The sequence below is a fragment of the Melitaea cinxia genome, chromosome 1, assembly GCF_905220565.1.
Source record: "Melitaea cinxia chromosome 1, ilMelCinx1.1, whole genome shotgun sequence".
Lineage (NCBI taxonomy): Eukaryota > Metazoa > Arthropoda > Insecta > Lepidoptera > Nymphalidae > Melitaea > Melitaea cinxia.
This window is the reverse complement of record NC_059394.1, coordinates 9,027,796-9,276,450: the sequence shown is the minus strand read 5'-3', so window position 1 is coordinate 9,276,450 and position 248,655 is coordinate 9,027,796. Positions and strand designations below refer to the sequence as shown.

The 248,655-nt window shown below is 33.3% G+C and overlaps 6 protein-coding genes and 1 long non-coding RNA gene across 7 annotated transcripts; 2 read left to right on the top strand and 5 right to left on the bottom strand.

Annotated features, from left to right (window-relative positions):
• The first annotated feature begins 18,424 nt into the window (after window positions 1-18,424).
• Window positions 18,425-45,052, top strand: LOC123656309 (septin-7). Its single transcript, XM_045592016.1, has 12 exons — window positions 18,425-18,835; window positions 31,425-31,763; window positions 31,836-31,995; window positions 32,374-32,584; window positions 33,221-33,476; window positions 34,526-34,721; window positions 36,260-36,428; window positions 38,178-38,219; window positions 38,833-38,911; window positions 39,877-40,097; window positions 44,032-44,072; window positions 44,892-45,052. Exons 1-12 carry the CDS (start codon window positions 18,425-18,427, stop codon window positions 44,930-44,932), a joined length of 2,166 nt encoding a protein of 721 aa, XP_045447972.1. The 3' UTR covers window positions 44,933-45,052.
• A 5,895-nt stretch (window positions 45,053-50,947) lies between these two features.
• Window positions 50,948-152,641, bottom strand: LOC123663113 (alpha-catulin). The gene is made up of 15 exons (XM_045597859.1): window positions 152,594-152,641; window positions 142,480-142,660; window positions 67,277-67,419; window positions 66,175-66,384; window positions 64,136-64,273; window positions 60,076-60,105; window positions 59,113-59,370; window positions 58,825-58,993; window positions 57,900-57,982; window positions 57,562-57,834; window positions 57,018-57,181; window positions 56,738-56,891; window positions 56,463-56,669; window positions 56,242-56,327; window positions 50,948-50,981 (listed from the first exon to the last, which is right to left on the bottom strand). The coding sequence occupies exons 1-15, from the start codon at window positions 152,639-152,641 to the stop codon at window positions 50,948-50,950; spliced, it is 2,178 nt and encodes a 725-aa protein (XP_045453815.1).
• Window positions 152,642-153,705: 1,064 nt separating this feature from the next.
• On the bottom strand, window positions 153,706-166,023 carry LOC123656298 (myosin-IIIb-like). The gene is made up of 21 exons (XM_045592007.1): window positions 165,859-166,023; window positions 164,410-164,565; window positions 164,051-164,332; window positions 163,381-163,683; window positions 163,012-163,293; window positions 162,387-162,575; window positions 162,079-162,281; window positions 161,817-161,997; window positions 161,572-161,722; window positions 161,105-161,315; window positions 160,716-161,008; window positions 160,298-160,590; window positions 159,952-160,226; window positions 159,701-159,866; window positions 158,747-158,969; window positions 158,303-158,440; window positions 157,613-157,764; window positions 157,183-157,361; window positions 156,759-156,842; window positions 155,589-155,693; window positions 153,706-154,738 (listed from the first exon to the last, which is right to left on the bottom strand). The coding sequence occupies exons 1-21, from the start codon at window positions 166,021-166,023 to the stop codon at window positions 154,381-154,383; spliced, it is 4,389 nt and encodes a 1,462-aa protein (XP_045447963.1). The 3' UTR covers window positions 153,706-154,380.
• Window positions 166,024-230,537: 64,514 nt separating this feature from the next.
• Window positions 230,538-231,990, bottom strand: LOC123662927. The gene is made up of 3 exons (XM_045597726.1): window positions 231,781-231,990; window positions 230,873-230,974; window positions 230,538-230,678 (listed from the first exon to the last, which is right to left on the bottom strand). The coding sequence occupies exons 1-3, from the start codon at window positions 231,988-231,990 to the stop codon at window positions 230,538-230,540; spliced, it is 453 nt and encodes a 150-aa protein (XP_045453682.1).
• Window positions 231,991-234,795: 2,805 nt separating this feature from the next.
• On the bottom strand, window positions 234,796-236,895 carry LOC123662818. Its single transcript, XM_045597642.1, has 4 exons — window positions 236,789-236,895; window positions 236,160-236,214; window positions 235,347-235,767; window positions 234,796-234,937 (listed from the first exon to the last, which is right to left on the bottom strand). Exons 1-4 carry the CDS (start codon window positions 236,893-236,895, stop codon window positions 234,855-234,857), a joined length of 666 nt encoding a protein of 221 aa, XP_045453598.1. The 3' UTR covers window positions 234,796-234,854.
• A 2,137-nt stretch (window positions 236,896-239,032) lies between these two features.
• Window positions 239,033-239,725, top strand: LOC123669335. Its single transcript, XR_006745740.1, has 2 exons — window positions 239,033-239,182; window positions 239,555-239,725. It is a non-coding gene; the product is annotated as an uncharacterized LOC123669335 (long non-coding RNA).
• Window positions 239,726-241,163: 1,438 nt separating this feature from the next.
• On the bottom strand, window positions 241,164-243,567 carry LOC123662736 (trypsin, alkaline B-like). Its single transcript, XM_045597559.1, has 3 exons — window positions 243,386-243,567; window positions 242,193-242,445; window positions 241,164-241,580 (listed from the first exon to the last, which is right to left on the bottom strand). The coding sequence occupies exons 1-3, from the start codon at window positions 243,565-243,567 to the stop codon at window positions 241,284-241,286; spliced, it is 732 nt and encodes a 243-aa protein (XP_045453515.1). The 3' UTR covers window positions 241,164-241,283.
• Between the last annotated feature and the right edge of the window lie 5,088 nt (window positions 243,568-248,655).

Below are 248,655 nucleotides of genomic sequence, written 5' to 3'. Positions count from 1 at the left end.
TTAAAATCCTGGAGTTTTTTTTCAAGCGCAGTTACACAGGCTTCTGCAGGAAAACGTCCTTCAATTCTTACTAGCCCCAGGTTCCAAATGTTCGCAGTCGCAGCTCCACCGGTAAATAAGTGAAGATTTAAATTCAAATAGCGGCGATTTCTTAAAGATGTCCACTCATCAAAAGTTAGTGTGAAACGCTTTTGCAATTTTTTCAGTGTTTCAAGTTCGCCGATAGTTTTCTTTCGAATGGATGCTCCGTAGGCTATCACCATAGTTTGTATCGTGCTGGCAGAAGAAGGCAATTTGTGGCCTTCCGATTCAAATAATTCGCGCAAATCAATTGACGTGATGAATTTTGAGAATGGGATTCCATCTTTTGCTACCATTCTGCACACTCTTTCTTCCATAGAAACTTTTTTTTCGAGTGGGAAATAATCTGTTAATTTCTTTCTTTTCGGTGGGACTGACACTGCCGAAGTTGAAGGACATTCGTCTAAACGTGAAGTAGTTGAACTAAACGAGCCAATTTAGCTTGCGCTGCTCGTTTCCATTCCCGGTGCTGGATTTTCAACGCTACTGCTGACGCTGACGCTATCAACCAAGTTCAAATTCATGTTATGCTTTGTTCGCAAGTGGGTGTGAAGGCCTTTAGTAGAGCGAGCAGAGATTTTTATAATAGCAGGACATAACTTACATTTAGCGGTTGATCCATTTTCCGCTCTTAAAAAATGTTTCCATACTTCACTCGAGCTTTTATACTCTTTATAAACTAAATTGACACTCATTTTTAATAATAAATTGTATTTTTTCACTCGTAACGTGCTCTTGGCACTTTGATAACTTGATAATAAAAAATAATAGTCCTGTCGTACGTTACGTAACCTTTTCACATCACAAGTAAGACGCAAATTACGCAATAACATTCTTTGACACTTGACCGCGCGCAAAGGTAAATCCCCGTGCGCCGTAGGGGAATCCCCAGTCATAGAGTACTGGAACTGACATTGATTACGTTCCGTTCCATCCGATAATAGTTCCGATCATCGTCTGAGCCTATTTATCTTACTTTTTTTCAATCCCGCGAACGTGCGGGATCCCGCATGAGTAATCCCGCATTTTTGATCCCGCAAAAAAGGTGCGGGATCCCGCATTAGCGGGATCCCGCGTTTGCGGGATTGGATTCCCTACTCTTGACCTCAGTCTAGCCCTAGAGCACAGACGAGGTCGAAGATGGAGCGAGTTCGCCCAGAAGAAGCCTGTTCACTCGCGCTTTAAATGTGTTCGGGTTATATGAACTCGGAAATACAGACGCCGGCAGGGAATTCCATTCCTTGGCTGTGCGCATTAAAAAAGATGATTCGAAGCGCTTTGTACGTATGAAAGGTATATCAATCAGGTAGGAATGAAAGCCTGCGGTACGTCTGAAAGTCCGATGGAAGAAAGGAGATGGGGGTATGAGCTCGTGCAGCTCCAGGGCACACTCTCCAAAGTACAACCTGTAAAAGACCGTTAGACTGGCAACCTTTCTTCGGTGAGCCAGAGTGTGAAGAGATTTCACCAAACTGGCATTACCGATAAGCCGCTTGGCTCTGCGTTCCACTGAGTCCAGTGTGGCGAGTTGATATTTAGCTGAGCCATCCCACAAGTGACTACAATATTCCATGCACGATCGGATTTGAGCTTTGTATAGCGTAAGAAGCTGAATATTTTTTGTAGATTTATATCTAAATCTACGAATGAATAAAGAATCATTAGCTGTGAGTGCCAAAATTAACGAGTCTTACGACTAGTGTTAAGGCGAGGTTGATTCATTGAAAATATGTTAACAAATTATAGTCACTTGTTTTATTTCGCTCAGGATTGTTTACAACATAATCAACAATGAAAGAATCAGAATTTAAAAACAATGGTGGCATAGATATCTTATTGACTCACAGAACCGTGTGTGGACTTTTTGTGTCAAGCGTTTTGCTGGTTCTTTGCTGCCATTTCATAGTTTATTATGTCGGAGTATACTGCGTTTATAATCAATGTTAATGGAAGAGAGATTTAATAGTACAGAAAGTCTGGAAGACGTAGGTACTTGTTGTCTGCCATGCTTAGGTACGTTCTCACCCGAACCCAATATATCGAAGAGTAAAACAATATTTATTTTTTTCAAATTGTCTTAATATTTTTTTATTTTTGTTTCATGTGCTGTCGCGATACAACAAATAGCGGTGAGTATACATAAATAAATAAATAAAAAATGGTTGCAAGTAGTAAATTTAGTATTATGTATAATTTAATATGTAAGTTTTGTGATATATTTTTAACAAAAATAAGGTTACCGTAAAGAAGTAGGCAGTCTAATCGAAAGAAATATTATTGTCGTTTAAATATTCAATAAAATGATATCGGAAAGGAATTATTAGGTCGTCGAGACCGTTTGTCCGTTCCACACGTATCGGGTACGATGCATGCGTTGTTTGAATTACGAGTAGGAATTCGCGACCGCTATATGGCCTACGAATATGTTCGTCAGACGTCGGGCGCATCAGGAACCGTGACACAAATATCGGTCCCCATGGTCATCCGTTGGTTTACGTTCAAGCGATGCATGTATATAGGAAACCAATAGTGGAGACGTATGTGCTTGCTATCAACGACGCATTCAGACTATTGTTCCAGTATGCGAAATCGTAATCGCTGAGTGGTCGTTGTTTTGTAATATTCACTTATAAAACTTTAATTTACGCTTATCGTTAATAGTTATTGAAATATTTTTGATAATTTTCAATTGCAGCGTCAGTTAATATTATAGTTCCATATCGAGCATGGTGAAACGGCTACACTATTTTAGCTAGTAAAAGGGGCAGTAAACGGTAAAGCGGTTCCAAATGTGTTATGCGTATCAAACACCGATTTAAGGCACATATTAGGAATGTGCGATTCATAAGTCTATACATATGTGACTCGGTTCTATGCAATTAGTGACTCAAATAGCTGTTTGTGTTAGAAACACCATTAAATTTTTATCAGTGCTAGCTTTAAGCCGAGTGGTACTTGGCGTTGATTCACCCGACTTCATGCGACTCTCCTCCGGATGTGATTTGTCGACGGAAAAATGTGGTATCATATTAGTTAGTAGCGCAGTGCTGTTGTCGTAACAGCTTGTTTCCTTCGCGTATAGTTAGCGGATGGGTTATGTAAATTAATTTTCGCACTATTTTATCGGATCAACTGAAAAGTGTAAGGAGTTAAGTCCAGTGATAAGTGATTACCATGACGTCCGTGTCTGAATCACCGTTAAATAGACCGAGAACTAAGCCAGTGCTGTCACGATACAAACCAGTTAATGACAGTAAATATAATGATCAGGTAAGCAGTTGTAATTTAGGTATATAATTTGACTTCGAACACAATTATTTAGGTTTATGACCATTTTGTTGTTTGTTAAGTGACTTTATCTTATCGCTAAACTAAACCGGCGACTACAGTGTATTTACCATATTCTTTATTTATAAACTATTACTCATTAGGTGTGTCCGATTATCTCCTTGTTTAGTAAACTTCCCGTTAATATTAAATATTAATTTTAATGCAGGTTGAGCTTTAAAATTTGTAACTTTAAAATAAGTTTACTAGATCGGAATTAATAAATCCGTAGCCCTTTAACATGACTAATAGATAGCTAAACGAATATAGGTCAAGAACAATAGAAGAAAGAATAGTAGACTTCGTAAGAATGTGTTTGAAAGATATAAATGATGCTAGTTGTGTTGAAATTATATTAATACTTTTACGATTACGTGCCAGGCCCACATAGTCATTCATTAATTCTGCGAAACCTATATTTTCTTACTTGCGTTCTTTAAATATTTTCATATACCTAAATCATATAAAACCATATAACCAAAACAGCTTATAACAGCTTGTTCTGTTTTCAAGTTAAAATCGGATTGTACGTGCCCTTTAGCTAAACAACGTTTCTTACATATAAAAATGTAGTTTATACATTGATAAATCACGAAATTGAAATTGAGTATGCGTATAATTATGCTGTTTACATGCATGCGTATCAAGTACTAGCTGTGCCGGCGACTTCGTCTGCGTGGAATTAAAAGTTCAGTTCGTAGTTTTAAAAAAAATCTAAAATAAAAGTAGCCTAAATTACTCCTTATTACATCAGCTATCTGCCAGTGAAAGTCCCTTCAAAATCAGTCTAGCCCTTTCAAAGATTAGCCGGAACAAACACACAGACAGAACAAGAAGTGTCATGAATTAAATTAGGTAATTCAATTATAAATTTCTAGATTTATCTTATTTTTAAACGCAATTAGAGCAGTAAATTTTGTTATCACTTATTTGCTTTTTTAACCGACTTCCAAAAAAGGAGGAGGCTCTCAATTCGACTGTATTTTTTTAATGTATGTTACATCAGAACTTTTGACCGGGTGGACCGATTTCGACAATTTTTTTTTTTAATCGAAAGGTGGTGTGTGTCAATTGTTCCCATGTAAATTTATTTGAGATCTAACTACTACTTTTCAAGTTAGGTATGTCTAATAATGCGTTTTTACTTGACGCTTTTTCGTCGACCTACGTTGTATTATACCACATTACTTTTTACTGGATGTACCGATTTTGATAATTCTTTTTTTGTTTGAAAGGAGATATCCCTAGTTTTGTATCGTGATAAGGAAGGGATTTGATGATGGGATCCCAGAGAAATCGAGGGAAACTCTCAAAAATCCGCATAACTTTTTACTGGGTGTAGCGATTTTGATCATTTTTAATTTAATCAAAAGCTGATGTTTATCATGTGGTCACATTTAAATTTTATCGAGATCTGATTACTACTTTTTGAGTAATCTTTGATAACGCGTAGTTACTTGACTATTTTTTTGTTGCTCTACGTTGTATTACTTGTCGATGTAATTGAAGTCGGTTTTTTTTCGTTTGCCTGCAAACACAATTATTTATCAAATATATTATTATTTATTTGAAGTACTTCGTTATAAATTAATTATATTTTAATCGCATTGCTAACATACATGAAGTAGTATATGTATCATTTATAAATAAACATTTGGTTTTCATTTTCCGCCTTAGTTTGACGTCAGCAGTTAATACTAATTAAATAGTCTTGCACAGTATAAAGAACATAGTGAAAAAAGGTTTTACATTTCTTATATACTGTATCGTTAACGCGGTTTTTAAGTAAATATCGACATGTCTCCTCCATCTCCCGCTTTCGTTATCCAGTCACCAGGCCGGAGTCAGCGTGGACTCTATGAGAGTCGGTTACGATAAGGGTGGTACGTATCGGACAGATACGGCTGCCTATTAGCATAAATACACCATCATATCATAGCCTATGAGGACAGGGGGATGAGGATCTAGGATACTTAAAGCCCAGATCACAACCACTTTCACCCCTTGTATGGCCGACTCTCGAAGAGACTGCTCTCAGTGGCTCGGAGCGACTGCAACAAAAGGCCGAGGCAAAAAGGACCATGCAAGGCCGGCGCGACCCCGTTGACAATACTCAAAAGGCGAAACCCCACAGATGGCGATAGCAAAGTTCGTCCAGGCTACCATCTCCCCCAAAAGAGGTAAATGATTGTCCCATCTGTTCCTATAATTGGCGGAACCGAGTGAGCTGCAAATGAAAGCAATAAACAGGTTTACCAAGGACGGAAGTCCGGGGTGCTCTCGAGGTACACTCGGACGAAGGCCGACATGAGTCAAGTAACACCACCCAGATTTGGACCAGCGTCCACACAACTACAGCATGCAGAAAACGCGCTGCTCGAGTTCCTGGTTCCATATGTAAGAAAATCATGTAGACCTACCAGTACAACCATGAAAAGTTGCTGGAAGTGATCCGGACGCCGAAGGTGCTTTCGGTGCTTGGAGGCTACCAACACTGAGATAGACAAACGGGGTACCCGGATGCGACAATACAACTCATGAAGTCGTAGCCATGACCACGATCGCTGCAGCGAAAGACCTTAAGGAGAAGCTGGCGCACCGCTATGGCAATAAGGCCAAAATGTAGGTGCGCACTATGGCGTCCATACTGGCAAATGGTTTGGGCATAATGGCATAGAGCAATAGCATGAAAAAAAAAGTCGCAAATACTTATCTGTATCTATAGGTATACCTATATATCTCTGACGGTCAGTTTTGGAGTCACCATCGAATTAGAGACAATAAGCTTTAGTTCGTAATTTGAAGCATGCAGTGTTGAAAATAATACGCCTCAACTTTTTGACAATAAAAATATAAATAAAAATGGCATGTGCACTTAAGAGCCCATGGAAGAAAGAAAAAGTTCTACGACATATTAGTCTCATTTCGGATCTTGTTCTTTAGTCCCGAGCATAGACCTCTTCGTAGCTCTCTGAGTGACATACAATCGGTGGGCTAGCTTCACTGGTAGGACGCATTCGTCGGAATTGTGGAAAGGATGTCCTAAAGCTGTGACGCAGTTTCCCAAACGCTACCCAGCCTAGACGCACTCGTCTGCCGATTTCACCTTCGAAGTTGTCTCTAGCCATGTTCAATGTTTGCCCGAGGGCTTACGTCTTCGACATAGAGAATGATGTGTTCGTTGAACATGACCATCATCATGGACATGATCATGGTCTTATCCAAATTCATCCCGAGCTCAACCTGCAAATGTCTATTATTAATAGACATTTCCTTATAAGGAATTATCTATATTCGGTAATATGAAACCGCCGAAAGTTCAACGCTAAATGATTTATCAAATGTTGCACATTTGTTGCCAATAAAAATTAAAACCGGTGTCGATTTAACTCTGATCTTGTAATAAATAAATATTTTTTACTTTTTTTTTAAATAGACTAGCCCGTTGGCGCAGTTTGTAGTGGCCCTGCTTTCTGCTCCGCTGGTTGTGGATTCGATTCCAGCCTGAGTCTGTGTGTAATATTTGTATTAATAAATTTATATATGTAATATTTCTATTTATAATTATATTAAAAAAAAAAAAACTAGCTATATCAGCCGGCTGTTACCTATAACACAGGCATTAAAGTTTGCTTACCGGAGGAACAGACGGTCTTGTGTGTATGTTATATGATATTTATTATTTATATATATTTTTTATTTATGTTTGTGAAACAGATATACATAATAAAATACATTAACAAAAATGAATAGTACAAATTCCACTAAAGTTTCCACCGATTACATTTGCACGTTATCTACTATAATCAAGCAAATATGTAATTGTAAATGATTATCAAATAGGTATTAATCAAAATAACTTACTTTTTAAAGCTAATAATTTAGCTAGCTAGATTTTTGTTTATTAATTGAAACAAAGTCCTTCAAAAAATGTTGACGTATCCTGAGCGCCAGATATGAATTCGGCCGGAAAAGCGATCTGACGCGAAAGCTATTACTGGTTTAGACTGTGATATTATTTTTATTTGAATACATATACTTAATATGTAATTATATATAATTATTTAAGGCCCAAAAAATATGAACTTATTTAAACAATTGATTTATTACTAAAGATCAAAAATTAGGTTCCACAACTAAATTTTTGATCTTAAGTCATTTATGTTATTGTAATGAGGAATATTATGTAAAATAAATAATATCTAAAGGATTTTTTTAACTAAGTATTTAGTAGTTTTCATTTCTCTTAAAAAAGGCCTCTGTAAAAGCCAAACCATGCTGTGATTTGTGTACCCATATTTTGCAGAATATTGGCATTATAATAAGAGCGTGAATTATTATTTTCCTCTTAAGTTTTGTATTTCTTATTCTAAGTACATAATGCAGTTTGAGCGTTAACGTATTAGACTAGACAATTTATTAGGAATTAAATTTTTACTAATTGTGTGAACCGAAATAAACTGTTCCGTAGATATTTATAAATATGTGACTATGCGCACATTTCTTTTCTTTGCTATATTCTATGCATATTTATAGCTTGGTATTCGGCGATGGATCGTATTCTGTGTACATTTGTGATGAAAAGTAAACAAACAAGTAAGCATGTGTTCATAAAAATGTTGACATTTCCACTCGTGCTGTACCATAGTAGAGAGAACTTGGAACTTAAAACAAAAACGCTTATGTTCAAGGTATGCCATATTTTACCCCATAAAATACCTATTTAAATCTTAAACGAGGATATAACGTAGGTCTGTTTGCGTTAACTTGCCGTTACTAACCATTACTAGGCACGTGCAGGTTCACATCTTTATACAATCTTTCAACGTGTTTACAGTTCAACAAACTTTCAAAGCTAAATAAGTCTTACATCACGTAACTAATTTAACATTTTACTTTTTTAAAATATAAGATCAATAGTGGTTTACGTAATACTTCTTTACAGAGAAACAGAACGGGCAGATAACTTTCGCGGGGAGGCTCTGGAAACTGTGTCATGAAACTAGTATATTGAAACAGTGTATTCGTACTACTTTTTCTCGCTCCCCTACACTTACTCTTATATGTTGTTTACTAGACAGATTGAAGAATGGTATTCATGATTTATACAGAATAGTTGAAGTTGCTTTTCGTTTTAAGTTGAATTCTTTATAATCCCATTCATATTGTATAATTCAAAATTAATTAATACCTTGTGTTACTTTATTGGCCTTATTGGAACGAAGTTCCTTACGGCACGCTTGACATTTGGCTGGGCGAGCGAACTGAAAAAAATGTGATACTAAAACCGTAAGAAAAATATATAACGGAAGTTACGTAATATCAGTCACACGACTGACGACGACGATAAATTATTTATGTATTTTGTTGTAAATTACTGTCGACAAAAATAAATAAAGCCATGTTTTTTTTATTTCACTTAAGTTTGAATTATTATTATTATTATTATGTTTGATTATTACTATTTTGTTTGGTTTATTTTATTTTACGGTATTTGTTATTTTCTAAAATACTATATTTCCTAAATACTTTTATATACTTAATTAAAAACCAATCAAAAAAAAAAATCAAGAACTAGGAAATATATATAAAATTCAACATTTTTTTTTTCAAATTGTGATGCTTCTATACCAGTGGCGTAGCGTAGTGGGGGGGGGGGGGGGGGGGGGCGGCCCGCCCCGGGCGGCACTTTTTAGGGGGCGGCAAAATTGAACAACACTTAAATAATAAAAACAATTAGTAAATACTAGCGGCCCGGTACGTGCTTCGCTACGTATAAAGTGAAATAATAAAAAAAAATTACATCAAATTCATTTATTAATACAAAAAAAAATATATATTAATTGCTAGGCTATTTTAAAACTTAATCCAAAACATTTGGATAAACAGTATTTTTTGTTTTTCCATTTTGAGAAGCAATAGTCGAAGACTTTTTCGTAGTCCACAAATACCATACACAGCGGCTGATTATATTCTTCTGTCTTTTGTATAATCTACCGAACAGTATGGATGTGGTCTACAGTGCTGTAGTCATTTCGAAACCCCGCTTCTCCGGTAGTTGGAATTCGTCGAGTCTTCTGGCGAGAGGATTCGTAACAACACTCGAAAACAGCTTATAGATATGGCTCAGAAGTGAGATCGATGTGTAATTCTTTGACAGAGACTTGTCACCTCTCTTAAAGAACAGCACCAAACACACTACTGGACCACACCTCTGGCGTGGTACCTCGGTGGGTGACAGCGTGAAAGAGTCTCGCCAAGACTTTTAGGGCAGGTCGCCCTGTGGCTTTAAGTAGCTCAGTCGTAACTACGTCATCCCTATTCTGCTCAATCAGAGTAGCAATCTCTCTCGTATTTGAGCAGTGGAGGTCTTGGCGTACAAGTTTTCGTATCTTCTTGGAAAGAGCCCTCTGTTCTGGCGAAGCTGCTTGAGCAGTGAGTAACTCGCGCCTCCGCCACATTAGATCTAAGGCTTTGGAAGAGAGTTGGACTGCTTTGTTGACTTCGTCGGCGGAAAGTGCCTACGACCTAGTGTACACACCGTCTTCACCACGTTGTCGGTCATCTCTTCCACGTTGCCAGTAGTTTCCAGCGAATCGAATCGGTTTTGAAGTTCCCATTGAAACTGCTCGGAGCCACATAGTAATTGGGGCAGTGTACGTCGGAGAGTAGATTTCACTAAGCGGGCCCGCTCTTTTCGGAGGTATATATTTAAAGTGCTCCGCAATAGCCGGTGGTTACTGCCAGTGTTAAACCAATTAACCAAGGAGACATCTCTGAATATATGCCTTTTATCCGCTATGATGAATCTATCTCGTTCCTCATCATAGTGTTGGGGCTTTGCCATGTACACCGCCTTTGGGGCTTCTTCTCAAAAAATTGAATTAATCAAGAAGAGCTCCTCTGACTCGTAGTAGTTGACAAGCATCTGCCTCCTGCGATTCCTGCGCCCCTACCCGTGTGGTCCGATCCTCGATTCGTCGCGGTCTTGTATTCCCACTTTAGCGTTGAAGTCTCCCATAACAACGTTGTAGAAGGCCGAAGTAGTCCCATGCATGGCCCTAGTAATATCGTCATACAAGGCTTCGACTTCATTGTCAGATTGTGCTGAGGTCGGCGCATAGAGCTGCATCACTTCTAGGGAGTACCTGTCAGTGAGTTTAAGTACAAGGTACGCTACCCGGGTCGACACATTGCTGACTTCCACAACGTTGTTAGTGAGAGTCTTGTGGACCAGAAAATCGACGCCACCTTGGGAAAGCCCATCACCTTCACGGAAGCAGAACAAGTGCCCGGAGTCCAGGATCATCGTGTCTTCGCCCTCTCTTCAAACTTCAGACAACCCCAGTATGCTTCACTTAAGTTTAAGTTTAAGACTCGGTTTTACTTCCAGTTCGGTAAGGTTGTGGTCCAGCCGTAACATGCCTCCATTATACGTAACCGGTACGTAGTACCTGTAGTTTTGAGTGGCAGCCTCCCGTATCCCGGTGATCCTCAGCACCCTCCGCCCCACCGTTACCGCGGCCGCTGCTGTAGCTGGGAATAGTGGTGGAGCTACCGAGAACTGAGGGCCTAAAATTATATCGCGAACTCATGAGGGTTTTTGCCCATAGTCACTACGCTGGGCAGGTGGGTTAGTGACCGCAGGGCTAGCTTTGTCGCACCGAAGACGCTGCTGCTCGTCTTCGGTTGTGTATTTAAAAAGCTAGCTCTAGGATGGCTATACCGCCATCGGTCGGCTTCACTAGTTCCACAGTGGTATTGGAACTTTGCTATTTCATATTATTAACTAGCTGACCCGGCAAACGTTGTTTTGCCAATAAACTATCTACTATAATATAAGTGTGCGGGGATTTACTTATAAACGAAAGCGTTGTAGACAATGAAAGTATGCTTTATTTAGTGCACAGAAAAATTAAAATAATACGTATAACAGTCACTACTACGATCGGTACACAAATAAAACCAAAAAAAACAATGGCCGAAAACAGTATAGTGAGTAAGACAGGAGACCGGCTTTATTCTCATCCCCGTGATGTTTGCTGGATGAGAGGTGACAACGTAATGTAGACATCTAGCGGGGATAACTGATCGATTGATAGTTATCGACCGGCGAAGACAGGAGATCAAATTGAATTGAGAAAAAAATCACAAAGGAAATTATTAAAAATAATAAAAAATAAAAATTGTGATGGAAAAATAGGGCTTGATCGTAGAAAGGTTGAAAATTAAGAGTAATATAATTTTTTTTTATTCTAAGTCATGACAAATAAATATAAAAATCCTCCCAAAAAAATAAAGTTTATAATTAACAAATAAAATATAGAGGTTGATCGTAGAAGGTTGAAAATTTAGGGTTGTATGTATTTTTTAATGATGTATCATAAAAAAATAAAAATATAAATAATTCATCTAAAAATATAAAAAAATAAAAAATTAGGGGTGGACTACAGTTAACATTTAGGGGGATGAAAAATAGATGTTGTTCGATTCTCAGACCTACCCGATATGCACACAAAATTTCGTGAGAATCGGTCTAGCCTTTCGGAGGAGTTTAACTACAAACACCGCGACACGAGAATTTTATATATTAGATTAATTTATTTATTTTACATGAAATAGTATGTCTTAATAATGATCACTAATCTAATAAAATCTAATAAGTACTATTAATTATTTTGTGTTGTTATTTAATTGATTGAAATTTTGATTTGGGCAAATTGAGATAAGGATTGATGAATTTTGCATGGAATTAAATAAAGCTTTATCATTATTATTATTATTATTGGAACTTTTCTATCCCTTAGTCGCCTCTTACGACACCCACAGGATGAAAGGGGGTGGCTAAATTCTATATGTCGTAGCCACTCAGCTAAGTAAGTTTTAGTATACTTTAAATTGAAATACCTAAATAAGGGGGCGGCAAAATTTTCTTCCGCCCCGGGCGGCCAACAACCACGCTACGCCACTGTTCTATACTATCCGAAGGAACTTCGTTCCTACCTGGTGTCCCATCACACCACATAATTCTTTATTTTATTTTCTAATAGCTGTGGCCGCGACGATATTGTCCAGTTCGCAGTCACAAAATAAATAAAATTTTAAAATAAATGTAGTCTATGTTAATACTCTTTATTACATCAGCTATCCAGTCAGTGAAAGCCCCGTCGAAATCGGCCCAGTCGTTTTAGAGATTATCCGGAACAAACAGACAGACAGACGGACAGACAAAAATTGTAAAAAATGTTATTTTGGTATATCTACCGTATATACATCGGTTATTTTAATGTTAAACAGACGCTCTAATTTTATTTATTTGTATATAAGTAGATGAAATAAAATGGTTCAACGGTTATTGCACCTAGTCAATAGAACAAAGAGTTTTAATAGGCACAATGTTTTCTCATGATTGAATGGTACTTTTAGAAAGTCGAAGAAAAAACGAATATGTGATGTAAAATTTTATTTACATCGATTACAACTAGTAGAAGTATGTACAATACTAGATATTCTTCGCCCGCGTGGATCACACGATTTTGACTGTTCCGTTTCCTCCTTTTAAAGTTTAGTCTATGTTAACACATTGATAACGTTACATTCTCCTATTGAAGGAGTTCTCAAAATCAACTCAATTCTTGTTGTGTTTAACCGTTACTGACAAACAAAACTTAAAAGTGAAAATCTTTTTTTTTATGATAATAATATACTTATTAGTGTAAAAAAGATTTATTTTTATATTAATTTTTTTTGACTATAATACACAAATTATATAAACTGATGGAAGATTTGAATGATCACTTTGTATAGTCTTGGATAGTTTTAGAATAAGATTTGATTTAAAAAAATAATAACTGATTGTTCCAACTATAAAAGATTTATCTTAATACTAATGAAGTATGGTTTCGCTTTCATATAGTGTAAATTGATAGGTTCGTCAATAAGATATAGAATGACGTTCTCAGATCGCAAGCGTTTCTGGTGGACTCATTTGTATAAATACTCACTAGTTTCTCCGCTGGATGAAACCATATCTTTATAATAAACATTTTATTCCTTTAATTTCTTATACATATGCGTCGTTAAAGGTACCTTTGCAACGAGTATATAAATTTGTATGTAAATGTCAAGCAGGAAGACGCAAGTTTACTGTTATTGCAGCGTTGTGGATATAACTGAATAATATACATTTACTCGCACTGTCGTTGTTGATTAATTTAATAGTGTGGTCCCGCAGTGGTGGCCAAAAATATGTTCAGATAGTTTGTAAACCAATCTATTCTAATATTATACAGCTAAAGAGCTAGGTAGTTTTTTAAACGCGCTAATCTCATGAATTTTTATGTTAGATAGTCCATTTATCTAAGAAGGTTAGTTATGTAAAATTTTAATACGTTGTTTCCTCAAATTAATGTAGGTGAAACCGCGAGGGACAGCTAGTTATTAGATATTTGGAGAGAGCTAATTGTTATATTTCTATTCATATATTCTTGTATTTCTACTATTTGATTTTATTCTTAATTGATACGGAAATATGTTTAGTTTTTATTTTTTTTAACCCCGACGAAAAAAAGATTAAGGGTAAGGTCACTAACGTGATTACGGATATATCTCAAAATTTGTCTTAAAACGTTTCCGCTCGATAATAAAGTAGTCAATTACATAGTACGAGGTAATTTTAAAGACCAATACAGTACTTTGAAACAAAGGTTTTCTTGATCCAACCTAACAAAACAATTATAATATTTACTAGCATTTTCATGAAATGACAAGAAGTTAAGTATATATTGAAAAAATATTTGGTTTCATAGCGCCATCTATTAGGCTTTGCTTGAATCAAAACGAGTTTCTAACTGTTTCATGTTAATATTGTATGTACATTAATACTAGATGTCGCTGTGCTAACAGGTAGCAAATATAATTTTTGGACTTAATTATACTGCAGGTAATTAAAAATCCCTCAAGATTCTTTATTTTTAATTCACCTTAAATGCTGATGTAAATTTTTAATGTGTGGGCTTAATGTTTATTATAATGTAGTAGCAGGTTGACAAATATAAATAAAAGTATATATAATTTTTCAGGTATCGTTTTAAGTGGTTTCGATTTGAAGATTAGTCCTTTATACTATATTTTTATTTTCGTTTCCTTTGTTGTTTTTAAAATTTGGTACCTACTAAATTTCACTCATATTCATGGTTTCACTCATACATTAGAACCTTCTCGCTCCTTTATTTTCACTACATATCAATAAGACTGTGGCCAGTCGTGGGATACTTTCCACTAAACGCCCGCAACGATTGTAAATTTGTAACACCATCTGTATCGTTCGACTTAAGGCCCGTGGTCGTCGCGAGCAATGACTCACCGTCACATATGACGCTACTAATCGCGCCCACTTCGCCCACAAAATATTGGTGGGTCAAAAGGGGCTTTCGATTAAACGTGGCGGGAATACGAAAGAAAAAACAACCGCCAATGTCAAATTGTGATGTTATTAGAACTTGATGAACTTGTTGAGTAATTATCTCTCATTAGTTTCGTCAAAAATGCAACGTTAAATTCACGGGAATCTATGTAGAATCAAATTTTACTCGCAACCCCCAGAGCTGCATGTTTTCATCAGACTGCCATATTGCGAGCACACAGCGCTCAAATATGCATTCCACCAGTAAAGTTCTCCGTTAACGCCCGATGGCGTTGCGGGCGTTTATTGGAACGTAGCCGTGGTTGTCGACATCCAAACTGTTACAAACCCACTCGTACGAAACGATCACACCCATGTATATAATGAGGAATATTAAAGTGTGTGGAATATCATTCTTATTTTAAAATATATCATCATATGTTACAAAAGAAATTACTCTTATATTTCATAAAGATTTCGATTTTCGTGTATCCCAGGAATTTAGGGACCATAAGAAGTCTTGCAAATTGTCTGGTTTTTGCAGTAATGTAAGTATATAACATTACTGTAGTATGGAACTTCTCGTGGAAATACGAATCATATTTGACCAGTTAGTTTTTCATACGCATAACGCGTAGGCGCAACGGTCACAGCTCTGGTTTGTGGCTGTTGCGCTGGTGTTTGCGGGTTCGATCACCGCACACGTGGTGTGGGTGTTTGTGCAGCCGTCGGTCGCGGTTGTTACTCATAGTAGGGATTATATCCGTAAACCCGCATTGAAGCAACGTGGTGGATTAAGCTCTGATCCATCTCCTACATGAGGAAAGAGGCATATGCCCAGCAGTGGGATATTAAAAGCTGAAGCGTAGCGTTAGCGTATACAATGTATAATAAATTTATAAATATTGCCCACCATAATCTAAAGTTGTCTCTAACATAATTTGCCTTAATAAAATTTTCCTTGACTAAGCACATCTCGTCCTCTATAAATGGCCATTAATATAGCGCATACTTGATTTAATTCACAAAGTCCTTTAAACCTTTGAAATAACAAGGGTAAAGTAATTAAAAGAATTGAATGCACTCAGCTTTAAGTTTATACATAACGTAGGTACTTTATACCTTGCATCGTTTGATTCTTTCAACGCTTATCTATACGGATGTCTAAGCACATAAGAATCTGATTAATAAATTAAATAGAAAATAATGTGTTTGCTCGCAAACGAAAAAAAAAACCGACTTCAATTACATCGATAAGTAATAAAACGTAAGTAGACGAATAAATGGTCAAGTAAACACGCGTTATAAAAGTTTACTCAAAAAGTAGTGATCAGATCTCGATTAAATTTAAATGGGATTACAAGGTAAGTATCAGTTTTCGACCAAGACAAAAATCATCAAAATCGGTATTCCTAATGAAAAGTTAACAACTAGGTTGACGAATAGTTCAACTAAATACCCATTATTAGATATAACTTGAAAAGTACTTTAGATCTCAATCACTACATAGTATAAAACAAAGTCGCTTTCTCTGTCCCTGCACATGTATGTACGCTTAAATCTTTAAAACTACTCATCAGATTTTGATGCGGTTCTTTTTAATAGATAGATTGATTCAAGAGGAAGGTTTATATGTATAATAACATCCATTAAATAGTGGAGAAATACTGTTATTTTTGAGTTTTCCAATGTTATGTCGTAAATAATTATTTTTTTTTTCGCTTAAATTGCAAACGCATGCTGAACCCTACGAGATTTATCAAAATAATGTACTAAGTATTGTACACATTGAAAAGGTCTACAGAAAACTCCGCGATGGTATATACCTATCTCTTATGGATATCCCACAATAACATTTTTTTGTCATTTACTTTTTACGACAAATAATGGCTAATTTTCGAAGCGATTTTAACCAATACAGCATTAATCCTTATCCAATTAAATACCTTAAATGTATTTTTTATTTAATATAGATCTATATGGCCCTTTACAGCATATGATTTAAATAAATATTTTCGAAGATATTACAGATTTAAAAATCGCGGTACGTAGCGTTTGCGGCGGTTCCGGCCGGCTTTTACTCTAAGTTAACGCGTGCGGGCCACGGGCAGTAATGAATAAATCAAAACTACTGGATCGATTTTAATCATTTTTTCAGTAAATGACATAGGCTATAATTATATTTTATACCCGTGCGAAGCCGGAGCGGGTCGCTAGTTAAATTTAAATGAGACCACATGACATGCACCACATTTCGATTAAAAAAAAATTTCATAATCGAGGTCCACCCAGTCAAAAGTACTGAGGTAATTAACATACATTAAAAAATACAATCAAATTGAAAACCTCCTCCTTTTTTGGAAGTCGGTTAAATAGTTTGAATTATATAGGTTTTCTTTAGATTTTGACTTTCGGACTACGTTATATAAGGATTCAATAAAAAAATTTTACAGTACATGGTACATTTTTGTAATATTGAGTCACAAAAGAAACTTAGGCATCGTAAAAAGAAGTCAAATCGGTTCGGGAGAACTGTAGGGTTGTGCAGATGAAATATAGGCCTGAGGGGTCTTGGGGAGCGCATGCGCTGTAGGGTACTCGGTCGATCAGGGTGACCGTGACCATAACACGCGACGACCACGTGCTTCATGCATTGCATATTGAGTCTACAGTCTAGACTTCTAGATTTTATGTTCGCAGTGAAATCCTTGAACATTAAAATATACACAAGTCCAGACGCATAGTAATAACGATGCAAAATATAATAATATACATAGTTTGATTTATTACTTAAAATAGAATTTCTTGAGGGTTTTTTGGTTTAAATCACAATTTCTCAATTAATTAATGTAGAAATTAATTATTCTATTTGGCCTAATTGCGAGTTTCAGTACTAATAATGCCGTAGACGTCTTGCTTGACTCTTGACTCAATCGGGCCATTGAACTAAAGAACGTCATTTCCTTCTTTCACCGATTGAAAACCATTCATGAAACATTAACCATTATAAATTAATGCTAGAATTTTTTACTGAAACCGTTAAGTTTTTATTATTGGCTTTATATTTGAAATTTATGTGTAATACAGGGCGATCTTGTGTATTTATTGCAAGTTTTTGAATAAAATTATTTCTTTTATCGATTTCTTTAATCTCATTATTTAAACCAATATTATATATAACAATTCAGCAATTGTATCAATAATTCAAGAGTACCTATTGTCTAAATTTAATTTCATACTCCACAAAGTCCTCGAACTCAATCTAAATAAAGGCGAGCAATATGTTGAATTCGCGAAGAATTCATATGTTGACCTTGACGGAGATGCAGCAATGCATTTTCAACCCTCTAGTCGGGCAGTCGTGTGGCAATAATCCTGGGATTCAATGGGGTCGGTGGCAGCGGCGAATGGCGACGGCGTCAAGCGCGGGGCGCCGTAGTGAGCGTCCGCCCGCGCGCCTCGTCTGCATCGCGCTAGCTGTCAAACCGCCTCCGACAGGCACCCGACTCGAACGCTTCTACATATTGTACTTTATCGCGATCGTTCGATAGTTCACGGCTAGTGACAGTGTGTGATTTGTTATACTCGCATGACGGTCACTAGATTAAGGAGATGAACGGCAGCACGACGACGGTGAATGGTGGCGCCGTCAACGGTAGCAACGGAGCTATCAACGGAATCGGAGCTGCACCACGTACCGCAACTCTTGGAACGCCTAACAGTTATGCATACACGTCCAGTGGTTCGTTACTCGGGCGTGGTGGTTCAGCCAGACCCGTACCGCCTCCGACCCTCCCGAAATACAGCGGATCGTTTAGTGCAGGAAGCAGTCTTAGTGCAACAGGATTGAGAGATCGGGACAGAGAAGGAACAGGTGGATCTCATAGATTGGCTAGTCTCGAAAGATTGGCTCTTCGGCAGCGTATTATTGAACAAAATGCAAATAATCAGGTGGCGAGTGTGACGTCTAACAATACTACTGGTCCTACCTCAGCTACAGTCACCCTTACCGATACGGCAACGGTGAGTCCCTTTGGTGCATCGTGATCACCCTCCAACAGTTCCCCTTATCGAAATTAACGCACCCCAAAAAGGGAGGTGCTTTATTTTAGTTCAACTTACCCTTGTATAGGAGCACTAAGGATTTTATCGTTTTTATAGTACTATCAATAACAAGTTAGGAACACTTGTATCGCTTTATTTGTTTTGTTATTTACATATTTATATCACAAATATTATATCATAGACTTTTAGACGTAACCAAATTGACAAAATCAATTATTTTAAGCTAACTATTCTACAGATATTTTTTCTTTATTTACATACATTAGAAAGTAAACTAGACCATCGATTCACACTTGAAAGCATAAATCGATTACACTGAACTCTTGCATGTTTAACTATCGAGGTTTCAAAAGTTGACTTCAAATGTTTCCTTAGTCAAATGATATATTTTCTAAAGATTATTATTTTATAATTAAAAATAGTATGTGCTTTAAGTAATATGTAATGGGAAGTAATGACTTTCGTTACATTTTGTTTGGTTGTAGCCATTATAGCGGTATCATTAGTACAGCGGAGTAGTGATATTCATTAATAATGAAAATGTGAAGGCCTATATATATATATATATATATTGAGTGAGAAATCAATAGCATGATAAAAGAGACTACCCTTTTGAAGTATGAGTGTTGTAACGTTCAATGTTTATTGTACTGAGAAAATCCTGTTTAAATTTTTGTATGTATGTATTATTCAAAAGCAGCTAGGTATGTTGTTTCTACTTCGCGCGTCGTGTCAATATAATTTAATTGCAGAGTGAGTGATATACGTCATACTTATGGAGCATCTCATTATTTCCCCAAGGAGATGAATCGTATATTCCCACGCAAGTTCCTCATGTGATAGGACTGGTCCAAGCCGTTGGAGGACTAAGCGGGTGACTGACCCCATGTCTACAGGGTTAAAAATAACCATGAAACGTCGGCCATTCTGCTCGCATGTGTCGAATTCACTAAACAGACATTAACTGTTTCATGGCCGAACCCTGACCTGAAAGTTCGGGGTATCCTAATAAAAAGTACGCCTTTAGGCAGCTTTTATTCAACATACATAAAAAAGCGTATAACACATCCGATATGTAAAATTTAGTTGGTTTCTTAATCTTTAAAAAATAATGTTCTTTAGTTTGTATTATTGTTCCATTGTTGATTCTTACTGATACACGTTATCAGTAAGAACTAATTGTTTTACGTAAGTGAATAAACCGTCAGTAAATATAATCTTCGACTCAGCGATATGAAGGCTTCATATTGTATTCCGTTTTCTAGGAATTCATGTTATCTGTTGCATATTGTCAGTTGTCAGTTTGAGAATGTCTTGAAGATAACGCAGGGGAAGAGTTATTTTTTTTAAAGATAAGTGTAAATTTTACATTTATACGATTATTTCACGGATGAGTTGATCTTAGAAAATACGTGTAATACGCAATACGTTACGAATGAACTTTGCGCAACTTGCGTGAATTGGTTTAAGTTTTAATTTTTTCAATAACCAGCAAAAGCGGTTAGGGCACGTTCTCCTTTTCCATTGTAGGTACCTTAAAAGACTTAAAAATAAATTTATTGATGGTCAATTATCGACTTTGATGCTGTTATAATAAGATGCTTGTTACTTTAACTTGATTATGTATGATATCGTCTTTTCATTAATCTGTCCTTGCTTTTGTGTTGGCTGGTGGGTATAAGTGTGACGGGCTCGGGATCCTTTAACGTCAATAGGTACGTAGATATAGTCATAATTAACTTGTGGTAATATGTGGTACCTGAATTACCGTCAGTTTGAACACACGCGTTGATTTTTGACAACAAGTTAAGCCTAGGAAATATATTGCATTCGGAAATTTATACCTTATAATAAATAATAAGTAAAGTTTTCAAAACTATTTTTGTTCTCATTAAAACGGATTTTTTAATTCCAAAAGTGAATCAAAGTGAATGAGTTATATGAATTAATGCTGTTGTTTTTAAATCCAGAATTCTTAAATGGCTCTGTAAAGGGTTTAAAAGCAGACGTTTATAAACATCTGTTAAGCTTTTTTTCGCCCCGTGTACCGACCGGGACCTCGGTGGGGCGCTTGTGTGCCCAGCTAGCCAACAGCCGGTAGCGCCGGTAACTTAACCTCAAAGTGATACAGACGTGAGTGTGCTTCACGTTAAAACAGTCTTATTTGTTTTATACATCGTTTGTTTCATCAAGAAAAATTGTATTTGATTCGCGATTTTTAATCAAAGTAAGCGTATTTTTCAAGTGTGTATTATAAGTGATAACGGAGACCAATTAAAATATTGAACATTCTTTTTATATTGTTAAATAAAGCGAGAAAAGCATTACAAATCACGAGATAGGCCACTGTGATTATTGTAACAAAAGACAACTACTGTGAAATGTGATGTAATTGCATATCTACTGTCAAGATTTAGATTTTCCCATCGTTTGTGTTTCGTAATATTTTGTGCATAAAATGGCAAACGAAGCTGTTACAAACGGTGCAGCGCATCAAACAAAGCTAAATAGATGTGCAAGTAGTGTCGGTGACATTGGAATTGATAAAACGAAAGTTGGATGGACGAGTCCACGAGAAATATGGAGAAACTTATCGTTACGCAGAAAAGCAGAGGTAAAATGTAAACTAATATTGTTATAAGTTTATGTTTGTACTTGTATTTGCTTTAACTTGTTATTATACAAAGCGTATAAGTTTACCAACAGCAATCAAAAGGACGCGTCGTTAGCGTCAGTTAGACATCGTTGGCGCCTAGATTCTCTGTAACGTTCAATCAATCCTTTAAAGGCAATAAAGTTGATACTGAATGTCCACATACTGTTTTATTTTATCAGTGATTATAATATTATGTCTATATTAAACATTACATAAAAACATACCATATAACGAGTATGAGTAAGCAATATCTATCTATCTACTCGTATATATATATGAAAATGAATGCTTGTTTGTATGCCCTTATAGAATCGGAAACTATGCATTTGATCATGTCATGATCTTCAGCAAAGTGTTGTGCATGAGCCCACAAAGATTTCTGAGTTAGTACGACCAAAAAAAAAAGCGTATCAAAGCGCGCAGGTTACAGCTAGTGTGTATGTATGTTCAAGAGTATCGTTTGGTATTTCACTGTTAAGATAATTTTATATTACGGTGTTATTTCTGTGCATAGTTTACTTCTGTTACGCCCTTTAGAATAATAAATCAATGCGTATCCATTTTCTATCCTTGGTGACTGGGTCGTTGACTCGTTCTTGTAATAAGTCACAAACGCATTTGGTGTCTCATTTTGCGGCTTTATCAACAAGTAAATGTGTCTCACGAAGTCGTTTTATACAATCTTATTATAACTTAGTTTATAAGGTATGATAACCAATAAATAGTTTGATTATAATTAATGATTGACTTTATAACGTCATTGTTTATTCTTGATATTAATAAAGTTTTTAATTCGTAAAGTTGTAATAAAATTAGTTTTGTAAATATTTTAAAAACCCATAATGATTTCGGTAGATACTTTTAACGATAATTTTATGGAGCGATGAAAAATTTAAAATAGCTCCTACAAAATATCGTGGCGTCGGCTTGTCTGTAATATTTTTATCGTTGCCTAGTAATAGATTTCTTGTATTTCTTTTTAAGAAAACAAAACCGTTTGTTTTTATGTAACATATTAAAGACATCTTTGTTTACTGATTTGTAACAAATACAAACAGGACGAAGATCATTGTTAAACCAACAAGATAATTCTTAACATAATGTTGTAATTAATTAATCAGAGCTTAGCAGTTCAGGGTTGAATATGATACCTACTAAGCGAATGAGAGATGTGTTCTAAAAAATGCAGGTAGTGGATTAAATGTTGAAATCGGTCGTAAGTCAAACTTTTCATGATGATATGAAGATTTATGTTTACTTAAAATGACCGGGTTGGACTTTCATTTCAACACTAAATTATGCTATTTTTTAATTACCATACATATAACGCGCAGGTTGCAAGTTGGCACTTCTAATGTGTCATGATTAATTTAACCCCAATTAAACAGTTCACGGTCTTTACGCAACTATTAATTACTACATAATTTTATTTACGATGTAAATAAAAGAGGATATTTTATCAATCTTAGGTCTTCGATGGAGTATATAGTTTTATCTATATTTTTTTTTCCATAATATTAAGTATTCTGTTTATTTACTTACGGTATAAGTTATTACCATGCAAAGTTTTATTAAAATTCATTCAGTGGCGTCTTTGTGATAAGTGCGCTTAAAGCATATTACAAAAAATGTCTTTTAACTTTACTGATAGCTGTGTAATTCTTAAAAAAAATTCTAAGAAATCGAGATTCAGACGAGATGCGAATCTAGATTGAGATGTTTTAAAGAAATCGTGACGCAGTCCTTAAGGACTGTCTGATTGTTTAAACAATGATTTGTAAGACATATTGTTCAAGATTTAGGAACATATTGAGATAATTAAAGCTCACAACAATCAAATAATTAAATAATTGATAAATTCAATCTATAAATTGTTAGTGCACATTTAAACAAATAACCAGTTAAGAATCTCGCGTCTATTGTTACTTCGTCTTCATTTCACATATCACACGATCGGATGAATAATGCAATAGTGATTGTAGGTATCTACTTGTATTGTACTGCATTGGAGAGCTAGCTGATTGTGTGACATGAAATTTAAATAAAACGTTATGAAATATACAGAATAGATGTTTCTGAAGAAAAACTTCTTTACGCACGCTTGACTTAGGGAGTAAGCTGGTTTGCTCGACAAACGAAAAGATCAAGTTAAAATGGTACCACTTGACAAGCACCAGTTATCGATTAAAAAAAGAACCGTCGAAATCGGTGCACCCAGTAAAAACGAATGTGCTTTAGACCAAACGATTGAAGTAAAACTTACGAAACATAATTCTCCATCTTTCTACATACACTAACTTGTATCTACATCTCAACTTCCGTTCGCCTCACCCGATCACACTTTTCGTGACGCTCTCGTCACGTATTCACCAGCTTACTCCCCAAGCGTGCTTAAAGAAGTTTTTCTTCAAAAATACAGTCGAATTGAGAAACCTTCTACTTTTTTAAAGTCGGTTAAAAAGATATTTGTTTGTTAGTCTTAATAGAAAAAGCATTGGCAGAAAGGTTAAATGAAACACTTGAAATGTTATATAATAGTATCTATTTAATAATTTTACATGATTACTTAATATTTTTACCGTCTGATACTCTATAAAATAGTTGTGCTATTATGTCACGACTGATTGATGTCACTAGTTCGTCTTCTCCGGTCTATCGTAGACAACCAGTTTCATTCTCTAAAATACGATCTTCCTACGCTTTAGCGTCCCACTCGGCCGTTTTATGTACAGCTGTTGTTAAGGAACTTAATGTGCTGTCAATTTGTGAATATAGACGCGAAGGATTAGACAACGGATACAAGGGTCTATATTATTTTTGTTTTTGAAATATATTATTTTTTATTGATGAATATGGAAATGTAACTTTTTGTAATAGCTTACAATAAGTTAGTAAGAGAACTGTTACGAACAATCGTGCGGAGAAAGTAATGTTAAATGAACCGACGTCGAACCAAATAACAGTTATCTTTAAACAAGCAGTGAAACTAACGTATTCAACACATTCTTAATTTTTTCCTTTTCTTCTGTTATTAAAAAATGTAACAAATTGAAGTTATTTGTGTTTCATTACAATGGGCTCTAAAATCAACTCTGTTACGTTGTATGAATTTAGGTATACGTAATTCACGATTGGATTATAGGGTTTTTAAAATGTATAAGTATTTTTAAGTAAGAAAAGTACGTATAAACAAGTTATTATCTCTTCTTGCTTTATCTCTTGAACAACAGCTCTATTGAAAATTATTTGCTCAAATATTACTATCGCGACGATGATGTCTGCGTTTGTTATTACAAGATAATTTTCGTTTAAAACTATTTTTCGATATATTTTTCTTTATATTAAAGCGATCGAATCAAGTGAAACCTGTTTGATTGGATTGAATAAATAAAAAAGAAGCTTTCACTTCAAAAATACAGTTTTACAATAATATTTCAATTATAATGATTTCGTTTCGAGCAGTCTCGTTCCTCGCCTGTTTATTACCTATCGGCATCTCTTGGTTCTTCTGTTTTTGACACGTCATTAACCCGATTATCTTGATCTGATTTAATTTTATGATTGTTAAAAATATTAATTTTATTCAAAAAACTGCCCAATCTGGCTCTGTCACTTTGATAAAGATGTATATAGTGTCATAGACACAGACTAAAACTAAGTAGGTATATAAGTTTAAATTTTTAAACGGTTTTATTTAGCTCACCCCGTTTGTTTTATTTTTTTTTTATTATTTATTCTTGGGTCAAATTTAGTAATTCAAATTTCACCCTCTTCCTGTCAACCGATTAATCTGAAATTTTGTATACACTTTGGATTATTGGAATTTATAATGATAATGAATAAACATAATTGTGACAATACAATTATGTTTATTCATTATCATTATAAATTCAAGATGGCCGCCGCTACAAAATGGCGGATAATTTATGTTTTATTAATCCCACCAATATGGGTATCAAATGAAAGGGCTCAACAAGCAAAATACAATATACTATAAAAAATTGAAATCCAAGATGGCGGCCGCTACAAAATGGCGGATAACGTAGGTTTTATCAATCCCATCAATATGGGTATCAAATGAAAGGGCTCAACAAGCAGAATACAATATACTATAAAAAATTGAAATACAAGATGGCGGCCGCTACAAAATGGCGGATAACGTAGGTTTTATCGATCCCATCAATATGGGTATCAAATGAAAGTGCTCAACCAGTATAATCAATGTACTATATAAAATTAAAATCCAAGATGGCGGCCTCTACAAAATGGCGGATAACTTAGGTTTTATCAATCCCATCAACATGGGTATCAAATGAAAGATCTCAACAAGTAGAATACAATTTACTATGCAAAATTGAAATCTAAGCTGGCCGCCGCTACCAAATGTCTGATAACAATTTTTTATCAATCCCACCAATATGGGTATCAAATAAAAGGGCTTGACAAGAAGAATACAGTGCACTATACAACCTCAATATTTAAGATGGGCCTTGCAATAATGAAGCACTAAATGAATTAAACAGAATGCGAAATAAAAACTAAAAACTAGAAAATAAAAATAGGTAAAAAAACTTTTTAAGTTAAACGGTTTTATGTTAAACATACATTGCAATGTTTAAGATAAATGTACTAAAAACCAAAAAATAATAAAATAGATACAGTCGTGGGAATTATAAACATATGCATAGACTAGACTAAAATAAAACCGTGGGGCACGTCAATTGTCTACAAATTATCGACTTAATGTGCGATAGAAGAATCGTTTAATTCGTCGTTAAAATAGGCAGTTGGCCCGCAGACGGTGAGAAAATTACTTACTATTTTCTTGCTCATGGAAATTCCAATAGTTATACACTCCATGTAAATAAAAGAGATGTTTCAACTAGTTTATCGTTGGACATTCACACTGCTGGCTGGCGAGGAATCGTTTCACGCTCGTAGTTTGTCTTTAATCGACAAAACATATGATAAAAGTACTACTCGCTCACCACTATGAAACCCTAAAACTCGCTTATAATCGAGCTTGCTAGCTTGTTTCCACATTCTAGCCCTACTTATCACACGTCCATCGTTGTCGGTTGAACAACTGCCTAATTATAGTGTAACATTACAAAACAAACATTTTAATCAACGATTGTAGACAATTGACGTGCCCCACGGTTTTATTTTAGTCTAGTCTATGCATATGTTTATAATTCCCACGACTGTATCTATTTTATTATTTTTTGGTTTTTAGTACATTTATCTTAAACATTGCAATGTATGTTTAACATAAAACCGTTTAACTTAAAAAGTTTTTTTACCTATTTTTATATATTATTTCCCTGTGATTTATAGTTAAATTATGATGTTTTTGAGAATTTAGTGCATATTTTGTACATTTTTTAAGGTTTACCTATAATTATATAAATTTTAACTAATGTGCTTTTTTTAACCGTATATGTGTCAGAATATAAAACACTACCATCAGTTCAACCGTATTTAAAAGAACATTTTCAGATCCTAGGATCTTCTCATTTTCCGATACTCTTCGATCAGAAGACAGTCTAATTTTAAAAATATACAAACTCATTAAACGTCTAATCCATTCAGTTGTAGAATTATCTACCTTTTGAAGCGAGACGTGCAAAATCTCTTTCGTCATTTAAAAATATAATAAAAAAACTGTATTTTGCTCAATAGCTTTATTTCAATATATGATTTGGGTATGTGTAGGTATGTGTGTATATGGATATATGAGTATGTAGGTTATATTTATAACTGATAATTGTATATTCTGATGAATTACGTGTAAGTATTACATTTGTGTATTGTGAACACCGTTTTGTTAATTTCCTCTACCTGAAATTGCCTGGAAGAGATTGCTTCTTTAATAAGACCGCCTCATAAATTTCTCTTGTAAATATTGTTACTCTGTATCTGTAATATTTTTGGTCTGCAATAAAGATTACATTTGTATTGTATTATAGATTATATTATACTTATTGTATTTTACTACCAACTTGTTCATGGTTTATTTACTAAACATTACACGTAAAGACGACTACATTGTGAACATGTATCCATTATTGCACGTGCACGTATACCTTTTAGGTTCGACTTCCCGTAGACAATTGGCTATATTTTAGAAACAATTGCTATTAACAAAACTCGTAACGGATTATCCATAGTTTGGTGAGGATAGCTAAGTTTTCCGATGTAAAGAAGTAAATCTACAGGATGTAGAAATGGCGGTGAGTCAGAATGAGGTGCCTGGTCGCAACTTACTCGGTAAGTCAAGTTCCTGTACGCTGCGCAGCAATTAATTATGTTTTTTGTCAGTACAAGCAGAGTGCTAAGTATAAAACAACTGCCACTACAAGCATTTCTACTTATTAGGTGTCCCGTCATTTCCTTACTAGATTTAGTAAATCGTTGTGATCTAATTGATAAACGTTTAATGGCATTATGAAAAAGTTGCGCCTAGAGTGCTATATATTCATTTAATTAAAAACAGGATTCTATTAAAGAAATAGACGATGTTATTTATGCAAATTTGAACCCTGTACTAAGGCTCAATGTACAAACCGCAATAGTAGGTTAGTGCCTGCTACATATACCTATATACTGCAATCGAAACCAATAAGTCGTGTAACGATTGCGGGTACTATTTCTGTTATTACGTAGAATACTTTGATATTCACATCGTAGCTTCTCTAGTCATTGCTTTGAAAAGTGACAACCGGGTGGAAGTTTTCGAAATGAGAATTTATTCAATATAACTTTTATTGGATACACATGCTTACAATATGTTCGAATATAATGTTTTATGTGAAGTTAAGTAGGTATGCTATCAAACGTCTACGATTGTTTCATGGAGATATTACACAATGAGTGATTCATAGTTGTGTACGTCGTAGTGAGTCGCTAATCGACAGGTGTTCTAGTACATTGGTACACTGACCTCTGGTGTCATCAAAATAATTGACGTTTTTAATGAGCATCACTAATGTATTTAACACTTTTATCCCAAGTAGTTAGTATAAATACAAACAGTATAACGAAACATAATCTATAATATTTTTAAATACTCGAATACTATATTAAGGTGTTTTAACAGGGTTCTTGTTACAATAATTTTAAAATCTAGTTCACTTAAAAGAATTAAAAAAAAATGTAGGTACCTAATCTAGTAATAAGTGAAAAAAAAGTATTCATATTACTTTCGACTTACTAATTATTCATGAACAGAATTAACATACAATCATCGAAGTGTACAGATAGTATTTAATAACAAAGCGATTGTAATAATTCAACAACGAAGCCGTCGCCCCTGCAATACTGTTAATTCTTGCGTGAAGCGAACTAATGTTGCGCGTCGTTCACTTCCATGCTTCAACACATTTTGTCACTAGTGGTAGTATAGAAATATACAACTACCCACATGGTTATTTATACATTTTTTTCACGTTGTAAATAGTAGTTGTACATGAATATTTGACTACCTTACCGAGCGCCTTTTTTCTATACATTAAGTAATAAATGCCCATTGTATTTGTTTAGGTAAACATGATCCGTCGAGGTCAATATTACAATGTTTTACCTAGTTTCCTCTTTAGGTCTATTTTACGACACTTGTCATGTATTTTTCCTCAACAGTTGACGGCTTGGTAGTTCAGTAATGCTTTTTATCGGCATTATTTACTTTATGCCAGCATGTAAATTAATTTGAAATGTATAAGAGTATAAAGCGTTTCCTTGGGATTGAAAATAAAGAAGTTAAGCGAGAAAAATCTTATCCTCGAAATGTGAGTTATATTAATGATATTTAATTATAAAACAATCTTTAATTGTCTTCACACAAGTTACGCTTCTTTGTATGCACTCGACCATCTGCTTGAGTCGTAGTATAAGAAAGTAAATTGTTTATACATGCATACCATGAAAACAAACAAATGCCATTTCGATGTTGGATGCCTTTGAATTTATTTACGTTTTGCAGTACAATGTTCTTGCTCTGGTAAACACCGGATGACGATGAGATCGGCAATAACGCGATCAGTCATCGAATAGAGCTCGTCTTGTGATTTTAGAGACTATACAGCTACAGCAGCGGTAATATATTTCTATTAAAAATAGTGAAATCAATGAATAATACGCTTTTTGAGGGTAATAATAACATAAGATGTGTGATTTTCGTGATAAGACGTGTATTCATGTTGCACATGCCTCGAGATAATGGTCGCCAGCTGAGTGAGACTTCCTTTCGTTGTCCTACTTGGTCCGCTCTCGAAAAAGAGATGGTAATTTTGTAATATTGCTTTAATTAGTTACCAATAAAATTATAATTTCAGCAAAAAAGAAATCGAAACTTACTATAAATATAATGTACAAAAATATATGGTAGTAAATAAACTGAAGTTGTTTAATCTATATAGCGTTACAATAGTTTTTAAAATTGTTTTATTAAAATTATTATGATTTTTAGTATTTTCTTAAGTATCTGCCGCCCTTAAAACGTATAGTACCTAATTGTAAATCTTTTTTGCCGGCTATTGTTGAAATCTTGTATCAAGGACAAGTGTCTCTACTTTCGCTGTAGTACTTCTAAATTACAAAATTACTGGAAAAAAATATGAATGCGACGATAGAAAATACAAACAATAATAAAAATTATACGTTACACATGTATAGATAGGGAATACTAGGTACAGTAAGTACTCAATATTTTATTCTTTAATACATATCGGTTTTCGTATATGAATAGAACAGAATGATAAACTTGAATGATTTAATATTATTAAGTATAAGTTGTTACATTGTTGAAGATACGCTGATAATTTTTAGAATAACGACCGAACGACGGAAACGGACGCAATGCTTTTTGCAATTTCTACGACTATTTGTCGAGCCTTTGTTAAGATATCGATATACCTAGTTCTTTATTGTATAGACATCACACATACATATCAGGTAGCAATAACTTCGAACCGTACATATTTACATTTTCAACAAAAATCAGTTTTTGTATAATAAGTTATAATACATTACAAACCACCTAAAAATTAAAACATGGAAAAATATTTCGTTTCGAACGGTACTTTTTTGATGGTAGAGATACCTGTACCGATCGATTAATGAGTATTGCAATTGCACCAATAAGGTGCATCAAGGCGCCCAAATCACAAATACTGTTTAAATTTACATTTCTCTTGTAAAAACTTTAGAATGTGATTCACAATACAGTTATGAGTAAAGCCTTTGCTTTCGGAATATCGCGTGAATCATCACCGCTATATTTAAAACGTGTGTTGCAAAAATACATCAATGTAGGGCTCTTTTTCTTAACGAAAATTCGTAGTCTTATCTCATTATATGCCCAAATATGGACAGAAATCTTGATTATTACTACTATTATTGATAAAAATCTATATTTTGAAAACATCGTTTACTGATGCTCCTTAAGTAAAGATACAAGTTGGTTTTCAACGCTAAATAGCTTCGATAATTGTATGTAGGTATTGTTACTATACTTGCCTTGATATCGGTGAGTCATACGACGCCGAGCTTGGAGCCGGCTGTGTACTTAACACAGTATATGTATACTATATAGACTAACAAGCGCCGCTATATCACTACTCCCTCTTATTTTTACAATGAATACCGTTATTTATGGATAAACTAATTTATACGTGAAAAGGAAATAAGCCTATTCCTGTTTCTCGACGATTTCTTATATATAAAGAATTAAGGAATGAATGATTCGAAGATGTAAATGGAAGCAATACCACATATCTATTTATTTACTCGGTCCCCGAAAATTAGTTTTTGTAATATTGAAATACGACACACAACGTTGTACACAATTGTTTTTATTTTGCATTTTTTAAAAGAAGTTCTTTTATATTACAGTTGCAGAGTAAGCGGGAGCTGTTTTTTAAATCGGACACAGTGAGCGGCGGCGGGGTGAGTGCCACGGGTCTGCCAAATGCCGCGCCGCCGGTTCCGCCGATGGCACCATCAGCCCTTAAAGACGCTCTCGCTAAACGTTCTGCGACTTTGCCCGATCCGCCAGAAAGTGGGCACCATGAGCCAAATGGAACTGCTGCAGTGAAGCTCAGTAATAGCGTGTCTGTGGAAACAGTAGGAAAAACGTCTTCTATGCCTCCTCAAATGCCTGCACCGCCGGTACCCACAACGGCACCACCTCCCGTCACCGCTCCCTTAAGGAGTACGGAGAACATAATGAAGGTAGATGATAAACCAAATACGCGGTAAAATTAAAATATAAAACCATCATAATTGTGTTATGATTTTTTCTAGAAATCTGACCACCCACCAGTTGCACCGAAACCAGACCTACCTAAGATAGAAAAGCCAAAAACCAAAGAATTAGATGGGTATGTTGGGTTTGCAAATCTACCAAATCAAGTGTACAGGAAAGCGGTCAAGAAAGGATTCGAATTCACGTTAATGGTTGTAGGTAAGCATTTTTTTTTTGTTTCGAACAATTTCACGGTTTAAACTAGTTCTACTGGCTTACGAATGATAATAATGAATTCCCGCGAAACAATACCTTTCAAGTTATTGTTTTACTGAGCACTGTTATCAGACGTACCGTTTGCACACAATAACTTGACGAGGATTTACTTTTAAACCGAAATATATTTCCATTTGTATTAAAAATAAAATATGCACTGTAACATGATTCAATAGAGATTTTTAAGCCTTTTTGAAATGAGACAATTTTTTATATGATATTTGTATATTGAAAACATAAAGTTGAAGATTATGTGTAAATGATTAACTTTTCAACTTACAAATAAATCAAAACCTTAAAGAACATTTAATCAAATTCCAGGTGAAACGGGATTGGGCAAATCGACATTAATTAACTCTCTGTTTTTGACGGATGTGTATGATAAAGACAAGCATCCAGGACCTTCACTACGCGTTAAGAAGACCGTGGGCGTTGAAACTAGCGTGGTCCTTCTAAAGGAGAATGGTGTCAACCTCACTCTGACAATTGTCGACACGCCGGGATTCGGTGATGCTGTGGACAATAGCAATTGGTTCGTCCTTTACAACTATTTGCTTATTTTTTTTTAAATCATTTTGTTGGAAGCAAACCTTAGTCACAGTTAAATGTACAATTTTATCGCTCTTAATTTCATTTTTTTTATCGGTTGATATTCATAAGTATGTATTACACGTTTTTAATAAATATGCTTTGTTGCAAGGATTATACTATCAATTCGTAAAATCAGACTACTAGTTTCTAGATATTGAGATTAACACAACAAGATCTTCTGAATTTTATAATTCTGGTGTTTCGTTGATGGCGCTCTTTAGATATTATTTTTAATACGTAAACTAGCATTTTTCTATTTATAAAGAGTAATATGCAAACCTGTTAAACATTCACACACAGATAAATTGAATTTAACAGACCATAGTAACCCAATTTTTTGTGGCTATCGATATTAAACCAGTTAGCTAGATATATGTCCCAAATTGTTCAGAGAATTGCAAAACTAGTTTTTATCAGCCAATTTTTTATGCTCTACTTTAATTTATATCATTTATATTTAGAATTTTATAATATTGTACATGTTATGATTTATTTTTGGTTAACATTAAGTTTATTTTAATTGATTTATAAGGAAAAAAATAAATAAAAACTATTTGATAAGTGAAACTTTTTTTAGCTGGCAACCTATAATCGACTTCGTAGAATCGAAATATGAAGAATTCTTGAACGCAGAGTCACGGGTGACTCGTAAAGCTGCTCCGCCAGATACGCGAGTCCATTGCTGCCTGTACTTCATAGCGCCCAGCGGGCATGGGCTCAAACCGCTCGATGTAGAGTTTATGCAGAGACTCAGCGACAAAGTCAATATTATACCCGTGATCGCGAAGGCCGATACGATGACGCCCGAAGAATGCAAGGATTTCAAAGAACAAGTAATTATTTTGCTTCAAATTATGAACATAAGTATTAAAAAAGTGGACATGGTATGTAAATTATAATCATCAGTGTTAATGCTGGTAAAAGTAATATGTAAAGTTATTGTTGGTCGGCTGTAAAGATTATCATTAAAATTGATGTGTGTCAGTAAGCTGGTACAGTAAAATACACGAAAAGTAATTTGTGTTACATAGAAATATCCGTAACATTTTTGCTCCCATTTAGAAAGAGACATGCCTTTCAGATATATTATACACTAACGAACAAGTCCCTTATTATAAAATATTAATTTCAAGTTCTATTCGAGGTACAATGAAAATAATAATAAGCTCCTGGGATGATGGGGGATTGGGGATTGGGTCGGCAAGGCGCTTGCGATGCTTCTGGTGTTGCAGGCGTCTATAGGCTACGGTAATCTCTTACCATCGGGTGAGCCGTACGCTTGTTTGCCGACCTAGTGATATAAAAAAAAAATCGGCTATACATTTTTTATTATGATTTTTTTATCAATAAAAATCAGAAAAAACTACTTTAACAAAATTATAACATTTTTATTTTATTAACAATAATTTATAAAAATATATAAAAAATATCGAATGATATAATAATAATATCAAAATGCAATAATAATAACAGTCATCACTAGACTATATATTAGACACTGTATCCACTATTAGACATGTAAGAATCTTACACTTCAGCCTGTAATATCCCACTACTGGGCATAGGCCTCTTTCCCCATGTAGAAGGATCAGAGTTTAATCCACCACGCTGCTCCCATGCGGGTCGGCGGATATATAGAAGCTTTTATTTAACGTGACGGACGTTTTTTGCCGGCTAGTTTCCCCCCCCCCCCCCCGCAACGCCCCATAAGAAACTTCGTTCCAAAACGTACTAAAATATTACATAGCCTTCATCGGTAGATGTACTATCGTAGTAGTACCTAAATAGTTCCTTAGTTCCTTAGATTAGCGCGTCTAAACAAACAAATTGTTCATCTTTACAATATTAGAACCGTTCGTACATGTGAGTAACTCGACTCCAGATTCTGAAGGAGATCGCGCAGCACAAGATCAAGATCTACGACTTCCCGGAGAGCTCGGGCGAGGAGGGCGAGGGCGCGGACGCGGCGCGGGCGCTGCGCACGCGCGTGCCCTTCGCCGTCGTGGGCGCCAACTGCGTCGTGGAGCTGGACGGGCGGCGCGTGCGCGGCCGCAAGTACCCCTGGGGCGTCGCCGAGGGTGAGTCCGCCGGCTTCGCACGACTCAGCGATTCATCATCATCATTACAGCCTATACAGTCCACTGCTGGACATAGGCCTCCACAAGTTTACGCCAAAAATAACGTGAACTCATGTGTTTTGCCCATAGTCACCACGCTGGGCAGGCGGGTTGGTGACCGAGGTTGCTCAGCGATTACCGTAGCTTACAGACGCCTGCAACGCCACAAGCCCTCCCCACGGGCTCTGGCCACCTCACTCGCTACAGGAACACAACAATGCTCGAGAGTAGTATTATTTAGCGATGATCTTCTGTAAGGTTGAGATACTTTCCCAGTCGTGCTGCTCCTGATTTTGAGCATATATTTCCGGCTATTTCTTTTTATAAATTATCCTAACGTGACTTTTTGATAAATAATTTTTTTTCTCTTACGCTATATAAATATGTTTAAAGTGGGTTTTTATTCATGTTAGATAGTCTTACTTATAAGAAAACAAATAAAAAATTAATTGAGAGTGTATTAGACGTGCTTAAAGAGTGTGTGTAGAATGTGGAATTAAGAATTCAAAATTCTTAGTAATAAAGCAGTACCGGCATTACGATAGTTTGAAAAGAGAAGAAGGTGAAACAGGGATTTCGTTAAGAAAAAGCTTTTTGATCAGTTATTTAAAATATCCAATATATAAAATATCCAATATATAAAATATCTAATATATAACCCGCGACAGATTACCAGTGACACTATGTAGGCATGTCCGAACGGGTGACGTAATTACTACGATGAGCAATACCGGCTTTCTTGGCGACGAATAAGGTGATATGTTTGCCGTAGCCTGTTTGTTGAATAATAAATTAGTGACAAATGAAAAATATTGCAAGTCCAAACAAAAAGTTTGTATATATAATAAGTGTCGTACATTTAAACTAAATATTTGTGTTAGCTGATGGTATCGTATATTAGCATTATTTAAATAAAATTTAACATTTAACATACAATAGCATGACACGACTTTCAATTGATTTAGTATCGACGATATACCATTATATGCACATGAACACTAGTTAATATTCGGAAAATACTATAAAACGATATTAATTACAGTCGAAAAGGTTAACGTTAAGTAAATATGTCGATTTAAAACATGCAGTACAAATAGTGGTTCTATAGATGATATGACAAAACAGCCAATTTGAATTATTATATTTAAAACATGAAATTTCATACTCTTCTGTTTTGTATGCATTGAGTGGCTTTACGTATCAGTAGTCAATTACACATGCCGGTCGCATTTTAATCAACCAATTTGTCTTATTCATTTGAGTCTCGTACATGAAACATTAATAAATCTTTATTTATTTGTTTGTCCATACGTAATGTTTTTAATATACTTAATTATGTTTTTATATATTTTTTTAAGTTAACATATTCAAGTAAGTTTAAACATATATTACCTGATTGTGACATCATCAAATTCGTGACATAATTTTTAAATGTTTTCTCACGTACAGTTAACTATGTAGTATTGTACATATATAACATAAAAAGGTATGAATTTCAGTCGAAAATTTGGAGCACTGTGATTTCCTGGCGCTTCGCAACATGGTGATTAGGACTCACCTTCAGGATCTTAAGGACGTGACCAGCTCCGTGCACTATGAGAACTATCGCTGCCGCAAGCTGGCCGGCCTCTCTCACGATGGAAAACCGCACAGGATTAACTCTAACAAGTACGTCTTTGTCAGTTCGCCTTCGCTCGATATCTCTCGCTCACTTCTGAGGGTAGTTGATGCTATTTTTTATAATTCTTTTTCGTGTTACAAACATACAAATGCAATTGATTTTCCCGTCAACTCTTGACTTACACTAAATGGTAAATATATTTTCAAATCGTCAACTACCCTACGCTCGTGTATCGTACGATACATCAGTTCTCTGATTGTTCATGACTAAAAAGTTTTTAATTTTAATAATTACATTAATAATCTCTGTCAGTTCATTAACAGAATAGATAATTGATTTTAACATTCGAAAGCATGGACTAACAACCTGAGTAGACAGGGTTGGTATGATTCAGTAACAATTTTAATGTATTCATAAGACTGACGTCGCCGTTATAAGGTGACCAGACTTCTTATTTATATATTGAATTTTTGATCTTGCTAAAAAAACAAAATAAAACAAAAATAATAAGATTCGAGTCAAATTCTAAAGTTTTAAGTTCATTGCTGCATGTCTGGTCATCTTTCGGTGTATTTATTTTAACTGTCGCAGTTTTAAGCTAACGATATTTAATTTTTTCTTCACACTTATAGCGCAATAGTTGCATACTACATTCTCCATTTTTGAATGTTTTGTGCTTGGGCATGCAGAAATGAAGTATTTATTGTCTTCGACATGGATTATTTTAAATACAAATCACATTATTAATATTGTCCACGTTAATTTAAACGTAATTGGCGCTGTAAATTAATTTTTAAAATATCCATGAGTGAATATCATTAATCATATTAACGATGCGATTCACGCGCTTCTGCAGTGGCATTAATAAGAATTTATCGACCGTTATTTACATCGCGTATTGCAAAGATGATAATTCGCGTGTCACAACCATGCCTGATATTATTGTTCGGACAGAACAAATGATTGAGAAACTAACTCATATGCATTATTGGAGTCGGGACTCGGCGTCGCCCGTACGGTCAATTACTCCCGCATTTAATTCAAGTTTAAAGTATACTTTATTGACGTAGGCTTTTCTAATCATTTTGTACCGACATTTTAGAAATCATTCAGAGTTCTAAATACAATACTAAAGCGTCAGAATGTTTGATCTCAGAAGAAGTCTTACTTTATATCGAATGCAGTCAAGAGTCGTTAAGTATTCTATGAAATATTTTTATTTTATTTGATCTATTTTGAGGTATTCTTCTTATTAATGTAACGGTTACGTGCTATCGATAAATACAAATGTATGAAAATCGCGGTTTGTATTTTAGAAGCGAGGTTTGCATTAAAGAAAAAAAAAAAAAAAAAATGATGGAGTGGAAAATATAGATGGATATTTTTTATTTAAAAGGTTAAAAATGTGTCGTGCATTGTTTCTCTTTTCGAATTTCCAATTTTTTAAAGTCAAATTTTAATTCTATTTTTAACTTCGAAATTCTTAAGATTTTAGATATGTTAGTAATCTATCGTAATGGGGTAGTAATCGGGTCGTTTACTTACTTTCTTTACTAATGATTGAGTCGAGTCGGGTGGGTGACCATGACATTTACAACGTCGGCAAAATATCCGAAGTTTAAAAGAACAAAAATGTGAATGTGAAAGTTTAGAAACTTATACTTCCTTTACTATACTTAAAATCGTGCTTTAAAAAGTATAATAGATAAAAAAATATATTTCGCGTCCGTTGCTAATGCCACTGCGTCGCGCGAGCACGCGTGTTGCGAGCTAACGAGCGTTATGTTGGTGTTCAGTTTCTGCCCGCAAGGACTGATGAACAGTTTCATGACCGTGTGGTAAGTTCACACCGACACGCCGTGTATCACTCCATTCCAGCACGGTTTTCATTACTGTTTCGAACTGGCACGTTTTACAAGTATTGGATACACATGTTTTATTTCATGGTATATAGTAGAGAGTGGATGTGGTAGGTGTAGGTGTATTTACTGGCACCGCTTGAATGATTATCTTGCTGTATTGCTTTCAAAATATACTTAATTAATGTTAGTATAGTTCTTCCAGATATTTACTATTTATAATAATTAACTACTAAATTATTATTACTTACAAACATTTTTTTAATTTAATCCCAATATTTTAATTATTGTCAATCTAAATAAGATTTTACACAATTTTTGACAATTAATTATCCCCATTATTGCGAATGTTATTTTTTATTTTGGAAGTTATCAAATATTATTAAATATATTTAAATTTTAAAGAAAAGTTTTTGTCTTTTGATTGCATGTACTATCATTTTGATTTTGTATTACCTATATTGTATAAGAGAACCTTGTAAGTTTGGATGTTGTTCGTTATTGTGCAAAATACTTGATACAAAGTTAGAAGCAAAAATTTGAATGTAATTTAAAAGAAAACGTATTGTATTAAAACTAAAATTGTTCTCAGGAATCCTCTGGCTCAGATGGAAGAAGAGAAGAGAGAACACGACCTTAAAATGAAGAAAATGGAAAGTGATATGGAACAGGTTAGGCACTAAATTTTGACAAATCATTCTTTTGGTGTTATCAAAAATCTAACACATATTGCTTAAAATAAATTCGTTATTTTATAATTTTCTAAAAGCGCTGATCGTCAATATTTAGGTTACCGGACATTCGTCCGTACTGGGTTTATTATTTATTCAAGGAAGTGTTTCTGTTATACGATTGCTGACCATCTATGAAGCGTACCATTTACGTTTTAACAATGTAGAACAAAAAGAAAGATATGGCTTTAATGTGTTCTGATAACATCTTTTTATTGATTTTGTTTGATGTATTTCGACAAAGAAATGTTAACGCTGAAGCATTTTCGATCACAATAAAAATTGACACAAATTGAGCGTATAAAAGTATCGTGACTGGATCGTGAATGGATATAAATTTTATAGATATGACAATTTAGATGTTTGTTTGATTCGATTATAAAAATCCAACTTTAATGTAACATTAAATGATAATTATTATAGTGAATGATTACGTTTAGAAATCAACTTACATAGATTTTTTTTATCAAACTAACTTGTGCTGTTACTTGTAATAGTCAAAATATTTTAAATGTTCGCTATTGTGATCTTCGTGTCAACGATTGCTATGAAGATGATAGTTCGTTTATTCGCTAACCCGTAAATGTTAACTGAGGTAGGGCACAACAGGAATTTCCTGCTCAAAATATGGAGCAGCCCGACTGGGGTAGTACCTCGACCTCACAGAAGATCGCAGCAAAATAATACTGTTTTCAAGCAGTATTGTGTTCCTGTTGGTGAGTAAGGTGACCAGAGCTCCTGGGGGGGTTTGGGAATGGGGTCGGCAACGCGCTTGCGATGTTTCTGGTGTTGCAGGCGTCTATATGCTATGGTAATCGCTTACCATCAGGTGAGCCGTAGGCCTGTTTGCCGACCTAGTGACATAAAAAAAAAAAAACGTAGTAAAGCTCAAGTCGCCCTGGCAGGTGTTCGAGCTGAAGGTGCGCGAGAAGCGGGCGAAGCTGAAGGAGTCGGAGACGGAGCTGGCGCGGCGGCACGAGGCCACGCGGCGCGCGCTGGAGGCGCAGGCGCGCGAGCTGGACGAGCGCGCGCGCGCGCTGGCGGCCGAGCGCGCCGCCTGGGAGCGCGACTCCGGCCTGTCGCTGGACGAGCTGCGGCGCCGCTCGCTCGAGGCCAACAGCCGGGAGTGAGTCGCGCCACGCCCGCCACGGGCCCCTTACTATCTAGGAGCAGGGGCGGCGCTTATCTACCACGCGCGCTGGCGGCCGAGCGCGCCGCCTGGGAGCGCGACTCCGGCCTGTCGCTGGACGAGCTGCGGCGCCGCTCGCTCGAGGCCAACAGCCGGGAGTGAGTCGCGCCACGCCCGCCACGGGCCCCTTACTATCTAGGAGCAGGGGCGGCGCTTATCTACCACGCGCGCTGGCGGCCGAGCGCGCCGCCTGGGAGCGCGACTCCGGCCTGTCGCTGGACGAGCTGCGGCGCCGCTCGCTCGAGGCCAACAGCCGGGAGTGAGTCGCGCCACGCCCGCCACGGGCCCCTTACTATCTAGGAGCAGGGGCGGCGCTTATCTACCACGCGCGCTGGCGGCCGAGCGCGCCGCCTGGGAGCGCGACTCCGGCCTGTCGCTGGACGAGCTGCGGCGCCGCTCGCTCGAGGCCAACAGCCGGGAGTGAGTCGCGCCACGCCCGCCACGGGCCCCTTACTATCTAGGAGCAGGGGCGGCGCTTATCTACCACGCGCGCTGGCGGCCGAGCGCGCCGCCTGGGAGCGCGACTCCGGCCTGTCGCTGGACGAGCTGCGGCGCCGCTCGCTCGAGGCCAACAGCCGGGAGTGAGTCGCGCCACGCCCGCCACGGGCCCCTTACTATCTAGGAGCAGGGGCGGCGCTTATCTACCACGCGCGCTGGCGGCCGAGCGCGCCGCCTGGGAGCGCGACTCCGGCCTGTCGCTGGACGAGCTGCGGCGCCGCTCGCTCGAGGCCAACAGCCGGGAGTGAGTCGCGCCACGCCCGCCACGGGCCCCTTACTATCTAGGAGCAGGGGCGGCGCTTATCTACCACGCGCGCTGGCGGCCGAGCGCGCCGCCTGGGAGCGCGACTCCGGCCTGTCGCTGGACGAGCTGCGGCGCCGCTCGCTCGAGGCCAACAGCCGGGAGTGAGTCGCGCCACGCCCGCCATAGGCCCCTCCCCGTAGGAGCAGGGGCGGGGCTTAATCTACCACCCTCCTCCAATGCGGATCGCCGTATATTCCCTACTATGAGTAACGATCGCTATTAGGTGTACATGATAAAGCAGGGAGTGAGTCGCGCGCTGCTGGCCACAGGCCCCTTTCCATTTAAGCGCAGGGTCGGCGCTTAATCCACCGCGCTGCTCCAATGCGGATCGCCGTATATTCCCTACTATGAGTAACGATCGCTATCAGGTGTACATGATAACAACCGGGACAGACGGCCTAACGTGCTCTCCGAAGCACGGTGGGGAGACCCACGAGGACTGCACAAACATCTAAACCACGGCGAACATCTGCATGTCCAATACAAATGTTTGTCATGTGCGGGGATCGAACCCGCAGTCACAAACCAGTGCCGTGACCGTTGCGCCTTTAAATTACTCGTCTACGCTTCAGCCTGTAATATCCCACTACTGGGCATAAGCCTCTTTCCCCATATCGGAGAAGGTCAGGTCTACCCTTTTCATTTTTTAATTGTTTTGGAAATATATCGTATATCGTGTTGAACACTCCCCCTTGCCCCACTCGCGACAAACAGTGGCCATAATTATAGATGTTTGTCGTAGTCTTTGTGTATTGTGTGTGTTTCCAGACCTCCGACACAGAAGTAAATCCTACTGAGGGCCGATGAGTGTGAAGCGTTCATTTATTTAACGTATAGGTTACTTATATTTAAAAATGTTTTCTTTCTAAAGTATTTCTCATTTAAGTGAGTTGTGTAAATTTTTATGAAGATAAAATATTTTTGACTTTAAACGTACAATTCTATATCATATTACTAAATTATAACTAATTACAATAATTGAAGTCAGTAAAGTTTTCACTATTAGCTATAGATTACAGCACTATAGCATTGTATGAAAAATATTGCTTGTGAAAAAAAATACAAACAAGAATAATTAAAAAAAGAAATCGAGTAAAACATATTTATTGATTTATTAATACTTTATTACACAATAAATTAAAGAATTGTTCAAAAGGCGGGCTTAATGCTAAAAGCATTCTACCAGCAAAACCTTAGGACGTACAAGAGCGGACGTTTTTAGGTGTTGAAAATTGAGTATTAATAAAATTCACATTAAGAAAAAAGGGAGGAAAAATATCAAATGGCAATCGTAATATTATATACACGAGCAAATAATTCATATATACACTATACAAATACATCGATACATACACATATACATACATACATACATACATACATACATACATACACACATACATACATACATACAAACATACTTAATGTTTAAAGAGAATAAAAATCTATTCTACGCATGCATACCTTGAAACATGTGCTTAACGTTCCGCTTATACATTTATTTCTATTATGCAATTATAAAGAACTATTTCCTATAAATCTTCATTATAGAACTTTGTAAAACGACGGGTTTTTTTAATACAAAAATTTTGGACTCTTACTCACCTCTAGTTGCACAATGTCACACTTTGACCTCCTACCACCCTTAACGTGTATCCTTATTTATGGTTCACCCCCTTACTCTGTATGATCTCTCTTTTAAACCTTATGTCTTTTGCTGGATGTGTATGGTCTACAAGAGGCTCAGTTAAAATGATCAGCTAGTCATCAGTTTTCTCACAATTGTATTACAACCTCTGACTATGAAAATCTTGCTATTTCAAGGGAGTTTTCGTAATTAATAATTCAAAGAACATTAAATAATAAAATAATAAAAGAGTTCGGCATTCCGTCAAGGGTTCGAAAAGAGACAAATTAATCCCCTTGTAATTCGTATATCAAGCTCAAAATTCTTCATGAAAATTTCCTTTTTAAAACTTCAAATGTAATTCGTAAATGATGTTCGTATTTCGGTAAAACTATTACACACAATTTATATCACGTAATGTAGCCATAACCTTAATGTAGTTTGAAACTAGCGGTTGAGTTACAGTTGAAGCTCTTACCGTTTATTACAGTAATTACATTTAAACTGCAATCTTAATTATGATTACAAGCCATTAAAGGTTCTAATATGTCAACTACTTAGTAATTTCTGGAATATAGTACGTAACTAAATAAGGCTCGTTATATTATATTAGCCTAGAGTCTTAATTATACCTCGATTTTCAATGTTTTTGGATTTTTTGTTTATTGTATTGTTAAATTTATTTCTTTATTTTAATGAGATGAACTTCATACCAGTTTTCAAGTTTAATAGAAAACATTTTGAATATTAGATTTCATTATCAAAACGGTTCAACACTGTTGGTTGCGTGATCGTTATTCGTTACTTTAATAATAAATATTTTTATATATAAAGAAATATAATTTCAAAAAGTCACAGAGAAGTTTGAATATCAGAACCTTAAATCATGTAAGTAATCGTGTTTTTAATAGCGCAATCAAACGTACGTTAAGCACTACGTCCTACGGTGGTATTCACATCATAACGTGCTTATCGAAGTAGGTTATCTTACTTAAATGTGTAATGAAATATAAAAAATGCGTTAACAGACTCATATACATACATATTTTTATGATATTACGGTATACTTGAATGGAAAGTTCGAGTAATAAAAAAATATTTTTGTTTATAAAGGTTTATTAATAAATAACGCTTCACACTCAACGGCCCCCAGTAGGACTCCTGTGTCGGGGGTCCGGAAACACACACAAAACACTAACACAAACGCCCAGACCACAACAAACATCTGTATGGCTAATACAAATATCTGTCGTGAGCGTGGATCGAACTCGCGACCGCCAGTACATCTGCCAGTTCTGTGACCGTTGCGTCATTCATACGTTGTGTCATTTCATAAGTCAAGAATTTATCGAAAATAGACTCGAGAGTCCAATGTTCATATTATGTTCTGTTTATGCTGTAGCATTTACATTTTCATAACAAAATATAATTTAAATTTTCAGGACGGTCGACGGCAAGGATAAAAAGGATAAGAAAAAGAAAGGTTTGTTTTAAACTCGCGTTACTAAGCGTCGGCTTCGCACCCACCGTAAATGTTGCGTGACTAACATCGAGTTCGACTGTTACCTACATGCTTCTCTCAGCCACCGAGAGAGTTCTAACAAATAGCCATTACTTTATCATTCTGTTGTCTGTACAATTAACGACTGAAGCGGGGCATGTACTATGCTTCCACATTAAAATGGCTACAGCGACCTTTGGTTCTGTATCTCTTACAGAGTTTTTAATAAAATTGTATTTATACTTTCAAGGTATTTACTCTACATATCGTAATGTATTGAAGAAACGTACCTTGTAAACGTACTGATGGACAATGGCCATACGCTTGAGATTTCACGAGATTCGATGTTAAATTATTATTTTATCATGTAGTGCCATCTCTGTACAATTATTAATTTCACCTCTCTTGTAATCTTCTTAACGTCTTTAGTTTTAAACTTACTTCAAAATGAAATTAACATGGGCTACGGTTTGTGTACCTGTTGTAAATTTTTGAAATTACTATCGGTTTTATGTCTTCATGTTTTATGTAAATATGTCATAAATGTGAGTATAATATAATAAAATTTATTTATTATGTTCTGCTTGTGACGATCGTCACCGTTTGATGGGATTAAAAAGCGTAAGACAATTTATAATTTGATTTTTTTTGTTATTTTCAACGTAGTTTATCCCATCATACTTATTATTATATACATCCATTGCTTTGATATAATAATCTGGAACGTTACTATATGTATTATGTTGAATTAATGAAGCGTTCGAAACCTGTGGTGAATGTTTTAATTGTTGTAAATTTCAGATTGGTCATTTAAGAATGTCACATCCGGAATATCTATATAAAGTAAGAAGATCTATTTATTTACCCCGTAAGACTAATTAATAAAGACCAAGGTTTGTAATAAACGCTGAAACAACGATTATAAAAGACTAATAATATAATATAAAACATTCGATACCAAATTTATAAATTTATGTTATTTTACTTGTATTTACTTTTAAAAATTAAGAATTTTTCCATGACAAAGCATTTATTTTTATAAGTGGGGCCTAACTTTGTATGTTTTTTTTTTACTTCGAAAATTTTTTGACTTTTTTAATTAAATATAATTGACTTTAAATTTGTGAAAAATAAACGTTACAGCACAATTTGAATCCGCTTGAGACGTGTCTTGTTCGTCCACGAAGTTGCCAAAGTAGCTTGTAATAGCAATCTGCTTTTAAGAAAATCTTTTTAATATTTCGTCTCTGAACTCGCTAATGCTGACATCTACGTCACCGTAAGTTTTACGCGAAGTGATGAATTCCGCTCAAAATCAGTGTGAAGTAATTTTAGGCACTATTCTCATTATCGATAACCGTAGCATATTTAACTAATGCTAGCGAATGATATTCTGTTTAAAATTTTAATGATAGATGTTACGCATTGTAGTTATACGAGGTATTAGGAACACCACACTAAATTTACATTTGAACGAGGATTAGATATTTTTTACTTCTTTATAAAATTGTGGTGTTAAAAGTTCAGCTTATTCGGTGCATTCGAATACCTGACAGAGGTGTAAGGGCACGACGTTTTTATATATTTCGGTATATTGTGCTTAGTGATATTAATATGCTCATAGTTCGAGTGTGAGTTAGCGATAGCTCTAGCTAGGCGTTAGAGTCTTTGTAATACCTAAGGGAGTGATGACCGAATACCGCAGACCTGACTAGACGCTGGTCTTATCCATTCATTTATTGATTCCTAGTTTATAAATTTATTTAATTAAATACCCTGTTATACATACGTGACTTTGTTATTTTACAGCATATTACTCTTGTGAAGTCATTCTGCACCGCTATATTTCCTGTAAATATTTTTGTTTTAGTCATTATCCTATATAAATATATATTATCGAGTTACTGTACTAATTATTACTTGTCGTTACTAGCGACAAATGCATAATCTTTATTTAATGAATATGCCATGGTTAAATTTGTATAATTTCTTCACGCCACAGTATTGACTTCCGAGTTAAAGTTAAGTATTTAGTGATAAGTATATGCTTAATTTTGTATTTCGTGTCGGTTTGTATCACGCAACCGACATTACCATGCGATTATTTGTTTAGTCCCTGATGAAGGATGTTGTGCATGTCAGAGGGCAAAGTTGAAACGATGTAATATATTGTACCTTTGAATAAATATAAATAAATACGTAATATATAGGAAAAAACACGGTTTTTTATTTTGTTACTTATTTCCTTTAAAAATATAAAATAATCTCGAATATATGAATCTAAATTATAGTAAACTTTCTTGTTTTAAATGTTGTTATTTTTTATTGTACTAGAACGTTATCAAAGCTATTCAGTTAACATATAGTAGGTATGTATAAAGTAGTATTTATTTCTTGGAATTTTATGTTTAAATAATCCGTACTATAGCATTTTAAACTATTTTTGAATTATAAAACTGTGACACTATTCGTAACTAATTGTACAAAAAGGACATTTTAACTTATAGTTCGTATAAACCCTGATAAAAGAAAAGTTTTGTTTGTCTGTTAATGATGACATCTGAATCTATATTTAATAATTTACTCATTTGTAGAAAGCTGTATTCAGAACTAATCTATAATACAACTTACCACGCTATGACTTTTTTTCGTGGGGAAAATCCATCATGGATACCCTCCAGCGCGGGGACGCCAGAGGGTTATGTCAGACTCCTACTGACTAAAAACCACCACGTGTGAGCAGTCGTCCGCCTGGGTGGGGCGAGATGGGGTCGCGCTAGCATTCGCCACCTCACCACGCTATGACTTAGCATAGCATTAGCTAGACACTACGTTCAAATTATCTGTTAGTACTATATCCGGCCAGTATTTATTTGTGGTTTTATCTGCTTTTTTTTCTCGAGCTAGTTTGATAGAATCGTTCCGCATGATACCTTTCGTGAGCGCGAGAGCACGGCTATAATTTACAACAAAGAAAAAGAGAAAGAAAAATTGTTTCCACATGCGCATCCTCAGTTGTATACGGCAGTTAGTATTAATATTTCAGATCTTTATCGGTCATGCAGAAGTAAGTTGCAAGAGAAGCTCGTATATTAAAACTAAAGTAAATTTAAAAAAAGGCTACGATAATTTTTTTACGTGGAACGTGATCTACGAACACCTTATATATTTTACTGCTTTATCGCGTGTTGTTTCGTCCTGATTCAGCTTCTTACCTCAAGGAACGCTTTGAGTTTCTTTGCGACACCCATGATCGCTCCCTTCGATCTGACACCAATTTAATCCCTACTACTCCGTCTCAGTGCTTTGTGGCTACGGCACCAAAGAATATAGGCATCCCCTCTCTTCCCGTGGGAGTCGTAAGAGGCGCCTAAGGGATAACAAGATTCCACTACCACCTTGGAACTTAAGAAGCCGACCTATGGCGGGATAACCATCTAACCACTGGCTTTGAAAGACACAAGCCGAAGACGGGCAGCAGCGTCTTAGGTGCGACAAAGCCAGCCCTGCGGTCACCAACCCGCCTGCCCAGCGTGGTGAATATGGGCAACACACATGAGTTCACGCATTTTTGGCGCAAACTTGTGGAGGCCTATGTCCAGCAGTAGACTGCGATAGGCTGAAATGATGACGATGACTCCGTCTCATACTACTTCCTATTACTCTAATTCCTTCTCTGTTGAAGCTTACCAACTTTGGAACTCTCTCCCTCTTCCTATTAGACAAGCTCAATCTCTCTTCTCCTTCAAAAAATACCTTAAACTACACTATTTGTCACTAAACACGTCATGATCTCCTATATCGTCTTTGTATGATATAATATTATATATTTATTATGTATTTAGATATGTCTGTATTATATACAGGGTGGCCGATCACTTGACGTCATAAAAAAAAAATTAGGTCCGGTATGTTGTGGGGTATCCGAATCACCCCCATGTATGTTAGGCGATTTTTTATAGTTTAGGAGTTATGAATTTTTTTCGATTTTATGAGAAATTTCGACTTGACCATCTTAAAAAATTTCTAAAAAAAAAAGAAAAAATTTTTTTAGAGTTTTATTTTTTGCAACTGAATTCGCATAAGTTATACTTTTATGCATAAAATAATCAGCTGCGTAGCTTTGATGAAAGTTATGAAAATGTTGGTCTAAAGTCAAAAATATACGTTCCGTGAATTAGGACTTAAATTTTCAACTTTAAATTAAAAATCTAAACAGGTGACCTTATGATTTTTTAGTTAGTCTTAAAAATGCGCCAGACTCTCAGCTTTCATAATAATAATAAAAAAGCCGTACTTAATATGGAAAATTTGGCTAAAATCGGTCTTCAAAGACAGCAAGGTGGAGAATTCTTAAAATTAGCCTATTGATTAAAAAAAGTTTTTTATCATTCCTAAGGCTAATTAATGATTAGAAAATGCTAGAAACCTATTGTGTTGGTTGGATAAGAAAAGTTTTAGGCTTTTAAGTAAGAACAAGATCATAATGTTAAAATCATTTAATATTTTTAAATGTGCCTTCAGCAACACATGATCATTAACATTATGATCTATCTTGTGTTATATGTTATCTATTATCTTGTTCTTACTTAAAAGCCTAAAACTTTTCTTATCCAACCAACACAATAGGTTTCCAGCATTTTCTAATCATTAATTAGCCTTAGGAATGATAAAAAACTTTTTTTAATCAATAGGCTAATTTTAAGAATTCTCCACCTTGCTGTCTTTGAAGACCGATTTTAGCCAAATTTTCCATATTAAGTACGGCTTTTTTATTATTATTATGAAAGCTGAGAGTCTGGCGCATTTTTAAGACTAACTAAAAAATCATAAGGTCACCTGTTTAGATTTTTAATTTAAAGTTGAAAATTTAAGTCCTAATTCACGGAACGTATATTTTTGACTTTAGACCAACATTTTCATAACTTTCATCAAAGCTACGCAGCTGATTATTTTATGCATAAAAGTACAACTTATGCGAATTCAGTTGCAAAAAATAAAACTCTAAAAAAATTTTTTCTTTTTTTTTTAGAAATTTTTTAAGATGGTCAAGTCGAAATTTCTCATAAAATCGAAAAAAATTCATAACTCCTAAACTATAAAAAATCGCCTAACATACATGGGGGTGATTCGGATACCCCACAACATACCGGACCTAATTTTTTTTTTATGACGTCAAGTGATCGGCCACCCTGTATATGTAAGTATTATGTATGTTTATTATATATTATCTATTTGTACTTTATTCAAATAATGTAATTCGCACATCAATTATTTGTTTACTTCCTAACTGAAGTTTCTATTATCGTGTCCTATACCCAAAGGTTGTCATGTACATCTTTCATTTTGTTTTTTTTTTGTTGTTTCTTTTAATGATGTACAATAAAGAGTATTATTATTATTAACTGAATGTCACTCCGCCCGCCCAATACATAATAGATACATATATTATAATAACTACTTATATAGATAATATACTAAATTTACTTATACTTACATATATAAATATAAGCGGGTGGAGGAATACGCCCCGGCAGAGAGATCAAACGGCCGGGGGTTAGGGCTGTAGGCTGAGAAACCGGCGAACAATCCTAGCCGAGTCGAGTAACACCGCCTTCTGCATCCTGGTTGCGAGCGAACCGTCCCGGATCCCCAGTTGCCTCAGATGGTGAGCGAGGCTAACCGGGATCAAACCGTTGGCAGATATTACGATAGGGATTATTTCAGCGGACCCCACACCCCACATGTCGACAATCTCGTGCGCCAGATCCAGATATTTATTATTATTATTATTATATTCTTAGATGATTTTATTTCAATCAAGTTGGAATAAAAGTTAGTCAAAAGGAAGAAGTGTAAGTATTTTATTTATTAAAATAGGAAATATGTGAAATAAAACCAAAAACATTGTTTCATACGATATTTTTATTTCGAATTCGATCATGATCACGCCACACACTACAACATCATTCGTGTACATTTACCATAACTTCGATTTAATTCATTGAATTTTAGAGGTACTTCCACAAACCGCTCCGATGAGCACACAACTCGCCTACGTTCACTTCTCGCATCAATATACTCCACAAATCAATTTACAACCTCAAAGTATTTTACGTAAACAACATGACTACAACTATTTGTAATAAATCTTTGGCAGCTCTATGGAAAATATACCTCTAATTTATTTAATTTAATTTAATGAAAATGCAACTTCGAATATAATTATTATAACAATCACAACAGTTTCTTGACGATACTATCTTATATTCGCCCTTAAAATAGTAACATTAGATTGATTCGATTTTAATAATATGTACTCATAAATTAAGATCACTTATTTGATTTCATTATAAATACGAATATTTACATCTTTACTATTCGGGGGTTTACTCCTTCGTGCTTACAATATAATAAGAGAAGAATTAAAATCTTACCTTCAGCACAGCTAAGACTTTACCTAATTTAGAAGCGATCTTTTAAGGCTAGTTTTAATTTTTATTTTGATTCATTATTATTTCATCGCAATGATCCAAAGCCGTTGTTTTTGAAAAACTAACTAAATGTCAAGGATTAAATTAAAAAAAAAAAAAAACTTGTTAGATAATTAATTTTTTTATAAACATTGTAAAATAAAATAAAATATATATACCTATATACTAATCTACTATATAATCAAAATGATTGAGAGTTTGTAATTTCTGTAGGCATCTTTTGTCATCAAACATCCCGAACTACGTACGTTTTGTTTATAAATATAAAACTATTTATTAAATATTAATAACTATTATTGGTGTTCTTTTTTGTCCTAATAAAATCTCTACGTTAAAAATTTTGAAATTATTGAGGACGTTGTACTAATTCTCGAACATACTTTTTAATATCACAAATCTCTGTAAATCTAGTCTCTATACTAATCAATAAAATAATATCGTTAATGCGATGGATGGTTAATGCGTGTTATTATATTTTTAAATGTCTGATTAAGTTTTATTTTTAAATATTAGAATAGTAATAATATTAAAAGCCTTTAAGATTTATAGAAACATTCTTATTAGGAATGAAGTTTAACGTTATCAGACGTTCTACACGAAATTTAAAAATATTCTTAATCTTAAAACAGTGAACATGTGCGATTATTGCCTTTGCGATTACTATCGATTTATTATACCTACTAAAAGAGGCACGACGGCTGCTATTGCACATTTGACAAAGTTATCATAATAATATATTATATCATATATATAAGTATTAGTTATACAGGATTATATAACATTAATTCGTTAACACCAGCAATAAATAAACTACGATGATTTCCTACAGCTATTCGATGCTATTTGACTTTAATGAAATTTAACAATTTTCGTGAAGCTCGACGTTTGTTAATATACCTGTGATTACTCGTAAAAATAGTAATAATAATTAATCATTGTAAATGAGTGTCGATTTCTTATGCAGTTGAAATAAAGTAATTAATTATTACATTTTGATTACATGAAACTTGTTATTTTTTGCATTTTATGTATCTACACGTACATTTTTTCGTTATGTATGTATCGTATTAACATTAAATAATTTCTTTTTATAGATAGCAAACTTTAGTATGATTCATATAGTACGTAATTAAAAATGACGCATTTAATAAAAAAAAGTCACATAGTTTTCACAATACATCAGTTTAAATATTACGTTTACAGTAAAATACGTATATTGTAGAATAATGTATATTTTTATATTATTAAAATAAAAGAAAACTTTTCATAAGCTTTTCGTGATGATGTGTTATATACATATTTTTACAATGCTTATGAATGTTTGTAAGCTGTATGTTCTAATATTCCGAGTCTAATTACGTGGCCACTAGATCGATTCACAACTCTTTTATAAAGCTTAATCAAGCTCTTTAAAAAATCGAATATTGTTTAATCGTAACTATAATTAGTAAGCCTTATATAATTATTTATTATAACAAATCTAAACGGATAGTTGAATAATCTATAATGAAATAATGAAAATATGACACTCTTATTAATAATAATACAATGTTGTAATTAAACATCACGTAACAATATTGGTACGTTTAGACCAAAAAACTGAATACAAATTAGAAATGTTTAGCGTTTAAAGTAAGACAGTATAAGGTTTAGAAACAGAAAGTGTTATATAGACCATTTATAGAAGAATTCGAGCACAAACTACATACACGTTTATAATATACCTAATGTCTAATACAATATGAATTGATTCTAGCGTTTTTTACTCTAATTTGTTACCCGATTAAGAGGTATTTACACGTGGTTACACCAATACCGTGTCAATAAGTTGTATGTATAATAAAATAAACATACAAAACATAAAACAAAACGATGTAGGCGGTATTGAATCGAAAGATTTTATGGATTAAATAACTCTGTTTATTTATACATCTGTGAACAATTAACACCGTTCTTATTCTTTAAAAAAATGAATGTCTAAAAATATGGTCGTGTTTATACATAGCTAAATAACTTTCAAGTACCGATGCAATTTATGTAAATAGGCACGATCGTCGGTATTCGTACATTATTTATAAGTACATAGTGATAAACTCTTAAACACTAAATAACGATGCGTCATTTCTGACAAAACAAACGATAATATCTACAACGTTTGATATGTTTTTTATTGCCGTGACGATTTATTATATTATGTCATAAATTGTTGATACAATGGCAGTCATGCCTAGCGATGTTCGTAGCAGAGCGTATTGCAGCAGCCGCAGACACACAGCATGCATACTCGCATAAGTGCAATGTCGTGTCCACATACCTTCATTGATTTTTTTCAAATGTCTAATGTCAAATAAACATGTTCTATGAAATAAATTATTTTAAATTGTTTGATTACATACGATTCTATGAAAATAGATTATATTGTTAGTAGTTTTTCATTTGACATTTGACATAACGTACGTTTTCTCTGATAGCGTCACCGTTTGTGCCTCAATTCCGTCGGGTCTATATAACACTGAGCGTTTCGTGGGCGAAATGGGAGCTGTACAGCCAGCCACCAGAGTCAAATTCCCCCAGCTTAATACTAAACATCCTCCCGTCGGAAAGATGAAGTACGACATATAAGACATACACACATGCAACACACGTCTACACATTTTTTTCCATTTCACAATCATGCAATGACTGACTGTCGCGTCACTGGCAAATCTAGCATTTTCTTTTTTCTTTTCTTCTAAAATATGTACACAAATTGTTAAAAAAGACATATCATAATGCGATAACATTGAATGCACAAGTAGAATGTGTAGTATGAAAGTAGAATGTTTTTGACGTAGCATGTATAAATTCGCCAAACACAAAAATGCCAAAATAAAATAAGGAAGCCAACGTGCATCTTATATAGCCAAAATAAAGTGCAACAGGACACGGAAAGTGCAATGTGAAGATAGATCTGAAAGATAAATAATCATGTTCTGGGATAATTTACGCACATATACATACACAATATGTACATGTCAATACACACAAATTGGAAATATTTTATGAACTAGAAAAGGATTAACATAAAATTAGGCTTCACTGTGTTTTGTTTACGTATGTTATGTAACAATGTGTAACATTATTCAAATGTAACAAGTTTTCGTATTTATTATTGTTTCATTTCACTCTTTCATTACATTTTTATTACAATATGCTATAACAAGGAAAAATTCATCGTGAGTGTATAAACGGTTATAAGCGATTTCACTTATTTAAAAATATCTAAAATAGTGAAAAGTACGAGTTGCACAATAGAAATTATTTTATTAGTAACATATTACTTATTACGTTAGACCCACAGCCAAATGCGTCGCTTTCGCACGATTGCGTTCATAGCTAAAAATAATCTTAATTTATATATTTCGCTTTTTGTGTGTCGCAAGTGGTCTAATAAACCTATTTCTATATCGTACTGTCCATCTTAAAATTATATAGCTGCAATCCATCAAATAATCGCAAAAACTTTGCGCGTTATTTAACACATTAACAGCCTTAGAGGTCGGTTTTGGCGCCACTTGTTTAAAAAAAAAAAAACAAAACAATTCGTATTTAGCCCGCAATTTTATGAAATTCATATAATATTATTACTGATTTCTTTTCCCCGTTGATCTTCATATGGTCGATATTTTATATTGAATGTGGCGCCCGGGTCAAACACTGGAAGTCGATGTATGCCTTGTTTACACTGTATAAAAATGTAAATTTAGAACCCTTGTATTTGTACTTGCCCATCATAATCGACGACCTAGAGAGACAGTCGGTTAAATTGAGCCAGTCCTCGTGTTAAATATTTGACGGACCGATATAAGAAAGGGCAATGCAGCAAGGCAGCCATCAGACGTTCCAGCGCATGCCCGCCGACGTAGGCGACGCGTCCGAGGCTGTTAGAACAAGAGGAAGCTGACCCTGGTCCGGCGCGCGTCGCCCTTGCCGCGCCGGCCCATGCCGTACTGTCACATGGCCGTGTCCGCCGCGCTCGCCGGCTTGGCGTCGCCGCCGCCGCCGCCCGCCGCCTCCTCGTCGCGCGCGCCGCGCCCCGCGCCCGCCGCCGCCAGCCCCGTGAAGTCCAGCTTGTACTGCACGAGAACACGCGCGTTACTACGGCGCCGCATAGCTCCCGGGAGGCTTTGCGGCTCGATAATAAAACGCTCATGCGCCGATGTAGCATCGGTATTATTATATGAGATTTCCCTGCTATAATGGACAGTTACATCGGGAAAATAGAATCCGGTATCATTATTATACTTCATCTTATGATTGCATGGGATATCGCATGAAATTTTACTATTATAGTTTTCATTACGAGCATTATACGCGTTTTATTAAAGATACCCGGAGCCGAGACCGATGCCTACGGCATCGCTACGGCACCCATTCAAATGACAATGAACACCATGCACGCGTATACAGATTTCTTTCCATTAACAACTATTTTTATGACCAGTTAGGCTGAAACGCATTTTTCAATGGCAGCGCCAGTTATGGGCCGGTGTCACTAGCGGTTAACTTCATAAAGTATATAGCGTATGACTTAAAGTTATAAAATGTCTTAGTGGCACTTTATACACTTTAAGATTAATGATAGTCACACAGATTCTAAGCTAAAAGTAAATTATTATTTGCAACATCACATAAACAACATCCAGGTATCAACTATCATATACACCACCAAACACTGCTACACTAAACTTGTAAAATACCACGACTTCAATATATTCATGTTAAAGTAAGTTATTGCAGAGGTTACAAAACTTTGTCAAACGCCAAAGCCAACAACTTCAATCCACACAAATACATACATTATCCATTTAAAACACTATTTTCACTCTTAAATGTGGATGCTTTTCGCAAATTTGGCTTCCAATGCATAGGAACTCTCTCGGGCATACAGAGGGAGTACTGAAATTACCAAAATAAAAAGAAACTTAAAAGGGACCAGAAATAAAAAGCAAAGCGTAGTACAGTAAAAACATTTTGTGGAATACGTTTCGTTATTGGGGGTGAGAAAAATATCCTTTGATAGGAATGTTTACGTGAAATTTTGTTGTTTCGACGTTAGGATATGGAAATTGATTCAACGATTTGTCTAGCTTTCTAGCTTACTTCTGCTCATGAAATTAATCAGAAAAACCACAACGAAATGTTTACTAAGAACAATCGATTTACTATACAAAATTCTCAAGAATACACAATGCATGCTTAAGTGACTACATACACAGGTACACACAGAGTTACATGAATATTGGTGTTTTTGAAAGTGCAAGACTGAGACAGACCGAATCGCCCCTTGCATTTGTTGAGGTTTTGTTTATCGCTTTGTCCAACGGTATAAGACCCTGGCGTTGGAAGCCACCCAGAGTTAGGCGATAGGAAAACAGAAACAAAAAATCAATATAATATACAATTAAACAAAATGGGACTTGATAAGTTTCAAGAGTTCTATTACTATACCAATCTAAATAAACTAATTGCTAAGAAGATTTATTCTTGTGTAAAGTTTGATAAGCTTTTTAATTTTTATAATACGTAACAATTAAATGAGAAGCAAAAATTTTAAGACAAGAATAAATCTGTGGTCGGTAATTACACTTGTGACCCCCGTAAGTCTAACAGTCAACGAAATATAATCTTTAAAGTACTTAACGGGTGCAACACTCTGGTGTCTTTTAATCACTCCCACACTCTTCTCCCACGGCAAAGGTACCTAAGGAACATTACGTTCCGATGCACTAAAATCTTTATATTGACTAAAAAATTGTCTATATTTTAATATGTGCCATGTGTTGATCGAAAATGTTGTAATTTGATTCACATAAGAACAAAGGGTGTTATAGATCACCTTATTTGCACAGTCGAAGCACGTCGTGACGACTTTGCTTATGACATTCATGAGATGTTTGGTTTCTTGAATGACGTTGTCGACTTTGCTAAATGTAGCCGCGCGGCCTACCGTCGGCTCCTTCACCGTGAACTGGAGTTGTTGGACGTAGGTTGGTACTTTATCTAAATGTTCTAACAGCTCTTTTTTTATTGTCCCAGCAGGCACCTTTACGAGAAGAAAATTATTAGAATAAATAATGTTGATATTTTTGTTGCTTTGAATGAAAAAATTACCTGATAGGAAAACTGTCGAACGATTTTATACAATCTATTAGCTTCTTCCGCAAAGTATTCGGCTTGTGTGAAGAGGTCTTGTGTAGTGTTGAGGCGACCTTCACCTTTGGTGAACTGGTACATAGCGAAGGCCATGGAAGACATATTTTTTGCCCTAATATAAAAAAAACAACAACAATATTTCCTTAGAACAATACGTGCTACTGGTTATTTAATTAAAAAAAAAATATCTCAATTTTATTTTTGTAAGAGCAAATATTGTAGAAATAATTTTGTAAACCTCTTCACAATGTCGTTGTTTTCGTCGGCACCTTGCCATTTATCCGTCTCCGCGTCCATCTCGGAAGACATCATTTTCATTTCTAAGCCCGATTTGGCAATTTTCGCTTGTTCGTCGGAATCTAATCGTACCGCTTTTAAGGGTTTACTTGTCGTTCCATGTTTCTGTTTAAATATAAATAAGAAAAAACATTAATGAAGTTATGTTGAGCGAACTGAGGTAGGGCACAGCAGGAATTTCCTGCTCAAAATACGGAGCAGCCCGACTGGGGTAGTACCTCGACCTCGACCAGATCACAGCAAAATAATACTGTTTTCAAGCAGTATTGTGTTCCTGTTGGTGAATAAGGTGACCAGAGCTCCTGAGGGGATTGGGGATTGGGTCGGCAACGCGCCTGCGATGCTTCTGGTGTTGCAGGCGTCTATAAGCTACGGTAATCGCTTACCATCAGGTGAGCCGTACGCTTGTTTGCCGACCTAGTGACATAAAAAAAATATTTTGAGCGTTCGCGTACGAGCGCTATGCAGCAGCAGTCAGTACTCACGCCCGGGCGCGGCAGGCTGCAGTACTGCTGCTGGCGCGGCGCGGCGAGGCCCAGCAGGCCGCGCGCCAGGCGCGCCGCGTCCGCCAGCAGCCACGCCCACATGTCCACGAACACGTCGAGGTTCTCGCGCGCCGCCGCGCTGCCCGGGTGCGCCGCCAGCGTGCGCGCCGCCGTCACCACTTGCGGCCCGTATATCCGCAGGTTTATCTCGGCGAACTTCGCGCTCACTTGCAACGTTTCCGACATCGCTATGTGTCTTAACAGTTTGCAAACCTGCAGATGATCTCAATTTAAATTAAATACATTTTTGTCAGTATCACTTATTAAATATAACCTGCCTCAATTATGTGATCTAGTTGCTCGTGCAGCCGACTCGCTATACTGTGCAGTCTCTCTGATTCTCTCTCACCACAGGAACTAGCTGAAATTTATGAATAGGTGTGATACATTTCATATTTTTTTATTACATTATTACTATTTTTAATTAGGTTAGGAACACCAACTAAGGAAGTAGGTGATTTTTCAACCGACTTCCAAAAAAGGAGGAGGTTCTCAATTCGACTGTATTTTTTTTAATGTGTGTTACTTTAGAAGTTTTGACTGGATGGAGCGAAGTTTTGACTGGATGGAGCGATTTCGACAAATTTTCTTTTGATTGAAAGGTGGTATGTGTCATTTGGTCCCATTTAAATTTATTTGAGATCTAACAACTACTTTTCGAGTTATATCTAATAATGCGTTTTTACTTGACGCTTTTTTCGTCGACCTACGTTGTATTATACCGCATAACTTTCTACTAGATGTACCGATTTTGATATTTTTTTTTTGTTGGAAAGGGGATATCCCTAGTTTGGTACCATGATAAGGAAACTAGGATCTGATGATGGAATCCTAGAGAAATCGTGGGAAACTCTCGAAAATCCGCAATAACTTTTTGTTGGACGTACCGATTTTGATCATTTTTAATTTAATCAAAAGCTGATGTTTATCGTGTGGTTACATATAAATTTTATCGAGATCTGATAACTACTTTTTGAGTAATCTTTGATAACGCGTAGTTACTTGACTATTTTTTCGTCGATCTACGTTGTATTACTCGTCGATGTAATTGAAGTCGGTTTTTTTTTCGTTTGCGAGCAAACACAATTATTTTTATTTTTCGTTTGCGATCAAACACAATTATATGATTATATGGTTACCATTATTGTACCACTGGTGGTGTGGTACCTTGGTAAAAGCGTGTTGTTAGCATATAAGACCCACCTATGTGTGCAAGGTCGGAAGCAAGTTTCCTCGCCTCCTCAGCGAGTGACGACAAGTCTCGGGCTTGTTCTCTCGCTGCAGCCACCAGTGCGCGTTCTAGTTCGGATGCTGCACTAGTAGCTCCAGTACACGCACTTTCTAGAGCTGCTACACTACCACCTTGTTCTTCCTAATATATAGTATTTTTTTTTAATATTTACAAAACATATTTGTTTGCAGCAAAGTGATAAAGCAAGTACGAATGAAAAATATGAAATTATTTTAAAATATAAAATAAAATATCCTCACTAATGACACGGCGACTGCGACAAGTCTTTCCAGTTCATAAGCTATTCTTTCAGCGAGCGCAAGTATCCTTTGTCTGTGCTCGTGTGAGGTATAAGCAGAGTCCGTGAAATCGTGTGTTCGTTCGACGAGCGCTCTGAGTGTGGCGGCCAGCGCTCTCCTCCTCGCCGCGTCCGCGCCGCCGCGCGCCCTCGCCGCTCTCACTTGCGTGGACAGGCCGCGTAGCGCGCCCAACGCCGTACCCGCCTCCCACTGCGCAGCCTGGCGATCGGTTCAAACATTTCGGACACAAATTTGACACTGACGGTTTTTAAAAATTGTGACTCAGTTAAATGTTGTTAGTTAGTTATTTTATAAAACAGGTGCTTTGTATGATAATACAAAGTATTAAAAAAAATTATACCAGCCCACGAAAATTGATTTTTTTTTCTGTTTATCTGTGATTAATAAATATGAAAGTGAGATGTAAACTTAAATACATTAAAAATAAAATATTGCGTACTCTTATGCTGTAAATAAGTAACGTGGTTGTTAGCTGCACAAGAAGCTTGGTACATTGTCGTTACTCGACATGTGTTTCTTTCTTACGCAAAAACTAATTTTAAGCTATCTACTTTTTCCTAGGCGACTTTAGCGTGATCGTAGCGAAATTGTGATGTTATACATACAATATAAAACCTAGTTAATTTTTTTTGATGTATGTAATATAGAGGTTTAAAGCTTTACAGAGTAAGTGCTGTAATTAAAGTTATCCTTTCTCATGACAATTGTTTTACATTTATTTCGAAATTGGATTCGATTTTATTTTAGGTCATTTTGTGTAAGCATGAGAAAAAATATCTAAATTAAATTCTAATGCATAAGAAGTTGTTTTCAAAGGAAGCGCTATTGAATAACTAGTAAAATGCATATTATGTACGCTTTTAGAGGAAAAGGCACTCATCTACCTACATTTAATTTATGTACCTGCTCGTGACTATCCGAGAAAGGTTGCAACTACAAGAGAAATAAAAATCGTGTTTAAGTTCAGAAAGTTAGAACGGAGAAATGAGAAAAAAACAAAAGTTTAGGATTACAGGAGAGGTCGTTACAAAAGTTGAGAAATCTTTTATTAGTATACTTACGATTAAAAATCCCTTCTTTCCTTATACATTGTTTGTAGAGTCGATTACAAAACAAATTAAAATTTTACATAGAGCTATATAGAATAAGCAAAAAGAAACAAAGGTACACAAGATAGAATATTAATATTAATTAGAATATTGCATAATAGCTTAGTGGTTTGAACAAAAGATTTTTTATTGCTTACGTTATAATTTATGAAATAGTAAGTTATTAACATACTGAATAAATTAAACAATTATGAAACATTATAATTAGATTAGAACAGTTGGTTAGTCTGTGGTTTGCCCATTGTGATAGCTTAAAGATTTTAATCACTCCTCGTACTAAAATTCCCCGTCGGAAGCAGGAATAGATTTATCGTCATTGACAAAGTGTTTTCGTACTTTATGACATAATATAACGCTTTTAGGATAAAGGATGTTTATGGCCGGACGTAAAGTGCCGGCTAGTAAGTTAAACGGCGGACGAAGATGAATGTCAGCGATTGTATCAATTCAGTCGATCCCTTATTACTGATCTATTAAGTTCACTATGATTTTATTTCGTTTTAATATTACTATACCTTGTATTTTCAGTTTTCTGATTTATTTTAACAGTGTAATGTAGGCTAAAATACTTATCATAATAATTAAAATGTGACACTTAAAACTGGCTAGTTTGATTTAATTAGTTCAATATATTGTTGTTATTAACAAACAACCAAGAATTACTTCAGTCAAATAAAATAATTTATTATTATACTTCACTTATTGATAACTATTTTTATTTAGCAATAAGAATAATGTTTCTGTATTAATCCTATTAACTAATTTAAAACTAGTATTATTATAATTTAGCAACGTAACGTAAAACATGTATAAGAAAAAGAACAGTATAATTTATATATAAAATAAACTAATAATGTAAATGTAGTAAAAAAATTGAAGTAAATCAATTTTTATATTATTTGTGAATATTTTTATTACTATTATACTAACAGTAATAGTCGTACATGATGTGATAAGAGTTATGGTTTTTATAAATTTACTAAATCTTATAATGAGATGGAGAAATTGAAAAAAAAAATATAATAAAGATTTGCGTCATTAATGTGCTACGCTTATAGGTAAGTAGTTTATTTATATTTTAAGAAAATATTAAGAAACGTTTCTTTTTAATATGAAAATAACAATACTACAATTAATAATCTCATTGTTAATTGTAGTCTTTGAAAGATTTATGAAAATATTAGCAAAGCGTCTTCAGTTAACATATAATATTTAGTTTCACATGAACTAAGGTTAATAACATCCAACTCGGTTAAAGTTTATGAGTATGTATTTGGTTTGTATTTAATTTTTCGGAACATTTCGTAAAGTATAAATAGGTTCATGCTTTCCACGCTCGTATTACTACGTAATTAAGTTAGCGTGTACATAATCTTTGCATACTCATTAGAAGTAAGCCAATGAACTTTAATAGGGGGATCGAATTTTGTTAACAATTCTTATAGAATTGGACGTATTAATACTGAACGACTGCACGTTTTTAACAACGGTACAGTATATAAAGGATAGTGCCAGTACATTTAAATACATTTCATTCATACGTCTGATGTTTATTTGTCTAATGCATAGAAAAAAGTGTGATAATGTTACTTCGTCTTTTTGTTTGTTCCGATAAATGTTATTGATTTTAATAAAAATACAAAAAGTAAATAAGATATGATAAAAACAAATCACAGTGTCTTATACATCGTAATAATAATAAAAAATTCGTGAAACTTTCGACCAGGTCATATGTAATTTACATTTACATAAAGACGTTATTTAGGGGGGAAGGGGTCGTCCATTAATCACTTGATGCTTTAGCGATTTTTAACCTCCTTGGTCGGGTTTTAGACCAGTCCCACTCTATAACCAAAAATCACATGTATTTTTCTTTGTGAAAAGTATGTATATATTGAAATTTTAGAATAAAATCTTTAAATAAAAGTTTAATCCGATTAAATTTTTGAAAATTAAGCATCGTGATACAAATTTCTACTTTTTTTTGCAATCTAAAAATTAAAAAATTGTACAAATGATTTAATATTATATGCTGTTTACTTTGGTTTTCATTGAGTGTAGATATTATAATATATATTTATGACAAAAAATATGTATAAACGTACACTGTAGTACACTGATGTTTAGGTATTTTGAATTATTTACTTTCTTCAACTTAGCCTTGAAAATTATATTAAGGTATATTTCGATGTCTGTACCCTTGATAGTAAATTTTTGAATGGTCAATATTACAACCGAATGTAATGATCAATTCAATTTATTTGATCCGTAATAGAAAAGTTATAAATTTGTCTATAACTATTTACTATTTTACATTCAGTCATGTATTTGATAAAAAAGCTATATATAAATATAAAATAATTAATTACATTTTTAAACAAAATAAAACATTGCCTATTGTTCCTGACCTCATAAATTTGAGGTCAAAATGCGTAGTCCTTTGTTTCTGAGCTCCGTATACCATTTACATTTGCCATAAATATTATAATTATACTACCGGGCTCGGCGAACATTGTCCTGCCCCTAAAACAGCTACCAAATTTGATTGCTTACATACCGTTAGCAGCGTCACTTACTGGGTCCAATTGAGATAAAAACTACTCTATCTCCCAAGTTGGACCAAATTACTGATGCTTACAAAATTTGATAAAAATTGGTTCAGTAGTTTCGGAGTTACATAGCTATAGCAGCGCAACCTGCCGGGTCCAATTGAGATAAAAACTACCCTATCTCCCAAACCAACCAAACGAAGTTGGACCAAATTACAGGTGCTTACAAAGTTTGATAAAAATTGGTTCAGTAGTTACGGAGTTTATCTGGAACATACATCGCCACACGAAATATTTATATGTATATATAGATTATAGACCGAGAGCCCAAGAGGGCCAGACTCATCATTTCATAAAAGCTAAACATTTCTCAGTGCATGCTCCCAGTACCGATAAAAGCAATGGCCAAATATGAAGTTTAACTCATGGTTACTTTGCCAGATACCAGGTATCAAAGGCGTATAAAATTACTTCGAACTCGCACCCACGACTAACCTAAATGTCTGTCTAGGGCGGGATTTGAGTTATCGAAATTGACCGACTACTGAAAAAAAATCTTCTAATAGGTATCCAAGTGACACATGTGAAGATCAGTTTATGATGAATTAATAATAATATAATATATTTTAATATAAATATATATCAGTTTATATTAATTAATTAATTTTTTATCTATGACGTAAGTTTGGTTACAAAAGTTTGTGGCTCTCGTTATCGTGATATCTAATATTACTTCGAACAGAATATTAAAAAAATTACGATTTAGGAAATGACGTAAGTTAGTTGCCACTTTTTATGCCTTAGATACCTGGTATCTGCCAAAGTAACCACGAGTTAAACTTCGTGTTTGGTCTTGGCTACCTGTGTTCGGAGCATGCACTGAGAAACTATCAGCTTATAAAATAATGAAGGTCTAGCCCTCACGGGCTCTTAGGTTAGTGCTGCTGTATGTATTTATCTTAAGTCTACTTACGAGTAGTATACGTTTAATTAGTAATGTTCCGTAAATTGTGGATGTAAATATAAATTTATTACATTGGCAAGCAGCCAATACCAATATTATAATTTCAAACCAATATTTCAAATTAATGCATTTTCAGTGCACCATACACTTCGTTTACGACGAGTGATTATAGGTCATTACCTACGATTGGAAATCATGTACGTAACAACATTTATTGAAACAAATTTTATATCAGATTTAATTGAAACAAGGTTTTTGTGTTAATCAGTAAACAAAATTGTATTATGTTTGATAGTGGTAGTCTTTAGGTGTGTTAGTAACAATGTGACGTGAAGTCAGACCTCGTGGGAGTGCTCCTCGTGGCCCGGCAGCCCGTCCCGCACCACATAATGTATGAGGTCCATGGCGCGCCGCATCTGACAGAAGACCGTGTCCCGGTTTTCCCGCGCGGATGCACTGCCCGGATGCCGCAAACAGGTCTGCGTTGTACATATTATATTTTAGTGACTGTATTAAACTGATTGATTTTATTTACTGAATTTTTTCCTCATTGAAAATAAAATAATTACGAAAAATTATGTGGTGTCATGGGACACCAGGTAGGAACGAAGTTCCTTCGGATAGTATAAGAAGCAACACAATTTGAAAAAAAAATGTTGAATTTTATATGTACTTTCTAGTTCTTGATTTTTTTTTAATTTTGTTGATTGGTTTTTAATTAAGTACGTAAAAGTATTTAGGAAATTTAGTATTTTACAAAATAACAAATACCGTAAAATATAATAAATGAAACAAAATAATAATAATAATAATTCAAACTATTAAGTAAAATAAAAAAAACACGTCTTTATTTATTTTTGTCGACAGTATAAAATTACATAAATAATTTAAAAAAAGTTTAATAGTAATATTTTAGTTTTACAAACGTGATATTATACAATTGTGTGACTGATATTACGTCACTTCCGTTATATATTTTTCTTACGGTTTTAGTATCACATTTTTTTCAGTTCGGTCGCCCAGACAAATGTCAAGCCTTCCGTAAGGAACTTCGTTCCAAAACTCCGTTCCAATAATTACGAAAAACAAAGAAAATACGAATTACACAGAAATTATAATTACAAGCAGAGACAGGATTCAGTTCAAATATTATGATTACGTTATACTATGAAAATAACATTAACTTTCATAAAAAATAACTGTGATTTCATAGTATGTTAATAATTTACATATTCAAAACATTAAGAAAGCAAGTTGTGTATTGTTATTTGAAATAATAGTAAAATCGTATAAAATCTTAGCTACGGGCATCGGCTGTCGTTCTATGATAGAATAACATGAATTACGTAAACTGTGGCTGCGACAGAGGCAAGTTGTAGATATAGTACATTATTTTGGTTCCGCGATGAGAATTATTATTATTTTATGAGTTAACAAACGAGTACTGACTATGTTTATCGCACATTTCCGATAATGATAGATTGAGATGGGTCATTGTTAGGGGTGGGGCCAACGCCTTCCAAAGAAAACATGTATGTAACGCTATGCCTATTAAACTATTTACACTGAGTGCCATGTATTAAAAATGTACCTAAAATAATATAGGCAAGATAAATTTGGATCGTGTTTTGAATCAAAATAAGACAGATACAAGATTAGCGATGAGAGTAGATCCATTAATAACGGTGTGTTTGTACATACGATTTGTATAGTTAAATAAAGGAATACTGTATTACTGGTACTGGTATTTTACATATAAATTCGTCTTTCGTTTGCATTTTTAAATGACTCATAAAATTATTAAAACAAAAGGTGTGGACAGGAGGAAACAGGAGGGTGACTCTGCATAGATTATATGAAATTGGTTCAACCTTGTTACATTTATGTAGATTATACATAATAAGACTATCCAGAATATTTACTGGTATAAATTCCAGTTTCAATTATAAAACGAAAAGAGTAATAGCGGCCTATAAACCGCGTCACAAACACAGTGCGGGTGCGGAATTGGCGCAAAACCTGCATAATAGATGGGCAGGGCAACCCGAGACGGGCTTAATTTACTGTTACACTCCGATACAAAATTTATGCTCAGACATTGGTGAAAATTTCGTTTCCATAGTATTGTCAAATGACTGTGCGACATAATCTATCTTTCAGTAATATTTAAAGTAAATATAAATAAGATCGTTTTAATGATAATTACACTGGCGTTCGAGGCAAAAAATGTAATGGTATAAAATGTCAAATATTTTACATTTTAACGGTGCTATCGCGTGGAAATAAATTGTTTTAAAGTTAAATAAATTATGTTTTAAATTTTTAATACCTACTTTTCTTTTGTACGACACGAGATGTATTTTTTATTTACCGCCAATACCTTGGATGAGGTAAGTAGCATTAAAGTTGACCGTTCAAGGACATTTCTCGCAGCTGCCACTTGTGCTCTTCTCCTCTCGTCTCTAAGGTCGGCCCTTCTTTCTGCTGTCAATCTTGCAAGCTCCACCATCCCTCCTCCGAACTCCGTGAAGGCACGTACGAACTCGGCAAAGTTCGATACTGACTCTAAACGATCTAACGATCGTGCCACCTGCCCGCATACAGAACAACAGTAGTTAAGTTAAGAACAAAGTTTATTGGCACGTTGTATAAAAGTAAATGTACTTTATACCGAAGCGTGAATAACTATGAAACTTGTAATCGATTAGTACTCATATAAATACTTCCACTTCATCGACTTAGATTTTGAATTTTTCCATGATGACATTTTCATATTTCTAAAGTGATCTGTATAGTAGTTACCAATTAATAATATTTAAAACAAATATACGGTAAATATAAACTAGGTTAAACGTTGGAGATAAAAATTGAGATATTTAATAGAGATACGAATCATAATAAAAAACACTAAGTTTTAGATTTCAATATAGTTAAACCATCTGTGAATACAAAAATTTACGATTCAGCCTGTAACATCCTGCTGCTGGAAATAAGCCTCTTTCGCAATGTAGGAGAAGGATTGGACATCCACCACGCTGCTCCACCGCGATATGTTCCCTATTATTAGTAACGATCGCTACCTGGTATCCAAACTGGTAAAAAATATTAGTATGTATAAAAATATCCAGTCCGAGTAGGAATCGAACCCGCAAACGTCGGTGTTGTAGGTGACTTCTCGCACCACTATACTAGAGTGGTTGTTACAAAAATCATACATCATACATATAATAATTCATTTTAGGACCTGTTCCGCCTGTTGCTTAAGTTTGTATCGCGCACAAGTTACACTAAAGCTTTACCAGCAAAAGGTAAAACAAGGACAAGCGGGTTTCAACTCACTAATCAAATACATAATATTTGGTTTCACTGACTTGAATATACTTGAATATATTTGACAGACACATCAGAGTTTGATGCTGTAGAAGGAAAAGATATCATAAAATTGTGTCCGTGTTGGATAGTGATTAGTGTATTAGTTGTACCTTATCTTTAGCGAGGAGTAGTTGCCGTACGACAACCATGTCGGCCAGTAACAGTACTCTGGTGACTGAGGCCAACAGCGCGCGCGCCGCCGACACCATGCCGGTGCCATCACCACCTGCACACACACGCTCTATCGCACGACCTGCCGAAAAATATATTATTGTAAAGCCATGAAGACATCTTTGGAAGTTGAAATTATTTTTATCTTTTTTTTATTTTTTATGTTTTTTAGTCAAATAAAGATGCTACGAAAAGGCTTTTATCATTTTAGCATTTATAAGTTGTAAGAAATTTTTAGCAGTTATATATTATAACAATTAAGAGATATATAACAATTAAGAGATATTACAAATTTAAATTCAGCTCACAGATGTACTTTATTCTTTTCTGCACAAATAATTTTAAAATAGGCTTTATATAAGAAGTTTGCAAGGGCCAACTAATCTCTAAAAGAGATCTCTACCGATATTGATGTATAAGGATCACTTAAATAGAATCTGTCTCTTCTGCTGTGATAAATTATTTTGAAGCTTAATTAATATACATTTGCCCGGAGGATTGGTTCGCCGAATTAATTAATGAAATAATACCCTTGTAATTTATTGTAACGTCTTGGCAACAAGGGTGGCGAAATACATTTTCGTTATTAAATTCCTCGAGCGAGTATCACGTGTGTTTGTAAATTAGGTTGCCCTTTGTAATTCTTGGGTTGACAATGGTTCAACGATGTCAGTGACAATAAATTTTGCGAATAAAGAGACAAAAGTTTTCAAAGTTCCCTCGATTCTATACCGTTTTCTTCAGTGATATAAAGGTGCTATTTAAAGTTTAGTAATTTATGCTTTATGCTTTCAGAAAATCTACCGAGCCAACTAAAGTTATGCTATAATTTAGTGGTAATGGGCATTTTTTATTTAGATTGTGAGAGATAATCTTGTATTACTAACTAAGTAGCATTTACAAAATTAAGTAGGAGATAAAGTAACGTAATATCTACACGAGTGTTAAAATTTAAATGTCTAACGCCCGGTTTCCGAAAGGCTGATCAATGCAGAAATTAACAAATCATCTGTCAAATCTCTTGTTAAGCATGAAATGAGTTGCTAAAAGCATGGTTAACTACTTAATTTAATCATACTGTCAGTTGACATAACTGTCAAATTTGACTCTGGAATCGTATGTTAACCGCCATTTTGGGTTTCTGAAACGCGAATTAAGCTATAAACATTGATCAAACGTCTGTCAAATACTCGGTCAACTAATCGGTGTATATCGGCGAATTAACTTAAGGAAAACAATTATTTTCTACATGAAACTACATTTTGGTTCTTTAAAGGTATGTAAAACATATTTATAACCAAGTTTTATATATGTAATGTATGTTTTATCTTATAATAGTCTACATTTTGGTCTTGATAAACTAAAATTTTTTGTTCTTTGTTGTAGCTTACACAGATGTCTATTATTATTACGAAGAAGATACTGGTCAAAGTTCAATAATAAATAAAAACACTTCAGTGTCAGTCATCTCTATTATTGACACATTTTAATTGTTAAGTTTTAAATTTGATTACTAACAATATATAAATAATAGGGAATTTAAAAGAAAAGGTCATAAAAATATATATCTAAATATACATTTATAGGAACTATTAAAAAAATAAATATCTTATAACATACATTTTTTATAAATATACAAAGAAATAATAGATATATAAATATATAAATACAAATATTACACCCAGACTCAGACGGGAATCGAACCTGCAACCCGCGGAACAGAAAACAGGGCCACTACAAACTGTGCCAACGGGCTAGTCAGTTATTGTTTTTAGGAACTATTTCCTTTTATTGTATCTTCCTTAGATGTTTATATGATGCTTTATTAGATGTTTGAGTATTATCATATGTATTAAATAACATCACAACTAACAGTTTCTGTAGATTTTGATACATCACAAATATATAAAATAATATTTAATTATGTTACATGACCACATGTTACAAACCGAATGTCAAATCAAACTAATCGAGGACTAGCTAATTTTGCTGTGAATGACGTTTCAGCAACTCCAATTGATTTGACATCCGTTTTAAATCTAACAGCCGATTAGTAGACCTATACTTTGACAAACGTTTCAGAAACCGGGCGTTAATCGATAGCTGGTGCGATGCGGATATTGCGCCCGTGTGGGTGTGAAGGACTGAAACGTTTGTTTGTGGTAAGATATTACACAATCAAAGCTATATGTGCGTTCAGTCAATTGTTTTCAGTGATTGCTTACGCATGATTTGTTTTAAGTCATTAATTATGAAGCAGAGCGCTAAAAAATATTTACTTTACGATAAATCCGATGATGTGTGTCAAATTCAACAGATTCAGTAATCGAATTAGTTAAATATGTATATTTAATAACAATATACTTAGAAGCTGAAATAATGAAATAATAACTAAATAGGTGTGGGTAAGTAAATATAAAATTCGACAGGATTTTTATCTCATTCATTGATACACTTTTAGTGCCTTTAAAATCTTTCAAGTAAAATTCGTTCGCTTATCGCGGCACGGGTAAAATCATTTCTAGTTGATTGGAGCAGCACTCGCGCTTAAACGAAATTAATAAAGGAGCCCAAAATGTGGCTTCATGAGATTCACATCGGAGTTCGTGTTCTAAAATAAAATGAGATTGTTGACATTTACGTTATTGATTCGTGCTCTAAGCCCAATTTAGATTCGACTATTAACTATACGAGTTCTCACGCGTAAGTAGGCGAATTCCACAAAACGCAATTCAAAGCAGTTTTACTTCGTCTTATTTTTTTAAATACTTTTTCGTAAAAAAATAATATTTAGGTATTTAAGATCTAAAGCATATTTTAAAGTGAAATAGTATTTGTCGGACTTGACATAGACTATAATTAAACAGCTATACTGGATTACTTTCAGGATTGTCGACTTTCAAAGCGACGCGTCATGATTAAACGTCGCTTGACACTTTTACTACGATTGAGTCTCACTCCCCGAGGAGATGTTTTGTTTAATCTCTGCTTAGCAATACTGAATACGCTTACAGTTAACATTTTAATCTAATCTGATTTGAACTTTGTAAAATCATTAATTAAATCAATGTAAGATAAGTACATGCTACTTTATAAATGATAATATTATGTTTTATTCTGTGTTAAATTGGTTTGAATTTCGTAACCCAATCTTTGTTATGTCTGTCAATTTTATGTGAAAGTTATATAGTTTTTTATTTTTAATTTTTATCAATATTGTCGGTATACTTAAGAGGATTTTTTTTTGTAACAATTAAACCGCTCACGTAAATTCTTTGAGGTGCTGTCACCTGATTGGAAAAATAGCTTAAACTGTCACTCGAAATTTTTACTCTGATTGAGCATTGTTGTAATATTTTGTTCTTTCTTACATTTAAGAATAAAAAAATAAAAAAATCTTTACTCCAATAATAGAAATACTATAATTATAATGTTCATATGTGAGGTCACATAAAGCATGTACCGACATCAGTGTGACACTTGATTTTTTTTGCGTGCGTCAGTTTTTCTTTGTTATTATTTCTAAGTTAATTTTTTGATCTATTATATTATGATGAATAGGATTAACATAACATATAAGAGTTAATACTGGACCGGCGTCTAAATAGTTTTCTAATTATCGCATTGTACTTGATCATTTATTTGGATGATAGAATGGGTATATTTATATATAGTAAGCTATTCTTAAACGATAGGAACCGGCATTACAAGAATAAAATATTTTATCATTAAAAAGAATCAAGTAAAGAACTTTTTTTTCAAGATCGAAATTGAGCTTCGCCGTTCGATATTTAAAATTGATGACTATTATACTCACACGAAGACAAGGCTGAATAGCAAAGCGACCTCTTTGGTCATTGGGCTGAAGGCATCATGTCTATTGCTAGTATGATGGTTAGATGTACGCGAACTTTTTGAAAGAAAGAAGTGTTTTTTTTGAATTACTTACCGCCCTAGGGCTTTTCTAGCTACATTATTACCCTAAAGCGCTAATGAGTCACCTACAAGCCCCATTTGGAGGTAATAAGAACCTACTTACCGAACATGACAGATGTAAAAGTATATAATAAGTTAAAAAAAAACAATGTTCGTGATTATCATAAGTTAATTTTTGTAATAATACGTTTTTAGTCAGAAAAAAAATGGCAAAGCTTTAGATTAAGAATCATCGAATTTCGAGATTTTGGGGGGAAGGGGGAGAGGGAGGATGGGGGGGGCGCTTCCCCTGGTACCACTGCCACCCTTCGGAACCCGATGGTTTAGGAGTACGTAAAACCGATCTCGACTGCAAGATCAACAAACGATACACCTTACGTTACTCATGCTCCGTTACGTAGCTTTTACACGTTATTTTCACATTTCACACGTTATTTTAACGTTTTTACAAGGTTTTTTAACAAATGATACAACCGATGTTTAACAACCGAGAGATAGATGCTTAAAAAAATGGCGCGCCACTTATCGTTTCGCTCAAAAGCAATGTAAGCATAAATACATTATTTTATACTAAATAAATGTAAAAGGTAAAGATCTAAGACCATACAGCCTTATTTTATGTTATGTTTTTTACTTAAGTATATTTAATTTTTACTTCATCATTACAGCCTATACAGTCCACTGCTGGACATAGGCCTCCACAAGCTTACGCCAAAAATAGCTAATAAAATAAAATAATAATTTTTACTTATTTACATGACATTACTTACTTACATTACATACTTATTTATATTACATTTTTTAATATGAAAAATATTAAATTTTTATAAAAATATTAAATTTTTATAAAAATATTTAATATTATATTATTAATATTAAGAATTTATGACAGTAAATAAGTAAAAATAAAAATATATTGAAGTGAAAAACATGCCATGAATTAAATAAAAAAAAAAATGCCTAACCATCTTAGCTCAAAACTAGCTTAGAGATTTTTTGATTTTATTAGATTTTAATTAAATTTATTAGATTTAAAGCTCAAAATTAGATTAGATCCTTATGAAGAGTTATTAAATCAATCAAATATGTATACCACTCATAAGAATAAGCTATTAGAAAAACTTCCATTAAAAACAATATTGAACAATTATCAAAGCCAAAGATAAATGTATAAAACCTTTTTACTCCGATAGTTACGTATACAGAAATCCAAATCAAATTATTACTTCTATTTTTCATGTTAAACGACTGATGCACGCTGCACTTTTGTCTGGCGATTCGAACGCTAAAATAATGTATGTTTTCACATCTATTGAAAGTAATAATGTATTTTTTGTATTTTAATAATGTCTATTTATCTTTTCTATTTTTGTTCATAATGATTGAAAAACTTTAACAATAAATCACTTAAAGAGCATATGATTCTTAAATGTTACATCTATTTTTCGTATAAGACTATAAATTGACTTATTGAACGTGTAAACGTGTTAGTGATATATTATTATTTGATCATCGCAAAGGACACGTTTGATCGTCTGCGTTTAACGGAGGTGTTTTATCGTACCGCAGTATACGTCACTTACTGCTGCAGTGCGCTGCAGATAGCCATTATTGAATGGAAATTTGATGACATTACGTATCCTATACTCCCTATATTCTCTTTTGATATTTCTCTAAATATTTTGTTTCAAAGTTATTTTGGCCACATCTATTTATTACTGAACTGAAACAGCCATTAAATGCCGAGTCAAAATATCTTCTCACATACGAGAAGTGTTGGAGTTTCATGTTGTTTATCAATTAAGTTTAATTGTAATTAAAATATAAAACAATAACAAAATTAGTTTAGTTGCTCTCTAGCTTTTGAATTGTTCGAATATTAAAAATCCTTTCATTATTATAATAAAGAAATGGACTTTTCAGATTAATAAAATGAAACATAACAATAACTATTTTAGTCGTAATAAATAAATAAAGAAGCCATTTTCGATTTTAAATAATTGAGAAACGGAGATTAAATGAGATATCGAGATTGTTTCTGAAACTCGTAAATTACGCCATTTGAATGTTCGGCTTGCAAACTTTATCCATTGTAACGTATTAAGGGTTCGTGACTAGAAACCTAATCACCGCCTTCTATTAAATTAAACCGTTCGTTTATAACATACATAGACACAGCACGTTTAGTCTACCTTACCTTTGGTTAAGCACGTACAAGTATATAATCTCTGTACGGGGTTGAAAATGCCTTGAAACATCCCTCAGATGGGCTTTTTCGTATATAAAAAAGTTAAAGATTAACGCACCACACTACGCTATTGCTTTAACGATTGTACCTACATGTATCTGAATCACTGTCAAACACGGAGTTTTGGAACGAAGCTCCTTATGGGGCACCCTAGTCAGCAAGAAACGTCCGTAACGAAACAACTTTTTTCGGATTTTATCGCGGTTTATTATTAACTTTTGATTCCCGACGTTTCGGATACTTTACAGCAACCATGGTCACGGGAGGACTGACACATGGGACGGGAGGAGGAGGGAGGACATGGTTGCTGTAAAGTATCCGAAACGTCGGGAATCAAAAGTTAATAATAAACCGCGATAAAATCCGAAAAAAGTTGTTTCATTAAATGAGTAAAATTCGCGTAAACATTAGAAAACAATAAACGTCCGTAACGTTGAATTAAAGCGTAAGATTGTTATGTATAGTCATGTATATAATGGCTATACAGTGTCTAATATAGAGTCTAGTCATGTTTTTATTACTGTAGTTTGCTATTATTATTATACCATTCGATAATTATCGATTATATTATATTAATAAGTTGGTGTAATTGTAAGTAACAAAAATATAGAAGAAATAGTTTTATGAATTTCGGTGAAAGCAGTTGGGCAGTTACTCGAACTTTGAGCGAAGTTCAGAGACGTGATCATATTTGCGTAACCGTAATGGGCTTAAGTTTATTCATTTGATCCCCTATTTAGATTGAAATATTGTATCAGTGTAGTCAAAAACAAAAATAAGTAGGAATTATAATGCATGGTTTAAGTAAGAAAAAAAAAAAGAAAAATGCCTGTGTCGTAAATAATAATTATTTAGTAATTAATTTTATTAAAGCGATAGGGCAAGTAAGTTGCATATTAGGTTATAATATCGATTCTGATATAGCAGTTAAATGGAAGGATGAAATAAATATATATATTTACTTATTCAAATATGCCATTATAGGAAGCAAAAACATAAACGCTGATAAAACCAAATGCGTCATCTAGTACAATTTTGGTTGGGTGTGATATCGTTTTTATTAAAAAAAAGTGTTAATATTAGAACACATTTTATGTATTTTCATATCGTTATGAAACACTGTGCATATATTGGATTCATCATAAAATTAATTGTTAATATGTAAACTTTTCTTACCCGCGTCGAGTTGATTTCGATGTAATATTTCTTGAATATTTTTTAATTTAATGTTACTTCATTATTTTAACTTTTAAAGAAGATTGTAACAAAAATATTAGAACAACTACACACACTTTATTATCCATAAACGGTTTATGAATTGAGAATTGCTTCAGATTGGATTACTTATACAGTTTAAGTTCGAAGCATTAAAACACTATGAACCATTTATGACCATAATATTTACAATTAACAAAATAGTCTCATTAGATATACTTACTACACATGATCAAATCGCTATTTTTTATTGTGAGATAATCGACATAGTCTAATTAACTTATTTTTTTTAAGATTCAATTATTGTTGTGTAATTGTAAATAATTGCATGCGAATCTAGTGGAACAAGTGTTACGATTGTAAGATCAACTAGTTAGCTGTTTATAGTCGACAGAAAAAATCATAATCGTAATTTCACTCGTACAACATCAATATCTCGTGACTTTAATATATCGTCAGCGGATTTTTTACGTCTACTCAAATAGTAATGCGACCAGTAACTATCTGTGTCTAGATTAAAGTTTTCCTTGGTAACGAATTGACTATTTTCTAACATAAAGAGTATAATAAAGATAGGATTAGTTTACGTAATAAACAAATTATTATGTATCAAAAATTTAGATTTTCTTGAAATAATTATATTGTAATGAAAAATTAGCAACTTATGCTTATAATATTTCCGGTAATTGTAAATTTCTGCGAAAGAAAGATATCTTTATAACCGGTTGAAACTTTTCATTCTCATTAAACATTTACTTAATGTACCATGAAGCGACTTCTCTTCACACCTGTGTCCCTAAGTAAATTCCTAAGGCTGTATACAGACGTCAGTCAAAAAGGACGAGGTTCTCAATTCGACTGCAACTTGAAATAATTTTAATCAGTTTTCATTAAAGTTAGAGGAAGAAAAGCTAGCTGAGGTAAGGTTGCTGCAATTTTTATATGAAAACTAGCTGACCTGGCAAACTTCGTATCGCCTTATTTTTTTTCTTAAATATAATAATTATATTATAATCAAAACAAAATATACCCTATCTTTCAAGTTGGATCAAACTGCACACGGTGTGCAAATTTGATTAAAATCGGTTAAGTTGTTTAAGAGTCCATCGCGGACAAACATTGTGACACGAGATTTATATATATTAAGATAATCGTGTTTGCTAGCAAACGAAAAAAAAAAAACTACTTCAATTACATCGACAAATAATATAACGTAAGTAGACAAGATATAGTCGAGTAAATCTGCGTTATCAAAGATCACTCAAATAGTATTCATTTATCTTGATTAAATTTAAACGGCACTACAAGACATGCATCAGCTTTCTATTAAAACAAGAATTACCAAAATCAGTATGCACTGTGAAAAGTTATATGGTATAATGCAACATAGGTCGACGAAAAAATTGTCAAGCAGATACGCATGTAATTCAAAAAGTACTCGTTAGATCTCAATTAAATTTAAATGGGACCACATGCTGCTACGTACCACCTTTCGATTAAGACTGAAATCATTGAAATCGGTCCACTCAGTCAAAAGATCTGAGGTAACATAATGAAATAAAAAATACAATCGAATTGAGAACCTCTTCCTTTTTTGGAAGTCGGTGAAAAATAGTAAAACAGCGCTAGGATTTAACTGTTAAAACATTAAAATGACAGCTCTGAATTATGAATTCGATGTTGGCGGGGAATTTGTATCCTGTCACAGCACATTTGCCTTAGTTTTCATTGGATATATTTAAATAGATTTCGAAGCAGAATAATATTAAGGCTGTTTGTGCTTTTGTTTATTATACCTTATTTAAGTTTCTTTTTATTTGTAAACTAGATATTAAAAAAATATTAATCAAATTATTAAATTTCATTTTCCGTACCGAAATTAGTAAACAAAAATATATTTAAGGATGGTTTGCTTTTAAGGATTATAATTTCAATCATATGTATATGTATACATCTGTAAGATGTATTAGGAACCGGTGAAACATTAAGTTTTTTAAATATTATATTTTTTATATTATATTATTCTAATGTTAATGTCTATAATAATATTGCTTGTAAGTATTAATGTGTAGATATTTGCATGTAAGTTTATTATAATATAACTGCACCACCTACCCGATCTCTCAAATAAATAATACTCAATCCTATTTCGGGTTGTCTGGAAGAAATGGCTAACTAGCCATAAGACCGCCTCTTGTACTACACATTCTTGAGTTGTCTGTATTATTATTTTGTAATTGCATATTGTTGTGTACAATAGAGAGTAAATAAATAAATAAAAATAAATAAATAAATAAAGATTCAATTATAATCCGAAGGTTAAATTGATACTATATTTTTGTAGAGGGAATTTAAACACGAAGAATGTAGCTTCTCAATGGACGTGATTGAGTGAACTTTATTTTTATTAGAATCGCGTGTAGATTTACGTCGAATACATACATAGCTCATTACTCACTTTAGCGGAGCAATTTTTCTCTGGGAAATATAGAACTTTATTATCTCGAGTAGTAATTATTTATAAGGTTAATTTATATCAAAATACCATCAAAATACCGTGTTATATGTAAAACGATATGTCATATGATTATTTATATTTATTTTTATCGCAACAGGGTATCTATCAGTGGTATCAGTATTTATTACATTTTCCGGTGACGCGTATCTTTAACAACCTATTTCGCGCTACCCTCTTAATTTGGAGTGACATCGTAGAAATGGTTTAGGACAGTATATCATATGTTGATTACTATATTTAATTGTCAACACTTTTTAAGTAAATTGTCCTTTATTTAACTTATTTTAACAAAGAGTTTTGAAGTTTATGTCGTTACGAATATTAATTTTCAAGTTTAAAGTCTTCGAACGATTAATTAAAATGTACATAATTTTATTGGAAGTATTCGAGTTTAGGGTATACGGGCAACGAAAGCTTTTAGCAATTTTACAAAAGCAATTTTCAGCTTTTATTAAAGTAATCCCCTCTTTTAAAAATAGACCATACTTTGGCTTCATATATATGTGAAATTAGTCAGTGTCGAAAAGATTTCTTTAATTCGTATTTGAAAACAATTGGATATCTACGAATCGTACTTGGACGTCTGATAAAATATTTAGTTTAGATATGACGGATATAAAATAAACCTTTACATTGTATTATATAATATCATACTGTATTAGTTCACTAATAATAGTCCATCCATCCATCCATCCATCCTTTGGAAGTCCGCAGATGAACGTAGGCTTCCCCTAATTTATTACTACATCCACATCTCGTAAAAATAAAACATCTGTAATAGAAATTTTACTTTTGTTGTAATAAATCCTTAATCTCGCAGATAATCCTTGAAATCGGATACGCTTAGGCTGAATTTTTTAGACATTCGGGCGCCAGAACTTTGGCTGATGAAGTGAAAAAGGAGAATAATTTATTTGAAGTAAAAGACAGATCGACGCTCCTGGTTTATTTTTATTTTATTCTACGCAACATCATATTTTCGTGTTATTTTCTTCAGTAAATTACACCCATACTTAACAAACATTCTTAAAACTTTGTATATTTAACAAATTATATTGCTATTCACAAAGAAATTATTAAGAAACATATCACAAACAGAAAGTATTAAATTTTCTCATTAATAAGATTTGAGGATCAATTGGTAAAAAATAAAACTCGTAACGTGAATATTTTGCCAGATTGAAGCTACTGTGATAGTATCACATTAGTAACGTTAATATAATTTTTGACACCTTAAAAATACAAAGTGAAAATAACAGTTTTGAATTTTGTGAATGTGTTTTCAAGTTGGACAAGTTTGAAGGGCCATGCCCATTACATTCTTTTTAAGTGACATTAAACTGGAACCATTTAAAAATAGGTAATTCAAAAGAAAAATCCAATTTAGTCCTTTTAAAGGTTTGAGACCTTTGGGACGTAGAGTCAGCGAGTTTCCTTTAATTTCGTACCGTCCTTTGTTCCTTTCACTAAGTTTCAATGGTTCTTTTGATAAACAATATTCCGAAATATTCGTTTCTATTGTGAAGGAACAGAGTAAAAAGGGACAGTTTTACCATATAAATATACTGTTAACATTAAAATTTTTAAAATGAATTATTATGTTACAATTTATAATATGCAATAAAAACAAAAACAACACCGAAACATTATTACCGTTTAAGTAAACCTAAAAAAAACCAATATAAAAAGTAGGTGTTCTAACGATACGACGGACACCTAACACTAGAAAGTAGCCTATATCTATTATATATATCGTTTAAAATAGCACCATTGAGTACGAAGCGGGGCAGGCTAAAAATAGATGACCGTCAATAGCACAAGGCCGTCTGTAACCCTATTGTTAAAGCTTACTCTTATCCTGCTAAATAATTGTCACGATTTCGCAACACCGGTGTCGTGTTGGCTTATGAACCCTCGTGAATTCCATTTACGGAAACGGCATACCTGTTCGAAATTTCTTGATTCTGAATATATCGGTAAATTGAGGTTCTGTTGTCAAAGACTGTTCTATAATTAATAAACAAAAGAGGCGCGTGTGTGTCAAATACATGGTAGAGTGTTTAATGTTTTTTTATTGATTAAATGATTTTTTTATGCATAATTAAAAAATATATTTTTATTAATTCTGCACACCTTCTCTATTTAAATTATAAGTGTGCGAAATTTCACACTCCTCCGTCAACAAAGGGGAACAAAATTTTTGCTTTACGTATTAATATATAGATCACTCATATTATACACTTTTGTAATACACTCGTTGACGAGATCTACATTTTTGTTTTCCTTCATAAATACTATTGCTGTTTCTTTGGTTCTGGATATTTGATTGTTGATCTATTTATTGATGTAACGATAGAACAAAGCTATTTATGTAAGCGCTGTGTACTACTTTCTGACGAAGAAGTGACGAGTTCAGCATAAACTGTTTTCCGAGTATTTGAACCCAACGTGTAAGCATAATTTATAATTGAAATTTGATTTAATTGTTTTAATAAATAATTTAAAGCTATGTTTATATTTGATCAGGATATGCATAAGGAAAGTTCTATGAAATTTGAATGTATCATCATCATCATCATTATCATCATTAGGTAGGTACTTACATTAGTCTGTGGGCTTAGTAATTTTATTTAAAAAAAATGTTTTTTTTTGGCCGTCAATTTTTCGTTTGCTAAGTTTTAACGACTATAATTTAGTATTAACATGAAAAATATAATAATTTAAGCTAATGAAAGTTTTTAAAACGTTTAAAAGGTTAAATTATTTTGCTTTTCATACTCTACACATCGCTAAAACTGTGACAGTCCAATACATAATGCATATACATTGATTATATTTTTTATAAGCATCAGAGTAAATGTAAAAAAAAATACGCGTGGAACTCAGAAACTCCTCCTGTTTTTCATCGCTTAGAAATTCTCCGTGCAGAGAGCAGGAGAACGGAACAAAAGCCAAATAGATGACAGCATATCACTTGCAATGAATGCAACCGTTTGCCGCCGCACCAGTTCGATTGAAATTCACAGCCTGTAACTTTTTATGTAAAATATTTAAATCATGGTTTGTAAATTTATCAATTTCAAACTAATTTTTTAATTTTTAATAAAGCACTGCTTTGATTAAGAAAGGTTTTTGTTTGATTTCATTTTGATGACAAAATATTACTTACTACTACAGACTTATAAGTTGACGACTTTTTTAATAAGTAGTTAACGTAGAAATACTTTTGATATTTATAGTCATTGAAGAAGTAGTGAATGATAAAACAAACTTATTTATACTCAACACATCACGAACTGAAACATAACCAAATTGAGCCCGAAAATTTGTACCTTACGTGAAACTTATAGTATGAACACTGCTCTCGTAAATTTCAACAAGCTTAAATTTACCGAATGAGTTCGGGCGTTTGTGCTTTTTCATTTTATACGTGAAAGGAATGATAAGGAAAGTGAAAGTATTAAACTAAACTTAATGTATGATTCAGCTTCAGGTGGGATAAAATATACGAGGTATTTTTACATTTTTCATCTAAGATATTAAAAAAAAGAAAGCAACGTTTATAACCAATACAAACCTGAAACGTAGAAATTACACAGAAAAGGATTCCTTTAAGAGAAAACGAGAGCTTATTTTATATGTAAAATCATAGAATATATTCTATTTATATTGTTGAGACCAAAACGTTTTGAATTAAATCTTTAATTAAAAAAAGCTTCTTTAACAAATTATGTTTAAAAAATGGAAGACTAAAAATAAAGAAATTCGTTACGTAGGTAGTTGAACAACATATACATTTTTGAACTTATCTTTATATTCTTTACCAAAATATCTTCTTAATTTATGTAAGATTGTTTTTATGATAATAATATCTAGTAGCAGGGATAGTAGCTTACGACGAGTCTAATTCATAATTTTTGATTTTACAAAAAGCACAATCTTTCCATATCAAATCTTTCATACATGTATGTATAAGAATGAATCATTATGGCTTTTATACAGTATGTTTTGTAATATACATATAATCCGTTACGGTGGAATGTTGATGTAATATGCAGCTATTGTTTCACAGCACAATAGCAGAATATTATAAGAAATATTACACTCACGAATTGCTGCTTCACCACAAATATAATATGATTTAATATTCTCTTCGCGTACATACACCCCGTTTGTGAGAGACCGTGATATATATATTACATATTTGTATATATTTGTATTTTATACTCTTAACGTCATTTATCATACGACTAATACTAATCTCAAAAAGAATTTATTATTGCAATATTAAAAGTTATTTGCATTACGTGAAAAGTATTTTAGATTACATGTATATGAATTCATGTGGGAATATAATTTTACATAAGATAGCGAAAATATTGATAAATGAAAGGTCTGAACTGGCTCTGTACAATAAAAGGTAGAAACTGTAAAAAAAATCGTTTTATATAAGTACTTGGTTGATTATTAAAAGTGATGGATGGCTAAGCGACCACGTTCAGCTAATGATGCCCTCGTTTTGTTCTTCGTCAAGATTAATGTCAGTCTCAGCCCTTTTAAATTATTCTGCCTTTATTCCATGGTGCGACAGTTTCAATTTTACACTTTAATTTATAATATCTTATTCACAGTACATACAATTTAAAAGTAGTTGAGCTAATGGCTTGGAATATTAGCCTCAAATGTTTATAAAATAATAGAGTATGTACAAGTTAATATTTAAATAACTTAAACTTAAATAATTAAAGATAACAATAATTTTGATAAGAGAGCAGTAACAATACAGGCAAAGTGAAGAAAGAAAAACTTTAGGTTAAATGTCGCAAATTGTGTTTGTGTCTCCGTAAAATTTCGATCCATTTAATCACAGCGTTCAGCTGGGACAGATTTCACGAGAGCATCTCAAACTTTGTCGAAAAACTTATACGTCGCAGTGCGACATCGAAGAAGCAAGAATAAATAGTAGATCATATGTAGAAAAATCAAAGAAACGGCGAAGGAAACACCTGCACTCAAATTCAGAGCCAAATTTATTTTTAGGTGCCGCTTCAGGAACCGTAAAAAATGCCGCGCCATTACCCAAATATGTGTGTGTATTATTTGTATATATATATATACCTGTAAAAAAGTTGATTTATCACTTACAAAACTACTGACAACTGTAATTTTTGTATTATTTGCTTCGATACATTAGAGTGGCGACGAGTATTTAGTTTACCTACTCCTGTTAAAAATATCTGTTGGAAAAGTAACGGAATTTGCTGTGAAGAAGGTATTTTAATTAACTTACGTATATGTATTTTAAGGTAAATAATGTCAAAAATGGACTGAAATAACCTAATATAATAGCGGTTATGAAAGACGAGGCGTATGAATTATCAAAAAATTTAGCAAGCGCGGAGCAGCGGTCTGTGGAGATCGGTTGAACTCGTAGCTCGGCAGTTTCACGTATATATGTAGTGTTACATACCAAAATAAGATTACCCATTTAAAATTTAAATATTTCGATCATATTTTGATTTTTTATAATGGTGCGAAAATTAAACCTAATTAAAATATTTGTGTAATAAAATCTATTCTTAAATTTGAAAACGTTAGTAAGAATTTGGAATTTGTTATAACAAAGGTGCCACAACATCGCCACAGAGAGTAGACAGTGGTTGACCGAGTTAAATTTAGATATTTCGAGCTTCAGTAATTGTAATAGTTTGAATTTAATCAGAATGTATCAATTAATAAGGAAATATCTAATTTGATAAACAGACATAGGCAAATATTTGGCGGCCGGCTTGGTCGGTTCAGTAAGCGGGCGCGCGGCACGCGGCCTTCCACCGCGCGCGATCGTTGCTACGCGATGCGCGAGGGCGTGGACCCCAAGCTGGACGCAATGCCGCAGAACGGCATCATCGAGCCCGTCGACTGCTCCGACTGAGCGATGGTGCCGGTAAACTAGTTCGATGCTTCCTTGAGAATTTGCATAAGGCAACGGTTAACTCGAATTTCCTGATTGATCGCCATCCTTTATCTAGTATAGAAGATGTCTGTAGTTAGACGAAGCGGGTCGGCTTATTGTTCAAAAATTGATTTTTCTCAGGCGTATAATTAAATAGAGCTCAATGAAATGAAGTAAAAAACGTCAATGATTACTATTAGGTGATTTTTATTATTTACATCGATTTTTTTTCGATGAAATTTGGACAATATTGTATTTTTTGCCTACCTACGACGTAAAAAATAAACAGGGAGGATAATCTAACAGCTTTAAACAAGCAATAATTGTATTTATAATCTAAATCTCGGAAAAGGCTCCAATGATTTTCATGAAATTTAGTATGCAGGGCAGGCATTTCGGGGGTGATAAATCATCTAGGATTCATTTTTAGAAAATGTCGTTTTATCCATATATTTCAGGTAATGAAAAGCTGCTACAATATCTTTAGAATATGAAGGTAAATTTTGCCATTAACTACAAGGTTATAGTAGCTCAAGTGGGAAAATGAGAAAACCCCGGTTCGAGTCCAGGTAGCTCCAGTCCCATTTTTTCCCTTTTTTTTCAAATCCATTCTTTTGTGAGAAAAACTATTATTGGGACCCCTACTAGATCGTTCAATAAGTCCCGAGACTAACCTGGAAATGGCGCATATATTAAAAACTCTTTTGATTTTTAAAAAGTACTGGCTATCAATACAAGAATATGTGTCAAATTTTTAAAAATGGAACAATAAAATTATTGATTTTGAAACATTTAAGTGACGCTACGGTTGTAATTTCGATACAATGGAAAAAAAACGAGTTTCGCGTGTTGATAAAACATTGTTTTTTAATGGGAAAAAATACCGTTGAAGCACAGCAATGGCTTATAAAATGTTATGCAGGATTAGCTCCCTCTAAAGCAACCATTTGTCGGTGGTATGCCGACTTCAAACGCGGTCGCATGGACACCAATGATGGGGAACGCTCAGGTCGTCCAAATGAAGCAGTGACTCAACAAAATATTAACCAAGTCCTCAAAATCGTATTGGAAGATCGGAAGGTAAAAGTGCGAGAGATAGCCGAGATAGTGAAGATTTCAGCTGGTAGTGTTTTCACTATTTTACATAAAAATTTGGCCATGAAAAAGCTTTTTTCTAAGTGGGTGCCGCGTTTGCTTATAACTAATCAAAAGGAACAACGTATCAATGATTCAGAGCGATGTTTGGCGCTGATGAATCATAATAAAAAAGACTTTTTACGTCGGTATGTAACAATGGATGAAACCTGGATATACCATTTCACTCCGGAATCCAATCGGCAGGCAGCGGAGTGGAGAGCGGCTGGTGAAAGCCGCCCGAAGCGTCCAAAGACTCAGAAATCGGCCGGTAAGGTTATGGCGTCTATATTTTGGGATGCGCATGGAATACTTTTCATCGACTACCTTGAAAAGGGGCAAAATATAAATAGTGACTATTACATGTGCTTATTGGAGCGATTGAAGTACGAAATTGCGGATAAACGGCCTCACATGAACAAAAAGAAAGTGGTGTTTCACCAGGACAACGCGCCTTGTCACAAGTCCGTGAGAACGATGGCCAAAATTAACGAATTGGGCTTCGAATTGCTTCCTCATCCCCCTTATTCGCCAGACTTGGCCCCCAGCGATTACTGGCTGTTTGCAGACCTCAAAAAAATGCTTCAGGGTAAGAAATTTGACTCAAATAGTGAAGTTATCGCAGCAACGGAGGCTTATTTTGAAGCCAAAGACAAATCGTTCTACACACATGGGATAGAAAAGTTAGAAAAGCGTTGGAGGGACTGTATCGCTCTTGGAGGAGACTATGTTGATGAATAAAAATTAATTTTATAAAAAAGACCTTTTTTTAGTACTTAGTCTCGGGACTTATTGAACCACGTGTTATATCAACAGATTTAATTGTATATTAAAAAAAAAAACAGCTTATATTTTTTTATTATTATGCTGGTAAGATCGAAAAATATTATTCATAATTCATCAGTATGTAATTCGCATTTTAACGTACAAAAAACATAATTTACAAAAAAAAAAATACCGAGCTAAGCTTTAGGTATTAGAGAATTATACAAACTGTTGTTTATGGGATTATACAGGACAATTAGGCAATATAAATAACTATATCATGAAATTTATAATATACAACACAATTTGCTCAGAAATGATATCCATAATATTAAATTATGGTACGAAAATTTCATGGTTCGTACAGGTAATCAATTATTTATTCGTTTTATCGGTCGCGGCTCAAATACGTAAGAAATTTTTTTTTGATGAAACCTGAATGTTTTAGAGGAAATGATGATATGTCTAATGCAGCCGATTAAAGTGTAACACTTGATAAGAGGAAAGAGCTTTGGTCAGAGTGAGATATTTATAGGTCGTAACTCAAAATTAAATACTCTATTTTATTTGTGCCTGTTTTTAAGTTCTTTGTTAAGATAGTATTTATATTAATTTTTAAATGTAAATATTAATGTCTTAATATAGTCGTTGTACGAGAATTTAAATATTGGATTTATTACGCAATGACTTTGGTAACAAAAAAAAAATAACAAAACAAGGACGCAATTGTTACGACAATATCGATAATGCGCGACTAGAGACGCGATAGATGAAATGATTAAAAATTCGAAATTAATTTGGTCTTTGATATAAAGACGTTTTCCGTGAACGTGGTTTCTCTAGGAAGAGGATGAAGGGAAAATGGGTTATTGCGAACAAAGTCGCTGTTATACTTTGTCTGTAAATTAAAAATAGTATTGTTAATACAATCACCCTCTTAAGGCGTCTTATGGAGCTACGATGAATTTTTAAGTACATTTACTATTGGATATTTGTATACCCTTTGAGCCCCTCTAACGCTGCACGTATTATTTATTTCCTTTTGAATTTACGTAGAAGCTAGTGGCTGTCATTCTAAATAATGTAGCAGTAGTATTCTTCAACTGTGTGAAAAAAGTCTAAATAAGTGAAATAGAAAATTACTTTAAACTTCATTTAAATATATTCTTGGAAATAATTTCGTATGGTTATTTATTATATAGTTTTTCTTCGGTCGTTGAAGTGTATACAAAAAATTTCATTAAAAAAAATGATTTTTCGAAACCATTTTTACTTCTACTTCTATAATAGAATTGATAATAATATTTTAAAGAAATTTTTAAATCAAAATTAATTAAATATATTTATAGTTTACAGTAAAAAATTCTCGATGATATACAATTTTTCTTTTAATACTAAATACATAAAATATTACGATTTTCTTGCTAAAGACAAGAATTTTGTGTGCTTTTTAAAATCGAAATGATACATTTTTCAAATAGGAACTGGTTTCATTTGTACCGGCATATTCGGCGAGAACTTGATGAGGCCCATGTCCAGCAGTGGACTGTAATAGGCTGAAGTGGTGTTGGCGGTGGATATGTATATGTATCATAGTAATTTAAGTGTGGGTATCTAATATGTTTGCGGCACCATATAGGTACTATTTAATTTATTGTAATTCATTTTAAATATATTTGCTTTAAAAAACTCAAGGCATGTTTCTATGTCTCGAGACACAAATGAACAAAGTTTTGTTAAAAATTTATTTTGAATTTATTAAGTATGTAAGTAAGCGGGGCATAAGTATAATCTTTAAATTATTTGATACCTAGAATATTCTACTTATGAGTCGAATATTCATTAGGCTTAACAGTCTTAAATTATGCTAATATTCTGCGGCATTTCTTGCTTCAGCACATAAAGCCACCTGTGAAAATCACAGACCACATTAACATATACATTGAAACCGTAACCCTCAATTTGTGACCTATTTACTTGAATGGATACGTTATAAAGTAATATTCAATATTTATGTATGTGTCTGCGTCGTAAATTTAAGTTCGTTGTGGTTATTGGTTGTAACACGATTTTCGAAGTGTCGAAAATTACACGAATATTTTATTGTTAATTCAATAATACCTTTGCGAATTGCGGTCGTTTCTAGCTCTTGCGTGTAGGTAAATGCATAGAAACTGGAATACTTAATTCATACCCTTGAGAGTAGCATTTAAAAAAAATTAAGTTCAATCAACAAAGTTTTAATAGTTTGTATGTTATATGTAGTATGATCGATGGCAAATTTATGCATTTAGAATACGTATATTTAGTACAATCGTGATAAGTTTTATTTGTAAGACGATAAGCAAATGTTACACAATTGTTTTAATAACTTTACTATAATGTACAATACAAAATTAAAAATAGTTATTTATAGATAATGTAGAATGTTGGTAAGAATGCTTGTCTAATTTTCCAATTGATTCGTAATGAACTAGACATGTATCCAGTTGAGGCTCAGAATTAAATTTTAATTACAACATTACACTCGCCGTATAATCGTACGTATTTAGTTTAGTTAGACCGTTTGAAAGACATCTTACGTAAATACTATCTGGAGAAAATATATAAAATTTTTGGGATTAATCTTTTTAAGTATTGTTTTATATTCGATTACTCATATAAATTTGTCGAGGTATTACGGGACGTCGTTACTATAACGAGTAACATTCACAAGTAATGAGGCCTCTCGGCGATACACCGAAGTTCCTAGTAACACTCGAGTAACCTACACGTATTTAATTCTCTGGTTTCATTACCTGTATGAAAAATTTGATCTTCTCTTATCAATAATATTGTAATGCTTTTTTGACGTATATTATGACATATATTTATTTTTATGACATATATTTTAATTTTTGATACATCTGACCACCTGTAACTGTTTGTAACAAACCGGTATTGCGTCTCGATCGCCTTCCCTGCGTACGCATTTACACAGAATTAAAAGATACTTTCGTTTGTAGAACTATCCACCTTATTTTTAATTACCTAAATGAACTGTATTCAAACTTAACACTCCGGACAAATCTCTGCGATTTTTGGAGTGAATACTATAATATATCCTATGGAATATTACTGCATTTATATAAATTAATTAATAAAATATTATAATTAATTAAAATCCTTTGAATAGTATGAATTTTCAAGGCTGATGGTACGTGTAAAGCTACAAAGATATGATTTTATACAAGTAATCAGAAAACGTCATGCTAAGCCGGCTCCTTGATCCTTACAACAGTCCCAGGCTTACCTTTCACAGATCAACGACAGGCAAGTTATAAGATCACGTTTAAAGGTATCCTAGTAAGGATATTTTAGAAAAGATTTATGTTTCTCTACATTTGTTAACAATTAACCCGATAAAAATAAACGCGATAATTTAGCTTCAAATATCCTATTTTATATACCAATCATTTTCTCATTATTATATATAGTTAAGGCAATATTATTTATTATAAATCAAAATATAAAATTTAAAATAGAGGCAGTATTTATTAGCTTAAAAAATGTAATTAAAATAAGAATATGTATTATCCTAAGGGGTGTCGCACAGATCAAACTGTAGGTGGTACAAAAACGTCAAGCTTTTCAGTTATTTATTATTAATGGAAGGACGTATATACTTTGTCACAAAAAAGACCAGAAATCGATCATATTTCTTATTTTAAATAAGCTTATTATAATTTCAAAATTTGTGAATATTAAAACTTATATTAAGCATTTTAAAAGCGTTCTAAGTTGCTCCCTGCTTAATATTCCATTAAAACGTTATTTAAATGAAGTAAATTTAATTGATATTTTTGAATAATTCACTTCAGTATTATTAGAATAAACTTTGAAGTGGAATAACGTGAAAAGTGAATTCGTAAATCGCACTCGTGTGTACGTTAGACTAGAAATATTTTTTTCTTTGTAGAATATATAACGTTTAAAATTGCCTTTACGTGGATCTTCTGCAGAACCCATTAGCAGCTCTAATTGCACCTTTTATTTTGTATTCAACGTAATTAGTTTCTCTTTAGAGTTATCATTTCAAATTAAAAAAGAAAAAGCCAATTTGAATAAAATAACAGCGCCTCGCATAATATTCGGCTTTTCTTTTCTTTCTGACGGTGAATTACTTCCTGACTTACGCCAAAGAGTTTTTGATATTTAAATACTGTATTAGAGTAATATACGAAAAGGTTTTTTTTTTTATAACAAAAAGTTCGTTATTTTTTAGAATAACAAACTGATAATTTCTTAATTTTTCTTTTAATGATTCCTATTTGTCGAGGGTAGACTAACGAAAAGACTAAATATCTATTAAAAACCTTTAATTTTGCGAAAGAGCAGATATAAATCATGCCGGATAAGAAAATCTTAAAAACAGTTATTTTTTATTTACCATCCTTCATTACACTTGTAGTAAGAATAATTTGGACAGCTTTTCTCAGGTCATCATTATCATTTGGTCATGTAATAATAAAGTGGAATTACATTGCTTACATGCTGTGTGGCTACGGCACTAAAGAATTTAGCCACCCTCTCTCTTCCCGTGGGTGTCGTAAGAGGCGACTAAGGGATAACAAGGTTCCACAACCACCTTGGAACTTAAGAAGCCGACCGATGGCGGGATAACCATCTAACTACTGGCTTTGAAATACACAGGCCGAAGACGGGCAGCAGCGTCTTCGGTGCGACAAAGCCAGTACTGCGGTCACCAACCCGCCTGCCCAGCGTGGTGACTATGGGCAAAACACATGAGTTCACGTTATTTTTGACGTAAACTTGTGGAGGCCTATGTCCAGCAGTGGATTGTATAGGCTGTAATGATGACATTAATATATTTTGGTCTTATCTAACCTCTCCGCAACCGTACTACTTCTGTTAATATCATACTGCTTGTTAACTATACGCCAATTTATCAACTGTTTGTACACTTCCCTCCCGCTTCTCTTTTTCTTCGCTATGTCCTATGCCCAAAGGTTGTCTGGAAGAAATCGCTCTTAGCGATAAGACCGCCTTTGTACATCTTTCTTTTCATGTATCACTTTTTTGTAATGTTTCTTTGTGGTGTACAATAAAGAGTATTTATTATTATTATTATTATTATAACCGTAACGTCAAGTGCTCTAACCGACGCCTCGTCAGTAATATTCGACCAACTTAGCAAATACAGGTAAAGAACTTCGAAAAGTAAAAATATTTTTTTTTATAGAAAAAAATTGAACGTAGCTTTATTAGTTGCGCGGTATTGAGTTCAAAAATTTGTTGCATTATATAAAAAAGTCCGCATACTGTAATGCGTAATTATAACCTTTCGCTGTGCGTGGCCCGACACGCCCTTGCGAGTTTTTATAAGTTTGGGACAAATTATTTATTGCTATAATTACCGATCTGTAAAAATATGCCTTATTTATTGTTATTAAAAATTTTAATTAGCAAATATTCAATTAATTTTACTTTTAATATTTATACTAGTATATTCTATGTGCCTATGCCTGTTACAAGCATTTCGTGGGGAGAACTAAAAACGTGAGTTATTTCGTCTTTGACTAGTAAAACGGCAGAGGTAAAACAAACACTTAAAGCACTTTATACAATTATTACTTTATTAAAAATCACTTATACAATCTGGCAGCGTTTCTACTTATTTGAATGCTAACACAAGAATAATCACATAAATCAACAATCGGCTCATTTATACCCTCTTTATTTGGCGGTGGAACGTAATGTCACTCACAACCGGAAGATCGTTATCGAACCGTATGGCTTTGGCTTTGGCTTGGCTTCGCTTGGCTATGGCGTGGCGTCATAAGGCTCGGCTAGGCAATATGGTGTGGCGTTACAGTCGGCCATCCTGAAACAATTGCTCCCGCAATGGGAAGACGTTGTCAATTAGCTTTCTAGAAGGTCAATAAGATCTTCAGTTTCTAGTTGGTCGTCAGAGCTGCTCGCGCTATCTGACACTAGGGCTACACTACGATAGGGTCGCAAAGAGTCAGCGGAAACTAACCCAGTAAAGTTTTTGTAGCCTCTTAACCCCTTTATGCTCCTAATTCTATACCTATCGTTACCTATAACTTTAGTTACAATATAAGGGCCTGAATATAAGTCATCTAGTTTAGTGTTAACCTTAGCAGCACTACTTGTAGGCGCCTGCCTCCATAGAACCAAGTCTCCCTTTTTGTAAATATGACTCCTTTTGCGGCGTTTGTCAAAGTTTCGCTTCATCTTAGCGGTGGCCTTATCAATACGTGCACTGGCCTTTTCGCGCTTAGACTGAATTGACTCTGATACCTGATCTGGAATCGTTACATCACACACTGGCCTACCATCACGTGCAAACATCAAATCGTAGGGCTTAAAACCAGTAGTATCATTTACGGTATTATTTATACCCCAAATAACGTCGGGGAGGCAGTTAGACCAGTTATTAGCTGCTTCACTAGGGTCAGTGGCGCGTAGAGCATTTAGTATAGTTCGATTAGTGCGTTCAACTTGTCCATTAGCACGCGGACACGCAATTGAATTTAATGTATGTTTGAACTGTTTGTCTATCGCGAACTTTTTAAAATACCTACTGGTAAAAGCTTTACCATGATCCGTCACTACTCTATCTGGATAACCAAATAATGAAAATGTTCTTTTGAGTACTCTTAATGTTTCTACCGAATTGACTGTCCTAGTAGGTTCTGCGATTACAAATTTCGAAAATGCGTCCGTTATAACCAACATGTATTCGTGACCTTTATTAGTTCTACAGAAAGGGCCTAAATGGTCGATATGGACCATTCTAAAGGGTTCATTTGGCTTGGGAATCGGGTGTAACATACCTTCCTTTTTACCGTATTCCCCCTTACCATAAGCACAGTGCAAACAAGATGTTACATACTTTCGAATAAACCGTGTCATTTTAGGAAACCAAAATTCATTTTTAATTAGATCTGTACAACGTTTTAATCCTACGTGGCCTATTTCATCGTGGTGCATTTGAACGATCTTCCACCTTGCCGCCCCAGGAACTACGAGGCGATTGCCGTTGAGCGTTTTTCTATACAATCTGTTATCTAATATTACATAATTATTCACTATATCGGGCCCAGCAGACTTAGAGTTTAGTTGATCGATTATGCTTTTCAATTTATCATCCTGATACTGAATCGTATAGAACCAATCCGAGATTTCGAGGCGATTAATATTTACTGCATCAATAGGATTTCTACTTAACGCATCCACATGCTTCATTCGTTCCCCGGGTCTATATTCTACACTAATATCGTACTCTTGTATTAGCAACCACCACCTAGCGATACGGGGAATAATATCTCGTTTAGTAAGAGTGGCACGGACGGCAGTACAGTCAGTGATTATTTTTACGTGTTTACCTATAACGTACACTCTGAATTTACGCAAAGATTCCACGACCGCTAACGTCTCTAACTCATAGCTATGGTACATAGTTTCCTCTCTAGAAGTTACTCGGCTAAAATACATGACCGGACGTAGGGTTCCGTCAAGCTGCAGCTGGAATAATATACCCGCTATGCCTAACTTACACGCATCGGTATGTATTTCTGTATTTAAAGTAGAATCATATAAAGCTAAAACTGGTTTAGAGCACAAACATTTCTTTAATTCATTAAAACTATCAATTTGTTTATCACCCCATACCCACGGTACATTTTTCTTTGTTAGTTCTGTCAAAGGGCGGGCGATAATCGCGAACTTATTAATAAATTTTCGAAAATAGCTACAAAGTCCTATGAATTGACGTATTTCATGTACATTCTTAGGTATAGGAAAATGTGAAACCGCAATCAACTTTGGCTCTGCAGGTTTAATCCCATCTTGAGAAATTTCATGTCCTAAATAAGTTACTTTATCTTGTAAAAAAGAGCACTTTTTCATATTTAATTTTAAATTTTCCGATTGAAATTTTTGTAATACCGCTTCTAACATTCTTAAACCCGAAATAAAATCTATTGAGGGTAGAAGTAAATCATCTAAAAAGGCGAGAATCTCATGACGTGAACTGTCACTCTGTGTACAACGAATCGAATTAACAATTTTGCTAACCACGCGCATAAAAACAGATGGTGCATTTGCTAAGCCAAATGGAACACGTAAATATTCGTACTGACCCTGAGGTGTAATAAAAGCAGTTTTGTGAGTGTCCTCTGGTGCGATTAATAACTGATGATAACTTTGGGCCATATCAAGACTAGTAAAATATTTCTTACCGGCTAATTTAGAAATATGATCGTCAATGTTAGGCAATGGATATCTGTCTTTAATAGTGATAGCGTTAAGAGCACGATAATCAATACATAATCTACTATCACCATTCTTTTTCTTGACTAAGATAACCGGAGAGGCATAATTTGACTCGGACTCTTTTATAATACCAGCATCTAATAATTCATGGACTTTGGAATTAACTATTTGTTGCTCAGTATGCGATAACCTATAAGGTTGACGATATATTGGTTGCTGCGTAGTAAGTTTTATTTTCATTTGTATTATGTTTGTACAACCAAGATCTTTCGTATTATTTGCAAAGGTATGTTTATACTGTAGCAATAAATTTATTAAACTATTACGCTCGTTTTCATTTAAACTTCCCATACTAATTTCGCAAATAGGTACACCGCCTATGTGAATACTAGATATTTGGTTCACCGTAAAGATGGAGGCAGACGAATTTACATTATTTATATTGTAAGTAGAAGTCATTAAGCATTTTCTATTATTTGGTGAAGTAGCAGGCAAGTTGGATAAAAATGGCTTGGCTTGACTCACCTGGCTAGGCTGACTGGCTAATTCGTCATAGCTCTCGGCTCGAGCTAAAATCTCGCCGGCTTCCCAGTCAACATTGACGGTCCCAGTGTTGACAACCTTAATGTAGCCCTCGCTACCTCGGAGCAAGGTCGCTGGTAACATGTAGGACACGCCCTGCAGTTCATAGTGCCGTGGCGTTGTACAAACATCGTTCCCGGACGTATTACCCAGCACTCTAACTTTGATGATTGAGGCACCGGGTGGTAGAGATTCCTTGCTTGAAGTCACCACTTTAAACTTGTTAACTTTTTCCACTACATCAAATCCAGTTAAAGGACCAGAATCCACTCTTAGCGTAGCCGTCCCATTTGTCACCACAAGTGATATGTGATCAGCGTTTATAATTGGTTGTCCAATTAATAAATGAATGTCTTGCATATCCATTTCTGTAACATGTGCAGTACATTGTACTACAGTGTTATCGATTTCTAAATCAAATTGTACTTCCCCGCGGCTTGTAAGTAAACCACCAGAAAAACCTTTTAGAATAGTGTTGGTAGGTGAAACTTTCAGTGACAAAAGAGAAACAATTTGAGAATTTATAACATTCACTTGACTACCCGTATCTATATATGACTTTAGAAAAATTCCGTTGACCTTCACAACTTTCTTATAAATTTCGTTATAATTTTGCACTATTCTGATTTCCTTGGTATTGCTATCCGATTCAAGGTTCGGTTTGGCTTGTGAAGTTAATATACTTGAACAGCGGGAGGCAATATGACCTTGCCGACCGCACTTAAAACAAACTCGTTGATCAGGTAGCGTACAATTTCGTAAAATGTGACCTGTCTTCTTGCAACGCGGACAAGGATCGATTTCAGGATTAACTTTTTTATCAGCGGTGAACATTTGCTTAGTATCCTTGATTGGTGCGCGTACTTCGAATACTGGTGAACGATAATCATCGAGGGAACAGAGAAATGCCTCATAAAGTTCATCCGGACGCTGGCATTGGAAAGCACGTGCATTCGGTTGTAGTGAAGTCGGTAATCCTCTGATTATACACGAGACACTGGCAGCATCAGATAGATTGCAGCGAAAACACATGGCGATTTTATCTTGATAGTATTTCGTCATTGTCTCGTTCGGTAATTTTTTTCTATGCATCATTTCGTCTAATAAAGCACTATAATCGCGATGTTTGGGAAAAGCTCGTACCAACAAATGTTTCCACTCATTCCAAGTATAGTTATATTCATCGAGTCTGTTGTACCACTTTCGAGCTTGCCCGCGAAGTTTGTCTTGTAAGTGAAAGGCTTTTACTTTATCATCCCAGCCATGTATGTCACCCAACTGATCAATCTTCTTTAACCATGCTGATACTGTGCAATCTTCTCCATCGGGGTCAAATTCTGGTATGAGGGACGCGGCGCGATGATCTTTAAAATTACCAAGTGGTACGCTTTCTTCATTAAGTTCGCGTATAGCCCTTTCAACTTTGTTCTCTAGCAAGGACTTTAATAATTTTCTTGCGGGTGGTGACGGACATTCTTCATCTTCGCTGGTATATTGTTCTTGCTCACTCCATCCAGGCGGACGGACTCTGTTGCCGGCTTCATTAGGCCGATTACGTTTCATTATCCCGCTTCTGAGTAAAACGGCAGAGGTAAAACAAACACTTAAAGCACTTTATACAATTATTACTTTATTAAAAATCACTTACACAATCTGGCAGCGTTTCTACTTATTTGAATGCTAACACAAGAATAATCACATAAATCAACAATCGGCTCATTTATACCCTCTTTATTTGGCGGTGGAACGTAATGTCACTCACAACCGGAAGATCGTTATCGAACCGTATGGCTTTGGCTTTGGCTTGGCTTCGCTTGGCTATGGCGTGGCGTCATAAGGCTCGGCTAGGCAATATGGTGTGGCGTTACACTAGTCTAATTGCTTCTAAAACGTATTCTTAAAATTTAAGAGGATAATTTTTATAGCATTCTTATTTACACCCCCTAAAGACGGGACGTGTCAAAACAGTTGCTAATGCACTGTTGCAGTTAAAGTTGTTGTTGTTAAAGGGATAACGACGTGTATTTTGTAAATTAGGGTATAACAACTTAAAATTGTCATTTCACAAATAAATTAAGTTAACCAAGTAAATTTTAACTAGTGTTCTAAGTTCAGTAACAAACAATACCACATAACATGTATTTTGAAACATAAAATGAATATCTCGGTTAGGAATTTAAAGTCTAAGTTGAGCTATTTCAAGGCATTGTTTGTAACGGTGCCGCCGTAATGTCGTGGCACAATGCCAACGAGTCATCTTACCCACATTTCGTAGACTCCACGATACAAAGATATCCAAGGACCTGCTCACAGTATTTGCGCCAGACGGTATGTTAGATAATTCTAGATCACTTAATATCTCTAATCTTATCATCCAATGGTATTGATTTTACATCAAGTATGTTGTTGAAATATACAAGAACAGTTTTAGCGTACAATAGGCGTACCTTGTAGGTTAAAAATTGTCGACATATTTTATTATGATGCTATTTACGATGAGTCGTAGGTCGTAGCGTACGCCACAAAGCTCATGTAGCCACAAAAGTATAAATATCTAATACACTTTAATAGATATAGTAAAGCCAAATTTCCTCAATTACAAATGAACACGTGTTTTCTCTGACAATATTAGAATAGGGATAAAAGTATTTTATTTACATTTAAGATAAGTATTTCGTGTGGCTTCGTTCATGATTGCCATTCTTTTTATTAAGCTGTATTGTATAAAATTGTAACTGTAACAGCTCTATTATAAATTTAAATTTATGGTAATACAGTTTTATAAAAAATGTAATCACATGTAAATGCTGCACACTTAACAGCCCCCAGTACGATTTTCTCCTATGTCGGGGAAACACGATAATTAGTAATATTATTTCTATAATAATCAAAGCTTCAGACATGTGTCCGTATTATATCAACGATAAATAACTTTTATATTGCTATGAAGACGTTTTTAATATTAGATACTAAATACAAAACTCACTAGGTTGCTTACATTTAAACAACAAAATAAGTGTTTGTTGCCCATAAGTTTCTAGCGTAAGTCAGTTCTAGATCACAGTATAATCTTGCTATTAGATTAACTACGGCTTCAGCTGTAATATAAAGGGACGACGAGCTTAATCTGTCCATAGAGTGATTTTATCGGTGGTTAATGATAATGAATTTCTCGCGCGAAGCGAACAAAAGTTTCGAGATTTAATTTCACTTCTCTTATTAATTATTATTTCTTTCAATATTACATCTCTAAACACGAGAGATACGGATATAACGTTCTTTAAAAACTATTAGCAGTCTATTTTAAGGGTTGGTATTGTTACTGTACATAATGTGGTAAATTTTTAGTAATTATAAGCACGACTGAATGCGATAGTAACGAAATAACCACAGAGCTATTTTAAGCACATTTGAAGCATGTATGGCATACCACGCTATGTTGCGACATATATCAAATGTTTCTATGACCCAAATATATGTACAGTTAGCACTTGTGATATTAGCCTACAAATTCACATCCGTTCTTCCTCTTTCTCTATTAAGAAGAAAGATTTGAGCTTTGGCTTTGGATTTTTCCCCGAGAAGGCAGTTTTTATCATTATGTTATAAAAAACTTAGTAAACTAGTTATTTTTGTTTGAAATTAAATTTGTAGTAGAAAATATTAACAGGCGCAACCTGCATGCTATATTTAATAAAGGAGCTCAAAGCGCTTATCGCGGTGGTAACAAAAAAAAGCTCAAAATCTAAAATCCGACCACGAAAACAATATGAAAAGTTTTGCACAAATTCGTATTTTTTTTAAGTTGACCCAGTATTTTGTTAAACCCTCTGGGTTTGTTTTAAAACATTTAAAAAAATGTATCGTAGCAAAATCGGAATAAACGTCGAAAAATATTTTTTTCCTATGCTTTAGTACATTGTATTATAATAACTGAATGACTTAACTTTGAGATTATAACTTTAATCTTGTCTCTAGTGTGTGGCCAGTATCGTGTCGTGAAATAAAAACCTTTCTGATAAAAGTGTAACAACAGTCGAACAACTTCCACACGCAACTGAAGTATACTTTCTTAAGAACGGTTACTCTAATAAATATGCATTATTAGACATAGCTCAAAAAGTGCTTGTCAAATCTCGATTGATTTTAAAAAACAGTCATCAAAAGCGGTATACCCAGTAAAAAGTTATGGATGGAGGTAAATGGAGGTATGTTGTAGAACATAATAATGAAAAAATAGTCGAGTAAATAGGTATTAATAGAGGTAACTCGCAAAATACTCGTCAGATTTCTATTAAATTTAAATGAGAACACGGGATAAGATTTCCCGACGTTCGATACAAAAAAAGAATCATCGTAATCGGTTTACCCAGTAAAATGTTCTGAGGTAACACACATAAAAAATATAGTCGAATTAATAACATTTTTTTGAAATCGGTTAAAATACTTTCATAGTACTCGTAAGAGACGTTACGCGGTAAAACGCCATTTTCTAATCTCGGGGCAAGTCACCGTGTCACTGTTTAGCGTTACTGTTTCAGACGATTTCACTCTATATACACACTACACTTGTGTACGTACCATTTGTGTTTGCCTTTTATTTTGTCTTAAGGAATAAACTTAAATGAAATGACGTTGTTCAAGCAAATCAGGGACGAGATGCTGTGGTCGTTATCGTTCAATAAAAACACTCTCATTTTATTAAAAAGTTTTTCAACATCTGTCGTTTTCACTCAAAATTGTGATATCGGAGTTTTGTATATAAAGTATTTTTTTATTATAGCTATTAGGTTTAATGTAAATGGAAAAAGAAAAGTCGGGAAAGCTTTTAAAGGAAAGTTATAATATCAATAAAGTTTATAAAATGTCTGTATTAGACATTTGCGATTCGAAATCTTATACTATTAAACGAGCAATTCTTCTATAAATATATGTATATATAAAGAATCTGAATCTCGGAAACGTCTCTAACGATTTTCATGAAATTTAGTATGCAGGGAATTTCGGGGGAGATAAATAAATCTAGCTTGGATTCATTTTTAGAAAATGTCGTTTTATCTCTGTTTTTAGGCAATAAAAAATGACTACAATATCGTTAGAATACGAAGGTAAATTTCGCACTTGTCGATAAAGTTGTAATCGGTCGGTCGCGATCGACCGGAAAGACCACGGTTCAAGCCCTCAAATTTGCAGATCGATTATTATTTTTTCTTTTTTTTTCCTAATTGCATTCGTTATTTTTTATTTAAATAACCAGTTCATATTTTTTATTATTATGTTGGTAAAATCGAAAAATATTATTCATATTTTCTATCTTTATTATTTTTTTAATTATTTTTTCTTTTTGATTTTTTATATTTGTTTATATTTTTCATTATTGTCAGTAAAAAAATATTATTCATATTTTATAAATACGTAATTCGTATTTAAATATGATTTTCAAAAAAACACGATTTACTAAAAAGACCGAGCTAAGCTCGGTCACCCAGGTACTTTAACACCCATCCATACAGATTGAAAAGTTACGCAACTTAAATCAACGTTACGTAAAATTCTGGACGTGAGTCAGTTATTTAAATATTTTTTTAGAAGCTAACATATTAATTTTTTTTTTATGATTGTTGAAGAGAACCTGTTGGTGAAGATGGTAGACTACTTTCCATTCTAGGATTGCGGTTGTGAAGCCCTATAAATAATATAATATCAATATTTAAATATTAATTTATATAAATTACATACAAAGTATTTATATCTATCGTCAGTCACTAAAAAATAGGATACTAAGTTACTTTAGGAATAGAGGATTCTGTTTGCGGCTAAAACATATTTATAAACAAATATTTATTTTTTAATGGGCTTATGTATTAGACTAACCCGTTGGGGCAATTTGTAGTGACCCCGCTTTCTGCTTCGGGGGTTGTGGGCTCGATTCCCATCTCGAGTCTGGGTGTAATATATATATATATATTTATTTATATATATGTATTATTTATATGTATCTTTATCGTAAAAAAATGCTACACCAGTCGGCTGTTACTTATAACACAAGCATTAAGTTGCTTACCTTAGGAACAGAAGACCTTGTGTGTATGTTGTAGATATTTATTTATTTATTATTATTTATGTGAGTTACAAAACCACGATCCCACAAATGTGCTGACGTACCAAACTAATGGAATGTTCCCAGGCGATCACCTCACGAGTTTCCCATATTGGCCGACTTCTCCGTGTTAGCCTTTCAATGCCCCATTGTTAACTTTATTAGTTGTTGAATTATTTTGATCGCTCTTTATTCCCACTTCGAGTAAATTAGTCGTTAGTTTTAAGAATAATTATTTTATTAATATAGTGTTAATAAATAATTATAAATTATTCGATTTTTTTCGACTTCCGATTTTTCCTGACTGCTGCAAACGTAATTTTTGCCAACATATGAAAATAAACAATCAAAATATGATATTTTTAGAAAAAAAAAAACAACTTATTGAAAAATGTAAGGTAATCTTCACTTCTTTTATGTTATTATTGTGTAACGCGAGAATCATACAAATTAATTAAAAAATGCTATGAAATGCATGAATGCATGATATGTATTTAATTTGCGTTCAGTAGTAATTTAGTAACAAAGTTGAAGCCTGAAGTACTGTCACTATTCCACTGACCTAGTCGCCTTGTATCTTAATGTAAAGTAGGCTGAAAGGTTGAAGACGTCAGGCATTTTCAAGTTTAAGAAACCGAATGGTATAATTGTAAAAATGTAGAATTATTCACAGTTTAATTAATATTAGATTGTAAAACATTCATACTAATTAATTGGTTATTTTAAGATGATTTATTTCCTTATATTAAAAAAATATTCGCGCTTCCTGCTGACCTAGAATTTTTTGTTACTACTTGGAGATTATTATGCACAAAAATTTATATCTATAATTTTACGGTATCATTTCTAAAAAGATAAAATTAAATAAATTGTGTACAGTAGGCACAGTTGGTAATTTTTTTGATTCCTTGAATTTTTAAATTTCACAGCTGTAGAAACGTAACGTATAAACGTAAACTCGATTGTTTAAAGTTTTCATAACTTTTATCTGTAATCCCTTCTCCACATTTCGACTGACCCAAGAAAACTAGACATATAAACAAAGTAGAGCAACTGCTAAGTAGGAAACTTATCCAGTTAAAGTTTACTCCATATTCCGATCTTCCACTTCACTGAAATAAAGAAAAGAAGATCTTGGCTTAGGATACTCGTACGTGTTGACATTTAAAGTTACGACGTCGTCTAACGTTTACTGTTTGTAATATACCAAATGGGAGCAACGTTCAAAATTACTATTTCGCTTACGTTGAGAAGTAATAACATAGTGCAAAACAATTTTAGTGGCTAAAACTTGGTAGACACAATGCCGCTTATGCTCCTTATCGTCAGCTTCTTGTTCGTGGCCCAAATACTGGCCTTAATATCGTGTAATGTTCTGACATTTAGCAAAGTAATAGGTCTCTTAGTTTCTACTGCGGTCTGCGCGGTCATAATTCTTTCACTCTAATCTACTCAAATTTTTGCAGGAAACTTCGTGAATAATGGAAAGATTTTCACAACATTTTTTTATTCCATTCCATTCTCATTTTCAATTCAATAATCATAATCTTAACACTTCTTACTTTAACAATAATTGGATGTACTTTAAATATACCATCAACATAATTAAAACCAAAGTGAATGTTCAGAAAATAGTTCAGAATCTCTGATTGTTTTAAGGTTGTTTGTTAGTTGTAAGGTTGTTACAATTAAATTAAAATATTAACTCTCAATTCAAAAAATAGCATTATCATTATCTGGTGCCTAAATAAAGATTTAACTATGTTACCTAGAGTACACAATATAAATAAATTAATAAACTCACAATCAACTCAATATGGCAGTAGTCTTTGATATTATGAGTAATGTATGACGTTATTATCAACTCTTCGCACTGGCTATTAATCAACTCTGTTCGGGTGTCGATTCAAGATGACTGCGAGGATTAATTGCTCAATCGATGACTTCAATTATACAAACATTTTTATCATAACACTATATTTAAACTAAAATTACTTAATGTGAGGCTTTATTTCGTAATTTGTAAATAATTAGTTCTTAAGGTGTGTTTTTTAAATCTGTAACTTCAAAATTTGTTTCGCATTATAAAATGCATATAAAGATCTACTAATAATAATTACAATAAAATATCGAGTTTTGTAAGAGAGACGCGGCGCTGGGTTCGACGTCTCGCGGGAAATTATTGACTTTTCTATTCTAGTAAAATACAATACTGCTTGAAAGCGACTCGATCTCTTTGTTACCATTTAAAATAATTTTACTCTTGTGTAACTTGATGATATATTATTGGGACGGTTTAAAGTGGTAGCATATCTGAAATTTTATTATGTTGACTTTTAGTTTGTGTGACTCATTTGTTTGTAGTAACATTTTTTAAAGCCCTATATTGTCACAGAAATATAAGATATCAGCCGAACTCTTTTTCATTGTACTGCGAACAATATAATATAATCTGTTTAAGTAAATTAATTAATTTATCCGCCAAACCGCAGTGAAGCAGCGTGTTGGATTAAACTCCAATTCTTCTACTAGAATCTAGTAAAATCTAGAAATCTAGTAACTAGATAAAGAAAGAGGACTATGCCCAGCAGTGGAATGTTACAGACTGAATCGTTATCGTAAGAATCTAATTTTAAATAATTGTGTTTGCTCGCAAACGAAAAAAAAACCGACTCCAATTACATCGACAAGTAATACAACGTAGATCGACGAAAAAATAGTCAAGCAACTACGCGTTATCAAAGATTACTCAAAAAGTAGTTATCAGATCTCGATAAAATTTGTATGTAACCACATGATTAACATCAGCTTTCGATTAAATTAAAAATTATCAAAATCGGTACATCCAGTAAAAAGTTATTGCGGATTTTCGAGAGTTTCCCTCGATTTGTCTAGGATCCCATCATCAGATCCTGGTTTTCTTATCATGGTACCAAACTAAGGATATCCCCTTTCCAACAAAAAAAGAATTATTAAAATCGGTACATCCAGTAGAAAGTTATGTGGTATAATACAACATAGGTCGACGAAAAAAGCGTCAAGTAAAAACGCATTATTAGATATAACTCGAAAAGTATTTGTTAGATCTCAAATAAATTTAAATGGGACCAATTGGCACACAATACCTTTCGATTAAAATAAAATTTGTCGAAATCGGTCTACCCAGTCAAAAGTTCTGATGTAACATACATAAAAAAAAAATACAGTCGAATTGAGAACCTCCTCCTTTTTTGGAAGTCGGTTAAGAAAGAGGACTATGCCCAGCAGTGGAATGTTACAGACTGAATCGTTATCGTAAGAATATTATTTTAAAAAATTACATAATTTTTATTTTAAAATTTGAATTTTTTCAAGAAAATCCTTTTAAATTAAGCAAAAACTCAATTTGTTTACTTCGATGTATATTCGTAATTTTATTTTAATCAACGGTAAATAACCTAAAAACGTAAAACGTTTCTAAAGTAAATACACTGACGGCGTGTTGCGAAATATTCTCACGGGAATTTAGCTAGATGGATGTGGAATATATCTACTATACAGATTAATTAAAATTTATATTAATTTGTATATATTACGTTTAGGGGCGTTTACATCGATTTTTGTATAATACATACTAAAAGCTCAGGCATCTACAATGATGGACACCACCGCTGTTATTTAAATCGTAATATCTGTTATTTCTACGGAGATTTCTAGCCTCAAAGCAGAATTTAAATCTTTTATATTGCGAAGCTCAGATTAAGCTGTTTTATAGCATGTCGGTTAAATTGGAATAATTGAGGTCAAAATTTGAATCCATGGAAGTCGTAAACAATAATAGGGAACAGTGGGCAAGCACATCTAATATTGAATTTTATGGAATGCCTAAAAGAAAAAATGAAAATCAGTATTCTATTCTACCGAATCACTTCAGGCTATCGCAGTCTACTGTTGGACATAGGCCCCCACAAGTTTGCGCCAAACATTATGGTGCGAACTCATGTGTTTTCCCCATAGTCACCACGCTGGGAGGCGGGTTGGTGACCGCAGGGCTGGCTTTGTCGCACCGAAGACGCTGCTGTCCATCTCCGGCCTGTGTATTTCAAAGCCAGTAGTTGGATAGTTATCCCGCCATCGGTCGGCTTTTTAAGTTCCAAGGTTCCATTGTGTTATTTTAGTTGTTTTTAGTTAAGCAAAAACCACTTATAAGCTATAAACACCCTTCGTATGTTTAATTATTAACTTAGTTGATTACTTTATCGAATCTTACTAGAAGAATCTAGTAAAATATAAAAACGTTAAATTGGTAGAAGTAACAGTCGGTAATAGATGAGAGTAATTAGAAAATCTTTTCGTTTAGAACGCCCAGAGTGCCCGAATAATGGCATCGAGTCACGACACCGCATCAATTTGAACAAATAGCACAGTAGGATTCTATTGTATCGTTCGCTTTGTTACATAAAACAATAATTGTTATAGTCCATGCTCAATCATTTTTTTTGAAGTAAAACTTTTTTACGCTTGATTTGCGCAGTAAGCTGGTGAATGCGTGACAAGAGCGTTACGAAAAGTGTGATCAGGGAAGAAAAAGAACAGAGAGATGCGAGCACACATTTTCTTTCTCTCTTTCTCTCATAGCCAGTTACGTTTAGTATATCTAAGACACAGTGCAGGCCTACTGCTAAAGAAGTTTGACTTCAGTCGTGTGGTCTAAAGCACACACGTTCGATGATTAATTTATAATTCAAAGCTGGTGCTTGCGATGTGATCATTTAAATTTAATTGAGATGTACTTTTTGAGTTATCTCTAAATAATGCGTTTGTGTTTGACTATTTTTTCGTCTTTTCGTTTTTACGTAAGTACTGCCTGCCGGTCGATGTAATTAAAGTAGTTTTTAGGGTTCCGATCACTTTGTTGTCCGTCTATCTGTCAAGGTCCTTTTTCTCAGGAACGCATGGAGGTATTAAGCTGAAATTCATATCAAATACTCAAGATTACTCCCTTAGAACTTTCAAAAAGTCATACTTCTAAACCAACGCAATCAAAAGATAGAGTTGTTTATGCTGCTATTTCGATACTCGCAAGGTAATCAAAACCTACAGGGTACTTCCTGTGAACTCAGTATCTTGAAATTTGGTACAAAGCAACGTTTTATAGCTCAAATAATGGAAAAATTGCAAAACGCATAAATTTTTAGTTACATCATAAAATAAAAATATTTTTAATAATTTTTGTACGGAACTTTCAGTGCGCGAGTCTGACTCGCACTTGGCCGGTTTTTTTTATCATTTGCAAGCAAACACAATCAACACAAGTTATTTACATTTGCTTTATGCATTTTATAAAATTATTATCAACGCTAGCTGATGCTAATAATGAATTCGTTATTTGAATACATTTGAACGTTGGAGACTATTTCCATAATATAAAATGTAAATTAAGTTTTATCTAACAAGTAAATTTTAATAATATCTATTTTACTATGCAAACAGGAGTCTATTTATACATATAGTACTTTAATAAAGATTACTTTGTAAATGATTTTTTAAAGTTCAATAATTATAATTTTTCGAAATATTTTTAATCTTGGAAAGTAGAAGCTCAGGGGATACGGAGTTAAAAATTTCCGCCTCAATATACTCCGTCCGCGTGAACGAAATCGAGGTCACATGTATTTTAAATTTTCGATTCTTGTTAAAATATTTATTGCTTTGTATGGAATAAATATTTAAAACAATTTCTTTAACTCTGTTTCATTACCTCAATTAGACTATCTAATATATAAAATTCTCGTGTCGCGGTGTTTGTAGTTAAAATCCTCCGAAACGGCTTGATCGATTCTCATGAAATTTTGTGTGCATATTGGGTAGGTCTGAGAATCGAACAACATCTATTTTTCATCCCCCCAAATGTTAAGGGTAGTCCACCCCTAATGTTTTTTAATTTTTAGATAAATTATTTATTTTTTATTTTATTATGATTTGGCATTCTAAAATACATGTAGCCCTAAATTTTCACCTTTCTACCACCAACTCCTATTTTTAAATAGCGTTTAGCGGCAAGACAACGTTTGCCGAGTCAGCTAGTACTTTTATAATAGTAATACTCGGTAGTATTAGTAATATTTTAACTTTGTAACTTGTAGGGGTGATACAAAGGTTAATGACAATATACAATGCCGACCTTAAGTTTAGTTTCCTGAAAATTTTCAAATGGGCCAGCAAATCGCGGGCACTTCCGATGAATTTCCCGTTACCAGCTCTCTATTTCCGGTAAATGATGAAGCGTAGCTATCCGTGAGAAATCATTTTAATTTACCGGTATAGATGTAGTAGTAACACGTGATTTCACAATATCCAAAATAAATGGAAAAAAGTCAAAACGGTTGAAATTGTGTTTTTCTTTGATATTTCATGTCCATTAATACAGATAATATAAAAATGTAAACTTTGTTTGAATTCGCTCATATCTCAATCTATAGGCCCGATTTTAAAATTACTTGCTTTGCCATTTATTCCACCTATAGCTCCTAAGTCATGCTAGAGCTCATAAAGGCGTAAGCCATGAACGCGAATAAAAATGATGCGTTTGGTCTATTTTCTGGAAAGTGGTTAAAGAAAAATGTTATACCTCATTTGTACCCGTAAATATAAGGCGGGCACAATTATTAGACACGTTTAAGAGTTACTTAAAGAAACACTATTTAAACTCATGAGTCACGTTATAAGTTTCATCACTACAGCCTATACAGTCCACTGCTGGACATAGGCCTCCACAAGTTCACGCCAAAAAATAGCGCGAACTCATGTGTTTTGCCCATAGTCACCACGCTGGGCAGGCGGGTTGGTGACGGCAGGGCTGGCTTTGTCGCACCGAAGACGCTGCTGACGGTCTTCGGCCTGTGTATAAGTTTATATATATATACTATAAGTTTATAAATTAATTTACTGCAAATGTATATTATTGACAATGACTTTAGTCGGTCTTTCCTCTCGTCTGTCGTATGTATATTTGTATTTTTATATTTTTTATATATTTGTTTATATAGATTTGAGTATATATATATGTAATATGTATATGTATATTTACGTGTATGATTATATGTATATGTTATGTATGTACACCTCCATGCCGTCTAATTCTTTTGTCATGTCCTTTTCATGCTAGAGTCTGGAAGAGATCGCTCTTTTAGCGATAAGACCGCCTTTTGTACATGTCTATATTCTCTTTTTCGGTGTAACTTTTTTTCTCTGATAGTGTACAATAAAGACTATTTGTATTGTATTGTATTTGTTACCAGAACATGATTAGATAATTTCCTTCGTGTTTTGTCGTATTCGCTCACATCAAAATATTTTAAAACATGTTCAAACATAATAATATGATAAAACTTTCATATTAACTTTCAGCCGAAACGTGACGTGACATAAATGTGATAACACACAACCTGTAATCATTCTCTTCTTTTGACAGTTTACTTAGCATATTATTAAGTAAAATATTGATGATTTATCTGATATATAAAATTCTCGTGTCGCGGTGTTTGTAGTTAAACTCCTCCGAAACGGCTTGATCGATTCTCATGAAATTTTGTGTGCATATTAGGTAGGTCTGAGTATCGAACAACATCTATTTTTCATTCCCCTAAATGTTAATGGTAGTCCACCCCTAAATCTTTTTAAATATATTTTGATCATTGATTTTATTTTTATTTAATTATGATTTAGCATCAAAAAATAGATAGAACCCTAAATTTTCATAATATATATGGTACAACAACGTTTGCTGGGTCAGCTAGTATGTATATATATATATATATATATATATATATATATATATATATATATATATATTTCGTGTCACGACGAGATAGGGTAGTTTTTTTCTCAATTGCACCCGGTAGGTGACGCTGCTATCGATATGTAACTCAAGCTAAATAGTCAAGTAAATACGCGTTATCAAAGATTACTCAAAAAGTTGTTATTAGAACTTGATGAAATTTAAATATGACCATATGATAAACATCAGCTTTCGATTAAATTAAAAATCATCAAAATCGGTACACCCAGTAAAAAGTTATGGGGTATAATACAACTTAGGTCAACTAGGTATATATATATATATTTCGTGTCACGACGAGATAGGGTAGTTTTTATCTCAATTGCACCCGGTAGGTGACGCCGCTATCGATATGTAACTCGAAACTATTAAACCAATTTTCATCAAATTTTGCAAACATCTGTAATTTAGTCTAATTTGGGAGATAGAATAGTTTTTATCTCAATTGGACCCGGTAGGTGGCGCTGTTATCAGTATGTAACTTCGAAACTACTGAACCAATTTTTATCAAATTTTGTAAGCATATGTAATTTGGTTTAATTTGCGAGATAGGGTTGTTTTATCTCAATTGAACCCGGTAGGTAGCGCTGCTATCGGTATGTAAGCAATCAAGTTTGGTAGCTGTTATATATAATTATACATTCTCGTTTGCTTATGAAGTGGCATTGTTTACCCATTTGCGGCAATCAATTCAAAGGTCAAGCGAAAGATGAAGTTGTTGATCAAATGCAATTGAAACAGAATTATTACGACAGTACTGTATTAAATGGGAATCGGGTATCTTATAAATAAGGTTTAATTCCTTTTTATTCCTATTGTTAAATATACATCGTTCCTTTACTATTATCTGATATAACAGCTAGTTTATCGCTGGTATAGAATAAAAATGAATAAGCAAAAAATTTGAGTCATAACCTACTAACATAACATGATAACGATACTCGATAATAGTAGATGAAAACTATTTCAGTCTAAATAGACTGATATTTGTTTTGATCCACTATGAATCATTTCATCTGCTATTGTTTTGTTGTGGGAATTCCTATAGCATTCAATATCTCACTTTATATTATAATATAAGAACTATAGTACTAGTTAGACTAAATTTGATCAAGACAAAATCGTTGAACGAAATCTTTTAATTATCTAGAGATATACTAATCCAAACTGATTTCTCATATCGATAAAATATACATAAAGAAAAATAATAGTTCGGGGAAAAAGTCTTTCCATATTTTCTAGTAAAAAGTTGAAATAACATGTTTTTGGTTGTATTGTTCGTACCCGACTGGTTTTGATATCATGAAAAGGTAATATTTTAAAAATGAAATTAAAAAGTGAAAAACAGTTCCCGCCATTTTTCGTTTCTTTTTCTGGTCGAATCCAAGGAAGAAATTCAGTACATATTAAACATTTGCCTTCTTTCAGACTGACGATGACGATTTGAAGCCAATCAAGTCTTTTATTTTTTTACTCTTCTGTTCTTTAGTTATTATATTATTTTCGAATCCATTTTCATATCAATCGTTTCTTGCTACTGGCTCTGTCTTAACACAGATTAATAGTCATGTCACTTAAATTTCTCACTGATAGAAATTTTAATAAAAATATATACAGAAAAAAAAATCCGAATAATACGATTTTTCAAGGAAGTTCTACTTTGTAAGTCTTGAATAAAAATCCACCTCATAAAAATAAAAATAAACTTTCAACCTTCGGAACAGGATAGGTTTCGAAGAGATAACGGTATTATAGACCACATACATACCTTGAAATAGACTATGCGAGTTTTGTAGCTTTAAGACCCTTATGTTTTATTGCAATTTGACAGTCCTGTTGAACAAACAGAAATACTTCTAAAAGAAAGAACACGAACAGAAACACTTTTGTCGAAACAGAAATGGAAATAGCTAATAGAAAAAAAATGTATGTTACTTTTAATTTTCAAATACCAAAAAAAGGCAAGAGAGAAAATAGAACTAAGGTCTGTTTTGAAAAAAAAATTCAAGTAAAAGAAGTGTCCTCAGTGAGATATTGAAGCGGCTATGTTGGGAGTTTTTCTCAAGACTTGTCTCCTTAATTACAATAGATGTAGAACAATCATAATTATAGATGTAGGTTAAACTCATTAGGTACTTGGGATGTCTTTTAGCACAACATTACAAGTTTATTTGGTTGTATTTCCTTTGTTTTGTGATGAGTAGTAGTTTGATCGATATTTTAGTATACATTTTAACTAAGTTACTTACGTTTAAGGTTACATATTTTCAGATGTAATCTCAAACTCGACATAAAAGGCTTAAATAAAATTAAAGCTGATAATGATGTCTGTCATAATAATTTCTGTCGATATAACGATGATGTCTGTCATAACAGTACTGGTACTTGAACGTTAATTAGGGCTACGAGTATAATGAGACAGACGCTTTGTTTAATAGTGGCACGTTGAGTATTTTTATTAGAAAATTCTTTACGGATTTATTTTACACAATGTAGTAATTAAAGTTTGAAGTTTTAAGCTACAGTCTTAATAGGTATGTTTCTGTAATAAAAACACTCTAAATGAATGACATACGAATAATGTACCATATAATCTTAAGATAGTAAATTAATATAAAATAAACAAACCTAATTTTATTTTGTATGTTTGTAAATTTCACCTTCCTGAAGCCAAAGTAAATAACGACCTTGGCCTATGGTTTTTATATACATTTATAAAGAGTACATTTTCGAATATCACCTATTTTGAAACGTTATACTTACTAGAAGAAGCCTTTGTAAGGCATAATCCATGGCTTTAGGTTTACTGTGTCCTGCTTTTCTCAATTGTTTCCTAGATATATTTTCCGGTTGACTACAATAAGTTTATTATTTATATAAATATAAACATCATTACAAGTAACTGAGATTAGTTTACTTCAAAAAGTGTCTCATTAACATATTAAAACAGCCATTCAATTTTTATATATGTTAAACAGAATCAGAGAATAATTGTATTTGGTTCTAAAAAAAAGATTTCAATGACATCGACAAGTAATACAACGTAGGTAGACGAAAAAATAGTCAAGTAAATACGCGTTATCAAAGATTACTCAAAAAGTTGTTATTAGATCTCGATGAAATTTAAATATGACCACATGATAAACATCAGCTTTCGATTAAATTAAAAATCATCAAAATCGGTACACCCAGTAAAAAGTTATGGTATAAAACAACGTAGGTCGACGAAAAAATATTTAAGTAAAAACGCATTATTAGATATAACTCAAAAAGTAGTTGGTAGATCTCAAGTAAATTTGCATGAGACCAAATAACACATCACCTATTGTTAAAAAAAAATGTCGAAATCGGTCCAACCCAGTTAAAAGTTCTGAAGTAACATACATAAAAAAATACAGTCAAATTGAGAACCTCCGCCTTTTTTGGAAGTCGGTTAAAAACAGAGTATGAGTATAGGTAAATCTTTTTCTCAATTTTTCTTTCATTATAGGTCCAAGCAGATTTCATTTTGAAACAGTTATAATAAACGGTAGCTTAATAAGTTTTTCTTAATAAGTTTATCAATATCGAATGAACAGATATATATAAACAATTTTGAATGGATCAATATAATCCTGAACCGAATAATAAGCTTTAGTAATTATGTTCTTTGTTATATAAACTTTAAATTTATTCGTAGACAGTTTTAATATCGTTTGTGGGATTTTATTATACATGCGAATACCATAAACCAGAAAGGAGATGTTTACTTTGCCCAGTCGGACTTGGACTTACATTTTTATTATTCCATCTAGTGTTTATACGGCGATTATTACTATTTATGTCGAAACAATTGATATTCTTGTAAATGTACATAATATTATTACAAATATATTGTGCTGAAATTTTTAGCTTCATCCTGTAATATTTCACTGCTATAGGCCTCTTTCCCCGTGTAGGAGAAAGATCAGGAAGGAGGAGATCCATTACGCTGCTGCAATGCAGGTTGGCAGATATATTACCTATTATAAGTAACGATCGACTTTTTTACCGTGTGAAGTCAATAGTGTCTTTAAGAAAGATAAAATAAAACCTACAACATTGCTTTTAATAAATGTCCCTTAAATTTGCATGAAAATAGATACGTATTTTATGGCGACTAATGAAACAATGTAAAGATTGAACGTTGCAAAATTTGATTATCACGGATAAGGATACCTAATTCCGTCGTGAGAATATACTTGACGTTACAGCAGCAGCTTCATATCCGCTTTGATGTTACTTACGTTTATACTAATACTAGCAGTGCCCGCGGCTTCGCCCGTATTGAAATTAGTGTATCACAAAGTTTTCGCGGCAAACTTCCAGTGAAACTCTCATCAAAATCGGCTTAGCCGTTCCGTAAACCTTCCTCTTGCCAATGGTGGAGCCCTTTCTCGAATGGTGAAACCGCGTGAAAATCCGTTAGTAGATTTTGAGCGAATCGATCACATACACATTTGGGGACTTTGTTTTATAATACACTAACTGTTGCCCGCGACTACGTCCGCGTGGTTATGAAGATATGCATTACTATTAAAATGTTTAACGCAAATTATTTTTTTTTATTTCAGTCACTTGAAACGCTTATCAAACTGAGTAACTTTTTAAAAGGCACAATTTAGTATAATTTAATAGTTATTTTTATAAAACCTCTATACACCACATTTTTAGTTTTATTTTCAGGCTGTTTAAGTTTCATACAAACTATCAACCCCAATTAAACCTCCTTAGCGGTTGAATATCGTAAAATCCGTTCTTAGCGGACGTCTGCTGACTATACCTCCCTGCCAAATTTTATCTTTGTCCAACCTGGATGGACAGACCATCCAGCGGCTTTTCAGTTCTCGTGATGAGTGAGATGATGACCTTTCTCTTTTATATATATATAGATTACGATGCATTTTTTGGACACCTCCTCACCATCTATAGAGCATATATTGTACATTTCAAGTCTCTTACTTCAAAAACATAAGACTTTCATACAAACTTCCGACCCCCGTTTTTTGGATCGAGGGTCGATTTTCGTAAAATTAGTTCGTAGCTGTTTACACCCTATAAGAAACCTACCTGCCAAATTTTAAGTTTGTAGGTGTTATAGTTCCCGAGATTTCGTGATGAGTGAGTCAATCTACCATCCCCCGTTTTAACCCCAAAAGGGAGTTGCTTTCTAAAGATACATTATTTGGTCACCTTTTTACCATCTATAGAGCATAAATTTTAAATTTCAAGTCTCTTACTTCAAAAACATAGGACTTTCATACAAACTTCCAACCCCCGTTTTACCCCCTTAGGGGTCGAGTTTCGTAAAATCCGTTCTTAACAGATGTCTACACTTTATAAGGAAATTATCTATCAAATTTCAAGTTTGTAGCTGTTATAGTTCCGGAGATTTCGTGATGAGCGAGTCAACCTATCATCCCCCGTTTTAACCCCATAAGGGAGTTGATTTCTAAAGATACATTATTTAGACTCCTTCTCATCATCTATAGAGCACACGTTTTAAATTTTAAGTCTCTTCAAAAACATGGGACTTTCATACAAACTTCCAACCCGCGTTTTATCCCCTTAGGGGTCGAATTTCATAAAATCCGTTCTTAGCGGATGTCTACGACTTATAATGAGCCTAGTTGCCAAATTTCAAGTTTTTAGGTGTCATAGTTTCGGAGGTTTCGCGATGGGTGAGTCAACCTACTATCTCCCGTTTTAGCCCCAAAAAGGAGTTGATTTCTAAAGATACATTATTTGGACACCTTTTCATCATCTATAGAGCATACATTTTAAATTTCAAGTCTCTTACTTCAAAAACATAGGACTTTCATACAAACTTGCAACCCCCGTTTTACCCCCTTAGGGGTCGAGTTTCGTAAAATCCGTTCTTAGCGGATGCCTACGTCTTATAAGGAGCCTACCTGCCAAATTTCAAGTTTGTAGGTGTTATAGTTTCGGAGATTTCGTGATGAGTGAGTGACCTTTCGCTTTTATATATATTATAGATTATAGATTATAGATTACAAAGAAAATAAATATAAATATATAAAATGACTTTTACGTTAAACGCTAACACCGTGTATATTTTGAAATATTTTTTAGAGATTTCGAAACTAATTTTTAATTACTTTTTTCCGTTCTCAACGTTTCTGTGCTTTTTTTGATTATATGATTCTATGAGCCTCAAGAAGAGCCAAATTTATTATCAAATATTTTATACTTTTTAGTTAAATTCAAAAATTTTGTAGCTTAATCTTTATTTTTATTCAAATGTTCCTTTCACGTTTCTGTTTCATCGTCAAATTTTCTTGAGTACGACGTAAGGAACTAGTCAAAACAAATCGAATAAGCTTAAACTTGAAGATTACTAGAGTTGTACATGTATTGTGTACACAATTTCCAGACATAATCACATTTTATACTATGTTTACGTGAAAAACTGAAGGAAAATCAAGCGAAGTACATTTTTGTCACATACCTATTTGTAGGTATACATGCTTATAGTACGTTTGTTTTGATACTATTTTAAATAACCTATGAGTATTAAAAGTAACTTAATTTACAATTACAACACTATATATTTTTTTGGGGATAGGCCACAAAGTCAAATCACATGACGACTCATAGGAGTGAAACGTAACATCAACAAAACAATCAATCTCAATTATTGGAACGAAGTTCCTTGTCGCGCAGTATATGCACTGAGTGGGATGGGAGCGATATCGAAAAAAGCGTAACAAGATTGTTTCTCGTCACTTCTTGCTATAGTATGTTTTTTTTTTGTTTTTTATTTATCCCATGTACAGCTATGTGCTTTTTATATATACCTTTTACACTTCACATTAAAAAAAATACATTAATTAATATTTTATATTTTATTAAAAATTCTTCAATTTAACGCTGTTACCTGGATATTTTACAATATATAAATATTATGAATGTACAGCAAACGTCTACCAAAAAGCGAACGCAACTGCGTTCCGAACCCTCACGCTTTTTAAATTATTTAAAAGTTTAAATCCACAGTTTTAATTTATTTAATATATTATTTAGGTTGCGTAAAATAGAAAGGAGATTGGATTATTAGGTATGGTCGTGAAACCAATCCTAATTAAATTTTTGTTAAATTTAAAAAAGAAGCAAATTAATTTAACAAGATTTGGTTCGACCATTGCAAGGTAAGTTTAGTATGGTTAGAAGAATATAATAACGACGAAAATTTAACTCTGTGTAACCTGTCAAGGTTAGTTTACGGCTTTAGGTTTAGTTGAAATTCGTGCCACCGACAATTTAGCGGCTTTTACTAAGTAGGGTGAACTTGATAAATAACTGTTCGTGTTGAAGTTGGCTTGTGATTAATTTCATGTTGCTAATATTCGTTACAAACATGCATGTCGTTGGCAACCTCACTAAAGTTATCCGGTGGCATTGAAATAAAAATGTTATGGGAATAGTTAAGACATCCAGAGCCAAATGTGATAATAAATTTCCATGCAATATTGTCTGTGGATATTTTTGGTTTTAACGAGGCACCAATGAAAATGTCTGTATTTTTCAAACTGTTGCAGATTTAGCATTTCTGTTATATTCTATACATATTTGTTCTTTTAGCTACATATACTTTACGAATATCAAAATAAAAAATGTATGTATGTATTTTATGTCAACAATATTATATCCGGCTATCATGTAATTAGCTAATAAAACTCATACTTGGTTGCAAATGTAGTTTAAAATATTATAATGATTATTAATAGTTAAATAACATAGATACAAGTTAATTTTCGTTTTTATTATTAAACACGCGGGCATGGCGCCATCCCCACCCTTTGTAAATAAAATGGAGATGTCGCCATTGCCTCGCCAGTTCGTTTCGGACGTTCGAGCAGTGAAGACTTAAAAAGTGTAAGTGATTACTATTTACTGTTAATATATTATTATTTTATTGCTATGCATAATGTTTTTCTATGTAATGGAATATAATTGTGTTTTTCTTGATAGAATTGTATACGATCTGACTAGTTATTTATTTATAAACAAAGGCAATTCATAAACTAACAGATTTAACTTAAATATTATTGCATTCTATTTACAAATAATACATAAATAAATAGATTATAATCACTATAAAGTCTTTTATTTTCACAATTCAGAAGTGGGATAGGTAACTCATTTAATTTTTTTGGCTGTATACTTATTTTTTTTTTTTCTTTTCTCTTTTTTTCATCTCTTAATGAGGGATTATGGAGAAAATACTTGAGAAGTCCCCGCTGTGTGGGAAGAGTTCCGAAAAAAATAGAAGTGACCGTCGCAGCCCGACCCCAGAGTCTCAGAGGTCAAGATGTAGTAGGGTATGCAGCCCAGCCAGAAGCTTGCAATCTCGTAGCCGTTCGCGCAGCTCCCTGAGGCACCGCGTGAATCGGCGGGTGCGAAGTCCGTCCCAGCATCAACGTGCCAGACAGCAGCTGCGCTTCCGATCACGGCGCGAATCTCGCAGTCATCGGTTGCGTAATCCTGTACGTCATGGCGGGAGCAGTCGCCGCACGTCACACAGCAGCGAGCGCTGCAGTGGTGGCCGGCACTATGGTCACCACAGCCGGCTTCGCAGCGTGCAAGGTGCCCGCAGCCGGCTTCGCAGCGTGCAAGGTGGCCGCAGCCGGCTTCGCAGCGTGCAAGGTGGCCGCAGCCGGCTTCGCAGCGTGCAAGTTGGCCGCAGCCGGCTTCGCAGCGTGCAAGGTGGCCGCAGCCGGCTTCGCAGCGTGCAAGGTGGCCGCAGCCGCCTTCGCAGCGTGCAAGGTGGCCGCAGCCGGCTTCGCAGCGTGCAAGGTGGCCGCAGCCGGCTTCGCACCGTGCAAGGTGGCCGCAGCCGGCTTCGCACCGTGCAAGGTGGCCGCAGCCGGCTTCGCACCGTGCAAGGTGGCCGCAGCCGGCTTCGCACCATGCAAGGTCGCCGCAGCCGGCTTCGCAGCTTGCAACGTAGTCCGGAGATGCGGCGACCCACAATAGCAACGCCTGAGCCCCGAGCATCGACTACGCAAGGACCACCAAGTAACACCACTAATCCAAACATTGGCAGTGGCGATTCATTACTAAACAATAATTTACCTGATATTCTAGATGCGCTATTGCAAACATTGAAATCTTTGATCCCGGATAGTGACAAAATAGGCTCGTTTAAAGATAGTGTCCCCGAATTTGACCCTGCAAGGAAAGAACAAACGATGTCTATGTGGATACGTAAACTAAATGAGAAACTAATTTAATCACTTTGCAATTACAATACTACGAGGTGTCGCGAAGCGTTGATATGAAGGATTGCCATCGGTGTTCTTTTCTTGGAGTGAGTCACAGACAAAATTGCTATCAGATCGACAGCATTTCCTCCTGAGGATTTTATTTTTGTGTTATCCACACATTAGGAAATTCTAAAAAAAATTTTTAATATCATATCGGTTCGCTTAATCTGAATATAAAATCATCATATCAAAAATTTCGATTTAACGGTACATCGTTCCATAGCTTAATTGGCTAGAGCACCGACACGGTCAGTCGGAGATGCAGGTTCGATCCCCGCTGGAAAGGTCGATTTTTGATATGATATTTAAAAAAAAAAAAATGTTTAGAACTACGGACAGATGTTAGCAGATATGTTGGCTAGGCGCGCCCGTTTCAACGATTCTCTTGAAGAATATTACTATGAGAAGGTTACCTTTATTACCACTGTAATATAACGGGCAAACGAGCAGTAGAATGCGTTCTGCATGGCATAGATGACATGCAGAGACTAGACTAGGAGCCGAGACTCAGTATGAGGACCTTCATAAATTACTTAGTTATCTGAATAATGCTAGAAAAGTTAAGCCAATACCAGACCGTAGAGTAACGCCATTTTTAACCGACTTCAAAAAACCGACCGGTCTGTTTGCCGACCTAGTTGTATAAGAATAATTGTATTTGCTCGCAAACTTTAACCGACTTCAAAAAAAAGAGGAGGTTACTCAATTCGACCGTATATATACTTTTTTTATGTATGTTCAGGGATAACTCCGTCGTTTATGAACCGATTTTGATAATTCTTATTTCGTTGGAAAAGAGATATTCCTAGTTTGGTACTATGATAAGGAAACCAGGATCTGATGATGGGATCCCAGAGAAATCGAGGGAAACTCTCTAAAAGTCGCATAACTTTTTACTGTGTGTATCGATTTTGATGATTTTTAATTTAATCGAAAGCCGATGTTTATCATGTGGCCACATTTAAATGTCATCGTCCTTATAATATAATAATAACTTTTGGAGTAATCTTTGATAATGCGTATTTATTCGACAATTTTTTTGGTTTTTCTTCGTTTGCCTGCAAACACAATTATAATTTATATACGCCAATGTCCCGATCCCTTAAAGAAATGTAATAGGTGTCACAGGATAGGTCATGAAATGGCGCAATGTTATACGAAAATCCGGTCCCTTCTACTGCACTAAAGACTGAAAATGAAAAGGTTATTAATAGGGCTACGAATAACAGTATATGTTGAGATAAATATTTCAAGAAAAGCGCGTGTTAATGGTATAGAGATGGATTCCTTCGTTGACCTTGGTAGTTAATGCTCGATGATCAAAAAAAAATCGTAGTTACCCATACTAGGAACTATTCACATAACTATAGATGATTTGCCTGTAATAAAAGGATTTGGAGATCCCGTAGTTCATTCTGTGGGTAAAATTAATGGCGAAGTAGAAATTGATGGGGTGAAAGCTTATTGTACCTGATTATGTTATGGAAGTGTCTTCCATGATAGGACAGGCTTTTACATAACAGCATCATGTAATAATTCAGAAAACTGGTGAACATTTTGATATTTTATATAATAGTTTTGATGACATAATGAAAACTGCAAAAAAAAAAAAACAAGAAGTCTTAATCGTAAACGTTCCAAATTAACTAGCTTAGGCATTTTGGGGGTATATACAGAGCACAAATACAAAGGGGCACTTTACGTTGTTGAGGGCTTGCGTTGCAAGTGGACGCTTAATATATTTTAGCTATTTCCATAGTGCTATGTCTTACGGCCTGTTACTGTGGGGTAATGCTGCAGATATTGAGACTATATTTATCTTGCAAAAAAGGGCTATTCGCGGCATTTACGATCTTGGAGCTCGAGTCTCCCTACGGGATGTTTTCCAAAAGGTGGACATATTAACGATCGCGTCGCAGTATATTTATAACAATATTATGTATATCCACCAAAATATTCATTGTTTTGAAATAAATAGTAATAATCGCATTGTAAACACGAGACGGAATAACAAAATTGTAACTCCAAGTTTTCGACTGAGCAAAGTAAACGTTTCCTTTCTGGGTCATGGTATTCGCATGTATAATAAAATACCACAAACGATTTTGGAATTGTCTCAATATAAATTTAAAGTTTTTATTAAAAAAATAATAATAGATAAAGCTTATTACTCGGTGCAGGATTACATAGTTGATAAAGATGTGTAGACTTAGTGACGCTGTATTTCATGCAAAATGTTTCTAATTTTGTTCTAAAACACAGTTTATATATTATTTTCAAAAGAGTAACTGCGGATTTTCTTGCCGATTCTTCTCTGCAGAATCTACATTCCAAATCGGTGGTAGCTTCACTTTTACAGAAATAATAATTAATTTCTAAAGTTTTAATTTGTAAAATGACGATTCGAAAGTGCTCTTGGAGCCTATTTGAATAAAGCTAATTTTGATTTTGATTTTGATCCAACGGGGATCCGATAAATTGAAATCCGTAACACTACGTAACACCGAACATCAGTAGATAAACATACTGTTAGACAATTTTTTAGAGGCTAAAGAGTTTTTTTTTTTTTCGTAGCTTTGTAAAAGGGATCTCGATTATTTATTTGACTTTGAAATAGAGTAAAGAGTAGGTTCATCAATGGCGCATGTGGACGCTTTGAGCCGCAACCCATCTACCAATAATAATAATAATCGATCTGAACGAACTATTAATGCAGTAACTGAAAATGATTGGCTTTCAACAGTACAAAATTCTGATTTGGAGATACAACGAATTATTGAGACGATGTGGTAGAGATAAAAAGTAACTACAAACTCAAAAATAGTAAGCTTTTCAAAATCACAGCTGAAGCTGATAGATGGGCTGTGCCTAAAGGTGTCCGTTGGCAAATCATTAAACAAAACCACGATGATCTAGGCCATTTCGTGGTAAACAAGACGTTAGAACGCATAAAGTTTTGTCACTAAATATGAAGGCTCTTGTCTAGAATGTGCTTATAATAAGACATCCGGTGGTAAGAGACCCGTTTTTTTTTACACCCTACCCACAAAGTAGATACTCTGTTTGATACCATCTATATGAATCATGTTGGGCCATTTGTGTGTAGTAGCAAAAAAAAAAAAAAACAACATTCTAGTATTGATTGACCCGTTTACGAAATATTTTTCATTAAAACCTGTAAAGAGTACCAAATCCAAAATAACAGTAAATATTTAAATGAATTCATTAGTATCTTTGGCGTACCTAAATGTATAATTTCTGACCGTGATTTATCATGTACAAGTAATCTTTTCGAGAGTCTCAACAACCTCACAATGATACATTAATAAGTGATAGAGAATTTAATAATGACTCGGATAGTGAATGACATGTACTGATTGTTTATGTTTCAGAGCCAATTGGGTTTCTAATAATTAACGACCAATGGGGTCTTTATGTGATTTAGGACCAATTGGGTTTTCAATTCTTTTGACATTTAGGGCCAATTGGGTCCATGTGTAATAATAATACGACCAATTGGGTCTTTATAAAGTTTACGACCAATTGGGTCTTTATAAACTTAACGACCAATTGGGTCCATATGTAATACGACCAATTGGGTCTTTATAAGGTTTACGACCAATTGGGTCGTTTTGAAAGAGTTTCATTTTATATAACAATATCGTTTTAATCGTTGTAAACAAAATTGTCTTCGTTTTAGATACAGAATGATTGCTGTCAAGTACGAGGACGTACACTAATAGGATGACCGACTGTCAACAATATTATATCCGGCTATCATGTAATTAGCTAATAAAACTCATACTTGGTTGCAAATGTAGTTTAAAATATTATAATGATTATTAATAGTTAAATAACATAGATACAAGTTAATTTTCGTTTGTATTATTAAACACGCGGGCATGGCGCCATCCCCACCCTTTGTAAATAAAATGGAGATGTCGCCATTGCCTCGCCAGTTCGTTTCGGACGTTCGAGCAGTGAAGACTTAAAAAGTGTAAGTGATTACTATTTACTGTTAATATATTATTATTTTATTGCTATGCATAATGTTTTTCTATGTAATGGAATATAATTGTGTTTTTCTTGATAGAATTGTATACGATCTGACTAGTTATTTATTTATAAACAAAGGCAATTCATAAACTAACAGATTTAACTTAAATATTATTGCATTCTATTTACAAATAATACATAAATAAATAGATTATAATCACTATAAAGTCTTTTATTTTCACATTTATGTGTATGTATTTAAGCTTCCAATTCAAACATAGATTAATGTTTCAATTATAAAAATAAAATAATCGATAAGAATAAATGAGAAGCCTTTGATTATTTTCATTATCTTAATATACATCCCTGACTCTATCCGAGGGCAGTATAAGTATCTCGTCCATAGAACCTATATCCATATTGTCCCATGTTATAGAGTCTTTGTCATTTCTCGTCTCTCAAACGATCATCATATTAAATTTTATTACTATCGGCATGGCTGTGAAAGACAAATAGGTTGAGGTACCATTAGCATCGACAATTCAGGCTGCATGATCCCACTGTTGGACGAACAGGGTAAAGCGAAAACTTCGCATTATTTGATTATAGTACACGAAGAGTTATCCGTTTACTATATGTTATAAATATAATTCATAAAAATTTGCAGAATTTATTAATCTTTAAGTTAAAATAACATCGTATATGTGTCAAAAAGGTTATGCGGTAATATGAAAAGGATCCTAATATATTTTTAGCGGAGGGTCGGGATTAAGGCCTTATTTGCGAGTAGAGCTTTCGATCATAATCCACAGGACTCGGTTCAAGCTCGCACTCGAGGAGCACATTATCATGGCATTATGTTTATGCATGTCGGAGATCACTGTTTCATTATAAAGAACATACACACACACACATACTTACGCATTCAATAGTTGCGTGCGGCTTCGCTCGCGTAGAAATGGATAATATATAAAAGAGGGGCTAAAATAGTGCGTTATTACTATGCGTATTACAACAATTTTGGACTTCTTTGTATACCACATTTATCTTTTTGTGTGCTAAACCTACCAGATTGTTCGCAAAGCTTCTTCTCGATCACGCTTCACAGAACAGTCTTTTTAGGTTTTATCAAGTCATTTTTAGGTAATATCAGTAATACCAACGAATTTTTACCATACAGAATTTTTGCAAACGCTTGAATACTGATTTTTATAATATGCAATAAAAAGCCTAAACATAAAGTTTCATGCTTCTAAAATTTATTTCCTTTCGATATGATAGGAAAACATTTATAAATAAGATATTTTGTGGCTTAAAAATTAAATTAGGACTGGATTCATTATTTATTTATAAATTTTAACCAATACTTACTTCAGGGGATCTAAAAACAAAAGTTGTATAATTACAAAAGCAGTCGAGACAATAGTTTATTCAAATATAAGACGCACAGTCATACGAAATGTCAACGATTTTGGTGTAAGTTATTTTCCTCAATTTCAAAATAAATATTTATGTTTTTATGTAAGAAAAACTTTCAAGCTTCTAATTCCATCTATGGCGGACTTTAACAAAATTTCATCTTCTATTTCACATATTTAAGTTTAGAATTTCAACAAAAGCTAAAACTAGTATTTATTATTTTTTAAGTAGTAGTCCAAAAATTAAATTTCATGTTTCTGTTAAAAAAAATAGTACTTGTCATCCACACTTATAATCCTTACTACCCCTTTGAGGTATAATATATCAAAAAGGAAGTTTATTAACTATAAACTTGGAGTACTTGTAGGACAAAAGCTAAAGTACTATCCTACAAACTTGCGAGACATCTTAGAGTTCTTAGACTATCTTAATCCGATCCTGTCGCAAAATTCGTTTTTATCCGACATTGATGTATAAAAAATAAAACACATTTATGTCAAATTTCAATTTTTGGAGAACAAAAAATTAAGGACATTTATAAAATCCCTCGGGAGCCCTTAGACGTCCTTAATGTCCTCCTTCTGTCCCAATTTTTTTTCTTAGTAGACATCTACGAACTACTATTAATTATCTTTTGTTAACCCTTAAATTTTTAATTTTTTGCGCTACAAAATTTAAATTTGACAAAAAGGTGCGCTAAGAATAGATTTTAAACCATTATACCTCAAAATATAATTCAAAAAGTTTTCATCAGATCTCAATTAAATTTAAAAGCACCAGATTTCTATTAAAAAAAGAATCATTGAAATTGGTGTACCCAGTCAACCTCCTAACCTCATTATACTCCATTTTGGAAGTCGGTTGATAAATTAATAGAAATTCACCTGCAAAATATCATCAACAACATAAGCACAGAATTCTAAAATATTTTTCTTTTGGAAAATAATACAGATAAAATTACGGTTTAGGTGAAAATAATGGCGGAAAAACTTGAAACTGGTGGCTTGATATTTTTTCCTGTCCATTGTTATAAATATAAATAACGTAAAATAAAATCCGTGTGGTTTCCGCAGAACTCAATGGCATGCGGAATACCTCGGGAATGCACAATCACAATGTGACGTCGCCAACCATAATTAAAATTCAACGAACTCGCAGAAATGCAACAGTGTTTATATACATAAAAGTTAATTACTCTAGATATATAACTAAAGCTATTATGATTTATATAAATGCTTAAATTAGATCACAACTTAGTGGCAAATATGGTGCTCGTTCGATGCTAATATTTTTAACAGAATAGTTTATTCGTTTATATAAGTTATGAATTGACATGCGTGTAACTCTAGTGATGATTATAATTGTATAATGTTTATATGCTGAATGTGTATTTATAAAAACCTTTTTATATAAGGCGATATCAATTTACTTTAATTGAAATTTGGAGGTAAAACAATATAAAGAAATATAAAGAACTACGCAAAACCCCTATTAAAATCCTATATTATAATATATAAATAAGATATAAGATATAAATAAGATATATATAAATAAGAAATAAATAATTATATAATAGCGGTGTTTAAAAAAAAAATCACAGCGGTTTATAATTGGAAATAATTTACAAGAAAAAAACTAAAAATACTTATTCTAGGAAGACGAAGTGCGAGAACTAGGTAGTTTATAATATTTCAAAAATGATCATAAATTTACGCATCGACAAAATTCGCAAAATTCGTAAAAACAAAGAATAGCATCAATGTAACTTTTACCGATCACAATTTCCCCAGCACAATGGAAGCATTTTGAATTGTCCCCGACATTTAAGCTTCTCTACTTCTGAATTACATCTACAGCCAGGCGGTCCTAAAATATTCCCATAAAACTTAATGGACGCAAAAGTAATAAAACGTTGGTGAACATTTAAAATTTACGTCATTAGTAAGAGAGTTTATGTAATCGTAAATTTTGTTCGAGAATCCCGTTTTATAAATCTCTTAAATATGTTTATATTTTAAAGTTAGTAATAATAACTTAAATAAAAGGCTTATTGATATCGCTGTTCGTTACGCTGTGTGTACAATAAGTACTGCAGCTCGCGTACAACGAACAGATGAGCACCCACTTGACCGTCGCGTCTGGCAAAGTAAACGCTGAAATAGCACGATATGTTATAGACGTTATACGATAGGGTTTTTTATTACATAAAATAAAAATTTCCTCCAACAAAAAAATGTAACCAGTATTAAAATTTTTGCTTGCACGGGAAAGTAAATTATTAGAATGCCTACTGTTATTAATCACTATCTTAATATAGGTCTAGTAGGGTAGTTATGGCTCCACCCGCTCTTGAGAACTGACGGTCAAGGATAATGTATTACGGTTTCAAGTAGTTTTTCACAGGCTAGTTATATAATCTTTTATTTCCATCGCCATATATATATATATTCTTTATTGCATTTTAAAATCATAATTATATATATTTTTACAAAGGCTGTTGGCAAGGGCGAACTTACCTCTATAAGAGATCTTTCTCTAAATATAGTAAGTAGTAAGCGCATACTAAAAGCAATAAATTGCGAATGTATAATAAAAGTTCTATATGAAGAAAACCGGTGCATGCACATCACAGGTCAAGCAAGCGATGAATGAAAAAGGCCTGGTAAACGTAATATCATAAGCATTAAGCGGAATCCGTCGCTTACGTACTTATACCAAAAATGGGAAAAAATGCACTTACTCGCTAAATGTTTCTTAGAAATTATTAAACACACACTGACTGTTAAAACTATTAAAATATTTTTATGTGCATGATGCACAATAAAAATAGGAATAGTAAAATCTTTTGCAGTTAAAATGCTATTGCAGTTAAACTGTTAGAGAATATGATTTACGTAATTGAAATGAAATTTTTGATTAATACATATATAGTTTTATAGAACTATCACATGCAAGATGAACACAGTTAATTTACGTACAAACTAGCGACCCGCCCCGGCTTCTTGCAGTCGCTAAAACTATCAGTGTTCCTCAACTATATTATGCATGTATTATTCATACAAACCTTCCTCTGGAATCATTCTATTTACCAAAGAAAACCGCATCAAAATCCGTTGCGTAGTTTTAAATATCTATAGCATACAGTCAGCGGGACGCGACTTTGTTTTATACTATGTAAAGATAATGTTTAGAAATTCAAGATATGATTAAATGAATAGTCGAACTTGCTGTGGTGTACAACTTATGTCATAAAATAAATTAATATGAATACATAAAGCATAATTATATCTTTAAAACGAAATTTTCGAATAGAGGGCTAATCAAAAGTTTTAGAATAATTTTTGACAGAATGTGTAAACCAAACCGGTCGATAAGAAGAAACGTCAAAAATAAATAGTCTGGCCATAAACACTGTTACAATTAAAAATAAACAAAATACTAATTTGAATTTCGAATCTGTCATTTTTATGTGATTGTTCATTGTGCTTTCTAATTTTCGCGCCTTGTTTAAGTAAAATATTTTGTGATATCAAAATGGAGTTGGGTGATAAAGAGAACCTAACCGCTGTGATTGCATTACACAAAGTAGGTATGGGCCAATACAATTTTTAAAACTCTCCATACGCTTGGTATTAGTCAAATGTTTGTGTACCGGGCTATTGATAGGTACAATAAAACCTCCTCTGTTTGTGACAGAAAAATATCTAGCCGTTCACGTAGTGTTCGTACGAAAAAGGCAATCAAAGCAGTAAGGGAAAGAATTCGAAGAAAACCTGCCCGAAAGCAAAATATTTTATCTTGAGAGATGAAAATAGCACCTAGAATCATGTCGCGTATTTTAAAAGATGACTTAAAACTTGCAGTCTATAAGAGATGCACTGGTCATTACTTAACTGATAATTTATAAAAGAATAGAGTGGTAAAATCAAAACAACTACTTAAGCGGTACGCAAAAGGAGGTCATAGAAAAATTTTGTTTACGGATGAGAAATTTTTTACATTTGAGCTATATTTTAACAAAAAAAAAAGGATCGTATTAATGCTCAAAGCTCCAGGGAAGTTTCCCAATTAGTCAACAGAGTATAACCAAACCAGAGTAATAACCAAGTAATAGTACTTGCAATAGAAAAAAAAAAATGTTTTCTTTGTAACAATATTTAGGCAAGTATTAGAAGATGAATAACGATGAGAACCAAATTATCATAAAGTTAAATCACATTTATGAGCGAAAGCGAAAGCACTCATATAAAAAGTATAATTGTTGCAAAATAATGTATTCAATAATGTACACCAAAATTCATGCGATAGTATTTGCACAGCAAGTAGACTTTTAGGTTAAGCTGATGCTTATCCACACAATATTGAGGCAACCAAAAATGCTCTAAAATGGGCTTTTGTGTTGCCATGGTGAATGTAACTTCGGATTTGAATTCGACAGAAAAAACACGTGAGATCTATTGAAATGAAACACCTGAGATACAAATCAATCAGTTGAAATTGAATGACTGTTTGTATAGTGTTTATTTCTATAATTGAATGTTTATTTAAATACAGATTACGTTTATTAAAAATTATTACTGCATTATTTTTTTCAGAATACTGAAAAGGGTTTATTTTATGTTCATTACTTGTTACTTAGAGATTATTAAAGTTTTAAGTTGGTTTTCCATATAGGATTATGAACAGTGGTTGTTGTCATTGGATGGCTAAGGTTCTGAGATATTGTCTCTTATTATGAATCTAGTAATAATGCGTAGGGTGCGTAGGTGAGCGGTGGGTGAAATGGAATGGACGGATCATTGAGAAGAATGTATTAAAAGTACCTCTCTTTATGACCAAATAAGAAATGAAGAGGATAAGGAGAACCAGAGTTTCCGACACAGCTCACAAAACTGAAGATGAATGGTCGGTGCAGATAATTCGAAGTACTGATTATCGAATATAATGGCGGTCCTAACCATTAATAATGGCGCAAGATGGAAAGCTTTTTGATATATTATAATACTTAGATACAAAGGGCCATGTGCACCAATAAATAACAATTACAAGTATTGAGTTTCAGTAGTTTTGAAAATGGGTAATTCTTTTTTTCATATTTCTACATATTCATAATTCTTATGAAAATATTCTATTGGTACAGTAATTAAATTTTTTATACGTTGTATGAAATTTTTTCTGCACGTTTTGTTTATAATTTTGTTATTGTATGTATCATCAAAATTTATTTATCTATTATCATTTAAAGTCAAAAGTTTCACCGCAGTCAAAACGTCGTAGCTTACCTCAAATATAAATTATTATTGGATAAGACAAAAATTAGTTCGCTTTGATGCTTGATTTGTAAATAAGTAAAATATGTAGTGTTATAGCCTTAAGCACGTTTATTTCAGAGAACCACGACATGTTGGTTGTATTGTTGGAAACAGGCACGTCCTGGTTTGAAACTGAACGCAGAGCTAAAACATTTCTCACGAGAACAAGTAAACAGAATGCCTGTTATAATACTTATATGTGACCTTGTTTTAACTACATGCACTTAGTGATTCACTAGCTAGCCAGCTTAGCAGCTAGCGCTTTTAATTAAACAAATACTTCAAGTGTAATAACACTACATTATGATTATATCTTCGGAGGGGACTTGTCACTGCCGAGCGTCATCATCGCAATGCTCGGCGACGACGAGTCCTGGAAAGCGATGGTCTCCTTCTGCGAGACAGTAATGTCCTAGAAGGAGAATGACAAGCAGATGAGAGAGGGGGCCGCCGACGAGGCCTCCGTCCGCAGGCGACGAACGGGGGTGCGTAGGAGACGCTACTTAATGTGCTTCCAGTAACATCCCTGTACCCGTGTCGGGCCGGGATGGGAACCCGGTCCTGCTAGACACGGCGTCGTCGGGATTGTTTAGAGGTGAGCCGGACAGTCCCCATGCAGGAGAAGTCTGGTCTTTTCGCCGAGGCCAGCCTGTCGCTGGAGAGATCCTGTTGCCTGCAGATCCGGGACCCTCCGGGGCTCCCGCAGGGGTTTTGATCGGTATTGCACCCCCAAGTGCTGAATCCGACATACGGTCTAGGAATGCCCAGGCATCCTGGATATCACCCGTAAATGGGTTCCCCTGCGATAACAAAAAAAAAAGCTTTTCCTTGCAAGATATCGTTCATCGTGTTATGTAATGCTACAGTACAAAAACTCAGTAAACTTTAATAGTAATGTATATATTGTATGAGCCAGGATAGTTAATATTTGAGTTTTAAATAATGTGGTATTTTTTAAAAATCTCAATGCTGCTACAAATGATAGTCATAACCATCTATATCTACATTTATCTATATTTGCAAAGATTTAAGAGTAGTTACTAAACTATCGAGATAAATTAGTTTAAAGCGTACAAGAACTACCAACTAAAACTAACTGATTACATTAGAGTCCACACTACACAGACAGAACTCGCTTCGGATAAACGAATTTATCAATGTCTAGACTGATTTATAATGTTTTTTTAAAAGAGTTATGTTGTTTGAAAAGTATTAATTACTTTAAAAATACTCGGTACATAAAAACAAAGAAAATATTTTAGAGAAGTAATAATTAAACTATACGTTTTTTAAATGCGATTTATACTCAAAGCTGCGTTTATACTAAAGTATTATTTATTTATTTATATATGATTTGTTAAGTTATATAAAATGGGTACTTGAAAGTCGTAGAAACGTGATAGACTTTTGTTTTGTACATAAACTATTTTCATTTATTTATCAGGATATTTATCTTTTTTCATTTCTAGTAAGATTAAATATTAATGTTTTTCGACGGCCGAGCAATAAATTACGTACTTGGCATGGTAACGGGGCATACTTGACTTTTATCCATAAGATTGATTTCGTGAAGAGCACTTTTATGCTATCTTTTTTCTAAGATTTCTCACAATAAATGATTGTTTTATTATTCTGAAACGTCTAAGCCAAAATAAAAGAACTTTCATAATGAAAGATTTTTCGTGAGAAATCTGATTCATAGTTTTGAAAATTTGTTGATACTTGTTGTTTAATAGCTTAACTCTAGTTAAGTATGTGTTTTAAAATTGTTTTTAATGAAAAATTGACTAAGCAGGTTCGACTAGACGCGGCGACAAGTCGCCCAGTTCGCGAACTTTTAAGAGGAAAGACTACCTGAGAGACTTTTGAAAAATAGGTATTTGAATAAAATTCCTCCGCGCCCTAAGCCAAGAAAGAGATAACTGCTGCTCAGACCGTTTGAGGTTGATAGCTATTGACCAAAATACCATTTAGTAGTCGACTATTTACTCCCCAAGACATGCCAATTTTTAATTTTTTACATAAACAAAAAAAAACCTGCAGCTGAATAAAGCTTCGACTACGAAGCTGAAATATCAGGACAACGATTTTAAAGGCGTACAATTCAATTGAACGGCAGTGTTCCTTAAATAAACGAACCAGTGAGATGTGAGATGCTTTTACGTGACTCGTGTGGTTACGAAAACAGTAAAAGTCAAACTGCTGTAAGTTACTGCTTTGGAGGTGTTTTGACGGAAGTTTGAATTTACACCTCGACCGGGTTTAGAGCTACGTTGAATATTACACAAGATTTAGATTACACGTACCGTCCTGTTGACTATATCTTGTAATAAAAAGTATTTTATCATATTTATATATTTTCCTATAATTAATAATACGTATAATTTGTTTACTTGGTAATTATATATAACTTTGGAATACTGTTAAAACCTTGTATTGGTGTGCGAAAGTGTAAATAAATAAATAAATACCTTAAAATTTATTACATTATATAAATTCGTAAACTATTACGAGTAATGATGCAATGAAGTAGTTGTGGTAATCTTGAGCGAAAAACTGTCAACACTGTTGCAAACAAATTACACGGAAACTTTTTACACAGTTGTAAATAATTGTTAAAATTTATTTTTAAGTTTCTTATATAAAAGTTTATAATTATTATACCTATATTTTATTACATTTTACGTTGAACTATTTATATTCAAAAGGATAAAAAAAGTTGATAGAAAATTCATCATAACTGACAATAAGTAAATGCTAATTATATTGTAGTGGTAAAATATTGTATTACTAGGTAGAAAAATGGTTGATTAATATTTTCACAATAACGTGCTGTTGACAAGTGCATTATTCTAATAATATTGGACGTATATTGTTTTCTAATGTTTACGCGAATTTTAGTCATTAAATTGAACACATGGTCAATGGCAACCATGGTTACGGGAGGACTGAGGTGTTAGACGTCCTAACGTTACAAAGTTATTCGAAACTATCTACATCAAAATTTTAATTAGTCCTTTTTAAAATAAATATAAAAAACATGGTAAATATCCCGTTTTAAATAATTTAAGTAATGCTTTTGTAAAGGTACGACCCTGCGCTTCATTTCTTTTCGTAGCGGAATGAAGTCCACGCAGTGTTTTTTGATTTTAAATAAGGTAGCAGCCTCCTGGACTCAAAGATCAAGGGGTAATAGGCCCGAGAGGGCCAGGGTAGATGTCAGAGTTACAGTTCTGTACGCTTTGTATAGCTTTATAGCGAAACCTCTCTGAAGCGAGCCCAACTATTTTGATAATATCGTGGTTTGGAATATTGTTTTAATTTAATTAAGTTTAAAAACACTGTCTCTGGGTGAGTCACAATATTCATAAATTAAAATTAATTTATAACTTCTTTTACCATGGATTAATTATGCTATATTATTTTGTTCGCTCATAAAGATAACGCTTTTTATAAAATCACCTATACCATGAATTTCCTCTAATTAAATTTAAGTAACGAGTTCATAGAAGTACAGACACATATATTTAATAATCCACTAGCAGTTGTCCGCGGCTTCGCTAGTGTAGAAATTGATAATATTTACAAAGAGGGGTTAAAGTAGTGTATAATCATTATATTACAACAATGTAGGATCTGTTTGTATTCAACATTTATGATTCAATTTTCGTGTGCTAGATCTAGCAGACTGCTAGCAGTGCATCATTTGATCGATATTCACGGAAGTTGTTTTACTGGATATCTGATAGGTGGCGTTGCGACAAAGTATACAATGTCTCATAAATAAGCGTCATCAAAAATCACTCAAAAAGTAATTCTTATATTTGATAGATGGCGTCGTGACAAAGTATTGAATATGACCACAGGCACGTACCGGCAACGTCATGTGAATACGCGTAATGACGCCTTAATGAAAAGATTACTCAAAAAGTACTCATTATATCTTTATCATATTTAAATGGGAGCACATGATAAGTATTAGCTTTTAATATATATAGTAAATATCAAAATCGGTGCACCAAGTAAAAAGTTATAAGTTTTAATAAAACGTAGAGAACGAACAGTCCAACGTGACGAATAAACAGTCAAGTAAATACGTATTATTAGATATAACCCAAAAAATACTTGTCGAATCTCGATCATATTTAAATGATACCATACAACAAGCACCAGATTTTGGTTAAAATAAAATCATTGAAACCGGTACACTCTGTAAAAAGTTATGCGGTATAATACAACGTAAGTCGACGAAAAAATAGTCAAGTAAATATACGCACTTTTAGATATCACTCAAAAATTGCTCGTTAGATTACAATTAAATTTAAATAAGACCACAATTAGATACACACCACCTTCCGATTAAAACAAAAATCATCGAAATGGGTCCACCCAGTAAAAGTTTTGAGGTAATGTACATTAAAAAAATACATTCCAATTGAGAACCTCCTACTTATTTGGAAGTCGGTAAATAATAATTATAATATGAAAAAGCAGTCAAAAAACAATAGTTCACGCAAAAATAAAATGAAAATTTATACAAAATGTCTGTGATTTTGATGAAAGTTATTTCCCCCCAATTTTAAAAGTACTACAATAGAATATTTATTTATGTTTTTGTGATCAAAAGAGGAAAGGAAAAGGGAAAGTTTTAAGTTTCTAACTCCAAAACGCCACTGACGACCTTCCATACAAATTTCATCCTCTATTTCACCATTTAAGGCTAGAATTTCTACAAAACCTGACACATTTGTTTACTTAATTTTTATCAGTAGCCCAAACTAAGAAAATTATGCTTCCAGCTACAAAAATGATGAACATGGAACTGGAAAACCATTTAAATATTTAACCTCTATTTCACCCCTCTATAGGTATAGTAGTATGATATTTATCCAATTTAAATCAGCAGTTAAAAATTAAATTTCATGCCTCTAATTTAAAAAATGACGAACTTGTCATACAAATTATCAACCCTTATTTCATCCCTAGGTATAATTTTTCAAAATCTGTTCTTAGTGGACATCTATTGACCATAAACTTGTGATCTTTGTAGGACAAAAAATTAAGGCTTTTGCGTACAAACTTGCTTGAGCCCTTTGAGCACCTTAATACGATCCTGTCAGAAAATCCGTTACTTTTACTAACTATAAACTACCTCTGAGTAAAATTAAAAGCTTAGTAAAGTTTGTAGCATAAAAAATAAGAACTTCTATCAAATAAAAATTAATGTTTTTTTAGAACAATGAATAAATAACGTTATTAAAGAAAAACAACTTATATTTATTTCTAATATCATAATAAGTATCCATTTGCATATTTTTTAGCGTGAGAAAGGAAATCTTTTTGGAAAATTGCGATACCTATTCGTATTACACAATTTGAGAAGCGATGGAAATATTTCCGAGATGGAATTCCATTCGATTCATTCGATCATCGATGCTTTTAATACTATATTCGCAGTATTATACCGCTATGTACATATATACACATGTATCTACATATTATACCTCTACGTGTGTATGTTATTACAAGTGTTTTTCGCAATCTACATATTTACGTACACATATATTTTTAGAGTACAATATGAAGGTAGTTTTTATATTTAATTTAAAGAAGGATGAAAAGAACTTACAGATTGATTTCAAAAACAATTGTGTATGCTTGCGAACGAAAAAACCGACTTCAATTACATAGACAAATAATACAACGTAGGTAGACAAAAAATAGTTAAGTTAATATGCATTAGAGATAATTCAAAAAGTACTCGCTAGATCAAATTTAAATAGGACCACAAAACAAGCACCAGCTTTTGATAAAAAAAAAGAATAATCAAAATCGGTATACCTGATAAAAAGTTATGAGATATCACTCATAAAAAATAAAGTTGAATTTTGAACCTACTCCTTTTTGAAGTTGTTAAATAAAATTTCAACCTGAGACACGTACAAATGTTAAGGTTCGGATGTTTTACTATATTTATAAAAGAAAGCTCAATTAAATGATTTAATACGATTGTTTTTCAAAACAAAGTAGCTAGCAAATAGGGGTGTGGAATCAAACTGAGCCATTAGCCTACATCCTATGTTAGCGGCAGGCAAGAAGGTCGACATTGACACCTGTAATTTATTAGATTTGCTTGAAAGACGGATAATCTCTTTACTTATGCCTGACTAAACACACCTAGCCTACTTTGTTTGACGTAACGAAAGGTAACTTTAGAGATTTCTTTATTTTTATTGAAACATTTTTTTAAACATCGAAAGCTTTTCAAAAGGGTATTTTAAATATGTAATTACAATATATATGTAAAGTCTAAGTTTATAAACGTTTTGCCTGTTTTAAGTAAACTCAAGTTAATACATTTTTGTAATTCCACGTGTATTTTGACAAAAGTAGTCAAAATGTATAAAAATGATAAACTTTTTTTTGTGTACAACAGTTTTGGCAATTGGTCCATCTTATGATAAGCGATTACCCTTATAGACGCCTGCAATACCAGAAGCATCGCAAGCGCGCTGTCGAACCTAATCTCAATCCCCCCAGTTGTTCTGGTAACTTTACTCACCACAGGTACAACACAGTTTGAAAGCAGCATTATTTAGCTGTGATCTTCTGTAAGGTCGAGGTAGCTCCCCTGTCAGCAGGATTTTACTTGCTGTACCTTACCTCAGTTATGCAACCTCGTTTATAAGTCTTATTATACATATATTTCTTAACACTTAATTTTTCTGCCTATTCCATAATTTTGACTCAAGAAAACGAATTCATCATTTACTAAATGTTCTTTCAATAACCATTCCTCAAAAAACGATAAACCGTGTTTAATAAAAATATTTTATTAAATAATGAGAATTATATGAACTTTACTCGCTTGCAAAAGATATAATTGAATATAAATATAAATAACGACTGCATGCATGCATTCAGCCTGTAACATTCAACGGGTGGGCATAGACCTCTTTCTCCATGTAGGAGAAGTATTTGAGCTTAACCCACCACGCTGCTCCACGGTGGGTTGGCGGATATGTTTCCTACTCTGAGTATCGATCGCTATCAGGTATTTATGATAACAACTGGGACCGACGGCTTTACGCGATCTCCGTGGCACGGTGAGGAGACCCAACAGAATAGACATCTAAACCGGAAAGAAATATTTCTACAAATATCCACCCCGAGCGGGAATTAAATCCGCAAACCGTCGGTGTTTTAATTAATTATTAATATTATTCATTGGGGGTAACATTTTTAGTATACAATATGAACGTGAACAGTTACAGAGATTTACAAAAAAGATGACGTTGCTCCCTGAGCGTACCATGTTACGTCATTACTTTTATAGAGAAATAACGGAAAATTAAACTTTTGCTAACGACGTTTTTTCAGACGATTTAAAAATATATTTTCTGGCGTAGTCTTTTAAGAGGCGATTTTAGAAGTTTACATTGTACAGAGCAATAGGTAACATTAAGCCAGGGTAAAACCTCTAAAATATTGATATGGTCTAGTACAAAATAAAATCGGTAATACTTTTTTTGTATTATTTCTGTATATCTTTCAAAATTTTGACTAGGATCGATAATTATTTTTAACTAATTGTCTCGAGATCATCTCGACTCATAATTTTATGAGTTACAGCTGTTTTATATTGCCTGTTAATGACTACAAGATTACGATCCAATTTCTAACTTATCGCAGAAACACTTATAGGAAATGTCTTAGATTGAATAAATATTTGATTGATCAATTGGTTTTGCCTGTAACACCCCACTGCTGGGCATAGGTATATTTTTCTATATTTAAATATAATTAACGTAAAATGTATTTACGTTTCAGCCTGTAATATCCCACTACTGGGCATAGGCCTCTTTCCCCATGTAGGAGAAGGATCAGAGCTTTATCCACCACGCTGCTCAAATGCGGGTTGGCGGATATATTCCCTACTATGAGTAACGATTGCTATCAAGTGTGCATGATAACAATCAGGACCGATGGCTTAACGTGCTCTCCGAGGCACGGTGGGGAGACCCACAAGGACTGTATAACACCCAGGCCACGGCAAACACTTGTATCGCCAATACAAATGTTTGTCATGTGCGGGGATCGAACCCGCAACCGCCAGCGCAACAGGTACGATCCATAGCTGTAACAGTTGCCCCAACGCGGCGTCCTATACTATACTAATACTATGTATTTATATACATAGTATTCTTATTAGCCATTTGTATATATATATATATATATATATATATACATAGTGTTACAATTCCATAGTTTTATTAAAAAAAGATTCTAATCTTAATATTGGACGAGTTTAATTTAAATCTAGATCTAGGTTACTAATTAACTTATAAATTAAAATAACTAGGTCTTTTCGTGGTTTCAGTATGTTTCATTAGTTGACGTTTTATAGGTCTAAAAATGCCATTATTTTTCGTTTTTAATACACATTCTCAAAAAGGAATATATTTTTTCGAATAGAACAGTTTTGTTGTAGCGCTACATATATCTGTAGGCTCTGTATTATGAGTCTAACGGATTCAGACAAGCAATCTGGCCTTCACATTATTAATAGATTTCATTTTGTTATCAATATAAAAATCAAGTTAGTAAAACTTTGAAAATCCGTTTGTGATTTATAATTTAAAGTAAATTTATAATTTATAATTTAAAGTTTAGTATTTATTTTTTACTTTTCGTATACTTCTGTTCAAGGATAAACTTAGTGTATTCATGCCGGTCTGTGTGCCTCCAATTAAAGTGTACGGTGACGAATTACAGTGGGTAACCAGTATTAGGAATCTCGGGTACATTTTAACGGATAATCTGTCCGATGACGCGAATCTGGAACGGGAGCGTAGGGTACTGGCGGTCCGAGGGAATATGATAGCCTGTTGATTTGGTCGACGCTCTATTCCAGTAAAAAATACTTAAGGCATATTGTCAATCTTTTTATGCGAGCAGCCTATGGGTGGGTCATACCCCACGGGCCGCCAGAGTCCTGAGAGTTCATTGTAACAACATATTTGGATGCTGCTGCGGTTGCCTCCATTTAGCTTGGCATCGCTTATGTTTGCTAAAGCTCATAGGGATTGCTATCAAGCTATATTTCGAGAAAAAAAGTAGCCTGTTTATTAAGAAGATTGAGAGACAGCAGCAATGGCGGCCTCAAGATTATTGCTTCACGCACAGACTGACCGATCCAACACTATGATTGCTTATTGCTAATTGTTGTGCTTAGACATTATCACATAACATGTGTAGCTTTATACTCCATAATTATTTACGTCCTACGAGTAGGATTTTACAAACACAACAGGATTCGCGTTCAGTTTATGTTAATAAGAGAACGTGTCCATACTACATAATTCAAAATCCTCTCACATTGTCGAAATCCTCTAAAAATATCTTACGCTTTATCGAGCTATAGTCAAATATGGCGCGTAGGATTTGGAGCTTAGCTCATAGATGGCAACACTGACGCACATATGCCGGAACGTCAGCTGATTAAAAACTGACAGGTTACAGTGTAGTGAAGTTGCCAAGCAAGTCAACGAAATTTCGTACCTGTAGCATAAATAAAATTAAATCACGTCTGAGGAAAATCGTGTTGCTACCGCGCCCGTGATAATGTGCCCGAGTGGATTGATGCTGGAAACATGTTCGTTGACGATGATTGAGATGAAAAACGAATGTGAATAAAAGAAAGGAAAACTTCTGTTTTTGTATATTTAAGTTCCTGCTACAATATATTTTTACAGACGATTTTTCTTCTTCATAGTATTTTTTTCATTTGTAATAGATGTGTGCACGCATTCTGGGCCTCACGCTGTCAGTGAAGTATTAATAAACATAAACGAAGGTAGACGAAAAAATATTCGAGTAAATTATACGTATGTATAAACGCTTTATTAGTGATAATTCAAAAAGTACTCGTCAGATCGAGCTCTATGGGACCACATGACGAGTACCTGCTTTCGATTTAAAAAAAAATCAAAATCGGTTTATCAGTATAAAAAGTCGTTATTATTATAATACAACGTACGTAGATGTCTGAATATATACGTGTATAAATATGTCTTATATATCATTTATCTTTCTTTTTATTTCAAAAAAATAAAACAAAGATGTATTGTTATATATTTAATATATTTATAACAGTAAAAAGTTGTCAGTCTCGGTCCATCCTAGTAATTCTAGACAGTTTTAGAACTGCTGGTCTGAAGTTAAATTATTGTAAAAAAAACGCACGCCGATGGTAAAACAAATATTTTATGTACTACAAATGCCATGGGCAACTAAGAGTTTTAAATGAAGTTTATGTTTGTTAAAAATCTGAGTAGACTGCTCGGGCAGTTAGAGGCTCACGAGAGGGAGCAGCCGCGGTATACAAATATAGCAGTTTTCTTCAAGTGCCTCAAGGGCGTCTTTTTAAATCTCTCCATTTCCCTTTTTCACCTTACTAAACCGGGTCAGGTGGATTTATTATAATCGCGAGGAAGGTTTTAGAGTTTAATTTGTATCTTTCTAAATATTGAGTTAAAAATAATGATAATTTTAGTACTAGGTATATATTTATAAGAATTATAGTTAAAATGATTTAACGTATAAATCAGATGATATATGAAGCATCTAAGAGTCTTTTCGCAGGAAAACTTGCTTTTTGTAGTGTGGTTGTGTATTATAAATGTAAGTTGGTTTGATAAAATTATCCATTTTCGGAAATAATCTAAAAAATAAAATATCTTTATAAATAAATAAAAATGGAGTGTCTGTTGGTAATATTAAAATAACCGCTTTTTACTAAATGCATATGGATATGTACATATACCGAAATAATATTTTTTACAATTTTTATCTGTCTGTCGGTCTGTCTGTTTGTTCCGACTAATCTCTGAAACGGCTGGACCGATTTTGATGGGACTTTCCCTGGCAGATAGCTTGTGTAAAGGAGTAACTAAGGCTACTTTTATTTTAGAAATTTATTTATTTTATAACTTTGCAAACTGAACAATAACTTTCTGTTAAATTCTACACGGACGAAGTCGCGGGCAGATCTAGTCAAAAATAATTTGATAGAGGTTTAATATGAGGATAGTAAATGAAAGTTCTAAAATTGTTTTTCCTACTGTGATGAAAATTCATGAAAACTATTTCATGGCTTTAAGCCATTAGGGCAGTATAAAGCGAATGGACAATTTTTATAGGTACGCAATTTATATTTATAATAAAATTGAGTCATGTCAGATTCTGTGCACAAAATATATTTGAAAAAATGTTTGGCGGATATTATTATATAATTGACACTGATGCCAAAAATGTTATTTCGTCATGTTCCTCCACCCATTTGCTTGTCAGTCTGTAATTTTGCCGCGTCTCATGTCGCTAAACTACTGAATGAAACTTTGAATAACTTGCGTTAATACTCTGACAGTAGACACTTCTTATCTCAAAATTTATTACAGGTTTTAGGCAACAGTATTAAAATCAAAATCTTGCACAGCACAGCTTGTACTTTCGTATTTGCCGTCGTCGATATGTGGTTTCAGTTGATATTATTATTATATATTTGCAGATTTGTTATGTTTATTTTGAGATATGTTGTTAAATACTCTATTATTTGACAATCATTTTAAATATTTACTCAACTTTACTCAAAAGGGTTTTCATTTGTCAGAGAGAAGCTTTTGTAATGTGTTATCATCATTGATACCAATAATTTCAAACTACGATATACATTGACGCCGCGTTGGCGCAACGGTCACAGCCATGGATTTTCCCTGTTGCGTTGGAGGTTGCGGGTTCGATCCCCGCACATGACAAACATTTGTATTGGCCATACAGATGTTTGCCGTAGTCTGGGTGTTTGTGCAGTCCTTGTGGGTCTCCCCACCGTGCCTCGGAGAGCACGTTTAGCCGTCGGTCCCGGTTGTTATCATGTACACCTGATAGCGATCGTTACTCGTAGTAGGGAATATATCCGCCAACCCGCATTGGAGCAGCGTGGTCGATTAAGCTCTGATCCTTCTCCTACATGGGGAAAGAGGCATATGCCCACTAGTGGGATATTACAGGCTGAAGCGTACGATATAATATTTAACTCAAATTAGACCTGAATTCAATGACTATTTCACATTAAGAGGTGATATTTAGTTATGTTTGTATATCTTGCAACTACTGCGCCAGGGTTAGAGTGTCAGCATTTTAAAGTCTCATACGGACTATAAGCTCCGCTTAGTAATTAAAAATGTAACCTACCTTTACCTAATTGCATGGTTCCGCTCGTATCAACTTAGCCTACTTACGGAACGATTGAATAAAATTGCTTACTTTTAGATTCTGATGTTAATTACAGAATATTATAAGGACAAGTTTTAGTTAAAGAAAGTTTTTTATAGAAGACGCCAAGAGGATGGCTGAATGTTGACAATAGACTCTACTCTACAGTAATCTATTATATATTTCAACGCAAATGCGATAGTCACATAAAGGGCATGAAGTAGTTAAAAATATTTAGATAACAATGAAATTCAGAATTTGTTCATATGTAAGTTCTGATTTAATTTCGTCATCACTTCGCACCTTGTGGTTCTTTAGAACTGTACTAAAAGAGATGGGGACTTTTGCACCAAAATGTAACAAGTAGAGATATGGTTTAAAAAAAATTGGTCATACTTTTTTATTTTAAAATAAAAAATATCTGCACAATTCTAAATCTGGAAGCGGAGAAAAATTAAAAAGATAGTTTTCGTCAATTGTTTGGGTATCGATTCAACTATAATCGATTACAGAATTCAAAAAGAAAATGTTTGATAATTAACTAACTAGTTAATTAACTCTAAGTATTTAGATGTAGAATTGAAATTGTAAACAATAAACTGCCTTTAAATAAAGTTACATTAATATCTAATAAACCAAAATGATTATCGATTTCGTATTGATTTAAAATAAGTCATATTTTTAATGTCAGCTTTGACAGTTGACTGACATTGATATTAGCCGTTTATTTTCCTCACCGGCCACCGCGCTATCCCTCCCGTGTCCCGTCACTCGTTTCGTGTTTACTGTCTTCCGATGCGTTCTGAGTCCATTTTGATATTTATTTATGGTTTCAAGTGATTGATATTTGTAATCAGTTTTCGAATATTCTTCACTAAATATAATAAACATTAGTGGCTAGTCTCTAGATTACCAGGGGGTAGCCTGCTAATCCCTCCCCCACCCCCCAAAACCCCATAAATCGACGGCCCGTAATCTAGAGATTTACCCGGGTTTTTTTTATAGACATTGTGACATAACCTCACTCTTCTACTTCGCTCACTTTTCCACTCTTTCACTTTTATAACTCCGCTCTCAAATAGCCAAAATATATAGAATAATCACCGAGAGATAAATAAGCCTAAATACATTCATTGATACCATTTTCATTTCCTTACATTTTAGCTCAAGAATGTATAGAATCGTTTCCATCTCCTTTGTACACTATATATATATATATATATATATATATATATATATATATATATATACATATATATATAGTGTACTATATATATATAGTGTACACTATATATATATATATATATGTATATATATACATATATATATATATATAGTGTGTATAGTGTGTAGTGTGTAGTGTGTAAAGGAGATGGAAACGATTAACTATATTATAAAATACGAACGATAACGATTTAACTATATATATATATATCATAATATATTAATGTGATAAATGTTACCGCAAATTTTCGGAAAAATATAAGGTCGATTCATAACTGTGTCGTCGGTTGGGTATCAGTTCCATTGGTAAAAATCAATAACACCTACGTATGCACTTCAATTTCTTTTTATATGTTAAATTATTTAAGGCTGTAGTAACAATAAATATTCATGATTTTTTCAACAATCACTTTGATAACCTTTGGCCTATAGATCAAGTACATTTATAGTTTAGTAATACAACATAGTTATTTCTTTTATACTAGTGGTCCCCAAGTGTACAAAATTCGACCAGTAAATATTCAGTAAAGACTAACAATATTAATATACAATCTATTCTCAATTTGATCGCTGATTTTAACAATAAACAAAAGAGTGCGTTCAAGTTATGCGTGCGTGTGTGTGTGTGCGTGCGTGCGTGCGTGCGTGCGTGCGTGCGTGCGTGCGTGTGTGTGTGTGTGTGTGTGTCTAATAGATGGTAGTATGTGTAATTTTTTTTTATTGATTTAATGTGTTTTTATGCATCACTTTAAAAATATAATAGCATTCTACACTTCTTCTCTCTATAAAATATAAGTGTGCGAAATTTCATACTCCTCCGTCCTCGCAATTTTCGTAAAAAGGGGTACAAAGTTTTTGCTTCACGTATTAATAGCTAGATAGAATAGATAGATTAAATGTGTTCTTTTGCAAACTTTTATATAAGGACTATATAAGCTAAATATATGCAATTTGTAAAATCGATGCTTGCATATTTGACTGTTAATAACGTAAATCGATTAAATAATTATGTTTTGTTATATTATGTAGTCTAGTTTATTACCTGCTGCTCGAGCTTCTTTGCACGCGAGCACCATGCTGTGACGTACGTCCGGGTTATCGTCCGCGATGGTCTCTCCAACGGCCACGAACCGCTCAACGGCGCAGCACACAGCGGCGCCTACGCGCTGCACCGCTGCGCCGCCCGCCGCGGCCTCTCCCCGAGTCGCCACCAGGCTGCTAATCTAACAAAAAAAGGGAATTATTATATTATTATTTCATTATATGAACATCAGACATACTTTAGAATTTAGAATTTCAGTTTGACGCGTACAATATTTTACTCTATAGATAGACATAGACACGAACAATTTTTTAAAGGAAGAATAATATCACAATTGCATTAATAAATTATATAACCCTCCCCCCTTAACTTAGTAGAATGAAAAATATTCCAGATTCTCAGACCTACCCGATATGCACACAAAATTTCATAATATTTTATTAACCCTCATAACCCTGCCCCCCCCCCCCTCCTCATATAACTTAAGGATATGAAAAATAGAAGTTGTTCAATTCTCAGACCTACCCGATATGCACGCAAAATTTCATGAGAATCGGTCAAGCCGTTTCGGAGGAGTTTAACCACAAACACCGCGACACGAGGATTTTATATATTTATATATTAGATAGTAGGGGTCTTCGGAGCCCCGCAGACCAAAACCAGACGATGCGCTCCGGGTATCGCTCTGGTCATCAGAGTGTACCTGTAAGCGTAGGTGTGTTGGCACGGAGGTGCGGAGGTGTGTGTGGCGCTGAGACGGTGCGGTGACGTGGGGGTCGGTTCTTCCTTCCCTCACGCGGAGGACGGGGTGGGTGGGTTCGCTCATCCGCCGCCTAAGGCGTGCGAAAGCGCGCACTCGCGCCGAGGCCGCGGCCAGCCGATGCGGGGGCCGTGGCCACCCTGGCCTTTGTCGACTCCGGTAGGCACTGTCCGCCCCAGGCTAGGTCTGGGGCGACGGGGCGGCACGACGAGGTGGCATCTTTGGGGCGCGGTGCCATAGGGCCCGGGGGGGGGGGGGGGTTACCGACCGCCAGCGGGCGATGAGTCGGGGGATTCGTCGTCCGCATTGCACAGTTCCGAGTCGGGGAAGGCGCGCTTCGTGTTCCGCCTTCGCGCGCCTTAGCGCGCCTTCCGAGGTGCTTTGCACCGCGGTGGGCCCGCAAGGGCAAGCGCCGGTGGGGTTTGCGGAAGCATGCTACAGCGTCTCCGCGAACCCACCACATAGGCACCTAGGCGGACACACGTGGCGGTTTTTATTCAGTAGGAGTCTGAATCCCCTCCTAGTAGTGATAGTTTTTTTTTAAGATTATGGTCCTATAATATATTTCTGAAACAGTCCTAATAATAAATTCCATATTTAAAGCTTTTAAATACGACAATTGACGACGATTGAATTTTTGACAATTTCACGTTTTAACCACCTAAAGTTATTTATTATTTAAATTATTATAATTGAAAAAAAAAATTAAATTTAAAATGTTATATTTATTATGTTAAATTTTAAAAGTTTTAAATAATTTATGATTTTAGTATTATATTAATATGAATGTACTAGCTAATATACACATTTTCGTAAATAAAAAAATAACAAAATTCTAAACAAGGTTTTACCCGTTATTGTATCGCTTAACATAACCTGCTTTTGTGCATATTTTTAGTAGAATTGATTAAATAGTTTTCATGATTTGTTAGTGAATAAGTCAGTGACCTTTCGCTTTCATGTGTAAAGTAATACTATTGCATGAAGAACTTTTTGTAGTGTATTATTAAGATTTAGTAAGGTATTTCATTTTTATTTTACGATGTCGAACGAAAGGTTTAATTGTAGGATTAATTGTGGTGTTTATACCGTATGCAAATCGAAATCCATAAAAATATCTCGAGAATTTTATTTGTCACGCAACAATTCCCATATTTTTATTCAAATTATTTTTGATTATTTCTGTTTATTTTTGTTTCACATTAGAAACTCATTTTTACATTTTTATTGCAATTGTAATGAACAGGGAAATACATCCTGATAGAAATCATTCCGTAAACCTCCTTAAATAGGGAATCCAATCCCGCAAACGCGGGATCCCGCTAATGCGGGATCCCGCACCTTTTTTGCGGGATCAAAAATGCGGGATTACTCATGCGGGATCCCGCACGTTCGCGGGATTGAAAAAAAGTAAGATAAATAGGCTCAGACGATGATCGGAACTATTATCGGATGGAACGGAACGTAATCAATGTCAGTTCCAGTACTCTATGACTGGGGATTCCCCTACGGCGCACGGGGATTTACCTTTGCGCGCGGTCAAGTGTCAAAGAATGTTATTGCGTAATTTGCGTCTTACTTGTGATGTGAAAAGGTTACGTAACGTACGACAGGACTATTATTTTTTATTATCAAGTTATCAAAGTGCCAAGAGCACGTTACGAGTGAAAAAATACAATTTATTATTAAAAATGAGTGTCAATTTAGTTTATAAAGAGTATAAAAGCTCGAGTGAAGTATGGAAACATTTTTTAAGAGCGGAAAATGGATCAACCGCTAAATGTAAGTTATGTCCTGCTATTATAAAAATCTCTGCTCGCTCTACTAAAGGCCTTCACACCCACTTGCGAACAAAGCATAACATGAATTTGAACTTGGTTGATAGCGTCAGCGTCAGCAGTAGCGTTGAAAATCCAGCACCGGGAATGGAAACGAGCAGCGCAAGCTAAATTGGCTCGTTTAGTTCAACTACTTCACGTTTAGACGAATGTCCTTCAACTTCGGCAGTGTCAGTCCCACCGAAAAGAAAGAAATTAACAGATTATTTCCCACTCGAAAAAAAAGTTTCTATGGAAGAAAGAGTGTGCAGAATGGTAGCAAAAGATGGAATCCCATTCTCAAAATTCATCACGTCAATTGATTTGCGCGAATTATTTGAATCGGAAGGCCACAAATTGCCTTCTTCTGCCAGCACGATACAAACTATGGTGATAGCCTACGGAGCATCCATTCGAAAGAAAACTATCGGCGAACTTGAAACACTGAAAAAATTGCAAAAGCGTTTCACACTAACTTTTGATGAGTGGACATCTTTAAGAAATCGCCGCTATTTGAATTTAAATCTTCACTTATTTACCGGTGGAGCTGCGACTGCGAACATTTGGAACCTGGGGCTAGTAAGAATTGAAGGACGTTTTCCTGCAGAAGCCTGTGTAACTGCGCTTGAAAAAAAACTCCAGGATTTTAAAATTGACCTAAATCTAGATGTGATCGCAGCGACAACCGATGGTGCAGCCGTCATGAAGAAAGTTGGCAGATTATTATCAGCGCACCACCAATTATGCTTCGCACATGGATTGCAACTCGCTGTACTTGAAGTTCTGTACAATAAGAGACAAGAACAACAAGAAGAAGAAATGCAAGCTGAAGTACTCGGAAACAGACCAGATAATGAGAGTGATAATGAAAGTGAAGATGATAACGACGAGCAAGGTAATTTTTCGGTAGAGGAAGAAATCCAAGCAGAAGAGTTGCTACCACAATACAGAGAACTTATTCAAAAAGTGAGAAAAATTGTCAAGGTTTTTAGTTCAAAATCTCCTGTAAAAAATGATCTGCTGCAACAATACATCAAAGCAGAATTTGGCAAAGAATTGCAGCTTATTTTAGATTGCCGAACGCGCTGGAGCAGTCTCGCATCAATGTTGTCGAGGTTCAACGAAGTCAAACATTGCATATCTAAAGCACTTATTGACCTTAAACTGACATCATCTTCATTTTCATTCACAGACGAAGAATATATGACTTTGACTCATATTGAACAAGCTTTAGAGCCAGTGAAGCTCGCTGTAAACGTCTTATGCCGCGAGGATGCAACATTAATTACCGCAGAAACCACATTGCGTTTCATGATTAATAAACTGAATCTACAAAACAGCAGGTTAAGCCAGGAACTTGTTGTGTCACTGTCTCGCCGGATAAAAGAACGCCGCACATCAATAACTGCTGTGTTGCTTTACTTGGAAAATCCAAAAAAATATCTAGAAAAAGATTCAAGGTCTGCAAGTGTAGAGGACAATCCATTCTTTTATCCAAGTAAAGCTACGCTAAGAACTGAAATGAAGTGTTTAATTGAGAGACTGATGTCAGACGTGCAACCTGAAACTGAAAACCAGCAAGATGATGACAGTGAAGAAGACATGCCTTTATCGAATCTGCCTTCACATACACTAGAAGAAGAATTAGAGCGCAGTCTCCGTACTGAATGGGTGGCAGAGTCTAGAGCTGCTGTGCGTGTACCCACTCGAGATAATTCAACTGATTTGATATTGAAACGTGAGATGACACTTTTTGAATGTGGAGGGAATAAGGGGAAGTATTTGGAAGCTGTTTATACTTATGTAAAGTCAATTCCGCCTACAAGTGTGGAAGCCGAGCGTGCTTTTTCCGCCGCTGGCTATTTATGCAACAAGATAAGATCAAATCTAAAAGATGAAACGTTAGATACTTTATCATTTCTTCGAAAGTATTTTCAAAAAAAATAAGCTGATTTTAAATGCCTCTAAAACCAATGAATATGTTCTATTTCAAATAAAAATCTAAATATGAAACGTGAAATATTGTGAATATTGTATTGTCTTAAACATCATTATATTTAATTTATAATATAAGTGATAACTTTGCTTCATGTTGATAAGAATAATTAAAAATATTTGTGTGTATTTTCTTTCTTTAAATTACATGAAACAAAAATAATAATCCCACCAAAAACATTTTCATGTAAAATGTTGCCAAGACGAGATCATATGGCTCGCACTGTCAAAAAGTTATCAGATCTCATGTAGAGCCAAGCTTCTAACTCTACACGCCCTAACTCTGCAAACCCTAACTTTACAAACTCTACACCTTAGTCAAAATATGTGGCTTGGCCGTTTCGCTACCGTCGCGTGGGCGTAAGGTGAAAAATTTATTCACTGTTTATTACTTTTCTGTTATACAATAGTTCTATTAAAGAAAAAATAAAAAGAAGAAGAATAATTGATATACATATAATAAAAAATAAAAAGAAAATATACATATATATAAATGAGACAGGAAAGTCGTCATCTACAACATCGGCAGCCGGTAGTAACGAAACGGCCAAGCCACATATTTTGACTAAGGTGTAGAGTTTGTAAAGTTAGGGTTTGCAGAGTTAGGGCGTGTAGAGTTAGAAGCTTGGCTCTACATGAGATCTGATAACTTTTTGACAGTGCGAGCCATATGATCTCGTCTTGGCAACATTTTACATGAAAATGTTTTTGGTGGGATTTCACTTCTTTTTGTAAGTTGCTTATGACAATATTATAGCTGCATTTTAGCTCCGACACATTTTATACCATAAATATCACCCAATCTTCACAATATTCGGTTTAAGCACGCTGTTTTTGATTTTATGTTGAACTGATATGCAAACAGTGACCTCCGCCAAAACTTAAATAGCAAAATTACAAAATGTAAATTTTCGACATAAACTAATAACCGATTTTTATTTTTTATATATTTTATTATTATTATTAATAACAAGGAGTCCCTATATCAATTTTCAGACCTCTAACATCAAAATTTGCGGAAGTCTCATACAAACTTCCATCTCCTAGTTTAAGGGGTTGGGGGGTAAAAGTTCCAAGTTTTAGAATTTTATTGTTGTTTGTGTACTAACACTAGCTTACATACCAAATTTCAGCTTTCTGAGTCTTCAGGAAGTACTCTATGAATTTTGATGATCATCAGTGAGTGACGAAATCGGGGTTTTTTAGGTATCAATAAAATCTAAAGTATAAGAGCTATGCAATTGAAACTTTATATGTTTAATAAGTCCGCTATTCACATCATATCCCCAGAATTTTGTTTATCTGGTATAATCCAAACCCAAGTTATGAGGGTTCAAAAAAACGACGAAGCGCTTCGAGAAAAGATAGGTAGTGCTTTTCGTTTTTTTTTTTTTTTTTTTTTTTTTGTCTCGTCTTGGCGGGGGCACTACCGTGCCCCCAGATAATTAAAATCAATCCCGCAAATCCCGCGGGATCCGCGGGATTGATGATCTTAATCCCGCAGGCTTGCGGGATCGCGATTTTGATGCGGGATTGGATTCTCTAAATGTGTGTGTACCGCCACACTGTCTTGGTTAAAGATAAATAAAAATTTGACCACGTCACAACAAACAAACATTTTCGATTATATTGACCTGATTGTGAACGATTATAAATTCATTTGCTGATGATCAAGCTGATGCTATATTATCATCCCGGCCAGTTGTTTTGTTTGACCGAAAAACTGATATTAGAAATTGCTTTCTTTGTGTTTGATATAGATTTTTTTTTATTTCAGCTATCAGTTTATACTATAAAAATTTTATATCTTCAATCGTTACTAAAATATTTTTATTCAGTCTTAAACTCGTAGTAGCTGACACTTGATGTTATTGTACTTTTTTTAAATATTAGTTCATTAATTGAATTTACATCTCTCATGTTCGGTAACTAGGTTCTTATTACCTCGAAATGGGGCTTGTAGGTGACTCATTAGCGCTCTAGGGTAATAATGTAGCTAGAAAAGCCCTAGGGCGGTAAGTAATTAAAAAAAACACTTCTTTCTTTTAAAAAAGTTCGCGTACATCTAACCATCATACTGGCAATAAACATCATGCATTCAGCCCAATGACCAAAGAGGTCGCTTTGCTATTCAGCTGTCTTCGTGTGAGTATAATAGTCATCAATTTTAAATATCGAACGGCGAAGCTAAATTTCGATCTTGAAAGAAAAATTAAAAAGTTCTTTACTTGATTCTTTTTATTGAAAAAAGGCGGGAATAGAAAACTTTTACTTTAAATATTGTTTGTTTTTGGGATTTTTTTATAATTACCCCAAAAACACCTGTCCTTAAAATTTGAAAATTGTTCTCATTTCACTATAAATTTCAACAAATAAAATGTTTTATTCTTGTAATGCCCGTTTTTTTTCTACTTACCTCACAATCGAGATGTAAAGCAGAATAGTTAGCTCGGGTGTAATCATCAATTGCACCCTCCAACTATAGGCGCCCTCGCTGCGCTTGTGCGCCTAAATATCTCGGGCTGCAATTGATGCCTTACAGCCCTTGGCTTACTAATCTACGATTAATTGATTTGCTTTAGTTTTATTTAGGAAAAATTGATTTAAAACCTTGAAGTTGGATATGACTTTAAAAAATACTACTTACCTACTACTTGTTACTTTCGGAAAAGGTCATTTTTACTTAATTCTTTTCTTTTGATTGATTACTTCGCTTTTAAATTAAATAAATTATGTTGTTCGTATAATTTCCTAGACAAATTAATTTTTTAACTTTGACATATAAAAATGAATCCTTCCCAATCCGAACGGGGTCACTAAATTGAATAATTCTTTTATTTTTATTGTGGCTATTATTGTTAAGGTAAGGTAAAAGCAATTAAAAAAATCGTTAAAAATTTGAGAGTACCGGGAGTATCGAAAGTTTGCCGGGCAGCTGAGCTGACCTGCTTACTTCATAATTTTAATACATTTATCGTAATTGTAAAGGATATCGCAATCGTACATATTGTCACTTAATGTCTAATCTAATGTTTCTCACTTTTATTATTTTATTAAACATTTCATCTACTAGTCTCTAAAAACAGAAAACTACATATTACATACATACTATATGTAAAAAAAAAAAACTAAACTAAAAACGTTATTATATTTTTCTAAATAATTAGTTCTTAAGTTATAGTTATTGTAAATATGTATAATATTGGAATGTTTCGATATAATTTATAATGAATTTTATAACGGGATTTTTATATTCAAATTAAAGGCACTATTATAATAAAAAAATTTTAACATCCAATCTTGTATTCCGATCCTATTCATTATTAAAATAAAATCTTATAATAAAAACACATTTGTAACCTCAAGTAGAATTAACGTTAATTAAAACTAGTGAAGAGATAATTCAACAGTACTTAAAAAATCTACTTCATTAAATTTTTTAATTACGGTTATGTATATATAATATGATTAAAAAGTGACACTGCGAGAGACAATATTAAAACAAATTCTTAGTTTATATTTCAAAGTTTGTACAAAAATATATATGTTTTTTAAATACACTATATTTTCTATAAATAAAATTATGTTTATTCTACATATTACGATTATATTTTTGTGGGCTAGTTAACAAAGTCATATGTTCGTGAGATACCTTTATCTTACGAAGATCTAATAATTTAGAGATAGCAATAGATATAGTAGCCGGTTCGTGTTTATGTGTAGTAGAAATCAATAAATTAATATCGAAAACGATAACTTATAGTGAAGTACAACCAATACATTGAAAAAATCTTTATATATATATTTCTTGTGTGCGTGTGTATGTCACTGAACTCCTCCTAGACGGCTGGACGGATTTTGATGAAATTTTTTGTGTGAGTTCAAGGAGATTCGAGGATGGTTTAGATTCACAATTTGGTCCAATGGAAAATGTTTATTTAACTAATTTTTCATTTATAAGCAGTTGTTAATTTTGGAATGTTTTACATTGGATCCGGTAGACTGCGCTACCATCGCAGCATCAAATATTAAATATTATTCTATTTTAATTTCAGTTTGTCCCGACAGTTGGTACTGCGATCAAATGGAGAAAAAGATTTGAAATTTTGTGTTATGGCAAAACAACGTTTGCGGGATCAGCTAGTTTATAAATAAAATGCATTTTTGGAACATTTATTATACAGACAAAAATACCCTATAAAGACTTAAAATTGTACAGTTATTTAGAAGTAAATTATTTGAACACTTTATTTATTTATTTATTTATAAAGTGTCGTTATCGAGTAATAGTGAGACTAAAGCAATCATGTCTGTGAAATATTCTATACCTTTTCGGATGGCGGCATTTTTATTGGTAAATCTATTTAATCTTTATAAACATCTTTTTACATTATTAATACAAATAATAAAACTGTAACGGGTCGCTGTCTGTATATTTAAGATATATGAGAAAAAATATTATTGGGACCTTAATAAACACAAATAGCACCCAAAACAATGATTGTCAGAATTTTTGTCTGTTTGTCTCTTTGTCTGTGCGTTTGTGCATGCTAATCTCAGAAACGGCTTATCTGATTTAGAAGTGGGTTTTACTATTATATTTTGGCAAGCTTAGCTTATTATTTGGTGTTTGTTTCATTTCAATCGGCTCATAAATTAAAAAAAAATATGCCAATTTAAGGAATCACGTTGAACATGTAAAGTCACTATTCTACGGGACGATGTCGCGAGCACAGCTAGTATAACATAAACTTAACATATTATTTTATTGTTTAAAAATATTTACTACTTTCAATTGATTATTTAAATTTCACCTGCTTTGTTTCAATAGTATAAAGTGAATTTAAAATTATTAATTTTAAATATAAATTCGGAATCTATCGATTTTAAATTCACTTTATAGGTACTTGTGCGTAACACGTACTAATACGTTATATTTGTGCGTAATACGTAAACATTATAATTTAATTATTGTTTACAAAAGATGCGACAGCCATGTGCTTCTTGTTTCTGTATATTTTTTAAGAAACTACTAATCGTGAACAAGTTAAATAAGTCAAACAAAGCAACCCTTTTCCGATCCTCGATAGTATTCGAAAGATGGTTTTAGTTTAGAGAAATATTACTGTAGCTTCTTTAGGGTCTTTGTTGATTTGCACTATCTATTATTTCTTTACTTATTTTAAAAGTTTGACAGTGCATGTTTTTGTAAAGATAGCCTTTTTATATTTGCCACACCCGTTATTTTATTTATATAGTACCATAATAATGAAAAAGTATTTTGTTCAACATAAAATCGAATGTAGAAAATTATTGTAATTAGTCTGGACGATGGACGTAAGTAACTTAAGTTGACTTCTTTTCATCACAATACAAAGAAGATTTTCTTTTAGGAGCTTCATTCAAGGTCGTTTTTACACGCGAGCTGGTTTCTTGGCTCTACTTGTTGCTTTGTAATTCAGTGTTTTTATTAAATGATCGAACCCATAACCTGTTTAAAAAATAATATTACGCGCGATATGCCCCGTCACAACTCACGTACCTGGGGCTCTCGGCACACATACTCTTCGTCATCGGAGAGAGCGTCCATGTCGTCGATGTGTGTGTAGAGGTAGAGCGCGCCCTCGGCGGCGCGCTAACGCGGGCGCGCGCACGTGCTCCGTGGCGCTGGCTTGTTCTTGCGGCACGGCGCCGCTCTGCCCGAGTCTGCCGCGGCACTGACGGACCGGGAGCATCGATCCGCTGCCTCGGCCACCCCGCACGCACCCGCCCTCTACGAATCCACGTGGCCGCCCGCCCTTATATTTTATTATAAATTGCCGAATGGATATAACGTAATGCTTTCTTTGTCTAGCCTACACTTCTAACTTTTTTCGAATAAGGAAGAGGTTACGTTCGTAATCAGTCGAGTGATACACAATGTTGCCTTTATGTCATAGATAACATTATGCGTTTATTCAAAATCACCGCTTTTATACGTAGCTGTACTGCGACGGCGCAAAATTATATGCAACAGATGTCGTTTAGGCGGGAAAATCTGACGTAAAGCTCCGCCGGCAACGTCGCGAGCTGACGATTGTACACTCCGAAAATAGAGTTACGATTTTAGATAGTACGTAAAAACTGAGAATATCGTCAGAATATTGATACTACGTCAGAGGGTTACTCCAGTACATCGTTATTATCATAGAACGTCACGGACGCAGTGCATTACGGTGACTTCGCACGAGTGAGGTTCAGTGGATGTAGAAATGCATGCGTAGCGTACCTGCTTGATGAGTGGGAGTAGCGTTTTCTCTATGGAGCGCGTTTTTATTTGAGAAAAATGGACGTCGCCATCGGGCAGGCCGGCGGCCGCCATGGCTGGCGCGGGCGCGACTGCGCCGGCGCGCGCGCTCCATTGGCCGCCCTCGTCACGTGGCGCTCACGACGCGCCTCTGCCCGCTCGCCGTAAACGTAGTGCTAAATGTTTACGCGGACTCTTGTATGATTATAAAACTACTGTTTTACGTGTTTCATTTTGTTTTGATTCGAGGGCAAATTATAAACGAATACAAATGTAGAACATATGTAATATTTTGTAAAATTCTTGCATTAGTCGTAGGCCAATATAATTATGTTTTATCCATTAAATAAATAAAACAAAAAAATAAATAAATATATAAACTTTATTTACTTCAGTATAATAAATCGTTAAATGTTAAACTTACAATAATCATTGGCACATTATCACACCATTTGTCAATGATTTATACTAACACGGAACATTACAAGTAAATGTTTTTCTTAAAATTATTTAATAAAAATACAGTAGGAAAATAATTTAAGGTTTTATCATTCGAACGTTTACTTAAGTATAAGTTACAAATATTGTAAGATAAATAATACAATTTAGAACTAAATATTTAAGTAAAATTTAACAAAAACTCTTTCAAATATAGCAAACAATATAAAGACACTTAAATAGCTGTAAATCATATAAACATAAACTAAAATAAAGTATATTTAGAATTAAGACTTTGGTAATTGTTTCTATGAATAAATTTATAATATTGCATGTAACATTTTAAACATATACTTTAGGTGGTAGATAGTATTACGTACATAAAGTTAAATTAAACATAACCGGATGTTATACTCGTAGTAAGTATAATGTGTTGTAATAAAATGATAAGTGCAAAAAAGTGAGAATACAAATTATATAAGAATTAAAAACATATTTATGAATTTTATAAAATATCGTAAATTTTAAAATTTCTGTTTGATAACTTTTATCGAAGAAAATTGTTGTATGCGATAGTTACATAACTAGTAATACTAATAATATAATTAATTATAATAGACCCCCATACTAATTTGTGGACGGCGTTTGTTATAGAGTGCTTCTCTAGAATTGGTACTATCTTGAGAGCTATCAGACAACCACGGGCTTTGTCCGGAAGAATTTCGGACTTTTCGCTTTCGTAGGCTTTCAGTTGGACCCAAGGTTGGTCTTAGTAATTTTTTGAACCTGAAAGGTCCATCGTTATAATCGTCATCCGAGCTGAACGCAGGAGTCGCGAGCATTTGTGGTGAGTTTCGCAAAATCTTTCGAAGGTCTGATTCAGGATCATACGCTGGGCTATAGACCGGTCGCGGTGGAGGATCAGCCTTTTGAGTTTGTTTCACCAATTCTATTATTTTATTACTGAAATAAAAAAGTTAAAAGTTTTATTAAAATATTTTTAAGTAAGGCATAGGTATCCAGCACGGATATTGAGCGCTCAGACACAGTGACACGGTGAGGGATGACAAATCTCGCAGGGATCGTAAACAAAAAATAGTTTTGTTCAGTGCAAAAACAAATAAAATGTGAAAATATTTAATATTCATTAAATATTTTAATCGATGTATATCCATAGTTGAAGCTAATTGAAAGCCAGCGTTCAATATCCGTGCCTATAGGTATGTTAAATAAATAAAATGCGTGCGTACAAAGTACACATGTTAGAAGTGAAACATCTTTGGCAAATTAATTTTTAAGTCTCTTTTATATTTATATAAATCTAAAGCTTTAGATTTCCGTTCCAACTTCCAGCGCCATCGACAAAAACGTTGCCGTTTCATCAAAACGTTGCCGTTTCATCAAAACGTTGCCGTTTCATCAAAACGTTGCCGTTTCATCCGTAAACAATTTACCCTCAAGCGCCAAGAAGTTTCACTTCAAAATGATAAATTAAATATGTTAAAATGTGACAAATATTTAGCACGACGCACAACAAGTACGATATACTTTCGATCAGATATAGCGATTCGAAACTACGGTGCAAATGTGACCATGTGAATAATGTTAATAATACAAAAGTTTCTTATGGATATGTTTTGTTACATTTTTAGGAAAAAATTAATAAGTTTTAATGGTTCATGAGAGTGATATGACGAAAAATTATCACTTTACCCTTGCACTTGTTGTAGTCCATTTCGTTAAGCATGCGATGTTTTAAAATACATATTATTCTTATGGCCAATACGTCATTAAATTATTTTCTATATCATACCTGACTAGACCACTACATTGCCTACTACACGGTAGGTTCTGACGGTTCTGACTGTTGTGTAAAGGTTTTTCATCATTGTAGTCTCTAATATTACCCGTTTGCTGTCTGGAATAATATAAAACAAGGTTGTTAATAAAAAAAATAGTTCAAAAGAATAATCCAGCTTCAAAAATCTCGAAACAGAAAACCGTGATTTTATAACTCTTTAACTCAAGGCGCAAAAAACTTTTTACCATACAACGCTCTACATTACCTATCGATATTTTTTTATACACATGTATTTTAAATAAAATAGATAATTCTTTTGGATTACGTATTTAGTTCAGCTTTTCATATAATGAAAATCATATTAGGAGCTATGATTTACCAAAGTAACAAGCTTTTTCTTGTGTTTGCAGGCAAACGAAGAAAAACCGACTTCAATTATATGGACAAGTAATACAACGTAGGTATACGAAAAAATAGTCGAGTAAATACGCATTATCAAAGATTACTCCAAAAGTTGTAATCAGATCTCGATGAAATTTAAATGTAACCATATGATAAACATCGGCTTTCGATTAAATTAAAAATCATTAAAATCGGTACACCCAGTAAAAAGTTTTGCGGATTTTCGACAGTTTCCTTCGATTTCTCTGGGATCCCATCATTAGATCCTGGTTTCCTTATGGTACTAAAATAGGGATATCTCCTTTCCAACAAAAAAAAAATCAAAATCGGTTCATAAACGACGGAGTTATCCCCGAACATACATAAAAAAATATATATATACGATCGAATTGAGTAGCCTCCTCCTTTTTTTGAAGTCGGTTAAAAATCTTACTTCAGTGTGTATTTTACGTGTGATCCTTCTAACATGGCTGAAGTGACTTTTTTACTTTTTGTGTGTATAAATATTGTGTATATAAATTGAAATAAATAAATTGATCGTGAAGGACAACAGCTATCGGGTTTGTTAGCACGTGCACTGCTATTCGACAAATATTTACTACATTTATTGTGACCTAAATAATGCACTTATAATTTGTAATTTAACTAAAACTTTGATGAATTGATTGAAATAAGACACGCAAAGATCTAACATTCCTAACTAGAATCACAAAATCTTCAGATTAGCGCAATCAACAACAAACTTCTTCAGAGTTGTAACATTAATGTAGGTGTACAAACCTGTCATTTCTTTTACATATATCCTTTATTTGAAATATTTGATCCCATGGCATTGTATCGCTTTCATAAAACTCCGGAGACGGACTTGAAAGTTCCAACGGTAAGCAGACATAAAATAAAATTAGTATTTCAGCTCAATAGTGAGCGAACTTTTTTTTCTTGTTATTAAGACTCTTTAAGTGACTGACTGTTGTAAAACCTTAGTAACTTAATATATGTATATAGCTTATATATTACCAAAGTGACAAATTTATGGCTCAACTAATTATAAACCTGTATTTTTACTTGCTGTGTCCGGGTACTGTAAAAATTGTAGATAAAAAATAGCCTATTTTTTATAATACCAGTCTTCGAATTCCTGTATGGTAAGTTTCGTTGCATACAGTCTAAAAGATTTAGCATCAAAGTAACAAACAAATTTTACCTAGAAAGTCTACTGGCGTCTTGTTCTACTTGTGATGGATGGCTTCTCATTATTGCAGGCACAACTCGAAAACCGGGAGGTGGTTGATACTCTTCTGGTGGTTTTTTTACATCTTTTAATCGAATTCCTGGTTTATTTCGACGGAGATTCTTATGAACTTCTTGATTCTTTTGATGTACCTGATGATTTAATATTCGGAAGATGTATATTTAGTAGTAATCGATTTTTGTAGATTTAACAACAAATTAACAGTTTTAGCGTTACACAGTCTTTCTAATGGTAAGTTTAAAATGTTTCATTACTACAATAAATATTTTGATGCTCTTTAAAAACTGGTATCTGTATTTTATGTACATACGTACAATTACATTTATGCTATATCATAGCGCTAACTCTATATGCATTTAAAACCTTATTACTTTTATCTTACCTGTTCAGCAAACAACTGCAGTTGTGCTGCACGTTCCTGCACCGAGAACTGCTGCATAATTTGGTGATGAGTTGGTGGAGAAGGTGGAGAATGCTGTGGTGGCGGTGGTGCTCGACCCTTTAGCTTACGCCTTGCTGTGTAACCACGGAAATCTGTAATATTCGCCATACTTATGCTGTTCTTTAGTAATTACGCGGTACCATTGGAGATACGAATTATGGGTTGCTAAATGTATGAGTTAAAGAAAAAAGCAGGCTATTGGTTCCCATAATGGCCGCATATAGTGCACTGCTTTCTACCAAGAAAACTGAGCTCGAAAGCTCAGTTATAATATAAATTAATTATAATATAAATAGTTCGGAAAGAACTATTTATATTATAATTCATCCTAGATATTTCCCCAATACAATTAAAACGAATTTTGTGATGGTTTATTTTCATAGAACAATTTTAAAAACATTTTTTTTGAAGGGTCGATTTTTGCATTAAAAAAATGTTTAGAATTCCCTAATGTGTGGGGTAACACAAAATAAATAGTACCAATTATAAAATGTCCATGTCCAGCAGTGGACTGTATAGGCTGTAATGATGAATTATAAAAAGTTTGCTAGAATTTTATATATTATTGCGAAGATATAAACAACATTTAAAAAAATGACAAATAATATTAAGGCTATCAAAAGAACTTACGACTCTGTAGAATTATTGCAGCTTTTGTAGAATTAACGTTTTCTTTATTGCTTGAACTGGTATCATTGCTATCACTGTCATCTGTACTCATTCTTCTTAATACTTTTGGTATCATAATATTATTCTTTACTGGAACACCTACAATTTTTTTTTATTTGAGATAATAATAAGAGTGAAGCCCAAATTAAAGTTTTTTTTTTATACAAACATTTATGACATTCGTGCTACCAAAAAAATTTATAAGTAAATTTGTATTTGTATGTTGTATTTGTATTGTATAAGTAAATTGTTTATTAATCAATTCCTCAAAGTTACTGCCAAAAAAGAGCATACTTTCAGAAAAAAACATACTGCTTTCAATAGTTATTCCCACAGAAGAATTACACTAGATATTATATGATTTCTCTTAATTAATACATATTATACAGACAAACAACTTAATACCTGCTCGTTGTTGTTTCCTCTGGTTTTCTTGTTCAATCTGTCCTTTCTTAAATTCTCTAGCTAACTGTTTTTGTCTTTCTTGAAGCCGTTTCCTTGTTAACCAGCCTCGCACATGTCTTTGCAGTGTGAGAACTGAGATCGCCATTTGTGTCTTCAATCGGAGGTAGTTACGTCTAGCCAGCCAGCCGCGTACGCATGCTTGTACCAAGATAACTTTTCTTATCTACAAAAAAAAGGAACACTATTTAATAAATATTATGTATGTATATTATACGGCTTATGAGTTTAGATGAAAATCATTTGCGTTTTATAATACATTTACAATTTATAGAAGAAAAAACATTGTGACACTTCGTTTTATAGGAGCAAATCAGTAATCAAAAATATCAATCAATCTATTAAGTACCGGATGTTATGGTGAACCACAAAAAATCATATAATAACAAACTTATGTGGCATTAGAAGTTCATTACCTTTAAACATATAATTATAGTTTCTTTTTACACTTATTTATCTTCACGAATGGAGAGATTTACTAGAAAGAGTAGTGATTACTTATATACAGTAATTTAATTATATATCTCTACTGTATGGTTACGGCAGTAAAGAATATAGCCACCGCCTCTCTCGCCGTGGGTGTCGTAAAAGGCGACTAAGGGATAACACAGATCCTCTACCACATTGGAATTTAAAAAGCCGAGCGATTGCGGGATAATTATCCAACTGCTAGCTTTGAAATACACAGGCCGAAGACGGGCAGCAGCGTCTACGGTGGGACAAAGCCAGCCCCTCGGTCACCAACCTGCCTGCTCAGCGTGGTGACTATGGCCAACACACATGAGTTTACGCTATTTTTGACGCGTACTTGTGGAGACTTATGTTCAGCAGTAGACTGCGATAGGCTGAAGTGATGATGATGATGTATATATTTAAAAATATATTTAAAAGTCTTACCTGTTCTTCATATATTCGTGAAAGAACTTCAACGTGATAGTATTTCAAAAATACTTTAGATTTACCGAGAGCCCAGCCATCCATTTTCAACCGCAATAAGAGAAGCCGACAGGAGTCACGGTTTGGCTTAATTTCTTCATCGTAACCGAATGCTAAGAAACCATACCTAACAATATTATAGAGTAATTAATAAGAGATAACAAAGCAGTTTTTTCATTATCAATTATTTATTTCAATATCAATTTTGTTACCTTTTCAAAAATTCACCAAACGCCAGACGATGCGAAAATCCATTTTGCCTGATCCTTATAGTTTCTAGAACTCCAGTGTATCGCAGCTGTTTTAAGATTTTTGCGGAATCAAAGTGCTTTGGTGACCGAGAGTCGTTTGGTTTTAGACATCTCACGAATTGTGGAGTCCCGCTAACCATCTTTTGTAGAAGTTCCATTAGAGAATATCTGAAGTATGTTGACACAGTTTGTTGTGCTCGTGATTGAGAAGCGAGCCCTCGACTGTTGTATCTGTCCTGTTAAATAAAATAATATTAGAAATAGTCTAATAATACTAAATAAAGTGTACAATAATCGCAAGTGTTACCCGAACGTCACCCGACGTTGCGCTTTCTAAGCTACTGACATCCATTTCTCCATTTATAGCAGAAAATAAATTGCCCGTTTTCGTTATTGGGCATTGGAAAAGAAATCTTATTACATCATATTGACTCTGCCTCATTAGTTGAACAACTTCTGGAGGTAAAAAGTTTCGATTTTTCTCTAAGAAACCATCAGCTTGGTAAACAACGCGACCAGCAAAGTGGTGAATTGCAAAGCAGACCGCGTCAGATTTAGGTCTCACATAATATTTGCTTTTAATATTTCGATGAAATTTTTCTGAAACGAATTAAAACATTTTAATTAAATTTCCTTTTATAACTTTTTATCTAATTATTTAGCTAGAATTATGTTAAAATTATTATTATTATTATGTAATATTTATGTTAAAATCATTTTCTTACCAATGAGTGTTCTATCCGTTGAACGTGGAAATCTGCTTTCTTCATCAAGTAATGCTAATAACCCCATTGGTCTTGATAATAGCATATCTAAAACTGGTCGATTATCCGAAAATTCTACAAGGTCAACCGGCACACCTTCAGCCATATACTCTTGTTGTTCCCAAGTAAATATGTGTTGATTGAAATAGTACTGAATCTGTTCATTGGCGATATTTATGCACAATTGTTCAAAAGAGTTTCTCGTGAAGTTTTCGAATCCAAAGATGTCTAGAATTCCTATGGATAATTGTTCGCTGAAACAATAACAAAAAAAAACCTTTTATGACTAATGTATTTAAATTAAAATAACAAATTTAAAATAAAAAAATTTCAAGAAATCATAATCTTACCTATGAGGTCTATTTTGGCAAAGAAGCGCGTTTATCCTTTCTACGATTCTGTCGAAAACTCTTGCATAAATTCCTCTGGCAGTTGCATCTCTTGCCACAGCTGCTTCTGCTGGCGAACTATATCTTGCTATCGTTTCACCTTTTGTAACCACACTACTGCTAGTTAAGCATTCTCGGAGGTCACTTGTCTCCACACCCAAAAGACAAGAAGCTGAGGGTAAACGATAAAAATTACTTACCGTATTATCATATTTTCCGTTATACTTTTTTATGAGTCATAAGATATAAAAGCTTAATTTAAAAAAAATATAACGTCGAGAACTCGGCATCACTAACAATTCACACAATCATTAAGTTTACTAAAGTTTCCTAGTTTAACGCTATTTTATAGTAGTCTCAATATAGTATACCAAATTGGACTGTATTTTATTTATTATCTAGGCTATTTTTAATCGACCAAAAATTACCTCGATGTAACGGTGCCGTGTCAATGATTGTAGCTCTGTTGTCTGTATTGTGTTCACCCGCAGTTTCTACAAATTCTATGTCTCCTAGATGTAATATAGCTGCCAACATTTTATAAATAATTTGTACCTCTTCTTCATGGAAACCAACGACCTAAGGTAATAATTTTCTTATGTATAATAGAATTTAAAAAATTTCTCTAGAGGCAATATACTCGTAGACACATAACTGCTACCTACGATATTACCTTAAACGCTTGATTAAGTTGTCGCCATCTATGTACGTTGTGTTCTCGATGAGTAATCGAAAGCGGTTGTAAATAACGGTGTCTAGATTTCAACTGTTCGTCGAGATAATATTTTCGCCACCGCCCTTCGCTTTCTAGTCCATCGTAAAGGTAGTAAAAAACGTGAAAATTACTTTCACCCCTATGAAAGAAAAATATTACGTAATAAATGTATGTATCTATTAAATTTTGTAATATACTTTGTAAAAGGCTTACTGCTTACAATGCTTGATGAACTACCCTAGATTGTTCTAACAGATAAACAGATATTCGAGCCCCTGATATTCTGCCGACTCTCATTATCGATAGGTCCAGATATTTTCCAAATCGAGAACTGTTGGCGTTGATTCCCGTACGTGCATTTCCAAAAGCTTCCATGATTGGATTAACTTGTAAAATTTTGTCTTCCAGGTTACTATACTGTGTCTACCAAAAATATATTCACATTAAAAAAAATCCTGATTTGATTCATTCATCAGACAGTGAAACATTACTCAGACAATGCTCATTATTATAATGGGGTATACATACTTTTGATAAATATACAAGTTGTTTCAAAAGAAGATTAGCAGATTCAGTTTTCCCAGCTCCACTTTCACCCGATATAACGATAGCTTGATTTTGTTTTTGGTGCATTAACGCTTGGTGAGCAGCATCTGCTACTGCATAGATATGAGGAGGATTGTCGGAGCGACAACGACCTTGGTATAACTGTTGAGTCTGTGTCATAAAACAATTTTATTTTATAAATAAATATAATGCTATAAATTAGTACAATAATTGTTTAATGTAATTAGTTAAAAAACTATATGAAATTTTTTTCTTGTATAAATCCTCGACAATTCACTGGGGCTCTGTTGTATAAATTATATTATTTACTCAATAATGAAGTTTAAAACCATGTATTGAAATTGAAATATAAAATAGCAAATTTAGTCTGCGTAAAGTGCCAAAGTATTCTATATATTTTTCGATCCAGGTCAATTACTAATTTCTTTGTGCAGTTTTGTTTTAACAAGTCTTAAAAAGTTATGTTGCTAACATAGAAGAAGTAAACTACACGTAATTACAGTACAGTACAGTAAAGTAAAATACACGTGATTTGATTTTTTAATATTTAAAAGCACAAAAGACTTTCTTTAATATTGTAGTCTACCTTTGTTGTGTAAATTCCAATGTCAGCGAAAGGGTTGACTGCGACTAGAATGTCTCCAATATAAGTGTAAATTTGATTTTGATTATATCTTTTTTGAAGTTGTTCAACAATGGCGTCTTCTGTTAAAGTTTCCAACGTAGCTAAATCATCTGTATACATTTTCTCTGGTTTTGCTTTTCTATGTGATTTTAATTTTCCTCGCTTTGTAGTAGCTTCTGGCGCGCGACTGCCTCGCCCTTCAGCTCTTTGACGTTTTATTTCAGCGCGAAGTTCTTTCCTTATCTGATATAAAAGCAGGAATCATAAGACACATATGAAATTCATTATATATAGGAAAATATAAGCGTTTATTTACTTTAAATAACTTACTTTTTCCTCAAAGTTATTAACAGCTAATAGTAATGGATGTTCCAAAAGTTCTCTCGCAAAAGGTCTTTGGTTCATGTCTTTGACTAAGCATTCCGATATAAAATCTGTAAGTTGTGTAGAAAAGAGTTCAGGATGTGACAAAGTTGGTGGTGGGTTACGAGGTATTTGAAATAGAGCTCGCATTGGATGTAAACCAGACAGTGGTGGTTCTCCTTCTGCTAACTCTATTGCTGTGATACCAACAGACCAAACGTCACATCTGCTATCATATGACTGGTCTAACTGCTGTTCACATGCTATCACCTAAAATGAAATAAAAAATTATTTTTAGTTCTAATTGGTTTTATAAAGTTTTTTTTTAATAATGGAAATCGTTTGGATGTTTGTGTATCAAACGAATACGAAAAAGAATATACATAAGAACAAGGTTTATGTAAAGAAAATAAAAAAATATATTTGTAAGCAATTCACATTCAAGCAATGTATTATCTCCTATACATTTAGGTGTTTATTTCTTTATCGTGACGCATAATTTTCTTTTCATGGAGTCTCAAAAAGTTTCATTTCAAAAACATTAACAATTAACATATTAAATAAAAAAAATAGCAGCACGAAGTTGCCGGGTCAGCTAGTATAAATATTAAAAAAAGTATTTTCAATTTCAGTCTACCTCTGGTGCCATCCAATAAGGAGTGCCTACAGATGTGTTTCGCCTTGCAACTGTTGCGGCAAGATGCGAAGATACTCCGAAGTCAACAAGTTTTACTTCAGCATCTTCTGTTAATAGAATATTATGGCCTTTCACATCTCGATGCATACATCGATGCGCATGTAGGTGGGTCAGAGCTCGGACTGTTCCACGAATAACGTAAGCTAATTGTGGTTCGGTCAAATTGTTACCTCGAGCTCGCATACCTGCGCCTAAATCTGTGACTGAACCTCCTGTGCATAGCTGTAATAATACAAAAAAATACATATATACTGTTTTTAATGTTTTTCTATAATGATCTATATTAGGTGATATCATACCTCCATAACAAACCAAATTTGGTCATCTTCAGATGATATTCCACGTTTTAGAAAAAGTCCGAAGAATTCGGGAATATTTGGATGACTTGATAAATCTCGGAATACGAGAAATTCTTCTTCTATTTCTTCTATATTCTCGGTGATATTTTCTAAAATCTGTAATTAAAAAATATTTATTTTTTATTTATCAAATTACAAATATCTAATAATAAGTAATTTGTATATTTTACATGGATTTAAAAAAATAGCTTAATCTTATTTTAATGTCATTATTATCGGCGTATAATGCTTATAATAATAAAATTTTTAAAGACGTGAAGGTAGTTATGGTAGTGTAAAATATAGTATTTTTAATGCAAAGTAGGCATTAAACTACTCAATCTCTCTGTTCGGTCCAAATAATATTTTTAAAAGTATGTAAAATATATGTAATAATTGTCTCACACATAAGTTAAACAAAAATGCATTAAAATAGTGTATTAAAAATACTAAAATATAAAAGTGTATGTCGCAATACATTTATACCTCGTACACTTCGCTGATTAAATCATATTGACGGTTAATTAACAGTCCGTCACTATAGTTCAGTACAGACACCTCTCTTTATGGGAGGCATTGTTAGCGTGTTGTATGTAATGGCTCGCGTAGATATTATCTCAAAAGCCTGTATTCATGTCAAGGTCGCCGTACCATTTGGATCATGATTAATGCAGCCTTTTATGTCAATAGTCACAGTTGTTGTAATTTTAAAAGTATATCTACCGTAAGTATAAATAAAATAGTTACAATATTTCAGGCTGGAGTGTTATAATAATAAAAAAATTGGTCGTGTGTAAAGTCGGTTTACGCACGATAGTTTTACGTGATAACGTCATAAAGAAACATTAATGAAAAATTGCATACTTTTATGAATTGAATTGAATTATTTATTATCACTGAATTATTTCGAACTGCTAGCTCTGACGTCACGCGATAAGACAGATAAATGTGTCACAAGCCAACGCTTGGGCTGATCGTGCCTCCCTATCGCTTGTTCCGCGCTCTCGCTTGCACACTTAGGCTCAGGCGGAACGTGACAGTTTTTCGTGCTAGCACTCTGCACTCTAGAAGTCGGTGTTCATCGATTTATAAGACATTATCACGTCAAAATGATGTGGAAAAACATCAGATAAAACATGTTTTTATACTCTTTTATTATCACGTTATCTATATCTATCACACTATTTTAAAAGTATTTTTGTTCTTGGAATGCAGAAACTACTAAACCTAATTAAGTCATTATCTACTTTAGAATGTTGTATTATCCAGAAATAAAATTAACAGGTTTTGAAAGATCACGCTACGATTCATATTAGGATATATAACTTTCAACGCAAATAATAATGTATGAAATGTCCAGTACAACACATTTTTGGATGTAATTAACGTTATCATTATGTAATAAATTACCTTGACAGCAACTCGTCTTCCTGACTTCTTATCCTTTGCACAGTAAACCTCACCATATGTGCCTTCGCCTATAAGCTCCTGTAGCGTGAACCTATCTTGCGGGTCCGCAGCCCGGTCGAGCTCCACATGTTGGGAGAGCCCCCGATACGGCATGTCGCTGCGCATGGTTCACATTGATCGCATCTGTAACACAAATATATAACGATCACTACATAAACAAAATTTGTTACCAGGAGATCATTTGCAAAACTAATCAAGTGCTCATTTTCACAATTCAACCTACGACATTATTTGAAAATATAATCGTTTACAATATGTTTATTCGTTTTTTTTAAAGGGAGAAACATTAGCGTTATATTATGCTAAACCAAAAACTGCACAGTGTTGGAAATATTCTAACGTCACACAATTATAATGATGGAAGTGAAGGTCAAATCTATAGTCAAATTTTAATTAATATATTTTCAACTAGAATCAACGTTAATATGCTCTCACAAAGTAACACTTAAACGTACGAATTAGTATTTTTTGTTGCTCGGAAAATTCCATCTATTTATTCATCAGTTTTATTCTAATGCAAATTTATTCTCAGGCTTGAGTGTTTTAGCTTACAAGTCCAAATTTCAATCGTCAAACCCGTTCAAGAGTTCTGTTTGATTAAGACGAACGAGTTGTAGCTTAATTTTAATGCTGATATATCTACTCTATATTTGTAAATGTAAATGTATCGTAGATTTTCCAAAATAAAACAGGTAGCGTGTTCCGTCAATAAAGTTATAATAGTAACCAAAATATATGAAATTCTTTCCGTGTTGAAGTCTACAAGTTTAGTAGTTTTATCGGCTATTTCTTGAGTTTAAATATAATGTCGTGAAGCTTAGAACTATAAAATTATTTGTAAGTAAACACCCTTTTTTGTTTTCGAAAACTCTGTTTTTCGGTGATTTCGGGTAATAAAAATAACGAAACTGTAAAAATTAGCATAAACTAAAATGTAAAAATTAAAATAAAAACAAATTGATTTCCTAATTCAGAACTGCAAAGTTAATACTATCGTGATTAACGTTTGCGTTAAACGTGACTGAAAGTAATGAAGTATATCGTAATAATAAGTAAAATATAAAGTAATATGTATTTTAAAAAAAATGTATTCATACACGTCTATTATGTAGGATTTAAAATAATTATCATGATATCACCATATATATGTTACCACTTTGGAGGAAAGTTATTCAAATTCTAATTTTTATTAAGTGTTAACGATGGTATGAAATATAAATAACGCATAACGTGTTTCCATTAGACACATGCAGTTAATCTAATTAACATGTGATTCCGTTCAACGTCCGGTACTTTTACGATATATGAATTCGTTAACAGTAAGAAGTCTATTAGTTTATGCATATATTAGGTATATGAAGATTGTTGCGTATAATTCATTCTTTATGCTTATGTTCTAGAATGTTATTAAAGTTATTGTAAAGATTTATCTGAAAATTTCTTTTTTTTCCACGTCAAACTACTGATTATTATACCGCGTATTGTGAATAAGTTGGTTTTAAATGGAAATTTTGAATTTGGTCAGATTTATTTTTGTAATAAATAACCTATGTATAATATATCCATTTACGTGTAAACAAAGTAGTGAACTCATGTTCATTTAAAATATTAAGTAACGTTTATCATGTAAAGAATGATGTTTTTTGAAATGTGAGAAAAATTGTATACTTCTATATAATTATTGTATAGTTTATGAAATGCTAGTCTTTTTTACATAATTGTAGGTGCTTCGTTTTTAAAATAAAAATTAAAAGTTATTTATATTTACAATGAAGCATTGGCTAGGACATTTTGTTCAAAAATTGGCATTGAATGGGAAATCAAGCGGATGAAACTGCAAAACGCAGCAAATAATTCATGTATATAGTAATAAAATACTCAAATTCATTGAATATTAAATTAAACAATATCAATAATTGAAAATGGTTACATTTTAAATGGAAGGAAAAGTTTGAAAGTCCGACTAGTATCGATGTAGATAATTACTAATGTAATGTAAATATGTAATTATATTTAATGTCTAATGTCTATGTACTAATACATGTAGATATTTGAAATTGGTAAATGTTGATTACGATGATGCATTATTGTATTACGTATACGATATACTACTTCAATTAACGATATATGCCACCAGTAAATGTTATTGAACGACTTACATATGTATATATACGTACGAAATTATTTAATAAAATTTAAAGACTGTTAACATCAGTGGACTTGCCAAAAAAGTTAGTTACTAAGTAGTTAACTACTTAGTTACTAAGATTAATCTTAGTGATAAGATTTTTTGTCCATAATACTTTGGTGAAATACCACACATTGGCAGCCAGTCGTATTGACAAGCAAGAGCTGCTCTTCAACATCTCCGAACTTACAAACATAATTTTGGAACACGGTAGATGAGGAGCAAGAAAAATGGATTTTTCCACAGTTAGCATATTCATAGTCTCATATTAACGCTTCGCTTATTTAACAAACTCACAAAAAATTAAATGTATTATTTATTATTTTAAATATAAAATAATGAAATAGAAGTTAATTGAACATGATTATCAAAATTTCATATAAAAATGTATATCTTTAGGGTAAGATTTTTTTTTATCTTGTTGGCACAATCCGAAACTTGCGGGAGCGGAACTAAGCCTATAATATAATATAAGTTGATTTAGTAATATTTTTCATCAGTTCATGTTATTTCAAACTTACAATAGATATGAATACTAGACAAATGACCTGAAATTAGAAACTGAACACTTGAAATTAGAAAAATATCAATCTATATTTGGTCGAAATTGAATCGATTATATTTTTATTTGTTAACCTTTATATTATGTTATTTAAAAAATTTGAAGTTTCGTATCTGCTAAAAAGCATTATAAGGGTCTAACATTATAGAGTTGCTTGGTTTATGTAGTTTTATGTTTGTAGATCAAATCATTCGTATCATGGAGATATTGTACCATACATTATATACTACAATAATTTAAGATCGCAATATTTGTACTAGCGTACTGAAAAGATATTCACGACTAAGTTATAAAGCTGGCTTATCTGAATTTGAAAGACTTAAAAATAGCGGTCAAGTGGATTGCAAACAAGCGCTCTTTCGAGATTAAGCAGTTTAGATACTAAATTTTATTTAATTTTGGTATATATTGTTGCACTAAAAACAGAAATACTAAACGACAGAGGGCAATAAAGAGTTTTGTAATATTATGTATTGACTTACATTGAAATTTATAGTTACTAGCAGAAATTACACATTTTTTATAGTTGTTGATAAAAACCAAATGGACAAATAGGCATAGGACATACATAGATACAGGATTAGACTTTTGGGATAAGAATTTTGCCATGTCACTGATTAAAGATGGATCTGTTATACTAAATAATAAAATCTAGATTTTTAATATGTTATTAATATTTTTAACTAAACTAAAAACATAATTATAATATAGTTTTAGAGCGTATCTAATATAGCTTCCGCATATACATACATGCAGTTAATTCAGCGCACACGACACAGATAGTCATCAAGATTTTAATTTATGTATATGCTAATGGTATGGTGTAATTTTTATTAAATTGTTAATTTTTATGACTTTTGTTTTAAAGGAATTCCAGTTTCTTTCAATTCTTTTAGCGAAAATATGTAAATTGTATTATTCAAATCGTTATGACTCGTTTAATTATAAAAATTATAAATCTTTTGATACTTTCTTATTATTCATCTCATCTCGTAAATTTAGATAGTGTTTTTATCGAAATAAGCTTGTATTCATGTATAAATAACAACGTAAAATGTTTTTAAGTAATAGTACTTACGACTATTTATTTATATATGTTGCAGTCAAAACTCTTAACCAGTCAAAAGCACTATTGACTAGCAAAATCAGTCAGAAGTACTTTTGACCGTTTGCTTTAGTCAATAATACTTTTGACTAAAATAGCAGTTAAAAGTACTTTTGCCCAATGGAGCTGGTTAAAAGTACTTTTGACTAAATGATTCCGTCAAAAGTGGTTTTATATTACGCATTATTAGTGGAAAACGTGCTGATATTAGAAGAAAAATGAGTGACTACGAAAAGAAAGAAGGCGTTTTTCAAAGAATTTTAGCGATGGAAGATATGAAAGATAGTCATTTCAATGTGATGACAAAAGAAAAATTTAAAAAGTTTGTAATGGATGTGGAAGAAGCAAAATTTAATGAAAAGGAAACACCATTACAGTACAGTAGACTACAACGCTTTAACACATTGAAGTTTGTGGTATAAAAAAAATTAATTACAAACACAGAACCTGTCAAATATTTTTGCCGGCTGAGGAAATCTACGACATTATTGATGCTGCTCATATTTCTATAGGGCATGGTGGTCGCGACAGACTTAAGAATGAAACGGCAAAAAAGTACGCTAATATTACAAAAGAAATGATTAATATATATTTATCAATGTGCGAAGTATGCCAAAGGAAGAAAAGCAAGAAAAGGATGGGTCAGGTTTAGAAACCGATCCTGCACACTGAAATGAACAGCCGCTGCCAAGTCGATCTGATTGACATGCAGTCGCAAGAAGATCGTGGGCATAAATTTATTATGGTTTATCAGGATCATTTGACTAAATTTATTCACATCTAACGAGTTAATAGTGCTTTTGACTGACGCTTTTTTGCAGTTAAAAATACTTTTGACGGACAGCGTCAGTCAAAAGTATTTTTAACCGCGAATTTGCAGTCAAAAGTACTAATAACCAATAATTTTCAGTCAAAACCACTTTTGACCAACTTGTCCAGTCAAAAGTACTTGTGACTGATTTCGCTAGTCAATAGTACTTTTGACTGGTTAAGAGTTCTGACTGCAACATATATATTTTAAAGTTTTTAATTTTACACATTACCAGACTTTTGTACACATAGCTAAAAAAAAAGTTATGTAAATGAAAGAATTATGCAGACTTTTGATTCAGTAATTGTTGAACAACGAAAATGACCCAAAGCAATTACTACCTCCAATACCTCATATACCTACATTTTAAGCGCTACTAAAGCAATGGTGATCGATCAGTAATATCCGATCAACTTGCTTGACTTACCGGATTCGGTTAAAATAACTAATAATAGTCAGGCGGTCATGTTTCGCTAATATTATAACATGTACTGTGTTAATAATACTGACCTGTGAGTGAAGTAAGCCTTACACATGAAATCGAGAACAAGTGAACGTAAGTATAACTTATATGAGAATATTATACGTATTGGTAAATGCTATGGTTACTCAGGTGACGTAAGTGCAGTTGTCACTTTTTATACAAAGTGTCAAATTGGTGTCAACTTTGTGGAACTGTATTTGTATGGTGTAACATGAATCGCAATATTTGAAATTTTGAATTCTGCAATTAATATGTATTTTACGTACGTGATTATGATACTATTTGTCATGTGTGATTTGACTAGCCCAGAAAAAATGGTTTTGTAATGTTATTCTATGGAATATAAGGTTGTTAGAAAGTAGACCAAGTAAAGTGTTTATTTGTATATTACGTGAGATAATTAAAAGCAACCAAATGGTAAGAGACCAAATTAATATTCCAAATTTTATTTTGTACGTTAATGAATTAATTATATTATATTGTTACCATTCGTATAACCATAAATTTAGAAATTAGAGTGAGACAGGCGATTACGAGATGATTTTTTGTTTCAATTAATATCAATATAAGTTGTTATTTACTACAAAAGAAGTGCATAAAGGCATTTTTAGATAAAAAATGACGCTATAAATAATTAAAATACAATATAATATAATTATGGCATTAAAATATTGGTAAATCTTTAGTTAAGTGGGCTCCAATTTATGGGGTCCTGGGGGAAGAGGGGGTGAAGGGAGGGGGGAGGGTGGGTTTTTTACCCCCCTCGTAGTGTGCTTTTCGCGTAAACCCCGTGGTTTCGAAGATATCGTGTTTGAAGTTTTGAGGTTAACTTTACGTGATTCAGAGATATTACAATACCTTAGAGCTCCGCGTCTGACTCCACCTTAACTCCGGTGCTGCGGGAAGTGCACTCATATGCTCTGTTCACCAACTTTCACACTTTATTTTCGAACAAATTTACGTAAAAACGATCTCGATTGCAAGATCAACAAACGATACGAACTGACGTTTAACGACTAACAAATAGACACCGTTGACCAAAATAAGGCGTCACTTAGCATTTCCTTTAAAACACAAAGCTTTAGATTAGGAAAAACCGAATTTCGGGACCGTGAAGGGAAGGGGGGGGGGCGCTACCCTTGGTACCACTGTCACACCTCAGAACCCCATGGTTATGGAGATATCCATGGTTAAAGTTTTGAGGTTAGAAGAAGAATTTCGAAAGTTAGAGGAACGCTTGGCTCCGGCGCTGCGGGAAGTGCAGCCCTTCCGCCCTTGCGTGCGAAAGCACGCTCACTCATGCTCCGTTCCGCAGCGGAGGCTGGTCGCCTTCGGCGACCAGCCTCAGCCGCTCCTCTACGCATTCGTTCGCGCGCTTTCGCACGGCGGGCGAGGGCTGCCCTCCCTCCGCGCCTCCGCGGCACAAAAAAAACACTCTAGGGGTAGGACAGACCAAGACCACGTGGACAGTGGGGTGCTCCGATTCGGTTTTGGGTATTTTTCGAATTTCTAAACCTATATTCTAGCACGCAATGTTACTAATTTTATTAGAATATTATGTCTGACGCGTTATTTTGTTTAAAAGTGTCGATTTGTCAGTCGTTAAGCGTCAGTTCGTATCGTTTGTTGATCTTGCAATCGAGATCGTTTTTACGTAAATTTGTTCGAAAATAAAGTGTGAAAGTTGGTGAATGGAGCATATGAGTGCACTTCCCGCTGCACCGGAGTTAAGGTGGAGTCAGACACGGAGCTCTAAGGTATTGTAATATCTCTGAATCACGTAAAGTTAACCCCAAAACTTCAAACACGAAATCTTCGAAACCACGGGGTTTACGTGAAATGCACACTACGGGGGGCTAAAAAACCCACCCTCCCCACCTCCCTTTACCCCCCCACCCCCATTTCACCCCATAAATCGGAGCCCACTTAACTAACGAATGACCAAAATATTTTCATGCGAAAAACTCACGACGGACGGCTTATTAGACGAAGGCGACACTTTCACTGATGTTTTTAACACGAACTGTAACAGCATTGATAAATTAGTCGAAGTGCCTTATAGCATGGCATGTCTCAAGATCTAGTTGATTTTCTAGTCCAAGCGTTATCCGATAGATTTGTAAAATAGATAAAAAAGATAAAAATAATATTATATAAAGTGCTTACTGTGAAATATTTTAATGTTTAATTAATATATCAATATTGTGTTTTTATATTATAATATAACAATGTTGTGTTTTTATATTATAATTTCTTATTTGTTAAAATTGAAATATTATTATATATTTGGTAAAAATGTGTAGGTATTTTAATCGTTACTTGCCTATCTTTGGAACAGACGACCGTGTGAGTTGGTGTTAAAGACACTTACTTATCTTAATTTTTATACCAGAAGTTTTCTAAATTAGCTTTCATAAAACGAAGATTAGCTAGTATCAGAATGTTTAAATAACCAAAAAAAACTTGTCGAATTCCGGTTTTATTATTACTATAAATTAATTACTATAAGTGCAACGTTTATAATTAAAAATAATTATTAATTTTATTTAACTTATCACTTGCGAAATTTTTCGATGTAATATTTCAATATATGTGTTTAATGGAATCATGATGAATTATGACAGTATAACAGATTTATTGACACGTAAGCGCACACAAATACTGCGTTAACAATATAATTACATACACAGCAATCACGGCATTAAGTGTTTAATGTTTTTATTAGTTTGTAATAGTAAATAAACTTCGGTTACCAACTTAGTCATAGCAGCAATGTTATTGTGGATATGTGATTGTTTTTCATATGTTTTTTTCATTAATTGACTGTACATAAAAAATATACATTAAAAAAAAGCCTAAGCCGCTGGCTGAGATTTGTGCACTACTAAAACAAAACCCAATTTCATGTGAGTTTCACCTATTACTTCTATCATCACACATTATAATTTAATGCATGTGATTCATTACAATCAACCGGATACTAAATAAATGTAACATTCTAGCAAAATCTAGAGCATATCCCACTTATAGTGACTGAAAGTAACTGTAGTATAGAATTTTCTTATTTATATCCCGGCTTGGTTAACAAAACATCAAATATGTCATGTGAGGTCCGTCAAAACAAACTTTCCAAGAAGAGTTAATTGTCCAACTTCCTTTTTATAAGTACCTCAACCTTAAATATGTGAAACATTACAATGAGCCAAATTAGCCTACGCTTTCGCATCAAGTGACACAGGCCTATCAGTAGTTATACTATCGCAATCAAGAATATTAATTAGTTCATTCAGTTTATTTCAGTTCAGCTTATCCAAAAGTATGGTTTATTTTATTTTGCTTTAAAAGTTAAAATCTACGTACTCAAATTAGTGAATCAACTTAGTGTTCAACTAATAACTGATGGATGTATATCTAAATAAAAACGTTGAACCTTTAAAATACTATAGTTGTATATGGGTATTGTTCCATATTATATTCTATAATTTTTAATACCATCCATATATCCATAACCTTTGCCTATCAATTTAAAGTACTAAATGTCAAAATTACGAATTACTTTCATACAGTAATTTTGAACTTTTAAAATCCTAGCCAATAAATAGATTTTAGCGTTGTAAGTTGGCTATTTGAAAATAAAATAATAGTAAATTCATTTTATTTAAAATTTATAGTCCCATCTTAAAATTGTATGTTAAAAGGTTATACAAAACATAAATGGTGTTTTATATAAATTGTGATTATTTTAACTATCTTTTATTCAACTTATTGAAATAATCTCATTTTTGTGTTATAAATAATAACAATATTTTGCATATCTTAATTCGGGATATATCGCATCATTTGGGTATATATAGACAATTGAATCATCAATATTGCGATTATGATAATATTTTGATTTTGACCTTTAAAATTCGTGATTGTTGATTTTTAAATATGAAAAGTCATGGCCTTTGGAACAATTGTATATGCAAATTATAATATAAAAGAGAACACATTTCACTCGGTCATATTATAAAAATGTGACGAAATAAATATTATTAAATGTTAAAGTTCTAAAGTTATAATGTATAAATTATTACTATTCATTTAAAAATATAATTTTAAATATGTAAGTAGGTATTTCATATCTTTTCATCTTGTGTCTCATTTTTTTTTAAATCTTGATGTTACTATTGTCAAAGTAGCATTAGTTCACGATGGAATCTATTTACAAAAATAATAAGGTTTAATTGATCTACAAATTAAAACAAAACACGTGTGCATACTGCGTCCGTAATGAGAGTGTACAATATATAGTTTTTTTTTTACAATTGAAAGAAAATAAGTGTACCTACTCGAATATATAATTATGCACTAGAAAATCGAAACAAAAATATCTATTTTATGTAACTGAGCTTTACTTTTTTTGTGGAAACTATATCCGTTTTTTTTGAGGAAGGTCACGGTCGACAGTAAACAAAAACTTAAAGAAGCGGAGCAATTATCGCAAACTTGAACTAAACTTAGATGTGTATAAATAATTTAGAAATCGAATCGGATGATAAAATAAAAGAAATAAGCAGATGGTCTGATGTGAAGGTAAGTTGATACCGACGACCATTGGACACCTGTAAAATAGGGGAAATTGCGGGCATTTTATTGGCCTTGAGTGATATACACTCTTACTTAAGCAGTTTACATAATGTAGGAAATCTATGTTAAAAAGAAATGTTTATTGAAGAACTTAAGTCCATAATATTATGTATAAAGTCTGTCATGCACAAAAATAATAGTTTAGTAAAACAATAATTATTGACTTTTCATTATTTTTTATAAAGGAAACTAAGGGGAAAGACTTAAGCAAGTGCGTGTATTAGTTTAGGTTGGCTGTTCCGTACTGTTTGCATATTATTTGTTTTTCTCTTGTGTTGATAAAAAGTCTTACAGAAATAAACAATGGTAGAATAAAAAAAACATTAGCGTTTTTATTACCTTTTATTTTTTATAAATAATTATCTAGTTAATATTTTCATGGCACAGATTAAAAGTTTCGCTTAATATCTTTGCATATTACATAATAAATGACAATTTTTTTCAAAAAACAAAATGTATTGTTATAAATTTTAATTAAAATTAACTACACAAATAACTCGGTCACACTTTTAAAGTAATAGCTCAGCCTTCGGTGAATTCAGGAACTGGTTTTGTTGACTCGAGCGTGAATATTATTGCATTCATTTCCTCTATATTAATGACAAATATGTATACGACTTTGCGATTCAATAATACAAAATTAGCAATATGATACACTACTCGCGGTGTCTTATTACGTGTTGGAAACCACGTTTTAACCGACAGCTTGACTCTATTGTTCTCTCACATAATAACAACACGAGATTCTCGATCTCATCTAGATCATTTTAATTACGAGTACACGTAATTAATATCAAGGAATTCGGAATGCCTTTCATAGATATCTATCACGGCTTAAGGGGTCAATGTATTTCACATGTACGTAATTTCATGATAATAATATAATAAGACTCCCACATTCAGTCACTCGTATCTATTGTGCTCACGATTGATATCGTTACGACTGACAATTCGATGAAATCGATTAAGGTTCGTGAAGTATTTTATAAGTTTTAAATAATGTATATTTTATTAGCACACGTATATGTTCAAATTTGAACATATAAAAAAAATGGTTCGGAGTTGCCAATTATTCAACGTCTATAATACAACTTCTTATTAAGATTTACAAATGATAAAATGTAACGAGTTTGTTATACGACAGTGGCAGTAAACGTTGGCTATAACTGTGTCATACTGTTTTTAAAGGAAACAAACATTGCTGTGTGGTTACGGCATCAAAGAATATAGCCACCCCCTCTCTTCCCGTGGGTGTCGTAAGAGGCGACTTAGGGATAACACAGTTCCACTACTACCTTGGAACTTAAAAAGCCGACCAATGGCGGGATAACCATACAACTGCTGGCTTTGAAATACACAGGCCGAAGACGGGCAGCAGCGTTTTCAGTGCGACAAAGCCAGCCCTGCGGTCACCAATCCGCCTGCCCAGCGTGGTGACTATGGGCAAAACACATGAGTTCACGCCATTTTTGGCGTGAACTTGTGGAGGCCTATGTCTAGTAGTGGACTGCGAAAGGCTGCTGTGATGATGTGATGAAACATTAAATAAGCGATTTATCTGATTTTAAAGGATTGCTTTACTTCTAAAAAATTACAACAACAGAGCAGCAAATGGGTTGATAAAAAAACTACCCACCAAACGGACTAAGAGTTTGGGACAACAAACCATAGGCGAGACCCAGTCAATTAGTAGGTACCTATTACTCCAGTCTTAACTATGATCATGTTTGTTTCAGTCTGAAAGTTTTTCTCGTGGATTGCCACAACACGATAAGTCGTCGAACTTGCTTTATTTTAACATCGAATAACAATCGATGTAGGAAATTCTGACTGTGTTATTAGAGATACGGCTTGCGGAAGACAGATGGCAATCGCTCTAAAGACGACGGATAATCTTCACTCACTCATTCATCGCTATGTGAAAAAACTAGCTACAGTTATTATAAAGGTTTACAGTTAAACAAGATTTTAAATATGACAAAAGGAAGCAATGGAAAGATATTTTTTTAAGTTTTTTGGGCTGATCGGTATTTTGAGACTGCTACTTTACAACTATTATTTTACTTATTTTTCACAGTTGTGTCACTTTTTTACCGCACTAATTTCTTTGCATTAACCTTTTGTATACTAATCATTACATTTGATTAAAAACTCATATAACAGACATAACTCATATAACACTTTGAACTGTGAACTTATTTTTGCAATACCTATCTGTTTTGGTACAGTAGGAAAATATTTATAGCTTGATTCTGTTTAGTTCCGTTCATTAGCAACTGAGATCACTTAGAATGACGTAATGCATGCTAAAATGCAACGCAACACAAGACGAAATAGAAAGGGCATTGAATGTCGTCAGGAAGGTATTCATGATATTTCAGTAAATTAATGTTTGTTACTAATATATTAAAGAAAAATTGATTCGTTTGTATCTACCCTACACCTACTGAAGCATTACAATTTACATTATTCGGAAGTAACAGGGTAAAAAACGTAACGATGCGACCGATAACAGCGGAACAGTTGCCATAAATGTCAAAGCTGGTGAAATCGCACAGGACGTTTTTGTGAATCTGGATAGTAGTGTAAATATTGGTAGCTTAATGGCTCCCTAAGCACACAATGAAAATGTTTGATCATACGATTGACACCAGTTAGTAACCGACCGATAAAAGCCAACTAACTAGACCGAAATATATTTCCAAAATAAGGAAAAAACACTGCCAAGTACAAATTTACAAATAATAATAATAATAATAAAATATGTAGGTATACGTGCGACATTTTACATAAAGACAATTTAAATTCCAAGGGAAAATGCAGGTAATGATTTTGTACATCTGAATTTTTTTTGGATCATTGTATTATTGCTAAATATACGGTGCCTTACTATCTTTTCATATGACGAAAATGTTAGAGGCGGTCCATTAGTTCGAGTTCATTTCTCAACCGATTATCACGGGATGTTTACGCGTATACAGTTAAATGTGTTAATATAATACTACCTCGGACAGTAAGCCTTGCTTGAGATACAATTTCTCACGCTTTAAGTTACATTCCAAAAACTTGTAATATTGTAGGTATGGATTGCAATAAATTTTCATCTAATCAAGATTAGTTTATTTTGATTTTATATTTTTAGAATTTACTTCTTTATCATTTAGAGAGCTTAACATGTTCTTTATTTTGTTTTATAAAAAAGATAGAAATGATTCTCCATGTAATTTGGTCTCCGTAGGCGTCAAATATATAACATACCGACACACGGACAGATAGACAGGCAGACTCAGTTCCGCATTTAGACCATTCGAATGGACACGTATGAATTGCCGGTTTAACAGTATACGATAAATTATACTACAAAAACATAAAATTAAGTACTTCCAATATAACTAAGCGTTAACATATAATTTTATATGTCTATGTATAGGCGTTTACTCGAATATGAGTTTTCTAAGATCTTATGCGTGTAACTGTTATATTAACTGTGAATGACGTCCCTACTTTCAATGATGTAAGTTTAAGTTTATATTAAGAGATTAATAAAAAACCAAACGCAACTGCGCTCACGATCTTCTTATTAATATTAATTAAAATACAAAAACAAGAGTTCTTTAAATATTTAATTAGTGCCTCCTCACTGATAAAGTAATGTTTGACTGCTATTTATTTTTAAAATTATATTTTAGTAACAATCTTCCTCAATAAGCGGGTTATCACAAAAAAAAGTTTTAAATTAGAATTTTGAGTATATAAATCATATCTCAGCTATATAAAAATAAAATTTGGGGTAATGTATTTACTTTCTTTTGTAGATATATAGGAGAACTCCATTATAGATAAAATTTATTTTATTTTAGAGATCAGTTAAAATGACCTCATTTATATGAAAGTAATAAAAATGTTTTTTTTTTTTTAATAGAGTTGTTGTGAATGATTTTTTATGGCTACATAAACATAAGATAAGATTGTCATAGTGGAACCATAAATGTCAACTAATTCTACTAATGTCTATTTGGACGAAAGTGAAACCATGTCGGATGTCTAGTCATATTACATGAACCACTTATTTATATTTAATTTTTTATAATTAAATAAATCTTATAGTTATTAAAAAAACACTAATTCGCAATTCATAATATAATGTTCGCGTAATATTTTTAATAATCATTTAATGTTCTTGGAAAAAAAGTCCAAGAACTGTGGAATCCCTTCAACTAAGTACAGCCGGAACACTCGATTGGGGTCAATGTACCGTTTATGTCTGAACAGGCTTAGCTTCTTTGCTACATAAACGAAAACTTACAAGAACAAAGATTTCCTGTTGCGTTCTGGACAAATTAACTATACGAGTATGTTAGTATTCTAATATTTGTAATTAAAAGCTGAAGGCGCCGTTGGTGTTGCCTCCCTAATATTTGCCTTAACTAATACTAATTGAAAGTTTTATTATTATTATTCAGGCTATAGGAAACATTTTAAGCCGTGTGTGCGTAAGTGTGTGTCTTTGTGTGTGTTTGAAAATACGCATTTTTAATTTGTGTCATAGTGACACGGCCGCGACGGCGTACGTACCGCTGCGTATTTCCTATTGTGGTAAGAAAAATATAACACATACATGAATTTTTTAATGATATAAACATACTTTTGTTGTATAAGCTACTCACATATACCGAGCTCCAAAATAACTTGGAATATATATATACACAACCCAAAGTGGGGCAGCGTGGTGGATTAAGCTACGATCCTTCTCCTACATAGAGAAAGAGGTCTTTGCCCAGCAGTGGCATGTTACAGGCTCAATCGATTCATTTATATCTATATATCAGACTTTTAACTAATATAAATGAAACATTAACCGTTAATATATTTCAATCTAACAAGAATCATAATTATATACATGTTAAATACTACCCCGGTAAACTGCATGTTTATGGTAATTTTTCTGACGATACATTTAATGAAAAACGGTAGATATATGCTGAACTTTGAAATGAATCATCAAAATAAATTTCGTATTTAATTTTTGTAGTGTTAAATAAAAGAAAAAATTAATATAATTAACTTTAAAAATTAAGATATTGAAGTTATTGAATACAGTGTTATACATATACAGTAATTATTATTAAAAATTCAAAATTCATTTAGTTTAGTAATTCTTAGCTCTCAATCCTTAGCAGTTCAAATTTGTTTTAATCTTTTTCACTTTTTGCTACGGATAAAGGTTCCATCCTAAATAATTACTTATGAAATTTTTTATGCATATTGATAAAGTACGTTACCGTTTTGAGCGATCCGTATGCGAAGGGTTCAACGAGATTCTATTACTAAGATTGCTTTGTCCATACAAATGCTTGTTTTTGACACATATTATGCTCATAGGCTGCAATTAGCAGAGACTACAAGATTGCACGACTGCCACTAAAACAACAATAAAAAAAAAAAAACAAAAACAGGCTTCTACGTCGCTCTTCGACATTAATTTATTGCGAAATCTAAACTGTATGAACGTACCCCACGTTTGTTGGATCCAGGCCTTTTTAACCGACTTCCAAAAAAGGAGGAGGTTCTCAATTCGACTGTATTTTTTTTTTATGTATGTTACATCAGAACTTTTGACTGGGTAAACCGATTTCGACAAATTTTGTTTTAATCGAAAGGTGGTGCCAATTGGTCCCATTTAAATTTATTTAAGATCTAACAACTACTTTTCGAGTTATATCAAATAATGCGTTTTTACTTGACGCTTTTTTCGTCGACCTACGTTGTATTATAGCGCATAACTTTCTACTGGATGTACCGATTTTGATAATTCTTTTTTTGTTGGAAAGGGGATATCCCTAGTTTGGTACCATGATAAGGAAACCAGGATCTGATGATGGGATCCTAGAGGAATCGAGGGAATCTCTCGAAAATCCGCAATAACTTTTTACTGGGTGAACCGATTTTGATAATTTTTAATTTAATCGAAAGCTGGTGTTTATCATGTGGTCACATATAAATTTTATCGAGATCTGATAACTACTTTTTGATTAATCTTTGGTAACGCGTAGTTACTTGACTATTTTTTCGTCGTTCTGCGTTGTATTACTTGTTGATGTAATTGGAGTCGGTTTTTTTTTCGTTTGCGAGCAAACACAATTATTAAAGAGTATTCTTGATACTTGTTTGCTAGGATTTATCATCGTTAGGATTAATAATCTTTGTGCTATATTATTGTGCTCAATATCTACAAGATAAGTATTATAAAAAAAAACTTTACAAAAATATTCTATATTTAAAAATAATATTTTGAATAGATTTAAAGTTATTATATAAAATATTAACTTTGTATTAAATCAGTCTCCAAGCGTAAAAAATCGATTATAAATGGGCAATGGTTCGAATGAAATACGAAAAATCGTAGTATTTATAGAATTCAAGTTGATTTCAAAATAACATCGTCGGCAAATCGTTACCGTAAAGTTGAGAAAGCATCACTTTCTTTTTCGCTGCATAGGGTAAATAATAGCTTTCAATAAAATTATCGATAACTATGGTCTTAGAGCAGAAATAATTGATTCGTTTTATTTTTAACTAATATCTTTCACAGTCACGTAACCACTTTTATTATTAAAGAAAATGTAAGTTACTAGATGTCCCTCGCTGTTTCACCTACGATAACATTTATGACAACTAAGTAATATCTTAATGTATTATATGTAGCTTATACTCGTAGGTACCACTACTGGATAATGTAGCGTTGAATAGGTAGAACAAACATTATAATCAGTAGTATCATAGTTTACCCATAACAAAAAAAAATTTTTTAGCTCTTTATAATCATAAATAATATATATCGTTATTAATAATATATATTGATTATTGTACGTATATATTAAGGTTGACTGGTAGATAAGGCTGTACGGCCTTAAGTCCGCCTTTTGCGCAACGTGTTATCTTGATGTGTTGTTTTGTTGTTTTTTTTTTGGAGTTGTGTAATAAAGTTTAAATAAATAAATAAATAAATATTCTACATTCAACATTTTTCTTCCTAATACATAGGTTATTCAAAAATATTCACTGAAAGTTAATTTGAGTACTCTAATTACTTCTTACATACTAATTTCTTATTTCATAAAATAATTAGGGTTGTTGCGAAATCAGTGAGTAATACGTAAGCATGAAACATAAGTAAACTTTTCGTGTGATTGTATAATATTTTTATAAGTTAGAAAAAATGTACATTGTTTTAAGTGTAAGTGTAGCCTAGATTCCACGACATCGCTATCACATTAGAAAAAAAAGAAAACAAATATTATTCGCTCAGTAATAAAAAGAAGAGTCGAAGAAAGATTAACCGTACTTTACATGTCAGTCTGGGCCCGTTTCACCAGTTATGGATAAAGGTTATCTTACAAATAAGTTACGATTAAACATTAACAGCACAAGATAGAATAGGCCATTAGGACTAGTTTCATCACAATAGTTAAAGTACAAGTTTTTGAAATAAATTTGCAAATAGAAATATCTCATAAACACAGTGGGATTCAATATGAAATGGAGTCAAATAACATTATCCACACGTGGTGAAACAGGTAAGAGTGAGTAGTGTTACTATTTACGGGTTACACCTGCCAATGAGAATGATTATTGAAACGCAACTGTATACTCGTAGTATTTAGACAGAGTATCTTTTATTCAGAATAAAACAAACATAATCGATTCTACTATAAAAACTAATGTGAAGGATGATTTAAATCGCCCCGCAAGCATCTACACAACGCCACCATTTTTTCTGGGACTCTTACCCCCCCCCCCCCCCCCTATGCCTGCCCCTTTACAACTTACCCCTTTATGCCTGCAGAGCCCACAAGGGGGCGTTATCGCCCACTTTGGGAAAGGCTTATTTACATATTCAAAGTTAAATACGTTGTCATTTCTTTAAAGGAATATCTCTTTAGAATATTACGTTGGGTTTGGTTTTTAACAATATTTGTTAGTGTACAGGAAACGTTTGTTTAAAAGAAGGTTTATTGGAAATAATATGAATGTTTTTTATAAACTTTTAATGAAAACTATATTCAAAAATAATCTTCAGCTTCATTATTTTTTCAGTCACTTTTTCATTACAAGTTTTAGATGAGATTTAATTAGAGAGAAAAGTATATATTTAGTATACCTATTAAAGACTTTTTACTTGTTTCTATTGTCAATTTTATGTGCGAAATCGGGATCGCTAGATTGTGACGTTTATTTACTTTTAACCGACTTCAAAAAAAGGACGAGGTTACTCAATTCGACCGTATATTTTTTTATGTATGTTCGGGGATAACTCTGTCGTTTATGAACCGATTTTGATAAAACTTTTTTTGTTGGAAAGGAGATATCTCTAATTTGGTACCATGATAAGAGACCAAACACCACAAGATGACCAGGATCTGATGGTGGGATCTCAGAGAAATTAAGGGAAACTCTCGAAAATCCGCATAACTTTTTACTGGGGTACCGATTTTAAAGATTTTTAATTTAATCGAAAGCCGATGTTTATCATGTGGTCACATTTAAAATTCATCGAGATCTGATTACAACTTTTGGAGTAATCTTTGATAATGCATATTTACTCGACTATTTTTTCGTCTACCTACGTTGTATTACTTGTCGATATAATTGAAGTCGGTTTTTCTTCGTTTGCCTGCAAACACAATTATTGTTACATAGAACACACTGGAGAATGTTGTAAGATTATCTGTCTCTTGATGATCTTTGGAAGTTTTGAAGGGTTTGGAAGGTTTGAATAACAGAGGTGAAGAGTTTATTTTTCTGTTTATTAAGTAATTAAGATTATTTATGCCGAACAAAATTTATACACGATTTTTTGTATTAAGTAAAAAAAATGTATAAATATTTAAGATTTAGATCACGATATCATGTTATTTCACATTCAGTTCTCTCAAAACTTCTTCATAAATCCACACTAAATAAAAAAAAATTGCTTTGATTTTTTTCATTTGTATCAGAGTATTTAAGAATTTTTCGTAATATTATATATAATTTTAAAAAACGAACAATAATAATTATTAATATAGACAATTTCAATGAGATCAATCGTGAAGGATGTAATTGATTTCACTCGTCAGAAAACGACAATAAATTTCAATATAAGTTATGCATTCATGACTACTACTTTTGCAAGCCATGTGTTACAAAATCATACATGCATAAGTGAAATTACCACTGACAGACACACTAATTACGAAACCTCCAAGTATACTAAAGGAAAAATCCACTGTTCACAACTTCATATATAATAGTAGAATATTGGAATTATTGGAAATTTGACTTGTAAGAGGATAAATTTAAGAAGAAATATTGTAAAAAAAAAATTAACACCTGTTTCAGCCATAATCTAAATTTGTCTTCTCAGTCAGTCAGTCAAACAGTTCAGCTTATTGCATTCCACTGGTGGACATAGGCCTCCCCAAGTTCGCGTCGGCAATCTTACGTAGATCGTCGGTCCAACGGGCCGGAGGATGTCCCACACTGCGTTTGCCAAGACGCTTTATCAAATTATCTTCTATGTGTAAAAATACCAATGTGTAGTGTAGTAGTAGTAGTGGAGTAGTATTTAGGTAGTGTTTTTAACGCAACAAGCGACTATTATTTCGTAACGATTCAATTACTTTTTACAATCTGATTGATTGGTTTTAGACAAACAATGGCATTTGAGATGACTCCAAGGTTGGATATCGCGGGTATCGAATAGCCTTACTTTCGTTCCACTAAGACGAATGCAAACTTAGGCTGTTTGTTGAATAATATTTAATGTTTGTTTATTTCAACGTCGACAATGAACGATAAAAATATATTTGCATACAAAATAATCCAGTAAAAGGTTAAGAGGTATGTCAAATTAGATGCATACGAAAAATACTAGACAAATACAGGTTTAAAAGAACGGTATAAATTTGAAAGTTAAAAGATAATCTTGATTGGGGTATTATTGAAAAATATCCAACTAATAATTAATTTAAAATAATGTTATATTCATTTAGTTGCTACCAAGACTAAATTTGAAGTTTGTATAAGGTATGAAAAAAAAAGATCATTTCCACATAGAATCTACTGTTTGAGTATATAAAACTTGCCGTTTGAGTTACTTAATTATTCTTAGTTAATCGTTTCAAGTATTAAAACAACTAATTACAACGTTGATTTTATCTTTGCTAGTTCTAATTGTTGATAAATGTGTGTTGTGTATATAAAATTTTGTTGTGTTATTCTGTTAATGACTCGATATGTTAAATTATTCTTCACATATTAATAAACTCGTTTTTAATACCTTACAATACTTATTCGACTACATAGTGTTTAAAATGTAATTTATTAAAATATTCTTTATTACTTAAAGGTATGAAATAAATTGTATTTCTTACTATTATTATCATGTAATTTTATCGGAAATAATGTCAGACTAGAATTAAAGTTGAATTATAATTCTAATCTATTTAATAACACAAAAGTTAATTATTGCTGTTGGTCAATACGAGATCGTATGAGACGTAGCATGTCGTTAACTTCTTGTACACATTAAAGCCCCGTTTTAATATTTAAAAAATGTGATTAAATCGGATCGTTAATTTCATATATGAACTTACCGTAAGTCAATGTATATATAGTACAGGTAGTTACGTAGGTACGTTAGTACAGGACAATTCTCCATATCATATATAATATATATACGAATATTCATTATTAAAATATGTTTTAGTAATTTTTAATATTTGTTGCTAAGGTCGTATTTTATATAATTTGACTTGATAAACCGATGTTTGTAGTTTTTTTTTTTACCATTGTTGTTGTGTATGTTCTAAAACAAATAAGCAAATAAAGTTTATTCGTACATAAGCACATGTTATATTATGATATATCTTATGAGTGACTGACTGATCTGACTTATGAGTCCAAGGACTTACTAACTACAGGTTTAATTAGGTCATACACATGGTTCGAAACAATACAGATTTAGATATGTAATAGGTCGGGGAAACAGAATTTACGTATTTTTTAGAAAAAGGTGCGATAAAATCTTTTAAAACAATGCGGTAATGTTTTGTGGCTAGCTGGCTGGTTTCGATACCATGAAATCGTGACATTTTAAAATGAAAATAAAAAGTTAAAAACAGTTTCCCGCCAATTTTTTATCAATTGGTTTTTCTGTCCGCCAAAATGGGTGAATAGAACGAAGAAATATTTTAAAGTTTTTTTTTTTTTTAGGATTGTCAAAACTACTTGTTGCGGTTTTTTAACGAGAAGTCCCAAAATTTCTACAGCAACGGAATCCTGTCACTACCTTCGAGACGGCGACACGTTATCGAATAACAAGTTGCATATACATAATTATATCATAATTCATGTAAATAAATTTCCTAAAATCTTACCTTGAATTTCTATGTAAAATATGAAGAAACTTTTTCCCCTACCTAATTTATTGATAAGCATTGAATATAATTAATAAAATTTAAATTGAAAATACTTATTTCGTAATTAATTTATAATCAAGTAGTTATCTTTATGGGTTTTTGGTTAGTTAATTAAATATTAAATTAATGTGAAATATGTTGATATCGTAATTTTTAATATAATTAATTAATTAGAAGAACCTAATGTTTGTATAGCTATACCAGAGCTGTCTCTCTCAGCTATGGTGCCGCGGGATGAACTGCCTCTTTGTTATGGTAGATGATTGTTGTGTATGATACTGTTAAGGCTCGGAGTTATGCTATAATAAATTAACAACAAAGCTAAGCGCGTGGTTGAATAGTGTGGATCAATGAAAGGGTCAGCCGTCACGGAACAAATATGTCGACCAGCGAAATGCACAAAGCTATCAAAAGATAACAAGTACAATATGTGTAATGATCCGTTGTAAATATACACAATTTTATAAACAATTGGACAAAAACGGATACTTCCTTTACGAACAATGAATGTCAATTTATGGCTGATACCGTAATACGGGTATTAAGCCATTGGACTGTAATTTCGTTTCAATGTCATGTGACTACAACTACAAAATATTATAATGTACCTACATATTTTATTTGTATAAATTATACATATTTAACAATTGAAAATCTTTATTAAAATATTATGAACTATAATTGTGTTTGCTCGCGAACGAAAAAAAACGGACTTCGACGAAAAAATTGTCAAGTAACTACGCGTTATCAAAGATTACTCAAAAAGCAGTTATCAGATCTCAAATAAAATTTATATGTGACTACATGACAAACATCAGCTTTCGATTACATTAAAAATTATTAAAATCGGTACAATCAGTAAAAAGTTATTGCGGATTTTCAAGAGTTTCCCTCGATTTCTCTGGGATCCCATCATCAGATCCTGGTTTCCTTATCATGGTACTAAACTAGGGATATCTTCTTTCCAACAAAAAAAAAAATTATCACAATCGGTACATCCAGTAGAAAGTTATGCGGTATAATACAACGTAGGTCGACGAAAAAAGCGTCAAGTAAAAACGCATTATTAGATATAACTCGAAAAGTAGTTGTTAGATCTCAAATAAATTTAAATGGGACCAATTGACACACACCACCTTTCGATTAAAAAAAAATTGTCGAAATCGGTCCACACGGTCAAAAGTTCTGATGTAACATACATTAAAAAATAATACAGTTGAATTGAGAACCTCCTCCTTTTTTGGAAGTCGGTTAAAAATAGATTTATACTAGTAACTAAAAAGATTACAGAATAAGTTAAATTTAAATAAATTTAATAATGTCAAACTTCTGATTATTAAAATTACTTATATTCTTTTTCGCCTTGTAAGGTCTATTACTCAATGTAATACTAATTTAATTCTAAGAATATATAAATAAAAAATATATCTGATAACCAGACATCAAGATCACGTGTGACACATCAACGATCGATTCGCAATGAAAACCTAACAGCTTAATAAGGCTATATGTTTTATAGGTTTTAGGTGTTAAAGCACTAAAACGGTTTCTAACTGCGTATGTTAAAAGGATTCTCAAGCGCTGTATTTATAAAATGAATCACACATCTGGCTTAATCCCTGGCCGTCACCTTGGAAACGTGACTCGAGTGAAACCTTGAGTGTGCTGTTGTTTTATTTACTTAAATAGGATTAAATTTCGCACACAGCGTCTAGGGTCACGTTTCAATAAATTTGGTTTTGTGTCACGTTTTGCAACAGAATCGGATTACCAAGTAGTGTTGGTTTTGATGACCGTTCACTTTTTCTCCCAACTAGATGACCGTCATATTTTGCTTGCATCAAATTTTGATATATATGATTATAATTTAAATATCAAGGGTAAACTATAAATTTTTATATAAAGATCAATTATTCTAAATAAGAAAATTCTTTAGACTTCATTCAGTAAATTGATTGAGACGCATAAATGCAAACACTAAAATATCACATTCAAAAGTTATATTATTAAGGCTGGGTTGTTTGTGTTTTTTTTTTTTTTTTGACGTGTGTCATCTATCATCGGTATTATATTTAGAAGACAAATTTTTACAAATGCTTGTAATAATATGAATGTATGCCATACTTTCGAATTGCGATACAAACGAAATATTACGTTAATAAAATCTCAACAATTATGATAACTGATTTGAATAAAAAATCATTGCTTAAATCATAAATTTTAACTACCCGTTAACTGTTACTCAACAGTTTGACACCGATAACTTTGTTTCAGTGTATTTCACAGAAAGTGATTCAATTTTTATGATTAACGTCAATTTTATAACATAAGCTCTAGATGGATACTAATGACTTGCCGACATTAAATTTGACTGTATAAAAAGTATCCACATTTTGGTCAAGCAAGCATTTTACGAAAAAATATAGACAACTTAGTTTTTTCTTTCATTTTATATGGCCTCGGCCTATACACATAATTAAATTGATAGGTATTAAGACACTTAAATGGTTAAATATAGTAATTATATGTAATGATAATAAATACACGTATACATTTGTGCTCGTCTCTTTAACGCATGTACTAGTTGGAGTTTAACAAACTGCCTCTATTCTAAGAGGAATCCAGTAACTCTTTACGTTACGTCAGCCATTTCTAATTAGTGATAACGAAATCGAGAACTAACAATTATTAATGCTTATTACACGATAGATTATGGTTTACAATAACCGTCAAGGCTATTGACGAATACCGTTCATGAATCACGACTTTGAATTGAAAGATTTTATTGTATTTCGTTGTTTAACCAAATTTTCCATTCAAAACTATTGGTTTTTGATTTGATATTAAAAAATTGTTTAGGATTTCCTAATGTGTGGGTAACACAAAAATAAATCGTACGAACTCAAAACTATTGATTAATTGATATCTAAATTCTAACAGCTGATCTTCTATTACGAGTATATGAATGACAATATATACATACTTTCGTGATGACTTTTTTTCTTTTTAGGGGGTTTTATTTATATTTATAGCATTAGGTAATTCTTAGCATATTTAAGAAATAGAAAGAGGATCCTTTTTGATCTATGACTTTTTGACTATACTGATTAATAATTTTGTTGCATGACAAAGAGTACCAATATAGACAAAAATGTATCTACGTCGTATTCATCAAATACTTTATATTTTATTCTTTGACAAATGTTAAGTCAGATTGAGTTTTAAGTAGCTAAATCATTCAGACAGTATTATTTGATTACTACACACGTGAGGTAAAAAATTAAAAATTAAAAATTTGAAGACGGGTGTTAAATCCAACGTTAATTACGCGATGTTAGGAGGCAAGTTTTATAAAAATTAATGATATTGCGAATACCAAAATGCAGTTGCATCAAACAACTTTCACTACCTTATCCCGTACTTTAGGGCAAACTTCTACTTGCTCTGGCGACGATAGTATTTAATACAACTAGTTAAATATGCTGTAAAACTTATCTTGTTTGTAATGCAAGCTGTTGTTGCTTTCAATAAATAATTATTAAATAAGTTTTGAAAGGTAACTGATATTGAAAATATCGTCACGTAACGTAAGTTGATATATTATATGATTTTATCATATGGATTTATAAATATATTTGAGGTGATTACTGAAATTATTATGTATTTGAGTACAGTATTATTGTGATTAATAGTCTGAATTAATACGTTACCACAAATCATAATTGAAAAGCTATGTTGTCGACTACAAGGTTTCTTGAAGAAACATAAACCTGTTCACCGCAGGTTGGCGTAATATTATACATAAATAATCTTGATGACATTAAAAATGTAAATAAATGTTATTTTAGTCTATAATACTTCAAGGGTCCAAGAAAATATAAATTTAGAAAATAGAAATTTAGGCACTCCTTGCAAATAACAAAGGAAAATTAATGTAACTTAATAACCTTGAGCCTCTAATCAATCGATGCTTGTAAGAGAAAAACATAATAAATATGCAATTTGTAACTTATTTGGATTTACTACTTTCAGTTCAGCTTATCGCAGTCTACTGCTGGACATGGGCCTCCACAAGTTATTCATGTCGAAGTAAAAAATTTATACGAAACTCTATTGTTTCAATTAGTAATGATTAAATTTTTATTATAGTAATGATTAAATTTTAGTGATGTGAATAGGAGTTAGAAATAAACTTGTATTAAAAGCGATGCAAATCATTTACTTAAATCACTTAACAATGAATGACGTCTCTATTGTTAAGTCCCGCTTCACACAAACGCGGGGAAAAAGCCTCAATGACAATTCTCATTATTCAACTCTATGTAGTCGACGTATATATACTTAGATATTGTTTTGTACACAACATTCAGTGCATGTACACCACTCAACCATACACTGTTTCAAAACCCATATACATTCATATCAGTACTTCGCTTTATCGCGGATCTGTTTATGCAAATTTGCAAAACGTGAAAAAATTATACGTTAAGAGTTTTTGTACATTTTCATTTAATCTTATTTTCTACTTCAATTACTTATAAATGAAGAGGTGGTTCCACTTTCGTTGACTTTTAAGACTACTCTTTCACTACATTGTTTCGTAGGTTACTTAGCCTTACTTAAGCCTCTGTTACTTCTTATTAACACAGTGTCCTGACGAAATCATCACTTTAGTATGAAGCAAGTAAAATTATCTTTTTTTTATTGGTTGGTGTTGACGGATTGAAACAGATCTAATAAAGTTTTAAAATTAATTATCTGTTGTTATCATTACCAACTATAAAACTGTATGAATAAAAATGTTGGTTTTAATTATAGATGCGTTATCTAATTGACAATATAACACTTCTAAGACACGTTTTACAGCGTATCGGGCGATTATTAGATGCGCTAGATAAAATGGTTGAAAAAATGTAATGCTACTCGCAGTGTGTCCTGTTATTTTTCACCAAATTCCAAAAAAAGGAAAAGGTTCTCAATTAGTTTTTTTTTTAAATATATCTTACCTCAGAACTTTTGACAAAATTATATAAGATATTGTGAATACGAAGATATATTTTTTTAATATTTTTTTTTTATTTATTATTTTATTTTTGTTTGTTTTGAGCATAGAAATAAATGTAAATAACATATACAAACAGACTGTCAAGGCAATAGAATCAAAAATTAATTATCAGTTATAACATTAAGTTATCAATATGATCTACAACTTTTATATCAGATCAAAAAAAAAAAAAAAAAATTAAAGCCAGAAAACTATAATAAGTTTTATTTCATTTTTGTTTCAAATTTTCAAATAAATAGCCTTAAACCTATGTAAAATAAATTGAACGCCGCATCTAAAAAAATATATTCATATGTGAAAGAACAGACATTAGCCTTAATAATCATGAAATACTTTTATATATTCGTGAGCACGGTTTTGTTGGCCGTTATAAGTATTACAAAAAAAAGCAAGTGTAAGGTAGACAAGGTAAGTGTCAATGGGTTCCGTGGAATAAATCAATATTTAATTCTACACATTAATACGAAGCCGAGACGTGGACACTGACGAAGGGACTGGTCCACAAATTTAAAGTCGCTCAACGGGTAATGGAACGGACTATGCTTGGGGTTTCTCTCAAAGATAGGATTAGAAGTGAGACTATTCGCGAGAGAACGAAAGTAACCGACGTAGCCCACAGAATTAGCAAGTTGAAGTGGCAGTGGGCTGGTCATCTGTGTCGCAGGACCGATGGCCGTTGGAGTAGACGGGTCCTGGAGTGGAGACCGCGTCTTGGCAAACGCAGCGTGGGACGTCCTCTGGCCCGTTGGACCGATGATCTACGTAAGATTGCTGGTGTAGGCTGGATGGATTTGCGGAAAACTGGGATGTCTGGCGCGAACTTGGGGAGGCCTATGTCCAGCAGTGGACTGCGTAGGCTGAAGTGAAGTGACCATGTAGACATACCATATGCATTTAGTAAAAAGCGATTATTTCATTATTAAAAACAGACACTCCAATTTTATTTATTTGTATAGATTTTGATAACTTATATGTTGTGGAGTGGTATTATTGTTTGTTGTGTCGTCGTACATTAATTCCATAACATGTCATTTTTGTATTAAATTTATGACAGTTACGGTAATAAATTGAAATAAGTAATGGTAACGAATTACTAATTTTTATATTTTAGGTATTAATGTAGAAGCATCTGATCTCGTATTTTTTTTATTAAATTTATGTGTGAAAATTAAAAAAAAAATACAGAAGCGAATATATAATTTTGAAACATACGAATCGGTCAGCTTGAAATATGTAGAAATGTAATGCGACTGAGATTACACGTGTTATTTAGTCATTGTTATTAAAATTGATTCAACGTCTTACTCGGTAAAACGTAACAGTTACTTTCGTAACTACAATATTATCAAAATGTGATATTAAAACACTTGAAAAAATTATAATTATAGCTCATTATATAGCAAAGGCTCAAAAACTAAAACATATTTTTACATAATGAATACGGAAAATATTACGCAAATTTTAATTGTTACTTAAATTATCATCAACAGAAATACAAATGAACGCATAACTGTGATGATGAATACATTTAAAACAATTTGTGACACCCATCTTTGTTCGCTGATTTAGATATATGTAAAAATTGAGTTGAGAGCCTTAGAAGATTAGTATTTTGAAGTATTATCGAGCTTGAATAGAGCCTATAGTAACGTGGTTATACGCGGCGTAAAAGATCGGTCAAAGAAGATGTATCATCAAAAACATGTCTCTCTTCAAATCCCACAACGTCAAATTCTGTCAACTGTATTTTTTGTAGTGAGATCCCAATATCGTTGTACATAATAAATTAAAAACAAAAAATGCAATAATTAATTACGCAATAATTATTACGTTAAAATAAATACTTTAGTAATTCAAACGAATAAATATAATAGGCAGAGTAATTACTTTTGAAGATGCTTTGCTAAATACATATGAAATCATTTTTTCATGTACTTATTATGCTATTAAATAATATAAGTATTACTTAAGCAAGTTTTAGTTAGACTATGTACATAAATGATGTTAAGTAATGATATAATAGTAACGTTACTTGAAATATAGTTATTTGGTGTCACTTATGACAGTAAAATTTGTATGGACATAAAAAAAATTTCTAGCCATAAAATTATGTATTTTATTAGAAGTAATTTGAATTTAGGAATTTCTAGTTTTTGAAACACGGTACTCTGAATGTATTCATCATCATGATCATCATTTCAGCCTATTAAAGTCCACTGCTGGACATAGGCCTCCACAAGTTCATGCCAAAAACTCATGGCGTATACTCATGTGTTTTGCCCGTAATCACCACGCTGGGCAGGCGGGGTGGTGACCGCAGGGCTGGCTTATAATTATTAATAAAATTTATTACGGTGCTGCAAGTAATAATTAATATAGGGTAGTATAATACAGGTGCACAAGGTTGGGCTTTCTCGTTTTCAATTTCGGCTGGTATAACAGACAAAAGTTATGTGAATATAGGTTTGTTTTTTAGTTTACTGATGCTAATTTTTCACCGTTGCATCTTACAACATAGAAAAAAAAACATTCTAAATTTCATAAAAAAATATGTCCGTTTCTTTCTTCTAGTTCCGTTTTTTTTTTTATTATTATTGAATTGCAAAGATGTGACAAAACTATTTTAGTATTTAGTATTCATATTTTTTCTTAATATTTTAATGTGTTCGGTCTATCATGCAAGTAGCAAACCGCTACACATGAGAGAGCAATTTTTTCTATAAAAATTACTAACTACGAGTAACAGCCATGTAATTGACAGGCAGTACCTACTTGCATTTTGTAATCTGCCGTAGATGAACGTCTTTCTTCTACGGACTTTGTTAAGAGCTGTACATACAAAACGAAGTTAGAGCGTACGCGACTGCGATTTTTTTTGTTTCTATTCGTTTCAAAGCGTAAAAAACGCTGCGTCCGTTTGTAAAGTTAACACCGTTCGTTTAAAACGCACGGCAACGCATTAGTGTGTTTGTTACACTACAAAAGTATCAATATAAATTATGTAGTTTTAGTTTTCCGTGTTTATTAAACGGAATTCTTCTAGTTATATAATATGTCTTTTCATTGTATATCCTAGACGTTTTTCTGAAAAACATTTCCACCTTCAATGATTGTCCATAAATTGCGGCTTCCTAAATATAGATGATTCTTTTAACTTTAAATCGACTGTGAGACAATTTATGCTCTGGTCTAAAAATACATTTCAAAAAAAAATTTTTTTACGTTTAAATAAAACCTCTTTCAAAATTTCGTGTTCAAGTTTCATAATTAAAAAAAAAAATATACTACCAAAAGTGGATAATGCAAAGCTAACCGATTAGCTCGGCTTAGAGAAATCTCCACTTTGGAATATTGAGGTCGGTATCGTGCAATTCTATAGGCACATCAGTATCGGTCGCTCGCTCTGATTGACAACTGCCGTGACGTATCGAAGTATTAGTGGACCATTTAACGCGACCGCAACGAATGCGCGAATAAAAATCAACCCTAACTTTTTACTTGATTACAACAAAAATATCTTGTTACGCTATTAATGTAAATATACCATGATTTATATACTTATTAGGTTCCGACCACAGATCACCTTCACGAAACCAGTAAGAACATTGTTTGTTTGTATTTAAAATCTAGTGGCGGCCTAGATTCGAAAAAAAAATTTTTTTTTGACGCTCCGCCACTTTTAGCTGTAATTTGATGTTATGTAGCCTAAAGCTGCCAAAAAATTATGCTATCCAACAACAAAATTATTTTTATCTACAGTTTTAAATATTAAGTGATGATTAATGATTAATATGTGATTTATTTAGAGTCTGTGTAAATTGTATCCTTATTGTTTTAAAATTTTTGATATATATATTTAGGAAATTAATTTTATCTGTCTGAATTGAGACGCTTGAAATAGAACTGAGGTATACTTTTTTGGTACAAAATTTAGCATAGCTCAATTCTACGGCTTCAATTACTTTTTTTATTTCTTACCAACGACCAAAGATCAACGATCCGTTTTGATATAATTTTTTTTTATAGAAGAGGACAGTTAACTCACCTGGTGGTAAGTGAAAACAACAGCCACAGACACCCGCTGCATCAGAGGATTAGCAGGCGCGTTGTCGGCCTTTCAAATAGGAATATGCTCTTTTTTTGAAGGTCCCTAGGTCGATCTACAACTTTTGTTGGAATTCTGAAATTGAATACTTTATGGACGAGTAAAAATAGCTGTTTTTTTTAATGAACCGGTGAAAGAGATAGTACAGATCGTTTTAAGAGTTTATTAAATGGGTCATAAATCGTAAAAGGTAAGTTCTATAAAAATTTACACGAAACAAAAGATACGAAATTTTATTCTAATGGTTTCAATGACTTTTGTCCTAAAGTGCATAGTTTCCGAGATATCAGTCAAAAACGTTTTTTTCAAGCTGGCGTTTTTTTGACTCGCTTGACCTCATAAAGAAAATAGATTGAAAATTTAGTGCGAGGTTAAACTCTATTTTTATTGGCCTATTACGCAAAAGAAAATTTGATGAAAATTAGTCATCAGATTAATCTTAAGTTCGCGCTAACATCACATAAAAAAAACAAATTCCAATATCTAAATTGAATCCTTATTTAAATAAAACAATCATTACAATTAAATGCATATATACATTTGAATATAAAAAACATCACTTTTTTTATAAGAATTAAAATATGGTGACATACAGAAAAAGTGTAATAGGAACAAATTTGAAAAAAAAATATACTTGTTCTACTAATATCTAGTACCCGGGTACTAACTAGTTACTAATAGACAGTCACTTTGTCGAAAGATTATCATCATACTAATCCTGAGTAGACACGAAGCAATATGTGCATAACAATCGTTCGAGAAAATTAATCGAAGTTTTTTTCGCGTTTTGTCGAGGTGTTGTAGCTGTCATGGTTCCTGGCGTTCAATCGTGCAACATAATGACAGAATGCGGTTCTGAGTTTCTGACATCGCGTCGCACATTGACAATTAGATCCGGAACACTCTTCAACACAACACACCGAATCCAACTTTTCCGCATTGTTAACTGTCGTTTGTTTACTAAAATAAAAACTTTTTAAACAAATACATTTTTATTGAGGATATAAATAATAAAATCTTTTTGTACGTAATATGTGTATGTATGTGTACGTAATATGTGTATATATACATTTAATTTTTAAACAAAGGGTTAAACATGTTCATTATTTATATTACGTGTTAAAAATACACACACATTCACCAGCTTACTCAGCAAGTCAGGCGTGCGTAAAGAAGTTTTAGTTCAAAAAGTTGTTAGATTGTACAACGGGACTTAAATGTGGGATGGGGACTGAATAATGTACCTATATTACTATTATTTTTAGTTTTTAAACAAAACCATTTATAATAAATTATAGTACCTAATGACGTTGGACTGTAAGTTGAACTTAGTAAAAATATTATTAACATATTCTAATAATAACTGTTATGCTTAGTAACTAATGATTGATGATGGATAAATCTTGAAACAATTAAAAACGTATCAGTTATTTGATATGGCCATATATGGAACTGTTTTTAAAGTAAATCAACGAACAATGGTGTGAATGAGTTAGAAAATTATTATGTGAAAATTTCAATACAATACTCGGTTTTATTCAATTCCAACCTTAGGTTAATGTGAACTAGTTTAAGAACAAAAAATCAGAATGATCATTGAAATGTAACGGCTCGTACGAGACTATTGGCACACGAGTGCGCCGACTCCGCCGCGTGCATGCGCTATAGCTGTAACCGATGCTGCGAGTGTGCTTCCGATTGCATTCTACATTTTCAAAGCTACTTTTTGCAATTGGAATCTAGTTAACCGAAACGGGATAGCTATAGTTTAACTTTTTTCGGAGTTTTTATGTAACAATATCGAATCAATATTAATAAATATTTTTATGTACCTATAAATAAATAAATAAACGCTTCACACTCAACGGCCTCCACTAGAATTATCTCCTGTGTCAGGGATCCGGAATCACACACAATACACAAGTGCAAACGCCCAGACCACGGCAAATATCTCTATGGTCAATAGAAAAGTATGCTATTGTGCGGGGATCGAACCCTCAACCGCCAGCGCAACTTTCGTAGTTTGCACTTGAACTAATCAAAGACTGTTTAGGTTTTAGTGATTTTAAAGATGTATTAACAGACATATACGATTTCAGCCATTAATGAAATCTAATCTTGAATGCACATTTAGAAATTATTACGAAACGTACAACGCAACCTAAACAAACGGTTTATTAAAACTTGTATTTTATAGTACCTATTAAAATTTATAATAGCATTTTAACCGACTTCAAAAAAGGAGGAGGTAACTAATCGACTGTTTTTTTTTAATTATGTTACCTGATAAATTTTTAGTGAGGGGACCGTTTTCGATGATTTTCTATTTAATCGAAGGGTGGTGCTTTCATGTTGCGCCATTTAAATCCGATCAAGATCTGACTAGTACTTTTTAAATTATTTCTAATAATGCTCTCTTACTTGACTTTTTTTTCGTCTACCTACGTTGTTATTACTGGTCCATGTAAATGAAGCCGTTTTTTTTTTCGTTTGCAAACAAACACAATTATACAAAGCTCATTCCATGCTATTTTTCAAACTATAAAACACTGCGTCTAGGAAATATAAAAAGCAAATTCATGATTTGAATATTATTATTTTATTTAAAACAGAATTAAACGAGCAACGTTTTGTATATTTATTTATTTCGTGTTAAAAGTAAAACAAACGCTCATATCTTTATAATGTTTTTTTTAATTTTAACTGATTATCCATAACCTTCAGTTCATTTACCATTTTGACGCCACACAAAAAGGTCTTATAAATTAACATTATTCCTTTTATTAGAATTGTTATTTCAAATAAAGTTATATTGTATAATATTTCAAACAACACTGTATATTGAATAAAGTTGCGGTCCCATTTGCGATGTTAATGTTCATAACTATCTTTTTGCTCCCATAAAAACGTACCATAAGTAATATATCCCATAGCATTTAGCTATACACAGGTTAATTACATAGTCTGACAATAAATACACTGTAATAATTAAAAATAAACAAAATATGACATTTGAATGTGGAATCTGTCATTTTTGATATGATTGTTTATTGTTTTTTCTCATTTTGGGGCCAATACCTTGTAAAATATTTTGTGTTATTAAAATGGAGTGATTTTTTCGGATTTTATCGGACAGTTCAGTCTTCCCGTGACCATGGTTGGTGTAAAATATCCGAAACTTCGGTCATCTAACAAATTAATAAACGCGACAAAATCCGAAACTTTGTTTCATTATAACGAGTGAAATTCGTGTAAACATTAGAAAACAATAGTATTTAAGTGTTTGTTAGGTAGTTAGAAGATTATTAGTGTTCATCACGATAAGGTAAATTTAAATGTCAACAAATTAGAGTACGTGAAACTGTAACATCGTGAAACTGCTCGGGTTGTCTAGTATTAGTTGATAATGTCTATAGTTATATTATATATATTTTACAGTAAGTTAAGTTTCATCTTTATTATATCAGACAAAGTCTACAAAATTTAGTTGCTCATCATACTTTGTAGTTAACATTGCTTCTCTAAAACAGCATAAGAAAGCTATAGAACGTGATCAGACGCGTATTTAGAGTAGGGTTGCCAGATGGCCGAGAAATCCGGGATTGTCCCGGAATTACGTGTCTTGTCTCGTGTCCAGGAATTATTGTTCCGGTTTGATTGTCCCGGATTTCGAATACTACTAGTTTTCTAGCGATTCACAAAAAAAAATATTACCAATTTTCGTATATTTTTCAACCGACCGAATTCGTAATCCTCGAATTGTCCCGGAAATGATATGCTTGAATCTGGCAACCCTAATTTAGAGTACAATAAAATACGGTGTGTTGGCGTATGCGATTTTTCATGTATGTTTTTGTTCCAATGTTAAATTATTAAAAATTAAATTTTTTAAATCATTTTACACCCTTATTATTATACTGGTAAAAGCTAAATTCACAAAAATACTATCTTGACACATTGTCTCAGTATATTTCAATAAACCACGGTTACTCGATATTAGCGAATATTAAATATTTGGGTTAAATTTGCAATCATTTCATATATTTGCTACAGAATTTTAAATAGTCTTAAATATGTGTATCAATCTGATCGTGAACTTTAACATTTAATGGATTGATCGATTACAAAAAGATTTTATTTAATCCAATATCTCGAGTAAATTCAATTGTACGAGCCAAGATTTCGAATAAATAAACTTTTTGACATTATAACGGTAATACATATAATTAAGATTAAGGGCCTGTTTCAAAGGTTATTTTGCAAATAAGCTACTGATGGACTTTACTAGTAGGAAGGGAAACAGGTGTTTACGGCATATTTACTTCAACTAATACGCTACATCCTTCGAATTCGCAAAAGAAGAAAAAGAAAACGAAAACATTTTTAAATTTTTGTCTGATGAATACTGTCATACGTCAGATAGCTTTATCAGAAACCGGTGCATTAGGCATTAATTGATTAAAACGAATTATTTGATTATAACGATGTATTTTACTGTTTTGATACTTGTATTTATAATTGCGCTTTATTCGATAAATCGCCGTTTATGGTTTTTGCTTCGTTCTTAACCGAATTCCAAAAAAGGAGGAGGTTCTCAATTCGACTGTATTTTTTTTCTTTTTCTTTTTTTATGTATGTTACATCAGAACTTTTGACTGGGTGGAGCGATTTCGACAAATTTTCTTTTAATCGAAAGGTGGTGTGTGCCAATTGGTCTCATTGAAATTTATTTGAGATCTAACAACAACTTTTCGAGCTATATCTAATAATGCGTTTTTACTTGACGCCTTTTTCGTCGACCTACGTTGTATTATACCACATAACTTTTTACTGGATGTACCGATTTTGATAATTCTTTTTTTGTTAGAAAGGGGATATTCCAAGTTGACAGTTTTTCCATGATAAGGAAACCAGGATCTGATGATGGGATCCCAGAGAAATTGATGGAAATTCTTGAAAATCCGCAATAACTTTTTACTGGGTGTACCGATTTTGATAATTCTTTTTTTGTTGGAAAGAAAATATCCTTAGTTTAGTACCATGATAAGGAAACCAGGATCTGATGATGGGGTCCCAGAGAAATCGAGGGAACTTCTTGAAAATCCGCAATAACTTTTTACTGGGTGTACCGATTTTAATAATTTTTAATTTAATCGAAAGCTGATATTTGTCATGTGGTCCCATATAAATTTTATTGAGATCTGATAACTACCTTTTGAGTAATCTTTAATAACGCGCAGTTACTTGGCTATTTTTTCGTCGATCTACGTTGTATTACTTGTCGGTGTAATTGAAGTCGGTTTTTTTTCGTTTGCGAGCAAACACAATTATTTTGAGTTGTAGTCTAATAAATTGTATTATTTTGTTAACTTTATTTAATAAACAGGTTTCGATTATTGTTTTAATATATTTCTAAAGTGTATATAGCTCAAGCTTTGTGTAAGTTTTAGAATGTTTAAAATAGTAATAAAATCTTGGTAATACGGTGGACAAAAAAATGTATAAGTATTTTTACAACAATATACAAAAATAATAAAAGAGATGAAATACTACGTACTTCATTTAAAAGTTGGTACCTATTCCAATGATTTATTAAGAAGAAAAAAAAATCATTCACTTTACGAAAATGACTCAGAATCGCCTCCGGATTAAAAATATTTTGCTAAAGTAATGCAATTAATATTACCTTTAATGTTTACTTTCTCGTAATATTAATGCAAAGTTGGTAAAAATGGCGGTATTTTTATTTTTATTTACTGTAAGCTTCACATAGTTAGGTTTAATTTCATTTATATGACTGCAATATACTCTTATTGTATCATAACCCGATAGTGTCTCATTCTTAGGAAAACATTTCTTCTCTTATAAAGCAGAAGACTTGAAGCTGTTTAGATTTCCTCACGGGTTTTCTTTATGAATAAAAAACAGTAATAAAGGCTTCAGAAATTGACAAATCGGTCCAGATCTGAACCCGCGATTCTCGGTTTCGATACAAAAGTTCCATCCACTGAGTTTACTCGATTTTTTTATACAGCAAAAAAATTTAAATAAATATTTAAATCAGAACCGTTGTTTTAAAATATATTCTTCGTCATCTAAAAATTTTGAAAGTGGGGTAACATTTTAAACTTTTTCTTCAAATTTCTTCTCTTCTAGTAACAATTTACATTACAACGATCTCATTAAAAACCATCGAATAGAAAAATGTGAATATCATACCAAAACGTTCAAAAAATATATAGATATAAAAAAAACTACAAATTAAAACATAAATAACAATACTTACCGATATAAGAAATACAAAAAACTCTATGTCCAACAGAAAACTCGGTAGTTATTATCACGTTTAATAAATACACCATTCACTGTTTACAAATTATTGCATTTACGAACTCGGCATTTTCGCAGAGAGCACAGAGCGAGCGTGCGACAGAGTCATCGCAGACATGTGAAATCAGCTGTGGCTGTGGCTAACGGAACGTCACACCTCCCTCCCCCTTCCCCTCTACAGCGGTCTGCCGCATAGCAGATAAGATAATTATATTTATTTACGGATAAACCTATAAAATTAAGCGTTCTTATGATGACAGGGTTCTAACATTGTATGTTGCTTTATGTATTTATTGGATTTTGTTTTTGTTTTTGCTCTTTGTTGCTGCAGTTTCTATTTTGGAGGGTTGTGGTCCCACTCTTACGAACACTTAATAGAATAAGAGGAAGATATCCAAGGAATTAAATACGACAAGGAAAAAGGAGAGGAAGACCCTCTTCTCGTTGGGATGAAGATATCAAAAACGTCGCTGGCTCAAGCAGGTGGAGAAGGAACACCCAATAGATTGAAGTGGATATTTTTGGACAAGGCCCTTATCCAAACTGGAGACCTCGAACTAAGATATTTAGTAATAATAATAAGCGAAATATATTTCAAACAATTAGTTAATAATAAGTAACGATGATAAAATGAAGCATGGTCAAATAAAGGCTTTTTTATTTATTTATTTATTATTTTATCAAACATATAAAAGGCCAATTTGCAATTCATATGAAATTGCTAATAAAAAATAAGTGGAACATCTAAAAAATATTATTTTAAAATATAATTTGAAATTGTGACATTTACTGAACTATAAGATAAGATGCAATCGTAAAGAAAATGATCATTCGTATCGATTTTTTATCTCTTTTTCATAAGAGCTATAACCACGTCAGTGCTTTATCGATATTGATGAGATTAAATAGATTTAATTATCTTTATTTTACCAACAATAAATAATATTCATATTGAAATTGTTGAAGTAATAAGATATACAACACGATAAAGGTTACATTTTACTATAATTACGCCACATGCTACTATCTACAACATTTTTTTTTCTCTTTGCGCATATTTGTGTATATTTTACGTACTATATAATTTAGTACCTTATATATTTTGCGTATACTGCGATATTCTTATTTATTTCCGTCATTTGTATCAAATCTCTGTAGAAATTAAATTATCTCCGCGTACAAGTTTTTCGATGAAAAAAAAAATATCAATAGGTACAATTTTCTTTTCGTATCGTTATATTATTGTAATATTATAAAAATAGGTAAAAAAACTTTTTAAGTTAAACGGTTTTATGTTAAACATACATTGCAATGTTTAAGATAAATGTACTAAAAACCAAAAAATAATAAAATAGATACAGTCGTGGGAATTATAAACATATGCATAGACTAGACTAAAATAAAACCGTGGGGCACGTCAATTGTCTACAATCGTTGATTAAAATGTTTGTTTTGTAATGTTACACTATAATTAGGCAGTTGTTCAACCGACAACGATGGACGTGTGATAAGTAGGGCTAGAATGTGGAAACAAGCTAGCAAGCTCGATTATAAGCGAGTTTTAGGGTTTCATAGTGGTGAGCGAGTAGTACTTTTATCATATGTTTTGTCGATTAAAGACAAACTACGAGCAGTGAAACGATTCCTCGCCAGCCAGCAGTGTGAATGTCCAACGATAAACTAGTTGAAACATTTCTTTTATTTACATGGAGTGTATAACTATTGGAATTTCCATGAGCAAGAAAATAGTAAGTAATTTCCTCACCGTCTGCGGGCCAACTGCCTATTTTAACGACGAATTAAACGATTCTTCTATCGCACATTAAGTCGATAATTTGTAGACAATTGACGTGCCCCACGGTTTTATTTTAGTCTAGTCTATGCATATGTTTATAATTCCCACAACTGTATCTATTTTATTATTTTTTGGTTTTTAGTACATTTATCTTAAACATTGCAATGTATGTTTAACATAAAACCGTTTAACTTAAAAAGTTTTTTTACCTATTTTTATTTTCTAGTTTTTAGTTTTTATTTCGCATTCTGTTTAATTCATTTAGTGCTTCATTATTGCAAGGCCCATCTTAAATATTGAGGTTGTATAGTGCACTGTATTCTTCTTGTCAAGCCCTTTTATTTGATACCCATATTGGTGGGATTGATAAAAAATTGTTATCAGACATTTGGTAGCGGCGGCCAGCTTAGATTTCAATTTTGCATAGTAAATTGTATTCTACCTGTTGAGACCTTTCATTTGATACAAATGTTGATGGGATTGATAAAACCTAAGTTATCCGCCATTTTGTAGAGGCCGCCATCTTGGATTTTAATTTTATATAGTACATTGATTATACTGGTTGAGCACTTTCATTTGATACCCATATTGATGGGATCGATAAAACCTACCTTATCCGCCATTTTGTAGTGGCCGCCATCTTGTATTTCAATTTTTTATAGTATATTGTATTCTGCTTGTTGAGCCCTTTCATTTGATACCCATATTGATGGAATCGATAAAACCTACGTTATCCGCCATTTTGTAGCGGCCGCCATCTTGGATTTCAATTTTTTATAGTATATTGTATTCTGCTTGTTGAGCCCTTTCATTTGATACCCATATTGATGGGATTAATAAAACATAAATTATCCGCCATTTTGTAGCGGCGGCCATCTTGAATTTATAATGATAATGAATAAACATAATTGTATTGTCACCAAAATCCAAAGTGTATACAAAATTTCAGATTAATCGGTTGACAAGAAAAGGGGGAAATTTGAATTACTAAATTTGACCCAAGAATAAATAAAGAAAAAATAAAAAAACAAACGGGGTGAGCTAAATAAAACCGTTTAAAAACACAATTAAACAAAAAATTAAAACTATTTTAGTTTCTCGCATACATATTTATTTTCTTAAAACATATACGACAAATGTAAACTATTTTTATATAATAAATTGTAAGTTTTTTGTGTAATTTGAATATCCAAATAAAAATCGATTGGTATAAAACAATAAAAAAATGTGCTTTATTTAGTAAGATTACTCTTCATAAAAACCGCTAATATATACACTAAATATACTAAGGGTCTGTTTCACCGGTTGTGTATTTGATGATTTCTATTTGACGGATGACGGTATCCAATAGATAAAAGTTTTATATATTATTTTATTTGCCATCAATTTTCACAATTTTATGATATATTTCTATTTGAAAATATGAATCAAAAGTTGTTGCTTATTTATTGAGGAGAAAGAGGTCCTAATGGGCTATTTATTCTACCTCCTGCTGTTAACTTCTCACGACTTATTTGCAGTATAAACTTTATCCACTTAACACAGGCATTAACACTATTTGACCGACAACGGTATCCAATGGAAAAAAAATGATATATATTCTTTTTCCACCATAGAATTCCACTATATTTGGGTCATATTTCTGTTTACAATGGTGAATCTGAAATGTGTAGTTTCTTAATTGAAACGTAACAGACCATAATGGCCTATTCTACCTCCTATATAACAATTTCATAATCGGCAAAACAGGCCCTAATACATTTTTCATTCATTTAGGTTTGATGCACTCAAAATATATTCACAACAACAAAGTCAAGTTTAAATAATCGTATCTTCTCATTAAGTCGGTATTGTTGTGTCAGTCTCGGCGGTTTTAAGCTCTTAACATTCATGCGATCAAGAAGCCGTAGTTCATGGTCTTTGACATATTTCTTAATAACTTTTTGAACGGATTCGTTTAGAAGGTCCCACTCTAGGTCATTGTTTCTTGAGAACTATATTGTAGATCAATGTTAAGTTTATTTTAAGAACTTTGATTTAATAAATGTGTGCTACACTTTTTTCATGAGTCATTTTATACGATTACAAAACATTTAAAATTATTCAAATCAATATATTTATCAAGTGTCGACGGATTATCGCGCAATGGGTTTTTGGTTTGCTATATATAATACCTTGTAATTTCATTATTTCGCTCAAGTTTGTTCTGTGACTTTCTTTGTCTAGATGTATACTTTGAGAATGCTAATTTAAAGTCATACTGTTCGTGATTGCTACCTTTCATTTTAAGAACAAAACCGGATCTATGACATTCCCTTAGCGGTATTATTTTATTATCATACAGTACTGTTTACGTTACATTACTTCTTGTGTATTAATAGCATACCTAAATGTTTCACTTGCAAGGTAGTTTTGTGTGTATATTAAGTCAAGTAGAAGTTAATAAATTAAAAAGATAAACACGAAATCTGTCATGTCAATAAAGTGACTATCTTCGCTCCTAGTTTGAATTTAGGCGTTTTAAAAAGGTTTATTTTGTCGTTGAGAACTTAAGATTTTCTATTATCATATCTCTATGAGAGAGAAATACGTAAATACAGGTTTTGTCATGGAAATAGAGAGTAAAGTGTTGAAATGAAAACTACGATGCATTCACAATATGTGGTTTATTAGTAAAAACTTTTAACAAAAAAACAAAAGTCGTGTATCATTTTTGCAGGAAATCAAAGAGGACATAATCTCATAGAGCAACTGTCACATTTACAACTGACAGATGACAGATGGTGAGGTGCCTAACATCTCAACACTCCTCCTCGAATTTAACATTTCTCAAATTTAAATTAGGTATAAAGCACATCACTAAACATACTTCTTACAAAACAATTTCAACTTAAAAATATTCATTTAACTAACATACATACACAACTTGAACTTAAACATTTTTCATAATTAACTTTAGTTTTACAAAACATTTTAACTTTAACATAGCTTATTAATATCAACAGTTATAGAATAACAGTTTACAGTAGTACTCCTCCTATCTTAATACTTTCTAACACATAAATTGGTCTCTAAATTTCAAAAACTTGTCTTTACATAAACTTTTAGTCATTAGGTCAGCTAAGTTATCATTAGAATTGACATATTCAATAGCAATGATGCCCTTTTCAACAATGTCTTTAAGAAAATGGGCTCTAATATCTATATGTTTAGTTCTTTTCGAATTTTCATAGCTTTTAGACATAGAAATTGCCCCTATATTATCCACAAGTAAAATGGCATCATTCTTGTACTTTAAGTGTTGACTGAGACCTTTAAGATTCACCAACTCTTGAGCTGTGGCAGCAGCAGCAATGTACTCTAATTCTGCTGTTGAAAGAGCAACACATGACTGTTTCTTTGAAAACCAAGTTATGGGATTCACTCCATGTAATATTATGCCACCGCTTACACTTTTTCTGTCATTTCTATCTCCGGCCCAATCTGCATCAGAGAATCCATACAAATTATTATCTGTAGTTCTTTTAAAAACTAGTCCTTTATCTTTAGTTTCTTTAAGGTAGCGCATAACTCTCTTACTAGCTTTCCATAGTTGTTCAGTTGGTTTGTCCAGGTATCTGCTTAGATAAGATACTGCAAATGTCAAATCCGGTCTTGATGTTACAGTTAAGTAGATTAAACTACCAATCAATTCACGATAGGGTACATCCAGTATTTCTTCATCATCATATATGTGTATATTAAATGTTCCGGTGGTCCTGCGGTGTATATGCATGAATTCATGTGTATATTATAATTTATCTCCATGGGTGTTTTCATTCCTTTACAATCACTCATATTAAACTTCTGTAATATTTTCTCTATCATGTTAGTTTGTTTCACGATTATAGTGTCTTCACTTCTTTGTATTTCCATACCTAAAAATCTTTCCATTTCTCCTAGATTTTTCGCATTGAACTTCTGTTTCAATTCTTTTATAATGTCATCTCCATTTCCAATTATTAGAATATCATCTACGTATATTAACATCCAACAGTCATTCTTGTAGTACATACAATAATCATATTCTGAACGTAGAAATCCATTGTTCTTTGCAAAATCGTCTATTGTCTCATTCCAGCATTTTGGAGATTCTGTCAATCCATAAAGTGCTCTTTTTAGTTTTAGTACTGTTTTAGAATTAGAATTCTTCACCTTTAATCCTTGTGGCACTTTAATCTAGACTTCTGATTTCAATTTTCCGTTCAAAAATGCGGTAGGTATATCTAGTTGATTGATCTTTAAATCTTCTTGTAGAGCTTTAGATATGAACATTCTAACGGTAGAGTGTCTTGCAACTGGAGCATAATTGCTATCAAAAATATCTCCTTTCTTCTGTTGAAAGCCCCTTACAACTAACCTGGCCTTCTTAGTTCCTTCTTCTTTTTGTTTAAAAATCCATTTTGTATCTATATATAAATATATAAATATTTTGTATTTGTATCTTTCTTTCCTGTAGGCAGCTCCTTTTCTTCCCATGTATCTAATTTTTCCAGTGCTTGTAATTCCTTTTGAATAGCTTGTTTTCACTCTGTATTATTCACTGCTTGTTCAAATGAGTTTGGTGTAGTCGCACTCAAACATATGACTATGTTTGATGCATATTCTTCTAAATGCGCTGGTCGTTTTACTGTTCTGCCTGATCTTGACTTCTTTTCTTGTCCAGTATTACTTTCTCTATTTAAGCTCTCTTCTTTTTCTTCTTCTTCTTGAATATCTTGACATTCTATAGTCTCAGGTGTTGTGCTTTTAATTTCCTTATCTCTGGTTTCTGTAGTTTTCTGTACCTTATAGTCTATTTCTTCTTGAATAAGCTGTTCTTTTTCACTTTCTATGCCTTCATTATATTGAAAATCGCTTTCATCGAATATGACATCTCTTGATACTATTATTGTATTATCTGCTGGATTCCATAATCTATAACCCACAGTATTGTAACCAACCATTCTTGTAGGTCTTGCCCTTTTGCTAACTTGTCCTGTTTCGGTATTACAGTTGTCCAAGCTTTCGATCCGAAGACTCGCAGTCTTGATAAATCATTATGTCCATTTTTCATGAAGCACGGTGTATTAAAATTGATAGCCCAGGATGGAGATCTGTTAAACTGGTATGCAGCACACTGAATGGCTTCACACCATAAGGACTTAGGTAAATTTGTCTCTGCAAGCAAAGTTCTAGTTTTATCACATAAAGTCCTGTTCATGCGCTCTGCAACTCCATTTTGTTGCGGCGTATAAGGAAGAGTATATTCTATATTTATCCCTTTATTGTTACAATAATTCTTCAGTCTATTTGCTGTATACTCTGCACCATTATCACATTTTATTCTTTTCACTTTATTTCCAGTTTCATTTTCCAATTTAATCATGTAGTTAATAAGTTTCTCTGTCGCTTCTGATTTATGCACCAACGGATATACCACACAGAAATGGGAGTAGTCATCAATTACAGTCATAAAATATTTCTCACCGTTTAAACCGCAGTTCTTGGTGGGTCCTGCAATGTCTGAATGCAGCAACTCTGCTACTCTCCTCGATCTTGGTCTTGGTGTCTGCTTAAATGGTGCTCTTGTAGCTTTTCCTTCTATGCATGGACTGCAAACTTTTCCAGAAACAGGTAAATTCATAATACCTAAACCTTTTTTATTTAAGTGACCTAAGCGTCTATGCCAAATGTTAGAAAGAACATCATCACTCTTGTTGTTACCGATATTACATGTTTCATTACATAGTTGAGTATTTAATTTATATAACATTCCCTCAGCATAACAAACAACATATGTATTTTTATCTCTTATTACAGCTTTTATTTTATTAAACTTTATATGAAATCCTGCTTTAGTTATTTTATTTACTGACAATAAATTATATGAAATATTCTTTACAATCAATGCCTCTATAGTTATTTTTATATGTTTATACATAAACTTTAACTTTCCCTTTTTATTACTCTCTATGTATTGACCATTAGCAACATATATTTTAACACATTCTTGCAATTTTTTAATATCAGTTACATATTGTTCATATTGATCACTTATAATATGTTGGGTACAACCAGAATCGACAATAAATGTAATATTAGAATTATCAGTTAATTCGAGCATGTATTCGCTCGCAAAAAATCCAACATCTGCCTTACTAGCTAGGGATGTTTCTTGGGCTTGACTACGTTGTCCTCGACCTCGTGCGGGGTGTCCTCGTGCAGCTCTGCGACCTCGGCCAGCAGCTCTTCCACGGCCCCTGCCTCGATGTGGCTCCCTTTCATTGGTTTTCTCTTTACACTCATAGCTTTTGTGTCCCGGATTACCACAGGTGTAACATGTGATGAATGCACTCGCTTGCTCGGTCGTATCCTTGTTTGTGATGATTTTTGTCTCGGCGTCTAACAATCGGGCTTTTACAAAATCAAATGTCAGTTTTTTCTCTGTAGCCATGGTCTCGATAGACGTTATTACAGCATCATATTCTTTGGGCAGTGATGAAAGCAGGTAACAAATCTTATCTTCATCATCAATTTTGACTTCAATCGCCTGGAGATCGTTAACAATTGACGAGAATTTTATTAAGTAGGTTTCTAATGGCTCATTGCACTTTAGAGTTATTAATTTTCGTTTTAAGTAGAACCTGTTATAGACACTTTTTCTCTCAAATGTATTTTCTAATAACGTAATCATCTCTCTCGCTGTTTTACCATCCTTTACTATTTCAATATAGCGGTCGGAAACGCACTGTGCAATTAAAGACTTCGCTCTCGAGTCGTCTTTGATAAATTCGGAGGATTTTTCTTTTCCTTTGTCTCCTTCAGTTAATACATATGCAACTTGTTTTTCTTCTAACATTAGTTTAAGACGAAACTTCCACGTGCTGAAGTTTGACTTTTCACCCAAGCACGGCAGCAACGACATTGACGAGACCGCAGCTCCCGACATGTTTGCGTTGTCTTGATTTTTGTGCATCGTAATGCATCCACGTGGATCGCAACCCAGTAATGACGAATCCTTTTCTTTTTAGCACTAACCACGCTCTGCTACCATGTTGAAATGAAAACTACGATGCATTCACAATATGTGGTTTATTAGTAAAAACTTTTAACAAAAAAACAAAAGTCGTGTATCATTTTTGCAGGAAATCAAAGAGGACATAATCTCATAGAGCAACTGTCACATTTACAACTGACAGATGACAGATGGTGAGGTGCCTAACATCTCAACATAAAGAAAACAGAAAAGCAGGCAAGTCACAGGATGTTGGATGGTAAGGGATTTTCGTCGTATATGAATGGCTGAATCGTGCCAAAAGAAACTAACAGAAGTTGAAAAGTATACAAAAAAATTGGGAGTGAGTGAGGTGTCCACCCCAGTCTTATTAACCATATCCTGAACGTTCCTAAACCATATGTAGTATATACCCACATCTAAAAAAAGTGTGTGTGTTATTTCCGAGACGATTATCGTGATAATTAAAAATTAAAGTGTTCTAAATGAAACAAATTACAATTAATAAAAACAACGAAACTCTATAATGAAAACGAAAATTGACGCTTCGTATTTCTTTCCGTACAGTTAATGCGTATATCGGTAAATAGTAATATCGGTAAATAGTAATATCGGTTAATAGTAAAATCGGTAAATAGTAATATCGGTAAATAGTATCTTAACCTTATAGAACAGCTAAAAGGGCTTTACAACGTCACTCCATACGTCACTCTGCGCAGCGTTGTTTTACATGATTCCACTCCCCGTATATTTTCATACCTCGGGCCTTAAATTAAACTCCAACTCTGGGCATTATAGTAAACTCCAATAATAAAAAGAAAAAGTTACTAACAACTCTTTATTAGTGTATTAGCCTTGAAGATGTTGTGGGTACTCATCATGATTACTTTTGAAGTACAATTAAAATAATTTGTCATTTCAAATCGATGCCGCATTAAATTGAATAATTGAATCAATTATTTACAGTTATTATTTATTACATGGTTATAAAACAAGTTTGTTTAAACATGAGTACTTTTTCTGGTAAATTTATTAATGAAAGTTTATATCTTATTTCTTTTATTTTTTTAATTTATATTACTGGCTGCATTCTTATAGATAGATGATGTTAAAAAAAAAACTGTATCGCTTTAGCTTGTAATATAGGGCTACTACTGCAAACTGATAATTATCTATTGTAGTCACAGAGCCTCCTATGATTCTTTGCTATTTTAATTACGCTTCAGCTTGTAATATCCCACTGCTGCGAATAGACGTCTTTCCACATGTAGGAGAAGGATCAGAGCTTAATCCACCACGCTGCTTCAATGCAGGTTGGCGGAGATATTCCTACTATGAGTAACGATCGCTATCAGGCGTACGTGATAACAACCGGAGCCGACAGCTTAAGATGCTTCTTAAGGTGGCTTAACGTGCTCTCCGAAGCACGGTGGGAAGACCCATAAGAACTGCACAAACACCCAGACTACGCCAAACATCTGTATGGCCAATACAAATGTTTGTCATGTGCGGACATCGAACCGCCAGCGCAACAGCCACAAACCAGTGCTGGGACCATTCCGCCAACGCGGCGTCTAAAAAACTGTATAAATTTATCAAAATAAATGTAATAAATCTTATTAGTATGTAAGAAGATCCAAACTAAAGACGAATTTCAGCCATCTGCTGATTAATGGATGATTTTTTTTAATATTTATTTTAATATACTTATTGAAAAAAATACGCGGAAAGGTTGACGGAAAATTCCTGGCCCGGCTATATTTAATTAAAAATCGAAAAGTTTATTTCTATTTAAAAATGCGAGCTTAAAGAATAAATTTAACACCTACCAACAGCACGAAGCCTGTAGAAAATGCAAACGTTGGGTTGTCTATTATTTTCCTGACATAACTACTGGGATGACAGGAATATACATGTGTTACATGTATTTTAATATATATTGACTATACTTTCACCCACATGGTAGGTACATAAACAAATCTTACATCAAAAGATCGCTGTTTCATTGCGAATATTATGACACAAGGTTGTATGCTAAATATCTGGTTTGAATAGCGGTTGGCCATTATAATATACCTGGCCAGCAATTTTTGAGCCAACCCTTTCGCGATTTAGCTTCGTTATTCGCGATTTAGTATGTACTAAATAAGGTGATTATTTAATTTTTATTCATTACGCAGATGGGTTAAGATCACGTCTAGTTCGCATCTTACACTACTATAATACTAGAGACAAGTGATATAAATAGGGAGCATTATAAAACGTGAATTGTTAAACTAGACAACTTTGTTTGAATCTATTCATAATTTTCTTAGGCAGTAAAAAAATTGTACAAATCAAGAAATTATGAGTACCTACCCATGTATTTTTCAAGTAATGAATATTTAAAAAAAAGTTAACTTGATAATATTCTATAAAATACTAGAAAGTAAAATTTAGTACTACAATAAGATTTACAAAGAAAAAAAACAAAAAAAAAATTGTAAAAAATCTGCCTGTTTCTTTTACCTATAGTCAGTCACAAATAGTAAAACCGATGATTAGACGCATATTATTATATACTTTAATAATTATGTACATGACATAATTGCAAGGAGTATATGTAGGTAAACGTGTACAATACTGGAGCTGCGCTCTACGGAATCATTACCCGACTAGAAAAGTGGTCAGGCTCAACCAGATCATGTATCTGGACCGGATCAGGATAGAATGAAGCATGCCAGATCCAGCAAGCTCTATCAGGACCAGGTCTGGTCCAGACAAGGATAGCCTGATGTAAAATATAATCAAGTATGGTAAGGCATACTGGATCAGGACCCGGTCCGGTCCAGATCAGGATAGCCTGATGTAAAATATAATCAAGTATGGTAAGGCATACTGGATCAGGACCCGGTCCGGTCCAGATTAGGATAGCCTGATGTAAAATATAATCAAGTATGGTAAGGCATACTGGATCAGGACCCGGTCCGGTCCAGATTAGGATAGCCTGATGTAAAATATAATCAAGTATGGTAAGGCATACTAGATCAGGACCCGGTCCGGTCCAGATTAGGATAGCCTGAAAGAAATTCCGCGAACTGAGCCTGAATCGCGCTATTAATGTTTTTAAGCGCACTTAGTATGTATACAGTTATCAGGACAGTCTAGCAGGAAGTCCATTTCTACACAGTGGAGCAGTCGTAAGTAATAGGAAATAGTTAAAGATAACGTTCCTGAATTTTATTAAAACAACATTTTAGGTTTTTAAGCTCTATTTGTAATCTCGCTAGAATGTAGTTTTCCTTCAATCTACATTATTCTACACTTACCGTTTTTCTGACTTTTCAATCGGTTCATATGTAGAAAGAACTCTTTGTTTATTGAAGCAAGGCGTACTTATGTTTATTAATTTTTACCCATAATAAAACTAGCTGTGTACAAAAACAAACAAAATAGTTATTGTTCAGTTCGCAAAAATAAAAAATAAAAATAAAAACTAAAATAAAAGTGTCATAAGTTACTCCTTATTACATTATTTATCTGCCAGTGAAAGTCCCGTCAAAATCGGTCCAGCGATTTCAGAGATTAGCCGGAACAAACAGACAAACAGTCAGACAAAAATTATAAAAAGATTTACTTGTCTAGATATACAAGTAAATTAAATAGCTTAATAGTAGACTAGCTATGTCCGCAACTTCGTCCGCGTGGAATTTAAGAAAATAATTATTGTCCAGTTCGCAGTTATAAAAAAAACTAAAATAAAAGTAGCCGAAGTTATTCCTTATTCATCTATTTGCCAGTGAAAGTCCCGTCAAAGTCGGTTCAGCCGTTTCCGAGATTAACCGGATCAAACAGACAGACAGAGAGACAAAAAATATAAAAAAAATGTTAATATCGTATATGTACCATGTATACAAACATATGACGCCTTGAAGCCGCGTTGGCGCAACGGTTACAGTCATGGATTGTACCCGTTGCGCTGGCGGTTGCGGGTTCGATCCCCGCAAATGACAAACATTTGAATTGGCCATACAGGTGTTTGCCGTGGTCTGGGTGTTTGTGCAGTCCTTGTGGATCTCCCCACCGTGCCTCGGAGAGCACGTTAAGCCGTCGGTCCCGGTTGTTATCGTGTACACCTGATAGCGATCGTTACTCATAGTAGGGAATATATCCGCCAACCTGCATTGGAGCAGCGTGGTGGATTAAGCTCTGATCCTTCTCCTACATGGGGAAAGAGGCCTATGCCCAGTAGTGGGATATTACAGGCTGAAGCGATACAAACATATGAATTTAGTTTAAAGCGGTTATTTTAATATTACAAACAGACACTCCAATTTTATTTATTTGTATGGATAGTAAAAGTTTTAAAGTAAAATTTATATTTTTTCATTTTAGCGCATTCAAATAAAAGCTTGTTTTTTTAAAGGTTTTTTTACTTTTAATTTATTTTAATATTACAAACAGACACTTCAATTTTATTTATTTGTATAGATTAATTATAGTCGAATTTCAATCACTGGGCGACCACTAGTATAAAGAGTAGTACATGGCGTCGAGCAAGAAAGTCAAGAAATATGTGTTATGACACAACCAGATACCATCATGAGCCAATTCTATAATACTTTTGAATATATTTTTTATACATTTCTCTTATAATGAGGAGAAATATAGTATCTGTATTCTATTGTTTTGTATTATAATAAGTATAAATTGTGGAAATCTAAATTAAAGCAAGACTGTTAAGAAGGGGTCAACAAACTTTCTCTTTATCTGCACATGATTGCATCTATATGCCAGTGTCTCATATAGTAATACACGTACGCTGCACAGCGTGCGCTTTGTCTCATGACGCATCGATCACCTATTAAGGACAGGCAAAATACATACAAGATGATACGTAATATATGTATATGCAATGCAGAAATTCCTTGCTTTGCGAAAGAGAATTGATTTCATGACATCTGTAAGAAGGTACCATTCAGAAATCTTTTGATGTAGAAGTTTTTTAAGCACGCTTGACTTGGATAATAAACTGGCGAATGGGTGACGAGAGTGTTAAGTGGTAGACGAAAAGTGTGATCAAGCGAGGTGAACGAAAGTTGAGAGGGAGATATAAGTTAGTGAATATAGAAAGACAAAGAGTTACGTTTCGTATATTACTGTAGGGGCAACTAAAGAGGTTTTACTTCAGTCGTGTGGTCTAAATCACACTAATTTTTTTTTTCATGGAAAACTTTTTATGTTCATCGTAAAATTTTATTTATTTTATCACTACTTTCTTTCTAAAATCCAACTGGTTTTATCTTAGTAGCAGTTGACCTGGCGAACTTCGTACTGACATTTTTTTTTAATTTTGCAATAAAAATTTAAGTTGGACGAAGATATATAACTATGGAAAATGTCATTAAAATGGATCCAGTAGTTTTGAAGATTGGCCCGGACAAACATCGTGACACGAGCTTCGACTATTACTGGGTGACCACTTAGACTATTACCACTATTATTTATCTACTTATATTGTATCGTTATATAAAAATTGTTTGTTTTATTGCTATTTATTTAAAAATACATAATTTATAGACGTTAACATGTTCATATTTGGAATAAGGTAACATTAATCTTTAAAGCCGTTAATCAAGAGTAATCGTGGATAATTGAATGTATAATGACGGGTACGATGGCTTGCGTGTTCGATGTTTTCTTTCGGAGTCAGTAGAGCACGAAGGTGTTCATCATTTCAAGTTCTCATTTTTTCTCTAATTTTTTATTTTAATCAAAAGTTGTATTTCTTTTTAACCGACTTCCAAACTGAAGGAGGTTCTCAATTGTATTTATGTTTTCATTTTAAATTACATCAGAACTTTTAACTGGGTAGACCGATTTTGATTTTTTTTAATCGAAAGGGAGGAAAGGAGGAGAAAAATATCATGTCGTCTTATTCAAATTTAATTTAGAGCCAAAAAGTACTACTCTCGTCTTTTAATACCTCGTCGTTAAATATTAGAAGTGTACAAACACTTGCAAATGTTAAAAAGACTGTTAGGAAGCATTTTCTTGAAACTCCACAATAAACAAGTAATTTATAAGCATATAAGTATTTATATATATATGTATGGGTGTATGTATGTACGTATGTATACTGTATGTATGCGTGTATGTATGTTTAATTATTTGAATATTTATCATAAATTTCTTTTTAACTTGTACACCAATGCTGACGCTAGACCATTTCGTTTGTCTTAAGTTTCCTTGGAAGAGATCGCTCTTTAGCGATAACGCCGCCTTTTGTACCTAATGATATATCGTTAAAATCTTTTGGTGTACAATAGTGTATTATTATTATTATTAATACTTTACGAGTTATATCTCATAATACCTATTGACTTGACTATTTTTTCGTTGATCTAAGTTGTATCATATACCGCATAACTTTTCACTAGGTTTACCGATTTTGATGATTATTCTTTTAATCGAAAGCGGATGCATGGTTACATTGAAATTTGATTGAGATTTGAATACTTTCTGAGTAATCTTTGATAACGCGTACTTACTTGACTAATTTTTCGTGTACCTACACAATTATTCGACACAACACAGTGCGAGTAATGGACAGAAAAAGAACACGATCTTAAATTTTCAGATTTTGAGTCTTAGTTATTTAATTATTTTGTTTTATTTACTTAACTAGTGTTATGTTGAATCATAATAATCGTAAAGGGTAAACGGAAGTATTTCCATAACGAATAAAATAAATTTACATGTTTTTAACAACACTTCCGAAAAATGAGGAGGTTCGCGATTCTATTGTATTTTTTTTAAAGTATGTTACTTCAGAACTTTTGACTGGGTGAACCGATTTCGATAAAAAAAAAATTAATCGAAAGGTGCTGCGTGTCATTTGGTCTCATTTGAATTTATTTGAGATCTTACAACTACTTTTCGAACTATATCTAATAATGCGTTTTTACTTGACTATTTTTTCGTCGACCTACGTTGTATTATACCGCATAACTGTTTACTGGGTGTACCGATTTTGATGATTTTTAATTAATTCGAAAATTGATGTTTATCGTGTGGTCACGTTTAAATTTCCTCGAGATCTAATTACAAGTTTTTGAGTAATCTTTGATATCGCGTATTTACTTGACTTGTCGATGTAATTGAAGTCGTTTTTTTTTCATTTGCGAGAAAACAATTATTTCTGCAGTTACACTTGCTTAAAGGTTAATGTTTACGAGTCAGTACGCTTTAATGGGTTTTAAGGACGTGGTGTATTAACGATAAGCTAAATATTAAAAAGAGGTTCACAAAAAATTATTAACAAGCTTATAAGCACCTAATTTCTTTATGTATATAGGCAAGTTAGTGAGATTAGGTATTTGGCTTATATATGTAAATAAATAACACATGACCTTATATATATTTTTTACTAAGCCACTTTCAATAAATATTAAGTCATTTATTTCGCTCTGAAAATGCATTGTTGCTTTAGGATACGAGATACATGCATATGGAAAGATAATATAAATATTTATAAGCGAAAGAAGTACCGGACAACAGCTTATACATAGTAATTGTTCAATATTAGCTCTTCCTAAATATGACGCCATTTACTGAAAAAGTATTAAACTTCTACTGAATGATATGCGTTAAATCCTTGCAATTTGAGTCGTGAAATAAGTGGAAGATGTCAGTTAATGTTACACAGATATGTACTTATTCAGTATTAATGAGGCAACAATGTAATGACCGTGCTGCAATGGAATTAAAGTTTGACTCCGATTTTACCTCCATGTAGTTGTTCACTGTGATACCAAGACGACAACCACGGAGAAATTTGAGAATTAGGTACCTAGAGTGTACATTTCTATTAGAGCAAGTGGTTTCCGGGTTATTATTTAGGTCATCACAGTCCCATGTACAAATGTGGTATCACAAAAGCTACTCGTTCGTTGCTGATTTAAAGAGAAGAATCCATATATTCTGCGATCTTTTCGCACGTAGAAGGTACGGATAGGAACAAGTTAGTAGAGGATTCCGCCTCTCACTCAGTGTGCAAAACCACCGCCACTTAGTTACCATTTTATGTCGTACAAAGCCCACTCGCGTGAACAATGGCGTTCTATCCATCAATCACCTACTTCTTAAGTGGAATTTTGTTCACTCTTGCGTCACTTTTGTTGTCACATAAGGAGTGAGAGCGCGGTGCTGCAGATTGTTTAACATTATGTCTATATTTAGTGGTACAACTGTTGTACTGAATAATTTGGCGTTGCACATTAAAATCAAACGATATTGTTATTTATCATGCGATCTCTTAGCAAGATATAATTGTATTTATATATTGTGTTAACACTTTAATACAATGTACGTAAAGTGGAAAATAAACAATGAATAATAAATATTTTCTTCCAACCAACCAAGAACTGGTCATTTGAACGTTACCTAGTTATTCCAAATTATGGTTATAGACGCAGATAGAGACAATAGCGTCATCTATACAAATAAATAAAACTAGAGCGTCTGTTTGTAATATTAAAATAACCGCTTTTTATTAAATCCAAATGGATGGATAAACGGTACATAAATAACATTTTTTACAATTTTTTAACCGACTTCCAAAAAAGGAGGAGGTTCTCAATTCGACTGTATTTTTTTTTTTTTTTTTTTTTTTTTTTTTTTTTTTTTTTTTTTTTTTATGTATGTTACATCAGAACTTTTGCCCGTGTGGACCGATTTCGACAAATTTTGTTTTAATCGAAAGGTTTTGTGTGCCAATTGGTCCCATTTAAATTTATTTGAGATCTAACAACTACTTTTCGAGTTATATCTAATAATGCGTTTTTACTTGACGCTTTTTTCGTCGACCTACGTTGTATTATACCGCATAACTTTCTACTGGATGTACCAATTTTGATAATTCTTTTTTTGTTGGAAAGAGGATATCCATAGTTTGGTACCATAATAACAAAACTAGGATCTGATGATGGGATCCCAGAGAAATCGAGGGAAACTCTCGAAAATCCGCAATAACTTTCTACTGGATGTACCGATTTTGATAATTCTTTTTTTGTTGGAAAGGGGATATCTGTAGTTTGATACCATGATAAGGAAACCAGGATCTGATGATGGTATCCCAGAGAAATCGAAGGAAACTCTTGAAAATCCGCTATAACTTTTTACTGGGTGTACCGATTTTAATAATTTTTAATTTAATCGAAAGCTGATGTTTGTCATGTGGTCACATATAAATTTTATTGAGATCTGATAACTACTTTTTGAGTAATCTTTGATAACGCGTAGTTACTTGACTATTTTGTCGTCGATCTACGTTGTATTACTCGTCGATGTAATTGAAGTCGGTTTTTTTTTCGTTTGCGAGCAAACACAATTATGTCTGTCTGTCTGTCTGATTGTTCCGGCTAATCTCTGAAACGGCTGGACCGATTTTGACGGGACTTGCACTGGCAGAGAAAAAAAAAAGAACTTAGGCTACTTTTATTATAGAAATTTATTTATGTTATAGCTCTGCCAACTCCAAAATAACTTTTTTGTTGAATACCACGCGGACGAAGTCGCGAGCACAGCTAGTTATAATTTAAAATACTACCACAATACAAACAGTAGGTACTCTGTCCGCGTGTGGTACTCCACACAATTAAAAAAATGGCAGTAATAACGGTAGCATATTATTGTTACAACTATTATTTTGAATAGTTATTTAATTAACACTATTGCAGCATTCTTTAAAAATACCACTACTAGCTGACCCAGAAACAGGTTGCTGTAGTTCAGTAATAATAATTTAATAAAATATATGTAAATTGTTTATTAAAACGCGCCATCTATAATCTAGAAATAGAAATACGGCGCCATCTACCGGATATCTGTACAACTTATATACCAAACCACCATCTATTGGGATTTTATAGAACTAACCGATACATAATAAAGTCGTATAATAAACATTCAATTTGCAATAACAAATATTAAGATCGATAATTGAGATAAAAACTACTCCCTATGATATCTCCCATGTTGGACTAAATTATAGATGCTCACAAAATTTGATAAAAATTGGTTCAGTAGTTCCGGAGTTTATTGCCCACATACATTGTGACATGAAATTTATATATATATATATATAGTTATTTTTGGTAGAAATATTTAAAATGATCTAAAAATAAATACATAAAGTGACTGATACGTGAGTATTATTTGTAAAACCTTTAACCGACAGCAATATCGAGAGAACGGTTTCTTTTTTACAATAGAATTTGAGACAAGCGTCGATGAACTAGTCAGTACTAAAACTAAGCGCTACTTAGTATTGGCAAGGGAGTATGGAAGTAGAAAATTTTCTCTCGGAAGCTAATTTTATTATGACTATAATTTGTCATGCTTACTTTTCTCGATAAGCAAAAGCTTAAAGTAAATTATAGTTTTAAAGCTGTAGTGTTTTCTCATTATAGTATAAATTACACGGAGTTGAAAATAGTCTTTATTTGAATTGTATATCAAATATTAAACTTATTTTTGATCATACAATAAAATTTATTAGGTAGGTATGCAGGTATGTAACTGAGGTAGGGCACAGCAGGAATTCCCTGCTCAAAATATGGAGCAGCCCGACTGGGGAAGTACTTCGACCTTACAGAAGATCACAGCTAAATAATACTGTTTTCAAACAGTATTGTGTTCCTGTTCGTGAGTAAGGTGACCAGAGCTCCTGGGGGGGTTTGGGGATTGAGTCGGCAACGCGCTTGCGATGCTTCTGGTGTTGCAGGCGTCTGTAAGCTGCGGTAATCGCTTACCATCAGGTGAGCCGTATGCTTGTTTGCCGACCTAGTGATATAAAAAAAAAAAACAATTAGTCATGTCGCGTAATAGGATATGCAAAAGTTTAATCTCAACCGTCTTTGGTATCAATGTATTCGTATCACGCAAATTTTATAGGGAAAAGAGGAAAGAGCGGGTTATGTTACTTTCTCTGTTGTTAATCTTAAAGAGTCAAGGTAGAAATGTTAAGTACGCCGTTGGAATGCTAATACGAGGCGGATGTTTGTAGATCAGTAGGTATTATAAAGTAACAAGCGACACGCCCCGGCTTCGCACGGTTGCAAAAACTGTCAGTGTTCCTCTATTATATTATGCATATATTATACATATAAACCTTCCTCTACAATCACTCTATCTGTTAAAAAGCCGCATCAAAATCCGTTGCGTAGTTTTAAAGATTTAAGCATACATAGGGACAGAGAAAGCGACTTTGTTTTATACTATGTAGTGATTTGCGTATTTTATATGAATACTAGCTGACTCGGCAAACGTTGTCTTGCCGCTAAACGCTATTTAAAAATAGGGTTTGGTGGTAGAAGGGTGAAAATTTAGGTTTGTATGTATTTTTCAACGCCAAATCATAATAAAATTAAAAATAAATAATTTATCTAAAAATTAAAAAAAATTAGGTGTGGACTACCCTTAACATTTAGGGAGATGAAAAATAGATGTTGTTCGATTCTCAGACCTACCCAATACAAAATTTCACGAGAATTTTATATATTAGATATTCAAAATATTTGCTTTAAAGTCAGTTGACTTTATTTGTCATTTTGTTTTTGTTTTTGTTTTTGGAGTTTACTCTTTAAGAGACGATATAATGACCGTTATATGGAAAAAAGAAAGAAAGAAAGGAAATGAAATCGTGCTAAACAAGTAACGCTGGTGCTGGTAACTGGTGCCCTTTGACCCTAAGAGTAACATTTTTTTTAAATTGATCATGTATGAAGATATAGGTATAATAGTATACTAGCATTTATTGTACCGATACGAATAACTAACTACGATTTATGTCTTTATTTTAGAGTTTCATTATTTAAATGAATCATAGTTTGATTCATTTCGTATAACATTCTAGTTTTTGAAATATCATATAAATATCACTGTAACCTTTCTTAAGGAATAAACTCAAGTCGCGTGTCGAAGTTTTACACACACTTTATTTAATAATTATACTTTGATTCATTTAACATAATATACTAATTTTAAATAACACGTTAATCGTTCTTAACCTCGTAAGGCTCAACCTAAATTTAGCTACCTGTAAATTACGGCCCAACGTACTATAATTGGTTTAGATTAGTCGAAACCCAAGATTATAGGGTGCGTTTCCACTGACGCGGAGCTAAGTGGAGCGGAGACGAGCGGACCATGAATTGACCAATCATAATGTTCAAAATATTCACTCCCCATCAGTGGAAATAGTGTAAACGGAGCAGAGTAGAGCAGAACGACCTTTAAAGAAAATATATGAACATGCTTCTCGAGCGGAGTCGAGAAAACGGAACGCATGAAGCGGAAGGGAGTATAGTAGTGAGTATATAAAACTTAGTAAAACTATTTGAATCTGTCTCCGAAAAATGCCCTTTTATATTCGTAGCTATAAAAAAACTCCAATAAATGGCTACATAATTATATTCTATTTAAATAAGTTATAAAAAACTGTGACGTGCTGCGGAGTTTGGCATGCGGTGTCGACTTGTCGGTAAATATCAAAGGCGTTGAACCATTGAATTTATTTGTACACTTTGGCTTACATAAAATAACTTTATTCTATCGTCAAAAACAATAAACAAGATTAATTCTAGTGACATATATTAAAACTAAAGAACAAGAAAAGCATTTAAAAACTAAACAACTTAAGGATATAGACCCAATACCGGTCTATTTTATCAACGTGAACGCATTATGTAGGATTCCAGACTGGGGATGTGTAAATAAATAGTGTCTATGTGCTTGCAAGTTAGGCATCTAAATCAGTGTCAAGTTTTTGCAAAGAAACTCCGCTTAGGTTAGGTATATGTAGATGCCCGTACGTTCCTGTTAAGTACATGTGAAAGTCATATAATAGCACTAACCTGCATCGAGACTCATAAAATGTCATGACACAAATTGTGAATTACATTTATGTTTTTTATACTTTCGTTGTGTACTACAATACGTACACTTGTATATAAAGGGCATTTGCAGGACTTCTTTGAATAAATGATGTTTTTGGCGTGATAAGGTCTAATAAATCGATGAATGCCGGCTGCATACACGAAAAAGGATGACACATTGTCCCATTGCGCTCATTGTCCCGTTACGCTCAAGCATCGCATTGTACGCTTGCGCCGCATCTATCTCTCTTCCACTCTGGCTTTATGCGTCCGAGGAGATGTTTTGTTATGACGTTGACACGTTAAAGTATCGACCGTAAATCAACTTTACAGACAACCATTTTTTTTTACGAAAATCACACTTTTCTTACAAAAAAATACACATTAGAATCTCCAAGTAAAAATATCCTTTAAAGGTAAAGAAACTTCACATTAGTAAATTTTTATACACACATTTTATACGAAAAAGTATTAACAACTATACTTATGGTATTTTCTGATGCGGTCTTGATGAGTTTTCAAAACTTTTTTACCACGCTTTTATTAGCTTGGGTTGTATGTATGTATGTATGTATATATGTATGTATGTATATATGTATGTATGTATATATGTATGTATGTAAGTATGTAATGGAATCTTTGAGCATAATTTTCACCAATTTCCAGAAGTTTGATTAATTTGAAACTTTGCACACGTATCAAGGACCGATGACAATGCAATAATTCAATAACAGTTTCCCAATATCCGTATTAGGATCACCACGATTAATAAATTCTTTCGTGGATCCTCTGTAATAAGTAAGAGAGATAAAGCTAGCGCGCGATCTGCGCATGCCTGCAGTTTCGGAATTACTCCTTCACTCGGGCACTAGGCACAGCACAACGGAGGCAGAAACTTTGTCAGGCGGGTTGCATTTTTACCTTGTTTATTCCTTACTAGCTGTTTCCCTCCCGCTTCGCGTGGTGTAAGTTCGTGGCTTCGCTCCGCGCAGAATAGTTGTTCTTTTATTATTTATATAAATAATGGAAGTAAATAACATGTCTAAAATAAAAGTAGCAAAATCGAATTAAAAAATAAAAAATAAATTACAGTTAAAAAAAAAAAACTAAAAAACCACGCTTTTGTAGCTAATCGAACTAAAAAGTAGAAAATAATTTTTAATTACAAAGAATTTATATTACAGTAGTAGAAGATCAAACAATCAACCAATTAATAACTTCAAAATAAAATTATAATAAAATTTAAGTTATTAAGAGAATAATTCCATTCGGAGTAAAAAGTGTGGGGTGCTTAATATACTCGTATTAAATGTAACAATTATTCTAGTTGCAACTGTCAAAATATAGTAAAATGCACCCCACGTTAATAATTATGTTTATATATATATAATATTGTTTTATAATAATTGTGTTTACTCGCAAACGAAAAAAAAACTTCAATTACATTGACAAGTAATACAACGAAGGTAGACGAAAAACTAGTAAATATGCATTATTAGAGATAACTTAAAAAGTACTCGTGAGATCTTGATTGAACGTCAATGAGACCAAAAGACAAGCACCAGCTATTTATTAACAAGTACAAAAAAAAAAATCTAACCACTACTTCGAAGATTTATAAAACATGACTAGGTTTCACATGAAATATTTGTTTTACCTTGTCTGCAGTTCATATTATACATACTAGCTGTGCCCGCGATCGCGTGGAGCTTAAAAAAATATTGTTCAGTTCGCAGAACTACAAAATAAATAAATTTCTAAAATAAAAGTAGCTAAAGTTACTCTTTATTACATCAGCTATCTGCCAGTGAAAGTCCCGTCAAAATCGGTCCAGCCATTTCAGAGATTAGCCGGAACAAACAGACAGACAGACTGACAAAAATTGTAAAAAATGTTATTTTGTACCGTGTATACATCCATATGCATTGAGTAAAAAGCGGTTATTTTAATATTACAAGCAGACACTCCAATTTTATTTAATTATATAGATATATTTTTGATTATGTCATGATAAATGTCAAAGTCTTTGACATTATGGGTTACTGCTTCGCACATATATTGTCATACATACATTTCATTATAGATCGTTTTATATTAATGCCATTTACGCAATCAACGTCCCAAAAACATAAATAGGCCATGTCGATTATTTATTTACCCCATTTCGGAAAATCACGAAAGACGTATTTGGTTATTTATGTTTGAGAGTACTCCTACGAAGTTTCGAATCAAAATGTCTATTTAACATTTTTTCGCCATACAAATTTTGAAACATCATTTTACCCCTTTAAGGGTTGAATTTCGAAATATTATTCCTTATTCCTTGCATACATCATAAATGGAAACTTTGCCAAATTTCAGCTTTTTAGGTACAAGGGCTGGGCGTTGATGAGGACTTGTCTTTTTATATATAAAGATTATTGTTTTATTTGACTCCAGAGATGGGATAGATCTGTTACTAAAGTGATCGTAGACGAGCTTCACAGTCCAATACCTGCTTGTAAGACAAAATGAAGGAGCGCCTTTTAAATAAATATAGCAAACGTAAAATCTGTGACGAAACAAAATATTGTAGCGAATTTTTTGTAGGCGTCGTCAACCATTTGTATTAAAGTATTTTATTTTATTTTATTCTTCATTTTATATAACTAGGTCATAGTAGGGAACATATCCACCAACTTGCAGTGGAGTAGCGTGGTGAATTAAGCTCCAATCCTTGTCCCAAGTGAGAGAGAGAACGAAAGAGGTCTGTGCCCAGCTGTGGGATGATACAGACTGAATGAGATCGGCAAAAAAAAAAAACGTACGACTTACATGATGGTCTTACCGTAGCTTATAGACGTCTGTAACACCAGAAGCATAGCAAGCGCGTTATCCGACCCTATCCCCTACTCCCCCTACGAGCTCTGGCCACTTTACTCACCAACAGGAATAGAACACTGCTTGAAAACAGTATTATTTAGCTATGATCTTCTGTAAGGTCGAGGTCGAGGAAAGCTCAAGTCCGATCGTGCATGGAATATGCAGTCACTTGTGGGATGGCTCAGCTAAATATCAACTCGCCACACTGGACTCAGTGGAACCCAGAGCCAAGCGGCTAATCGGTAACGCCAGATTGGTGGAGTCTCTTCACACTCTGGCTCACCGAAAAAAAGTTGCCAGTCTAACGGTCTTTTACAGATTATACTTTGGAGAGTGTGCCCTGCAGCTGCACGAGCTCATACCCATCTCCTTTCTTCCACCGGACTTCTTGACGTACTGCAGGCTATCATCCCTACCCGATTAATATACTCTTCATACGTACAAAGTGCTTCGAATCATCCTTTTTAATGCGCACGGCCAAGGAGTGGAATTCCCTGCCGGCGACTGTATTTCCGAGTTCATACAACCCGAACATGCTTAAAGCGCGAGTGAACAGGCTTCTTCTGGGCGAGCTCGCTCCATCTTCGACTTCGTTTCTGCTCTAAAGCTAGACTGGGGGGAGCCCATTATATAATAACAAAAGGTGTACTACCCCAGTCGGGCTACCTCATATTTTTATTAGGAAGTTTCCTGATGTGCTACCTCAGTTAAAAATGTTTTTTTAAATTTTGGGGTTTGTGAGGAACAGGGTGTAAAGCTCGTCATCCACCATTGAAAAGGGTCCCACTGCCCCACGGTTGTTGTTGGGTTCTTGTATATATTTTATTCAATTGCTCGGATAACTTAATATCGTGACCCCAAACAAACTCATTGGCCCATATTTTCTGCCTAACAATTTGAACGGGGAAAACTATGAATTTTTTTTAAGATATCATTTATTAGATATTTTAGAAGATGTTTCTTTAAGATACATACAAGAGATGATATTTATGCACGACGGCTGTCCCGCTCACTTTAGCCGATCAGTGAGAGAATGGTTAGATCTGAAATTTCCCGATCGCTGGATCGGCCGAGGGGGCCCTATACCATGCCCAGCGAGTCCAGACCTCACTCCTATGGATTATTACGTTTGGGGTCACACGAAGAATATAGTGTATGATGTGTCACCTGTTTCGAAGACTGAAATATTGAAAATTCACATTATTAATGCTGCTGAACAAATCAGGCAAACTTTACGAACAAGTGTCTTAAAAAGCACTTTAAGGAAAAGAAAGCGCCTTTGTATTCGTAATGAAGGGTTCCACATTGAAAATGAATTGAAATAACATCATGTAAGTCTTCTTCTTCGTCGTTTCCTCATTGCTGAGGATCGTAACCACATATGATCTTCCACTGAACCGGGTCATGTAAATAAAGATAGTTAAAAAATTATAAAATTGATTTTTTATTTATTTTTCTTTGCTTGCAATTTATTTAATTTTGAGACTTTAGTTTTGAGTTTGACTATGGTTATTGTAGCTCGTTGGATAGCTTCGGATGTGAAGATATTTTTAAAATAATACGCAGATACACGTTGATAGATTTTTTTTTCAGTACGTCATATGTTTGTAAAACAAAGACATTAATTATTTTCCTCTTTTTAACTTTGGTGAGTCAAGGGTTGAAAATTCAATAAGTTATCGTTATGTTTGTTGTTTTTTATTATTATTTAGAATATTGTTTATCATTCTATGAAGTTTTTACGAATATTCGTCAATTAATTTATTTTAAATGCTCTTTAAAGTGATAGATTCGGGGGTTTTTCACCAATAATCGAATCTAAATATGATATTTAAAAAAATGTTTAGAATTTCCTAATGTGTGGGTAACACAAAAATAAAATCGTACAAATCAATAATAATAAAATTAAAAAAAAAAAATCTAAAATAGGTGAACATGGATTTTTATTAAATATTTTTCTGTAATTACCCATACCTATACATTCCTGACAACCCCTTAAAGTGATCGTGACATATTACAAGTAATCCTGTATAACAACGATTCTATACATTGATGGTAATCTCTACACTGACGCAAAAATCATTTATCTGTGCTTGATCCTGTCCGTATCGTTGCCGTGTATAATACAACCGAATGAGTGTTAATTTGTAATGGATACATATATCAAAAAATGGCTACCAGAATGGCTTACTTCACTGATCAACTTGAAGACGACGTCCTAATTTACTACGATTTAATTGGTCAGGGAGCAATAGCCAAGCTAAGTGAAATTATAGACTAACTTAACTCTTAATACGAATCTTATACAAATAAATATAATTAGAGTGTCTGTTTGTAATATTAAAATAACCGCTTTTTACTAAATGCATATGGATACACGACACATATATCAAAATAACATTTTTTTACAATTTTTGTCTGTCTGTCTGTTTGTTGCGGCTAGACTCCAAAACAGCTGGACTGATTTTGACGGGACTTTCACTGACAGATAGCTGATATAGTAAAGAGTAACTTAGGCTACTTTTATTTTAGAAATTTATTTATTTTATAACTCTGTGAACTGAACAATAACTTTTTGTTAAAGTCCACGCGGACGAAGTTGCGCGCACAGCTAGTAAGCTATAAACTAAAATATAGCTGTAGGTATGGAGTTTACACTTTGTACTGAAAATAAAAGTACTGTACGCTAAAATGTGATTTTATAAATCGAAATCCTTTTTTAATCATACAATATCATATATTTTGTGATAAGACTGCTTTTGTATGGTCATTAAGCTACAATCAATCACATTATCTAGATGTTATCTTATAACGTCATCATCTGGGATTGGATTACAAATATTTTTTTGGGTGTTATTAATAACAATTTTGTTGGTAGGCAATAATTTCTTATCATAATAAAAAATATCGCCTGCCAGTCATCGTGAACATTTAATATTTATAAAAATATAAAGGCTTTTACGTAAGATTTTTACTTTAGCCAAAGCAATATTTTTGAAAGTGCCAATTGCTTTATTTGTAAGTTTAAATGTCGATGCAAATCTGATAAAATATACCGGAACAGTTGTGGTTACACTTATATCAGTGTATATTAGCTTTTCAAACATTAGCACATTAACCATTAAAATAAAAAACGATAAAAAAAACGATACGATTGGTTAACCAGGATAAACATTAACAATTAATTAATAAGGATTAACATTAATAAAAAGATTTGTTATATTTACAAGTAAAAAAAGTGGTATTATTTATTTTATTTCATGTTTTAAGGCTTTCTACCAGTATTAGGACTAGGGTTGCGATAACATCTTAAGAGCAAGTGCATATCATAAAACGTCATATGATGGTAGGAAAAGTACTCTGGGTTTTGATAATACGAGCATTTGTTAGCTCCTCGACCGAGGACCTGAAATAGAGTTGACATTACATTTTTACAGCACGTCCTAATTATGAGAGAAACAATGGTAAAATAAATGTATTCTTGTGAGAGACGTTCAGTAAAAAAAAAGAAAATTGACGGTACAGGTGTTATAAATCATTCTATAGTGTTAGCATGTTATGAATCTATAATAAAAAAGCGTATTAAAGAAAAAATTATACTTCTCCAGCAGTGCATCTGAAGATACCCGTTGGTATATTCGGTATGGTTTCAAAATGCGGTGTAGCACTATCACATGGTAAATTATGTCCATATTTTCTGCACTAAAAATTAACATAAAGATTATTATTTCTTAAACCCATCATACCAAGATACCTTAAAATAGGCAGGGAATATCTCATGAACGCTTTCATAAAGCAGGACTTTCTGAAGGAATATAGTGCGTCTTTCTAGAGATTAATTAATTCACTCAGCCTTTCACCTGCCATTGACAGGTCTTCCTTAATAAAGAAGAATGGTCATAGGGTAATTCTAGAGAAGTGATCTAATGCTATTTATAAGAAATACTAAATTTACTATAGGTATTTTTTGTACTGTAACTGTTCGCTAAAGCTTGTAAATATGTCTTCTATTGCTGGGTAAAGGCTTCTTCTCCTATGATGAACATTGTATTGGAACTTAATCTAGTACGCTACATAAGTGCGATTTATTAGTTGGGCACATTGTACTAGAAATTAATTTATTGATGTTGAGTGCTTAAAAGCTTAATAATAAAAACGACCATCTAGTTTAGAAGTGCGCAAACCCGCAGCACCGTGGTAGGTGAAGCTGAAATCCCTCTCCGACATGGAAAATGTGTTTCTTGAAGAACTTAAAAGTATTACAATTAGTTCAGTAATTTTGAAAATGCACGAGTAGGTAGGTACTTTTGATTTAAATTTTTATCGAATATTAAATTTTTATGATAATTATAAAAATAATTAAATAAAGGTTCTAAAAAAATATTTAATAATTAAAATAATGAAGTAGTAATAAAAATATACATTAAAGGAAAATAACTTGATAAAACTCTTTTAGAGCAACTAATTCAATAAAATTGATAGTCACATAAGTTTGGATGGTTCCTTACATCGTACATTGTTGGCGTAGATGGGTCACACTCGCATGGATATGACCGACACACATCGCATGTTTTAGGATTAATATTTTTTGAGTTTGAATTTAAACTGTCAGTTTTGCTTGCATCACTTCCGTGGCTTCCACTTTCATATCGATTGAAATATTTTACCGTATCTCGGTATTTAGGGAGAATTGAAAACCAGGATCGAAATAATATCATATTTTTGTATAAAAATGTATTAATCAGAAAATAAAATACATAAGCTAAATTAAAAATTGACAGAGTATGTCAAAATCTGATATGACAATTATCTTAAATAAATAATGTTCTACAGATCTCTCCTCATCTACAATACAGAATTCGAAAAATATCTTACAATTAGTATGGCAACAACTGAAATATTCGAGTTAAGTGGAGGGTTCTAAGTTAATTCGACCATATGTTTGTCTGCTTACTGCTTGAAAATTGTATTTTATCAAATAATTTCTGATGTACAAATAGGGCTGCCATAAATATATTTAAAAAAAGTAAAAAATAAATATTAAAATTGTTTTATATCAAAGTACCTGTGACCTGTTACACGTTTTACATTTTATAGATTTACAAATCTATGTCATATTATTAATTGAGGACCTTGCATCAGAAGTCTAAATTTCTACGCCTTTGGGAAATAAATAAAAATCACTTTAAAAATTCAAAAGTAACACTGTCTCAAATTTTTTATGCAATAATAAAATGTTAGAATCGTTACGCTTTTTAATTATTTTTTTAAGATACGTCAGTCAGTAAGTTTTATAATTACTATCTACGAATTTTCAAAGTTTGGATTTGCCCCCTTTTGCGTCAAAATATCGAAAATGTGCTACTTTTTTCGATGGTTAATAAAACATATATACCGTACTAGTAATTTACTATTTTAAATATCAATCAGTACAGAAATTTAATGAGTTTATATTTATAGAAAACCAAAATAAACAAGTCCTTAACAAAAATTATTACAAAAGGTTCAGCCTGGCCATCATCGCCTTCAATAGAAATGTCATCATTCGGCCCAACGGTTTTGCTTTTAAGAACCTTGTAAAAATACAATTTATCTGATGTAACCTTGTTCTTCACTAATTTCATCACATTCTCGTATTTTACCTTTTTCAATAGCAACATTTTGGTTATACACCAGTTCCTGAGGTAGATAGATAGGTTGACGACATAAATGTTCCTCATTATGGATAGTACTTCAATAACGGCATTCCATCCTTACTATATTCAAAAATGCGTAATTGAGATATTTTAAAACAATTCTTCTCTGTATTTGTCATGACTTTTTTGAAAAAACCTTCGTAAAGTTTACTGAAGTTTTACTTCTACTCTAGTGGAACTCACGTCGTGGAAAACTTATGAGGGTCAACTTTGGAAATTTATTCTTTTGTAACACGATTTAGTCTCTTTTGAGATACATTCCACGCTGAGCTGCATAAGGTGCAGTGACTTTAGGGTCACGTTATTCTTTAGCAATATTATCTATACGTTTTTTTGATACACCATGAATAGATGGCTAGCTTTTTCTGCAAACCTGGACATTTCTAGTCCCTAATTTAATATATTATTTGTGCAAACATTTCTTCCATGTACCAGTTTTCGTTCTCTCTTTTAATTTTTTCAGTTTTGATTAAACCGCCTTAAGATACTAAATTAATTTTCTCTCTTCCTACTCAACGTAAACTTCCAAAAAATATTCTATTCCATTCTAAACGGCATCTTCTACTAAATCATACATCCTCCATTTTCTGTAATAGACGTTTGGGAAGTATTGGAGATTGCAGTGCGGGTCTTTTATTATTGCACACAATTATGTTCAGATTGAACCGGACAGGGGTATTGCTATTGTTTTTAATAGTAGGGGTATTTGACACACATATTGGACACGTCCAAGTAATCAAGCTCGCAAAACAAGTTCAAGGCTAGACATTTGTAATGAAAAGTCTTTTTTGTTGCTATCGCATTGAATAAACTTCTTTTTTGACCCAGGGGAAATCCGTAACAGATACCCACGGCCCGGGGGAGCCGCAAGTTGTGCCCATTCACAATGACTAAAACCCCTGGGATGTTCCCCCTCTCGCCTGGGACGGGACCACGGGGACACTGAGCACTAATTGAAGAAACTCCTCACTTTGGTCAGTCAACTAACAACCTCATTGCATTATTATTCTAAATATTAGTCAATAATTAATATTGCACGGTAATAAATGCGTACATATGTATCCGAGTAAAACAGTAGCACAATCCTGCCGCAGTTGCACGCTAATAAATTGCTCCCAGTTTGAAGACCTGTCAAGCGACACGTTGCTTATGCGCTATGTTCAAACGGCTGATATAAAATTTTAAGGCTTTCGTATGGTATATCCAAACAAATATGTGTTACGATTTACAGTTTTTTGCTGAAATAAGCCCTGATTTGAACACTAAGGATCTTGACTTCGTCAGTCAGCCTCGTAGATTTAAATGCTTAAACCACACGAGTTCTGCTTGTTAACTTCACAAAAACTGATTTTATAATTTTTACCCGGAGCAATTGACCAACCTAACTAGTTAACAATCTATTCCTAATGAAATGTTTGCAAATAGTTATTTGTTTTGCATTATAATTAAATAAACCTTAATTTTCGTTAACATTTTTTTAAATATTATAACAATAAAAATACAGGCATACCTAGTAATTTTCCATGCAGTACTTGTTTAAGGTGTAATTATGTGGTTTATATAATTATGTATACAAATACTTTTATAATGCTGTAAAATGCTTTTTAGTGAAATAAAAATGTTATCAACGGCCTAAAAATAGTATTTGTCACGTTTTGTTTGTAGAAAGAAAAGTACTGTCTAGTTGCGCTTTATTCCTAAATGTTATTATAATAAAGTATATATTCCAGTAAACACTACAAAATTCATTGTTATTTGTATGTATTAAGGTTCGCTAGTTGTAGAAAAGCTTCAACTCAAGTTATAGCGAAAAGTAAAAGTCATACGTACTTGGTAATTATTTATTTATTATTTTGTTGCAAATTATGTCTTAACCCGAAAGATAATTAGCATAGTTTCATCACTAATACAGGTAATCCTGCAGCCGCTGTAGTTGTGCCCAAAGAGTTCTCTTCACGGGTACAGCAACCTGTATAAAATTTATTTTATAGAATTTAGTATTACTATGTTTTGGTCGTTCCCGCCTTGATACGACCTGCCTGGTATTTTGGAGCTGCCGTTGCCAGTTATTAAATATCGATCAGGCTTATTGATAGGTATTTCAAAACAATCTGCTTTACATGGTAAGTCCCATAAGCAAGGCGACGGCGGCTTCCAGTGAACACAGCCCGGTCTATTACATGGCTCTTTGGAAATATCTTTCTTTTGTTGTTGAGTATATGATTTTTGATAACCCTGAGTAGACAATTCTTTGTTTTGTATGCGCTTGATAATCGTTTTCATTGATTTTTCGTCAATAAAATAAAGTGGGCTTTTAGTCGAAAAGTCTTTACAGCAATTATTATTTATTTGGTTGGAATAAGATAAAGGAAACTTACAACATTCTTTAGGTTTATTTGATGATACATCAGACGTCAACCCTTTAAGTTCACAAACTATAAACCTTTTGCCGCTACTCTGATGAAATTCTGAAGAATTTCCTGAAGAATTTCCTGAAGTGCCCCCTTGAGCACGGAGATGGTCAGCAAGAGGTGCAGGATCAGCAAGTCCTCGTGCACGTGCCAGTTGGCTTGGTGCGCATAAAGGATCTGGTAAAACTAAACACGTGGGTTCTCCACCACAACCGGTCCTGCGACAGTCGTGTTGGAGACCATTCCTCTTTATACAATGACAGCTATAATACATAATTCCTCCACGGAGTTCGCGGCTCTTTGTCCTCTTAAGCTGATTTTCTTTTGATCCTTTTTTTTCTGCATCATCATCCTCGGCTTTTGGAACTCCTTCCGTAGTTCTACTTTTCTGCAAAGTTCGTTATAATTAGTTTCATAAAAATTTTCCATGCCCGCCGTGAAAAAAATGTATATTACCCCATAACTGGTTATTCAACGACACAACGTCACCATTGAGAAATAAGGTCAAAATCACTGAAGCGTGTCACGTAGGTCTTCCCAGGAGGTGGACGGCGTACACACGGCGGACAGGGTGGTGGACACGGCTTTGGACAGCAAGGGCCCGCCCGACATAAATATCGGATCGACCCCTGCTGAAAGAACTGACAGTCCTGCAGTCCGTTACGCTTAAATGCCGACCGAGGCAAACACTGCAACTAATAATAATAATCTACTTTTAAATACCTACTATTTTAAACTTATATTAAAACTTCATAAAAATATTTTAATGTGAAAACGTACCGGTGGACCACAGTCTTCATATTTGTAACAAACCATGGGACCACAAGGAGAACACCTAGAAATATTAGAATGATAAAAATACGACCGTCTATTAAAATCTTAACATGAGTAATAAGATCTGAACTTACATGATTAAACTTTAAGCTCGGTGGTGTTGCAAAGAGAGTATAAAAAGTATTTTACTTATTTTTATGACTTTAATAAACAAAATGTTTTATATTCACTTGGAAATTTTTAAATATTTTTAAAATTTACTTGATAATTTTCTGTTCTGTTTACTAAATAGGTCTATTCATGGCGATATACAATAATTTTCTGATTCTCTATTCTGATTTTAAATCGGTAAGTGAAATCATATAAATTCCATGCTATTATTTCTCTACAAAAATGCCTGTAATATTTCTCCAAAAAGTTTTTAGTTCCAAATAATATTTTTTATGATTTGTCCAATTTTTTCAATTCATTTCTTTATTTAGTTTGATCTAGATTTTTTACAAATACTGCTCAATGCCTCTGCGTGTGGATTTTCACAGTGCTTGATACAGGCTTCGATTGCTGGACCGCATAATGGTGTTGGAAAAACCTGACATAATGGCGAAGTCTGGCAACCACTTCTTCTGCAATCGTACTGCAATCCGTTTCTACGGAGACAATAGCAGTCTGTGTAAAGTATGCCGCCACGTAATTCACGGCTTTGGCAATTTCTTAAAGGGGCGCAAGGCTTACATCGAACCATTTTAATAATAAATAGTAGTATTTATTAAATTTAATATTACTAAATATGATGAAATTAAGTACTTGTTAATTTTTTGACGAAAAACTTTATTTAATTTTATCCACCTAAAATTTTCACATATTTTCAGTGAAACACTTTTATAAATGTAATAATCGTAAATCGAGAGGGTATCGATTGTTTATATTTAATTGTGTTTATTAAAAATATATTAATCTAGGAGGCCCCAAAACCTTATGTTATATATCACCAGTATTATTTTATTTGATATTTCTTTAGTTCCAACATTTAAATATAACAATATATCTAATAATTGTGTTCGCTCACAAACGAAAAAAACTGACTTAAATTACATCGACATGTTCTCCTTGCATTAAAACAATATTCATAAAAATCGGTAAACCCGGTGAATAGTTATGCAGTATTACAACATAGGTCGACGAAAAAATAGTTAAATAAATACGTATTATTTGATATAACTTGAAATGTACTCGCACCACCTTTCGATTAACAAAAAATCATCGAAATCGGTTTACCCAGTCAAAAGTTCTCAGGTAACATACATCAAAAAATACAGTTGAATTCCCCCTCCTTTTTTGGAAGTCGGTAAATGTCACATACATACACAGAATATTCTCAGCTTCATTAAAGTTGGTTGAGACTATTTATAAGTTTATTTCTAATGTAGTTTTTTTTTCTTATCTAACTATAGATTTAAGTAAAATGGAAGTTATGTTTCTCAGTCGTCGTCGAACAAACATAAAATAAATAAATAAATAAATAAGCCTTTTATTTCTCATTTCATTTAGCATACATTGTCGTTGACAAAGTATGTTATCATATAATTTATTTCATTATAATTTCATTTAAGCGAATTCACTAAAAAATAATCTCTATAAATTAAATTACAATCATATTTGCAATAAAATTTTTAAATTTTTTAAAATTAATTTTAAATAGTTACATTCAATATTGCATTCTTATAAAATATTGGAATAACGAGAAGTACTTACATTGATTGATAATTTCAAAATATGAATAGAAAACATTTAAAAAGTCGACATACATTCAAGTACATAATTATGTATTTTATATGATCTTTGATTTCTTTTATAATATGTAAGCTTTTACTTGTGTTAAATAAATAAATAAATCGAAGTACTCATCATAATACTAATACTATATAAGTACTAAAGTACTGCGTAGATAGGACTAAATAAAATATTGATGTATGTCGGGTAGTTTCGAATAACTTTGTAACGTTAGGACGTCTGACACCTCAGTCCTCCCGTGACCATGGTTGCTGTAAAGTATCCGAAACGTCGGGAATCAAAAGTTAATAATAAACCGCGATAAAATCCGAAAAAAGTTGTTTCATTAAATAAATCAAAGTAAATAAACTATTTCTTTTTTACACAATACACACACGGCCGTCTGTTCCTAAAGTAAGCAACTTAATGCTTGTGTTATAGGTAACAGCTGACTGGTATAGCTACATTTTTTTTTCGATAAACATACTTATAAATAATACGTATATATATATATTTATATTATAGTCAGACTCGGGATGGGAATCGAACCCACAACCCTCGAAACAGAAAGCAGGGTCACTACAAACTGTGCCAACGGGATAGTCTAACATATTATCGGTAACTAACAAAATTTAGGTACTAAATAGTACATGGGCCTCGCGGTTTTACCCGCGTTGATATGAGGGAAAAATTGCCTCCCTTCTTCTTAACGCATACCTAACCTTCCTTTTTAAATAGTTTGAATTTTTTAGTTGTCTATGCCAGTATAGCAAGCATTTATCCATGAAATGATATTATATAATTTATATGGAGTAATTGTGAGGTTCTTTTAAAAAGGGAGGCAAACGTAGGCAACATTAGCGTGTTAATTTTACGAAATATGTTGAGAAAGTTTTTTTAAATCAACATTTTTTGTCAATTTGGACGCCTTGTGTACTACCGTATTTACTTAATATAAAACAGGCAGACTAGTATCTACTACTGGCAGTTCGGAAACTAAATTGAAAAAACAAAAGAAATTGAAAGTCGAATTTTATTTCAAGAAAGTTCTTTTTACGAAACCTAGCAGAAGTGATTTATAAGAGAAGAATTATTCAGATGGTCAGTTCAATCAAATCGTTCGAGTAGTACGCACAGAAAAAGCTTAAAATAAAAAAAATTATGAAATCCTTTTAATAGTCTATTGAATACAACAAATATTGCATTTGCTTTTGAAGTTCTTTCTTATAGTTTTTTAGTGCTATCAAACCAAAAATAATGTAAGTTGGTCCATATTATCATAACTATCTCTCTGCAGTATCTTTCGTCTTCACTGTTTTATTGATTGTGCATTTAACATAACATTCCACGGTCTCTAATTCTTCATAACTAATCGATCATTTTTATGTTGTTACGAGTAATAGTAAACATTTTGTAACCTTTGATAGGTGATTATTTGCCTCATAAAGTGTATGTAACAGTGATACTTATGTTGTTATACGTTTATTGTACGTTTCGTTAAATAAAATAAAAAAACATTATCAAGCATTCGCTAATAATAAAGCAAGCTTAACTTATAAGTAATCCAAGCTTTCAGATCGGTCGTCATTAGATTGCCAAGTGAAATGCTTTAATTTAATTAATATTTACAGGTGCCCTGGACCCTGTGCTAGTTGCTGCGGACCACCCAGCTGTGGCCCTTGCTGTCCGAGCATCACTATATACACGTGCTGTACGAAGATTTGCTAGTGTTGTGGAAGTCTGCGGCAGTTATTTAATATTACCGGTCATGTGTATTACGTGGAAATAAAATATTAAATCAACTTATTGTTTTGATTATTCTTTAAATGAAATTGGTCCTTGACAGGTTCAAAATAGAAATGATTGTAGACATTTAAAAATTAAGGGGAAATGGTTAGAGTAAGCACGAATTATGAGTTTGACGTTATGCTGACCGATTACTGTTTAGGTCTTGAGCTTGTAGTGTGAATGAACGTAATCTACCTATAAGCTATGACAGATTACTATTTAGGTCACCAATCCTATACTAAGAGTCGTAAAAATGAAAAAAAAGTACTCCCAAGAATAAGTTAGTCTTCGTCAGTCACTTGTGTATTGGTGTGGTAAGTACTGATATGTGCTATCGCATGATTTTTGATTTTTCGGTCGTGATATTCTTATATTACTTATATTTAGACAGTAAGTTGTTATGTAGTTATATATTAAATTTTATCAGAAAGATAAATATTGGATTTTCAATCAAAATTTAATAAGTGTCAATGTATTTGAATATTAAGATAAATCTTTAGATACATAAATCAAGTTTGATGGTATAGGTAGCTTAAAGTTCAGTTTTTAATCTAAAAATATCTGGTATTAAACTGTAATTATTTATTTTTTAATAATTTTAAATTCATCTTCGTTCGAGAGTTACCTCGTCCAAAATCGAGTAAAAACCGCCGTACTTCTTGCTTACTTTCTGTACCCCTTTTATAGATAAATTATTACTATATTACCGATTTACCGATGATCAATTCTTAAATGAAAATAGCAGGCACCGACCGCAATTGAGCGGTCCTGCCAGGTGTATTATGATATAGGGTTAACTATCATTATCTATATATCTTAATATATATAAATCTCGTGTCACAATGTTTGTCCTCAATGGACTCCTAAACTACTTAACCGATTTTAGTCAAATTTGCACACCGTGTGCAGTTTGATCCAACTTAAAAGATAGGCTATATTTTATTTTGATATATTATGTTATTATTATATTTCAGAAAAAAATAAGGTGATACGAAGTTCGCCAGGTCAGCTAGTTAAACTATATATTAATACGTAAAGAAAAACTTTGTACCCCTTTTTAGGAGTATGAAATTTCGTACACTTATAGTGTATATAGAGGAGGCGTGCAGAATGCTAATTTTTTTTTAATTATGCAAAAAATATATCAAATCAATAAAAAAAATATTACACACACTACCATTTATTTGACACACACACGCATATTACACTCTTTTGAATGTCAAGGTCCGTAGTCAAATTGAAAATTTTAAATAAAAGAGGTCTATATTTTTTTTATTTATTTTTTGAAATTTTTAAATTTTTAATTATGGTCGAATCCACTGGGCGACCCCTAAGTTAATTTATCATTTGTAAATAGTAGTGTTTTACTATTTTGTTAAATATCTAGTATGATATATAGTGAGGGTAATGTGTATCTTGTTTCATAGAACCATTATTTTATTAAAAGATTTATTAGAATAATTTAATTTAATAAACAAGTGCTTTTAACAAAAGTCAAATTAAACATTTATCCATTTAAATTGCAGATTTTCTTTTATATGTTTTGTAGTAATCTACACAGTAGTGTATTTTTTATGCATTAGCCACAATCCAATCGATGAATCTAGGTACACGAGTATAAACAGCTGGATAATGTCGGAAGCCACATACACTACCCCAAGATGAAATACCAACGACATTGCCATTATGAAGTAGAGCACCACCGTAATCGCCTGGGCAAGGATCTTGACCACCTTGCTCAAAATTGCCCGCGCACATTTCATTTTCAGTGACAGAAATGGAAATTATGTTATAGCTATTCCAGCAAATTTCTTGATTCACTGTATGGATTTGGACATGTTTCAGCTGATTTGAGATGGGGCCATTGTACTGAAACAAAAATTTTAATCACTATAGTTGGACGTCAGTACCAGTATAACAATAAAATGTGTGTGTCAGCTCCGTCACGTGATTGGAGCCGTAATATTCAGAAATTAAAATGTTCTATTGAATGAATGCTGTGTGGCTACGGCATCAAAGAATATAGCCACCCCCTCCCTCCCTGTGAGTGTGGGATACAAATAAATAAAATTTGAGTGTCTGTATGTAATATTAAAATAATCGCTTTTCACTAAATGTATAAGGGTGTAGATACGGTACGTATACCGAAATAACATTTTTTTTTTAATTTTTGTCTGTTTGTTTGTTACGGCTATTCTCTGAAACGGCTGGGCCGATTTTGATGGGACTTTCACTGGCAGATAGCTGATATAGTAATTAATGAAAAAATAAAAAACTTGTGCGGTTCATATTGGTAATATAAATGCTTGTATGAGTATACTATTGTACCTGTATCTTATTCATAACAACTAACTCCAAAACCACTATACAATTTAAAAAATCTTTTCCTGTTTTTTTACATAATAAATACTATTGTATTACAAAACTACAACTTGGCTACCTAAAGTTACATGATTAATTTTAAAATATGTTTATGCTTACAGATGTAGCGCCCCACCCGTAAGTCCAAACGGGTTCATTGTCAGCTACTATATAGTTAGCGCTCGCAAATCTTCCAGGCTGTACATTGTCACCAAAGACTATTGGAGACGATAATCTGAATATACCAACGTTATTTTGGTAGAATATCTGGAAGTCTGGATGATATATCAGATTGGAGACAGTGTAAACAGAACCACCACTGTATACAAATGAGGATCCTATTCTTAGGCGCCAATTTGATGAGGAAGTACCACTGTAAAATTAAATTTGTGAATACGATTAATGGCTTATGAAACATATATTTTTGCTAAAGATTTAAGAAAATATCAAACTCAAAAATTATTAATGTAGCCATATTACTTTGTTCCGTATTTTAAGCGATTTACATGCCTAATCGCTAAAGAGAGTTCTTAATATTCTATTAGGACAATAATAAGTGACAATAAGTCATCCATCTCTGTATAAAAATATATTTATCATGCACACACGGTCGTTTATTCCTCAATATTCGACAAAGCACCACTGTTCGACCTTAAAAAAGTTTACTAAGAAATAAGTGTATTTTCACATTAATTAACGCACTCCACGAACAAATATTATAGACATAGATTATTTATCTATCTATAATTGCGGAAAAAGTTTCCAATATTCGGCTATTATGAATAAAACGGCGTAGTAATGTAAAATATGTTTTAACCTCGAGAGATCTTAACGAAAAACCAATTTTATTAGTGAAATCACTAATAAGGTCAGTAGGACAATATTTCCCATGACTATCATTTTAGTTCATTCAGCCCTGTAAAAATAGGTTGTTTTTTATTTAAATCGTCAAACTGCTTACAATGATTGATGAAAGAGGGAAATACATTGCATTAAGAGGGTAGGTGTGCTACAAACGCTACAATTTTAGTCTGTAGACTTCCGCTAAGAACACGAGAAGTTCGCTACGAAGCAAATATCGTAACGTATTCGAAATCTGTGACAGTCGCAGTTGATATCAAATCTATAACCTCAATAACCGTCCTCTACGCAAGTAAAACTATTTATATAATAAATAGTTCTACTTGCAAACTTTTTATGTAATAGTGACTTTGACGCATGATTTATACCATCCGCCATCTTCTACGTAGATTCTATCTATATTAATAGATATTAGAAAAAAATTATAATCACGTAATATTTGTTTTTCTTACTAAAAACACTGTGCAGCTGTTAGGACAGATCTGTTGTTAAGGATTACACCACCGCAGGCTAATGTAGGCGCTACACTTAGTCGTAAGGCTGCTACTGCAAACGGATAATTCTCTATTGTAGTCACAGAGCCTCCTATGATTCTTTGCTGAGGAGGTTTACCTGAAAATACAAACGAATCCATATTTTAATTACATTATATATATGTCGGAGATTAAAAAGAAGAAGGTATACTTTTCGACTTGAAGGTATATTTCTCTCTCTCATCGTCTCAGAGTACTTAGTCTACTGTGGGCATAAGTGGGTAATGTTGACACAAGTAAACACAATTTATGATATCATCAATTAATCATGAAACAGGATTCACGTAACAGAAAGATAACGCAGCACAGAAGGCGGGATAGTTATTAGTTAAGGGGGCGAAGACTAACTTCTTAGTATTCGATGGTTTCACGGTTCATCGTGCGGGTGCCGAATCCATCGTGTGGCAGAGGGAGTAACTCAGAGCAGTGCCTAGGACTTGCGACCTAGGTGTAGGTTTAAGGAGGCCCCCTTTGAGATGCGCATTAACGCTCACCTTCACTGCTCGAGTTATACGTCCCGCCTAGCCAAGTTAATCGTAATAGATAACAATTAATTCGTTTGCACAAATTAATTATTGAATGAGTCTAGGTTAAGCTACAGTCAGGATACAACAAGTGTATCGTGCCAAGCCAGAGCCAAGACTGCCTTAGCGGCGGTTGCACCGTTCGTTTAGTACACGTCAGAATAACTCGAGTAATATAATAAATGAGGGTAGGTGACTATCGAACGATGTGCTAGGTAGCGCGTCGATCACCCCACTACTCTAACAGCTAATAAATGACAACTGACATTATCTGAATACACCCAAGTCAAACACTTGATGTTCCGTATTCATACTCTGCATACTATACAGGGTTACAGGAAAAGTCGACCTAGATCCGTTAAGGGCGTGTAGTACACACCGTTTCTGAATGATTTCACTATGGAACCCCCCATCCTAAACTTAACCGTTTTCGACATATTCGAGTTTTAATTTTTTTTATGAAAATGCCCAATTTTCAAGCGAGACAACTTAAGATTTATGCAGGTGAGAGTGAGAAAAATAATGTGCAAAAACAAGATCTGAATGGTGAAACTTATGAAAATTTCTTAAGAGGTGACTTAGGTGACCTTCTAGATGATCTCCCATTACAATTACTGCGGGACATGTGCTTTCAACATGATGGCTGCCCTGCTCATTTCAGAAGAAGCGTTAGGGAATGGTTGGACACTAACTATCCTAACAAATGGATTGGACGAGGTGGGCCTTTACCCTGGCCAGCCAGATGTCTCGACCTGACCCCCATGGATTTTTATGTATGGGGGCACATGAAGAGCCTCGTTTACAGTGAGCCCAACCCCATATCGTCAGTGGAAGTTCTCAAAGAAAGGATAATTAATGCTGCTAACGACATAAGAAGAACATTAACCACTGGTGTAGTGAAAAGTGGACTACGTGAAAGAATGAGAAAATGTGTGCGAAATAGAGGTGGACACGTAGAACATGAACTTCAAAAACATTAGGTGAATAAATGTTATTTTGAACTGATTTATTGTTTCATTTAGCTTACTACAATCACCGACGATCTGTAATGATGATGATGCTGAACTTAAGTCAAATTAATTATATTAAATAAGCGCTATTTATTCTGACTGCCATGTAGCCTTAGAAACTAAGTTTCACCTTTGAGGTTAATAAATACCCTAGAGTGTTATGCCTCGTTGGATAGCTGATAAAATGTAGATATTTTTAAGCACATCTGCAGAGCAAGTGCCATAATAATTTTTTGAGATATCCAGAAAAGAAAAATATTTTTTTATAATTTGTACTTATTTTCTTAAGTTTCGATCGTCTACAACGACCTATTTAGTTAACTTACGTGCAATTTTAGTCATTGAAGTCATTAAACATCTCATTCTTCATGTAAAAAACTAAAAAAATAATCATAAGATTCGAAAAAATTCAAAATATTCAATTCAATAGCCGAAAAATTGGGCATTTTCATAAAAAAAATTAAAACTCGAATATGTCGAAAACGGTTAAGTTTAGGATGGGGGGTTCCATAGTGAAATCATTCAGAAATGGTGTGCACTACACGCCCTTAACGGATCTAGGTCGACTTTTCCTGTAACCCTGTATATATATATATATATATATATATATATATATATATATATATGTCTAACGTATGCTTTGGGCCACATTGTGATTTTGTTAATATACTCTTAAGACAAGCCTCATAATTAACATATGTTCATATGTTAACGTATGAACAAATATTTTAGATTATTTAACAATTCATATACTATAAGGATGGTTTGAGGACTCATCAAAATATGGTATACTTTGGGAACTGTCCCTAAAATATACATCTTACATTTTATCAGCAATCATGTACTATAAGTATGGTTTGAGGACTCATCAAAATTTATTTTATTATTTATTTATTTATTTAATTACAATTTGATTCTTTACAAATAAAATTAAAGCTTTTAAATATCACGGTGATCACAGCTGACAAACACATGCTTTTTTATTATTTAGAATTCAAACACAAATTATTTAAACTACTTACACATACATACTTAACTACGTATCGAAGTTTTTTATTGATTGATAATTCCTAGAAATCACAAAATGTATCACAAAGTAATATAAAACATATTCTATTAAAACACATATAAAATAAATCAAAATCAGATGGCCTTTTTATCTATCTAATTTACAACGAAAATCTAACTGAAACCACAGATTTGAAGACAAAATTATTCACCGTATAACAAATATACTTTTTTTCCGAACCTCGTCAATGTTGATGCGAGTCTGATACCAATGCTAGGAATAAAATACCTGTATTACAGGTCATCAGTCTCGCACAATCAAAATATCGCATACAATGCGACTGTCCCCACAATATACTGTAATATGTATATAGGTATATATGAGTATACTTTGGGAACTGTCTCTAAAATATACATCTTATATTTTATCAACATAATCATAATTATCATCATTATAATATAAGAATGGTATGTTACATCAGAACTTTTGACCGGGTGGACTGATTTTTTTTTTTAATAGAAAGGTGGTGTGTATCAATTGGTCCCATTTAAATTTATTTGAGATCCAACAACTACTTTTCGAGTTATATCTAATAATGCGTTTTTACTTGACGCTATTTTCGAAAATCCGCATAACTTTTTACTGGGTGTACCGATTTTGATAACTTTTAATTTAATCATAAGCTGATGTTTATTATGTGGTCACATTTAAATTTTATCGAGATATGATAACTACTTTTTTAGTAATCTTTGATAACGCGTAGTTACTTGACTATTTTTTTGTCGATCTACGTTGTATTACTTGTCGATGTAATTGAAGTTGGTTTTTTTTTTGTTTGCCTACAAACACAATTATTTCACGACACTTCATGTTTTAACTTATTTTTTTTTTAGGTTTGTTAATTTTGACCGAAATAAATTTTTCCAGTTTCATATTATATACTTAGATAATATTTTCCTAAATGTGTAAAACTATTTTGCTTCCGCTTGCCAATTACTGCGATAAATAAAACACGGATTAAATTTTTACATACTTATTTGTGGTGTTATATGTAATTGTATATCTACTTAGACATGAATAACAAAATAGTTGACTTTTGTCTAATAATGCTAAATTTACTATTAGGTATGCTATGTTTAAAAAAAAACAAGAGTAAAATGTGTAAGAATATAAACATACTTAAATTATATTATTTCTACTCTTCTCGCTTTTCTATTTGCGATATCTATACACGGTCACCAACCCGCCTGCCCAGCGTGGTCACTATGGGCAACACACAATGAGCTCGAGCCATTTTTGTCTCGAACTTGTGGAGGCCTATGTCCAGCAGTGGACTGCAATAGGCTGAAATCATGATGATGATGATGATGATGATACAAATAAAAATAAGTGTTGCTTAGCGTTTATTGCTTACGCATTATTTGCTTAGCTCGAGAATGGCTCGACCAATTCGGCTACTTTTTTTTTGTATTATATGTTCCATAAGGTCCACGGAAGGTTTAAATGGTAAAGAAACAAAATTAATTAATTTTTAGTATTAACTTTTGACAGAACGAAGTCTGTCCGGGGACCTAGTAGTTTCGTGTTTGTCTATATGGTCCAATATTTCTTCCTCTATGGATATTGTTGCTAAATTTGTTAATCTTTCCTGGCTTATTGTTGAGTGCAGATAATTTTTTATAAGTTTTAAACGACGTCAATAGGCGACAAGAAACCCGTACCACAAAAATATTAAATAAAATTATTTTAGAAAAATATTTCTAATATCTTACATATCTCAAAACAGAATATCCCATCAACATTCTAGTATAAAAACAAGTCTTTTAGAGCTACACGTACTTAGAAACGAAATAAAAACATGCATTCTTATTTCACGTAAATGATATCCAGAACGCCGAATTCGTCCTATACATATTTATTACGTAAGAATCTAAAGGAAAAATTAATACACGTTTTATTTGTTTTAATTTTTATTTTTATTTTACTTACAAAGGTGCTAATAATTTTTATTTTTGGTAGTATGTACCTACCTACCTAATAAACTTTGGTTTTGAATTATTCATCTTTACATACATAAGATTTGCATTCCAGAGGCCAAAAAAAGAAACAAATAAAGACTATTCACACACTTCAATAAAATAATAATTCAATTACTATTTAACTACAATATTAAAATCATCAATGCAATAACGAGTGTTGTTTACGCAAACAAGTGACGACTAGTCCACAAGCGGGGAGTTCCCCGGGGCCGCAGTACGGGTGGCGTGGGTTCGTTGCCATGGAAATGTAAATTATTATCGTAGGTTTAATTATATAAGTATCCGAGTGAACCTCGGCAATCGAGGGGTTGTCCGCGATTTTTCAAGGTATAATCTAAACTCACTATCACGTACTCTGCATTTGTGTATTGATAAGCCATACCTAATTACTAATGACAGGTCTCATTCGCACACGATATATTAGGATCGATCGCTAGGCGCGCGCGCGGGAAGATGGACGCGCTACGACATACGAACCTTACGGCGGCTCTCGCCCTAGTGACCTACTTTCGGTAGTGAAAAATAAATTATAAAATTTTGATGAAAATTAAAATTTATGTAGAAATACACTTAAATATTCTGATTTGGAATCATATTATCATCATCA

Bases quoted from the DNA above. Each gene is read 5' to 3' on its own strand.
- LOC123656309 (XM_045592016.1), top strand. From the start codon at position 18,425: ATGAACGGCAGCACGACGACGGTGAATGGTGGCGCCGTCAACGGTAGC. The intron at 32,585-33,220 runs GTTCGTCCTTTA...AACTTTTTTTAG, and splicing joins GCTGTGGACAATAGCAATTG to CTGGCAACCTATAATCGACT. The intron at 34,722-36,259 runs GTGAGTCCGCCG...TATGAATTTCAG, and splicing joins CCCCTGGGGCGTCGCCGAGG to TCGAAAATTTGGAGCACTGT.
- LOC123663113 (XM_045597859.1), bottom strand. From the start codon at position 152,641: ATGGACGCTCTCTCCGATGACGAAGAGTATGTGTGCCGAGAGCCCCAG. The intron at 58,994-59,112 runs GTGAGGATATTT...ACTATATATTAG, and splicing joins TCGCAGTCGCCGTGTCATTA to GAAGAACAAGGTGGTAGTGT. The intron at 56,892-57,017 runs GTTTACAAAATT...TTTTTATATTAG, and splicing joins AACAACGACATTGTGAAGAG to GGCAAAAAATATGTCTTCCA.
- LOC123656298 (XM_045592007.1), bottom strand. From the start codon at position 166,023: ATGCGCAGCGACATGCCGTATCGGGGGCTCTCCCAACATGTGGAGCTC. The intron at 163,684-164,050 runs GTAGACTGAAAT...ATTTCATTTTAG, and splicing joins CTTATTGGATGGCACCAGAG to GTGATAGCATGTGAACAGCA. The intron at 158,970-159,700 runs GTAAGACTTTTA...TTTTTTTTGTAG, and splicing joins CACGAATATATGAAGAACAG to ATAAGAAAAGTTATCTTGGT.
- LOC123662927 (XM_045597726.1), bottom strand. From the start codon at position 231,990: ATGATATTATTTCGATCCTGGTTTTCAATTCTCCCTAAATACCGAGAT. The intron at 230,975-231,780 runs GTAAGGAACCAT...GTTAATTTTTAG, and splicing joins CTACGCCAACAATGTACGAT to TGCAGAAAATATGGACATAA. The intron at 230,679-230,872 runs GTATAATTTTTT...ACTCTATTTCAG, and splicing joins TCAGATGCACTGCTGGAGAA to GTCCTCGGTCGAGGAGCTAA.
- LOC123662818 (XM_045597642.1), bottom strand. From the start codon at position 236,895: ATGGTTCGATGTAAGCCTTGCGCCCCTTTAAGAAATTGCCAAAGCCGT. The intron at 236,215-236,788 runs GTACGATTGCAG...TAATATTTCTAG, and splicing joins CTCCGTAGAAACGGATTGCA to GTGTTCTCCTTGTGGTCCCA. The intron at 235,768-236,159 runs GTACGTTTTCAC...CGAACTTTGCAG, and splicing joins ATGAAGACTGTGGTCCACCG to AAAAGTAGAACTACGGAAGG.
- LOC123662736 (XM_045597559.1), bottom strand. From the start codon at position 243,567: ATGGATTCGTTTGTATTTTCAGGTAAACCTCCTCAGCAAAGAATCATA. The intron at 242,446-243,385 runs GTAAGAAAAACA...TTAATTTTACAG, and splicing joins ACAGCTGCACAGTGTTTTTA to TGGTACTTCCTCATCAAATT. The intron at 241,581-242,192 runs GTAAGCATAAAC...TTTTTGTTTCAG, and splicing joins ACGGGTGGGGCGCTACATCT to TACAATGGCCCCATCTCAAA.